The 287,768-nt window shown below is 46.7% G+C and overlaps 4 protein-coding genes, 1 non-coding gene and 1 pseudogene across 11 annotated transcripts; 2 read left to right on the top strand and 4 right to left on the bottom strand.

The window, feature by feature from the left end:
• The first annotated feature begins 37,918 nt into the window (after positions 1-37,918).
• On the top strand, positions 37,919-38,022 carry LOC125165032 (U6 spliceosomal RNA). The gene has a single exon (XR_007151939.1). It is a non-coding gene; the product is annotated as a U6 spliceosomal RNA (small nuclear RNA).
• A 9,577-nt stretch (positions 38,023-47,599) lies between these two features.
• SCARA3 (scavenger receptor class A member 3) lies at positions 47,600-109,263 on the bottom strand. 6 transcript variants are annotated; one of them, XM_047856513.1, is made up of 7 exons: positions 98,517-98,718; positions 75,341-75,503; positions 74,947-75,045; positions 73,415-73,534; positions 68,121-68,219; positions 66,094-67,137; positions 47,600-49,447 (listed from the first exon to the last, which is right to left on the bottom strand). In XM_047856513.1, exons 3-7 carry the CDS (start codon positions 74,972-74,974, stop codon positions 48,996-48,998), a joined length of 1,743 nt encoding a protein of 580 aa, XP_047712469.1. In that variant the 5' UTR covers positions 74,975-75,045; positions 75,341-75,503; positions 98,517-98,718; the 3' UTR covers positions 47,600-48,995. The 6 variants fall into 6 exon arrangements, with proteins under 6 accessions (XP_047712469.1, XP_047712465.1, XP_047712466.1 ...); XM_047856509.1 differs by lacking the exons at positions 75,341-75,503; positions 98,517-98,718 and adding an exon at positions 109,236-109,263; XM_047856510.1 differs by lacking the exon at positions 75,341-75,503.
• On the bottom strand, positions 79,635-81,703 carry LOC125164064 (40S ribosomal protein S24-like; annotated as a pseudogene).
• Positions 109,264-112,102: 2,839 nt separating the features above from the next.
• CLU (clusterin) lies at positions 112,103-128,826 on the top strand. Its single transcript, XM_047857184.1, has 9 exons — positions 112,103-112,235; positions 115,862-115,993; positions 117,309-117,457; positions 120,733-120,903; positions 122,415-122,823; positions 123,874-123,978; positions 127,183-127,412; positions 128,154-128,329; positions 128,585-128,826. The coding sequence occupies exons 2-9, from the start codon at positions 115,900-115,902 to the stop codon at positions 128,592-128,594; spliced, it is 1,344 nt and encodes a 447-aa protein (XP_047713140.1). The 5' UTR covers positions 112,103-112,235; positions 115,862-115,899; the 3' UTR covers positions 128,595-128,826.
• An 8,772-nt stretch (positions 128,827-137,598) lies between these two features.
• Positions 137,599-171,695, bottom strand: LOC125164964 (L-gulonolactone oxidase). Of its 2 annotated transcripts, none has more exons than XM_047857694.1 (11): positions 171,536-171,695; positions 168,612-168,737; positions 166,561-166,655; positions 162,176-162,266; positions 158,414-158,599; positions 147,572-147,679; positions 146,656-146,732; positions 140,716-140,865; positions 139,692-139,856; positions 139,106-139,196; positions 137,599-138,356 (listed from the first exon to the last, which is right to left on the bottom strand). In XM_047857694.1, exons 1-11 carry the CDS (start codon positions 171,572-171,574, stop codon positions 138,228-138,230), a joined length of 1,257 nt encoding a protein of 418 aa, XP_047713650.1. In that variant the 5' UTR covers positions 171,575-171,695; the 3' UTR covers positions 137,599-138,227. The 2 variants fall into 2 exon arrangements, with proteins under 2 accessions (XP_047713650.1, XP_047713651.1); XM_047857695.1 differs by having other exon boundaries at positions 139,775-139,856.
• A 9,015-nt stretch (positions 171,696-180,710) lies between these two features.
• EPHX2 (epoxide hydrolase 2) lies at positions 180,711-265,963 on the bottom strand. The gene is made up of 19 exons (XM_047856685.1): positions 265,782-265,963; positions 250,508-250,592; positions 243,782-243,938; positions 242,373-242,563; positions 240,543-240,665; positions 237,410-237,484; positions 233,071-233,166; positions 232,449-232,527; positions 229,787-229,821; positions 223,504-223,530; positions 220,985-221,070; positions 217,075-217,186; positions 193,817-193,888; positions 190,533-190,566; positions 188,545-188,647; positions 187,605-187,674; positions 183,014-183,094; positions 181,350-181,408; positions 180,711-181,176 (listed from the first exon to the last, which is right to left on the bottom strand). The coding sequence occupies exons 1-19, from the start codon at positions 265,880-265,882 to the stop codon at positions 181,098-181,100; spliced, it is 1,665 nt and encodes a 554-aa protein (XP_047712641.1). The 5' UTR covers positions 265,883-265,963; the 3' UTR covers positions 180,711-181,097.
• Positions 265,964-287,768: the final 21,805 nt, after the last annotated feature.

Below are 287,768 nucleotides of genomic sequence, written 5' to 3'. Positions count from 1 at the left end.
TTATATTAGGGGCACCCGGGTGGCTCAGTTGGTGAAGCATCTGACTTCAGCTCAGGTCATGATCTCATGGTTCGTGGGTTTGAGCCCCACATCAGGCTCTCTGCTGTCAGTGTAGAGCCTGCTTCAGATCCTCTGTCCCCCTCTCTCTGCCTCTCCCCTCCCTGCTCACGCGCTCTCTGTCTCTATCAAAAATAAACATTAAAAAATAGAATTATAAAATAAACATTGTATTAAATGATATATACTGAGAAGTCTTGTCCTTGTACCTGACTCCATCCGTTCACTCCCCTACCACCCAGTGCCCTAGCTTACCACTTTTATTAATTTTTTGTATCATTCTAGTGTTTATATCTACATCTATATCTATACCTGTATCTGTATCTACATCCACATCTCTATTTTACTTTGGAGCACTTTCAGCCTTACAGAAAAGTTGCAAGAATGCTACGAAGGACTTCACCCAGAGGCCCCATTTACGCTACACCAATTGTCCTAGTAACATTCTAGCACTGGCGTCAATGCCGTGCAAGGGTATACAAGTCACACCCAGCTGTCACGCCTCTCCAGTCTCCTTCATTCTGGAACAGGTCCTCCTTGAATTTCCGACCCTGAACATACTTTTTTTTAGGACTATAAAGCCAGCCTTTGTAGAAGATCCTGCAGTTTGGATTTGTGCAACATTTCCTTGTGATTACACCCAGATTATGCATTTGCCGGGGTGGGGGTGGGGAGCCGGACTAGCACAGAAGTGATGCTGTGTTCTTGCTGAACACTATTAGATTTCACATGTTGATTTGTTGCATTCCTGGTGGCGTTAGTTTTAATCACTTAAGATGGTGTCTGCCAGGTTTCTCCACTGGAAATTGACATATTTCCTACTTTGTACCAAAAAGATACTTGGTGTGGCGATCCTTTGAGACTATGTAATTATTCTATTTTTATTCCCCTCTCACCTACTAGTTTTAACATCCTTTGATATTTTTTTCTTTTGGTCTGATTTAATTATTGCTAGGGTGACGGTAAAGTGGTTTCTTTCTAAACTTCATCATTCTTTTGTATTTATTAGGTGGCATTTTATTATGTGGAAGAGCTTTCTCTTCTTCCCATTTATTTACTTGTTTGTTTACATATATCCATGCGGATTTCCTATTTTAAGTAGTGGATTAAAAACTATTAATATCATTATTTTGAGGCTTAAATTGTTCCCGATTTGATAAGCAGGAGCCCCTTCAAGCTAGTTTCCATGTGCTTTTACATATCCCCATCATCTTTGAGCATTTCCTTAATTCTAAAAAAAGAAAAAAAAAAAAAAAAAGAAAAATTCCAGACTCATCTTGTACTGCCATTGCCCCAGCCCTGGAATCAGCCATTTTTTCCATGAATTCCTGTTTCCTTTTAGTAGAGAGTGGTATTTAAACATCAGCCATTTAGATGTCAGAGTTCCTTTTCTACTGGGGTGCCCTGCTCTTAAGCTGTCTCAGTGGACACACACGTACCCCTTTACATGTCCATTTATCATCTATGTATATATGTTATGTATGTATGTATCTATCTATCATCTATCTACCTACCTATCATCTGTCTATCCATCTATCATCTGTTAACCCACGAATTCACACAGATACTTTCAATTTCACTCTATACTTCAGGGTTCATTCTTCCTTTCCCCCTTTTCATATTTATGCCTACTTTCTCTGTCAATGAGAAACCTGACTTCATTGTCCGCGATTCATTTGTTTATTTGTTCAATCTCATGCATGTAGCCAACCAGTGGGATTCCCCTGCCACCTGCTCTAATGCCATTTTTATGTGGCTCATCATTAATGGCCATCTTAGACAATACATACATGCCCATGTGCACACACACACACCTTTTTTTTTTTGGAAGGAGTATGGCTCATGCAATTATGGGGCTTCTCTGGCAAGTCTGCAATCTGAACACCAGTCAGGCAGGCTAGAAATCCAAGAGTTGCTGTTGTAATTTTGAGTCAGTAGGCTGGAAATTCAGGCAGAATTTCTATGCTGCAGTCTAGAGACAGAAGTCCTTCTTCTTTGGAGGACTTTAGTCTTTGCTCTTAAGGCCTTCAACTGATTAAATGAGGCCCACCTGAATTATGGAGGATAACCTACTTTACTCAAAGTCTACTGATATAAATGTTAATCAATCTAAAAACCACCTGCACACTAATATCTGGATGGGTATTTGCTCAAATAACCGAGGACCATAGCCTAATGAGGTTGATGCATAGAATTAACTACTTTGGTAGCTAATTAGTAGTCATGATCAATGTGTGCTACCTGGTATAACAAATAGTCCCTACATCTCAAAAAAGATTTATCTTTTCTCACAATGGTCTGGCATTGGTTGGCAGATCATACAGACTTTCAAGAACTTTGTTTCTTCTCATTAGTGGCTCTAACACACATTAAAGCTTTGGAAAGGTCTGTAGGTTCCTATCCATCTAGCCAGTAGGTGTAAGAAGGAAAGAATGTCAATGGTGCATGGCACAGTTTTATGCACCAGGCCTGCAAGTGACATTTAATCACTTTTGCTTATATTTTGTTGGCCAGAATTTGATCAATAACCAGTCCTATTGCAATGAAGGCTGAGAATTGTCGCTTAGGTGTGCCAGGAGAAAAGAGGAGACATTTTGGAAAACAACTAGCCGCTGTCTGCCACATATATGTGTACACGGGCCTGAATTTTGGTTTTTCACTAATACATCCTGGAGATATTTCTTATTAGTATATTTCTTTTTTTTTTAATTTTATTTTTTATTTTTTAAAATTTACATCCAAATTAGTTAGCATATAGTGCAACAATGATTTCAGGAGTAGATTCCTTAATGCCCCTTACCCATTTAGCCCATCCCCCCTCCCACAACCCCTCCAGTAACCCTCAGTTTGTTCTCCATATTTATGAGTCTCTTCTGTTTTGTCCCCCTCCCTGTTTTTATATTATTTTTGTTTCCCTTCCCTTATGTTCATCTGTTTTGTCTCTTAAAGTCCTCATATGAGTGAAGTCACATGATTTTTCTTTCTCTGACTGACTAATTTCACTTAGCATAATACCTTCCGGTTCCATCCACGTAGTTGCAAATGGCAAGATTTCATTCTTTTTGATTGCCAAGTAATACTCCATTGTGTATGTGTGTGTGTGTGTGTGTGTGTGTGTGTGTATACACATACACCACATTTTCTTTATCCATTCATCCATCGATAGACATTTGGGCTCTTTCCATACTTTGGCTATTGTCGATAGTGCTGCTATAAACATAGGGGTGCATGTGTCCCTTCGAAACAGCACACCTGTATCCTGTGGATAAATGCCTAGTAGTGCAATCGCTGGGTCGTAGGGTAGTTCTATTTTTAGTTTTTTGAGGAACCTCCATACTGTTTCCAGAGTGGCTGCACCAGCTTGCATTCCTAAGTATATTTCTTTTTAAAACACAGCATCTGCATAGTATTCCATTTTGTAGAAGTACCACAGTTGATTTAATCAGTCCCATTTAGATAGGCACATGGATTGATTCCAATATGTTGGAGTGTTAAAATGAATAACGAATAACCCTGGTTAATGTTATTTTGTACATGTACAGATAAATCCGCAGGATAAATTCTCATGAGAGAGATAACTGGTTTAAAGATGGAAGTACACTGGGGTGCCTGGGTGGCTCAGTCGGTTAAGCATCTGACTTTGGCTCAGGTCATGATCTCACAGTTTGTGAGTTTGAGCCCCACGTTGGGCTCTGTGCTGACAGCTCAGAGCCTGGAGCCTGCTTCGGATTTTGTGTCTCACTCTCTCTACCTCTCCCCTGCTCATGCTCTGTCTCTCTCTTTCTCTCAAAAATAAAATAAACACTGAAAAAATAATAAAGGTGTAGGTGCACTGTAATTTTCCCCCTTTGAGAGCATCTCTTTTATTAAGAGTGAAGTTCATCATTCTCATATAGGGCACTTGTATTTCATTTTCTGTTTCTTTGTTCACATCCTTCTTGACTTCCTGATGGATGGGACCTCTGGTACTAGGGAGATTACACTGCAAATTCTTTTCCTGGTTTTATATTTCCGTTTGGACTTTGCATCAAATATAGTTTCCATGCAGAAATTTTTATTTATATAACTGAATTTATTAATCTTTTCTTTTATGGGCTTCTAGATTTTGAGTCATCATTAGGAAGCCTTCCCACTGTGAAAGCCTGTGGAGAATGGGTCAGAGCAGGGCCAGCCTGGAGGCAGAAAAACCAGTTAGGATGTGGTTATAACTGTGAGGATGGAGGGAAGGGTATATTTGTCTCCCAACATGGTGACAAGGTGGTGTAGGCAGTGGGGCAAGAGGAGGTGAGAATAACTGAGGTCTCTGGCCAGATGGTGTTGCTAAGAATGTGATAAGGTTTCCTATTGTTTCTGAGGTTTGGGCTGATTTGGGGAGTGTGGGGTGAGGGCGAGGCCAGGGGTGAACCTAGAATGGACTTTGTTGGGAAGTTGTTTTACTTACCTTGCATTTACCTCCTTGTATCTAACTGCTATTAACTTTTGTGCCACTAAAAAGCAATTTATGTCATAAAGTAAGACAGGCTTATTGTGTTTCCAAAGGCAATATAGAGCTCCCCCAAATCAGGAAGTTAAAAGGACATTAATGGGCCAAAAAGGAAAAGTACAAATGGCGATTCAGAATATAAAAAGAGGGGTGCCTGGCTGGCTCAGTAGACCATGCAACCCTTGATCTCAGGGCCGTGAGTTCAAGCCCCACTTTGGGTGTGGAACCTACTTTAAAAAAAAACATAAAAAGATGATCAACTTTACTCTTAATAAAAGAAATGCAAATTGAACTATGCAGAGGTATTATTTCTCATCTATTCAACAGAAAAAAGCTAGAAGTTTGAACACATATTTTGATTCTGATTTACAGGGGGTAGAATTTACAAGAGGGCAGATTTTATCGTGACCCCTGAGTTAGACCTTTGGATCGCAGCATGCTTTGAATCAAGCACCCTACGAACACGGTAGACTAGGGAAAGGAAGCTTGCTTTCTTTGTCTCTTTTTTTGTGGCTTGCGTAGTTGTTTTTTGTTTAGTTTTGTTTTTTGTTTTTTGGCCACCACAGCTCTCTGCCAGCTTCATCCTTTCTTCTACCTTGCTAACTTATTTGTTTATCAATAACTATTTAGTGAGAATTCATTATGTGCCAAGCACCATTGCAGGTGTTTGAGATACTTGAGTGACTCAGACATAAAGGTTTCTGTCTGGCTTCACGGAACTTCCAGTTGATATCGATTCTTTTCTTCTCTCCCTGTATATCTCCCTCATAATTCTGTTTCCGCATCGTTTCTGCTTCCTCTGACTTTGGTTTATCATGACCCCTCCTGGCCCCATTCATTATGATTGTCTCAACATCTTGATGGACATTTGTGTTATCCCTAATGTTTTACAAATAGTGCTGCATCGAATAGCCGTGAACACGTATCTTTTCATATTTATGCTGCTTGTGTGTCTCTGGGATAGGTTCCTAGAAGTGGGTTTGTGAGTCAAGGGGCAACTCTACATGTAAGCAGACTTATGTAGAGATTTACATGGTGAGTCTATAGTGAGTAAGAAAATATTATATGGTAGTCAAGTATCAAGTACATGTTGGTAGATATTACCAAGTTCCTCTCAAAAGAAGTTATATGGTTGGGGCGCCTGGCTGGCTCAGCGGAGCATGCGACTTTTGATCTCGGGGTCATGAGTTTGAGCCTCACGTTGGGTTAGGGATTACTGTAAAAAAAATTTAAATTTAAAGCATAGGTTAGGTGGTTTTTGTGGCTTTTCAATCCTTTTCTCTGACCATCGCCTAACTTTTTGGACCTTTCTCCTCTATCCTGCATCTATCCCGAACTAGCCTCATCCAGAGTGTTCTTTCTGCCAAAATTTGTTACCACTCTCAGTTCTCTTTTCTCCCTCTAATTATTCCTAAAATACAAAGGCAAGTGAAACTAACAAGCATCACTGCATTTTGAGTTGGAGATTTAATCACACTGAGAGTAATATTTTAATTGACCTAAAAGCACAGTACTTTGGCTGTATAGTTTTAGCAGGGAATACCCTAAGGATAAAATGAACTTTAAAAGATCTTAAACTTTTTCCACCATATTATTTGCAATGGTATTGGTTTCGTTATTCTGAAATAATTAAATATGCCATAAGGTGAAGTAAATAAGTAATAATCTTGATGTTGTCAGAAACCAAGATTTTTAGCTTAAGAGAAAAAAGATGAAGATACACAATCAAGGAAATTAAGTAAGATCGTGTCCACCTCGTAAATCTGAATTGGAAATGTTATATATACTCAAGAAGTGTTTTCTCTTTATTTATCTATTTTTTTACATTTCTTAAATGTTTATTTATTTTTGAGAGAGACAGAGTGCAAGCAGGGAGGGGCAGAGAGAGAGGGAGACACAGAATCCAAAGCAGACTCCAGGCTCCGAGCTGCCTGATGTGCAGCTTGAACCCATGAAACACGAGATCATGACCTGAGCCAGTCGGCCACTTAACCGACTGAGCCACCCAGGCACCCTATTTTCTCTTTATTTAAAGAAAAAATGTAGCTATTCCTCCTCTTCCTTGTTCTCTTCTTTCTTTCACTTCTCTTCCTTTCTTATTTTAAAAATATGTTTATTTATTTTTGGGGGGGGAGGGGCACAGAGAGAGGGAGACAGAGGATCAAAGCAGGGTTTGCACTGACAACAGAGAGACCAACGTGGGGCTTGAACTCATGAACTGTGAGATCATGACCTGAGCCAAAGTCAACTTCAGAAAGTTGGCGCCCCATCCCTTCCTTTCTTTTCTTGAACAATTCATCCCTAAAGCCATAACGTGCAGCTGAGGAGTAAAATCAGTGTCTATGCTGGGGTTTCAGGACAGAGGAGCCCAGGGGGTACACAGTGTCCCTGGGGAAGGGTGGGCTGCCAGCATGGGGGGTCAGAGCCAAATGGGACAAGGAGAGTGGCTGTGAGAAGGAGCAGCCTCACACTGGGTATTGGAGTGGGGGCAGGATGAAGAGGGTGTCCACATAGTCAGTGGCAGCACCTGAAGTGGGGACCAGTGCCCCAGTAGGGTGGGCAGAGGGATCCTCATAGGACAGGAAGTGGCAGCTGCTAAGGGAGATTGTTGGGGAGTGACCCAATGGGTAAACACATTATGGATAATGGGAATAATTGTCTAAGCATTGGAAAAACGTATTACAAATACAGAAAGGAAAAAGCAGAATGGACCCTCTGGTGTTAGATTAGAATGGAACTCTATGAAAATAGAAGCAAATATAGGTGTGTGTGTGTGGGTGTGTGTGTGTGCACATGTATCTCCCCTAGCTATGTCCATTGAGAGAAGTCCTAGGAACACAGACACCCCAGAAAGCAATAAGCCCATCAGTGTCCTGATCTTGGCTTCCAAATACTATTCTACACTAAAAGAAACTGGATTCTTTGGAGAAATGGCTTATTTCACAGCTGGGATGGGCAAAAGACAAGATGAACCTAGAACATAATGGATACAAGTCAGAGAGACACAGAACTAGTCTGAAGGAGCATCTACTGGCCATATCTGGGACAATCTGAGCACCAAACTAAATAACGATTGCAATGGATTATAACCCATTTAATAAGATAGGAAAACTTGAGCCTATACGATATAAATGTGTAAATAATTAAATTGAAAATTTGACAAAGTTTTTAGAATACGTCTTTACAAATTATGTATTAATTACAAAGGGGAGGGGTGCCTGGGTGGCTCAGTCAGTTAAGCGTCTGACTCTTGATTTCCACTCCGTTCACGATCTCATGGTTGTGGGATGAAGCCCTGTGTCGGGCTTTGCACTGACAGTGTGGAGCCTGCTTGGGATTTTCTGTGTGTGTGTGTGTGTGTGTGTGTGTGTGTGTGTAAGTGTGTGTGTCTCAACACAAAACCAAAAACAAAACATTAAATTACAAAGGAGAAAAGAATCACTTTACAATGGAGAAGGCTACCAGACCTGACATTAGTCAAGTGACCAAACCAAATGTTATTTATAATTCATCAAATTGAAATCATGTGTCACCTAATAAGATGCAGTGATGTCACTTCTGTGATATTTTTGCCCTGGAAACCCAACCTGAATCTAATCATGAGGAAACATCAGACTGACACAAACTGTAGGACGTTCCACAAGGCTGCCCTATCATCTTCAGAAATGTCAAGGGCATGAGTTTCAAGGAAAGATGGAGAACTGTTCTAAAGTATTTGGGAGTTAGAGGACATTCATGCCAGAATTTATTCTCATTTGGGGAGGAGGGTGTCTTTGTACTTTACTTGCAACTTTTTCATAAGTTTGAATTTTTTTCAAAACTAAAAACGATAGCACCAAAATAGATGTATTTTCTAGCTCCATCCATTAAAGAGAATCAGAAACAGTGATCGGCCAGTAGCAGTGAGTGCCTTCTGTGCCCAGATTATGAATTCTAAATACCATTTTCCACCAAAAGGAATCAGAATTCCTTAAAGAGAATTAGAATACAGGTCTAATGTTGGAAATATACAAGATAAGCCGAGAACATTTTATCGCTCCTGAGACAGCAGGGAAACTACCAACAACTACTAAGGTTGGGTAGGAAAAATTCAGAAACAAGCTTGAAGAGGCCAAAGATGGGATTCATTTGGCCCCGAATGAGAATATAAGTGCTGGGGTGCCTGGGTGGCTCAGTCCATTAAGCATCTGACTCTTGATTTAGGCTCAGGTCATGATCTCATAGTTCATGTGATTGAGACCTGCTTCGGGCTCTGTGCTGACAGTGTGCAGCCTGCTTGGAATTCTCTCTCTCCCTCTCTCTCTGCCCCTCCCCTGCTCTCTCTCTCTCAGAAATAAATAAACTACAAAAAAAAAAAAAGAATAAGTATACTAGGTTGAACACATTAAAATTCTTAAAACCCATGAGTTTATAATAATAATAAAAACAATAAAAAAGAACTGATAGGTCATCTTTGACTGATATAGTGGGGGGACCAACTTATTCTGAACACTAGAAAACAAAACAAAAATAAAAAAGGAAGGGGAAAAAAGAATTCAATCTGCCTTTCCTGTAGGAATTTTATACCAATCCTACAGGATTGAGGAATCCTATAAGATCTCCTCAAAGTAGTCATTATTTGAGGATAAAGGCTTCTTTTTTTTTTAACATTTATTTATTTTTGAGACAGAGAGAGACAGAGCATGAACGGGGGAGGATCAGAGAGAGGGAGACACAGAATCCGAAGCAGGCTCCGGGCTCTGAGCTGTCAGCACAGAGCCCGACGTGGGGCTCGAACCCATGGACCGCGAGATCATGACCTGAGCCGAAGTCGGAGGCTTAACCGACTGAGCCACCCAGGCGCCCCTAAAGGCTTCTATCTGTAAGAATCCCAGCTTGTGAGTGAATATACAGTACTGAAATCATCAAAGCCCCTATGAGCTAGGGGACCTAGATAATGATCAGCAGTGTTCACTAAAATCACAAAAAGATCAGATGTTATACACCTCTTAATGGCACAGCATCACCTATGAAGTATTCTTTTCAAAAATCACACCTCACTTGTATATATCTCACTGTCAGTTCATAGGAAATGTCTGGGACAGAGGAATAAGTTTTAAAATTGTGACCAGGGGCGCCTGGGTGGCGCAGTCAGTTAAGCGTCCAACTTCAGCCAGGTCACGATCTCGCGGTCCGTGAGTTCGAGCCCCGAGTCGGGCTCTGGGCTGATGGCTCAGAGCCTGGAGCCTGTTTCCGATTCTGTGTCTCCCTCTCTCTCTGCCCCTCCCCCGTTCATGCTCTGTCTCTCTCTGTCCCAAAAATAAATAAAACGTTGAAAAAAAAAATTTAAAAATAAAAAATAAAAAAAAAAAAATAAAATAAAATAAAATAAAATTGTGACCAGAATAAGGGTGCCTGGGTGGCTCAGTCAGTTAAGCGTCTGACTTTGGCTCAGGCCATGATCTCGTGGTTTGTGAATTCAAGCCCTGTATTAGGCTTCTTTCTGCTGTCCGTGCAGAGCCCACTCTGGATCCTCTGTCTCCCTTTCTCTCTCTGCCCCTCCCCTGCCTCACACATGCTGTCTCTTTTTCTCTCTCAAAAATAAATAAACATTAAAAAAAATTAAGGGGCTCCCGGGTGGCTTAGTTGGTTAAGTGTCTGACTTCAGCTCAGGTCATGATCTCACAGTTGGTGGGTTCCAGCCCCGCGTGGGGCTCTGTGCTGACAGCTCAGAGCCTGGAGCCTGCTTTGGATTCTGTGTCTCCATCTCTCTGCCCCTCTCCTGCTTGCACTCTCTCTCTCTGTTTCAAAAAATAAATAAACATTAAAATTTTTTTTAAAAATTAAAGCAGCACCTGGGTGGCTCAGTTGGTTAAGTGTCTGACTCTTGGTTTCAGCTCAGGTCATGATCTCACGGTTCGTGGGTTCAAGCCTCATGTCAAGGTCTGCACTGACAGCTGTGGAGCCTGCTTGGGATCCTTTCTCCCCCTCTCTCTCTGCCCCTCCCCTCCTCGCTTTCTATCTCTCTCTCTCAAAGTAAATAAATAAACATTTTACTTATTTTTTTAAATTTTTTTAAATGTTTATTTATTTTTGAGACAGAGACAGAGCATGAATGGGGGAGGGGCAGATAGAGAGGGAGACACAGAATCAGAAGCAGGCTCCAGGCTCTGAGCCATAAGCCCAGAGCCCGACACGGGGCTTGAACTCACGGACCGTGAGATCGTGACCTGAGCTGAAGTCGGACGCTTAACTGACTGAGCCACCCAGGCGCCCCGAAATCAACATTTTATTAAAAAAATTAAAAATTTAACCAGCATAATTGAGAATAAGGGAAACTCTATAGGAAAAATGACCTGGTTTCTTCAACAAATCAAGTGCACAAGGAAAAAGAGGGAGCATAAACATATAGTTTCAAAGAGATTTAAGAAACATATCAACCAAATACTATGTGAACATTTGGGGGAAGTTTGAAACTGCCTGGTTATCTTATGACAACACAGATTTGCTTCAAAACAATCTATTTGGGGAGATTAGAAATGGAGGGGGCAGTGATACAGTTGAAAGAAGGATGGCCATGAGTTCATCTCTTTTTTTAAAAGCTGAGTGATCAGTTCATAGCAGTTCATTGCTCTCTAATTCTGTTATGCTTTAAATTCTCCATAAGAAACATTTCTAAATGTAGCTAACCCAATGTGCCTGTTGACTTCCGCCTAGGTTGTTCTGGCTCTAGTGCCTTCCTTAGCTCCAACCACTTCTGAGGGGAGCAGGAGATCCTCTGTCATGTTGTGTTAATGGTATCCCTTGGAACAGAAAACTTTCATCTTTCTCCACCCAACAAGAAGGGAACAGAAACAAGAGAAGAGGTAGATGAGGTGGGCAGTGTTGGGCCTTGGACTTAGAGCCTCCAATAGCAAACATAAAAATCGCTTGTGAGGTTCAAATATCTGAGATAATATACACAAAAGAGCCTGTATGTAGAAAATGATATGCAAACATAAAGTGAGATTATTTTTATTTTCAATTCCTTCTCCCGAAAAGAATTTTTCTTGGCCCCAAGCTTTAAGAATATAGGAAAAAATGAGTATAAGGGAATTTTAATTATTCAACCCTAAGAGACATCTCTCTTTGATTTTCTGCAACCACATAACACTGAATTTGCTAACCTGGGGATCCTGACATCTGCGCCCTGTGGTAGAGCTACCTGGGCCAGCCCATCAACCGGTTGCAGGGAGAGAGATCAGGAGGGAGGGAAGAAAGGAGGGACAGTGGGTGGGATCTTGCCCAAGTGCTGAAGTGTATGGATCAGAGTTGGCTGGAACCATGTATTAGCACTAGGTTGGCCATGCAAATGACACAGCTGGATTTTCTGGTTCTAGCCCTGGGCCAGCATCCCATGCTTCTGGGCACAGAAGGACATTTGGGGAAGCTGTCCATTTGGTAAAGGAGCTCCACCGCTCCTCTGGGTCTGGGGAATCCGAAGGTGGGCAGGTGAGTCTGAGATGAATTCCATGGGACTCAAAGCACCATTCCCCAAAACTTCCCCTTGTCTCAGCACTGAATGTCAATCACACTCTCCAAAAAGGTGCATGGTTGGAGCTTTCTGGACCTAATGGGATCCATTTAAGAGAAAACCAAGGTGGCATAGAAACCCAGATTGGTGTGTAGAGGTCATGACACTGTGGGCAAGAGGCTGGGACCTTGTTCTAATTCTGCCTCTTCGTGACCTGGTCACTTATTCTTCCTCCCTGGGTCCAAGTTACCCCAGGTCTTGAGGAGGGAAAACTTTTCTTGCAAAATCTCATCAGGTAATTCTCCTGATCACACAGCATAGAGACCATGTGCTCAACCTCATGGTCACTAAGTCTCCTTCTGCTATTCGGAGTCTGTTCCTACCTGATCCTTTGCCTTTCTCTGAACTGTCTTCATTTAATTAAATAATCAAATAGATGGGAAGTGCTCATTCAAGGGTCGGGGGAAAGGAAAACTGACATTTCCTGAGGAGATTTCTGTGCTGGGTACTTTACCAACTTCATCGCTGTGTTCTCCGACCAGAAGACAGTCATAGACTGTAAATAATACTTTCAGCAGGTTGTCTTTCTCCCCTTTTCTGACTCTGAAATGGCAATGGCTACTCTGCTGGGATTCTCCTCACACTGTCAGGAGGGGGGATGGTTGGAAATGGGAATGAGAACTCACATTTCTTTTTTGCTATTTCATTTACATTTAATCTCTTAAACACAAAAGTTGTATAAAAGAAACATCTGAGTGTGGTTTTAAAAGTCTAATGAAAAACAGTAACCATCTGTTTAACCTCTCCCTACGTTCCAAAACCTTTTCCCCACCAACCATTGCTACTTAACTCTACAATATAAAAATAATATGATTATGTTTTTTTCTTGAAACATCAGTTTTAGACATTTCTGTTATGATAGTATATGATATTGTCTCTCTTTTAATCTCTCCCACCTGTTGTCTCCCCATCCTCTCAATATAGTTAAATTACTATTTTTTATTTTATATCAGTAATCAGGGTTTACATCATTAAGATTTTGTAAATACTGTTTGTGGCAGAGTCAAGTAGCACTCTGCATCGTCTTTCCTGCATAGTTTTTTTTTTCCTGGAGTTATTAATTGCTCTTTTTTTACTTGCATAACTGTCCATACTTCTTTTTGGAAGCTTCATTATATAATCTACTGTATCCCTTACATTATCAGGTCTGTGTTTTTTCCTAGAGAATTCTCTTTCAGAGCACTCCATATTTCTCCAGTCTGGACAAGTCACTCACTAGTTCTGCTATAGAGTGTCCTCTAGGACTTTTTTTTTCGTTACACCTCTAGTTGCAACCCCATTTCCTGGAATCTATGAATTCTATCTGGGTTTACCTTTTTGTTTTGCTGGCACCTATTCTGTAGTTTCCTAGGGTAGTGTGGATGGGAACTACATTTTCTTTTTTATTTTTTCAATTTTTCTTTTTTAATGTTTATTTTTGAGAGACAGGGAGTGAGAGAGAGAGAGAGAGAGAGAGAGAGCATGGGTGAGGGGCAGAGAGAGAGGGAGACACAGAATCTGAAGCAGGCTCCAGGCTCTGAGCTGTCAGCACAGAGCCCAACACAGGGCTCAAGCTCATGAAACTCAAGATCATGGCCTGAGCTGAAGTCAGACGCTTAACCTACTGAGCCACCCTGGTGCCCTGGGGACTAAATTTTCTGAATCTTTGCATGTTTGGAAATCATTTCTCTTCTCCTCTCACACTAAGCTGATAGATTAACTGGATATAGAAAATAATTTTCTGTCATAATTTTAAGATACATTTACTCTAGAGGAGTCCAATGTAATTCTTATCCTTTGTGTGTATTTTGTTGGTATTGTTCTGTCTCTGGAAACTTTTTGAGTTCTTTGCTTTATGCTTGGTATCCTGAAATTTTAGGATCAAACATTTAGGTTTAGATCTTTTAAAATTCTTTGTTCTGGTCTCTTGGCAGGTTCTTTTAATCCAGTCATGTTCTCTTTAGTTCTGTGAATATTTCTTACATTATTTATTTGATAATTTCTTCTTTTCCACCTTCTCTTTCTTTGGACTTTCTGTTAGTCAGTTGTTGAACCTCTTGGATTAATCCCTCATTTTTCTTATCTTTTCTCTCTTATTTCTTATTTCTGTATTCTACTTTCCCAGAAATGTCCTCAATCTTGTCTTCTAACCCTTCTGTTAAAAGTCTTCTTTTATCTATTAATTTCTAAGAACTCTTTCTTGTCAAATGATTATTCCTTTATCATAGCACCTTGTTCTTGTTTTATGGCCTCTCATATCTATGAATGTATGAGATTGAGTGTTCATATTTAACAATGAGAAACTACAAGCATTGACTGTAAGCTCTGTGTTGCTTATCACTTTAGGGTGAATGGGATGAAACTTCCCCATTTCTTTAGAAGACATTACCACCACCACCACCACCCCCCCCCCCCCCCCCCCCCAGAATATTAGCATCTGGAAGTTTTTTCCTTAGGCACCATTCAGTTCCCCTAAAGAATCCTGTTTTCCTACCTGGGAAAAAGATGCCAATTAGCAGGTAGGGCAAGAGAAAGGGGCTAGAGATCTGCTGCTCCATAGTCAGACTTTCAACTAATCCTTTCCAGCCCTGAATCTCACCCTCATTATTTGGTGCCTGGATCCTTAAGTACATAACTTCTTCAGTTCTGTTTCTTCCAAGAATAAATGCTATCTCCTGCTTAAGAAATAAGTATCTGGCTGCTAGAATTCTGAAGGTAGACAAGTTTCCAACCTATGTCCTAATTTTTCTCCCATGCTTCATTCTACCCTCCTCCCTACGTGGTGCCTTCACATTCTGAGTTTTTTCAGGGGTCTATGGCATGGATTGGCTTTCTCCTTATTAATGTTATTCTCCACTAGCACATTTCTTCTTTCCAGTGCTAAAATAGTTACTACCCCTTCCATCATCAAAGCTGCCTCTTCCACAACATCCAGTCAATCTTCAAGCTCCACTGATTTTTCCTCTCAGTCACATCTCATACTTACCCATTTTCCCCTTCTCTGTGTTCACTTCACCTCTGCAGTCAGACCTCTGTTGTCTCTTGCCCGGTTCACTCCCACAGGCTTCTTCTAACAATCTCTTCACCTTCTTGTGTATTCCTCTCCTTCAGTCAGCTCTTCATCCTGTAGCCACACAAATATGATCATTTCATTTCCCTGCTGAAAGACTCTATTAAAGCATAGACTTAGGATAAAATCTAAACCCCAGCATGAATAGCCAACCTCCATTGTCCTCTTCAGCTTATCCCCTCCCTGATGTCCTTCCTACCACACACACTCCATCTCTGGCCATTCTAAACTATTTCTGTTCCTTAAGCCATGCTTTCTTTTACTGCAAAGCCTATGCGCATGTTGTTTCTTTGCTTTCCTTTTTCTTTTCAAAAACTTTTCCTGTATTGACAAACTCAGCTTAGATGCCATAACCATGGGAAAGATGTTCCTCGTCCCCAAACTACTATGTGCTCCTATATATAGCCCTAGGGCAGCACTACTTGTCCTTCCTAAGTAAGCTACAAGCTCCTTTGGAACAGGGACATAATTTGGTTACCACTGCATTCCCAATGCCTAGCACAGCACTTTGGACATAGTAGGCACTCAATAAATAGCTGTTGAACAAATAGACATGTAAGTAAATGGTTAGATTCCCATATTCATGTGAAGAAAGTGAGGTTTGGAGAGGCCAAGCAAATCATTCAAGTTCACCCAGCTAAGAGCTGCATTGAGGTCCCTCTTCCAAGGCCTGTCAGCCCCTGTTTGATGATGGGTGCTCCCTGTTTCAAGCTGCACTTGCTTTCCTAGGCCCTGGCCTCTGCCTCAGGTATGTTAACCTTGGCTACTGAGGGATTAAATTTCCAGTGTCCTCTGGAGTGGCTTTACCATCAGCATTGATTTTCAGTTGCTCCTGCCTGGGTCTGCCAACATCCTGCCATGGATTTCTGCTAGCCAAGTGCCCATAATAAAAGACACTAGCCCCAGAGGAAGGCAGATGGGGGGCCATTCCCCATTCTGTACCAGGCTCCTTGGACCTATGCTTCCTTTTCCCCTCCCTTCCTTAACCACCCTTAGCACTCATTTTCCCAGCCCTTGGCACCCACAGAAACCCAGACTATGAGGATTTTTATGGGGGAAGTGGGTGGGAAGTGTGAGAGAGGCAGCTTGTTGGTACCCTTACTAATTAGTGTCTTAATGAGCAGAGGTGTGGGTTCTATTTTGGCCCAATTCAGAGGACACTGCCCTCTGGGGAGACATTGAGGCTGGAAGTTTCAGATTATTTTGCAGCTTTTGAAGCAAACATCCACTCAGAAAACATGATGTCACCAAGGATGGTTTGATTACCCTGTGGGGTGCTGGCAGCAAAGACACCCCTCCCTCATCTCCAGCTCATGCTCCTTCGGGAGACAGACAGGAAGAGCACTCATTTCAAAACAGGAACGATGCTCCGAAGGGAGTTGGCTCGGTGTCTTCCGGCTGCAAGTATGAGTGTGTGTGTGTGTGTGTGTGTGTGTGTGTGTGTGAGAGAGAGAGAGAGAGAGAGACAGAGACAGAGAGAGAGAGAGAGAGAGATCCAGAAACAAACCCCAGAACCCAGGGGCTCTGTAAATGCTTCTGTTAACTGGTTCCCCAGCTAGTTCAGGAAGTTTCCTTCTAGTCCAGCCCAGGCCAGGGTTTTCATTATTGACCCTAAGAAAAGTGAAGGGAACACTGACTGAGGTTTCTTTTGCTGTCACTAGTGCCTTACTCTCCGAGAGGCCAGTCCGGCGCCCCAGGAAACTGGCAGGAGGACAGGCCCTCCATGCCCATGCTTTCCTCCTGCCCCCTTCCCTCCTGCCCTCCTTTTCGTTTTCCTTTGATTCCTTCCTCATTTCAGACGTTCCTCTCTCTTCTTTTTCTCTTTTCTCCTGCTTCTTCTTCTCCCCCTTTCACCTTAAGCTAATACTATCCATTAGCAGGTGCCAGCCCCTAGTTCTGCTAAACGTCTTATGTGTAGTGTGTCATTGGTGAGAATTCTTTTTTCCCCTGGAAATATCTCACACAAGCAACCCTTGCTTGTTGTAAAAAAAAAAAAAAAAAAAAAAAAGTCCAAGTGACCCAAAACAACAAGATAATTAAAGTTCACCCCGTCATCACGTTGTTGACATTTCGGTGCGTGTTCTCCCAGATTTCTCTGTGAGAATAAGAGTAGGAGGTTCTTGAGGAGTCAGGAGGCCTGGCTTTGACGCCGAAGCTCCATCCTGAGCAAATCACAAGCCCTCCCCGCTCGCCTCTGGATCTCCGTTTTTCCTCAGGCGACGCCTGGATGGCAGGAAAAGGCCTCAGCTGTGCCACCTGCTACCACACCCAGGTTGACGGACCAGATTTTTTCTCTCAAGGGAGCCCCAGCCTTGTGGCCTTTTGCCACCAGTTCGAGAATCAGACCTGGCTTCTCGGCCCAGCTACACACCCCCTCACATCCCTTTGGGCCTCACCCCTGCCTTCTCAGCTTTCACTTTTTCTGCTAACGCACTGGAAACTGCAGTGTGCTCCTGTCTTCCCTCCACCTGCACTAACAAACACAAAGTGCTACCCCAAGCACTATTACCCGCGGTTCTAAATGTCCTCTGCCAGGCGCAGGTGCTGCAAAGCAGCGTGCTAAGGGGACCCAGGCACGGCTCATTTCTGCTTTGGTGGACCCTGCTGGCAGCAGGCAGGGGAGGCTCCTCTCCTGTGCAGCTCAGGGCTGTTTCTTCCCCTGGAGCGCTGTGGCCAAGTTTCCACGGCCCTGCGTTCAGGGACCCTGGGCCAGGGCTGTGGGTGTGGGCAGCTTTCTGTTCCATGCGCGTTCTCAACAGGAAGGGCTTTCATGTGGGTGCCAGCAGGACTCCTGGGCCAGCTTCACCCTGGCAGGGCCTGAGGAGGGAGGCTGCGCGTGTGAAAGACACTCTGTTGGGGAGCTGGTTGGTGGGACGGAAAGACAAAAGGGAGAGAGGCCAGGCAGGTCAAAACTTTTGTCCAGGCCGAGGGCAGAAAGACCGGCCGACCTTGGGGAAATGAGACACTGTAGCCTTTTCCACCCACGAAGAGGCCTTGGCAGAGATGCAGGGGAGAAAAATCTGTTGGGTGGGAATGGAAAACAGTTTCTCCTCCCTGCCTCTGCCCCGGCTCATGGAGCCTAATCAGGTCAAGCATCCAGTCCACTGCCAGACACAGTGGCATTGTTTAAATCCCCAGCCTCCCCAACCCCCAGCCTCTCTCCCCACTGAGAACCGAGTTCTGGCAAAGGAGCCCCTGAGGGACAGGCCTGAGAGGACAGAGGCCCAAGGTCTGGGAGGGAGGGTCGCTCTCTCCTCCCGCCCACTGGGTATTTTTCTACCCGGGACCTGAAGAGGAAAACAAGCCTGCCCCTGGAAAACCTGAAGGCTGTTTTTGTTTATATAAAGTTACTTTCCAACCGAACTGCTCCCTGGAAGGTCAGCACTAAGACCAGGCTGCGCTGGCACTCGAGAGTGGCTTTGGGAGGCGTGGGGAGAAAGGAAATCGTTGGCCACTTGGGGTCAGATGACTTCCCCGGAGTGGGGAAATGGTAGGCCAGGAGGTGGGGAGCGGAGCTTCCTGGAGATGGGGCCCTGGAAGGTGTTCGCTCTCCATAAAACTTAAACAGGGCTTGTTTATCTGCCTTCTGGAACACCCAGTGGCATGGTAGAGAGGCCAGAGCCACGGGCACGACACAGTGAGCTTGGCATTTGGGCCTGGATCTACCACTGCCTCTGGCTTCACCTCTTTGGGCCTGTTTGCGTGAGGGCATCAAAACAGAACCTTGAGATCCCTCCCTGCGTGTATTTGCCTGGGACTCTCCCAGTTTTGGTGATGAAAATGTGGGTGGGTGGTCATGTCGGTCCCAGGCCTCAAGCAGCTTGTGATCTAGAAACAATGCGCATAATAGCATGTGATGAGTGACCTAACACAGGTAACATAAAGCCATGGGACTTAGTGATGGTAGAGACTAGCTCTTGGGAGGGGAGCTGGGAAGTTTCACCATGGCGACAGCTTCCTGAATGGGAAGGTAGGGATAGACTTCTTTTTTTTTTAGCCTACTGTATTTAGGTATAATTAATAAAGAATACAATGTACATACCTCAATGTACAGTTCAATGAATTTTGGCAAGTGCATATATCCATGTGACTATGACACCAATCAGAATATTTACTTCGCCCCCAAAACTTCCCTAGTGCTCCTTTGCAGCCAGTCCCATCCTGTCCATCCTATACCCGGTAACACTTACCTGGTTTCTGCAACTATACATTCATTTCACCCGTTCGAGAACTTCATCTAGATGAAATCATACAGTCCGTGCTCTTTAGAGTCTGACTTCCTTTGCTCAGTTTTTGAGATTCACCAGAGTTGTTGTGTCAGTGATTTGTGCCCTTTTTTACTCTGGCGTATGGATATAAGACAATTTGTTTACCCTTTTACCTATTGATGGCTATTTCAGTTGTCCCCAAGTTTTTTTGCTATGTGAATAATGCTGTCGTGACTATTACATATAAGTCTTTGCATCCCTTGGGTAAATATCTAGAAGTGGAGTTGCTGGATCATTTGTTAGGTATATGCTCAAACTTGGGGCACCTGTGTGGCTCAATTGGTTAAGTGTCCAACTCTTGATCTCAGCTCAGGTCATGATCTTGGGGTTCGTGGGCTCGATCCCTGCATAGAGCCTCAGGTTGACAGCGTGGAGCCTGCTTGGGACTCTCTCTCTCTGCCTCTCTCTCTCTCTCTCTCTCAAAATAAATAAATAAAACATTAAAAATAAAGTGTATGCTCAAACTTACAGGGGATTGCCTAACTTCTCCAAAGTGGTTGCATCAATTTTACAATCCCACCATCAGTGGATGAAGGTTCTGGTTTCTCCGCATCCTTGTCAAGATTTGGTATTGTCAATTTTTAAAATTTAAGCCATTGTAGTGCAATCTCATTGTGGTTTAACTTTCATTTCTCCGATAAGGAATGAGCACTTTTCATGCACTTACGTGTCATTCGTAGATCTTCTTTGCAAAATTTCTGTTAAAGTCCTTTCCCTATTTTTAAATTGGGCTATATGTCTTTTTAAAATTTAATTGTTAGAGTTATGTATATACCCTGACTGAAAGTCCTTTGTCTAATATATGCATTGCAAATATTTTCTCCCATTCTGTGGTTTGCCTTTTTATTTTCCTAAAGGTATATTTTGAAGAACAGAGCATTTTAATTTTGATAAAGTATAACTTACCAAGATTTTTCTTTTATGGCTTGTGACTTTTGTATACTAAGAAATCTTTGCCTATCACAAGGTCATGAAAATTATCTCTTATATATCCTTCTAGAAGTTTTATAGACTTAGTTCTTACATTTATGTCTGTGGTCATAAAAGATAAATTTTTGTTGTGTGGTATGTATGAGGTAATGTTGAGCTTAATTTTTTCAATATGGAAAAAAATCGTTTGTTGAAAAGACTTCTCTCCTTATTGAAATTCTTTAGTGTCTTAGAGGAAAATCAGTTGATGGTGTATGTATGACTCTATCTGCATTTTCTGTATGATTTAATTGATCTGTATGTTTATCTCTACACTATTATCACACTGTCTTGATTACTGTTACTTTAGAGTAACTCTTGATATCAAATATTAAAAGACCTCTAACTTAACTCCTCTTCAAAATTCTGTTGGCTTTTTCTAGGCCCTTTGCATTTTCACATATATATTTTAGTATCAGTTTGTCAATTAAAAAAAAAATCTGCTGGGATTGTATTGAGAATGCATGGGATCTGTAGATGAATATAGAGAGAATGGGCATCTTAATAATATTGAACGTTCCTATATGTGAACATGATACATATTTCCATTTGTAAAAATAGCTTAAAATTTCTCTCAGCAATGTTTTATAGTTTTCAATATAGAGATCATGCACATCTTTTGTAAAGTTTTCCCTACGTATCATGTTTTTATTACTATTGCTAGATAATTTTTTAAATTTAATTTTACAATTATTTTGCTCCTGGTATATAGAAATGCAGTGGGTTTTAGTGATTGGCCACCTATCTTGGGACATTGATAAACTCACTTATTAATAATTGTTTTCTTATAGATGCCTTAGGATTTTCTATATAAACAACCCTGCTGTCTATGAATAAGTACAGCTTTACATTTTTCTTTCCAATATTTATTTTTTTATTTCCCCTATTTCCCTGGGGAAGACCTCCAGAAAAATATTGAATAGAAGGGTAGGAGGTTAGATCCTTGCCTTATTCCTAATTTTAGAGAAAGACTATAGTCTTTCACCATCAAATATAGGATTAGCTGTAGGGTGTTTTTTATAGATGTTCTTTATCAAGTTGAAGAAATTTCTTTCTATTTATAATTTGCTGGAATTACTTTTTAAAATTGTGAAATGCTATTGGATTTTGTTAAGTTACTCTTCTACATCCATTAAAAAGATTGTATAAGTTTCCTCCTTTGTTTTGTTAATGTGGTAAATTACCTTGATCAGTTTTCAAATGTTAAAATAATCTCTCATTTCTAGGATAAACCCTATTTGGTCATGGTACATTATCTTTTTTTTTTTTTTAATCTATTGTTGCACAGGCACCTGGGTGGCACAGTCGGTTAAGCATCCGACTCTTGATCTCAGCCCAGGTCATGATCTCACAGTTCCTGGGTTCCAGCCCCGCGTCGGGCTCTGCATTGGCAAGTGCAAAGCCTGTTTGGGATTCTTTCTCTCCCTCTCTCTCCCTGCTCTTCCCCCACTCATGCTTGCACGTGTGCTCTTTCTCTCAAATAAATAAACTTAAAAAAAAGAATTTCAATAAGTTTATGTGTCTATAATTATCTTCATTGTAATGCCCCTGTCTGGTTTTGTTACCAGATTTATACTGGCTGTCTCCATCTGTTCGGGTTACTATAACAAAATACCACAGACTGGGTAGCTTATAAACAAGAGACATTTATTTCTCATAGTTCTGGAGTCTGAGAAGTCCAAGATCAAGGTGCTGGCTGAGCTGGTGTCTGGTGACAGCTCATTTCCTGGTTCATAGTCTTCTTTTTTGCTGTGTCTTCAGGTGGTAAAAGGGGTAGGGGACTTCTCTTAGGTCTTTTTTATTAAGGCACTAAATCCGGTTTATGAAGGCTATTTCCTCATGAACCAGTTACCTCCCAAAGGCTCCACCTCCTGATACCATTACCTTGGAGGTTAGGATTTCAACATAAGAATTTTGGGGGGACACAATTATTCAGTCTATAGTACTGGCCTCATGATAAATTGAGAACATTCCCCTTTTCCTCTATTTTCTGAAACAGTTTGCATATGAATGATATTATATCCTTCTGAAGAATTTTATAGAATTCATCTGTGAAATTATCAGAGACTGGTGCTCACTTAATGAGAATTTTCCTTATATTAAAAATTCAATTTCTATAACACATATAGTATTATTCAGATTTTAAATTTCTTCTTGAGTTAGTTTTTTTAAGTTGTGCTAATCAAGCAATAAGTCTAATTTGTCTCAGTAATCAAATGCATTGGCATAAAATTGTTCATAATATTCCCTTATTATTTTTTAATGTCTGTTTGATCTATGGTAATAGTCCTTTTTCATTTATGATATTGGAATTTATATGTTCTCTTTTTTGTTTTTTATTAATCTTCCTAGGTGTTTATCAGTTTTATTAATTTGTTTAAATAACCTATTTTTGGCCTTGTTAACACTCTCTATTGTTTGTACGGCTTCTGTTTCATTGATTCTTATTGTTCTATTATTCTTTTCCATCTACTTACTTTAGGTTTAATTTGCTCTTCTATATCTAGTCTCTTTTTTTATTTTTTTAATGTTTATTTTATTTTTTAATATTTATTTATTTTTGAGAGAGAGAGAAAGACAGAGACAGAGACAGAGCATGAGCATGAGCATGAGCATGAGCATGAGCAGGGGATGGCAGAGGGAGAAAGGGAGACAGAGAATCCAAAGCAGACTCCGGGTTCTGAGCTGTCAGCACAGAGCCTGACACAGGGCTCAAACCTGCAAACCACGAAATCATGACCTGAGCCAAAGTTCGACACTTACCAACTGAGCCATGCAGGCACCCCTATATCTAGTTTCTTAAAGTTGATTTTAACCGTTCTTCCTATCTAATAGAAATATTTAAGGCTATAAATTTCCCTCTAAAAACTGCTTTAGCTGTATCTTATAAATTTACATAGGTTGCATTTTTCTCTTTCATTCTAAATATTTCCTAATATCTCTTATGATAACTTTTTGATCCAGGTGTCACTTAGTAGTGTGATATTCAATTCACAATTATTTGGAGGATTTTCTAGACATCTTATTTTCATTGATTTCTAATACAATTCCCTTATAGTCAGAGATATTTTATGTAAGATTCCAATCTATTAAAATTTACTGAGACTTAACTTATGACCCAATATATGTTTTATTTTGATGGCATATATTTCCTTGAAAGGAATGTTTATTATGCTCTTATTTGGCATAGCATTCTATAATTACCAACTCCAGTTGCTTCAGATTTTCTATACAATTACTAGGAGTTTTTTGGGGTACTTATTGTTAATCACTGAGTGAGAGGTGTTAAAATACCCAACTATGACTGTGAGTTTCTTTCTTTCTTTGGTTCTGTTATTTTTGCTTCTTGAATTTTGAAGCTCTGTTATTAAGTTTATACATGTGTAACAGTGTTATGTCTTCCTGGTGAATTATCTCTTTTATCATTGTGACATATTCTTCTTTATCTCCTTTAATGTCTTGAAGTCTGTTTTACCTGGTATTAAGATAGCCCTGCCAGCTTTCTTATGCATACTGTTGGCATGGTACATCTTTTGCCATTTGTCACTTCCAATCTATCTTTGTACTTAGAGCACCTCTATGTAGAGAGTATCTAATTGGGTCTTTTTTAAAAACCTGGCCTGACAAAAAACAAACAAATGAATAAAAACAAACGAACAAAAACAAAAACAAGCAAAAAAACCCAACCTAGCTTGACAATCTCTGAATTTTAATTAGTGTTTAGTCCTTCAGCATTTAATGTAACTATTATTATGATAGAGTGCAAGTCTACTACCTTGTATTTGTTTTCCATGTGTTTATCTGTTCCTTTTGTCTTCTATTCTTCTGTTGCTGCTTTCCTGCCTTTCCATGGTTAATTAAATAATTTTTAATATTCTAGTTTACTTTTTCTATTGGCTTCTTAGCCATACATCTCACTATTATATTTTAGTGTTTGCTTAGGGTTAATAATAAGCATTTTAACTTATAAGTCTACCTACTTAGATTCAATATTATACTGCTTTTCACTTTATAACTCACATTTCCTATTTCTTACTTTGCACCTGACCCTCCCACTTCACACATCCCATTTCACTAATGTAATAACCTTACAACAGCACAATTTCATTTACACGTTTCCCCTTGTTCGAAGTACAATTGCTATATCTGCTTAAAATATTGCAGATACATACATTATAAATGTTCTACAATGTTATTATTTTTCTTAAAAAGTCAGTTATCTTTTAGCACAATTTAGAGAAGATAAAGATTCCATAAATTTTAATATTTATCCATTCATTTACCATTTCTGCTGTTCTTCATTCCTTTTTATAGATATGAGTTTCTTTCTAATATTTCTTGTTAGTATGAAAAATATACTTTATCAATTCTTCTAATGCAGATATTCAACTCTGAATTCTGTCAGCTTTAATTTTTCTGAAGATATCTTTTTTTATCCTCATTTTTGAAGGATGTACTCAATGGATATAAATTCTATGTTGACAATATTTTCTTTTAAAACCTCAAAGATTTTATTCCATTGTTTCTTGTGTCTGTTGATTCTGATTTAAAAATTAGGGTCATATCATTGACCCTCTGTATATGATGTGTGTTTTATTCTCTAGATGTTTCTAAGATTTTCTCTATATCTTTGGGTTTTAGCAGTTTGCCTAGTAGGTGTGATTTTCTTTCTATTCTCAATTTTTCTTCTGGTTCTCCAATTTCATGTATGTTGGATTATTTGCCATTATCCCCAAGTACCCCTGGGGGTTCTGTTTGTTTTTCCTGCTGTATTTTTTCCTTCAGTTTGGATAATTTCTATTGATTTATCTTCAAGTTTTTCTGACTTTTTCTTTTCTGTTGCCAATGCAATGTTAATTCCATCCAATGAATATTTTATTTCAGTTATTATAATTTTCAGTTTTAAAATTCCCATTTTTTATAGCTTTCACTTTTCTGTGGGATTTCCTGCTTTGTTATTTATTATAACTGTATTTTCATTTAATTCTTTAAATATATTTATTATCATATTAATATATTATCTTTGTCTGCTAACACTTGGGTAACCTCTGGATCAGTATTTATTGCTTTTTTTTTTCTTGACAATGGTCACATTTTTTTCTTGACAATAGTCACATTTTTTTGTTGTTTTTTGTTCTTTTGGGGGGCCATGTCTAGTAATTTTTGGATATTATGGATGACACATTTTAGAGACTATGGAATCTGTTATTCTCTTCAGTAGAGTATTGATTTATGTTCTAATAATCAGTTCAATCACTGATTGATCCCTTTGAACTTGATTTGATTTCATGTTTTTTTATGGCAAGTTTGTTATTCCCGCCTTCGAATTTTATGGGACTCAGCCTCCAAACTTTCTCTCTTGGACATTTTCCAGAGCTTGGCTTTAGTTTTTTTTTAGAATGAGCCTAAGATAAGCCTTGATCTAGAGTGTAGTTCTTACTCCTAAAGCACAACTTTTCTGATGTCTCAGACTGATGCTGAAGATGTTGGCAAATTATTAATAACATCACTCCACTCTGCTGTTATGTATCTCCAATATCTCCAGGACTTCATGATCTCATGTCTCTGTTCCGTTCTCAGCCCAGACTAGTGTCACAAGTAATCCTTTGTAGTCTTTACCTGTGTGTATACAGCCCTCACCCAAGGCTTCATGGGTAACCCAAACACAACTTTTGGGCCTTTCATATGCACATCCCTTTCTTATTCATTGCCTTGCTCTGTAGTTCTCACTGCTTCAGCTACCCCTCTTGAACTCTGCATGCTGACTCCTCAGCTCAGCAAGACTGCTATGCTTAGATTAGACTTTAACCCTCTGCCCTCTTTTACAAAATTGTCTCCAGGGTGATCATGAGTTCACCTTGTGGGTTTTCTTTCTCTTGGGGACTGGAGTCTTGCACTGCCCATTATCCACTGCCTGAAAACAGTTGTGTCATATATTTTGTCCCATGTTATGATTGTTTATGATGGGAGGGCTGGTATGGTACCAGTTACCCTGTTATATCCAGAAGTGGAAGTCATCGGTGGATTTCAGACAAGGAAGTCTCAACATCACTTCAGTCTATATCGTATGGTAAAGGGTTGAGGGAGACCACTTAGAAAACCCTTGATCGACTCTGATGAGGGTGGATTATTTTACCCAGCTCCACCATTTTCCATTCCATTTCCATTCCTTCCTATTTCTGTATGCCTTTTTTCCAGTTATAGTCCTGCCCTCTGGCGATTTGATCTTGTGGGGACCTGAGGTGACACACGGATGTACTTAACTACTTTGGCTCATCTTCCAGCAGGCAATAAATAGGCACAGATCTCTCTTTCTGTGGCTAGCTTCCATTTCTCTTTCTGTTTCCTGCTATTGTGAATGGGTGAAGTTTACAAATTAGGTCACAAATAACTTGGACTTACCAAACTACCATGGGGGTGTGCCTCTTACTGATCAAAGCTGTGTTTACTTCTCATTCCTATACATTCACTCACCTTCTTCTCAGCTTTTCATTTCTCCAACTATCTGCTCATTTCTTTCTTCTTCTAAATGTAGTTTTCCTCTGTTTGCTTTCCTGTTTTTGAAAAAATTATTGTCTCTTGGGCCATATGAATATGATCTATATATCTTTGTATAAATCAATTTATATATGTAAATCAATGTATATTACATTATTTATGTAATTATTACAATTAATTATTTAATTTTTTTTATATTTTATTTTAGAGAGCACAAGCAGGGGAGAGGGGCAGAGAGAGAGAGAGAGAGAGAGAGAGAGACAGAGAATCCCAAGCAGGCTCCACATGCAGTGTGGAGTCCAGTGTGGGGCCTAATCCAACGATCCTGGCATCACAACTTGAGCCAAAATCAAGAGTCGGATGCTCAACTGACTGAGCCACCCAGACACCCCTACAATTATTTCTATATTGTGTTATTTATAAAATTTATATTAGTTTATACATTGATTTACATATATTAATTGATTTACATATGTATGTTTGATGAGAGGTATTCCTACATATGTGAGTGAGAATTTATTTGGCATAGTTTCTATGAAATGAAGCTGGAAAACATCCAGGGGTAGAGAACTATATTCACTAAGCATTGGTTCTGAGTCAAGACACTAAAATAACCTTTTACATACAAAATTCATTTAATCTGCTCTACTACTTTGTGAAGTATGGATTCTTACACTTATTTTTTAGGAATCTTTTCACTATGCAATACTTTCTACCCAGAAAGGTGTCTGTTAATAAATTTGGTCAAAAAGCAGGCAGTTCCCTAATTCATGAAGTCGGAATGGTCCAGCATTACCTGGATGGAAATTGTCAGATATTAGGGGTCTTGTGTTATAATCTCCATCAGAAACTTGTGTGATCTGGGAGTCTTTGTGATCAGGCAGAGGAGAATGAGAAGGGTGGGGAGGAGATCAGAGATTAAAATAATTGAAAACTACAGGAAGGGAATCATAGGACTCACAAGGGAATGAGTCCAAGGTCTAGGAGGAGAAAGGATTGAGGATGAGGTCAGCGGGAAGAATAGAACCTCAGGGGACAAAAGGGCCATTCAGCCCTGAAATTTACAGGAATCCACAGGGGGTAGATTTAATGCAGCAGACAGCCTTCCCAGAAGCCACTCATATGTAGAGTGACAGGAACCAGGTGAGTGTGGCATTGAAACTTACAGGAATCCGCAGGGGGCAGGATTAATGTAGGAGACTGAGAGCCTTCCCAGAAGTCATTCACGTGTGGATTGACAGGAACCAGGTGAGTGCAATCAGGCTCCCCTCCTCTCAGCAAGGGGTGCCAACATCATTTATAATCAGGATGAATGAGTGGTCTGGTTGGAAATGTTAGCGTGCCATGAAATATTGAAATGAATCATGATGTCATGACAAGTGCAAGAAGAAAGGAAGGGGTTGAGAGTTTGAAAAAGCAAAAAAAAGTAAAGGGAAATAAGGATCTCAGATTCTGCTCCTCTGGCCAAGGGAGAGAAACTGAGCCGGGAGATTCAAATATGTGGTCCTTGGAAGGCTGCACTCTCACAGGCCTACTGATGATTTGCTGAAGTCTCCCCAGTCTGGATTAAATGTAAAAATATTCCTTGCTTTGGGAAGCTTCTTTACTTTTTTATGTTTTAAAATAAAAACAATTGCTTAACATATTCACAAAGTCCAAAAGGTGCAAAAGAATTTACAGGGAAAGGCAGATTTCCCTCCTGCCTCTGTTGCCCCCTGCCTGAGCTCCCCTTTCCAGAGGCTTATATCATCAGGCTTTTATAGATCCTTCCAAAGACATTCGCAGCATTTAAAAACAGCAATGTACATATTTGTATTTTTCACACAAATGATAGCATAATGTATATGTTCTTTTGCACTTCACTTTTTATAAATTTTACCTTTTAAAATATATTTTGGAAATTATTCTTAATCAGTTCACAGAGGACTGCCTTATTACTTTTTAACGACCACATAATTTCATGTTATAGATGTCTCACAATTTAGTCTCATAGTAATGGGAATTCAGGTTAATTTCTAGTCTCTTGCTATTCCATACTGGACGGTAAACGTCCTTGGACATACATGGAGTCAAGCTTAGCAAGGTGCTGGCAATTCCAAAGTAACTGAGAAGCTTTTGGTGAGCCTCTCAGGTTCCCTAATACTGGGAAAGGTTGTATCTCTCTGGATAAAGGGGAAGGATGTCTAGAAGTATGGGTCCTTCATGATAAATAACCTCAATCAGCTTTCTGGTCCAGTTTGGTCTTAGAGGTTCCTTGGGATCCCTTAGGAGTCCACCCAGAGTCTGTCTGGTTCACCTTGAGCAGAGCTGAGAGAGCACATCTAGGCCTGCCCTTGTCCCAATGCCCTGAGGCCCTGAGGCCCTGAGATGACTGGACAAGTTTACTCCCAAACATAGATTCTAGAGCAATTTAGTGCCTTCTCAGTGCCTGAACACTCACATCCAAACACAATAGGACTTTTGTTTCCAAGGACAGGGCCTTGGGAAGCCTGCCCGACCTACCTGAATCCCTCCTCCGTGATGTAGGACGATGACGAGATATAAATGAGACATGGCTCAGTGCGTTATCAACCTCACATTGGTCAGAACTTCCAGAACCGGTTTAGCAAATTTCTCTCTCGGGATCCTTTCATGCTGCCCAGACACACTCGTTTCAGGCACTGCTTCTGATATTCAGTTCTTTTCTGATTGACTGGTTCGGTCACTGACCGGCAGACTGGCGGGTATGTAATCACGCGGCAGGCTGGCTATTCAGTTCATGGTAGAAGGCCAATGGCAAAATGAAGGATTTTGACTAAATGAACACTTCATTAGACCGTAAAGGACAAAAAATATCTCAGGCACCATATGCACTATATGCCTTGTACCATTTGTTTCTTTTTCTTACTTTAATGAAATGTATAGGACCTCCAGTTCAACGTTGAGGACAAGTGGTGATAGCAGCAGACACCCTTGTTCTTGATCCAGAACAGAATGTATTGCATTCTCTCTCTTTTGTGCATGCACACACACACACACACACACACACACACAGGCATTTTATTAATTAATGTACTAGAAGATGGAGGGGAGGAGGTGTGGCTATATATAGGGATTATAATTGTCACCAGGCTCTGAGTCTCTGAGTCTCTGCTTTCTTATAGTGGCTTCTTAGGTAAGATCCCCTCCCGTTTTTAGGGACATGGCCACAGCCCCTCCAAGCTTTCAGTCTGCTGACCTAGCTACCCCATAAAAAGAGAAAGCACTTCTTTTCTAATATTTTCAGCAAAAACGTGGAGGCTGACATTCTTTGGCTAATTGGCCCTGCCTGGGTAACATGTCCATTCCTGCAATGAGAGTGGACAGAGCAGTGGTATTCCCACTGGTCAGACCTGAGTCATTGGTCTGTCGCTGGGGGGATGTGGGGGGGGGGGGGGTCAACTTTGAACCACATGAAGTGTTTATCCCAAGGAAAAGATGGATGGGTGTTGTTACTTGAAGAAGAGTGGGTGGGGATTCAGTAACTACAGCAGATATCTGCCATAGGTACATTGGGAGCTGGGCTTGCGGGAAGTCAGGGCTTATGTCTGCAAAGACAAGTGAAAGGGAACTCTGCGAGGAAGAAATGGTGTAAGCAAAAGCCATGGAGATGGGCTGGAGACAGTTTAACTAGCAGCCTGGTCTCCCTGGGAGGCCCCACGATGGTGAAGGAGGAGGAGGGCCTATTGCCTTCTTTGTTTTGTTTTCAAAATAATATTTGTTGTTGTGGCCACCACCACCATCATCGCTATTTGTCTTTTATGTCGTTATTACAGAGGGTTTCCATCAAAGGCCAAGAGACTAGATGATGTACCCCCATGTACCCATGTATCACTCATCACCCAATTTTATAATTGTTAATGTTTTGCCAATTTTTTTTTATCTTATCTCATGGCATACTTTAAAGCAAATCCCAGACATCGAATCATTTCAGCTCTAAATATTTCAAGGCATGTATCTTTTTTTTTTAATTTTTTTTTTAACGTTTTATTTATTTTTGAGACAGGGAGAGACAGAGCATGAACCGGGGAGGGTCAGAGAGAGAGGGAGACACAAAATCTGAAACAGGCTCCAGATTCTGAGCAGTCAGCCCCGACGTGGGGCTCGAACTCACGGACAGTGAGATCGTGACCTGAGCGGAGCTTAACCTACTGAGCCACCCAAGGGCCCCATCAAGGCATGTATCTTTAACATAGAGTTTTTTTTTTTTTTAAAGCAATCACAATACATTATTTTCTTAATGTTCATTTATTTTAGAGAGTGAGCAAGCTCGGGAGAGGCGGGGGGGGGGGGGGGGGGACAGAGGATGCTAAGTGGGCTCCTCGCCGACAGCACTGAACCTGGTGCAGGACTCAAACTCACCAACTGTGAGATCGTGACCTGAGCCAAAGGCAGATGCTTAACCAACTGAGCCACCCAGGTGCCCCAGTAATCACAATACATTATTACACTTAATAATTTCTTAATATAATAACAAATCTGTGTTCAAATTTCTGTGATTTTCTCAAAAATTCTTTATAAACTGATTTGTTTGAATTAAAATCCCAAGTCCAAACATTGCATTTGATTGATATATTTAAGCCTCTCTCTTGAATAAACTTTTACGTTATTTTTTGTTAACGTCTCTTTTGATCTATAACATCTCCACGCTACTTTTCCCATGCCATTTATTTGCTGAAAAAATGAGTCATTCTAGGTTGACGGTTCAAGATCATGAAGATGGTGTTAACATGTTTCTCTCTTTGGAGATGCTGTGGGCAAACTGGAAGATAGATCTAGAGGCTTGATTACAACTAGGGGCAATTTTCTTTTCTTTATTTTGGCAAATCTACTTAATAGGTGGTGCTGTGTACTTTCTATTACATCATGTCAGGAGGTATGTGATGTCTGGTTTTCTTAAAGGGAAGAGTTTCCATTTTTCACCTTTAGGAAGGATGTTTGCTGTGGACTTTTTTGGTAGATTCTACATTTTAGATTTAAAAGTTCCCTAGTTTGATAAGATTTCTTCTCTTATCACATAGGATGAGATAAATAAGGCATCTTATGGGGCGCCTGGGTGGCGCAGTCGGTTAAGCGTCCGACTTCAGCCAGGTCACGATCTCGCGGTCCGTGAGTTCGAGCCCCGCGTCGGGCTCTGGGCTGATGGCTCAGAGCCTGGAGCCTGTTTCCGATTCTGTGACTCCCTCTCTCTCTGCCCCTCCCCTGTTCATGCTCTGTCTCTCTCTGTCCCAAAAATAAATAAAACGTTGAAAAAAAAAATTTAAAAAAAAAAATAAGGCATCTTATGGATACCTTATTTACTAAATGATTTTTCTGCATCTATTCATCTATTTCCTTTTCTGATTTTTGTAACAAGCTTTTCTATCCTCATGGGATAAATTTGGGGAAGTCTCCCTATTTCATCTGTTCTCTGGAGGAATTTGTGTTGGATTAGAGCTGTCTTTGAATGTTTTGGTAGAATTTGCCTCTAAGTCTTTCTGCATGAGCCTGGTGTTTTCTTTGGGGGAATATTTTAAACCACTGATCCAACATCTCTAATGGTCTCAGAATATTCAGGTTTTCTACTTCTTGAGTCAGTTTTGATGACTTACATTTTCCGATGAATTTGTTCGGTCCATCAAAGCTTTCAAATGTATCGTGACTAAATGTTCATGGCAATTCCATTTAATGTTGTCTTATTTATTCTCAATGTCTTTTATTGATGCTTTCATTTTTCTTGATCAATACTGCATATAGCTTATCAATTGTATTAGTCTTTTAAAAGAACTAACTTTTGGCTTTGTCTGTCCTCTCCATTCAAAACTTTCTTTTTCTCATGTCATTAATTTTAGGCCTTTATTATTTCCTTCCTTCGACTTTATGTGTGTTCTGGTGGACTTCAGACTTTACAAGTTGGACACATAGCTTATTAACTTTAGCCTTTCTTCTTCTAATGTAAGTATTTAAGACCATTAATTTTCTCTTCAAGTACTGCCCAACTACACTCCTCAGGTTCTGAGATTTTATTATGAGACTTTTCATAATAAAGCAGCTTAAAAATACTTGCTATGTCTATTTCAATGTAAGTTTTATTTTTTCTTTTTTGACTCATGAGCTTTTGGAAGTAAATTTCTATTTCTTAAAATAATTTGAGTGCTACTTCACATTCCTTCAGTGAAACACATAGATTATGTGCATAGTGCGATGCGTTTCCCTAAATGCATACATCTGGAGAAGTCACACAGCTGTCAGGACACAGACCATTTTTCCATGAGAGCAGAAACTTGTCTTATGGTCTCTCCATCAATTCCTGCTTTTCCCCTGCACACCCTGAGGCAGCAACCACTCTGTTCTCTAGCGTCATAGGATGGCTTTGCCTCCCCCTAATTTAACATAAATGGAATCATACTGTATATGCTCTTTTGTGTGTTACTTTTCTTCAATATAGTATTTTTGACTGTTTTTTTTTTAACGTATTGCTTATACATTTTGGTTGTTGCTTTTTTTCTTCCTCTTCAACCTCTCCCCCCTCCCCTTCTTCCCCATCTTCTTTGGAGTAGTTCATATTCCATTGCACAAAAATTAACAATTTATCCATTCCTCTGTTGGTGGATATTTGGCCTATTTCCAGTTTGGGGCAATTATGATGAAAGCTGCTGTGAATGTTTTTGTACAAGTCTTTTTGTGGAATATGTTTTTGTTTCTCTTGGGTAAATACCTAGGAATGGAAGTGAAGTGTTGAGTCATAGGGTGAGTGCATATTTACCTTTATAAGAAATTGCCAAACTGGTTTTCCAAAGAGGTTCTACCATACAGTCCCAACAGGAACATTCTCACTATAGCTGGATATTTGTCTTTTCCATTTTAATTCTTCTAGTGTGTAAAATATGGTATCCTAGTTGTTTTTTAAAATCAATTTTGGGGCACCTGGGTGGCTCAGTCAGTTAAGCGGCTGACTCTTGATTTCAGCTCAGATCATGATCTCACGGTTGTGGGTTCCAGCCCCACACAGCACAGACCTTGCTTTGGATCCTCTGTCTCCCTCTTTTCTGCCCCTCTTTCCCTCCCCCCACTCTTTCAAAAATAAATGTTTTAAAAAATTAAAATCAAGTTTATTGATGTATACTTTACATGCACACATTTTAAGTGTATAATTTCTTGAGTTTTAACAAATGTACACACCTATGTAATCACCATCCCTAATCAAGATAGGGACAATTCTGTCACCTCAGAAAACTCTCATGCCCCTTTCTGGTTGATTACTCTCCACTTCTGCCCCAGTAACCACGAATCTTACATCTATCATTTTTTTATTTGTTTTGCCTGTTCTAGAATTTTATATAAATAGAATCATCACTATGTATTCTTTTTTATGGGTGGCTTCTTTCACTCAGCATAATTTTTTTTATTAAAAAAAATTTTTACACTTTTTTCATTTTTGAGAGACAGAGACAAAGCATGAGAAGGGGAGAGGCAGAGAGAGAGAGGGAGACGCAGAATCTGAAGCAGGCTCCAGTCTCTGAGCTGTTAGCACAGAACCCAAAGCGGGGCTTGAACTCACCAACCATGAGATCAGGACCTGAGCCGAAGTCAGATGCTTAACCAACTGAACCACCCAGGTGCCTCTCAGCATAATTATTTTAAGATTCACTCATATTTTTGTGTCCAATATAACATTTCCCTTTTCATTGCTGAGGGGGCATTCCATTGTATGGATTTTATACATTCTCCTGATGGTGGACATTGGGTTGTTTTTACTTTTTGGCTATTATGAATAAATTTATTTTTTGATATATGTTTTTATTTCTTTGGGATAAATTCCTAGGAGTGGAATGACTGAACCATATGATAAATGTATGTCTAACTTTTAAAAAAAAAATTTTTTTTTAACGTTTATTTATTTTTGAGACAGAGAGAGACAGAGCATGAATGGGGGAGGGTCAGAGAGAGGGAGACACAGAATCTGAAACAGGCTCCAGGCTCTAAGCTGTCAGCACAGAGCCCGACGCGGGGCTCGAACTCACAGACCATGAAATCATGACCTGAGCCGAAGTCAGTCACTTAACCGACTGAGCCACCCAGGCGCCCCTATGTCTAACTTTTTAAGAAACTACCAAACTGTTTTCCAAAGTGGTTGTATTATTTTACATTCCTGCCAGTGGTATATGAGCGTTTCATCCTCACCGCATCCTCACCAGCACTTGGTCAGTCTTTTTAATTTTAGCTATTCTAATAGGTTTGTGGTGGTATCTCATTGTGGTTTTGATTTATATCTCCCTGATCACTAATGATGTTGACCATCTTCTTGTGCACTAATAAATGTCTCTTGTGAAGTCCGTTCAAACATTTCACCCATTTATATGGGTTATTTGTCTTATTACTGAGTTGCAAGAGGTATTTATATATTCTATTTATAAATTACTTGTCAAATGTTTTCTCCCAGTGTGTAACATATCTGATCATATACTTAACTGGATCTCGTGGTGTGAAGGTTTTAATTTTTATGAAATTTATCACATGTTTCTCTTATGGTTAATGCTTTTCTTGTTTTAGCTGAGAAATCTTTGCCACCCAAAGATCATGAAGGTATTTTTCTGCGTTTATTCTAGAAGCACTATAATTTTTTTTTTTTTTTAAGTAAGTCTTTATGCCCAGCGCAGAGCCCAACACAGAGCTTGAACTCATGACCCTGAGATGAAGACCTGAGCTGAGATTGAGTCGGACACTGAAGTGACTGAGCCTCCCAGGTGCTCCTAGAAGTGCTATAATTTTAACATTTGTATTTAGGCCTTCATTTATCTTGAATTAATTTTTATGAGTAATATGAGCTAGGGGTCAAGATACACTTTTTCCTTATGATTTCCAATTGTCCTAGCACCATTTTTGAAGAATCTTTCTTTTTCTCATTGACTTCTTTTGGTTCCTTTGTAAAACAAAACAAAGCAAAACAAAACAAAACAAAACAAAAACATCAATGGGCTAATTAATGTTGAGCTAATTTCTGACTCTGTTTCTGTTACACTTGTCTGTTCATCTTTGTGACTGTACCATACTATCTTGAATACTAAATCTTCATAGTCATTACTGAAATCAGGCTATGTAAGTCCTCCAAATTGGTTCTTTTTTTTTTCAAGAATTTTTTTTCTTTTTTGCTATTCTATGTCATTTATATTGCCATATACATTTTAGTATCCGTCTTTCAATTTCTATAACAAAGACGTGCAGGAACTTTGAGATTGCATTAACTATAGATCAGTTGGGGAGAATGTCCACTATTAAGTCTTTCAATCTGTGAACGTGTATATCTCTCCATTTATTCTGGTCTTTTAAAATTTCTCTCAGCAACGTTTTGTCATTTTATACACACAGATTTCATACAAATTTTGTAAAAGTTATTCCCAATTATCTTATGTTCTTTCATGCTATTGTGATATTTTTTTAATTTCCTTTTTCTTTTTTTTTTGTAGCTAGTGTATAGACAAATGATTGATTTTTATGTATTGCTCTTGTATCCTTTGATCTTGATAAGTTGTTTTTTGGTAAAAGTAAGGTTTGCTTTTGAATAGATTCCTTAGGAATTTCTACATGTACCATTATTTTGTTCGTAGATAGAAACAATTTTACTTCTTTCCCCGTCTTTATATTTTCTTTCTTTGCCTTATTTCACTGGCTAAGATCTCCAGTACAATGTTGAATGCAAGTGGTATGTCCATACCTTTGCCTTGTTCTTGATTTTAGAGAGAAAGCATTTGGTATTTAACATTTAAATATGATGTTAATCGAAATATTTTCATAAGACAACTTTATCAAAGTTTGAAGTTTCCTTTGATTCCTAAGTCTACTGAGACTTTTAATTAGAAAACATTGAATTGTTACAATTGTTTTGCATCTGTTGAGATGACCAAATGATTTTTCTCCTTTATTCTTCTGTATAAATGATGAACCATATTAATTGATTTTCAAAGTGTTAAACTACCTAGCATTACTGTGACAAAACCTGCTTAGTCATGATGAATTATCTTTTTTATATATGACTAGATTTGATTTGCTAGTACCCTCATTCAATTTGTTAAGAATTTTTGCATTTATATTCATGAAGATCATTGGTCTATGATTTTATCTTCTTGCACTTTACTCATTCCCTCCTTACCTTTTGAAAGAGTTTGTGTAAGATTGCTATTTATTTTGTAAATGTTTAAAATAAATTTTCTTAGGAAAAGGTTTTTAATTCTGAGTTCAGTTTTTAAAATGCACTAAAGACTATGGATACTTTTCTATTATTTTTGCATTAGCTTCTGTAATTTTTGTCTTTCAAGAAATTTTTTCATTTCACCTAGGTTGTTGAATTTGGTAGTATAACTTGGTTCATAATATTACTTTATTATCCTTCACTCTGCAGGATCCATAGTGATGTCCCCTCTTTCATTCCTGATATTGTTAATTTATTTGTTCTTCCTTTGTTTTTCTTGAAAATTTAGTTAAGAGTATATCAGTTTTATTCATATTTTCAAAGAACTAACTTTTGGCTGTGTTAATTTCCTTGTCGTTTGTCTTTTTTTTAATTGATTTTGGCTTTTTTAGTTGTCTCTCTGTATCTTATTCTGTGTTAACATTTGTTTCTCTTTCTAGTTTCTCAAAGCAGAAACATAAATCAATGATTTAAAAATTGCTTTTCTTTTTTTATATAGTCATTTAAATGTTTATTTTTGAGAGAGAGAGAGCATGAGAGCACAAGGGAGGAGCAGAGAGAGGGAAACAGAGGATCTGAAGCAGGCAGATAGTAGAGAGCCCGATGCAGGGCTCAAACTCATGAACCTGTAAGATGATGGTCTCTGCCAAAGTCAGACGCTCAACTGAATGAGCCACCCAGGTGCCCCACTTATATAGTCATTTAAGCTCTATTTTATTTTTTTTTCCTAAGAACTACTTTATCTGCATCTGACAAATTTTGGTATGTTATATTTTCAATACTAGTTAAAAAAATTTTCTAATTTTCTTTGTGATGTTTTTTCTCTGACCTATATAATTAGAAGTGTGGCATTAAAGTGTTCACTTCAGCAGCACATATACTAAAATTGGAACGACACAGAGATTAGCATGGGCCCTGTGCAAGGATGGCATGCAAATTTGTGAAGCTTCCAGAAAAAGAAAAGAAAAAAGAAAAGAAAGAAAAGAAAAGAAAAGAAAAAGAAAAGAAAGAAAAGAAAAAGTGTGGCATTAGAAGCATCTCTTTCACACAGTGTATCATTAGGTCTTACATTTTTTTTTAAGTCTAGTTTGACATTCTCTGCCTTTTAATTTGAGTATTTAGTTCACTTATATATAATGTAATTATTATATAATTTTTTTAAGCCCATATCTTTCTTTTTGGGTTTTTATTTGTCCTGTTTTTTTTGTGTTCATTTACTCCTCTTTTCCATCTATTTTTAGCTCAATTAAATATTTTTAGTATTTCATTTTACCTCTTCTATTTGCTTTTCTGTTCTACCTCTTGGCTTTATTTTTTAGTGGTTGCTGTAAGAGTTACACTATACTTTCTTCCTTATCCTACCTTGAATTAATGTTTTTTTTGTTCACATATGATGTAAGAACTTTCCACTTATCTACCTCCCTTTCATTGTGCCACTGTTATCATTCATTTTCCTTTTTTGTATGTAATAACTTCACAATGCACTGTGGTGATTATCCCTTTGACAATAAATTTTCTTTTAAGGAAATCAAGAAATAAAAAGAAAAAGTATTTTATATCCTTAAACTTAACACTTATTGTTTCTTTCATTGGGTAAAAGAGTGTTGTGTGTGAAATTTAAGTTTGTAACTGGTATAATCTCCTTTCAGCCTAAAGATATTCCCTTAATATTTCTTTTTTGTGCAGGTGTACTGGTTATAAACCTGCTCAGCTTTGTTTATATGAAAATCTCTTTTATAGTCCGTGTTTGTATGCTTTTACATGCTGACATACTTTTAATATCGTATTTAAGAAACTGTTGCCTAACTCACTATTCTAAAATTTTTATATGTTGTTTTTTGATGTTTTATACTTTAGCTTTTACAATTAGGTCTATAATCCATTTTGAGTTAATTTTTGTGTATGTTAAGAGGTAAGGGCCAAGATTCATATTTTGTATATCATTATACTATTGTTCCAGTACTGCTTTTTATAAAGATTATTCTTTCTTCATTGAATTGCTTTGGCAATCTTGTTGAAAATCAACAGACAATATATAAGTGGATCTATTTCTGAACTCTCTATTCTGTCCCATTGATCTATGAGTCTATCTCTATACAAATACCACACTATCTTGATTACTATAGCTTTGTACATCTTGAAATCAGGTAGTATGTCTTTCTACTTTCTTCTATTTTTCTAATTTAAAAAAATTAATTTTTTAATGTTTATTCAATTTTTGAGAGAGAGCGAGTGAGCAGGGGAGGGACAGAGAGAGAAGACACAGAATCTGAAGCAGGCTCCAAGCTCCAAATAGTCAGCACAGAGCCTGTTGGGGTATTTGAACCCATGAACTGTGAAATCATGACCTGAGCCAAAGCCAAAGCTGGATGCTCAACTGACTGAGCCACTCAGGCACCCCTACTTTCTTCTTTTTTAAAAAAAACATAGTTTTGGCTCTGGGGTACCTGGGTGGCTCAGTTGGGTGAGCATCTGACTCTTGGTTTCAGCTCCGATCATAATCCCATGGTTTGTAGGTTTCAGCCCTGCATCCGTCTGTGTGTTGACAGTGCAGAGCCTGCTTGGGCTTCTCTCTCTCCCTCTCTGTCTGCCCCTCCCCTGCTCATGCTCTGTCTCTCGCTCTCAAAATAAATAAACATTAAAAAAATAGTTTTAAAAAAGTTTGGGCTCTTCTAGGTCCTTTGCATTTCCAAGCAAATTTTAGAGTAAGTTTATCTATTTCTTTAAAAATTCCTGATGGGATTTTTTTATTAGGATTACATTCAATCTATATATCAATATGGAGTAAACTCATATTGTAACAATATTGAGTCTTCTGATCCATGAACATTGTATTTATCTACAGTTATTTAGGTCTTCCTTAAGTTCTCACAGCAATGTGATTTTCTGTTTTCTAAATCTCAGGTCTTTGCCAAATGTTTTACTAAGTATTTCACATTTTTTATATCATTGTATTACAGTTTTTCATTCCAACTTCTAGCTGTGCCTTGCTAGTGTATAGAAATACAATTGATATTTGTTTATTGACCTTGTGTTCTCAATTTTGTTTACTCATTGCTGAGTCTTTTTTTTTTTTTTTGGCAAATCCTTAGTATTCTTTACCTAGTCAATCACTGTCCTCAAATAAAGACAGTTTTACTTCTTCCTTTTCAATCTGGCATCTTCTTTTATCTTTTACTTCCGTTATTGCATTGGATAGGATTGTCAATACATGGTTAACTCAAAGTGGTAAAAGCATACATACATCCTTGACTCTTTTCTGGTCTTAGGGGAAAGCATTAAGCCTTGTATCATTAAGAATGATGTTAACTCTAGGTTGTTTGTTTTAGGATGTTTTATAACAGATTGAGAAAGGCTCAATCTATTCCTAGTGTGTGGTGAGGTTTTTCTAATATATAAATTTTGGATTTTTTCAAATGCTTTTTCTGCATCTATAGAGAGAATCATATTATCTTATTTTCTATTAATGTGGCAAATTATCTTGATTTGGAGTGTTAAAACAACTTTGTATTTCTGAGATAAAACTCATTTTTGATATATTACCTTCATATATATTGTTGGATTCAGTTTGCTAAAATTTTGTTAAGAAATTTCACTTCTAGGGGTGCCTAGATGGCTCAGTCAGTTGAGCCTCTGACTCTTGATTTCGGCTCAGACCATGATCTCAGGGTCATGGGATTGAGCCGCCCGTTGGGCTCTATGCTAAGCATGGGAGCCTTCTTAAGATTCTTTCTCTCAAAAAAAAAAAAAAAAAAGATTCTCTCTCTCTCTCTCTTCCTCTGCCCTTCTCCCCTGCTTGTGCTCTCTCTCTCTCTCTCAAATTAAAAAAAAAAATTTTAAAGAAATTTTGCTACTATATTCTAAGGATATTGATCTGTAGTTTTCTTTTCTTATGATTTTCTTTTCCTGTAATATGTATTAGGTTTTGTTATCAAGATAATGCTGGATTCATAGAATGAGTTAGCAAGCGTTCCCTCCTCTTCTATTTTCTGAAAGAGTTTGTATAGAATTTTTCATGTTTCTATTGTTGCCTAATGTCTCCAGGCGTAATTGCATGTAGGGCGCTGTTTAGCATTAAAGATAATGAACATAAATTTATTTTCAAATCATATTCTAGGTCATTCCAAACTTTCTGGCTGACTTCATGTCAGATCTGATTGTGTGGAAAGGAAGCATGACTTAGAATAGATGAAACACAGGTAGTAGACATTTTAATACTTAATAGTTTGTGCCTCACCCCAGAGGATTTAGTTGGGTGCCCATATTAGACTTAGGGAAAAGACCATTGGGAGTTTGGTGGGCACCTGGCTTCCTTTGTAAAGTTCCCAGCTTTCACAGCAGAGATTATGCTCCTGTCTCTAACCCCTGTATTGCTCTTCCTAATCCCTAATTCTAAATATGTGCCTTGTCACATGTTTAGTGACAAGGCAACTGGGCCAGAGAAGCCCGGCAGGCCCTGAGATTGGCGCCTTGTTACAGCTGTGTCAATAGCTTGCTCTGAGTCCTTGAACAAATCTGTTTCTGAGGACCTCAGCTTTCTCAGGTGCAAAGCACAGGCCCAACTGAACCCCCAATCCTATCCTTCTGTAAGAAGCACCTCACCATAGCTGGCTTCCATACATTCTGGGTTCAAATCCGTATAACTTCTACATGGCCTTGAGTGAATTACTTTACTTTTCTCAGCCTTGTTTTCTGACCTATAAAATGAAAATACTTTCAGTTTGTGAGAATTGGATGAGATACTATACACCGATTTTATTTTATTTTATTAGTTTTTAAATGTTTTATTTATTTTTGGCGAGACAGGGCACAAGCAGGGAAGGGGCAGAGAGCCAGTGGAGGAGAGGGTCTGAAGCGGGTTCTGTGCTGACTGCAGCGGGCCTGATACAGGGCTGGAACTCACAAGCCGTGAGATTATGACCTGAGTGAAAGTTCGACGCTCAGTGGACTGAGCCACCCAGGCGCCCCGAGATACTGCACACAAATTTTAAAGAACATAGTTTGCTTTCTCTCTTACACCTGTGGTTCTCAAATTTTCTTTGCGGGGGGCGGGGGGGGGGGCGCGCGCGCACACACACACACACACACACACACACACACCAGAATTCCCTGGGGATTTCTCCCCCTCACTCCTCCCTGTGCTGCCCCCTCTGTGATTCTGAAGCGGGCAGTGGAAGCCTGCAGCCTGCATTTCTAAGGCCTCCTGGGTGGTTGTCCCTGCTAAGAGCACTGCCTTAACCTCTGTAACATCTCCCACCACATCAAACACAGAGCCTTGCACTTTGAAGTGTGCAAAAGAAAACAAAAGGACCGGGTAGGTGATGGCAAGGAAAACAAATAACCTGTGCTTCTGCAGGTCAAGCAATCCCCTGGGAGGCTGCTCAGCGTCCCTCCAGGCCCTCCCCAGCCCCAGCACAGCGCTGCTGGAAAGCACGGCGTGATCCCACCGTGTTTGTCAGCTCCCTGCTCGCGTCTCCTCTGGCTCTGTTTTGACAGGTGTGTCCAAGGCTGGCGCAGCACATGTTGCCAGCGCAGCCCGGGCCAGGGAGGAGGAGCCGGAGGAAGGCCCAGAGGCTCAGCCCAGGCTGGAGGGGCGGTGAAGTGGCCTGGGGAGGAATGGTGGGCAGGCCCAGGGTTTTTAGACATAATCCAGTCCTGTGGCCCCCAGGAAGCCCCCTTGCTGTCTCCTTAGAAGGAAGCCCGGGAGCTCCTTCAAGGCTTTGCATACCCGGCGGGGAGTAAAACACCTGATGGCAAAGGCCATGATTCTGATCCAGTGATGAGAAATCTCGCAGGCTATCACCTCTTAGTCCGGGTTCAGACTTTAACGCCTTGGCCCTGGCAAGTTCCAGGGGAGCAAGCAGGGCAGGAGGAAGAGCACTTGGTCAGAATTGCAGGATAGAGAAATCCAGCGCATTCCAGGTGACTTCCTGATGGCGTCAAGACCCGGCCACTCTCTTTGTTCCCTGGTAGAGGAACCAACGTCAGAGATGCGTGGTGTCAGCATGCAATCCCACTACAAATGGAGGGCCCAGCGGGGTAGAAGCCTGCCCCGTTGCAGTTCCATGTCCGCGAAGGAATTCTATCATGGAGCCCACCCAGTCATCCCACGTGATGCGGGTGGATCACAGAGTTTTTGCACAGAACAGTGTACCGATTCATGGTGTTTGCTGCAGGCTTTATGGTTCCAACTCCCCTCCCCACCAACACCTGTCGGCTCTCGGGCTTTCCAGAACCTTAAAAGGGTCTGGACATTCTGAAGGGTCACGTTAGTAGCGAGGGCTATTTGATGAGGTGGGAATAGAGAGCAAGACCCGTGGGTACTTTCTGGGGAATGTGCATCAGGAGCCCAATGGTCATGACCAACGGCAAAGTGGCCTGAGAAGTGGAGTTTCCAGCACAACCAGAGATGTGAGAAGTTGAGGGGACCAGGTCCCAGGTGGGTGACAAACTCCTCACCTCTCTCAGCCTTTGCTGTCTCTCTTGGAAAGTAGGCTGAACCTGGTGATTCACCAGCTCTCTCTTGGCTCTGATATAGGGAATATGGCAGTGGGAGCTGCAAGGGCTCCCGTTCCGACCACTCATCTGCAGTGGGCCGTGGTGACCGCCACTCAAGAAGGTCTGCATCTGTATAATGCACATGATAACAGCTGCTAATCGCCTGACCACCACTGCCAGGTACTGGGGACTGAGCTGTGTCTCCATGAAATCCATGTGCGGAAGCCCTAACCTTCAGTTGTATCTGGAGAAAAGGTACTAGAGGTAGCTGAGGTTAAATGAGGTCTCTTAAGGATAGGGCCCTAATCTGTTAAGACTGTGGCCTTATGAAAAAAGGAAGAGAGTGCTCTCTCTCACTCCCTCTCTCCCCTCCCCTTCTTTCCCTACCCCACACCCTGGACCAGGTGAGGACACAGCCATCTGCAAGCCAGGAAGAGCTGGCATCTTGCTCTGGGACTTCCTAGCCTCTGGAACCCTGAGAGAATTAATTTCTATTGGTTGAGCCACCCAGCCTCTGTTATGGCGGCCCGAGCTGACCAGTGCACCAAGCAATTGGCCAAGTGCACTGTTGAAAAGAAAACCCCAGGCCCAAAATGGTGGTACCTGGGCCAGGCCAGATCATCAGACCTGGGCTTAGTACCTAACCTAATTGCAATTTCAGTCTCCCCCAGAAATGTAAATCTTAACCTGTCAGTCGGGAATTTTCTGATAACAGCAATGAGGTAATCTGTGGACCTGGGCCCTCTCCATCCCCCAAAGGAAGATGAGGTAATCTGTGTAATAAAACCCTTTGCCCTTCCCACTAGGGGAAGGTGATTTTGCCTGAAATAATCCTTTATTTTCTTTTGTTTATAATTTTTCTGCCCTACCCTCCTTCCTCCAAAAACTTTCCATTTTGGGGTGCTTGGGTGGCTCAGTCGGTTAAGCATCTGACTCTTGATTTTGGCTCAGGTCACGATCTCACGGTTCATGAGACAGCCCCCCTTGGGCTCTGTGCTGACAGTGCGGAGCCTGCTTGGGATTCTCTCTCTCTCGTTCTCCCCTACTCACGCTCTGGGTCTCAAAATAAATAAATAAACATTAAAAAAAAATAAAAACAAGGGGCTCTTGGGTGGCTCAGTTGGTTGAGCGTCTGACTCTTGATTTCAGCTCAGGTCATGATCCTGGGGTCACGGGATCGAGCCCCACATCAGGCTCTGTGCTGAGCACAGAGCCTGCTTAAGACTGTCTCTCTTCTCTATCTCTCTCTCCCCCCTGCCCCTGCTCATGTTCTCTCTTTCTCTAAAATAAATAGAATGAAAAAAATAAATAAAAATTAAAAAATAAAAACAAAACAAAACTTTCCATGTCATACAACTCCTTACAGTGTCCCTCTCTTCGCTAGATGGGGTGCTGCCCGATTCAGTGAATCACTTGATAAAGCCAACTAGATCTTCAAATTTCGTCAGCTGAATTTTTTTTTTTTTTTTTTTGTAGTATCCTCTTACTTAATCCCCTCAACGACCTCAGGAGGTAGGTGCAATTGTAATCCCCATTTACAGGGACGGAAACAGAAGCATAGAGAGGGTAATTGCCCAAGGCTGTTTTAATAGAGGTACATCTAAAAACTCATTACCTATGTGACTTTGGGAAGCTAATCTCTCCAAACCTCCGCTTCCCCATCCGTAAAGGGGGAATAATAATAGTATATATGGATACAATAGCTGCATTACAAGTTGTAGCGAGGATTAGATGTGTGAATATATGTAAAGTACTGGGTCACCTGGTTGGCTCAGTCGGAGGAGTGGGTAACTCTTGATCTCAGGGTTGTGAGTTCAAGCCCCACGTTGGGTGCAGAGATTATTAATAAATAAGTAAATAAATGAACTTAAATTTTTTAAAATATATGTAGAATGCTTAGAATGGTATTCTGTTGCATAAGTCCCCCACTGGTGTCTGCTATTATTGTTGCTCTGATTCTCCTTATTCCTTTATTGCCAACCACAGATTTATGGCCAGCTTCGCTCAGAGCCAGTCTGGCTCTTCTGCCTCTAATTTGACCACAAGACTCTCTCCCTGTGTGGTCCCAGCCCACTGGATCAAGGTGGATCCTGGACGGACCCCCAGGGTTGGCAGTTCAATTGCTATCCTAGGGTTGGGAATGAGCAATCAAAGGACAGGGTCCTTGCGGGGGACAGCAGTAACCCAGTTAAGCTGAGCCTTATGCACACAGAAGATGATGGTCAGGAGAAAGGGGACAGAGGGGAGCAGAGAGGAGAGGTCAGTGGCCACCGAGAGAAGGTAAGAGACCAGTCACCCTCGGCAGTGAAGACAGAAGCCTGAGAGGCTGGCAGCCTCCCACGGGTAGCAAGCCCAAGACCCGGCTGTTCTTCAGCATCTGTAGCTCTGATTTTGCCTGCTGTGCCTATTTCATAAATACTCTCTCTCTTCCTTCCTCGGTAGGGCTTGAGAGGACTTCCCTGACCAGGGAAGGTGGAGGTATGCACCTTCGGGGGGCGGTGACAGCACAGGTGGGCTCAGGTGCGTGCCTCACCCTCGCCTGAGAATCAAGCTGAACTTCACCCTCCAAATCACACAGCCGGGAATACTGGTGGCCAACAGTCTAGGACACATGAGTTTTCTTATGTCTTTATTCTTATGTTATTGAGTCACTAGGCTTTTGTTGTTGTTGATTTATTTTGAGAGAGAGAGAGTATGTGCACGCATGAGTGGGGGAGGGGCAGAGAGAGGGAGAGAGAGAGAGAGAGAGAGAGAGAATCCCAAGCAGGCTCTGCACGGTCAGTGCAGAGCCCGACACGGGGCTCGAACTCACGGACTGTGAGATCATGATGTGAGCCGAAACCAAGAGTCAGACGCTTAAGCAACTGAGTCACCCAGGTGCCTCATCTGTGTCTAATTTATAAATTAAACGCTATCATCGGTATGTATATTTGGAAAAAAGGCAGAATACGTATGGGGTTCAGTACTATCTGTGGTTTCAGGCATCTAATGGGGGTCTTGGAACCCCTCACAGATAATGGGAGACTATTGTATAGCCTCTTGGTTTTGTTTCTGTGGAGAAACCTTACTAACACGCAACACTTCCCCCTCCCTTCCAAAAAACAAAATCAAAACAGGGCATAGGACTTGTACTGGGCTGTGTTTTACTAGCAAGTGAACATACTATGCTACCATAGACCGAATATTTGTGTCTCCCCCAAATTTATGTGTTGAAATCCTAACCTCCGCTGTGATGGAATTAGCAGGTGGGGTCTTTGGAAGGTGTTTAGGTCTTGAGGGTGGAGCCCTCATGAATGGGATTAGTGCCTTTAGAAAAGTGACCTCAGCAAGCTCCCTCTCCCCTCCTGCCATGTGAGGGCATAGTAAGCAGATGGCCATCTATGAACCAGGAAGCAGGGCCTCACCAGGCCCTAAGTCTGCTGGCACCTTGATCGTGGACTTTCAGCCTCCAGAACTGGGAGAAATGAATGCCGTTTGTAAGTCACCAGTCTGTGGTATCCGGTTAGAATAGCCAAAATGGACTAAGACATGTGCTTTCAAAGCCAGCCCCCGAGGGCAGAGCTCCCTCCTACACTCTGGCTTCCTGGAGCAGACCTGGCTGATTCACAGGGGACCCAGCTGTCCTCTGTTTCCTGTGGATCCTGGAGAGGCAGGCTTTCGGGGGCAGATCTGGCCCGATCTCTTTCTGCTTTTCTGTTTTATCTGCAGAACAGGGAGGGTGAAGGTGTCACTCAGATTGTCTAGGGCTCCGTTTAGCCTGTTGCAAGAATAATAGATCTCACCTTGTTTCTCACTGGGTTCCTGCTCTTTATGGGTGGTTCCCTCACATGCGCTTGGTCCCTGGCCCCCAGAGGACCGCTTTGAATTCCTGCCACAGCTCCGTGTCTCTAGATTGAGGGGCAGGGGGTTAGGGCCAAACTCTACAGTGAATATCTAGTGGACCCTTCGTCCACCGGTTCCCCTTCAAAGTCCAAGTGAGGCAGAGCCCCTGAAGGCATTATGTCCCTGGTTGGGCAGAAAGGACCAGAAGACACCTCCCTCCTGGAAACAGCTCTTTACTGACTCAGTAATACTATATCGCATGATATCATATATAGACAGAATTACATGGTATTGGGGGGGGGGGGGCAGGTGGGAGTGCAAACCAGTTGCACATATTACAGGAAGGGAGGTGGCATTAAGGCTTTTGGAATGAGGACAGAGGCTATTCTCTGAGTCAGGGTGGGGAGGGGACAGCTCCAGGCCAGGAGTGGTCGGGATCTGTCGAACACCAAGGTAAGGCAGCTTTACCACAAGTTTAGCCTGTGGGCGGCCTTCACCCTGCTGGGGGAGCTTCCAGGGCTCTTTTCTGCCCTTGTGCACAGGAAGTTGGAGGTGACAAGGGATGGTGTCCTCGCGAGTCTCTTGTGGATGTTTGGGCCCTTCCCTCCTCGTCCAGCCTTCCCGCCCAAGCAGAGAGGCCTAGGGCCATTCTGAGTCAGGGCAGGGTAAGGTCAGCAGGCAGCTGTGGGCAGGAGAGCCGGGGACAAGAGGGGAGAGCTGCTGTCACCAGGCTTGGCCCTCCTCCAGCCTCCACAGAGGGGCCCGTCCCAGAAATGGAGCAGGCGGGCCAGCCTCAGATGGAGCAAGGGAGGCATCTTCACTCATGCCTCTGCCTCCCTTCTTCCAGCTTCCCAGCTGCTGGGTGCCACTCTGGGAGAATGTTCCAGGCCCTAGATAGTCTCCCCATGCAGATGAAGCTCCTGCTTGGATTTCTCCCAAGATGCTCCTGAGAGAAGGAGGCAAGGATGAAGTGAGGAATTTTCTGGAGACAAGAAAAAATTGCTGAACTCATGAGAGCTCGGTGCCCAGAGCCCGAGAATGTGACTCAGGTGGAGTCCCTCCATCCTGTGTGAGGCAGGGGGCAGCTCCCGGGACGCTGCTCCCATGGTCGTGAGGAGAGCGTTCTGGTCATCAAATCCACCTTGTTCCTAGAGTTTGAACCACATCCCCTTCAAAGGTTTTCCTGGGTCTTTTCAACCGCTGGGAGCCACGGGGAACTGTTAGCTAGGCTGGTTCCGAAGAAGCTGGAGAGCCAAGTTGGTCAACAATTCAGAAATAGAGTTAAGACCTTCCTCCCAAGGTAGCCACCTCCCTGGCAGGCTCAGTCACAGGAGAGGGGGGTCTTCTCCTGCCCTCTCCTCCTGCCCAGCCAGGGACACCCAGTTGGCCCCCCTGGCCAGCAGGGAAATGTATGTGCGTGTGCGTGTGAGGGGCTGCTTTCTGTGGTACAGTCAGTACTGGGGAGCCCCGAGGTGCAGGGGCAGGCCGGGGAGAAGCCCCTTTGGGATCAAAGAACCACAACTGTCTGTAAGGGTGGCTTTCTGGGGTGGGGGCTTGCCATGCCCTGAGGCCCTTCCCGGCATTTGGTGCAGCAGTGTCTGGGCCTGGGGCCCTTAGTAGCGGCTCTGGCTTCCTGGTGGGCCTGGGGGCCCTGGGAGGCCAGGGGGCCCCTGGATCCCTGGTTCACCCTTAAGCCCCATGGGCCCCCGCTGGCCCGGTGACCCTGTCTTGCCAGCAATCCCTGGCTTTCCCTGAGGCCCTGAGGGCCCTGGAGACCCTGGGGGCCCCTCTGGCCCTGGGGGCCCCATGTCCCCTTTCGGGCCTGGCTGTCCTCTTGGGCCTCCAGTTCCAAAACTGCCCTTTGAGCCTTTGAGGCCTGGGAAACCCCGAAGGCCAACCGGTCCCCTTTCCCCCATGGGTCCTGTGTCTCCAGGCTGCCCCTGAGGACCCTGGGGTCCCGGGGGCCCCAAGCTGCCAGGGTCTCCTTTCGGTCCTCTGCTGCCACCAGGCCCTTTCGTGCCCGTGTCTCCTTTGAGTCCTCTTGGTCCGGGGGGGCCGGGGGCACCTAGGGTCAGAGAGAAGAAGGGAGAAGTCAGTCTATGATGCGCAGCTCTCACGAGGCTCTCCCACCAAGGAGACACAGCACAGGCCAAGCCACAGTGACAGCCTGAGGGTTAGCTAGACCCAAAGGCCAGGCCTGCTGCCTGCGAGCTCTGGGAGCTCGGGCCCATTATGTGACTTCCCTAAGTCGGCCGAACCACCTGTGAGGAGGGGACCCTGAGATAATGCAGGTAAGTGTCTGGCGGGAGGTCTGGGGCACCATGAGAACTCACTGTTCTGACTTCAGGACTTGCCCATCGTTCCCCACGTGCACTCAAGCTGGGAACTGGGAAAGCTGAACAGCTCTGGGAAAAGGCCAACACTGGCCAGGACTGTCTGTCCCGGTCTGGAGGCCGCCTGGCCTTCTGCTTGAGTCTTTGACTCAACCCCCTGCCCCGCCCTCATCTCAACCTCAGGCTTTTGCCCATGACCGTTCTGCATCTGGGGCCAGGGATGGAGTCAAGTGACACGGGGGAGGAAAACCAAAAAAGTGAGGCAGGAGAAACAGACCCCTTTGCAGGGTTAGTGTGTGGGCATAACAGCCCAGAGAAAGGATGGCTCCTCCAGGAGGCCCACCCTGACCACTCTGAGCTCCTGAGGCTGCCACTTGCTGAATCTTTCAATTGACGTGTGGAAAAAGAAGTCACCGTACCGTGAAAGCAAACCTTCAGTGCCTTTCTGGTAGACCCTGCTAGACTATGGAGCCTCTGGAAGAGACTGAGGGCCACAGCTCACAGCCCCTGCCCTGGGCATGGAGCCTGGCACATGGCAGTGAAAACTCAGAATATGCTTGAAAAGAATGATTCACCAAATAGCTGTGGACTCCTTGCTCCCACCTGGCTCTGGCCTAGCGCCTGGGGGAGAGGCCAAGATGAAGACATGGTCTGTCCTTAAAGAGCCCTTCTTAGTTCCCAAGCCAGGGGCAGAAGACTTTAATATGCTTCTGACTACGTAGATCTGAGAGTCACCAGCTCCCAGAGCTGTACGAACCCTCAGGGCACAGAGTGTGGCCCTCGCTCTGCCCCAAGGCATCTCTGAATTCCTGGAGGAAAGGGGACTCGTTGGCCTCATGAGGATCATGCAGCAAAGGCACAGCAGAGACCTGGCTTTTTTCAGTGGTCTCAGCAAAGGGTACTGGTACAGAATTCTCCCTGAGAATTCTGCTGCTACATCATTCTTGCAAAAGACTTCTGGCATTTTCAAGCTAGGTGAGAGCCAGTCCAATTCCTGCCTTTCACAGAGGAGGCAACTAACGCCCAGAGAGGTGAAGCAGTCCCCTCAGGGCAGAAACCAGAACCCAGGTGGGCCTCTCAGAGAGGAGGGATCCTGCAGCCTGGAGCAGGGAGCCCTGCCAATGGCCATGACCCAGGTCTGCGGTGTCCGGGCTCTGCCCCAGCTAATGAAGATGCCACTGCTGTTAATCCTGGCTGATGCTACCTGCTTACGCCCCCCCGCCCCCAGCACCTTCTCCCCACTCCCCACCCCTGTTGCTCCCTGTGGATCTGCTTCCCAGAGGGTTCTGTGGATCAGTGAATACCGTCTTCTTAAGCTCTAAACTGGGATCTAAACGGGAAACTGGAGCCCAGACAGAGTCAGCCCTACAAGGGCCAATAAAAACCTTCCAGCCGTTCCCTGCCCCCGCCTGCCCATGCCCACCTCCCCCCCCACAGGGGCATGCAGCCCTGTGTGGGCTCAGCTCACGTGGCATGCCAGCTGCACAGGCTGGGATTTCGTCATGGGGCCAGCGGGGGCGGGGGTGGGGTGACTGTCGGTGCAGCGGACCCGCCAGGGAGCAGCCAGGAGGCAGGACCTGCTCTTCGGTCTGCAGAGGCCCCTGGAGCCCCCCCAGCCGCCTCCCCCGCCACCCGCACCAGGCAGCTGGAACAACCTGGTACAGAGAGGTGCCCACCAAGGGACTGCCTCCCCCAGCCTGGCAGGACTTGCTGGGAATCGGCAGAGCCATGGTGCCGGTCTCCGCCCCAGCTCTGGCCTTGGCACCTGGGCCTGCTGAGGTTGGAAAAACAAAGCCATTCAGAGGTGGAGGGGCCCCTGGAGGATGGGTGGATGGGTGGATGGGTGGGAGTCAGGGGGCCCTGGAGCGACGTTGGGAAAATTCCTGCCCACTCTGGAGCTCAGGCCCTCATGGATAAAATTTGAGAGTTGTACTTCAGTTCCTTAAGGCCCCTGGAGCTTCCCCCCCCACCCCTCCCCCCTGCCTCTGTCCTTGCCCTCTGGCCTGCTTCTTTGGGCTCACCCGCTGCCCGCCCCAGGACACAGCTCCCCGGTTCTTCATTCTCTCCCCTTACAACCACTTCCATAGCTTCCTCTCTTGTCCCTGGGGTGAATGGGTCCACGATCCCCATTTCCAGCGTCGACCCAGGAAAAGCATGAGAAGTCTTATCCCGATGAAGTTGCCCTGCTCTGAGCAGCCCCCAGGTCCAGCGGGAGCCCCCTCACTCTCTCCCCGGGACCCCGGCCTGCCCGTGTCGTCTGCATCAGGTGCCCTCTCCGCCCTTACTCGAGGGGCAGAGCAGCTAGCTGCGAGGGTTGCCAGGGGTCTCTATGCCAGCAGTGAGGGAGAGAAAGAGGGTGAGGCCCTCTCTTCTGCCCCTTCCCACCCGCCCTCACGGCCTCCTCTTCCTGGGGAAGCTCTTGGCAGCTTCCCTGGATGGGGAAGGCCGGGGTCCACATGCCTGGGTGGAAGGTGTGTGCAGAAGCCTGGGTCACACTACGCACCTCACTGCCCCAGGAGTGCAGCCCTCAACATGCGTGGAAGGAGAACTTCAGGGAAATGGGTGACCTCACTCTCCATACCCCTCCCCATCACGGCTGGCACCACTGACCCCATCTCTGAGCACATGGAAAGGGGTCCTAGACAGTCACTTTGAGGACATCAGGTGGGGTGGCCTCGTCTGGGGCTACTGACAGGAGCCTCTGTTGCACACAAGGCATCAGGGGCCAGTGACAACCCTGCGACATCACTGCCCACTCTCTGACTTCTCTGGGACCTGCCTTCCCTCGGAGAAGGGAAGGGCAATGCGAGTGCCAGCATCTGTCTACTGAGTCTCTCCTGTGTCCTTTGTATACTGAAATTGTCCCATTTTACAGATGAGACAATGTGGTGCAGAGGGTGACATCTTACCCAAGATCATCGGCCAGTAAGGGGTAGAGACAGGACTCAAAGCCAGGCCTGAAGCTCTGAAACCCATGCTCTGTTCCCCTACCCTGCTGCCTTGGGTCCTCATTACCCTGTGGCTGGGCTCCTGGCCCTTTCCCCGCCCCCGCCCTGCCTGTCCCAGGGAGGGTCCACACAGCGTGGGGAAGGGTAACATGAAGGGCTGTCTTCCCCAGGTGAGCTGGTCCCTCCCAGCCATGAATCATGCTGTGGGACCTGGGTCTAGCTTGGGAGGAAGTCAACAGCCCTGGCTTTCGTCGTTAGCTTAGGGGCAAGGAATGTGGACAGAGGTTGACAGAGTATCTGCTCTGCGGGAAGGCGTGCCACTGACACGGCCCATTATCAGATCGGGATACCAGCAGGGCTGCAGGGCAAAGGAGGGGAGGGCTCAATCCTGCTCACTGCGGAATTCAAACGCTGTGGGGAGCGTTTAAAGCAAAGGAGGAAAGTGAGCAGTGTGGCTGAGGGGCAGGGTTGTGGGAGAGGAACGGAGCACCCTGGAGTCCCGGGGAGGCCCATAATTACTCAGGAAGCCGGGGACTATAATTAGGCCATCCTGGCCCATTAGGGTCGAGCCACAACTGACTGCATGTCTGGGACAAGTAGGTGGTCTGCACTGGGAACCCGGAGGAGGTGGAGGTGGGGGTGAGCAGAAGTACTGAGTCTGTCAGTGCCCAACACTCCCCACCCATGGGTGGGGTAGTGCGTGGGCAGGAGGGGCCTGCAGTCCATCTCCCAGTCCAAAGCAACAGGCCAGCTTATGAGGACGGAAGGAAACAGAAATGGAATGGGCGACTCTTGAAAGGCCATGGAAGGAAGGCACACTGGCCTGGGCTTTGGGGGACCCTGGTTTGAGTCCCAGGTCTGGTATTAACCAATTGGATGCCTGGGTAAGTCTCCGTCCCTCTTGGGACCTCAGGCTTCCCTCTGTTCAGTGAATATACTGGCCTAAGTCAGGGACTCTCAATACCGGCTGTTGTTACCTGAGGAACATTGAAAAAATGACAATGGACTTCCACTTCTGTGATGCACTAGATTGTAACAGATGAAACTTCCCACTGAGAATAATCCGAATCATCAGATCAAATACCAAGACATACTCCTGATGGCTTTGGAGGGAGATCAAAGGCCAAAATCACAGGGAGAAGGGAGGCTCATGGAAGTCAGCCTGGCAGTCTTTGGCACTTTCCTTCTCAAGGCATTTGTTGATGAGTGATCAGTTTGAGCAGAGAAGCTGAGAAGCCAAACGAAACGCTGCAGCCGTCAGGCTGAGAAGCTGAGTAGGGCTTTCAGTGGCTTCACTGGGGCTGGGGTGGAAGGATGCCAAGATTCAGGAGAAGAGGGGATGGTGTGTGCATTTGCACAGGGCAGAGAGACTGAGCAGAGCATTCAGCTTCGTTCATTTAGTCTTATGGTGCCGGGGAGACAAGAATTGGCGTTCAAGAAAGACAAGGTGATAGGGCCCTAGTAAACGCTCCTCCAGGACCAAGCGCTGTGAGCATGAGTGTATCAGAAATAGGCCAAACGTCACCTTTCTTGCCCACCCTCTGCTTCTAGCCTTGTTTATGCTTTCATTCTGCCTTCACTGAGCAAATGTTTCCTGAGTGCCTTCCAAGAGCAGGCACTCTGCTGGGTACTTGATGAGGGAGACAAGTAGCCCATCATCAAGAAAATTAGATTCAGAATCATCCCTTAAATTAGGGCAGCCTTTTATATTTTATAAAAATTGTTCACACCCACTGTTAACAATGATACTCACAACTACCCCATGGGATATAAGCAAGGGAGGTATTAATATTCCTATTTGTGGATGAGGAAGTTGAATTGAACGTAGCTAGTGGCCAAAAGCCTTATCCAAGGCCACTCAGCTAATAAGCAATGATGGTTTCCTGTTTTCAATTTCCAAATAATAGTCCTAGCACAGACGCTGTCTAACACAGACACAGAAATCATCCTACAGAGCAGGAAGAGAGAAATACTCTTTTTTTTTTTTAAGTTTACTTATTTATTTTGACAGAGAGAGAGAAAAAAATAGCAGGGGAGGGGCAGAGAGGGACAGGGAGAGAGAACCCCAAGCAGGCTTCGCACTGACAGCATAGAACCCGACATGGGGCTCGAACCCATGAACCGTGAGATCATGACCTGAACTGAAACCAAGAGTTGGACGCTTAACCAACTGAGCCACCCAGGTGCCCCAAAGACAGAAATATTCTATGAGAGGCACACACACTATGGAAGTACCACAGATTTTCTGTTGAGCAAGTTGAACTGGAAGAGGTCTCAGAGAACAGCTGGTCTTATCCTTTCACTTACTGATGAAGAACAAAAATAAAAAACAGAGGCTTAGAAAGATTAAGTGATTCTGCCTACAGACTCTGAGCAAATTAGAAGTCAGACTTCTTTCCCATGTAGTTTAAGAGCTCCAGCCCTTCAGTCAGCACTTGGCACCTTCCACACTGGCTGTGGTCATTGCTGTCCCACCCCGTTTATTCTAGAGAGCAGCTCAGTTCCAGCCTGGGGGAGACCTCACTGCCAGCTCCAACATGAGAGACTGTCAGCACCTGTCTATGCCTGAAAGAATGAGTAACAAGCTCCTGTAGGAAAGGATGCACATTTTGTACCTGAAATTTTCTCTCAGATGAGAAAGGTTTTACATGAGGTGCTTTAACAATCATGAGGAGTTTAAACAGAAATTCAGAGGTTGAACCAAGAGTCAGATGTAGCTGAAACAAATATCTTACCTTGCTCTCCAGCTAAGATGAGGTCCTCAGATGAGGACTCTGTCATTATTAGGACAGGAACAAATATAAATTCCCATGACTCTTGTTGGGTTATACTTAGAATGGGGTTCTTAAATGGTTCCCCTCCCAACACTTTGAGTATCATCTACCTCTTTGCAACTCTCTGCCCCACACCCTACACCTAGGCAGGACCTGAGGGGAGGTGCCTTTTTGGTATCTGAGAGCTTACGCTCTCAGTGTCTCCTCTTCTGGCTGCACCCTGGATGTGCGCACCTCAGAGCCATGACAAGGGGTCAGAATTTAAAATCATAGTGTGACCTTGAGCTCGTGCCTTAACCTTTCCCAGTCTCAGGTCACCTTCTTGTAAAATAAAGACACTGCCTTGTCTACTGCACAAAGGTTGTTGTGAGGCTGAAACAAAACGAAGTCTGTGAATGGGCTTTGTCATTGGTTCAGCTTTATATTTCATTGGTTCTTAGGCTGAACGCAACAAAACTACAGAGGATAAACTGTAAGAACTCCCTGATAATGCCTTTTCTAGAACAATGCAGCCTAGAGGATGTATCCTAGAGCTACATATTTTAGATAAAATACTGGGGGAATGTTTCAGTTACCCAAGAAACATTCAGTACTTGGCTTTGTTGCAAAAATATGACAGCAGGTCAACAAGATGTACTTCTATCCCCCCCAACACCACCAATTTAGATTGAATAAAAAATTAACCCTCGTGGCAGTAGAAATGCTCAATGATGTAAAATAAAGGCAATACAGGTTTGAGACTAAATGATTAAAGCAAAATAGAGAATCAGAGAGGTTGGCTCCAAGTCTGTGCTCTGCAGAGAGAACAGAGCTGTCTGGGATTGTGGGGCCCTCCCTCCTTCCTCCTTAGAGCTCCCCTAGATTATCAGGCCCAGATATTTGCCCCCCCCCCCCCCCACCAAATGTAAGCCATAAATTCTGGAACTGGCAGATCTCAGTGGCTAACTAATTTTATTCTCTACAGCCACGATTGGTTATATTTTCAGGTCGAACCCTCTTCCTGCAAAGACACACAATTCCTTGGGAAGGGTCCAGGGAACCTGGGTAGAGCCATCCAGATTCCTAGTATAAACAAATTCTGATTAGGAGTCTTTGGGACTATTTTCCAGGAGAAAAACTGTTGGAAAGACTGCTGTGAAAGAGTAGAATGAAAAAGTAATAGCATTTGTTAGGGATTGAATTTTGTCCCCTCAACATTCATAGACTGAAGTCCTAGCCCCTGGGGAATATGACCTTCCTTAGAGACAGGTCTTCACAGAAGTAATCAATTTTTAAAAAATTTTTTTTAACATTTATTTATTTTTGAGACAGAGAGAGAGCATGAACAGGGGAGGGTCAGAGAAAGAGGGAGACACAGAATCTGAAATAGGCTCCAGGCTCTGAGCTGTCAGCACAGAGCCCAACGCGGGGATTGAACCCACGGACCGCGAGATCATGACCTAAGCCGAAGTCAGACGCTTAACCGACTGAGCCACCCAGGCGCCCCAGAAGTAATCAATTTTAAATGCAGCCATTAGGTAACCCCTACTCCAATATGACTGGCTTCCTGAGGAAAAGGGGAAACTGAACACAGAGACAGAAATGCACAGAGAGAAGATGAAGAGATGAGGGAGAAAAGGGCCATCTATCAGCCACCGCCTGGAACAGAGCCTTCCCTCACGGCCCTCAGAAGGACCCAACCTTGCCGACACTCGAACTCAGACCTCTGGCCTCCAGAGCTGCGAGACAGTACGTTTCAGTGGTTTAAGCCACTCAGTCTTCGGTACTTTGTAACAGCAGCTGGAGCAGACTAATACAGTGCTCATTTCAGAATGAAATTATCATAAGCAGAAGCCATAAAGCATGATTTGAAGGAGTGGGCCAGGCAACCCACCTTTGGTATGGAATCTAGGGGTAGGCTGGGGATGGAGGTTCCCCACAGGGAAGAAGAGGTCAGCCCCTTGCTGGGGAAATTGATGAGGACTAGACAGGAGTGCATTGCAGAAACTACACTGGGCAGACTGCTGTCACCAAGAAGCAGCTGCTTCAGTTGCTCAGGTGCTTTTAGAGGCACAGGGTTATGTGACTTTGGAGAAGGCTGTTCAAGGCAGCTTGCAACTATGGATCTGAACTGCCTTGAATTTGAATCCTGTGTCCATTCCTTGACAGCTGTGTGAACCTGGCTAGACCTCATGTGGTATCCAGTTCTTCACTGCAGGCTTTTTGGGTTCACGGTTTCAGGGATCATGGGAATGAAAGGAGATAATGTGTATGCCATAGACTTCCCCCATGATCTTTGCATGCGTTGCCCCCTCTACCTGGAACCCTTCTGTTCATCCATGCTGACCCTGCTAGATCTAACTTATTCCTCCTTCTTTTTCAGGTGTCTCAGTTCAGATGTCACCTCTGATGGTTAATTTCATGTATCAACTTGACTGGGCCATAGGGTGTTTGGTCAGACATTATTCCGGGTATGCCTGTGAGGGTGCTTGGGGATGAGATTAATATCTGGATCAGTAGACTGAGGAAATCCCCAATGTGGGTGAGCCTCACTCAGTCAGTTGAAGGCCTTGATAGAACAAAAAGCCTATGGGGTGCCTGGGTGGCTCAGTCGGTTGAGTGTCCGACTTCAGGTCATGACCTCAAGTGTCCATGAGTTCGAGCCCCGTATCAGGCTCTGTGCTGACAGCTCAGAGCCTGGAGCCTGCTTTGGATCCTGTGTCTCCCTCTCTCTCTGCCCCCCACCCCCACCCCCGCTCACTCTCTGTCTCTGTCTCTCTCAAAAATAAATAAAAACATTAAAAAAAATTTTTTTTTAAAGCCTAAGAGGGAATCCCTCCTACCCGACTGCTTCAAGTGAGGACTTCAGCTCTTTCCTTCCTTTGGGTTTGAACTGAAACCATTGGCTCTTCCTGGGTCTTGAGCCTGCCAGCCTTCAGCCTGCAACTACACCATCAGCTCTCCTGGGTCTCAGGCTTTTGGACTCAGATTGGAATTAAACCATTGGCTCTCCCAGGGCTTTTGCTTGCTGACTCACCCTGCAGATCTTGGGCTTTGCTGGTTTCTATAATTATGTGAGCCACCTCCTTCAATCCCTTATAGTAAATCAATTTCTTTCAGAGATCCTAATGGACACAGGATATATATATATATATATCCTGCTGGTTGGTTCTGTTTCTCTGGAGAATCCTGATTAATACAGATTGTGGTACCAAGAGCAAGTATAAAGGAACAGAATTTTAAAGACGAATGTTCTAAATTGATCTGGGATTTCTGGAACTGACTCTAATTTAAGATTTAAAGATGCTAATGACTTTATTTCTAGTAGTAAAGACAGCCTAATAGTCCAAGGCATGATCTGGCAACAAAGATATGCAAAGTATTGGGGACTGATACTTTGGAACATTTTTTGTCAAAGTAACGAGTATAATGAGATTGGTTGCTCCTAATGTTACTGGACAAAGTGGGGCAATAAAAAGTTGACCTTGGGGATTCAAATTCCCAGCTCAAGTGTCACATAAATGACCTGAAAGCTTCCATGTCTGCCCTGAATGAGACTCTTATTTCCTGTGGCCATGGGGTTGAGATTGCTGCAAATCTAACTTACAATCTCATCCTGTAACTGGCTGAATTGCAATGCAGGCTGAATTCCCAGCTTCCCAGGGCATCCACTCTTAAAGTAAAGGCATTCTCTGGGAAGCAATGGTATCCTGAAAGTTGGAATGGGGATATGTGGGAAGACTTTGATGGAGCTGGGGACACTAGACCCCTAAATTCTGATAAGTCATCTTTGACAGCGGAAGCAGTTCCCCCACACCCAGTAAAAGTGGCCTCTCAACCCCTGTCTGAAGCCCTCATGGCCTGAGGAAAGGGCAGTGGCCTGCCCTGAGGCACCGCCAAGCAAGACAATGATCATTCTCCTGAGGACCCACCGCCACCACCCCCCTTTGCTTCTAGACCTATAGCTAGACTCAGTTCTCAGCAGGACCTTAAAGGTGAGGCACAAAGTGTGACCCATGAGGAGATGTGCTACACTCCAAAAGAACTACCTGAGTTTTTAAATTTATACAGATAGGAATCTGGGGGATATTTGTGGTAATGGATCCTAAAGGTGTGGAGATAATGGTAGAAGGAACAAAACATTGCATCAGGCAGAATTTATTGATAGGGGCTCACTAAGCAGGGATTCTGCATCTAATATTGCATCTTGGGGAGTGAGAAAGGCTCTAACAGTTAGTTTGGTTGGTTGGCTGAGACATGGGCCAAAAGACCCACAGTGAGTGAGTTAGAAATGCTGGATCTCATTGGTTTTAGGTAAAGAAAGGGATTCAAAGAATGAGAGAAGCTGGGACGTTGGAGTGGATTTGTCATCTGGGACCTACTCACCCACCCTGGGAAGTTCCAGAAGACGTGCCTTTCACCACGACTGTGAGAAATAAATCTGTAAGGAGAGTCTTAGAAGCCTTGAAGAGTTTTCTGATTGCTCTCTTCTGCAGGCAGACCGTACAGGGGGAACTTTTGTCACTCAACTGGGAAACCTAACCATAATGGGAGTGATTGGGTCTCGGGGTGGCAGATACCTAACGGTGGCACTCAACTAGCCAACACAAGGAGAGCATGGATACTGTAATAGCAAAGTCAACACAGTGATCAGAATAGGCTGACATGCACAGACCCGTGGTGTTAGCTAGTTGATCATGGTGTACCTAGAAGTGAAATAGATAGGAAGCCTACTAAATTCTTACTTGTTTTGTATAAGCAGAGAAGTTCCAGGTCAAGTGAATAAAAGTCTAATCCGAATCATAAAAATAGCCATGGCTCCTCAGTCAATTCTCAGACTTGAGCCAGTTTACAAATCCAGAACTACTTGAATGAAAGGGAAGCTGGGTACCCTTGAGGAAGGACCCTAGTATTTATACTGTTAATCTTCCCAGCCTTCCCCAAGGGGACCTACACCTTTTTTTTTTTTTTTTTTTTTTACCAGGATAACTGTGCACCGGGGCAGAGAAAATAATCAGCCCTTCTGGGGACTACTAGACACTGGCTCTGAACTGACACTGATTCCAAGAGACCCAAATGTCACTGTGGCCCTCCAGTCAGAGTAGGGGCTTATGGGGGTCAGGTGATCAACGGGGTTTTAGCACAGATCTGTCTCACGTGAGGCCCACTGGGTCCCTGAATTCACCCTGTGGTTGTTTCCCCAGTTCTGGAATGCATAATTGAAATAGACATCCTACCTACTAGCTGGTAGAATCCCCACATTGGTTCCCCAACCTATGAAGTAAGGGATATCATGGTGGGAAAGGCCAACCAGAAGCCACTAGAATTGCCTTTACCTAGGACAATAGTAAACCAGGGGTACCTGGGTGGCTCAGTCAGTTGAGTGTCCTACTTCTGCTCAAGTCATGATCTCATGGTTCGTGACTTCAAGTCCCGCATCAGGCTCTCTGCTGTCTGTCAGCTTGGAGCCTGCTTTGGATCCTCTGTTCCCCCCTCCTCTACCCCTCCTTTGTTCGTTCTCTCTTTCAAAATAAATCAACCAATATTTATTTTTTCCTATATATATCTATAAAGGAAAATTGTAAACCAAAAGCAATAGCACATTCCTGAAGGGACTGAAGAGATCGGTGCCCCCATCAAGAACATTAAATTTGCCCATTTGACCTGTGCAGAGGACAGGTGGATCTTGGAGAATGACAGTGCATTTTCATAAGCTTAGCCAGGTTGTGACTCCAATTGTAGCTCCTGTACCAGATGCAGTCTCATTACTTGAGAGAATCAACACATCCCAGATGCTTTTTTGTCCATACCTGTTCACGAGGCCCACCAGAAACAGTTTGCTTCCAGCTGACAGGACCAGCAATACACCTTCACGGACCTGCCTTGGGGGATCTCAACTCTCCAGCTCTCCATCATACTTTAGTTCACAGGGAACTTGACTTCCTTTCTCCCCCACCAGATATCACGCAGGTCCACTACAGTGACGATATTATACTGATTCAACCTAGCGAGCAAGTAAGTTGTAGCTCACTATTTCGAAGACATTCGTGGGTCAGAGGGTGGGGAATAAACATGACAAAAATTCAAGGGCCTTCTACCTCAATGAAATTTCTAGTGATCCAGTGATTTGGGCGTGTTGAGATATCCCTCCCAAGGATAAGCTGTTCCATTTGGCCCCCTCCTGAAATCAAAAAAGAGGCCCACCTTGTGGGCCTCTTTGGATTTTGGAGGTAACGTATACGTATTCCTCACTGGGATGTGTTGCTCCAACCCACTTATTGAGTGACCTGAAAAGCTGCTGGTTTTGAGCAGGGCGTAGAACAAGAAAAGGCTCTGCGACAGGTCCAGGCTTCCGTGCAAGCTGGGCCATATGATCCAACAGATCCAATGGTGCTTAAAGTGACAGTGGCAGATAGGGATGTTGTTTGGGGCCTTTGGAAGACCCCTATAAGTGACTTGCACTACAGACCCTTAGGATTTTGGAGCAGAGTTATACCATCCTCTGGGGATAACTACTCTCCTTTTGAGAAATAGCTCTTGGGCTTGAGTGGAGACTAGCAGAGGTCACCATGTTACCATGAGACGTGAGCTATGCCTCATGAACTGGGTACTCTCTGACCCACCAAGTTATAATGTTGGGCACACAGAGCCGTACTCCATCATCAAATGAAGTGGTGTATATGTAATTAGGCCTGAGCAGGCCCTGAAGGCACAAGTAAGTTACATGAGAAAGTGATCCAAATACCCACGGTCCCCACTCCTAGTATACCACCTTCTCTCCCCCAGCCTGCACCTATGGTATTATGGGGAGTTCTCTATGACCAGCTGATAGAGGAGGAGAAGATTCCGGCCTAGTTTACCATTGGTTCTGCACAAAACGCAGGCATCATTTGAAAGTGGGCAGCTGTAACATCACAGCCCCTCTTTGGGACATTCCTGAAGGGCAGTGGTGAATGAAAATCCTCCCAGTGGGCAGAACTTCTGGCAGTGTACCTGGCTGTCATGTTTGCTCAGAAGAGGAAATGGTCAGACATGTGATTATATACTGATTCATGGGCCATGGCCAATGGTTTGGCTGAATGGTCAGGGATTTTCCACAATTGGAAAATTGGTTACAAGAAAAGTTGGGGAAGAGGTTTGTGAATAGTCCTCTCTGAAGGAGCAAAAAATGTGAAGGCCTTTGCATCCTATGTGAATTTTCTTCAAAGGGTAAGCTCAGCAGAGGAGACTTTTAATAGACAAGTGCATAGGATGACCTATTCTGTGGATACCAGTCAGTCTTTTTTCTCCAGCCACCCCTGTCATCACCCAGTGGGCTCATGAACAAAATGGCCATGATGGTGGGGATGGGTTCTATGCATGGGGTCAGCAGCATGGACTTCCAGTCACTAAGGCCAACTTGGCTACGGCTATTGCCAAGTGCCTAATCTGCCAACAGGAGAGACCACCAACAAATCCCCAATATGGCACCACTCCCCAGGGTGGTCAGCCAGCTACCTGGTGGCAGGTTAATTACCTTGGACCACTCTCATCATGGAAGGGGCAATGTCTTCTTACTAGAATAGAAATTTACTCTAGATATGCATTTTCCGGGGCGCCTGGGTGGTGCAGTCGGTTAAGCGTCCGACTTCAGCCAGGTCACGATCTCGCGCTCTGTGAGTTCGAGCCCCGCGTCAGGCTCTGGGCTGATGGCTCAGAGCCTGGAGCCTATTTCTGATTCTGTGTCTCCCTCTCTCTCTGCCCCTCCCCCGTTCATGCTCTGTCTCTCTCTATCCCAAAAATAAATAAACGTTGAAAAAAAAATTAAAAAAAAAATAGATATGCATTTTCCTTCCCTGCATGAAATGCTTCTGCCAAAAATACCAGACAGAATGCATTATCTGCCATCATGGTATTCCATGGTATTCCAACATAGCACTGCTTCTGATCAAGGATATCACTTCACAGCAAATGAAGTGTGGCAATGGGCCCATGATCATGGAATTCACTGGTGTTACCATGGTCCCCACCATCTTGAAACAGCTGGCATGACAGAAGGGTGCAATGGCCTTTGAAGACTCAGTTACAGCTCTAGTTAGGTGGCAATACCTTGCAGGGCTGTCTATGGTCTGAATCAGTGTCCAGTATGTGGTGCTGTTTCTCCGATAGCCAGAATTCACTAGTCCTGGGATCAAGGGATGGAGATGGGAAAGACTCACTCTTTGTGACCCAGTAGCAAAATGTTTGCTTCTTATTCCCACAACCTTATGCTCTGCTGGCTTAGAGATCTTTGTTCCAAAGGAAGGAGTGTTCTTGCCAGGAGATACAACAATGATTCCATTGAACTGGAAGTTAAGACTGCTGCTTGGTCACTTTGGGCTTCTCATGCCTTTGAATTAATAGACAAAGAAGAAGTTATTGTGCTGACCACGTGACTGATCCCAACTACCAAGGAGAAACTGGACTATTACTCTACAATGGGGGTAAGGGAGAGCACGTCTGGAATTCAAAAGCTCCCTTAGGGTGTCTCTTAGTGCTACTGTTCCCTGAAATAAATGTCAGTTGAAAACTACAACAACCCAGACTAGGGAGGACTGGAATGGCCCTTCAGGAATGAAGGTCTGGATCACCCTACCAGGTAAAGAATAACAACCAGCTGAGGTGTTTGCCTGGGGCAAAGAAAATACAGATGGGTAGTGGAAGAAGGCAGTTATAAATACCAGCTATGACCATGTGACCAGTTACAAAAATAAGGACTGAACTTGTCAAGAGCATTTCCCCCTTGGTGTGTTATAAATATATAAATATATGTACAGCAAATATCTTTGCTTTCTTCCCTCTCTTATCCCCTTATCATATAACATAAAAAACAAAACACATTGATGTTAGGGGCACCTGGGTGGCTCAGTCAGTTAAGCATCCAACTCTTGGTTTTGTCTCAGGTCATGATCTCATGGTTCATGAGTTCAAGTCCCGTGTCAGGTTCCGTGCTGACAGTGCTGACAGCCTGCTTGGGATTGTCTCTCTTTCTCCCTCTCTCTCTGCCCCTTCCCTGTTTGCTCTGTCTCAAAATAAATAAACTTAAGAGAATTAAAAAAAAGCATTGATTTTATATCACGGTATTTAAATATTGTTAACTTTATATCATAGTATTTAAATTGTGGGATATCAAGGGGGAAAAATAAATATCTCTCAAGGACTTTACCTCCCCTTCTGGGGAAGGGGTTAGTATGATTTTGGTTGTACACAGCATACTCACATTTTGAGCTTTAGGCAGAATTGTAACCTTGTTATTGTCTCCATTTGGGGATTAAGTATTATTATTATTATTTTTTTAATTTAAAAAAAAATTTTTTTTTCAACTTTTTTTTTTTTTTTGGGACAGAGAGAGACAGAGCATGAACGGGGGAGGGGCAGAGAGAGAGGGAGACACAGAATCGGAAACAGGCTCCAGGCTCCGAGCCATCAGCCCAGAGCCTGACGCGGGGCTCGAACTCACGGACCGCGAGATCGTGACCTGGCTGAAGTCGGATGCTTAACCGACTGCGCCACCCAGGCGCCCCGGGGATTAAGTATTATTTAAGGAGAGGTGTATGGGCACCAGCTTGACATGTGGTCAATTTTATGTGTCAACTTGAGTGGACCACCAAATGGCCAGACATTCTAGACATGTCTACAGGGGTGTTTATAGAAAAAATTAATATTTAAATCAGTACTGAGTAAAGCAGATTGCTCTCCACAATATGGTGGGCCTCATCTAATCAGTTGAAGGCCTTAATAGAACAAAAGGCTGACCCTCCCCTAAGTAAGACCGAATTCTCCTGCCTGGTGGCCTTCAAACTGACACATCCTCTCTTCCTAGTTCTACAGCAGCTTCCAGCCTTCTGACTCAAACTGGGACATCAGCCAAACAGATTTTGGACTTGCCAGCTCCATAATTACATAAGCCAGTTTTTAAAAGAATCTCTCTCCTGTTGATTCTGTTTTTCTGGAGAACCCTGATTAATGCAGGGATGAGATGAGAGGAGAAGAGAGCATCAGAGTGATGGGCATATGAGGGGCACATGGCTGAGAACACCAGTGATGTGTGGGAAGACAGAAAACAGTTTCCAAGACGAGATCTGCCTATTTCTCTGTGTAGACCCAATCAAACAAACCCACATATGAAAATCCAGATTTGTATGACAGGCAAAGTTAGGAGCCATAACACCTTTACAAAAGAGCCTTGTAAGTATGGCAGTCCTCCCTTATCCGTGGTGGATATGTTCCTAGACTCCCTTACATCGCCTTTCTTTCCTATGTATACTTACCTATGAGAAAGTGTAATTTATAAATTAGGCATTTTGTGAATGTCATCTCTCTCTCTCTTTCTCTCAGAATATCTGTTGTATGGCATTCACCCTTCTTGTGATGATGTGAGGCGATAAAATGCCTAAGTAATGAGATGAAGTGAGATAAATGATGTAGGCATCGTGACGTAGCGTTAAGCCACTGCTGACCTTCTGAAGGCAGAAAGTGAACCCGCAGAGAAAGGGGGACCACTGTGTTTTTAAAGCTTCCAGTCGCCCTAGGCATTTGCTACAGGATTGGATTAGGCTACCAGGACTCTTGCCTGAAACCGGGTACCTCTGTGTCTGGCAAGATCACCAAGGCCCTCTGGGAGCTCCGTAGCAGGTCTGGCCCAGGTGGGGCTCTTACCTCTCAGGATGGTGACATTGCGAAGGATTTCTCCATGCCGCGTGTCCACAGCTTTCATTTCCTCCACGATCATGGAGAGGTTGCGGACGTTGAAGTCCAGCCGGGCACTGAGCAAGCTGAAGCGCTCCCGGAGCAGGTCCGTGGTGCCCAGCATGAGGGAGACGGACTTGTTCAGGTAGTAGAGCTCCTCGGCGTGGGTGTGGAAGCCCAGCGTGCAGGAGAGCCGCACGTCGTCCAGGTACTTGAGCATGCTGTGCACGTGGTTGTCGGTGGCGTTGATGTTGGTGAAGATGGTGCCGATCTCGATCTCGTGAGAAGCCATGCGTCCTTCTAGCGTCTCGAACCTCTCCACCGTGCGGTTCTGGGCATAGCGGGTGTGGTACTGCAGATCGTGCATGTTCTCCTCGTGGTCGTCCAGGAAGGACGAGATGTTATCCAGCTGTAGCTGCAAGCCCATGACCTGCAGCACCAGGTCGTGCATGCTCTCGGAATTCTGGCTGATGCGCTGTGAGGAGACCCCCAGGGTGGCCTGGATGTTCTTGACCACTTCTCCGGTCTTGGCCGATGTGGTACGCAGGCTGCCGAAGAGCCGGGTGTAGTTTTGCCAGTCAGTGACCATCTTCTGGAGGGTCAGGGTCTCCTCATCAGTCTTCCGCCGGATCCCATGGATCCACTCTGAAGTCTGCCCAACAGTGAAGTTGATCTGGTGGACAGAAGCCTTGACATCATAGCACTCCTGGGTGAGGTCCTTCAGAGAGAGGTCCAGGCCAGCTGTGGTGGCCTGCCAGCCTCTCACCTGGGTGAGAAAGAACCCCAGAGACTGGTTGACCTGGTGGATGGAGAAGGAACAATTGCCCATCTCCTGGGAGATTTGACTGCTGGTGGTGGAGAGCAGTTCATGGGTCTGAGAGGTCTGGTCCAGCTGGACCTCCTGGGCCAGAAGCATCTTCTGAATTCCTTCCAGCTCTTCCTGCAATTTTCTGATCTCTTGCTCCAGCTGCCCAGCCTCATGGCAGAAGGAACAATTGTTTGGGGCTTTCAGATCTTTAGGAGAAAGGGACAACATTTTGAGTTGCTGAAGGATCATGGGACAAAAGTGGCTTCTTTAAATATTTCGGAGCATAATGAATTGTCAAGTAGCTTCCTGTTCCCTCTTCCTATCCTAAGTCTGCTATGAAATCCTTTATGGAAAAATCTTGCCATTTCTATGAAATCTTATTTTGACCAAATGTCTTTACTATGACTTGAAATGTAGAATTTGGGACATTTTTTTTTCCAACTCACCACCAAATTCTCAAGAACATATCTTCATAACTTTTTGAAGGTTGCCAAGAACTGCCCATTTAAACTTTATATTTCTCCAAACACTTTTATATTTGTTATCTTATCAGTACATTTATGGGGAAAAGATGGTACAGGGATTATTTCTCCCATGTGTCAGATGAGAAATGAGGCACAGAGAAGATGCCTGCCAAACATCACTCAGCCTGTACTTTCTCTTTCCATCAGGGCAGACCACCTCTACCCCTTCTATTATGGCTCCTCTGTCTCTGCCTCAGAACGAGAATGTCCCTAGCTAACGCAGGAGATAGACAGCATCCTGAACTGTGCACACTTTAAGGCAGTAGTGAGGCAAGGGAAGACTTGCCAAGAGGCTTCGGAAGATCCTGAAAATAATCTCAGATACTTGAGAATAACTAGGGAATGTCTTTGGGTTCCTTCTCTGCCTCCTAATGCTTTACAAAGTCTACCTCCAAGCCTTCTCTACCTGTAGGCTCTGGCTAGATCTGTACCTCACACAGAAACCCTGGCCCCGGTCCTGGGTGAAACCCAGGGCAGCCGCCCACTCGGGATGAACCGGGAGGCAGGGAGTCATAGCTGCCCTTCCCTTGTGCCTAGAGGGTGGCTTAAGGCTTCCCTGCTCCAGGGCACCATGGTCTGGGGGGGGGGGGGGGACACTCACCCCTCCCCAATTAACCCTGGTCTTCCATCATTGTCATTAGCACATCTGGACACTGGACACTTACCCAGGCCTTGCAGATTTTCCTGCATGGACATCAGCTTCTTGTCATAGATGGCCTGGGCCAGGGAGATGTCTTCAGAAAGAGAGTCCACTTTCCTGAAAACTATATGGGAAATACAGATGAGAAACTGGGGCAGGGTCTTAGCTCAGAGAAACAGCAGTCTTTTGGTAAGAAGGTATTTTTATCAGCCTTTCTGCAACCAAAACCATTCATCCTTCTACAGGGCTTTTCAGTGGTGGTAAGGGAAGATGCTTCTTATGGCCAGAGTTCACACATTCTATATCCATCTAGATCTATATCTGTTTATACATCTCTCTTAATATATATATGTATGCATATGTGTGTGTGTGTGTATATATATATATATATATATATATATATATAGTTGCCAAATCATTTATATAGAGTATGATACAAACATTAAAAGTTTGTGTGTGTGTGTATATATATATATATATATATATATATATATATATATATCCTTGTGCCTACATATATATATGTATGTGTGTGTATGTATCTATCTCCATCCCCATCCAGATTTTACAACTAGGGCCTGACCCCCACAGGATAGAATAGGGAAAATTAAGAAAAAAATGTAAAAAGAATATAAAAATATTCTTAATCCTACCACTGAGAGATAATAGCCATCAATATCTTCATGCATCTCTTAGACTCTTACTTATCTCCATAATCATTCTATAGCTACATAGATATAGGTATACTCTTTTAGAAAACAACAGAAAAAATGGAATGTTCTGAACATCTCATCTGTTTTCTTTCATTTTGCATCACTAGTGTCATGTCATGGACATTTTCCCATTGAGGTTTAAATTGCCTTAAAATCATTACTTTTAGGGGCATCTGGGTGCTTAAGCACTGACTTCAGTTGCTTAAGTGTCTGACTTCAGCTCAGGTCATGATCTTGGGCTCTGTGAGTTCGAGTCCCACATTGGGCTCTGTGCTGACAGCTCAGAGCCTGGCGCCTGCTTCGGATTCTGTATCTCCCTCTCTCTCTGCTCCTCCCCCACTCACACTCTGTCTCTCTCACTCTCAAAAAAGAATAAATGTTTTAAAAAATATTTAAATCATTACTTTTAATGCGTGTATCATACTCGATATAAATGATTTGGCAATTATATAAAAATCTCCTGTGGTTGGGGGACACCTAAGCCACCTCCCTTTCTGAGCCTACAAATAAAACTTGATATGTAAATATGAGTAACACTTGTTCCTAGAAATAATCCTTATATTTGGTGGTTGTGCGTATATGGTTATTCTCTTAGAATGAATTGCTGGAAGTAGAATTAATGGGTCAAAGGGCATTAATATTTTTAAGTCTTTGATACATGTTGCCAAACTGACTCCTAGAAGAGGATTTATCAGCTTACACTGCATGGGGAGTCTCACCCCCTTCTCAGGGGTCAGTGCTGGCCAGTGATTACAGCACATCTGGGCAGCAGCAGGATTCCTGGCTTTCTCTAGCAAGTGTCTGGCTGGACAAGGGAGTGAGAGGAGGGCCCGGATTGGATGGAGGTAGACCATATGTTTCCCACAGAGCCTAGAAAGGTAAGTGCACAGGGATGGAACGAACTCCGCCAAGAGAGCTGGGTCATGCAACTTCTCGTCCACACTTGCCTCAGATTTGCAGGGTGACTTTGGGCAAGTCAATTAACCTTTCTGGAGCTCAACTGAATCATCTGTAAAAGGCAAGTATGAAGCTAGATGACTCTAATGTTCTTCTCAGCTCCAAAATGCCATGATTCCAACTTTTTTGGAATCTCTGGGCTTTAATATCGTATGTCTGAGAGCTGTTGAGACTTAATTAGTAACAGTGACATGTTGAGAGGTCCTAGGAACAGTTCTATGCCATTTTATTACACTAGCACTTGGAGTTTACAGTATTCGTCATTCCATTTGAGTCTCCCCCAAGTTAAAATCCCTTGTATAGATAGGGAAAGAGAGGTGCAGACTTTGATTCTTATTCTAATGCTTTATAAAGTCCCCTCCAAACCAATAGCCAAGGGCTCATTCATATAATTCACCCTGTTCATTTCTTCACAGAGAGTTTCATGATCTGTAATTACATACTGTTTTCCTTACTTTTTAGATCTTATTTTTTTCTCATCTTTTCAAAATTGAGTCTTATAATTATACTAAAAAGAGTATACATGTATAATTTTATAAATAAATAGGCATATTTTACAGGTGTGAGATTATCGGGTTTTTTCTTTTCCAATATTTAATTGTAAAATTTTTCAAAGAGTAATCAAAAGACTTGTACAATCCTACTTGCACAGTAGGCAGTAATGTATCAACTGCCTACATTCTATAATTAACATTTTACTATAGGGTGTCTGGGTGGCTCAGTCATTAAGCATGTTACTTCGGCTCAGGTCATAACCTCATGGTTCGTGAGTTTGAGTCCCACATCGGGTGAACTCAAGCCCCCTCCCTTCAGGTGAGCACGAGCCTTGCTTCAGGTAAAACATAAGCCCTGCTTCAGGTGAGCCCCACTTCTCTCTCTCTTTCTCTTGGCCCCTCATGGAACTGCCCCTTGTGGAATTCTCTCTCTCTTTCTCTTTCTCTCTCTCTCTTCTCTGCCCCTTGCTCACTTTCGCCCCCCTCTCTCAAAAAACAAAAAAACAACAAAAAAACATTTTACTATATTTACTTTATTGTATATCTGTCCATTTTATCTTTTTTTTTTAATTTTTTTTTCTTTCAACGTTTTTGTTTATTTTTGGGACAGAGAGAGACAGAGCATGAACGGGGGAGGGGCAGAGAGAGAGGGAGACACAGAATCGGAAACAGGCTCCAGGCTCCGAGCCATCAGCCCAGAGCCTGACGCGGGGCTCGAACTCACGGACCGCAAGATCGTGACCTGGCTGAAGTCGGACGCTTAACCGACTGCGCCACCCAGGCGCCCCAACCATTTTATCTTTTTATCCATTCACCTACCCATCTAATTTTTTGATGCATTTTAAATCAAATTTTTTTACTGATGGGGTGGACAGTCAAAAAAAGGTCACAGGATACTGCTCTAGACCAAGGGCTGGCAAAGTAGGATCTGCATATGTAATCTAAACCAATGTCATTCTGTTGGAACATAGCCATCCCATTCATTTTCATATTATCTCTGGCTGCTTTGGCAGAGTGGTTTTGACAAAGACCATGTGTGGCCCATAAATCCTAAAATATTTACTACCTAGCCCTTTACAGAAAGTTTGCCAAACCGTGTTCCAGGTTATAATCCCCATAATGACAAGGCCTATGTTTTATTAAGCAGTGTATGCCCAGTGCCTAATACAATTCTTGGCTTATAGTATGCATGCAACAAATACTTGATTAAATGAATAAGTGAATTTTCATTTCCCTGCGAGGAAGACGGATTTTGCTCAATCCTCCAGACTTTATCCACAGTCCTGACCATAATGCCTTGACTAGGACCATCCACATATGTACTCACAAATCTCTAGTCATTCATTTGACAAATATTATCGAGCACCTACCAGCCAGGCCAGGACGGTGCCCAGTCCACCCTGCTCTGGGGACTTTGAAGGCCCAGGCTGGAGGCAAAAGCACAAAAGGAAACCTAAAGTTCTCCCTAGAGTCCCCAGATGCACTCGTCGCCCCCAATTATTACAATCTTCTGCTCATTCATTCTGGATCTTAGGGCAAATCATTTCACCTCTCCAGGTATGTGGAACGAGGGCAGCCTCCCGTTTCGGGGCTGATTAAGATGACTCACGGATATCATGTATATGATGGTGCCTAGCAGCTAGTGGGCACCGATGACTGTCCATAGCTTCTGAAGTGTGGTCGTGCTGTCTTCTGCTCTGGACTCAGGTTTGTGGCTACCGGAGCTTTATTAATGGACCTGCGGGTACTGGGAGCTGAGGCCCTAAAAGGCCTGACCAGAAACCTCTGGAGGTTTCCTGATGTCCAGTTTGCCACCTCAGAATGGTGGCCCGCAGCTCCCCACCTCCTCTGGCCCAGGATTTTGGCTACTTTCTGAGAGGCCAAGCCCCACAAAGTGATTTAGCAGGAAAAGGTGAGGGGCTTGGAAAGTTCTTGAAATCAATGGTCCTCCAACCTGGTTGCACTCTGGAATTACCTGAGAAGCTTCTATAGTTTAGTAAGGCCTGGGTCCTACCCAGAGATTATGATTTCATTCATCTGGAGCCAGGAACCCTGCCATTAGGCATTTTAAATGCCTTTTAAGGTCCAGACAAAACTGAGAACTGCTCCCTCCGATGACGAAACATAAGGGCCTCATCCTGGTGCTCCCTTTACCTGGCACAAAGTAGGTGCTCGGCTTGTGTTAGATTCCTCAACACCTTTAGGATTCCTGCATTATGACAAGAGTGTCCATTCAAGTCATTAACATGCTGACCTTGTGCCCTCAAGCCAAGCGAGCCAGCGGCTGAATATCTTTAGCCAGGACTGGGACCAGGTGCTCCCATTTAGGGAGGCGCTCACTCTCAGGGTCACACAAGTGTGGGGGCGGCACCTGGACTGAGGCACCCCACCCTGCTCCTCACTTGTCTCACCTGCATCCCAGCCTTGTCCCCAATATCTAGGCCACAGGAACAAGCAAACCTACTGGCTGCTCTTTAGCAAACCTACTGGCTGCCCTTACTAACATCTGGATTTTTTAAAATCTGAAGCTGAGTGTAATGGGACTGCAATGAGAAGCTGTCACATCTGTTCCCCTCAGTTTACCGTAATCTATTAGCATCCAGGAGGCAGGGTTGCCCGAACTTGGCTGTGCACCATCATCTGGGTTGGCTACCATGGTCATACAAGCTGTAGTGCTCATGAGAGCCGCCAAACTCCAGGTCCCTGGGCTTCGCCTGCAGGACTCTCATTTCATAGGTTCCAGCGAGACTCAGGAATTTGCATTTTAACAAATACTGGGGGGCGATCCTGATGCAGGCAGGCATCCAACCTCACTTTGAGAAACACTCACAAAGACCATGGAAGGGGCTTAGACATTGCCAACAGAGTGATCTCAACCCTGGATGGACATTACCTGGGCTGGGGCACAGAATCGGTAGCTTTTAAAGCTCCCAGGTGATTCTCACATGGAGCTGGAACTGGGAACCGTTGAGCTGGTCCTGTCCTCTCATTTTCCCAGTAGGAAAACAGACTCCCTAGAGGGCAAGTGCCTTGCTCAAAGCCACACAGCTACGAATTGACCGGAATTCAGGGGCCAGCCTTTGGAGTCTGAATCAAGCATGAAGATCCCCAGAAAGATGCTGGACTCCTAGATGCCACTGGGAGCCTGCACTCACCCAGAGAGGCCAGCACGGCCACGGCCACCAGGAGCAGGGCCAGGAAGAGATAAAGAATCCGCACCGACGTGTGCAAAGACAGGTTCTTCTGGCAGCGGCTGCAGCGGGGCCCCGGCCGGCCTGTTGGGGAACAAAGCAGACCAGTGGCTGAGGCTGCAGGCGAAGGGACAGTTTCATGTTCCTACTCTGACCTGTCTCATCACATATCAAACCAGCCTCCAGGAAGGGAGTTGTTCTCCATTTTCATGTCTGCCTGTGTTTTCTCTAGGTGCTTGAGCTTTGAGAAATAGAAGACACCAGAGTCGGGGTCTTCCAAGAACAGCCCCATGACTGCCACCAGTGTCCCTTATGGCAACATCAGTCAGCCCATGGTGTGGGAAGACACCTCTTCCTGATGCATTGGCCTTACGATAGTACACAACACAGGGCAGTCAGCTTTGTTTCACCACTGGATGACCAACTTGTTCCAATTTGCCTCCGACTTCCCAGGCTTTAGCACTGAAAGTCTCCTGTTGTGGGAATTTCTCAGCATGGGGAAAACCAGTCACACACCCTGGGAAACCCCTCAGTCCCCAAACTTTTCGGGTAACGAGCAGTTCTCCTGGAAACGGAACGAATGGTTCCAGTCCACCAGTTGGGTCCCTGGTATGGAAGAAGAAAGAAGCCAGGTGTTCTGGCTACTTGGGCACATGGCCAACATCCAGGAGGCATGCAGTGATGTCCCCGGTTGTGACATTTCTAAGGCGGATTTGGCTTCAGCTGCATATTATGAGTACTGGGAATGTTTTAAAATTCCTGATGCCTCCTTTGCATTCCAGACCGAAAGAAATCAGAATTTCTGAAGGCTGGTCACAGGCATCCTGGCGTGGTTACAATATACAGCTGAGGTTGGGGTACCTGGGGGTCTCAGTCGGTTGGGCATCTGACTTCGGCTCAGGTCATGATCTCACTGTTGGTGGGTTTGAGCCCAGCGTCGGGCTCTGTGCTGACAGCTCAGAGCCTGGAGCCTGCTTTGGATTCTATGTCTCCTTCTCTCTCTGCCCCTCCCCTGCTCATGCTCTGTCTCTCTCTGTCTCTCAAAAATAAATAAATGTTATATATATATAAAAAAAAAATACAGCCAAGGTTGAGAACAGCTGCTCTAATCTAACCAGAACCCACCAAACTCTCCTCTAAGTAACAGTTCAGGTGGCATTGGTTTCTGACACTATCCAAATGCTAAGGTGGGTCCTGTGGGCTAAGTGGTCGAACCACTTGGGTGGCATGGGATATGGTGAAGGGGACAGTTCTGGGCCAGCTAGAGGACAGGTCCTGGGGGAGATGGCAGAGGTCCCTGACAGGTCTCAGGAGGAGCCCTAGAGACAGATGTCACTTGTGTCAGACTTTGACATCATCCATACTATATAACCCAGGCCTATGCAACTCTGCCCTTCCCCCTCCAGGAAGCAATGGGGAAAGGATTTTGAAGCCATGAGGAGAGGTAAGTCAGCAGCCTGGGGGTGGGGGCAGGGAGATCAGAGGGCAGCCCTTACCCTCTTGTGTGCATGGGAAGGTCGGCATGTCCTCGTCGTCACCAGCCAGCTCCTCTTCTGTAACATACAACGCATCTCTGTCGCCGGTGGCCGACCTCACTGTGACGGAGCCAGTGCTGTCAGACCCGGGGCTGGAACCTCGAGCCATGCCCACCCCTCTCCAGCTGCCCAGTTCGTTTACAATCCCCACACCCCATGCCCACCCCCACCCTTGAGTACAAGTCAGCCCACCTGAGCTCCAGGTGACCCGGAGGAAAGGGGAAGGGGGAGGGAGAGAAGAATCAAGTGGCTGAGGAACTGAGATGTCCCAACACCTCTGGGCAAGGAGATTTCATGATCTCCCACAAGCCAGTAAAGATCCACAGGACAGCTCTGCTGCTTCCTTGCTCTGTACCTTGCTCAAAGCCCTGGGATGGAATCAGAAGGAATAAGCGCTGGTTGCCTGACCCCTCTCAGCATCCTTCCATTCCCTGGCACATGGTAACCCAAGCAGAATTCCTCTGCTCCACCGTCAAGTGTGAATCTACAAGACTCTGCATCCAGCCCAGCTGGGGGAGCTGCAGAAAGGAGGAAGTGGGAACAAAGAGAACACAGAATGGTGGAAATGGTCACAGACATCTGCCTCACGCGCTGCCTCATCCGGGACCTGCCAGGGTGTGGAAGGGACCATGGGAGGAGCAGGTCTCCCTGGGGCCATGTGTTCCCTAAGTAAGACCTAGGTGATGGATTCCCTCAATCAGAAGATTGCTCTTGTTCCCCTAGACACCTCATACCTCCTCCTCCTTCCAGGACCTGGTCTTTTAGAAATGATGAGGAGAAAGACACCCAAAATAGGCAGAGTGAGCCAGAGTGGGTGTTTAAGGATGGAGCCACCCAGTACTTCTGTCCTGGGAAGTGTGGATGTGTGTGGTGGCGGGGGGAGGGGGGGGGGCTGGTGTACGAGCTGATCATGACGACTGAATTCCTGGGAGATATCTGTTGAGGGGATTTTTAAAAACTATGCCTCAAAATCCGGAAGCAATAAAAGAAAGAGATTAATATATTTGACCACATGACAATAAAATAACAATGCTTTGGCATGACCAAAACAAAGTCAATGACAAACTGGGAGAAAATATTCATAGCACATATTATAGACAAAGAGGCAACATATCAAGTTTCTAAAGAGTTTTAAAAATTCAGGAAGTGGAATTAATCCCGTAGTCCCAGAATACAAAATCAACGTACAGAAATCTGTTGCATTTCTACACCCTAATGATGAAGCAGCAGAAAGAGAAATTAAGGCATCAATCCCATTTGCAACTGTGCCAAAACCAATAAGATGCTCAGGAATAAACCTAACCGAAGAGGTGAAAGACCTATACTCTGAAAACTATACAACCCTGATGACAGAAATTGAGAATTACACAAAGAAATGGAAAGATATTCCATGCTCCTGGATAGGAAGAACAAATACTGTTAAAATGTCTATACTGCCCAAAGCAATCTACACATTTAAAGCAGTCCCTATCAAAATACCAACAGCATTTTTCACAGAACTGGAATTAACAATCCTAAAATGTGTACGGAGCCACAAAAGACCCTGAATAGTCAAAGCAATCTTGAAAAAGAAAAACAAAACTGGAGTATTAAAATTTCAGACTTCAATTTATACTACAAAGCTGTACAAACATGGTAATGGCACAAAAATAGACACACTGATCAATGGAACAGAAAAGAAAACCCAGAAATAAGCCCACAATTATATGGTCAATTTATTTTTGACAAAGCAGGAAAAAATATGCAATGGGAAAAAGTCTCTTCAACAAATGGCAGTGGGAAAACTGGACAGCAGCATGCAAAAGAATGACACTGGACCACTTTCTTACACCATACACAAAAATAAATTCAGAATGGAATTTAAAATGAAAATTCATTTGCAAATGACATATCTGATAGAGGGTCAAAATCAAAAATATATAAAGAATGTATAAAACTCAACACCCCCCAAATGAATAATCCAATTAAAAATGGGCAGAAGACATGGACAGACATTTCTCCAAAGAAGACATCCACTTGGCCATCAGGCACATGAAAAGATGCCCAACATCACTCATCGTCAGGGAAATGCAAATCAAAACCACAACGAGATATCACCTCACACCTGTCAGAATGGCTAAAATCAAAAACACAACACAAGTGAGGATGAGGATGTGGAGAAAAAGGAACCCCCTTGCACTGTTGGTGGAAATGTAAACTGCTGTAGCCCCTGTGGAAAACAGTATGGAGGTTCCTCAAACAGTTAAAAATAGAAGTACCCTATGATCCAGTAATTGCACACTGGGCATCTACCCCCTCAACAAAATACAAAAACACTAATTCAAAGGGATACATGCACCTGATGTTTATTGCAGCATTATTTACAATAGCCAAATTATAGAGGCAGCCAAATGTCCATCGACAGATGAATGGATAAAGACGTGGTATATACACCTAATGGAATATTATTCAGTCATAAAAAGAATGAAAATTTGCCATTTGCAATAACATGGATGGAGCTAGACAGTATAATGCTAAGTGAAATAAGTCAAAGAAAGACAAATACCATATGATTTCACTCATATGTGGAATTTAAGAAACAAAACAAATGAGCAAAGGAAAAAAAAAGAGAGAAAGACAAATCAAGAAACAGACTCTTAACTATAGAGAACAAATTGATGGTTACCAGAAGGAAGGGGGTCGAGGGATGGATGAAATAGGAAAACCCAAACCCAAAAATCCTATAGAAAAATGGACAAAATGTCTGAACAGGCAATTATGAAAAGAGATAAAAAATGTCCCCTAAGTGTTTCCAATTAAGCAATAAATAAGTCATGGGGATAAAAGGTACAGCATAGGGAATGTAGTCAATGGCATTATAATAGTTTCGTATGGTGACAGACGGTAGCTACATTTGTGGTGAGAATAGCATAATGTATAAACTTGTCAAATCACTATGCTGTACACCTGAAACTAATGTAACATTGTGTGTTAACTATAGTTCAGTTGAAAAAAAAAAAGGTCCCCTAAACAAATGAAAAGATGTTCAGCTTTATTCTAAGACAAAATGCAACTTAAAACTACAGTATGAGGGGTGCTTGGGTGGTGGCTCAGTCTGGTAAGTGTCCGGCTTCAACTCAGGTCATGATCTCACAGTTCAGGAGTTCAAGCCCCACGTTGGGTTCTGTGCTGACAGCTTGGAGCCTGGAGCCTGCTTCACATTCTCTGTCTCCTTCTCACTGCCCCTCCCGTGTTCTCTCTCTCTCTCTCTCTCTCTCTCTTTCAAAGAATAAATTAACATTAAAAAAAGTTTTTTGTTTTTGTTTTCTTTTTTTTTTCAATATATGAAGTTTATTGTCAAATTGATTTCCATACAACACCCAGTGCTCATCCCAAAAGGTGCCCTCCTCAATACCCATCACGTACCCTCCCCTCTCCCACCCTCCCTCAACGCTCAGTTTGTTCTCAGTTTTTAAGAGTCTCTTATGCTTTGGCTCTCTTCCACTCTAACCTCTTTTTTTTTTTTAAGTTTTTTTTAACTACAGTGTGAAAACGGTTCTCAACTATCAGATTGGCAAAAATGCAGAGGCTGACAATATACTGCATTGGCCAGGCTATGGGGAATTGGGGTGGAAATGCAAATGGCCCAGACCTGGTGGAGGGGAATTAAACACATACATATTTGTCCTTTGACCCCACAATCATACTTCTATAAATTTATCTATAATATACACCTCCAACAATCTGAAAACATATATGACAAGGTTATTCACTTCAGGATTATTTGTAATTGTGAAAACTGAGAACTATCTAAATATTCAAGCATGGGAGATTGGTTAATATACTATGGTTATATACACACAATGGGACCCTATGCAGCTATACAAATGAATATGGAAATCTCAATCAACTGACATGGAGTAATTTCCAGGAGATATTAAGTAAAAAAGCAAAGTGCAAATATATAGTACGCTACCTTTTTTGTAAGAAAGAAAGGAAAATAAGAAAACATGCATATATCTGCTTACTATTAAAAGAAGAAACACAGGAAGGAAAAAAACAAAAAACAAAAAGTTGTTTTCTACAAAGGATGGGGTGGGGGAAATAGGGTGAAAGGGATATAGACAGAGTGGCATTTCTCTGAGTGAAACTTTTTGTTTAGTTTTGACTTTCGAAAACATTTAATATTTTACACATTCAAAACATTAAATTTTATTGGTTAAAAAAAAACCACCTACCTAGAACCAAATGAACCTTATTTACATTTTGAATGAATACAAAGCATACTGAAGGGAAGGAAAGAACTAATCTACTAAATTAGCTAAAATTATTTAATCTAAGTAAACTAAATAAATTAGTTTTGACTATGTAATCTCTATCTGGGATGTGGTAGGATATAATTGGGGAAGTGCAAACACGTATGAAACTTATAAAGTAATTTTATTTATTATTGTAGCATGGGTAAAGCAATTCTGAAATTACTTTAGATTAATTCAAGACTGGGCAAATGAGGGGCGCCTGGGTGGCTCAGTCGGTTAAGCGTCCGACTTCGCCTCAGGTCATGAGCTCACGGTTTGTGGGTTCAAACCCCATGTCAGGCTCTGTGCTGACAGCTCAAAACCTGGAGCCTCCTTCAGATTCTGTGTGTCTCTCTCTCTGCCCCTCCCCCACGTGTGTGTGTGTGTGTGTGTGTGTGTGTGTGTGTCAAAAATAAACATTAAAAAAAAAAAAGACTGAGCAAATGAATAAATGTGTTGATGTGGTTTGGGCCCAGGATTTTTCACTATGGAAAAGGGGACACAGAAATATGGAATGGGGGGGACAAGAAAGAACCCTTGGGGATGGATTAAAATTGAGGGTATCAATATAAGCTCATAATTTCCAATATATATAGGTATGTATATGTTCATGCTTATGTGCATATATAACATATATGTATCTGTATGTGTCGGTAAGAAATATGGAATGGGGGGGACAAGAAAGAACCCTTGGGGATGGATTAAAATTGAGGGTATCAATATAAGCTCATAATTTCCAATATATATAGGTATGTATATGTTCACGCTTATGTGCATATATAACATATATGTATCTGTATGTGTCGGTATGTGTTCAGGTATAACTTTGTTGAAAGGCTCAGAAAGCAGACACTTAAATAGCAATGAACAGCCCTCGCAGCCCCAGGTCTTGGTGGCTAATACTATTTCCCACTTTAAAAAGCCAGGCAGGGGCACCCCGACTGGTTAAGCGTCTGACTCCTGATTTCAACTCAGGTCATGATCTCATGGTTCGTGGGATTGAGTCTCAAGTCTGTACTGTCAGTGCACAGCCTGCTTGGGATTCTCTCTCTCCCTCTCTCTCTCTCTGCCCCTTCCCCCACTCATACGCTGTGTCTTAGAAAAGAAGAAGAAAAAAAATCCAGGCATTCTTAGAGAAATGGCTGATTCTAGGGTTGGGGTAAAAGGTAGGTAAAGATGAATCTGGAACATCTTGTTATTTCAGAAATTAAAGGAATGCTTAAAAAAAATGATGGGGGATGTCATAAGGAAACAGAAACCATCTTGAAGATGTCTGCACTGGCCAAATCTAAAACAATTTGAGTCATAAAATAATTAAGTATAATAATGCTATTTTAAGTCATTAAAAACAGGAATTCATGAATCCATACCACTGATAGTTAGACAGATACATAGAAGGAAGGGCTCTTTCCGTTTTTTTGTAAGTTCTGTTTCTTAATTCCCTCATGAATCTGCATGAGGGAATCTGCACAATCTGCACAAACGCCACAGATAAAGTCACTGCAGAATTTTTACCCCTTCTGTTGTCCAATCTCCAGCTCACTTTTTGCCAGCATCAACACTGGCGTTTGCAGTCCCCCTGACTTTCTCTATTCTGTTCTTGTGTTCCTTTTGCTGTTTTCTTGAGGTCTTTTTCTTCTTATACAGGCCCTGTCTTGCAAGTCTATGTTTGGGCTCATTTTTCTTTGCATAATCCGAGGAATCATAAATCCTGCCAAAGCCAGTTGTCTTACCACCACCCAAACGGGTTCCCAATCCAAACACAAAGATGACAGCTGGTGTGGTCTTGTACATTTAGACTAGGTTTTCCCCTGAATTTCTGTCTTAGGTACTGTTGCCTTTCTGGGGGTGAAGAACATCAATGACCATTTGTTTCTGCTGAAGTCGCTGGTTGGTCATGAACTTCCTAGTCTGGATAGTTACTGTGTCTGTCATTCATGATGGCAGCCAAGCTTTAAGCAGCCAGGGAGGCCAGGGGAAGGGCTCTTTCTTATAGCAGCGCTGGGGTTGGGAAATCAGCAGTCTGCACTCATTACAGTAAAGACTGAATCAGGCAAGAACCATCAACGGATGCTACCTCCAGGGAAAATTTTGATGAAGAGCAGTATATACACATGGTCTTAAAGTGTCTTCTCACAGATGACTTATTTGTTATGAGGGAGGGGGGAAAGCCCACTCATTATGTATCAGGGAAATCAGGCCACACCTTGACCAGGTGATCAAAATGAACATCACCTGTGAGGGACAGATGGACACTGTGTGCCTAGAGATGTGTTAGCTGGAGCAGCACACATCATCACATATACTATTTATTGTCCAAGAACACACAACCGCAATCCAATCACGAGGAAACATGAGAAAAACACAAAGTGATGATCATCACATTAAAAAAAGGGATGTGACGGGGCGCCTGGGTGGCTCAGTCGACTTCAGTCCAGGTCATGATCTCACGGTCGGTGAGTCTGAGCCCCACGTCAGGCTCTGTGCCGACAGCTCGGAGCCTGGAGCCTGCTTCGGATTCTGTGTCTCCCTCTCTCTCTGTTCCTCCCCTGCTCGCACTCCGTCTCTCTCTCGCTCAAAAATAAATAAAGATCAAAAAAAAATTTTTTTTAAAGGATGTGGGAGAGGACTGTATTTTTCAAAAATATCAGTCATAAAAGACAATAAAGGTGAAAGAGACATGACAACTAAATGCAACCCTTAACATTAGACTGGATCCTGTGCTGGAGGGGAGAGGAAATCTACAAAGGATACTGTTGGTCCACTGGTAACACTGGAACACACACTGTACGTTACATAAAGTTTTAAAGCAATTCATGAAGTTTATGACTGTACTCGGACATATTCCTATTCTTAAGAAATCCATACGGAAGTGTTTAGAAGTAAAGGGCCATGAGGTATGTGCAAAAAAAAAAATGTGTACATATGTGTATATGCATATATGTGTGTGTGGGGGGTAATACTTCATTGAAAATCCTTGTGCATAAAGATGTTATGCACATATAGGATCTTCTCAAGATAATTTCCTAAAAGTGAATTGTCTGGATCACATTGAAAGAACATTTTAATGTTCTGGAAACAAATGAACTAACTGCCATCTAGAAAGGGCATGCAAATTGGGGCGACTGTGTGGCTCAATCACTTAAGCATCTGACTCTTGATTTCAGCTCAGGTCAAGATCTCGTGGTTTGTGGGATGGAATCCTGCTTCAGGCTCCATGCTGAGTGTGGAGACTGCTTGGAATTCTCTCTCCCTCTTTCTCTCTCTCTCTCTCTCTCTCTGCATCTGTCCCTTCCCCCACTGACACTTTCACTCTATCTAAAAAGTAAAAAAAAAAATTATTAAGAAAAATTATTGGGGAGTCTGGGTGACCCGGTTACACCTCTGACTTTAGCTCACATCATGATCTCATGGTTCATGGGTTCAAACCCTGTGTCAGGCTCTGTGCTGACAGCTCAGAGCCTGGAGCCTGCTTCGCATTCTGTGTCTCCTCCTCTCTCTGCCCATTCCCCTGCCCGCATTCTTTCTCTTTCTCAAAAATAAATAAACATTAAAAAAATTTTTTAGAGAAAAAAATTAAGAGGCTGACCATTATCAAGTGCTTACTAGCCATTCTTTCCCATGCATTGTCTATATGTAGCCTTTGCTCTTTTTTCTGTTGAGCTATGGATTTTGCGTGTGTGCGAGGCTTTCATCAGAACATTTTATCACGTGTCTTGCAGATGTTTCAATAGATTTATTTATAAATTTTTTTTAAACATCTTTATTTTTGAGAGACAGAGAGAGAGCACAAGCGGGCGAGGGGCAGAGAACAACAGGGAGACACAGAATCTGAAGCAGGCTCCAGGCTCTGGGCTATCAGCACAGAGCCAGACACGGGGCTCGAACCCACAAACCGTGAGATCATGACCTGAGCTGAAGTCGGACGCTTAACCGACTGAGCCACCCAGGTGCCCCTATTTCTAAATTGTTAAAGCTTGTGTGTGCACAGCTCCGGGGCCACCAGAGTGTCTTCCAGGGGGAGGGCACGGGGTGGGGAGGTGTGGAAGGGCATCCACATCGTACCCCCTGATTAAATGACAGAATCCTGAGGGGTCTGTATTCAAGACTCTTTCTTCCAGAGGGAATTTTCTTGACTTTTACCAGGTGCCAAGGGAACAACAACCAATCTGGGACCACTGCAGTTTGCTTTTTAAAACTGGCTTGCCCAGGGCGCCTGGGTGGCTCACTGGGTTAAGCGTCCAACTTCGGCTCAGGTCATGATCTCGTGGTTCGTGGGTTCAAGACTTGCATTGGGCTGTGTGCTGGCAGCCCAGAGCCTGGGGCCTGCTTCAGATTCTGTGTGGCCCCTCTCTCTGCTCCTGCCCCACTCACACTCTGTCTCTCTCTGTCTCTTGAAAATGAATAAACATTAGAAAAATTTTAAATGAATAAATAAGTAGACAAATAAATAAATAAAATTGGCTTGCCCAAGTGCACACTGAATATAAACTGGACCCCCAGACACTTGGGAGGGCAAGCCTATCCCTGGCACAGCCCTTTCCACCCTCTGGACTCTCTGGAGACATCCGGTTTCTTCAACAGCTCTCTGACAGGTGTATTCCACTCCACCTCCTCCCCGCTCAGCCTCTCGCTTCTCTCCTCCTCTTTTCCAAGGAGCAGACTAGCTGGGGTGAGCTTCAAAATGCCTCAGGTACGGGCATCGAGCAACCAGTAGGAAGACTGTGATCAATCAGAAAAGACTGGGGCAAAACATAAACAAAAACAAAAACCCCAAAACCAGGCAGAATGGCTGTCTCAGGGTTTCTCGGGGTGACAGAGTGTGACAGGCTTTATGGTGGGGGTCTTTGAGCCTGCTGCCCCCTCCCTGTGCCACTCACAGCCTTGTTCCTGACACCCAGCTTATGTATGTGTTGACCCATTGGTTTCAGCTCCTAATTCGAATTCTTTTTCTTGGTCTTTGTAAACTTCCTCAGTTTTCTTTCAACTTTACCTATGCATTTGGCCTGTAGTTTATCTAGGACATAAGCTTCATGTCCCAAGAATATTTTAACCTGGTAACACTAGAAGTAGAAGCTCGAAGTTTTTTGTTTCTTCCCTTTTTTAATTCGATAAAAATCTGGGTCTTGCCTTGTGTCAGTCGTCACGACAACCCCATAAACTTTACAGTCTCCAGTGTCACTTCCATGGACAAAAAGACTGAGGTTCAGAGAGGTTAAGACTGTTGCTTAATGGCCTACCGAATATGTGATGGGGCTGCGATCTGAACTCAGACGTCTTTTCGACCATGCCTACCGCCTCCTCAGAGTAATGATCAAATGAGTGGACTCAGTAGGAGAGGGACTAAGGGTGACCCCAAATTAAAGATGCCACCATCATCACCATGAATGCCTTCTCCCTGACCTCCAGGGCACAGCATATATGTCACTTCCTCAGTGGCCTTCCTTGGGCTCCCAAACTGGAAGAGCCAGTATGCTCCATGCATACTTCCGTGTGCTCTGTGTCTCCCCATTGTAGAAAGCAATATACCTTTTCTTATTTATTCAGTAGGTCTCTTCCCCAGTGTTTAAGATCTGGGGGTAATGAATATGTCTGTCTTATTCTCTGCTTTATCCAAAGACCCTGGTGCTGTATATGGCACTGAGAAATACTCAACAAACACAGTTTTAAATGAATCTAGGAATGATTTTACATTATGCTTTTCCAGTAGTAAGTAGGTCTACGCTCGCGTGTGTAACTACCTGGAAGCTTGGTCGAGAGCCCCAGGTGAGCACCCCACTCTCAACGATTCTGAGCTAAGCTGGGGGGAGGCTGGAGACCTCATATCCATTATTGCACTCGGTCCTTATGACTAGCCTGAGAGAGAAACAGGGTGAGAAGTTATTCCCCTCACTCTCCAGGTGAGGAAAGTGAGTTGGGCCCAGGGGGTTATCTCATAACACCTGGCTAAAGTCACCGAGCCAGCTAGTGGCAAAGCCTCCTGAATCCTGGTTGTTTTCCTATCCACAGCTATCTCCAGGTAGCCTCTCTGATAGAGCTAGTGTGTTCTCATGGGCGTGTGCACGAGTGTGTGTGTGTGTGTGTGCATGCGTGTGCCTTGGAGGGGAGTGGGTACAATGGCAGAAGGAGGGCTGATATGGCAGGTACCACTGATCATCTCATAAATAGCCTAGGAAATCTGGGGAGCCCGGGTGGCTCAGTTGGTTAAGCAGCCGACTTTGGCTCAGGTCACGATCTCGCGGTCCGTGAGTTCGAGCCCCATGTCGGGCTCTGTGCTGACAGCTCAGAGCCTGGAGCCTGTTTCAGATTCTGTGTCTCCCTCTCTCTGACCCTCCCCTGTTCATGCTCTGTCTCTCCCCGTCTCAAAAATAAATAAAATGTTAAAGAAAAAAAATTAAAAAAAAAAAAGAAATCAATCTTTTCAGCCCTGTGTTGTGTCTTAGGCTGTCATGCTGCCATCAATCTGCCACCAGTTTACGAGGGTAACTGTGCCCGGGGGGGTTACCACGATTACCATCCCTTTCCCATAAATTTATGCTTCAGATGAGGCAGGCTAGGATCCCTTGGTGCCCTCTATGCTCCATCTGACCAAAACCTCCCCCTAACATCTCAGCCCCAGATGATCCCAGCCAGAACCACGCTGAGGGCTGTCAGATTTACCCGGATTTACCGCCACCTCGGTCCCTAGGGGAGGTATTCCTTCCATTCGTTGGAGCAGAAATGCCTTCAAGGCCTTCCTGCCCGTTTCTCATTTCTCTCCACCCCTTGATGGTGCTTCTCTGCCCTCCCTTGTGACTAGGCCTCCTCCCTGTTCTGGCTCCAAGGCCAATTTCGTCACATCGCTGTTTATAGCCTTTGCAAGGGATCTGGGAGAACTTAAATCAAGCAAGGCTGACACTGACCTTCAGCAAACACCCCCTCAAAAAGCACACAGCTTTGTCATAACTTTGCTCTCCCACCGAGGTCCCCCAAGATTGGCAATCGTTAGCAAGTGGGAATTAATAAAGACCCCATTCCGGTACTTTGCAGCCCATGGGCAGGGAAATGACAGTTGACAGCACGAACTTGGCTCTCTGTAGATGAGGGGTTCACAAGTGCCTGGCGTTGTTCCCTCTGTTGACATCTCAGCTCCGCAGCTCACGCCCTCCCCGATCCCCAAGGGGTCTCCTCCTCTTTCTAATCCTTTGGACTTCCTGTTCACCAGCACAGAGCCGCGGGCTCGGGGGACCTCTAATTTACCTATGTCTGGAATGCTGTAGCAACTCTCCACTTTAGCCTTGTTCATTTTAATGAGACCATAATCCAAAGCATTTGGGAGGCTTTTATAAGCCAAGCCCTCTGCAAGCACAGGCTCATTATATTCACATTACACCAAGATTGTTCCGGTCAGGGGACAGAGGAAGAAACAGACTTGAAGAATGGAGGAGAGCCTGGCTTGAGGATACAGAGGCTATGATTGATCAGAGGATGATTGATTAGACAGGAGTCCGTACTCCCTCCTTGCACTGGGCCAAGAGACAGGAAGATAATTTTCCTCCTCCTCTCCATCTCCCATGCCTGCCTGTTCCTACGGCTTCTGCGGCGATCTTAACGTTGGGCACACCGGCTTTCCAATGTGTTTTCAGAGACAGGGAGTGGGAAGGAACTCAGAAGTCACAGAGCCCACCTGTCATGGTACAGAGGTGTGGAGAGGTCAAATGACCTGCCAGTTAGTTCGTGGTTCCTGAACGTCCAGGGATCTGAAGGACGATCCAAACACACACACAGAGGGCTTGCAGGGTCGCATATACCCAGCTCGGACTGGCCACAGATCTGGGATAAGTCTTTTCTATCCAGGCCCGATGTCTGTTTACATCGCCTTCAGGTCTGAAATCCTCTTTCCAGCCTCAGTCTGCACAGGGCTGAGCCCAGAGTGGGTGTTCAAAAAAATGAGTTTACCGATCCTTTGAGAAAGCCTGCATCCTTAGTTAATTCTTGACATCTGCTGTTTCATTTAAGAGCTCATTTTTATTAAAAAATAAAGACGAATGACTTCAAATATGGTTTAAATTTTGTGTATTCTTAGTTCTCCACAGCTAGGGGGTATTGGGGGGTGCTAATGCATAGAGGATGCAAAGGCTTAAAGCAGCAGAGGCTTAGCATTCACATACAGGGGCCTAATGTTTGAATTGAAAAATTCAACATGGGGGCACCCAGGTGGCTCAGTTGGTTAAGTGTCCAACTTCTGCTCACGTCACGATCTAGCGGTTTGTGAGTTCGAGCCCCCCGTCGGGCTCTGTGCTGACAGCTCAGAGCCTGAAGCCTGCTTCAGATTCTGTCTCCTTCTCTCTCTGGCCCTCCCCCGACTCACACTCTGTCTGTCTCTCTCTCTCTCTGTGTCTCCCTCAAAAACATACATTAAAAACAACTTTTTTAAGGAAAAGGAATGAACTTGGGGGGGGGTGGGGGTATAGTGGAAGGTAGGGTCTGCTTCCTCTCCCTTTCTCAGAACCAGAACAAGGGACATGGTAATCCTCTCCTAAAGCTAAAAGACCTCTTTTTGGTGGGAAGGGGGGAGTATTATTTTCCAATGGTGTCCCAATTAATTACCTTAGAATAGCACCAGCATGTTATGGCTCTCTAAAGCAAGGCCCCGGCTCTTCCCTGGGTCATACATAAGTTATCCATGAAATTGAGGACTCCTGGCATGCCGAAAACCCAGGCGGTGATGAGTGTCAAACATCATGGGTGCTAGGTGTCTGTGATGGCTGAGGAAGAGGCAATGCTGTAGGCCATGGGTGTCTGAAGGGGGGCTAAGGTTCCAGAAAGGCAGAAGTAGACTCTGTTGCCTTCTCTCCTTTTTTCCCTTCCTTTCCTCATTTTGCCGACTCTAGCATAAATTGTGACAAGAGGTGGTGGGCTTGGGAAAGGACACAGGAGAAGAGATGATAATGCCTGGACTATAAGCCTTTGGGACTAGACTATAAGCAGCAAGCTGCTCCAGTCAGCAAACCCCTACGGTTTTATGAGCCAGTTTCTGCCTCCCCTGTTCCAGAGGCCCCAAGGGATTATCGCTGTCATGAGGTGCGTATCCTGGTCCCTGTGTTGAAGAAGCCAGACACCACGAATGACCTACCGAAGGCACAGCCAGTAGAGCCAGGCTCTACTCCTCATCCAGCAACTTCTACACAAATTGCAGGCAGTAAAACAAACAACCAACCCGACAGCCTTCGAAGGCCAGGGTTGCAAGCTCGGACTCATAAAGCGGTGGCAACCACTGAAGATTTGAAAAGAGCCTCTGTTCCCCTCATACCTGAGGTCATAATGGCCAACTCAAGTGTCAGGACAGCCACAAGAGAAACTACTTTTTAAAAAAAAAAAATTTTTTTTTTAGTGTTTATTTATTTTTGAGAGAGAGAGAGAGAGACAGCGCGGGCAGAGGAGGGGCCGAGAGGGGGAGACACAGAATCCCAAGCAGGCTCCAGGCTCCAGCTGTCAGCACAGAGCCCAATGCGGGGCCCGAACCCACGAACCACGAGATCATGACCTGAGCCAAAGTCGGACACTTAACCGACTGAGTCACCCAGGCACCCCACCCCCTCTTTTTGTGCCTCTGCTCTCACAGAGCCACGTAGAAAGTGTGATTGAAGGTTCATGCCTTGGCACATTTTTGGCGGGACTGCTGACTCTGTTGGGGTTGAGCTCCGTTCACTTCTCCCTGGAGGTGGAAAATAGCCTGGACCTGTGAACCAACTGCTAACTCAACTGTGGTCGCTGACTCTGGCTTTCTTTTGGTTGACCAAAAATATGGAGTTAATTCACTCCGTAGCCTTTCCGGGACTGCAATCTTCCATCAGAGTCAGCGAGGGGGAGAGATTCGAGGAACTGAATAAAAGGTCTTTCTTTGGGAACTTCAAGGAACATATTTTGATGATTATCTTCTATGGAGTTCACAGAGTGGGTTTTCAAAAACGGCCAATTGGGTCGGTAAAAATAAAGATTTCAGAGTCTTCTCAGGAGCCAATGCTATATTTAAAGTTGCAGAATGGCTATAGTTTAGGGTTGCAGAATGCTATAATTACGGTTGCAAAACTGTTTTCATTTGAATCCTCCTGCCATTACCCCCTCCCCACAGGCTTCCTGTGTGGATACAGATATATTCCGATGGGAATCCGTCTGCCCCTCTCCGCTCTAATGAATCGATCCTTCTCTTTCAGATTCTCCAGCTCATCAACTTGTCATGATCTGCTTCCCTGTGATGATCACCTGCTCCCTGCGCCTTCATTCCTAAAATCCACATTTGGTGCTCTGGGATGGGTTTTTGCTCTCCTCCTGCCCACCTCTGTGTCAGTCCTCGGAGCCAGCCCTCAGCCTGCCTTCCACTGTGCTCCCGGGTCACCACAGAGGCTGAGGGGAGACTCACCCTTTATCCTAAGCCTTCTTTATCCCCGATGACTTTCCTCGCCTTTCTTGCCCTCTGTGTTCCCAACTGGGGGACATTATCTGGGGGGCACAATTCTGTTAGACAGGGCTTACCCACGCTGTGCAGACTTCTGGCATTCGAGCCCGCTAAATGCCAGCAGCAATCCCTGATCATTGTGATAACTCCAGATGCCCACCCCATTTCTAGAAACCCCTTCAAGGGACAGTGTGGCCTCCATGTGAGAAAAGAACCTTGCCTATTCTAGTCACTCCATGCAACAGACCCAACACTCCCCCATCACATACACACTGGTCCTCCTCTGTGTAGACAGGGACCCCTCCGCTGCCCCTGAACCCTGAAACCCCGTGCAAATGGTGGGGGAGGGGTGGGAATCACCAGTTGCTTGATCTCTGTGGTCACTTCTGGATCTTCAAACCCTTCACTCTCCCTGTGTTTCACCACTTGAGGCCCCTGCTCTCTCTCTTATGGGGCCTCTCTTCCCTTCTCTCAACTTCACGTGCAAACTAGAGAGCACGCCATCTTCTCACAGAGCTGCTGTGGAAACCCAATGAGAGGGGCGCCTGGGTGGCTCAGTCGGTTGAGCGTCCGACTTCGGCTCAGGTCACGATCTCTCGCTCGGTGAGTTCGAGCCCCGCGTCGGGCTCTGTGCTGACAGCTCAGAGCCTGGAGCCTGTTTCAGATTCTGTGTCTCCCTCTCTCTGACCCTCCCACAGTCATGCTCTGTCTCTCTCTGTCTCAAAAATAAATAAATGTTAAAAAAAAAAAGAAAAAAAACCCCAATGAGACAATAAATGACAAGTACCTGGCGAAGGGCAAATACCTGATAAATGGTAGTGGCTGTCATTTTTATTGGGACTCTTTTTCGGTCCTACTCGAATTGCTGCTGTCATTTTTCATCCTTTCCCAGTGTCCCTTATGCTCAGGGCCAATTTCCAACTTTCAAGAAATCCATTTTTCAAAATATGGCCTGTGGAACACTAATCCCAAAATATTCTTTGTGAAAAACAAAACAAAGAAAGCTCTTTGATCAAGTAAGTCTGGAAAGTGCTGCATACTCTATTACCATCGTAGAAGCTCACATTAATGTAGTGAAAATTTTGACAAGGCAGCAAAAGAAAAATAAAGCCCATTTCAACCTGCGTTTAATTTTGTTTCTCAAACTTATTTGACCATAGAACTTTTTTTTTAGTTCTTTTTTTTTTTAATTTTTTTTTCTTAACGTTTATTTATTATTGAGAGACAGAGAGAGACAGAGCATGAGCGTCTCATGTTCTGGACTGTCTCCTACCATCAACTTTAATGGAAGCAACATTTGTTGAAAGTCCATTGGTTCCCTAGACCTCCAAGCTCCCTGACCTGGAATCTATGAGTCTCTTCTCTGCCTCGGCCACAGCTCAGCTGGCGTGCCCTCTGGAACAGAAAGTTTACTGCTGTCCCATCTGCTGGACCTCAAGGACCTCTCCCACTGCTCTTCAATCTCTCCACTGCGCTAAGCCTTTTCACTCCTCACTCCACCCTGCTCTCAGTCTAGCCCCCTGGGATAAGCTTCAGCGTGCTGGGGCCGTTAGCTTTGTCTCCTGGCCCTTGTGCCCTCCACCCCCTCAGCCTGTTTCCTCTGCATTGCTCTGGGGAACCCCAGCTCGGTGGGAGCGCGTCAGAGAATGGCGTGGATTTGGCTTTCATCAAGTCCCGCTTGGATCCTCGCTCGCTGTTCCTTCTCTTCTCTGATCGCTTATTCTCCAAAGATGAACTCACTTCCTCCTTTTCTGCAAAGATCAAAAGTCTACACCTTCCCCAAACTTCCTCCACGTGTTACACCTCAAACCCAGTGGGGCTGAGGGGCCCACTCATGCTTTTGGAGTCGTGTGGCACTCTGTTTCCAAACTTCAAATGAGCATGCCTTTTGACTCAGCAACCCCGTTTCTAGGCATTTTTTCCTAAGGGGATGCTTATACAGTGGGGCAAAGATGAATGTGTGAAGATTATCATTGTATGTTGTGACAAACCCCAGGAAGAATGTAAATAACTCAAATGCCCACCAATAAGGGATCGGTTAAATAAATTATTGTAAAGTCATATATGGAATATTATGCAACCATTTTAAAAATAATGCAGACTTGGGACACCTGGGTCTCAACGTTCAGTCAGTTGACTGTCCAACTCTTAATTTTGGCTCAGGTTATGATCGCATGGTTTATGGGATTGAGCCCCGTGTTGGGCTCTGTGCTGACAGCGTGGAGCCTGCTTAGGATTCTCTGTCTCACTCTCTCTTTCTGCCCCTCCCCTGCTCTCTCTCTCTCTGAAATAAACAGTTTAAAAAAATTTTTACCCAAGGAAGATATCTAAGTTCATTGAATTTTAAAAATACATATAGAGAATAACATGGAAAGTATAATCTTATCCATATGAAAAAAATCGGTGTGCCAATATTCACACAAAGATTTCTGGAAGAATGCTCATCCAAATCTTGTCAATTATCTCTGAGGGGTAGGAGTAAGTGCTGTTTTTTCCCCTTTACTGAATTTTTCAAAATGTTTCATAATGCATATGTACTATACATAAAAAGATTAAGTGCAACAAGTCTGTGTCTGTACATGTCATTTCTCCCTTCCCTTGCATCCCCAAAAGAAAGTCTTTCTTCTTTCGAAGGCAAAGCTTACCCACTGCTACCTTCTTCCTCACCACGTGCCTGTTTCCAGAACTCCGTCTTCTCTCCCTCTCCCTTTAAATAAGCGCAGGCCAGCCCCACCTTGGAAACCCCTTCATGCCTGGCTCTGCTTCCTTTGTTCACTACTCAGTTACCTTTTTCTGGAACTTCTCTAATGCGAGGTCTCCCTGTACCTTTGCTTCAGATCTAGCCATTGCCCTCTCAGACTGTGCCGCCTGGCTTCCTCGGATCAATTAACTCTGTTGAGGAACAGTCAACATTGTTGACCATTTCCTCCTTCTTGGAACTTTCTCCTCTCAGTTTCCCTGACATTACCGGCACGGTTCTCTGCCTGTGTCTCTCTGGCTCCCTCACAGGCTCGTTTTCTCCCCCCCACCCCCTCTGCCGCCATTCTCTAAAAGCAGAGATTTTCCAACGTGGGCTAAAGTCATTAGAGCACATCTCCAGGCCGCCTCCTGACAAACCCTTCCAGGGCTTCTCCAAAATCAACAAGACACAACCGGAAGTCCTTGGCAGGGTGCTCGACGCCTCTTGGCCTTGTGGCTCCCTGAGTCGCTGACCCAGCTCTCAACCCTAGGCAAATCACTTTACCCGTCACCCCTAAACACATTTACCCAATGACGTAAAGCCCAGCTTTCCACAACGCTGTTTCCTGCCTCTCATGACTATCCCCTAAGTGACCTGACCCCAGTTTTGCCTACCCTTCCATTCCTCCTTAAAGCCTCCCCAAACTGCCCCCCAACCTGTACTGCTCTTTCTCCCCAGGATTCCTACTGAATCTACTACATAGACCATGCATTTGTCTGTTTGCTTCGTCTCCCTTCATTATCCAGTTTTCTTCTTAAGTGTGTATGTCTCGTCTCTGCCTGAGGGCAGAAGCCACCAAAGTGTGGTGCAACATCCCAATAACCAATAACCAGTAACCACAGCCAATAACCACAGCTCAGGTTCAGGTGGCTGTGAGGGATGTCATCTGAGCCTTGAAGGTGTCCGCAGGCCTCTAGAGGTGTTTACCACACAGTCAGCAATATGAATCTGGCGCCCAGAGCTGTAAACCTGGTATCCTCAGCCTGTCCTCATATGTCAAATCCACAAGGCCAGGGAAGACTGTACTAGAATGGGTGCCCCGTGAGAACCAGAGAGTCCACAGCAGATGCTATGCTAAGAGGGAGACAGGAAAAGAGCCAAAACTACCCCAAATGGCCTCCCCGGGACCTCTCTTATGGCACACTTTCAATCTCTTTTGAATGATTTGGGCACAAATCTTAAGCATCTTAGCAAAGGGTAAGCTCCTTGAGCGAAAGGGCAGTGAGTTCTTCTTTGCATTTATCTTGACCCTTAGACATAAATATACACACAAGCCCTGGCGTTTGGAGCTAGGACAGTGAATGTTAAATAGAAGCATGAGTCTTTATGGGATACCTACCTTAGATTCTGGGGATAGAGAGCACGGTGTTGCTGTTGCCTTGAAGGATTTCAGCCCCATAGGGGACCCAGACGTATCCACTAGCAAATGCAGTGGACACCTCCTAAGTGCCAGGCACCGTGAGAGAGTGAGGCAAGAAAAAGACAGACAGGATCGCCATATTCATGACACTCACATCCTAATACTACCCTGTGGGCTCTACAGTCTTATTCTGAGAGAAAAATAGACATGGATCAATAGACAGATGGAGAGAGACAAATATATGTACCCTCTATATACCATGGAATACTACACAGTCATAAAGAGGAGGAGATTGTGCCATTTGCAACCACATGGATGGACCTAGAGGGTATTATGCCAAGTGAAGTAAGTCAGACTGAGAGACAAATACCACATGATTTCGCTCATATGTGGAATCCGAAAACACAACAAATGAATAAACAGAAAGCAGAATCAGATCTATACATACAGAGGACAAACAGATGGTTGCCAGAAGGGAGGTGGGAGGGTGGGCAGAATGGGGGAAGGGGAGCAGGAGATAGAGGCTTTCGGTTATGGAATGAATGAATCAGGGGAAGAAAAGGCACCACGTAGGGCACGCAGTCAACGATACTGTAACAGTGCTGTAGGGTGACCGATGGCAGCTACACTTGTGGGGAGCACGGCATAATGTCTAAACTTGTGCAGTCAGTATGGTGCACACCTGAAACTAATGTAATGGGGTGTGTCAGCTGCACTCAAATTAAATAACTGAATCAATAAGCCCTCTCAGAAGGAAAAACAAAAGAGTAGAATGTTAGAGGGGGAAAGAACACTAAAGACGATGCGGTCTACTTGCAGACGAGGGGGGCCAGAGAGTAGCAATGACTTCACCATGGCCATGTGGTTATAAAGCTGACGGGTGACAGGGCTAGGTCTAACCTCCGGCTTCAGTGCTCACAACACACACACACACACACACACACACACACACACACACACACCTGCTAAGTTAAACATAATCCGACAGGGGCAGCATATCTATGAGTATAGTGGCACAGTCCCTCACGCCAGAACCTGCCAGTCCTAACGCCCAGCACGGCGGCCTGCCTTTCGTGGAAACGGCTAAGCTCTCCACCAAACATCTGCTGAGAAGCAGAATTCTTTTTCCTCGCAAACTGGCTTTGCGATGTGAGTCTTCAGCTATTAAAATTACCCCAGCTGGATGGCAAGGTGAGTAGCGGGGGGGTGGGGTGAGGGTTTGGAGCTGACCTCCATCATCTAAGCTCCCGGGCCCCCCCACATCAGGCCGTTTAGTGGCTCGCTGCACCTCTGCCACGTCAGCTCCTTTTCTTCTAGTCTCAGGCTCCTTTCAGCACCCAATGTCTGGGGATGGAGGTCAGGCTTTCCAAGGGGACCCAGTCTGCCCGCTCATGATCCCCTCCGCCAAGCTGTGGGAGATGGATTTTCCTGGGGTCACACTGCTATATTCTGAAGCCCTTTCTCTCCCTCTCCACCCTTTCTCCACGGAGCGTGGGCACTGGTCTCTGATTCTGTGGCGAGGGGCCATCCCTCCCACGCTTGGGAAACAGCGGGGTGTGGCTCTGCCCTGTCTGTGGCAGCTGAGGACAAGTCTCCCAGGGGCAAAGACTCACCCGTGCGGTGGGCCTGCTTTCAACCATCCCTCCACCGAGTCACTTCCGCTCCCCAAGTGGTACTTAGGGCCGGAGGTCCTGGGCTGAGCCACAGTGCATCAGAGCAGGACGGGCCTTAGGGATCACCCAGGAGGAAAACGAGGCCCAGAGACAGAAACGCTTTGACCAGAGCCTCACGTGGGGCTAGGACTCGAGCCCCTATCTTTGACTCTCAAATCACTTGAATAGCTGGGAGAGCTCCCACGACCGGACCCTCTCACCACAGGTGTGGAAACAATCCCACAGGTGTCTATTAATGGCTCAGACAGGCCAGTGGGACGCTCCAAGATGGGCCAGTCACCAAGGGCTGTGTGGCCCCCAGGTGTGAGAAGGGGCTGCACCTGGGGCCAGGTACCAGCTTGCATCAGAAGATGTGGTCGCCTGGGAGGCCCAGCCAGAGGCAGGCAGGCAGGCAGGCAAGCAGGCAGGAGGAGCCTCGGGGTGGAAACAGCCTGGCTGGCAGGAGCAGGCCCTGGCGCCTGGCCACCGGGGGCCGTACTCCTCAGCAAATGTGTTTTCTGGTTTACGTACCGTCCCCACCAACACCCCTCTCCCCCACAAAGCATAACATCACCATGTTTTGCTTTGAGGGGAGATGATGAATCTTGGCCAACAGATGTAATTCTCAGATTGGTGGGGCCTTTGGAGGAGCGTGTGAAGCCAGTTCCCCTTGGGGAAGGGCCAGTCTGGAAGGGCTGCCCTGCTTTGCTGGGCATTTTACTTTTTCCATGTGGGTGAAAAAAACCCTGGTTCTTCACACGCCACGGATCCAAAGGCCAAATATTTGCTGTCTGCCCTGCCTTTTCCATCTCAGGTAGAGGTGGCAGGTCTTCCTGGCTCCTGGGGAGAATGAGGGAAGACACTTGCGGGGCGGGGGGGGGGGGAGGGGGGGGCAGTGCGGGGTGCCCTGGGAATCAACCCTCGTCTTCCCCCGCAGCCCGGCAGCCCATGCCCCTGGGATGTTATGGGAGATCACGGAAGGTTTCCTGGAGACTGGAGGACAAATACATGAGAGCAGCCCCAAAGGCCCCAGTGAACAGGAATTTGGCCCCACGTGGTGGTGAGGCTGTTGGTTGAGAACAGGGAAGAAGAGGTGAGAGGGGCAGACTTTGGGAACCCAAGGAGGGAGCCTGTAGACTTCCGGCCGGCAGGCCACAAAGACCCCGAGACCTGCTGCCACAGTAGTCCATCCTCCTCGAAATATTCATCCACACTAGCTCATTTCCTCTTCCATTTGGAGGAGTGGAATTGCCTTGCTGAGTTTCAGAAAGGCAGGTCATGTGCTCCCGACTCCCTCCTCTCTGGGAGCCGGATGGCTCCTCCACTCCAGGGGATTCCTGCCCTGCCCTGCTGTCTCTCACTCTGTTTTCTCTTACAGTGTTTGCCGGGGATGTTGGTGGAGCCACACCACTCTGAGTATGTGTAGCATCTCACCATCGTCATGAAGGCCCAGAGCAGTATGGGCCCCAAGCCTGTGGTGAGATGTGGTCTAAGACCCTTCCAGAGGCTTCTGGGTAATGACCTGCCCTAGGCCGGCTGACCGGGGTGAGTACGTCTCCACAGAGGTGGTAGCTGAAGGCAGGAGCTTCGTGGGTGAGGCTCCTCTCTGCTGCCGTGGGAACTCTCTGGAGGTGATTATAACTTGCTTGCCTCATCCCAGACAGCCCAAGACACGGTGAGACTGTCAGCAAGCACAGATAGAGGGTCCGGAGGCCAGAGGGAAGGAAGTGACAGAGAGGCAGGGGTGCGTTGGCCAGTGCTCTGGCCTGGAAGTCAGGCCGCTGGGTTCTAGTTCCCCGGACTCGCTGTGAGTCTTAAGCAAGTTCCTTCCTCCTATCCCTAGGACCAGCAACATAATTCGTAGAGGCCGGTAAAGTGTTAGGGGCCCTTGTTTAAAAGTTACTAAGCATTTTCAAGACATTGAACCCAGAGTGAGGCCTTCTGAGCGCAGGAACCTGTGAAGATGCATAGGTCTGCACACCCATGAAGCCGCTTCTACCTGTTTGGGCCTCAGTTTCCTCAACTATACAACACGGAGGCTGCATTCAGTCAGAGAGGTTTGTCTGTGGGGCCCTTTCTCCACAGGAACCCTTAGACCCTCATATGTAAAAGACACAAACAGAGCTGATACTTCAACAACACCTGGGAGTATATTTAAAGACACATAGATGATCTCGAAGGTCTTTGTCAGCCCCAGAATTCAGTAAGTCAAAGGAGTGATGAGGTTCTCACTACCAGGAACACCGGCACCTGCCCGAGGTGCTGTGGAAGGATTATTGGAAAGCATGGGAGAGAGCATTAAAACCCCCAAAGGTTGCCTGTCCCATAAGATGATCCCAAAGTCTGCTGTGCCCTTAGCCTGAAAATGACTGTTAAGGCAAAGTGTGCTTTTTCCCGGGCCTCAAGAAAGCCAGGCCCAGGTATGAGCACCTGGGACCGAGTCTGGTTCTTGTCTCTGCAAGGAAGGGCCACTGTGGGGATAACCCAGTGCCCCCGGGGAGAGCTCAGGCCTGGACCACTGGCCTTTCCCAGATGCTTTGTCCCTGGGAGGTCAGAGGGCTGGTCAGCCAGGGTTCAGAGGCTGGGGTGGGGCAGGGCCTGGGCTGAGCGACTTGGACAAAACAGGTCTCTCCTGAGGAAGGGGTTGAAGTTCCTGGAGGACAGTACCTAGGCCTGGCACCTGGCAAGCTAGGTAGGGGGCTGCGGGAGCTCTAGGATGGGTCCCCTGGTTGGGGATTTACACCACCCAGAAGGCTGGGCTGGTGACATCTTTCTGCGCTGACCGGTTAAAGGGACCAGAAACTTCTCTGGAAGTTCAAACTGTTTTTAGGGATAGAGCGATGCGGAGTAAGAAGGTGACTGTGTGAACTCTCCCCTCCTCTAGACAATCAGGGCTGCATGCGTGCCCCATATCAGTGCCTTAGGCAGGAGGATCAGAAGGGCAGGGAGAACCCATGGCTCCCCCACCCCACCCCGAGAGTCCTCCCCTCCGCGCCCGGGCGGGGAGGGGAGCGCGGGGGGGTCCCGCCGGGGTTCGCCTCGTCCTCGCGCGCTCGGGGCTTACCTTTCATGATCCCTCCGGCAGGGGCCTCGGGAGCGCCCCGGGGCGGCGGCTCGAGCTGCCGACTGGCGCGAGCGGTGAAGCCGGCGGGTCCTCAGCCGGCACCCGCTCGCCGCCCTACGCGCCGCCCGCTCGAGCGCCGGGCTGCGGAGGCGGCGCGCCGAGGGGAGGGTCCGCGGGGTCGCAGCCGGGGGGCGCCGGGCCGCCCATCCCGCCGCCGCCGCCGCCGCCCGCGCGCTTCCCGCTGGAGGCCGGCGAGGTCTGAGGCCGGCCCGCGCCCCGCGCTCCCCGCCTCCCGCCTCCCCCCTGCTCGCTGGCGCGCGCTCCCTCCCTCGTCGTCACTCCCTGGGCCCCGGCCCAGATCCACTTCCTCGGTATTTTCAAAACTGCCGCGGCGGGCCTCTTTGTGCAGCCGCGGGGGCCCCCCGACCCCGGGCCCCGCCGGCTCCCCGGGCCCGCCCTGCGGCCGCCGCGCCCGGGGGAGGCCCCTCCCGAGCCGCCGCCCGCCCCGGGGGCCGCCTCGTGGCCGGGCTGGGGTGCGGGAGCAGGGTTCAGCCCTGGACCGCGCGGTCTCCTCGCCCGTCTAAGGGGGAGACGCACTGGGAGAAGGCAGGCTCCCCGGGTTGCTGCCCCAGCCCCTCCTGCCCCGGTTTGCCTGGGACTGTCCCCGCCTTAGCACTGAAATTCCGCCCCCCTCCCCCGCAGCCCCTCGGTCCCGGGAAGACCCCGCGAGGTTGGTCCCCAGCCCCGCCACTCTGGGCGAATGACTCAGCAGCCACTTCGTGTCTCCAAACCTCCGTGTTCTGCCGGAGGGAGCTGGGCCCCAGGCGCTCTCAAATTCTGTGATTTTGTTCGTGGAGGGGCCTCTGATATAAACAGTGACATCCATCGGAGGGGAACTGACCTCTAGCAGGGAGTTGTGACTCTCGTGCTAGGCTCCCACCTGGGATCCTCACTTGTCATTCTTCATGAATGGATCCCTACCTACCGCACACCAGGTTCCGCCCCAAACTCTGGGCGTGTGCGTAATACTTCACACCAGCCCTGGCCCCAAGAGGTTGCATCTGGTGACGAAAGCCAACAATTCGACAAGTGAGGGGGCTGAGGTGTGATGAAAGTTATAACAGGACAGTGCAGGGAGAGAGGGGACCACAGAGCGGGGGCAACCCTGCCCGGCCTTTTCCCACATCCCCACACTTCCATGCCCACCCCGGCTTGGCCCTTGGAGTAAAGTAGGTATGGCCAAAGCGCAAGAACTTTCCTCTAAGCCAGGAGCTGAGGAGGGGCCAGCCAATCAGAAAGCCAATTCACAATCCCAGCCGATCAGAAAGCCAATCAGCCATCTCTAATCTGCTCCACCTGGTCAAGGCAAGTTTCAGTTTGTAAAGCACGTTCTCTCAATGGTCTCAAGACAACCTCACCACAGCCTCCAGCGAGGGAGCCAGGTCCCATGCTGCCCATCTTACAGACGCAGAGACTGAGGTTCAGAGAGGATGTTGCCTCCCTGGCAGCAGTCACAATGTCCTCCTTGAACCTGGATTCCGAGTTTACCTCCCGTCTGCTGGCGTTGTGGCCTGTGTCGGAAGAATTGCTTGGTAAATACCAGGGAGATATTCACATCAAAGGAATCCTTACCTAGGCTACCTGTGTATTAATTTATTTAATCCTCGCAGCAGCCTTATGAGATAAGCACAATTGTTGTCCTCATTTTTTAGCGGAGGTTAACTGAGGCAAGGAGAGATTTAATAATGTGCTTCCTGTCATGTAGCTAGTAAGTGGAGATCTTGAAAGCCGAACCCAGGCAGGCTAAATCCAGTGCCTGTGTGTATAGCTTCAGTCCATCACACTGCCTCTCATAGAAGGCAATATTTATTGACGGAAATATTATTGACAGAAATATCTGTCAAATATTTATTGACAGAAAGAACAAGCAAATGACCTTTGGTTTTCTCCATGCTTTCTCAATTGGCTTGACCCAAGATGTTTGGTGACAAAAAGGGCCTATCCCTGATGTGAGGGAGTGCCCCTCCCAACCCCTGTCCCTGCCCTTTGGGATTTGGAGGATGTACATACCCTGTGGTATTGCTATGATGTGCAAATGAATCAGCAAAGAAATGAAATATGTCCGTGTCTGGTGGCAGATCGGCCCTGGGTGAGCAGAGCTGGACCGGAGCCCTGAAGAGGTTCAGAGGATGAACTCCAGTTCCAAAAGGACTCTAGGGGAGAGGGGACCTAGCTCTGTGGAGTGGCAGGAAAGAGCTGGAGATGAGTTGGCAGGCACAAGGGGTCAAAGCTCCAAAATAGTTCAGAGGGAAGGCAGAATGATGAGAATAAAGGATGATCACAGATCAAGAAGGGAGGAGACAGGGATTTCCTAAGAGATCACATTAGCCTTTGGGTGAAAGCCTTTCAGCTGCAATTTCAGGCATTTCCTACCAACAGCCAGAGGGATAGACCCAGGGTCAACTGAAACAAAATCCCCACCCAGACCAGAATGGGGGAGGGGGGTGTTATCAGGATGGGGCTTAGGCTGGGACTTCAGCACAGAGGCAGAGACAGCAAAGGTGGGGGGGGGGGGGGGTGGGATGGGATAGGGAGAAATGCTTAATACTGTTTTTAACTTGTGTGTGGGCTGCGGAGGGGGTGAGGACATTTGACTGTGGCACTTAAGCTATACTCTGCTGAAAGCCAAAGGAAGTAGCTATAGAACAGATGTCATTTAGAGGGAAAAAGAAAAAAAAAAAGAAAAAAGAAACACTAGTGACGGAACTCTCCGTGTATTAATGAAGGTACAAAGTCCCACCTCAATTTGTGAGCAGTGCTATGATTTGCTCAGAACAGAACCTCCTAGGGAGCCCCCCAGACCATCCTTTCTCTCTTCTACTTCAGGCACAAAACATCTCTTTCTCCCAAAGTTCGATTCCTCACTCTGTGCTTTTGATCCTTTCTTCTCTCAGCCTGTTCTTCCTAAGCAAGCATTAGGACCTTGCTTCCACTTTTCCTTCTCAGGATGTAGCTGTAACTCACAATGCTTGCTAAAATTGCTACTTTCATCTTAGTTGCCAAGATAATTACTCTTTCAAAACTTGCATTCTCTTCAAACTTTTGCAGACCTAACACTGTATTTGTCAGAGTTCTCCAAGGAAACAGAACCAATAAGCCGGTAGGCTGGAGACCCAGGGAAGAATTAATGTTGCAGCTCAAGTCCAAAGGCAGTCTGCTGACAGAATTCCCTCTTTCTCTGGGGAGGTCAGTCTTTTTTTGTTGTTGTTGTTGTTGTTTTGTTTTGTTTTCCTGTTAAGGTTTTCAACGGATTAGATAAAGCCCCAAAGATTTTTGTATTTTCGGCCTCTAATATCAAGTTCCTCACATCCTGCTACCCAATTGCTAAGCCAGGCCACATATTTATGTTTTTATTACCGTGGCCTCCCATTTCAAGATAGCAGCTTCTACGGTAGTCAGAGCAAGTAATGCTAGTTCTAACAACTGCAAGATTTGAATGACAGCACAGCAGTAGTTTATCTCTCATGTAGATCACAATCCATTGCAGGTCAGATGGCTCCCTTACAAATGTTGCCTCAGGGATGGGGGCTTCTTCCATGCTGTGAGGCTGCCATCTTTAATAAGTAGCCCCCAAGGGGTGCCTGGGTGGCGCAGTCGGTTAAGCGTCCGACTTCAGCCAGGTCACGATCTCGCGGTTCGTGAGTTCGAGCCCCGCGTCGGGCTCTGGGCTGATAGCCCAGAGCCTGGAGCCTGTTTCCGATTCTGTGTCTCCCTCTCTCTCTGCCCCTCCCCCGTTCATGCTCTGTCTCTCTCTGTCCCAAAAATAAATACACGTTGAAAAAAAAAATTAAAAAAAAAAAAAAGTAGCCCCCAAGGTTGATGTAGAAGGGGGAGAGAGATTGGAGGATCGTGGATTGGAGGTAATCCAGGCACATGCCTAGGAGAGGCACACAACCACTATCAGCTATATTTCATTGGCCGGAACTCAGTCACATGACCTCAAGCAAAGGCAGGGGCTGGGAAACATCCCTTAGGGGGGTTACCGTGAGGAGAGGGGGAAACACAGACGCTGGTGAGGCGTCCAGTGCACTAACAAACCCGTCTCCAACCCAGAACTTGGCGAGATTTTCGTCCTTACTCCCCCAGTAAGCTCTCTAATGCAGTGGATTGAAACTCCATGCAGGGTTGTCACTTTGTTCATGCCAGAGCTTCACCGAAATCATCGTTCATTGGAAGCCAAAGAGTAAACTACCTTTAGAAGGCAGGTATGCTCACCCAGCCTGCACAGGAGTAAAATATTTTTGAAAGGTCACGCGGGGCCAGTTCCAACAGAGCAGTGCCCCAGCCGTACAGGAAAATATAAATCCCATTTTTCTGTTGGATTCCATTTAAAATAAGAAATAGAATTTCCTGGGGTGGGCGGCGGCGGGGGGGGGGGGGGGGGGAACCCATCAACATTCTCAGTTGAAGACATTTGTCCCAAGAAGTGTTAAATTGGCCTTCTTTGGCCCATACTCTGGACTACCTGATATTTTCACAATTCTTAAGTTTCCTATCTTTTATTGCTTCCTCCCAGAAATTCACCTAAGTTTCCTCCCATGTCTGTGGATTCTTGCCTTACATTTATCAATACTAGAACTTTTGAGAATGTACATAGGGGCCAAGAGGTGCCCTGTAATACCACTCTTTACTAGCAGGTGATGCTATATTATATGAATTCTTCTGGCCTGAGAAATTCTTTTTTTTTTTTTTTTTTAACATTTATTTTTGGGACAGAGAGAAACAGAGCATGAACGGGGGAGGGGCAGAGAGAGGGAGACACAGAATCTGAAGCAGGCTCCAGGCTCTGAGCCATCAGCCCAGAGCCCGACCCGGGGCTCGAACTCACGGACCGCGAGATTGTGACCTGAGCTGAAGTCAGATGCTTAACCGACTGAGCCACCCAGGTGCCCCCTGGCCTGAGAAATTCTTAAAGGGGCTTCACATTATGATACTAATACCTTATTTTATGAACTCTGTAAGGGTGAAGTTCTGAAGAAATTAGTTTATTTTGATGTTTTTTAAAAAAGATTGTACGTTTTTTAAGTTTATTTATTTGTTTGGAGAGAGAGAGATTGAGTGCAAGTGGGGGAGAGGCAGAGAGAGGTGGGGAGAGAGAGCATCCTAAGCAGGCTGTATGCTCAGCATGGAGCCCAACACAGGGCTAGATCCCACAGACTATGAGATCATGACCTGAGCTGGTGATATACCTGGGTGGCTCAGTTGGTTAAGTGTCTGATTTCGGCTCAGGTCATGATCTCATGGTTCGTGGGTTCCAGTCCCACGTTGGGCTCTGTGCTGACAGCTCAGAGCCCGGAGCCTGCTTCAGAGTCTGTGTTTCCTTCTCTCTCTTGCTCTCTGTCTCTCTGTCTCTCTCTCTCAAAAATAAATTTTAAAAAATTATAAAAAAAAAAAGATGATGAGCTGAAATCAAGAGTCAGACGCCCAACTGACTGAGCCACCCAGTCACTGTAAAGATTTTAATTTTTTAAGTAATCTTTACACCCAACATAGGGCTTGAACTTACAACCCTGAGATCAAGAGTCATATGCTCTACCAAATGAGCCAGCCGGGCGCCCCTGAAACAGTTTAATTACAAAGATGCATCGGAGCTTGAACAAATCTTTCAAATTAACATAATAAGGTATTAGCAAAGACAAAGTACTTAGGTTTTTCATCCAAATCAATTATAAACTCAGGAAGAAAGTGGCTGACTTCATTTGGGGCTGGATATAGATGAACAAAGAAGGAGCCTTGATGCTGTGTAGGAAGGAGAAGCATCTTTTAGCCAAACCATCCACTGGATAATGGAAAGGGATCCCTGCAATAATTTGCATTGGTGCAAAGAGGACCGGAAAAGCCTGTGTATCCAGGGGGGGAAAGAATCATAAATATTAAATTTTTTTAAATGTTTATTATTTATTCTTGAGAGACAGAGCATGAGAGGGAGGAGGGGCAGACAGAGAGGGAGACACAGAATCTGAAGCAGACTCCAGGCTCTGAGCTGTCAGTGCAGGGCCCAATGCGGGGCTCGAACCCATGAACCGTGAGATCATGACCTGAGCTGAAGTCAGACACTCAACTGACTGAGCCATCCAGGCGTCCAAAGAATCATACATGTGAAAATGGAAATAATCAGAGCTGGAGGGACACAGATGCTTTTCAAGAAGGTATTTCCCAAAGGATTTGGTACATAAGAATTTCTTTATAGCAGGCCTTCAAGAGACTGAGTTTTTAATGTGCTAAGAAGGGTCCTAATGGACGTTCCTATCCACATTCTGGATGGAGGAGACCCAGGAAGCATGCTTATTTCTTTGTTTCTCATTCAAAACTGGAAGAAGAAAATTCAGAACCATCTTGACAGGTGTCTAAAAGATAACATTCAGGGGAAATAAACTGAAACCCCTACATTTAGATCCACCATCGGTTGCTCTAACAAAGGATGAATTCAGAGAAAACGATGTAGTTGATATGTGGCCGTGCATGGCTTTTGTTCATTTATTATACAAACACAGAGCCAGGAGTTGTGCTAGTGCTGGGGATATGTTCCCTAACCTTGTGGATGTTACAGTGTTGACAGGAATCACAAATAGGAGAGAAGACTACTAAAATGAACCTGGGATCTTAGACTGCACTCATTGAAAAATGGATTCAGATCATTTAACACATATTTATTTATTTTTATTAAAAAATGTTTTTAATGTTTATTATTGAGAGACAGAGCATGAGCAGGGGAGGGGCAGAGAGAGAGAGAGAGAGACGCAGAATCCCAAGCAGGCTCCAGGCTCTGAGATGTCAGCACAGAACCCGACGCGGGGCTCGAACCCACAAACCTCAAGATCATGACCTGAGCCGAAGTCAGATGCTTAACTGACTGAGCCACCCAGGCGCCCCAACACACATTTATTAAGTACCTACTGCATGCTAGGCCATGTCTTAGAGAATGGGAGCGCAAAGCTGAATGGAAACATTTGAACTCTAATCTGATACATTTCAGTATGCTATGTTTAGTCAAGATTTCTCTCACTTTCCCACTGCCATAATGACAGAAGTAGCAAAAATACCTTTGAAACTTTTCCTCTTATTAAAAAAAAAACAAAAACAAAAAAACACGATGTAGGGACCCTTGGGTGGCCCCATCGATTAAGCGTCGGACTCTTGATTTCCACTGAGGTCATGATCTTGTGGTTTGTGAGATCGAGCTCTGCGTGGGGCTCTGCACAGGCAGCATGGAGCCTGCTTGGGATTCTCTCTCTCTCCCTCTCTCTCTGCCCCTCCCCCGCTTGTGTGCTCTCTCTCAAAACAAACAAATAAATAAATACAAATTTTAAAAACAACATAAAAGTTGCGTGCCATATCACAACAAAACCATATTTGTTTTTATATAGAAGTAATGTTTTTCTGGGTTGGGGGTGGGTGTGGAGGCAGCCTGGCGTTGAGGAATGGTGGGGAATGTGCCAGAGGGCTGTTGCATTGGTACTTTTTCTACTACTTGGTATTTTCAAATTATATACCTATCTCACTTTGATAAAGGCAAAATTTATTTAGAAACAAAAATAATAGTTTAAACTACTTCTAGACATGTTATGTTTCTGCCCTGGAAGAACGAATACAAAAATGTGAATTTTTCTAAAACCAATATGTACCTTTCATGCAACTGTCATTACAATTACCACTTTTTCCCCAAACTGCACAAAATTAAAGTTCATACAGAAGACTTAACGTCCGAGAATAGCCAACAAAATTTGTAAAGGAACAGTGAGGGAGGTTATCTTTTCAATATCAATTATTGTTTTAAGACTATGTAATGAAAACAATATGGTATACATGAATAAAAAAAATAAATCAGAGGAATAAACTAGAAAGTCCTAAGATAGATCCAAATTTACTTTGGGAAAGTTCACAGATGACAAATGGCATTTTGTACACAGATGGCATTTCAACTCAGCACAAATCGGGTAGTTTACTTGATAAATCATGTTGACGTAATTGGCCGCACATCTGGAAGAAAATGAAATTAGATCCTTGCCTCACCTCCCTCCTCCACACACACACACACATACACACACACACACCACACCACAAACACACATACACAACATACATAACACACACACCATAAAGACACACACATACACACACACACACACCACATCACACACACCACAAACACCCATGTTCCATTTGGATGAAATATCTAAATACAAACATTGACACAACAGGAAACTAGAAGAAAATTAGGAGAATAACTGTCTATATTTTAGTGAGACATTCTTAAACAAGACAGGAGACCTAGAAACTGTAAAGGGAAAAACCAAATTTCACCATATAAAAAATTTTAAAGCCTCCATAATCAAAGGGAAAAGACACAAAATAACTTGGTAAAGACTTTGCAACACACACATAAAATTTATTTATTTAGAGTGCTCCTATAAATTGATAAGAAAAAGGGATCAAAGTCCAATAAAATGAGCAAACAATGTGAATAGGCAAATCACAGAAGAAGAAACTTCCTTTAAAAATGATTAGTTGAGGGGCGCCTGGCTGGCTCAGGGTTGTGGGCTGGAGCCCCACATTGGGTATAGAGATTACTTAAAAATAATATCTTTAAAAAAATGATGAGTCAGGGGCGCCTGGGTGGCTCAGTCAGTTAAGCGTCCGACTTCGGCTCAGGTCATGATCTCACAGTTTGTGAGTTCGAGGCCCGAGTAGGGCTCTGTGCTGACAGCTCAGAGCCTGGAGCCTGCTTCGGATTCTGTGTCTTCTCTCCCTGCCCCTCCCCGACTTGTGCTCTGTCTCTGTCTCTCAAAAATAAGTAAATGTAAAAAAAAAAAAAAATTCTTTTTAAATAAATAAAATAAATAAATGATGAGTTGAAAACAATAATAGATGAAGGGATTAAGGTGTAAAGATGCCATTTTCACTCACCAGACGGGTAAAAATGCAAAAGACCAGCAGCATCCAGTCTGATGATCACCTAGGAAATGTACATTCTCAGAGAGAGTGGGAGTTACCACTACCTTTTGGGAAAACCATCAGGCAATATAGATTAACATGAAGACTACAATTCTCTTTTATCCTACATGTTCCCTTTTATCCATCAATTCCACTTTGAGAATCTCCCTTATACCAGAAAAGGCACCACCATATTAGAATACATGTGAAAGGCCATTTAATGTGGCACCATTTATAGCGACAGAAAAAATGGGAATGACTGAATAAAACATGTAGCTACAGAAAAGCATGGTTTAAATCTACCTGTGTATTGACCTGGAGGGATATCCGTAATGTTTTATTATGTGGAAAAAAACAAGCAATATGTATAATATGATTTTATATACTTATTTTTAGAAAGAAAAGAAACAGGCAAAATCCCTTATTTGTTTAAATATGTAATATATGATGTATCTATATTACACTTCTAAATATACATTTATACATTCTAAATATAAATTTATGTATAAATAGACATCCATTACTTTCAAAGCATGAGATTTAAGGAAAAATGAATAAAGACAGAAAGAAAGGAAGAAAGGAAGGGAGAAAAGGAAGGAAGATTGATTACTCACTAAATATTAACTTTTTGCCCTAAATCCGAGTGAAAGTGTAGTCAGATGCTTCTGTGTCCTTGTGTACTTTCCTCACCCCACAGCCTGCCCCAGGGGACAGTGTAAACCAATTTGAGAAGCACAATGTGTTACGACATAATATAAAAGGAAGCAGAGGGTGGCTTGGGGCCACAGGGACCTCAGTATCAAATCATAAGTTGTAAGTGTCTGACTGCCCTCCTGCCTGGCCACCTGAAGCTGGGTCTTGTGTTTGCTCCTAAAGCCACACCAGAGGAACAGTGACAAAATGGAGCACCCTCAAGGCAGAAAGGAGCAGAGCGAGGTATCTGGGGACCTCACTCTATTAGAAGGGAGTGAAGGACCCGTATAAGGAAACACACCTAAGTTGAGATAGAACCACTGTTTTCCAATGTTTGAAGGGCTGTCTTGTAGAGGAAGGGGATTTTAACATATAGCACCTTAGAAATAAGATGCAGGACAGAGGGGTGCCTGGGTGGCTCAGTCGGTTAAGCGTCCGAATTCAGCTCAGGTCATGATCTCACGGTTTGTGAGTTCAAGCCCCGCGTCGGGCTCTGTGCTGATGGCTTGGAGCCTGGAGCCTGCTTTAGGTTCTGTGTCTCCTTCTCTCTCTGCCCCTCCCCTGCTCACACACACACACACTCTGTCTCTCTCTCTTTCAAAAATAAACATTAAAATAATAAATAAATAAACAAACAAACAAACAAATAGATAAATAGAATTGACCAACTCTGGAGTGAAATCTAGACGATATAGTTAGTCAATAACAAGTGTAACAGTGAAGATAGTATAAGTAATATTTGTCTACTCCTATGATAAGCAACTTGGGAAAGACTGGTTTCATACCTTTTCCCAAAAAGATATTCCCTAGATGGGAAGATAAGGAAATGCAACCGATGGAGTGAAACTTTCTGTACTTTAGGGAGACCCTGAAAAAGCACTCAGGATACTCTGCATCAGCTGTTGGCCGAGTTTACTGTATATAATTTTATTATGCATGATTTTTTTCATAGGTCTGTAATTAACTAGATATACTCATTTACTAATTCGAGCCTGGAGAGGAATTGTTAATAACAGGCCCCAGGGTACTTACCGTTCTTGTCCATTTCTCGCTTGTTCGAGTTATACTGGCGGTGGCCAAGCTGTCACTAGCTTGTGGCACTAGCTGATCAGTGTGGCAGTGATGTGGATGCATCACAAAGATATTGCAGAGCAGGGGAGAGATGATGGGGCAAAGCATACAGAGACAAATCTATAAACGTAAAGCTCTTTACTGCCTCCCCTCCCCCGATAATCCCCTGCTCCAGGAAAAAAAAAAAAAAATCAAGCTACAAACCCCAAACCGACTGCACAAGTCCAAGATGGGAGCAAAATGATTAAATAGCAGCATCTGCCAAAGAGATGATGAATTCTATTATGAATCAGCCAAGTGACTCAGCAGCTGAATGAAAGCTTATCTAGAGCGTTGGGGCAACGGGAAACATAGTCAGCCCCCACTGGTACTGGCAGGCCCACAGCTGGGCTCAGAGTGTCAAGCGAGAGGCAAGGTCCAGAAGGCCAAAGGGCTGGGGAGGAATCTGCAAACAAGGACGGGGCAGGCAGCCACAAGCCTGGAGATCACTGGGAGAAGGGACTAGCTGCCTTCAAATATCTGAAGGACTAGCAGCGGGGAGATGGACTGGGTTTTCCTACATGGTTCCAAAAGACAGCGCTGGGCTTGGTAGCCCTTGGAGGAGCCAGACTCTGACTCAACAGAAGAACCTAATGCTATCAACAGCTTTTCTAGACAACCGTTGACATACAGGTAGTGAGCTCCCAGTTATGGGGGCATTCAAACAGAGGCAGGATAATCAGTTGGGGGGAACGTTGTAGTTGGTGGTGGGAGTTAGCATTGGAGTATGGTGGAGAGCTGAACCAGCTGACCTCTACGATCTACTCAGAATATTTAAACTCCAGTAATGCACTTATGGTGCTTTCAAAATGTGCACTTTTTCCCCTTAAAAATCATCCGAGCCTTGTTTGCTTAGTAGCTGGAGTAATCAAGTAATCATTCCCAGGGGACCACAGTCCAGGCTGTGAATCGTGTTCTTTTCTTCCAAATCCTTTCTTCCTCTCCCTCCCTTGCCCTACTTCAGCTGACTAAGGCAGATCTCTTTGCCTGTCCTCCAAAGTCTGATTTTTACAAATATAATTATCACAGATTTATGCCTCCTGGGCCGGATGCTGGGGGAGCCAGAGAACAGAAAAGTTACAAGGAGTGTGCTCAAAAACAGCTCCTGTGACCTCAGTCATTGATATGCTAAGGAGGAGGCTGTTTCCATAGAAAATGTAGCTGTTACTAATGATTAGACTTTTTTTTTTTAAAGAAAAATAAAAGGAAGCCTCAGGAAAGAAATATTGTTCTACATTTTCACTGGATTTTTCTTTTTTTCTTCTCGGCTGATCTTCCCACACTTGGTATTGTCTCAGGTTAGGTTGAGTGGGACCTTAGAGATGACACATAGCAGATTCTTCATTGTCCTGTTGGGAGAAACTGAGGCCCAAAGGCCCAAGTGGTGGTCCAAGGTTACCCAGCACCTTTGGGCAGAGCTGAGACTGTAGTCAGAAATCCATGCACCCAGCTCCAGTGTCTCCACTTTTTCACAGGCCGAGAAGCTTCATCCATGCTCCCTCCTGAAAAGGGGTGGGGTCCTAGCTAGTCGTCCCTGGACCTTGGGAAAACAGGAACTGAGCCTCAAGCTGTATCTCTGAAGTTGGGAGCAGAAAACCCAGCCCCCTTCCATGTAGTTCTCCCCTAAACCCTTGCATCTCATATGGTTTTCAAAGTCAGCCACCCAAAGAAGGCTGCCTAATCCTTCTCTGCCTACCCTCCTTCCCCTGTCAGTGTGAGAACCACCTTCAGGCAGCTGGACTTTTCACCTGGTGTGCAAATGTCCTGGGGTTCCAGAGTGGGTGGCTCTGTTTCTTTCCCAAGCAGTACCTATATCTGAGGGGTGTCTGGGCTGGTGCCCTCCGTGGCAGGGGGTAGTGTGAAGGCTCCCATCTCTCTTTCACATCAAAGCCCCCTGCCAAAGGGAGTCTAGAAGTCAGCTCCTGTCAGCAGACGGAACTGAGACAGATGGAACTGAGTGAGCCCCCTTGCAAACAGGACCACACGTCATTTGCAAGGCCAGATGCAAGATGAAAATTTGGGGCCCCTTAACATCAATGAGGAATTTCAAGACTGCAGCGATGGCCACCAAACCAAGCTTGGGGCTGCTGAGTCCCACCCCATGGAGCCCACCCTGCTTGTTGGGGGCTCCAAGTCGATGGGGACAATAATTTGCTTAAGGTTCAGGGGGCCTTTTGGTTCCCCAAATGAGCGCTCTGCTCATTGCTAAAAACACATTTCTTCTTCCTCCTGGCCGGCAGGTCTGCCAAAGGACCACCGGGGTCACTGTGGTGGAGTTGGGGGGAGTTGGGTGGAGTTGGTCACTGTGGGGTTGGAGAAATCGTTTCTTTCCTCCTAGGTGCTCTTCTCTAGCACAACACCCTCCCCATCCCACCCGCATTATTTCTGATGCTTCTTCTACTTCAGTGAAACAAGAGGAATGGCTCACGTTCAATGTGAAAAGAGCCATGAGATTTTATTTTGGACTGGGAACCGCTCAGGAGCACAGTGCACCCCTGGAACCCTGTGGAGGGTTCGCCCAGCGGCCTTATGTTAACTCAAGCTCTCCCCTCCTGGGGGCACCGTCTTCCAACTCTGAGCCCCTCCCTCCGACCCCCTGGGGAGCGGTGCTCGGCGGCACGGAGCGTCCGTCTGGCCTTTCGCGGTGCAGATGCCCTGCCTCCCCTCCCCTCCACCCTACGCGCCCCCCGCCGGGTGCTGTACCGGAGCACTCCCCCACCCCCCACCTCCGCATCCCCTCTGGCGCCAGCTTCCAGAAAGCTCCCGGTGAATTCCACGGCGTTCTTTGGGCGTGAGTCATGCAGGTTTGCAGCCAGCCCCAAAGGGGGTGTATACGAGGCTGAGCGCTATAAATACGCGCGCCTCGCGGTGCTCAGCACGCGTCGCCAGGAGCAGCGCACCGTCGCCGGGCGCCGCTGACCGGTGAGATGTCCCCACCTCCTCGTCTACCCGGGGCAGAGCCCCATCGGGACCCACGGGAGGGCGGGGGTGGCACCCAGGCGAGGACAGGAAGATCGCTGGTACTCACAAGGCTGTCACAGCCGCGCTTTGGATGGAGTCGGGAAACCGGGGAAGGGAGGTGGTCCGAGCCTCATCACTAGGCCGCCGAGCCGGAGGCGGAATTGCTGGGGGTGGCGCAAGGGCCGGGACTCCGGAGCTCCGGCGCTCGCCAGCTCCAGCCACAATTGGATGGGCTAAATAGGACAGGTGTAGTGACCCTCCTGCAAAGATGGGGAGACAAAGACTTGGAGAACTAATGCCTAAAGCCGGTGGCCCAGACTAGTGAGTGGCGGAGCCGGGTGCCCGCAAAGGGCCTGCCTGCAGCATCTTCCTTGTACAGGTACTGATATCCAGTGATGATTGTCAGCTAGCCAGCTTGAGGCATCCTGTTTGCTCCCGAGAATTCTCTAGTTGTCTCCATAGTGTGTTTATGTTTTGATTTTAAGTACATGTTGCAACCACTTAAATCCCACTCTTTCTGCTTCCCAACGCACCAGGATGCATCAGAGAAAAGTCAGGCATACTCCATCAGACCTCAGACGTCTGATCCAACTGTCTCATTTTATAGATGATAATCTGAGGCCTGGAGAGGTTTAGGACCGTCTCCCAAGATAAACAGCAAGTAGGTGTCAGAATCGGGATTAGAACTGAAGCCTTGATCTTCCAGAATTTCTGGACCTAAAAAAAAAAGGAAAAAAGAAAAAAAAAAGATGCTGCTGAGGATGATGATGATGATGATTTTAAAAGAGAGAGGTTAAGAATTTAAGAATAAGTACAGATACAATGAAAGGATACTGGCAGGAGTGTTCATTATAATAACAGCGTGAAACTACATACAATTTAAATGCCCCACCGTGTGAAATAAGAGTACACCAGAAAATGGACTGTTACACAGCCACAAAAGGGTGCTTTTAAAGACTCTTTGGAGGTAGTGGGTACAAGGGATCTAATTGTATACAAATCCATAGAAAATAAAAGGAAATATACCACAGTGCTAGTATTTGCCTCTGGATGGTGTAAATTTCAGGTGTATTATTTTTTTTCTCCTTTACTTTCTACATTTGGGGAGGAGGTTCGATAGGAGCTTGGGCCTCGGGCTTTAAAAACCGTGCAGCTCACTAGCTGCGTGACCACTTTGCCCACTTTGCGTAGATGCCTGTGTCCTTCCCGTGGCTCCCTCTCCTAGGGTTAAGCCTCCTTGGGGGAAAGAGCCTGCCTGGGGGCTGTGGGGAAAAGGAGGGCCTTGGCTGGGCTTGTCCAATCAGAGCAACCGGCAGCCAGGCCCCCAGGACAGTCGCAGACAGTCTGAGGGCAAGCAGTTCCCTGTCCAGCCCCCGTTCCAGTGCCATCCTTGAACTAGTGGTGTCAATCTCACATTTGGAATCAGCATGATAATGAGACACCCCCCCCCCCCACGCCGCCGCCCAGCGCCCCCCCCCATCCCACCTCAGGCTGATTCTTAGATACTGTAAAGGAGCTGATCGTTGCATTAATAGCAAAGCCACACAAGGAGGGACCACGGGTGCCCGTTTCAGTCCCTCTGACCCTCTCCAAACATGCCACCTCCCCCCACTTCCCCGATAGATATTGCTAAAGCCCACAGTTGGTCCTGGGTCAGATTTCGACATCGTCAGAATTTACTATGATTATATAAGACCCCAGTATTTACAGAACACAGTCCCATCTCTGAGGTCCTTGTTGGGGACGTTTTACAGATGAGGACACTAAAGGCTCAGATTTAATTGACTTAGTGTCAAAGAAAGAACACTGGGCTGGAGGCTGGGAGGGCTTGGATTCTCATCCTGGGGTGGCCAGCTTGCTGCCAACCTTGGGGAGCCCCTATCTCGTCTCAGGGTCCTGCTTCCCCTCTCCCCCCCCACCCAGTTGAGATGGAGCGATGGGGCAGGAGACTGATCTTTTTCTCAGTTCAGGACTTGCTGGCCCCCCAGTGGACCCCAGGCTCCTGATGGGAGTCTCTGCACTGGCTGCTGGGTTTCTGGACTCCTCATTCAGTGCTCTTCTGGTCCAAACCTATTTTTGAGGCTCTTGTATGAATTTCTGAGAAGTATCCAGGGGCCTCTTCCCAAGAGGTGTTCTTGCTGGCTTTCTCTCTCTGGTCTAACAAAAGCTCTGTTTCTCTCTGAGGTGTTTCAGGCCTCAGTGAGCAGCTAGGGCAGAGCCCAGGAGCCCTGGGCCTTCTGGCAGGCCTGAAATAGCACCCCGACTCAGCCACCCACCCTGTCTTTGGGGAAGGCAATGACCCACTCTCTTCTCCCACGCTGCTCCTTTGCTCTGTGTGGCCAGTGGAGGAACCACAGCTTGGCTGTTTTACTAATTACTTTCTGGCAGAGGCTTCCTTTATTAATGTGCTACCAAGTGTCCATACGGGCCTGCTGAGCTGAAGGCAGTTTGTAGATGTTCACGATTTCAGGAAGGGGGCAACCCCACCTCCCTGCTCTGTTATGGGAAATGAGTGAGTTCAGATAAGCAGTGGGAGGGGGAGGCCAGAAGACGGGCTGCTGGGGAGGGGGGTTCTGTTTTAGGCAACAACTTCAGCTTCTGGGAAAGGGTCCATTGTGTAAGACTGGGCTGTCCTGGGCTCCGAGCAGTCAGCTGAATGGTGGCAGGGGCACCTTGGCAGGGCACCCTACTGTGGGCTTAAAGGGAACAGCCCTGTGAAAGAGACCTGGCAGGGCCGAGGCACATGTCCATCCAGAGGGAACTTCTCCTGGGGAGGCAGGGGGCCCACCTTTAACCCCTTGACTTTGCCTCTCCCCCCCCCCGTCTCTGAGCACAATTGCCCCACCCTCTGCTCTCCTGTATTTATACCCCAAATCTATGCTGCCTGGCTCACGTCTCATGCCAGGGATGGCAAATGGGATTTATTGTCCTTTGCTGACCCAAAGGGTTGGCTGTCACTGCCTCTGAGTCTTAAAAAGCAGTTTTAGGTGGTGTTAAGGCTCAGTGGAGAAAAAGGTGTGATTGACTGGTGATGCCTGTGGGCAGGATTAGTGGTGCACACAGCAGGGGGGCTGCTGAGCTCTGGGAGGCCATCCCCATGTTAGGGAGTTAGGGGTGGGGATGGAAAGGGCCGGTGAGTCATCCCAGAGAGGTGTTTTGAGGGTTTATTTGATATGAGCAGGTATCATCAGATAGACGTCCTTTCTGGATGCAGAAAGCAGTGTCCAGTCTTAGTCAGCAATTCAGGGGGAGGAGAAGGAGGAGGAGGAGGAGGAGGAGGGTGGGGAGGAGGGGAAGGGCTGGACCTGAGCCCAGGGCTCTGACTCCAGAGTTCTCCTTTCTTCTGCCTTAGGCTGCTTCTCCTATGGCTCCTCCGTGTACCCACCGCCTCTGCTTTCTTTTGAAGGTGTCCAGGGGCAAGACTGATCTTTTCTCCCAATTTCCCCAGGGATAAAAACACAGCATTGCCAGCTCAGGGGCTGGCTGAGGGCAGGGCTCCAGGGAAGCTGCTGTAGGCTGCAGGCTGGGCCGGAAACCAGCAGGCTGTCTAGCTGTTACCATGACAGTCTCCTGTTCTCTACAAACAGAGGCCTGTTGGGATTCCAGAATTGGAGAGCCGGGCACAATGAAGACCCTCCTACTGTTGGTGGGGCTGCTGCTGACCTGTGAGAATGGACGGGTTCTGGGAGACAAGGCGGTCTCAGACGCAGAGCTCCAGGGTAAGTGGAGCAGGGGTTCCCCTCGGCCACACTTCCTCACTGTCAGGGCCCCAAGTGGTAAAGACGGTTTTCTCCAGTGCATCAGGTCTGCTTGGCTCGGGCCGGCCTCTCCCAGAGCCTCATCTCTCCAAGCTGCCTGGCCTAGGTTCTTTGTGGTCAGGTGACTCCTAGACGTTTTTCAGGTGTATCTCAAGTGCTCAGAAAGCACTGGATGCTGCTGTATTCCTTTTGGGCTGTTCCCTCACCAGTCCGCTTGTCTTGTGCTCCCACCTTGTCCACAAAGGTCTACGAAGCCTGGATCATTTGCGCCTTGTAAGTTTCCATTTCTGAGTTTCCATGGCGCCTGCTGTATGTATCTGATACCACTCCACCTAGAAACTCAATGCTCCATATCCAGGAAGGGAGAAATGTCCTCCTTCAGAGCCCAGCCGGGGGTCCCCTCCTCTGCCAGGCCTTTCCTGAAACCTGTCCTCCCTCCTCCCCACCCGTGTCCTGCAAGCTGACTGCTTCTCTGCAGGCAGTAGTTGAAAACTCAGACTTTCAGATCGGACTTGGGTATGCGTCTGATACCTCTGTGACTCCCTAGCTGTATAACCTGGGGTAGGTATCTGACCTCACTGTGCTTCCTTTTCCTCATGTATGCAGTGGGCACGACGCCAGCACAGAGAGTATTAAATAAAAGGCGCGTGAAGTGGCCGAACTCAGTGTCTGGCCCAGGATAACCGCCAGAAAAGCCTTAGCTGTTACTCCTTCAGCTCTTCGGGACACCGTCTCATTGCCTTTGTCACGCGGTGTTGTGTCTTGATCGCAGTCTCCTCGCAGAACGGTGCCATTCGTTCATCTTTGTGTCCCCCATCACCTGGAACCGCGGAATAAAGAACTCAGACGTGCGGCTAAGCCGAATTCCAGAAACACTTGTATCCAAGATAATATTTTACCTTTTGGTGCTTAAACAGTCACACTTCCAGGATTTTTTGTTTTCCTTGAAAGTTTTCTTCTGCAGCTGGGCAGGCTGGTTCTCTAGAGCCGCAGGGGTGTCGTGGCGTGGTGCTGCTTGCTATCCCTCCTCTGGGGTGTGCCCGCTCCAGCGGGCTGTGTTCCTGAGCCACTGGTGTAGTCGCTACACCCTGGGATGGGAACCCGTGTCAGGGCAAAGCTGGGGCCCGGAGGCTGCCTGCCAGGGTGGGCACTGCCAGCCCCGGCAGCTCCTACACCCAGCTGGCCTTCCCGACCCTTCCAGCTGGTTCTAGGGTTACATGCCCCATTGCAGTCTCGTCCTCTCTCCTCCCTCTGCCTCCCTACCCTTCTCTTGCAGAAATGTCCACCGAGGGGAGTAAGTACATTAACAAGGAAATTAAAAACGCCCTCAAGGGCGTGAAACAGATAAAGACTCTGATAGAACAGACAAACGAAGAGCGCAAATCCCTGCTCAGCAACTTAGAAGAAGCCAAGAAGAAGAAAGAGGTGAGGACAGCCAGGTGACCGCACCCTCCCCCTTGGCTCGCCTCTGCTAGAGAGGAGGGGTGGCCCGGGCTCCTGTGGGGCCCTGCTGGGTTGCCAGGGTGACCCTCAGCCCTTCCAGGCCGGTGTCAGCTGATGCTGGGGCTGCAGTTAATAAATAGGGAGAGTTTCTTTGCTTTTGAAAGCTTCAAGGGGTGAGATCTTGGATCTGTTTTTTTTTTTTGTTTTTTTTTTTTTTTTTTTACCAGCCTGGCGCAGGGACTGATGATGCCAGGATTCACTTCAATAGATTTTTCTAAACCCTGACTATGCAAGCTCCAAGGTAGGCTTTGGATAAGGTCTGTCCCAGGTCAGGAGGGGGATGGGGCCCTGCCGGCAGGAAGCTTACCTAGTAGGGACAATACCTTTGGGGTTAAGGCAGGCACACAGCTGTATTGCCCCCCGGCTTTCTAGAGTTCTATTTCATGAAGAGACACCTAAGTCCAATAGTGAAAATAGCGGGTCTAGACTGTGCTTAATGACTCAACAAAACTAAAACACCACAATGCAATAAACAACTTATTTTAAAAATCAATAGTCTCCTTAAGTGTACCCTAAAAACCTACTCCCATTGCCTCCCTCCCCCTAATGAACGAAATGCTAAGACGGGGTCACCTGCTACCTTCATGACCCATAATGCATAGTAAAGCATTTACAAAAATTTTTTTTTAATGTTTATTTATTTTTGAGAGAGAGACAGAGCATGAGTGGGGGAGGAGCAGAGAGAGAGGGAGACACAGAATCCGAAGCAGGCTCCAGGCTCTGAGCTGTCAGCACAGAGCCCGACGCAGGGCTCAAACCCACGAACTGTGAGATCATGACCTGAGTTGAAATCGGACACTTAAGCGACTGAGCCACCCAGAGCCCCCATAGTAAAGCATTTTAAAGGCTCTGAGGGGTCACCTGGGTGGCACAGTCTGTTAAGCATCTGACTCGATTTTGGCTCAGGTCATGATCTCACAGTTGTGAGCCCACATCAGGCTTAAGAGTCTCTCTCTCCCTCTGCCCCTCTCCCCTGCTCATGTGCTCTCTCCCTAGAAATTTTGTTTTGAACTTTTAAAAGCTACAAAAAAAAAAGATAATAAAGGATAACTAAATACATAAAATAAAGGCTCTGAGAAGTTCTGCAGCGAAGAAGTTTGTGTAATTTCACTTAACCCTTTGTTTTCCAAATGGAATTGATCAGAGCATCCTTTTTTCTCCCCCTGATAGCTTTTAGCACAATTCCGTGGAAGCTGCTTCAGGAAATGCTGGCCTGGAGGCAGCTCTTTCTTTTGACACTTCGTGCCCTTCCTTGGCCTCAGTGGTTTTTTTCTCACCATTCAAGTAGCTCATGTAGAGGTGGCAGACAACTCTTGTTCTGGAGTTTTTGTGGTCATGATCACAGTTGGATATTCTACCATCCAGATTCTGTGATAAAAGCACATCAAGTTCAAGAAAAGACTACATTACTTATTTTTATTTTTTATTTTATTTTTTTACATTTATCTGTTTTTGAGAGACAGAGACAGAGCGTGAGCAGGGGAGGGGTAGAGAGAGAGACACGCACACACAGAATCTGAAGCAGGCTCCAGGCTCTGAGGTGTCAGCACAGAGCCCGACGAGGGGCTCAAGCCCACAAACTGTGAGATCATGACCTGAGCTGAAGTTGGACGCTCAACCGACTGAGCCACCCAGGTGCCCCAAGACTACATTGCTTCTTAGTTCTTCAGTATGTGAACGGGAAAGAGAGGAAGTGGGCAGGGCAGTTGATGGTTGTGAATTGGCTTGGTAAGAGGTATGGTGGCCTTTCCAGCAGCAGCAGGGTACCAGGGGTGCAGGGGACCTGGAACAGAGGAGGGATCTCTTGGAAGTCCGTGTCTTCCTGGTCAGCTCTTCACAGTGTAGATTTGCTTTGCAGTGTGGATGGTCTACTTCATTCTTCTTGGAAGTGTTAATACATTCATTTGTTGAGACTTTAATATAGAAAAGTGGAAGAGGAAAAGTTTTCCATAACCCTCTTACCTGAGGACTGTTAACATGTGATTCGTTTTTTACTACATTTTCCCCTTTGTATTCTTTTGACAGCCGCTATACTCAAAATCACGGTTTGTTAACATGGAAAAGTGCTTGTTACGCTATTTAAAACTTAACTACAAACACCCCTGCCAAACTACTTGTCCAGCCTCTGGGTGGACCACAATTTGCTTCACTGGCCTTCTAGTTTTAAGCATCCGGATTGATTCCAGTATTTTTTTTCTGCCATAAATGAATACTGTAACAAATATCTTCATGCATAGGGATTTTCCCTTTATGGCAGGAATTCTTTGGGATGGATTCTTATAGAATTATTGGACCAAGTGACATGGATGTACGAGAGAGTTTTGGTAGTTGTTGTGACTTTAACTTTTAATTAAGAAAAAAAATTTTAAGGCTATTTATTTACTTTGAGGAAGAGAGAGAGAGAGAGCAATCAGGGGAGGGGTAGAGAGAGAGAATCCCAGCACAGAGCCCAATACAGGGCTCGAACTCACCATCTGTGAGATCATGACCTGACCTGAAACCAAGAGTCTGATGCTTAACTGATTGAGCCACCTTAATTTTTTTCTTAATGTTTATTTATATTTGAAAGAGAAAGAGACAGCAGGGGAGGAGCAGAGACAAACAGAGATAGAATCTGAAACAGGCTTCAGGCTCTGAGCTGTCAGCACAGAGCCCAAGGCAGGGCTTTACTCACAAGCTGTGAGATCATGACCTGAGTGGAAGTCGGACGCTTAACTGACTGAGCCACCCAGACGCCCAGTGACTTTGATCAAGAAAGCTTGCTTATTCTCATTGCATGCCAGGGACTGTGGCTGCAATAGACAAATAAGATTCAGGACATCGGTGGAAGCTTTGGAAGACAACATTTAAACCCCAAAAGTGGAGAAGAGAAAGTTAGGTATAAGGGAGCGGTAAATCCTGGGGTTGAGACTAAGTGCAGCATCAGAGGAAGGGGATATCCACATGGGTTCTAGTGGCTGGACAAAACTGTAAGGAAGAGCGGGGTCTTGAAGTTGGGAAGGTATTTAGAGCTGGGTGGGGAGGGAAATCCAGGTGAGTGAGGGATATAGGAGCCAGAGGAGGAAATAAGCACGCTGTGTGGCCAGCCCTGGAAAGACCCGCCTGAGCGGTGGAGGGCCAGGCATCGCCGTGCGCCCTTGGAAAGCGTGAAGCCTGTGGTTTCCGTGTGGCTAACCTGGCCTCGTGTCCCCCTGTAGGATGCCCTAAGTGATACCAAGGACTCTGAAATGAAGCTGAAGGCGTCCCAGGGGGTGTGCAATGACACCATGATGGCCCTCTGGGAGGAGTGTAAGCCGTGCCTGAAACAGACCTGCATGAAGTTCTACGCTCGTGTCTGCAGAAGCGGCTCAGGCCTGGTTGGCCAACAGGTGAAAGGGGACGCGCCGCTGAGGACAGCTAGGCTCTGAGTGGGGGGTGCGGAGAGCTGAGTGAAATATGCTTCTACGCCCCTACACCCAGTTCCGACGCGCGGGGGGTGTTCCTCACGCCAAGCAATTCCCCCACAGCAGCCTACGATTCAGCCCCATCTGACACTGTCCACCTGGGAGGCAGCATTAGATCCCACAGGGTAAGGGCTCAGGCCCACAGGACCGTCCTCCCCACCCCGTAGCTTCAGCCGCCCATCCCAAGCCTGGCTTGTCACCTGTGCTTCTGTCCGACTGGCTACAGAGTGGAGGTTCCCACAATCCCCTCCTTGGGTTCAATTAATTTGCCAGAGCAGCTCACAGCTCAGAGACACAGTTGGCTTACTAGGTTATTGGTTTCTGATAAAAGGCTATAACTCAGAAAAAACAGAAGAGATGCATAGGGCAAGGTGTGGGGAAAGGGTGGGGAGCTAACACGCCCTCTGAGAGGGCGCCCCTCTCCAGTGTTTTCACATGTACACCGACCCAGAGGCTCCTCAAGCCCATCCTTTTGGGATTTTTATGGAATCTTCCTTCCGTGGTCATGATTGATAAAATCATTGACCATTGCAGATGGATTCAACCTCCAGACCCTCCCTGCTCCACCCCCCCCCCCCCTCCCCGACATCAGGAGGTGGGATTAAAACTTCCACCTTCTAATTGTTCTCATCCGGGTTCGCTCCTCTGGCCACCAGCCCCCATCCTTAGGTGCTTTCCAAAAGCCGCCTCATTAACATAACAAAAGACCTTTATTGCTCTCCTGGAAGGAAATTCTAAGGGCTTTAGGAACCCCACGAAGACCAAATATACATTTCTTACTATAAATCACAACATCACAGCTTCCTTTCACAAGCCCTGATGCAACTAATCAGTCCGGGCTGCGGCGGCACTGGGGCCCCCCCGGAGCGCCCATCATCAGTTGCTATGAGTGCACAAATGTGAAGTCATGGACCACACATGTGCCAGGTATTGGCCATCTGTTAGAAGGTTCTTCTCTAGAAATTATTAGCTGGGTAATGGAACAGCTTCGTGGTACAGCAGATCCTTGTGCCCGCTTAGGCAGAAGGAGTTAAGAACTTTGGCACATGAATATTGATCTCATCCTCCCCTGAGGGCCTCGCCTGGTTGGAGCTCATGAACTGAAGGCTGTCAGTTGGCCCTTGGCTGAGCAGAGGTGTGGGATCCTTCGTGGTCAAAGAAGAGACTAGTCTCAGGTGACGGGGGGTCTGTGCATCTCGTGGCCTCAGAGGCCTTCCTAAATTCTTCCCCATTGGGCAGGTAGAATGGAAGGGCATTGGCTCTCCAGTTGGGGGGCCAGGGAGCCAGTCCCAGCAGGATCTTTGGTCACGTGCTATGATTGAGGAGACCCAAGGGCAGTGAGGGGTCAGGATCAGCTCTTCTCAACACGCAGGAGGCCAGGAGGAGGCTGGGACCTTAGCAACCTTCTCCTAACTTGCCCATTTTGCCTGTTACAGCTTGAGGAGTTCCTGAACCAGAGTTCTCCCTTCTACTTCTGGATTAATGGCGACCGCATCGACTCCCTGCTGGAGAACGACCGGCAGCAGACCCACGCCCTGGACGTCATGCAGGACAGCTTCAACCGGGCATCCAGAATTATGGACGAGCTTTTCCAGGACAGATTCTTCACCCGTGAGCCCCAGGATACTTACCACTACTCACCCTTCAGCTCATTACAGAGGAGGCCTTTCTTCTTCAATCCCAAGTCCCGCTTCGCCCGGAACATAATGCCTTTCCCTGCATTCCAACCCTTGAACTTCCACGACATGTTTCAACCCTTCTTCGACATGATACACCAGGCTCAACAGGCCATGGACATCAACCTCCAGAGAATTCCCTACCACTTTCCGATGGAATTCACAGAAGGTGAAAAAATGTCTCATTCTTCCTAAGGGATGGGAACTAGCAGGTTATTGAGAAGCTCAGTAGAGTCTAAGAACATTGCTGGCGGCCTGGCGTGTGTTGTCTCTATTTCCCCCAGCAACTCCATGAATGGTATTATCCCCATTTAAGGAGGAGAAAATTATGACAGTAAAGGAGTGTGTCCAAGTATTCACAGCCGGAAAAGTATGACCTGGTCAAACTTAGCCCTGCCAGACTTGGAACCTTGTTTTTTCCAAGTTTACCATGCCCCTCCCAGCAACTGGTGGTCATGACATTGATTAGTTCATTTGAGAGAACCAGACAGCCTTTCTCTCGGGAACGCAGGTGGCTTTATGTGGATGCCATGCATATATTGGTGACCAATTATATAATGAGTCCATATTACAGTTTAGACTGTAATGTTCATGGCTATAACCTTGGGGCCTTGGTGGAGAATGAGCATGCAGTGAATATTTTTTCAGGGAATGAAGTCTAATATGGACATGAAAAGTCAATATATTTAGAACTGATTTCCTTCGTTGAACTAATAGACGTAGTTGGCCAACACCATCTCCTAAATGCTGCAGTGTGTTGGCTTGAAATGGTCTGGAAATACAGAAGGACCTTGAATTGAACAGCATCTACTGCATATCCGCAATGGGGGGGAGCCCTGTGTTATAAGGCGGCTCAAAGGAGGATCCCATTCCTGCCTTCAAGGGGCTTGCTGACTGGCTAGGGGGAGAGAAACGAGCCAGGTGAAATGCAAAGCAAAAATGGGTTCTGATGCCAAAGAGAGGCCCGTGGAGCTAACAGCAGTGTGGCGGCGGGAGGGTCTCATCCCCCAGAGACGGTGGGAGGCGAGGCCCTGGGAGCCAGCTCCTGGTCCTTCTGTGGGGAGCCCCGATCAGTCTGCAGGCAGATGACTACTTTCCAACCTGCATCTCAGGGGGGCAAATGGGAGCGTGGAAGGATCAGTGAGGTCTGGGTGGCCCATCACTATATTGCTCTGTGTGGGCCATCAGCATGACTCCCCCTTCCCTCCTGTGTCTCCAGAAGACAACCAAGACCGTATGGTGTGCAAGGAGATCCGTCACAACTCCACGGGGTGCCTGAGGATGAAGGACCAGTGTGACAAGTGCCAGGAGATCTTGTCAGTGGGTGAGTCGGGGAGCCCTGGGTCCCTGGTCCCTCACTGGGGCTCCCTTTATGGGGTCAGACACATGGGACTTGAAATTCCACTCTGCTGCCTTCTGGCTGTGGCACTGGGGACGGTCCTCGGCCCTGCTCCACCTGGGCCCCTCATCTGTAGACACGGGTTAAGATGGAGGGCTGTCCCTGAAATCGGGAGACAGCATTCTTTGATTTCCCCAGTTATCTTCTTCCCCAGGGCCCAGCCTGGTAGACCTCCTCATCTTCCCCTGCAGATGATGGAACTTTAGAGAATACGTATTCTGGTTAACAAACACTTACCGTGTGTTCTGCTGGCACCGCTATAAACACTTGGCAAACATTTACTCACTTCCTCAGAATGATCCTAAGTGAGGTACAGTTATTGTCCCTGTCTTAACAGAGGTGAAAGCTCGTAGTCACAGGATGGTTGAGTAACTTCTTAAGATTATAGGACACCCTTATGTTGGAGAGCTAGGCGTTTGGGACGTGTTTTTAACCAGTGTTTGGTGTTCTGTCCCCAGAACACATGGGTCACCGGTAGTGGTTGGTCCCGAAGCAAAGGAAATATAATTGACCTTTGAACAATGAGGGGGTAAAAGGAGGCGATAACGTAAGCTGTCTATTAACATGTAGTTCATATTCAACGTGTCTTATGTACTGTATTCTTCAAGTAAGCTAGAACAAAAGAGATCAAGAAAATCATAAAGAAGAGGGGGTGTCCGGTGGCCATGATCTCACAGTCGTAAGATCGAGCCCTGCCTCAGGCTCTGTCTGAGCGAGGAGCCCACTTCGGATTCTCTGTCTTCCTCCGTCTCTGCCCCTCCCCCACTCCCTCCTGCACTCTTGCTTTCTCTCTTACGAAAGAAAGAAAGAAAGAAGAAAGGAGGAAAGAAAGAAAGAAAGAAGAAAGGAGGAAAGAAAGAAAGAAAGAAAGAAAGAAAAGAAAGAAAATCATGAAGAAGAGAAAAACGACATCACAGTACTGCCTGGTATAGAATCCACACTGTGGACACATTTGAGGGTCAACTGTACTTCCCTTCAGCTGTTGCCCTCAGTTTTGTTAGATCTGCTCATTGACTAGTTTCTTGTTACTTTGAGTAACAGCTGTCAAAGCATCTAGAATGGTTCCTGGCACACAATAGTCTGTGCTCAGAAAGAGTTAATTGTTCCCCTTGTACATTGCAGATCAATCTTGTGGCTTTGTTCTTAATACGTTTGGGTTTGCCAGGGCAAGCCTTCAGAGTCTAGTTAAATATTCCTAGCCTCACTCCTATAATTTTAGAAGCCACTGCAAAATAAATACAAGTGCTGTGAGAGGCTGATGTATGAAGTGTAGATGAGCACTCAACCAAGCCTCCCGGGCTTTTCCCATAAAATATCGTAGTTAGAGTTGCAGAAATTACATAGTACTTTGCCACAAGAAAGTCTTGTTTAGGGCCAGAAGAAGAGACGCACAGATGCCAGGGCTCAAATTGGCACCCCTACCACTGATACTGTTTTTTTTTCAAGTTGATTTATTTATTTTGAAAGAGAGAGAGAGAGAGAGTGAGCATGAGGGTGGGGCAAGGGGCAGAGAGAATCCCAAGCAGGCTGCACGATGTCAGCGCACAGCCCGACTCAGAGCTCGAACCCACGACCGTGAAATCATATCCTGAGCCAAAATCAGGAGTTGGACGCTCAACCGTCTGAGCCACCCAGACGCCCCCCACCCAGCACTGAGGTTAATGGTCACTGGTCGCAGCTTGACTAAACTGCCTTCTCTTCTGCATTGAGAAAGAGTCACCACCTCTTACTGAAGGTGCTTGAACCAAATGAACACGCACTGCCCGAACACTCTAGACCAGGGTGTCTCAACTTTGGCACTCCTGACAATCCACACCAAATGATTTTTTGTCATGTGGCACTGTCCTGTGCCCTGTGGGCTGTAAACACCTGCTGTGGGCTGCAGCACCCCTGGCCTCTCCCCCGTGGGCACCAGTTGCCTCCCTTCCCCACCAGTCCTGACAACCAAAACTATTTTCAGACCTTGCCAAATATCCTCTGGGGGTTAGCAGAGCCCCCAGTTGAGATCCACTGCTCCAGACAGTCTGGGTTCTCAATGGCTTTCCTTATTTTTTAATTCTTCTCTGGTGAAAGAGTTAAGATTATTCATTGTATTGTCTTTTCAACCTGGCTTTTATTTCTTGCCCCACCTAACATTTTTGAAGTTGCAATACCTATGGTAATCACTTATATTAAATGCAGTGTGCAAAGATCTGTCTTCCCCAAGTCAGGGGATGCACCCTCCTTAGGAGAGTTTTGAAAAAATTAGGGAAAGAAAATCAGTAGTTTGTAAAGAGATAGTGGGTAGTTGCCCGCTCTTCTCAATCTGAAACCTGCAGTGAGTATTCAAGGACCAAGATGGGCAAGCCGGGACCCCCAGCCACCAGGCTGCTGTGCTTTGTGCCCCGAGGACCCTGGCCAGCTCTTTTGCCTCTTTTGACTGTTGGCACCGGATTTCCAGCTCTGCAGATATGCTCCAAAGACAGGCTTGGAGAATTTTCCAGAACCATAGACTCAGAGTAGGAAGGGCCTGCTCTGAGTAGCCCATGAATCATTCATTCTGTGACTTTTAGGCAATTGATTTACTTCTGCGGGCCTCAGTTTCATCGCTGGTAATACTTAAAGGCAGAATAGATGTGATTATCGGAGACAGGGGCTATCTAAAGCACTTATGTCATGTCTGGTACCGAGTAGATCCCCACAAAGGGTAGCCGTAAGTAACCCCTCCCTCGCTCCGGAAATGATCCATCCAGGGACGAGGGCAGCAAGAGCAGGTCCGGGTCTGAGCACAGAGACTGAGATCAGTGCTTCTCAAAGTGTGGTCCACACTGCTTGTCACCAGTCTTCCAAGGAGATAAGGGTCTTGCACCCAAAGGTAAATCAATGATGTCTCTAAGGACACTGTTTAGTTCAGGTGACATTGTTTTCCAGAGCAAGACTTCATCGATGAAGGAAGCTGCGTGCTGGTTTACATTCCGGGGTGAGCCCTGTTAACGTTGCAGACTGACAACACGTGGTTTGTGGCTCGGGACTTAACAGTAGCCCTGCTTTCGGTCCTGGCTCCGAGGACGGATTTCCATTCATGTTTTTATCCTTTTTTAGCTTTCCTTTTACATTTCTGCCTTTTCCCCCCCCCCCATCTCTGGGCAGACTGTTCTGCCAGCAACCCCTCTCAGGTGCTGCTGCGGCAGGAACTTAACAACTCCCTGCAGATGGCAGAGAAGTTCACCAAGCTGTACGACGAGCTGCTTCGGTCCTACCAGGAGAAGATGTTCAACACGTCCTCTCTGCTGAAGCAGCTGAATGAGCAGTTTAGCTGGGTGTCCCAGCTGGCTAATCTCACTCAGAGTGAAGACCCATTCTATCTCCAGGTCACTACGGTGAGTCATGTCCTGGCCGCGCACCGAAGCTCGGGGGCCCGGGACACGGTCCGGAGGCGATGGGAACCTTCCCTGGGAGTAAATGGGATGAAGGTATTAAAGGCAGCCCTTATGCTTTGGATCGAGCATTTGTCACATGGCAGGAAACATAAGAGCTTTTATGCACATGGTTGCACAGAAGCCTCATGACTCCGTGAGGTGTAGACTGTCGTGACCCCATTTTACGGTTGAGGAAAGTGAGAGAGACTCAACAGCGCGCCCAAGGTTTAATAACCGGTAGGTGACTCGCCTGGGCGTTTGAACTCGTGTGCTTGGCCAGAAAGCCTGTGCTCTTTCCACCAAGCTGCCTTGCTCTGTTGGATGCTTCATGAACTGGGGCCTTATTCTCTACCAGGGATAGAAAGCTTCTCTCTAGTGCTGGGAACTTTTTTTTTGTTTTTCTTTCCCCGATTCCTTTTCTGCCACTGGCCCAGCCAAAGCCACTGGCCCAAAGGAAACATGGTGGCTTAGGACCCATTTGTCTCTGTGGGGATCCCCACAGACTGGTCATTTGCAGACAATGTTTGTACGAACAGACAAGTGTCTCTGAACTCGGGCATTTCTGTTCACGGAGTTGTCCAGATGTCAAAATCAGTCAAAAGCAAAAGGGGTCCACTGTCCAGATTTCTGCCTGGCTTTTGTTGCAGAATGAGTCCATCTGGACCAGTTTTTCAGTCCTTCTCTTACCTTTCTTCCTTCTAGGTGAGCTCCCAGACTTCTGACTCCAACGTTCCCTCTGGCTTCACTAAGGTGGTTGTGAAGCTCTTTGATTCCGACCCCATCTCTGTGATGGTCCCAGAGGAAGTCTCCAGGAACAATCCTAAATTTATGGAGACTGTGGCAGAGAAGGCCCTTCAGGAATACCGTCAAAAGAACGGGTGAGTATGCAGGCCTTACCTGTCATCCTTCCGGGCCCAGCAGGTCCGCAGGAGCCAGAAACAGGGCAGCATAGCCAGCCTGGGAATGATGGCACCAGTAGCCAGAGCCCAGGGACGAAGGCAGAAAAATCAGTGGACATTTTAGTTTTCCTTTGAAGGATGTTCTTTCCTTGTTGATGAGAAGTTGAGTATTGGTTGCTGCCTGTCAGTGAATATCGAGCCCTCACCTTCCATTTTCCTTCATTTTATTTTCAGGGAGAAATGAGATGTGAACATTGCCTCTCCAAACATGGGGGCGTCTGAGTTCAGTTGCCCCCAAGATGAGCGATAGGCCCCTAGAGAGAGCCCTGCACGTCACCAAGTGACCAGGCCTTGCCCTCCTGTCCCTTCACCCAGCCTTTCCTCCCTCTGGACTCCACGCTGTAATGCCTGCGTTCGCTGATCATGGGAAGAAGTCCCACGTGCCACTAACTCAATAAAACCGCCAGTAATCAGAATGCTCTGGGATGTCCTCCTTTTATACTGTTTTTTTCTATCTCCCACATGCCTGCATTTTGATATTGAAAAAAAAAGAAGTAGAAAAGAAAAAGCAGTAGCAAAGATGGTATAAAGAATACCATATAATTGAGAATAAGTGGAGCGTGACAAAGTTAAACCGAAGGATTCTTGCTTTTAGGAGGAGAGAAATGTGTTCGAACAGCCAAGTGAAATAAATTTCTGAAAAGTGAATCTTGGCCACTCCATTATAAAACCGTTGATGTATTCTGATTCGGGGGGGGGGGGGGGTGAGATCTGAAGGAATACCTTGAAAACCAGAGTGAAGAGAGGGTACTAATAAGGCATACTGGGTATTTTAATATACAATTGCTATTTTCCTAATGGAAACTGTAGTCCGCAAAAGACAAAACGGGGTGATTTCCTTTTCACTTGGAATTCCTGTGGCACGGCCTTCACCGTGACATTGTTGGTATGCTGTCAATCCATACAACCCTTACTTACATCTGTCCCCTACACCATGATTTCTCTTCCACTTGGGTTTTTCCTGATGGCGAGATCTGACTTCTTAGTCTGCAGTCTGGCTGGGTTGCAGTACCCCATGCTACCAGCAGGTGGCCCCACCTAACTGTGGTACCTCCCTCAACGTTAAGTTACTAAGCATTTCCATTTATGAGTGTTTTGTAGCCATAGAATTCTTTTCATCAAATATACTTCGCACGAAGAAAAAAACATCTGGCCGCCTTCCAGGATTGTAGCTAAGTCTACATCATAAATTAAAAACTTAGAATATTCTTACATCACCTGTTCCTTGTCTCTCCCTTCTTTTAAGTTGTAAGGACCTCTGCCACACAAGGAACAGACTGCAAGGCTTAGGTCATCAAAGAAGCTGGTATTTTAGTATTAGCCTCAAGGAAATTCGGAGTAAAGTTAGTATGATTCACTTAATGATCTGTATTAATTAGGGTTACAAGCTCAGAAGGCATTTTGCTAAAATGGCCCTCATTGTAAATTGTACATCACATTAATGTCACATACCAGATTTCAAAATTTATTTTTTGCTTCCTATTATGTCTCTAGATGCTGGCAGCCACAGTATCTACATGTTGCTTTTTATGCAATCTACTTTATTTTTAATTATTTTTTAATGTTTATTTATTTTTGAGAGAGAGACAGAACACAAGCAGGGGAGGGGCAGAGAGAGAGGGAGACACAGAATCCAAAGCAGGCTCCAGGCTCCAGCTGTCAGCACAGAGCCTGACGTGGGGCTCGAACCCAAAAACCACAAGACCATGACCTGAGCCGAAGTCAGGTGCTCAACCAACTGAGACACCCAGGCGTCCATATGCAGTCTACTTTAAATTTCCTAGGCTAGGGGCACCTGGGTGGCTCAGTCGGTTAAGTGTCCAACTTCGGCTCAGGTCATGATCTTGTGGTTTGTGAGTTCAAGCCCCACGTCAGGCTCTGTGCTGACAGCTGGAGCCTGGAGGCTGCTTCTGATTGTTTGTCTCCCTCTCACTCTGCTCCTCTCCTGTTCACTCTCTCTCTCTCTCTCTCTCTCTTTCAAAAATAAATAAACATTAAAAAATGTTTAACTGTCCTAGGCTAGCACCTTAAAAGATAGTCTAAAGCTACTCTGAAATTTGCTGGGACCCAAACTGTCCATCCTCTTTCCCCCTTTGCACGGTGGCCTTGTTGAGGGTCCTTGGATGTCTCTCCATCCCTGACAGAAGTCCTGGTCTGAGGCCCTAGAAAAACCAAGGCAGGACATGAGATCACCAAAGTGCAGGGATGAGATGTGGGGAATTCTGGCAGGGGGACCATGGCTAATGGGCCCTGGGTTTTTGGCTTCTAGGATTATTGGAGCAAAGTGGGAACAGTGCCAGATGTTCTGAGAAGAGAGGGCTTAGTATCTGCCTGGTAAAGGTGGCACCACCAACCTGCAGTTAGGCCTTGTGTTGACACTTGATGGCCTTCTGCCAGGGAATTGTAACAAAAAGGAATCTGCTCACTGCATGGTGAAATGACACCGGAATTACGCAGTGTGCAGGTTGTGCAACTGTACCAGTAGCTGTGAGCCAGCTAAAGTGCTCTACAACTTGGGCCAATTGCTTCATGTAATTCCATTAGGTCCCACGGTTACTCTCTAGGCACATTACAAAGGCTTCCAGGAGTCGCCTTCATTAGAAAAGTGTGTGACCCAGGGGTCTGGATGAAAGAACATCTGACCTCTGTTCATTGTGCCCCACAGGGGCTATTGTAAGGGACCTCGGGTTGCCCACCCTTCTCAGTGAAGTAGCAGGGAATAGAGGAGGGGTGAAAGCCAGGAAGCTGCCCATGATGCGGAACAGAGCTCACCACTAAGTGGAGGTTGTGGGTCAATGGAAGGCCATTTGGCTCGGGCTTCACTTTCCCAAAGGGCCTCCAATTAGGCTTTTGACGTCATCTCCACTGGGGTTACCCTTTGATCACAGAGTCAGGATGACAGGATCAAAGGAAAATGCTCACCATATAACAGTACCTTTGTCCCACGGAGAGGGGGCTGGAGGCTTGGACTGCTTGGCAGGGGTCTAGGTCAGACAGAGGGACTGCTCTCTACGGGTGTCCAAGCGAAGTTCAAAGGCCGACCAAGGAAACTATCATCCTGTCTACAAGGAGAAGAGGCCATCTTGCACTAACCCTCTCGATGACCAGACCAAGCAAGACCCCGCCCCACCTCAGATAACCTCAAGACAGCTAGAGCAGGAAGAGCGGAGGATGGGAGGGGTCAAGAGCTGGACCACGCCCCTTCCTGTTCTCTCTGGGCTCTCAGAACCCAGGGCTGGGGGTGTGCGGGAGGGTAGAGTGTGCCCCTCCCCTCCTCCCCCCCTCCCCTCACAGGGGAGGAGAAGAGTCTAGGTTTGGGTATTAGACTGACATTCTAAAGTAAACAAAACGGACTGTTTTATTAACTGGGATGTTTCCAGGAAGTTAAACAGTCTGCTTGAGATGTTGTTTAGTGATGGGCACAGTCCTTAGAATGAATCAGATTATTTCATGTTTGTGCCCCCAAATGAGTTGAAACTCCACAATTAACAAATTCCAGAAGCTCTTATCCACAATGAAGCATGAGGCCCGGACAAGGAGTGTCGTGGGGAGAGGTCACTTAAGAGTCAGGTTGCAGAGATAATTGGGGCCATTTACTCACAGCCATGCAGCTGGTAAGTTGGCAGAGTTGGGATTGAACCCCGATCTGATTCTGCCTCACTGCCCTGTTCTAGCTGCTCAGGCTCCCCACGTCCATAACCTATCCAGACCCAGCATTGCCTGGTATTTTCTAGCTGTAAGAGCAACTTGGCAAACCCAGGAAATACGAAATTGTTCTAAAGGCAATGTGAAAAGGACTCAGGTCTGCAGCACTTATTAAAGGAATTAATGATTACCAAATCAATTAGTGTACTATCAGTAAATGCCAGACCGCATGGAGCAGATTTACGAGGTTAATAATGAACTCTGTTTGCCTCTGGGAGATTCTCAACCCCTCGGTCATAATCCTCCAGGTTTATGGCATCGCTCAGAGCTGTGTGGGCAACAGCAAATTTTCCACTTCCTCCTGCCCACCCCCACCGCTCTGAGGCCCATTCCCTGACGGCCAACATTTGCCTTCAACCTGTCGGGGTCGCTCCAAGGTGGGAAGAGCTCACTGGGGCTGGGGTCGGGGATGGAGAGGATGGCACCGTTACCTGCCTGCTCTCATCCTTTGCCTCCAGCACGTGGGGGAGCAAAGACGCTGACCTTGAACTAGTACCAGACATTCCCCCTTCAATCTCCTCTTGGTCTCTGTCCCTCTCTGGTGCCCAATTCAGTAACTGGTGACAGGCGGGCCACTTACCCGCCTTACCCAAAGGTAAGGCAGGCCTTACCTTCGTTAAGAGACTTTTGACCTCTTTGCATATGACGGCATGTGTATAAAATCACAGAGATGCACTGATGGCATCAAAGGAAGGTATTCATTCTCCAAATCCAATCCTGCATCCAGTCACCAGCCCACCCGCATGGAGTGCACAAGGTATTGACCTTTAAAATAATATCCTGCAGTTATCTTGAACATCGTTCTCTCCCTCCGTGTGGGTGTAAAGGCATTCATTTGTGGATGCCAACAGTGAAAAAAAAAACACACCCAAATTTTGATAATTTTCTTTTGGAAGTTTCTGGAAATGTCTAGGTGTCTCTGAAGAGCCCTGCCACGTAGGGAAGAAAACCCGGGTGAAACCAAGATAAGTCAGGCTCGGGTATGCTCAGACTGCTTTATTCTATGCTCCGTTCATCCATGGGTTCAAGGCCCCTTGGGATTAGGGTACTCATAGCTATGTTTCCAGCTTCCATTCCCCTGTTCTTGGATAGCTCCTGCCTTGGGCCTCATTTCTAACTGGAGACCTTCCTTCTAAGATCTTCCTTGTAGGGGGCCCAGGAACCTCTTCTAAATTTGAAACTTATGGTTGCATAAAGAACTCTTCCCAAGGGGGACAACCCAAAAGAGACTCATAAATATGGAGAACAAACTGAGGGTTGCTGGAGGGGTTGTGGGAGGGGGATGGGCTAAGGGGATGGGCTAAATGGGTAAGGGGCATTAAGGACTCTACCCCTGAAATCATTGCTTCACTATATACTAACTAATTTGGATGTAAATTTCAAAAATAAATAAATAAATAAATAAAGTTAAATTATAAAAAAAAACAACTCTTCCCTCTCAGCGACCCCCTCCCCTCTGCTGCCCCCCCCCCCCCCCCCCAGCGCCTCCCTCAAGGTCTGCTCCCTTCTCTGTGGCATTTCTGGCCACTTGTTAGTTTGGGACTAGCCAGCTAGGCAGTCAGGGCCTGGCTGCTTGGTTTCTGCCTGGGTACCTTAGCTGGGTCAGGACAGCTGCCACAGGGGGGCACCATGAGTCCCGTTCTGGGGCTGACAGTGGCTGCTGACCTTGAGGGAAGCCCAAAGTGGTGTTCCAGCTCCACACACCACCCCCCACCCCCCAACCCCGGGCCCCCCACGCCCGTGCCCTTCGATGCCCCCTCCCTCCAGTCAGCTCTGTCTACCCACCCCCTTATCTATCCTCTTGGCCCTGCCCATGAGGTGACCAGGTTGACTCAGTTTTGGGCTCTCCCCATGCAGAAACATTTGCAAGTGAAGTGAGCCATCATCTGTCTTGGGTCTTTAAATGTCTCACGTCTTCGCATTTGGGGAGACTTTCTGGGTGGAGATGCATCTTTCTGAGACCCTCAGAGCTCACCGGACCCCTCCCATTCTTGGCTCTGCCCTGTGGGATGGAGGGCTGGGTGGCTGCCTGAGGTGAGAAGCTGCCCACAGTTCACCTGCTCTACTTGGTGGGATATGCACCTTTTCTTCTGGCTGGTGACCTCTCACCCCAAATGTAACCTTGAGACCCCTCATGGCTCAGCAGCCCCGATGCTGCACTACAATTTAGTTTCCCATTGGCCCAGGGGAGACACTGTTCCTCATCCTTCCATCTGTCTCTTTAGATGGTGCAGGCGGTCACTGTCCAGTGTTGTAAGCACAGTCTCGGAGCACAGGTCCCAAGCTCAGCACCCATGACTTTCCAGGTCTCCTGAGATGAGAGTGTTTGCCAAGGGGGCAGAGCTGGCTCATGCTACCTGAGGCTGACACCATAAGGGGCCGCTGGGAGAGAAGAGAGGTTGGCCGGTGGGAATCTGGGATAGAAGTAAAGGAGGAATCAAGGAAGGAGAGCAAAGCGGATCAGTACACATGACTCAATGCCAAAAGGATTCTGCAATCAGAATCTTTTGGTGGGGCGGCTGAGCAGCTCGATCGGTGAAGTGTCCATCTCTCGATTTCGGCTCAGGTCACCATCTCACGGTTGGTGAGTTTGAGCCCTGCATCGGTTCTCTCTCTCCCTCTGCCCCTCCCCTGCGTGCATGTGCATGTGCATGCACACTCTCCCAAAATAAATCGATGTAAAAAAAAAAAAAAGAATTTTGGGGAAGCACGACCTTCAGGCATCAAAAGATCCCAAGTCAAAGGAAGAGTAAATTATCTTCCTCAAAGCCTGAGCCAGAAAAGACATCTGGGTTCTCTGATAATTAGAAAGTCTATTTCCAGAATATTCTTTTGCCCTAGCATTCCAGGAATTGAAGTTTTACTGAATCTCAAGGTTTCAGACATAAGCCATTGCACTGTGTGTCCCTTAATATCTGTACTTCTCCTGCTGGGGTAGATGTGAGGGGCCAGAAGACCACAGAACAAACATGGTACTCCTTCCTAGAGTGGAAATGCCATTTAAAGATTTGGAAAGTAAAATATTACTCAAAAGCTTGAAACACAATTATATAATGAAATAGAATGCAACATTCATAGATTTTAAAAATTCAAACTCTCAAAAATAAAGGGCTGCAAGACATACTTTGGTTGAAAGGCTTGAAGACGCTGCCTTTCCTAATTTGCTGTGTGGTGTTGGACACATTTCTTCACCTCTCTGAGCCTCAGTTTCCTCAACTGTAGAACATGAGAGATTGGGCTCCATGATTTCCAAAGCCTCAGGCTTTTCCCTCCTATGCTTGTCTTTTTATTAACTTTACTCATCCCTTATGTATCAGTCAGGGTCCTCTGGAGAAATAGAACCAATTCATATTTCATATTCATGCAAGAAATTGGTTCATGTGATTTTCCCAAGCCTGAAATCTGTGGGGCAGCCACACAGTCCGGAAACTCAGTCAGGAACTTTCGAGGCAGAGTTTATTATTCTTCCAGAAACCTCAGTTTGTGCTTTTAAGTCTTTCAACTGATAGCACAAGGCCCACCCACATTTTTGAGAATGATTTCCTTTACACAAAGTCATCTGATTGTAGATATAAAGCACATCTACAAAACATGTTCAGATCAATACCTAGATTAAATAACTCAGTGTTAGAGTGTACTAAGTTGACACATAAAACTAGCTGCCATACCTGTGATACACATTTCCAAGCAGGACCAGTTGGTGCTCAGAAGGACGCTAAGCTTGGGGAGCCTGGGTGGCTCAGTCGGTTAAGTGTCCAGTTTGACTCAGGTCATGATCTCACAGTTCGTGGGTTCTAGTCCTGAGCCAGGCTCTGTACTGACAGCTCAGAGTCTGGAGCCTGCTTCAGAATCTATGTTTCCCTCTCTGCTCCTCCCTTGCTCGTGCTCTGTCTCTCTCTCAAAATTGAATAAATATTTTAAAAATATTTTTTTAAAAAGGATGCTAAGTTTAATTCTCTGTTGTCAGGAGACCTGTTGAAATTTTTTAATTGTTTTGCTCTGGGACCTGTGAACTATATAATCAGTCCTGCTGAAGGGATCGTTCTGGCTCTCATAGTCATGAACTTGGTTCTGGCTGAAGTAACCTCCCTGAGGAAGTTGAGTCCAAGTGCCCTGGCTGGGTCTTCATGGCTGTGCCACTCCCCTGACACTTCTTCTTATCTCTGCTGTTGCTATTTAATGTCCTATGCATGTTAATTTTGTTTCCCTGAACTAGAATATAAATTTCTTCATTGTTTCTGGAATAAGAAATATAGCACATAAAGTTTACCGTTTTGTGTTATTGTTTTATTATTAAGTCTACAGTTCAGTGGCATTATCAAGCACATCCCCATTGTCATGCACCCAGCACCAGCATCCAGACTTTTTAATGGTCTGGAACTGAAACTCTGTCCCCATTAAATATTAACTCCCTGTTCTCTCTCCCCCAGCCCCTGGCAACCACCATTCTACTTTCTGTCTCTATGAAGTTGACTACTCTAGGTACCATCTAAGTGGAATCATACAGTGTTTCTTTTTGTGGCTGGTGTATTTCATTTAGCACGATGCCCTCAGGGTTCACCCACATAGCATAGGTCAAAGTTTCCTTCCTTTTCCAGGCTGAGCAGTATTCCATTGCACGTATGTTGCGCACTCATTCCTTCATTCATCTAGGGGCACTTGTGTTGTTTCCACCTTTAGACAATTGTGGATAATGCTGCTATGAACATGGTGTACAAATACCTCTTCAAGGCCTGACTTTCAGTCCTGGGCATATACCTGGAAGTGGAATTGCTGGATCATATGGTAATTCTATGTTTAATTTTTTGTGGACCCACCATATTGTTTTCCAGAATGGACGCACCATGTTACATTCCTACCAACAATGTGCAAGCTTCACTTTCCCCACCTCCTTGCCAACACTTGTTATTTTTTGGAGGTTTTTTTGGTTTTATTTGTTTGTTTTAACAACAGTGACCCTAATGGGTGTGGTGATATCTCATTGAGGTTTTATTTGCACTTCCTTAATGATTAGGGAATGAACTAATCATTCCTTAATGATTAGTGATGTGGAGCATCTTTTCATGTGCTTATTGGCCATCTGGATATCTTCTTTGGGGAAATGTCGACTCAAGTCTTTTGCCCATTCAAACATCTGTTGTTATTGTTGTTGTTGAGTTGTTAAGAGCTCCTCACATACCATGGATATTATCCTTTTATGAGATATGAGATTAGCATATAAGTTTCTTGAGGTCAGAAACCTGTCCTAATGTTCTCTTAATCCTCCCAAGCACTTGACACCTACTGGATGTTCCATGAACGCTCACAAAAGAATGATCACAAAGTGTGGTAGGTCAGAGGCAAGTTGAAACTAAGTTTGCAAAAGGAATGGGAAGAACATTTTCCAGGCAGGCTCAAGACCCATGAGCTCTGGAGGGAAGCCAGGAAATTAGGGAGCCTCCTGTTACCTGGAGATGAAGAGGAGGGCGCAGAGAGTGAATCAATTCTTGGTCTTTATTTAAAAGAAGGCAAGGAGAGTCCCACTCCTCAAACATCCCCTGAAGCAGCCATGCTTGAAGGTCAGGTGATGGGAGGTCAGGGGGACGGGGAGAAACTGGGAGAGGGCAGTTCCAGGGCAGGTGGGCATGCACCTGGGCATCTGAAAAACCCTCAAGGGTGACAGGAGGCAGAACACAGTACACAGGACTGCTGTGCCCAGACACACGTTAACGGGGGCCCTGGAGTCACAGGCAACTAGCCGGCAGGTGGAAGCTGTGAATGACCGAAGGCCTGCCCTCTTCAAGAAACATAACATTTCAGGGTTTCTCTATTTCCTGGGAAAGAATGTGGTGACTGTAGGTTCGGGGAAGGGGGCTGCCGCAAGGAGATGTAGAGATTTGGGTGCTCTTCCTTGCATGGGGTTGTTGCAGGGATAAAGGAAGGAAGAGAGTGGGGAGCCCTGCCTAGATCCAGGCTCACGGCTGTGGGTGGGAGCAGCTGTGGGTGCCGTGGCAGAGGGCCCGCGGAAAGAGGTCTGCTCCCCATCGGGCCAGTGGGGACATTGAACCTTCAACCTCCTGGAGGTGGACCTGAGGGATGGGATGGGGTTCGCTCAATTTATTCTGTTTCTGCTTCAGTAGAACACCTTCTCCAGATACGCATTCAGGAACATCCCAGTAGGGTCCAGCTTTTCTCGGATGGCACAGAACTTTGAAAAGGCTGGATACATTTTCTCAAAGTCCTTCCGGGTACAGTTGTGGGCCTGTGGAAGCAACCAGACACAACAGACCTTGTTTCCTAGAGCTGACATTTCAGTGGGGCTGCATGCCTGCACACGTGACCCTCCCATCCCCAGGCACACACACGCGTGAATGCGCACACATGTATCCACTTACCCGCACGTGCGTGCATGCATACAAAATGCATGTGCCCATACCTACACATGCATGTGTATGTGTGCACACATATCCTTGCACACACAAGCATGCATGCAAGTACCCACATAATGTAAAGACCCAAACAGAAGAGAGGAAGTTCTTGGAAGGTAAAGACGGAACGTGTTACAGCATTAACATTAAACTCTGGATTCCCTTTACCACCCCACAGCGTGACAGTGGAGAGGGCTCTGCCCCCAATTCTATTGCTAACTAGTAAGTCCCATCACTTCTGAAGACTCTCAGTTTCCCTATCTGTTAAAGGGGCTCACTGACTCCTGCCTTACCCTGCTCACAGAGGTTTCCATGAGAATCGAATAAAATGAGATGAGAAATTTCTCTGAAAACTCTCAGGGAGACTTCACGGAGTATAACCACTGAGCTATTGGAACATGAATGTTGGGGGAAGCTGGGCCTGGGTCAGCTTCCTTCCTGTGACTTGCTTAGCCCTTGGATCCCAACTTCTGAGCCTTGGTCAGGCAGACGAACAGGGAAGAGAGGCGCCCTCTGGTGGGCCCCAAGCTCACAGCAGCTGCCAGGCTGATGGCCCTGTGAGCCACTCCCTGGCAAATCCTACCTTGGCCCAGTGGGGCCTGCCCCCGACCTTCTTCATGATGGTCTCGTAGGCCAGCCAGTAGTCCAGCCGTGGTATGTCCTTGCCATAGGGCCTGGTGGGGAACAGAAGGAGGTAAGGCCCCTGTCCCTGCCCTTAGCCCAACGCAGGGCTCAAACTCATGAACCATGAGATCACGACCTGAGCCAAAATCAAGAGTCAGGTGCTTAACTGACTGAGCCACCCAGGGGCCCCCTTCTCTGCTTAACTTAAACCCGGCTTCAGAATCCTTCTCAACACAGAATTTCAGGCTGTCAGAACCATCAACTAGGTAGGCACATGAGACGGCATGCAATTGCCATTGCATGGCATCCATCTCACAAAGGGTGGCTATTCACATGAACATTACCTATTGATTAATATGAATTATTGTAGTACTACGGGGAGGAAGTGGGAGTTGTAGGAATGCAAGGAAGAGAGACTATTTTCTGCTGCCAGGATCAAGGAAGTCTCGCTAGAGAGGGCAGCATCTGAACTGGCCTTGAAGGAGGGTCTTTCTCAGCTGAGGGGCTGCCTCCCCCAGCCCCACCGCTCCCAGCGAGCCAGTCACCTGTACATGATGATGTTCATGTAGCAGCTGTCCCTCTGGAAGCAGGGGCTCAGCAGGATATCATCCCCCCGGGTGAAGCGCACCTCCACGGGAAAGTGGGCCACCATCTTGGGGTGGGTCTCCAGCACGGCCTTCAGTTCCAGCAGCGCCTCCTTGGTCTTCTCTCTGCACACAGCCCAGGGGGGCAGAACCCGGGCCTCGGGAAAGGGCCTCCGGGAGCCATCTCACGAGGCTCTGCATGCCTGTCCCCCCTCCCCCAGGAACGGGGGGCTCCCGGCTTCTAGGAGGCCCACGCTTAGCGGTTGCTCTCAAAGTCCTCCGCGTGGAAATGGAGCCTCTGAGTGTCTCCGCTGGAGAGCTGCCTCCTGCTCCTGGTCCTGCCCTGGGCCCCCCACCCAGTCAGGGGCTCCTCTCAGGTGTCCGGCCCCAGCTGCCCCCCACCCCTGGCCTCTTCCTTTTCTGACAGAGTAAAATCAGTCTGATTCCAACACTTGCGCGTGTTCTAATATTCCCGCTGGGAGAGTGGTGCCCTGGCCCTTGAACACTGTAACAGAGGTCTCGCCTAAGCCCTGGGCACCGCTTCCCCCCTGTTCCTGGAGAGAGACAGAGAGGGGACCATTCAGAGAGAAAGCTGGGGCTACAGACCTCACCTAGGTTCTTACCTGGGCTGCCGCCCAAGGCAGAGTCCCAGCCCCTGGCATGCTAGGTGGGCGGTGCCCCTCGAGGGACTGAATGTAGGGGACAGCTCTCCAGAGCAACAAGAAGCCGGGCAGGAAGCCCCACACTCCGCGCCCGAGCCTGCTGTGACCCACCTCCGGGCTGCTGTCCCCGTAGAGGTAGAACAGCTTGGCACAAGAGTGCCAGAAGGGGACTCAGCCTCCAGTTTGCCCCCTACTCATAATGGATAGGTAGGACCAGGAGCCTGGTTGGCAGAGTAGGCATCAGGGCTGCGTGGGGCACCCTTGAAGGGGGTCCCTTGGACACTGACCCCGCCCCCTGCAGCCCGGCCAGGCGCGACCCCTACCTGGGGATGGCCCAGTCCTGGACGTGCTGCTTGAAGCGGCACTCATAGGTGAAGATCTCGTGGCTGAGGTTGCTGCTTTCCCTCTTCCTCGTGAACAGGAGCCAGAAGAAGAAGCGATTGATCCAGCCCACGAGGCCTGGCAGGAAGGAACTGGAGGGGGCAGGGCAGAGGGATGATCAGTAATCATACAATCTAGCACTTAGTGAGTGCCGCCTGTGTGCTTACAAACCTTGTGGCGGGGCGGGGGGAGGGGAGGAGGTTCCGTCCAAACCTCTGCCACTCCTGCTTACCTGCGGCTTGGAAACCTTCCTGGGGATGCAGATAGCATTCCAAATCACCCTCCCAACACTTCCAGAAGCCACTTCTGGATCGCCCCCGTGCATGTCACTACCCTCCTCGTGAGGGCTAGCTTGTTTTCAGTGTTTGGGGTTTTTTCCTTCTTAATTGTGGTAAAAAAAATTGCCTAACATTAAATTTGCCATCTTAGCCATTTTTAAGTATGAGGTTTAGCACTAAGTGTTACGTATATTCACATTGTTGTGCAAGGAATCCCCAGAATCTCACAAAGCGAAACTCTGTCCCCAGTAAACAAGTCCCCATTCCCCTGCTTCCCCTGCCAGCCCCTGGCGACCCCGATTCTACTATCTGTCTCTATAAATGTGACTGCTCTGGGGGCCTCACGTAAGTGGAATCATACAGTATTTGCCTTTTGTGACTGGCTTATGTCACTTAGCATAATGGCCTTAAGGTTCATCCATGTTGTAGCCTGTGCCAGAATTTCCTTCCTTTTTAAGGCCAAGTAAGATGCCATTATAAGTGTAGACCTCATTTGGTTTATCCACTTCTGCACTGGACACTTGGGTTTGCCTCCACCTTTTGGCTATTAAGAATAATGCTGCTGTGAACATGGGTGTGTAAATATGTTTTAAGACCCTGCTTTTTTTATATATTCAATATAATTTATTGTCAAATTGGTTTCCATACAACACCCAGTGCTCATCCCAACAGGTGTCCTCCTCTGTGCCCAGCACCCACTTTCCCCGCCCTCCCACCCCCATCAACCCACAGTTTGTTCTCAGTTTTTAAGAGTCTCTCATGGTTTGCCTCCCTCCCTCTCCGTAACTTTTTTTCCCCCTTCCCCTCCCCCATGGTCTTCTGTTAAGTTTCTCAGGATCCACATAAGAGTGAAAACATATGGTATCTTTCTCTGCCTGACTTATTTCACTTAGCATAACACCCTCCAGTTCCATCCACGTTGCTACAAATGGCCAGATTTCATTCTTTCTCATTGCCAAGTAGTATTCCATTGTATATATAAACCATGATTTCTTTATCCGTTCATCAGTTGATGGACATTTAGGCTCTTTCCATAATTTGGCTATTGTTGAGAGTGCTGCTGTAAACATTGGGGTACAAGTGCCCCTATGCATCAGTACTCCTGTATCCCTTGGGTAAATTCCTAGCAGTGCTATTGCTGGGTCCTAGGGTAGGTCTATTTTTAATTTTGTGAGGAACCTCCACACTGTTTTCCAGAGCGACTGCATTCCAGTTTGCATTCCCACCAACAGTGCAAGAGGGCCGCCATTAAGACCCTGCTTTCATGGGGCACCTGGGTGGCTCAGCCAGGTGAGTGTCTGACTCTCGGTTTCTGCTCCAGGTCATGATCCCAGGGTCAGGGGATCGAGCCTCGTGTCAGACTCTGCACTGAGCGTGGAGCCTGCTTGGGATTCTCTTTCTCTCCCTCTACCCTTCTCTCTTGCTGTTGCTCACATTTTGTCTAAAAACAAAACAGAACAAAACAAAACAAAACAAAAACCAGAGAGAGAGAGAGAGAGACCCTGTTTTCAATTCTTTTAGAGACGCACCTGAAGAGGACATCAGCCCCGAGGCTGGTTATAGGGGCCTGTCCAGTCATCCCACTCACGAACCTAGCTCCTGCCAGCTCGGGGTCCTGGGAGCTGAACTGGCTCTAATCATGCCAGCTGTAGCGTGTGCCTCTCCTGGAGTCACTCAAGACTCCTGGTAACGAGGCTTAGTTGGACTTCTCCCTCCCGGCGGGTAGCCTCTTGTTAGAGCCACGCTCCCCAGAGGCCTGTCCCTGGTCTCATCCCGGCCGCCTCATTGTCTGTCAAAAATCCATTCCAGGTGCTCAGAGCACCTCATGGGGGTTACAGAGAACAGCAGACCCAGGCCCTTGCATCTTGCCGCTTAGTGGGGGCACCAGGAGCCTTTGTGAGAAGGGAGGGAAGTGATGTCTAGTAAACAACCCAGTTGTTGCTAGTGGCTCTACTTTATGTACTTGCAAACCACAGCTCAGAGAGGCTGAGCGATTTACCTAGAGTCACGCAGCAGGGAAGTGAAGGTATGGATCAGAGTCCAGGGCCCCTTGAGTCCAAAGTTCATGCTCTTCCCATGGCCCCAAGCTGCCGAGTTTCCGGGGACTCAGAAAGGGTACATGGGTACTTGCTTCAGGGGCGGGGTAGGAGACGGATGCCGTCTGTCTCAAGGCAGATGCTCTTTGGTGTCTCAGAGGCCAGCTGGCTGTGGTGGGGCTTCCACTGGCCCCCAGGAGTAGGGCTGTTCTAACCACAGGAGCTGAGCTTGGCCTAGGCCCTGGGTCACCCCCAGGGACCTGTTCCCAACTGAAAGCCTGCCTTTCTGTCCTGGTCAGCTATAGCCACTGTCATCACTCCCACAGTGGACCACTACTAAACTCCTCAAAGACAGGCACCAAGCTTTTAATGTGGCATTTCTTACACAAATATCTAGGGACCTGCCTCTAGGTGCCAGGCATTGCTTGGGGCACTGGGGATCAAGTGTGACAGGACACGCAGGGTTCCTGACCTTGCAGGGACACAGTGAGTCTTACTGTGAAGAAGCCGTTAAACCACCAAGGACAATCTGTTATTCGCCATTCATTCCCGCACCTCGGGCACACGGCTGAGTATACACCCCAGAGCTGCAGGGGTGAGTCTGGGTGGATACGGTTTCCAGAAGCACCTAAGCCAAAGCCCCACGGGCTGAACTCAGAGGCTGTGGAGCTCTCACAGAGCACCCACTCGGGCTGGGAAGTGGCAGCTGTGATTTAGAGCCCAATTTATTTGCGCACTCACTGGGATCGGGCTCCACAGGCACACGCACATAAAACTGCCGAGAGGCTGTGATAGAAGCTAGAGAGAAAGCCTGGTGGGGCATTTTCCACTCTCACTCCCACCCATAATCTGCTGGATCGTGGTCCCCAGGCCGGCTTCCTCCTTGTCCCTTGCCTGCCCAGATGCATTAAGTCCTGTGTTGAGTTTCTCTCTCCTAACACCTTCCAGGCAGTTAGTCACCCCAATGTGAGTCCCATCCGTGCACCTGTAGCTCCCCTACCCTGAGGAGACCCGACGCCAGGTGCCAAAGGTCTCAGCCACGTCCAGGACCGACAAGAACTCCAGCTAGTTTCCCAGGTTCTGTCATCAGTGCCACCTTTGATGGGCTCTTATGCCCTTTCAGTAGGCAAGGATTTCTTTTTTTTAAAAAAAAATTTTTTTTCAACGTTTATTTATTTTTGGGACAGAGAGAGACAGAGCATGAACGGGGGAGGGGCAGAGAGAGAGGCAGACACAGAATCGGAAACAGGCTCCAGGCTCTGAGCCATCAGCCCAGAGCCCGACGCGGGGCTCGAACTCACGGACCGCGAGATCGTGACCTGGCTGAAGTCGGACGCTTAACCGACTGCGCCACCCAGGCGCCTCGAGGATTTCTTATGAAGACACCGTCCCAAAGGTAAAACAACAAACAGCTAGATTTCACTATACTAACATTAAATACATTAAATACATTAAATACACTAAAATTTTTTTTAAAAGCCATAAAAGTGAAAGACAGAACAAACAGGGAGGTATTGCAGCCCAGAAACAGAGTGCTCAAAATATATACATAGAACCCTACAGCACAATAAGAAAAAAATACCCACCCAATTTTTAAAAAGGGCAAAATACACGAACAGGTGCTTCATAGAAGAGAAATCTAAAGGATCAATATACTAAAAAACCACACAACCTTACAAGTAAGCATGGAAATAAGAATTAAAAACCACAGTGAGATACTATTTAATACACGTCACATGAAAATGTAAAATTTCGGGGCGCCTGGGTGGCGCAGTCGGTTAAGCGTCCGACTTCAGCCAGGTCACGATCTCTCAGTCCGGGAGTTCGAGCCCCGCGTCGGGCTCTGGGCTGATGGCTCAGAGCCTGGAGCCTGTTTCCGATTCTGTGTCTCCCTCTCTCTCTGCCCCTCCCTCATTCATGCTCTGTCTCTCTCTGTCCAAAAATAAATAAACGTTGAAAAAAAGAAAAAAAAAAAAAAAGAAAATGTAAAATTTCGATCTCGACCAGCTTGTGGGGCACAGAGAATCTTACAGTGTGTGGCGAGGTCACTGGGTATAGCCACTTAGGAGAACAATTTGATCTGATAAGCCTGAAGATACTCATGCTCGATGACCCAGGAATTCCACTCATGAGTATACTCAAGACAAAAAAAAAAAAAAAAAAAAGCATCAGGAGCAGTGGTTGAGAATCCTCACAGCAATATGGTTTGTAATGGCAAAAGAAAGAAAGAATTGAAAGAAAGAAAGAAAGAAAGAAAGAAAGAAAGAAAGAAAAGAAAGGAAAAGAAAAGAAAAAAGAAAAAAAATCTTGGAAATAACCCAAATACCCATTATTAGGAATATGGATTAAAAAAAAAAAGAATATGGATAAACGCATTGTGATAAATGCATACAGTGAAAAATGACTGATCGTTATATATCACAGCTATCCATGTCAACATGGATAATTATCACTATCGAAGCTGAATTACCAAATTTCTGATTTCAAGATTCATAAAACTAAAATATAAATAAAAGCAAGGGAGTGATAAACATAAAGTTCAGGGTAGTGATTACTTCTTGGTTACCCCTTGGAGAGTGTGGTCTGGGACTTCATAAAGACCATTCCTGGGGTGCCTGGGTGGCTTAGTCGGTTGAGTGTCTGACTTTGGCTCAGGTCATGATCTCGCAGTTCGTGGGTTCGAACCCCGTGTCAGGCTCTGTGCTGCCAGCTCAGAGCCTGGAGCCTGCTTCAGATACTGTGTTTCCCTCTCTCTCTGCCCCTTCCCCGCTCATACTCTGTACTCTCTGTCTCTCAAAAATTAATAAATGTTAAAAAAATTTTAACATAAAGACCATTCCAATTGTACTCATGTTGTTTCATTTCTTAAGCTGGTGTGGTGGTAACCACATGGATGCTTATTACATTACTCTTTTTTTTTTTTTAAGAGAGAGAGAGAAAGTGAGTGGGGGAGAGGGAGAGGGAGAGAGAGAGAGAGAGAGAGAGAGAGAGAGAGAGAGAATCTTAGGCAGGCTCCACACTCAGCACAGAGCCCAACACAGGGCTCGATCCCACGACCCTGGGACCATGACCTGAGCCGAAATCAAGTCAGACACTCAGCCGACTGAGCCACCCAGGCGCCCCACGTTATTCTTTATATTTTAAATATATGTTTTCTATATTATTTTATATGTATAAAATATTTCAAAAAAATTTTATATCATGTCATTCCATGTCTTGGCAGGATATAAAGTTACCATTCAAGAACCCATGAAACCTTCCCCATCACTGAGAGTTACGTGTCTACCAGCAGACATGGAGTCTGAGCATAAGCCTAGATGTCAGGCTGGGAAGAGGGTAGAAAACAGGACATTATGAGATTTACATCACTTGGGGGCCAAAGAGTGGGACGCAGGCACTGGCATTTTATAAAAAGCTCCCCAGGTGATTTGAATGTGTAGGCAGCGTTGAAAAATCACTGCCCTAGACCCTAATTTACATGCATAAAGGCCAGGGTGTTATTCTTTTGGTGGACCGCATCCTCAACAGCATATGGCAGATGCTGGAAGAAGGTACCTTGCATTCCTACCTGATCCAGAGCAGGAACTCCAGTAAATAGAATCCAATGGCATAGTCCCAAAACCAGTTGGCTGAAGAGGAGGGGGGCTGGGGAGAAGAATCTGTAATCAGTTCAGGGCCAGAGCTCAGCTGCTTTCTGACCTATTATCATAGTGTCCCCCTACAGGAAGATGTGTCCAAGAGTGGCTGCATGTGTGTGTAGAGGGGGTGACCCACCTGCCAGGACAATCGAAAGCCTCACTTCTTGGTGACCCAGCCAATTTGCATGCCCCACCCCTTTCATTTCCTGCATATTTATGTCTTTAGGTATGTTTTTATTTTGCACAAGATGACGATGTGCATCCGTCCCTCCCCTTCTGAGCCCCGGAGGCAGGTGTCCAGCGATCATCATTTACAAACCCCATGCCAGCCTGTAACACACAGTAAGTGTCATCGCTTTTGCCTGATGTGGCCCATCAGTGTTCATCCTAGGTGATGGTTTTGTGTTTTTCTGCTGAGAAGCAGCTCATTGGCTAAGGACATGGAGGAGAGACAAAACTGTTGCTTTCCTCACCTGTCCAGGTGGGGGTGGGCAAGACAGGGGCGTTGGAGGGAAGGTGGAGGTGGTCCGAGGGATAGCCCAGCTGCCTGGTACTCTACCTTATCCTATCCTGGCCTCCCCACACCTCTGCTCCCCTCTCCCGCATCTAGGCTGTCCCCTGACCTCACTCCCGCACATCCCTACCTGTGGTCACATTAGACCCTTACTGGGCCAACTCTCCTTCCTCCTTCCACCCTGCTGCCTCGCCTGCTTCTGTCCTCATACTCAGTGATGCCCACCTCCGTTTTCCCTCTCACACCTCACTGACCACCCGGGACAAGGACAAAGGTCCGCCACCCTGGGGACTACAGGCTGTGTGTGAGGACGGAACTGATGCTGTCGCTACCTTGTTGGTGTGGTCCTGGTAGATGACGCTGACGTTCTCGCTGTGCGGGAACCAGAGGAAGCGGAAGTATTCGGATTTCTTCAGGTGGCTGTCCAGGTTGTCGAGAACCTGACCTCGGCAGAAGGCAAAGGGAAAGACGGCGTGGGTCCAGGCTGATGGCGGGAAAGTACTGGAAGTCAGGGCCCGCGGGTGCCTCAGTTTCTCCCCAGCAAGAGAAAATACTTAAAATTGTCCTAGCGTCGTCAAATGGCATGGAATGTGGCTTGTAATAGGCTGGACATCAGTGGTCCTTTTGCATGGTGACTTCCCCCAGCAGCTTAGAGGATAGAGATGGTTTCTTATTTGTCCCGGCTTGAACAATTCCTAGCGGTATGAGTTTGGGCAAGGTACCTGACACCTCTGTGCCTCAGTTTCCTCATCTGTAAAAGAGGACTAATAATAGTACCCCTGTCTGGACTGGTATGAAGATAAAATGCGCTAATACCTAGAAAGTGCTCACGATGGTGTCACGAACATGGTAGGCACCGCATAGGCGTAAGCTGTTGCTGCTGCTGCTGCTATTATTACCCTTCCATTGTCATTCACTGTCACCATCATCGTCCTTTATCTCCATACTGCCTAATACATCACAGGTCTTTAAAGAAATGAACAGGAGAGGGGCGCCTGGGTGGCTCAGTCAGTTGAGCGTCCGACTTCAGCTCAGGTCACTATCTCACAGTCCATGAGCTCGAGCTCCGCGTCGGGCCCTGTGCTGACAGCTCAGAGCCTGGAGCCTGCTTCGGATTCTGTGTCTCCCTCTGTCTCTGCCCCTCCCCTGCTCATGCTCTGTGTCTCTCTGTCTCAAAAATAAATAAAAACATTAAAAAAAAAAAAGAAATGAACAGGAGAATCTTGCTCTAATATGGCTCATTATTGCAATCCTAAAGATGAGATCACGGAGCAAATCATGTCTCCCTAAAACCTATCAAGTGGATACAGGACAATTTCTGAGCCAAAGGGTAGACAGATTTGGTATTTGATGGGAAGCTGGCAGTTGGGGAAAAGCACCACTGGTCTTGGGGTGAGTTCCAGGTTCGAGTCCTGGTCTGCAGCTTACCAAGCTGCACGACCTAGGAGGAGCCATGTACCTGAGCTTTGGTCTTCCCGTAGATAACATGTGGGCACTGGTGCAATGAAATAGATAATCTACATCAAAGCTCCCAGGACAGTGACTGCCATGTGGCATGTGCCCGAAGAACAGTTTTGGTTCTGGATTTGACCAACGCTAGCAAACACACATCTAGTGTTCCTGTCCTATCCCCCCAAAGTCCCTAGCTGTGACTTCCAGAAAGCCCTTTGAGGCCTCTGGGTAGCATCTCTCCATCTGTAGAATGAAGACAGTAATACCCTTCCTTCCTTCCTTCCTTCCTTCCTTCCTTCCTTCCAGGGCTGTTGTGAGGAGCAGGGGAAATCAGGGGTTTGAAAGCACTGTAAACTCAACATGTGAGGGAGGGAGCAGGAAAGACAGAGGAAAAACAACAATAACACAGCAGCTTACTGACCAAATGCACTATGGGGAATTGGGCACCCAGCAAAGAAAAATGGCCGGATCCAATCACGGGTCAAGACAGTGTCCAAAGAGGTTGGTACGCTCGAGGGAAAATGGCCATTTCCACCGTCTGGCCAGGAAGGAAGGTGAAGCCAACACGAAGCACTGAGATGAGCCCCTCTAGAACTTACATGCGGGGTGTCTGAGAGCAGCGGAACTTTGGAATTCTGGGTCTCTTCCACGACTGTCGGGAGGCCCCCTGACCAGCTCACCAGGGCATGGTGTAGCCGGGGATATGGAGACGGGTGGATGATTGTTGCATTCCAGTGATCTGCCTGTCATCCTCCCCCTCTCCCACTCCACCCCAATCTGTTGGTCACCCTGTTGTATTTCTGCAAATGCCTCCCCAGTCTTCTCCTGAGATCCACTGCTGCTGCTGTGAGATAGTCCACACCCTTCTTACCCGTCACCCGTACTCCTGCATTCACCTCATAATATGCCCCCTTTCTCATCTCTCCAGACAACTTCTACAGAGCATATGCAAAACACAGCTCAGAAATCCCCAGCAGCTCTCTACTGCCTAAAGAATAAAGCTCACACCACTTAGTTCAGCATCCGGGACCTCCGTCCACAAACACTGTCCGATACGACAGCCCCTGTCCACAAGTGGCCATTGAGCACCTGAAAAGTGACTTATCCGAACTGAGATGGATGTAACTTAAATGCTCCTCATAAATCCATCTCCTCCCCTTCTAAGTGGCTTCTAATTATATTGCATCCATCCCAGAATGACACTGCAGCTCTTGAAGCATCCATCTCTGAAACTGGTCAATAGTCTCTTATAGGTCAGGGACTATCTCGTCCATCTTTGGTCGCTGCCAGCACAGAGATCAGCAAAATTTTTTTGTGAAGAACCAGGCAATAAATATTTTAGACTTTTGGGGCCATATGGTCTCTGTTGCAACTATTTAACTCTGCCACGGTAGCATGAAAGCAGCCATAGACAATACATTAGCAATGAGAGTGGCTGTGTGCTAATAAAACTTTATTTACAAAAACAGGCAGTGAGCCAGAGTCTGCCTGCAGGCTCTAGTTTCCCAACCCCTTGCCTTAGAGCTGCTGGCACAATGCCTTGTACAGAGAATGCCGGAGGACACTATCATTCCTTATTTGAAGAGAAAGGCCTTTCGTGCCATGCTGGAGGCTCAGGAAAGGTTGAGGAAGAAACTCCAGAGCCCCTGTCACTATCACTTCCATCCTGACAGGGCAATGGACCCATGGTCCACAGGACTCTCCTGTGGGAAGCCTCTGGGCAGAGCTGACGTTCCCCTGGGAGAGCCAGGAATACAGCCTGGTGACTTGGCCTGGAGGGTGGGGCTGGGACACTGGAAAGGAGAAAACCCCCATCTCCTCACGTTTAGCATCCTGGGCCATCCCACTCTATTGCCCAGAATCCAGCAGCAAATGTAATAGCGCCCTTCTCAGCTCTAAGAGGTTTATGTCCAGCCTTCTTCTACCTAGAATGGAGTGATGAGAGTCACGAGAGTCACCCCATTACATTTTGTGCCTCTGTCCTGACACTGGTCATTCTTTTCCTCCCACAGTAAAGAAAGAAGGCATGTGCCCCCCCCCCCCCCCCCACACACACACAAAATTATAAGCTTCTAGAGGCATGAACTATGCACAATTGAGCTCTGGACTCTCAATTACCCCTAACTTAGCACCAGGTTGGTCGCTGGATGGTGGAACAACCTTGGGCCCCACCCCACTGTGGATTAAACTCTCTCCTTCAGCACCCACAAACCACCCTAATTGGAGGAGGACTGTTCCTAGGATCCTTGATATGACTTGTGTCTCCTGGGAGCACCATCATAGACCTTTGGGTCCCAGAGGAGTCTCTTCCTTGACACATTACTAGCATGAAGGCTTCTGGCAGGTTCTGTCCCTCCAGATTTAGTCCTTGTGGCACTGCTGAGTTGGCTCCCGGGAACTGGCTCTCAGGCTTGTGAGCAGAGGGCTTCCAGTGTGATAGCCGGGGATTACCTGGCATCAGCTGACGGCCACCCCAGACAGTGGTCGGCATCTGGAAGCTGCTGACAAAGACGGTAACACACTGGGACCAATACTGCTTCCTGGGGCACTGCAGGAGGGCTGAGGCAACAGCCAGCTGCACTCATCACATCTCATTATGGTTTGGGTGACATAAAGGGCAAAAGGTTGACAATAATTTCTAAAATCTTCATGCCTTCTAACCGGTTGTGATTCCATGCCGACCCAGCTGCAAGAGTCAGAAATGCTGAGACTTTGTCAGAAAAGCTGTGAGGGTGGCATTTTTCTAGGCACCACAAAACTGGACAAGACTTCTTTCCAGTTCTAGAAACTGGATTCAGTTCTAGAACTGGATTCCAGTTCTAGAAACACTGATTCCAACTCTCCCTGGGGTCCGGGAATGACCCCCTTCCCCTCATGCGGCTTTGAACAGCCTTCAGAAATCATGCGGCGATGTATTTAAGAGAATCAGTAATGGGAAGCACAGACTTGACAGACCACCGCACAGCACAGGTGGGAGGAGTTGGTGAAAATCCCAGAAAAAGGTGGATTTTTAATACATTGCCGATCAACCGACCTTGAGTAACCTTGTATTGAGCACTCCCATGTGTTCTGTGGATGCTGGGGAGCCGGAGGCCTCAGATAAAATCCCTGCCCTCCAGAATGCTAATCATCGAGTAGCAAAAGGGAGGGAGACCGTTTCAAGAGACGGTGGCAAATGGTCATGAGCAAAACAGAGTAACCAGCACCTGTCACCTGGAAAGTCAAGCAGTGACTCAGATTCTGGGATCTACTCACAGAGCAGGTGTCAGGAGGTAGCATTCTCTAGAAATAAAGCCAGTGAGGGTTCCTCTCACTAAGGCCATTAAGAAAGCAAGGGCAGAGGGTTCACCTGCTGTGTTGCCTTGAGTCCTGGCAACAATCCCATGGGGCCAGTCAAGCTCTTATCCTCACCACACACTCAAGGAATCCAAGCTCAGGGGAGTGAGGAGATTTGTCCAAACTCATAGAAGGCCAGTGAAGAAACCGGGCTTCAAACCTGGTGGTCTGACTTGGGAGATATGTTCCAGCTTCTACACTGCACCCCTCGTGATGGGTCCACTTGGGTTCTGTTCCCAAGTTCAGGGCTGGAAGGCCCATGATGGGGATTTCATAAACACGTTCCACACAGAAGGCAGGATATAGGAAAGGAAAGAGGAGAAAAGGAAAGGAAAGAAATGTAAGGGAAGGAAAAATGATGGCCCCGCTAGCTTTTCACACCTAACTTTATGTGCAAGAAGCAATTGGCCTCCTTCGTCCTGGCTTCCTAACTCTCACTTCTCGAATGCTCCTCGGGAGCCCGGGATCGGCCAACCTGGAGGGCGTGGCCATCAGGGAAAAGCCCATGCCCAGAGAGGACACGATGCTGGGGAGCTGTGTGCAGGCCCGATGTAGACGCAAACACTCAGGGCAGCACGGTTTGCACCCCCAGGGGAGGTGGGGCAACTTCCTATGAACCCAAATGGTAAGAAGCCAGGAGCAGGTACCCTGATGCAGGATCAGGAGGGTGCGCTGTCTTCCTAATGGTTGTCAAAATCGTCATGCCTCCTGAAGGCTACATCCAATTATTGTTCCTTTTAGAGTCCAGGAATCCTTTTAGATTAAAAGCTTAATCTAAATCCTTTTAGCTTTAGATTAGATCCCAGGCCAAGCAGGAGTGGGGAGAAGTTGATCTAATGATGAGTCTCTGATCCTTCCTCCTCCTCCATGGGCTTGTTTCCTTCGAGGGGAGCAAGGCAGCAGGCCCGTGTTGTGGATTTGCACATCCTCTTAGCTTTTCCTCCTCAGTATTCACAGCCTCTCGAAGGTGCCCTTTAAAGGCTACTTTGCGTGGAGAGAGCAAAAGCAAATGGCAGAGGAGGCCGTTTATTGCCCACACCCTTTGGAATAAATCACAGGGCTGCAAATGCCACCGACCCTCTGTCCTTGTTTATGGCCTGCAACTGTGGCCAAGGCTGTCGGCAGGGGGTGACAGAAGCTGCTGGGCCTCTCGGGGAGCCGAAAGGGAGGGATCCACAGAGCGCTTGCTGACTCACAGCTTCCTGCTCCGTGAGCCCTCTCGGGGTGAGCTGGGGTCTATGTCGGAGCAGTGGGGGTGTTCCCACAGGGCTCATGCCTCTCCTCATGGATGATGCCAGAGGTGACCCTCTGCCTCCAGAGTGTGGCGAGGAGGTGGGACAGCTTTGTGTCCAAGCTCTGCACTCACTTCCCGAATGTCAGAGCTGAAGAAGACCTCGGGGGCCACCGACTTTGACCCTACTTTTAAAAAATAAAGAAAATGGCTCCCCCTAAATGGGAGGGATTTGCTCAAGCTCACACAGGGTAGCAGCACAGCCAGCCTTGGAGGCCCTGCCTCCCTCCCTGGAGCCTTTTCATTACATCTTGTTGAGTGTTTATTGCTGTGTAATTGTGTGTGTGTGTGTGTGTGTGTGTGTGTGTGTGTCTACTTTGTCTTTTAGGGGAGGAAACTGCAATTGCTACCTTCATGTGTCATCACAGCCTTTCAAAATCAAAGAAGTTGAGGGGACGCCTAGGTGGCTCAGTTGGTTGAGCATCTGACTCTTGATTTCGGCTCAGATCATAATCTCACGGTTCATGGGATCCAGCCCTGCATCAGGTTCTGAGCTGACAGTGCAGAGTCTGCTTGGGATTCTCTCTCTCCCTCTGTCTCTGCCCCTGCTATGCTCTCTCTCTCTCTCTCTCTCCCTCACTCCCTTCCTCTCAAAATAAATAAATGAACATTAAAGAAAAAAAAGGTTGCAAGCTTTGAGAAGAATGTGGCGCATTGGCTAGAGTCACCTGGAATTTTCAAGGATGTTGCATCCAAGTTAGAAGTCTCCATGTTGAGATAAGTTGGAGGCAAAAAAAACCCTTGAGCTCTGGACAGACACAGAGGCCAGCCAGAGTGTGTGTGTGCACGCACATGCCTGTGTGAGTGTGTAGGGGGAGGATGGCCTGAGATCAGCCTCTGCTGGAACCAGGACTTGGCCATAATCAGTCTCAGTCAATCTCAGCCGGGTCAAAGGAAGAGCCGAAAGAGGACAGACCAGGTCTTAGGAGACCATCCATCCACTCAGCCACACTATCCTGGTAGGAACCTGGGGGGCAACCTTACTGGCAAAAAAGAAGCAATCTCTTTATCTCTGGGTCAAAACCTTCAGCTTAACAAGTTCTGCCCTACATGAGAGGCAGGAGAATAGATTCAACAATAAAGCACATTACAGCCCCTTTCTGCTTGAAAGTGCTCTGTCCTGTCCATCTCCCCTCCTCATTGGTGATGCTCACCTGTCCCTTAAGCTGCCTCATGCTCCACTGAACCATTCTCACCAAGGTCAGCTATAGCCTTCCGATGACCAGACGAGCCAACACTCTGATTCCCCATGGTATTGAACCTTGTTGACCGCTCCATCCTGGACACCCAGTATCCTTTGCCTCTGTAGCCCTCTCTAACCCATCCTCCTCGGTCTCCTTCTTGGCACCCTTTCCATCTTCTCCATCCACTCCCTTCTCACCCAAGCCCACTCTCTCTGGGTGACCTTGCCACCCTGTGACCAATCACTTAGGGGACTGATGACCCTCACTTTGGGCTGAATTGTACCCATTCACATTCACATACTGAAGTCCTAACCCCCGGGACCTCAGAATGTGATGACATTTGGAGACAGGGACGTTAAAGAGGTAATTAAGGTTAAATGAGGTCATTGGGTGAGCCCTGATCCAATATGACCAGTGTCCTTAGAAGAAGAGATTAAGACACAGATATGCACAGACAGGAGACACGGCAAGAAGACAGCCGTCTATAATCCAAGGCGAGAGTCCCCACAAGGAACCAACCCTGTAGACCTCTTGATCCAGTCTGTGCTATTTGTTACTGCAGCCCTAGCAAAATACAACCCCTCAATCTGTATCTCCAGCCGCCGCCTCCCGCCTGAGTGCCAAACCTGCAAAGCCAGCTGCCCTCCAACACCTCCACCTGAGGCACCTCAAACTCAAGTTCCCACCCCAAACTCGTCATCTGAGGCACACCTGCTGTGCCTCCTGGACTCTCCACCCCGGTGGTAGGGCCACCATTTCTGCCTCCTGCCTCCCACTCCACCACTCTGCGCTCAGCTGCCAAGTCCTATTGGTCCCTCATCTCAAACATCGCTTGAGGGGCACCTGGGTGGATCAGTCAGTTAAGCACCCTACTCTTGATTTTGGCCCAGGTCATGAGCTCGTGGTTGGTGGGACTGAGCCCTGCGTCGGGCTCCATGCTAACAGTGTGGAGCCTGCTTGGGATTCTCTCTCTCCCTCTTTCTCTGCCCCTCCCCCCTACTCTCTCTCTCTCTCTTTCAAAATAGATAAATAAACTTTAAATATCGCTTGAATTTGTGCCCTAAAAAAGTGGACTTGGCCCTGTATTTCAGTCCCTTGGGTACCTCTCCAGGCTACACCTACTCTACATCATTCTCTTCTGAATCTCCCTCACAGTACTGACTCTGGTCAAACATCTCTCTGCCAGGTTCCCTTTGGACTTGATGGTTGTTCTGAACTATTTCTTTAGCTCCTGGCCAGGCCATCTGTCCTGGCTAATGTCTTCAGTTTCAAGCCCTGGAGCAGGCTGCCTAGTCTGTCACTCCTGGAGCCCCAGCTCCAAGCTTCATTAGCCATGTCAGCATATATGGTTAACCTCAGAGTGGAGACCAAAATGGTCTCTCTTTGTAACCTACCCCTGCGTGCATTTCTATAATTCTCTGTCTGTTAAAAACACTTTAACTGAGGAGGCTGGAATGCTTGGTTCAGAAGCAGTAGGGATGAGGGAAGTTGGGGGCTCTGTTTTCTCTTCTCAGCCAGTCTAGGGGCAAGAGAACCTTGAGGGGTACAGAGGACAGAAGGTGGGAGCTGCCAAGGGGAGAAGAAGCAGGCTGTCTCAGAGTCTGCTGAGGAGAAGAAAGGGCTACCCGGCCTGCCCAGCTGCAGCCGGAGAATGCCTGAGCTGTATCTCCGTGGGGGTCCCTGCCACATCCTGCTGCAGACCAGGATGGAGTGGTCACCCCACTAAGAGGTACAGAAGGGAAAGGCCGAGAAGATGAGAGTGCAGTGGGTACTCAGACTGTTATTCCATGGCCTTAGGAGTTAGCCCTAGAGTCATACGGGTCTCAACTGCCGACCCCACAGCAGGCCTCAACCAACATGCCTGGCACTGACCAGAACATAGAACACTCTCAAACCCTACTTGGAGTGAACAACAGGTCTAGATCTGCCGTTTAGCACTGGTCTGGGAGAGATTGTAGCTGTTTGAGGCAGGCCAAGATGGCCCCAAAGAGCTCAGAGTCTGGGCTGGTTCCAGGCAGAGTCGTGTGGGCAGGCCAGACCCTTGTGGGGCTCCCTGGCTTAGCCATAACTTGTCCCTGCCACACAACTCCATGAAATGTCTTTGTCCAGAACTAGCCCTACTTTCTTGGGCCAAGGCTTCATGCAGTTCACTTGCCAATTTTGTCCCATTAGGCTCAGTATTGGTACTCCAGGGGTCCATGCTATACCCCCTTAGAGCCATGGAAGCACTTTCTTACCAACCAGGAGTTCTGGGGATAAATTTCCACCAAACACCATGCCTCTGAGTAGGGGGCCTTCTGGATTTAAGGCCTTTTCCTGGTCTTCATGCATTAGACATTTTGGTTCTAGAGAGCAATGTTTCCCTTTTATCATTGACTAGGTGCCGTGGGGGGAATATTTTAATACTGAACTAGACACTTTATATGTGTTATCTGATTTAATCATCAGATTCAATACTTTAAGGTAGATATTATTAACTCTCTTTTTGGATGAAGAAACCAGGGCTTAACAAGGTTACATGGCTGGCTAAGGTCGCAGCTTAGAAGTGGCAAAGCCAATGCTCAAGGCCAGGTCAATTTGATCACAAATCCCACCTTAACCATGTTGGATCAGTAGTGCCTACATCACTGACTGTTCCATCTGTACAGAGGGTCTACTCATATCAAATGATAAGGTGACCATGGAGGAACTCAAAGACCAAGGAACTCGGACCTGTAGATTTGAGTCCTTTAGTGACTACCAGGCATAGATCCTGCCCACAGGCATTTCAGGACTGCTGCATGCTATCCATTCATCCATGCATCCATCCATCCATGCATCCACCATCTATCCATCCATGCACCTGTCCATGCATCTGTCCACCCATCCATCCATGCATTCATCCATCCATGCACCTGTCAATCCATCCATCCATCCATCCATCCATCCATCCATCCATCCATGCATCCGTCCATCCATGCATCCGTCCATCCATGCATCCGTCCATCCATCCATCCATCCATCCGTCCGTCCATCTATCCATCCATACACCTGTCCATCCATCCATCTGTCCGTCCATCCATCTGTCCATCCATCCGTTCATCCATCCATCCTTCCACCCATCCATGCATCCATCCATCCATGCATCCATCCATCCATGCATCCACCATCTATCCATCCATGCACCTGTCCATGCATCCGTCCACCCATCCATCCATGCATTCATCCATCCATGCACCTGTCAATCCATTCATCCATCCATCCATCCATCCATCCATCCATCCATCTATCTATTCATACACCTGTCCATCCATCCATCCATCCGTCCGTCTGTCCGTCCATCCGTCTGTCCATCCATCCATTCATCCATCCATCCTTCCACCCATCCATGCATCCATCCATCCATGCATCCGTCCAATCCAGACATCCAGCTAGCCAACCAAGCATGCTTTTCATGCATTTATAAAACATTGCTATCAATCAGAAGCCATTCTTTCTGCCCTCCATCATCTAGATCCACATCCCCTGCATGTGACCTTAGGCACCCAGCCAGACTGAAAGTTAGCCCACCCACTTTGCTGTGAAGAAGCCATTATAAAGGGAATCCTGGGCACATTTCATGGCTCAGTGTATTTGAGAGTCAATGCCTTCCCAGGGGCAGTCAGCACCCTATCTCCTGTGGCAATTCTCTAACCTCCTTTCTCTCCCATACCTCTGTCACCCCCTTGCAGTTCCTCTGAGCTTCACGGATCTGCTCAGAAAGGGTTATGGCCACAGTATCCTTGGGCCAAGGAAGAGCTGGCAAGGTCAGCCCACTCCCCCATTCAGGGGGCCTGCAGAGCCACAGGGGGTCATCACTGGAACACGGCCCACCTGTCCGCATCCTCTATTTATTTCCTGAGGTTGAGCGGTGACAAACAAGAAAGCAGTACCTCGTCCAGGGTTGAGGGGAAGGAGATCTCCTGCAAGTGGAACTGAGGCACACACTGCAGGGTGATGGTGAGGACGACTCCCAGGCAGCCCAGGTGCACCCGCGCGGCCTGGAACACCTCCGCGTTGCTGGACTCGGAGCATTCAAGAATGGTCCCATCAGCCGTCAGCAGGGTCAGCGCCACTACCTGGCAGTGGGAGAAGAGTCACACTTCAGAATCTGGGTGGGTATTTCCTGGAGACTTCGGGTGAGGCCCTCCCTTCCCTGTTTGTCCTTGGAAGTGAGGCCAGGTATCACCTATCCCATGAAGGCTAATGCCACCTGGCCACAGGGGACTGGGGAAAGGAAGGCTAGGTCTGGGCAGCATCGGCCCTCAGCAGGGAGGGGCATCCATTCCATGAGATTCCACGGGAACTCACCACTGCCTTGCCTGTTTGCTGTGGGGATGCAGCAAGGCTCCCCTCTGTGCAGAGGACATCAAAGGTGAGACAGGGCCCCAGTGAGCCGTGAGGTGCTGGTTAACGGTGCCTCGCAGGGCACCTGGGTGCCTCAGTCGGTTAAGTGCCGGACTCTTGCTTTCAGCCCTCATTTCATGAGTTCGAGCCTCGCTTTGGGCTCTGTGATGACAGTGCGGAGCCTGCTTGGGATTCTCTGTCTTCCTCTCTCTGCCCCTCCCCTGCTCACTCTCTCTCTCTCAAAATAAACATTAAAAAGAAGAAGAAGAAGATGTTAAGAGCCATTAAAAGAAAGGTGCCTTGCAAAGGGAGGATATGTGTGCATCTGGGCTAGGGCTGTCCCTGCTGTCCCAGCACAGCCCAGGGGCCAGGGGCCCCTACAGCCTCTCTCTGCCTGTTGCTCCTCTTGGGCACCATCTCAGCCAAGCTGAGAGTTCATCCTCTCTTTCGGGGACCCACTCACCTCAGGAACTAGATTCTTGGCCACAGTCAGAAACGTCAGTTTCTGCAAAGGGTGGGATACTCAGCAAGAAACGGATGATTAACTCCAGTCTCTCACCCTTGGCCCCATTTCCAAAGGAACCCTCTTTCACTGCTGTGTAAGTACTTCTCCACACTGTGCTACCTGCTAATTTGAGTGGAAATTGCTTTCGACATGTGTGGCTCGGGGTGAGAGAACAGAGAAAGCCGAACTAATTCTAATTAGCAGAGACCGTGGCCAGAGGGGAGAAATTGGCAGAAATGGGGTGCGATGGCCATCGGTAGGCGTGAGGACGTCAGAATGATTTCTATAAAAACCAGATTTTGTCTAAGACCCAGAGCCGTAAATGACAACTGGCTAGTGAAACCCCTCAGCAGGGTCCAGCATCAAAGGCAGGCACCGCTTTACCAGCTGTGTGACCCTGGGCGTGTGATTCAACCTCTGTTTCCTTACCTGTAAAATGAGGGCAGTAACTATCTCAGAGACAGTGTGTGAAGTTTCCAGCCGAGCGTCTGGTATACAGTGGACATTAAAGATGTCACTCCCCTCCCCCGACCCCTGCCATCGGCATAATGCATAAAAGAAAACAGCAGCATTCTCCCACTGCTCTTCCTGGGGCTGGTCCTGCTCAGCTGAGCTTCCCAAGAGAAGGAGCCAGTAAATCTCACGCGCATCTTGATTTGTGGCCACTAAGAATTATTCCATACTGTGCTGACCATTTTTTAGAAACTGCCATCAGCCCTGGATAGCAGACCACGACTGTGGCCTAATCTGGGGCGGGGGGTTGGCTGTTGTGCTGCCTGTCAGGCCCTGTTACCACTGGGCTCTCCTGGGCATGGAGCCCAGCTTTCAGGGGGGAGGTCATGGCATGTCCACGGAAGGCTCCAAGCACCTGGGAATCGAGTCCCACAAAACCCAGCACGCTTTGCTGCAGCAGCCCTTACCGATGGGAAGAGAGCAGCATGATTACCAATGGGCGCTCAGTGTTTCCCCTTCCCTGGCTCACGCCCTTCCCTCCGGATGCCCCTATCCTGCCTGGGGAGTCTCTGGGGCTCTTGTGGTAGAAAGAGGGAGCAGAGAAGGAAAAAAGCAACCAGAACCAGTGCACAATGGTGATGGGAAAGCCAAGTGATGTTTTAAGGAAAAGCATGAACTACGTTTCCCTCGCGGTGTTGGAGAAAACAAACACAAAGCAAAGTGAATCTCTTAGAAATTGCTTTGGACTGTTTTCTTCTGATCTCAGAGCTGCTCCGAGACTGGAGCACAGGGGACCCAGTTCCCAGAAGTCACGTTCAGACAGTGCTTGCTGGGGTGTCTGTCTACCTCAGCACGTCGTACAGGAGAGAGCCATACACCTGGCCAGCTGACTTAAGCGATCTGTGTGGTCCAACCCCCAGCCATGCTGAAATTTCTTTTATAGCACAGAGGGTGAGCTCCAGAAAGAGCCCTGTCCTACAGGCAAAACCCACCACTGACATTTATTGAGCACTAACTGTGTACCCTCTGCTAAGCACCCCAGATGCATTGCTGTTGTGACCATCCCCATTTTCCAGGTGAGCAAACTGAGGTAGCCTGAGACAGAGACTTCACCCAGGTCACACAGACAGTAGTGGTAAACTGGGATACAAAATCCAAGCCCCAGTGTTTAGCCATAATGCTCCAGTGGCCAGAGGCCCCATGGTCCTTGGGGCGGATGAGCCCTTGCAGGTGTAAGGAAGTCCCTCTACACCTTACACTTAGGAAGTCCCTCTAAATACTGAAAGTTAAAAAAGTTTGTCCTCCAAACGGCGGCTTCTGACACAAATCACGAACTGTCCTTGGCTCGGCCATGTATTTAACTTCTGCTATCTCATACCCTCCTCCTGGGTTGAGGATTATTCTCTCCAGATTACAGATGAAAACAGGGATGTCCAGAGGAGCAAAGAGCTTGCCTCCCTGCACATACCGAGCACATACTGGAGGCAGGTTTTGAACGCAGACCTGAGTCGACAATCTGTATTCATAACCAGTTCCCCAAACCAGATTCTTGTAAAGTTTAAACACTGCTTTTCAGGGGAGACTGGGTGGTTCTGTCGGTTAAGAATCCGACTTGGGCTCAGGTCATGATCTCGCGGTCTGTGAGTTCGAGCCCCGCATCGGGCTCTGTGCTGACAGCTGAGAGGCTGGAGCCTGCTTCAGATTCTGTGACTCCTTCTCTCTCTGCCCCTCCCCTGCTCGCACTCTGTCTCTGTCTTTCTCAAAAACAAATAAAACAAATAAAACTTTTTTTTTTTTTTAACCCTGCTTTTCAGTGAAGGTCAGGTACAGATCCAGGCCCACATGTGCTGGATCCCACCCCAGGTGGCCTTGGTCCCTGTCCCGGCCCCTCCTGACTTGCTAACCTGGAAAGACCTCTTGCCCTGTCTGGCTCCTGGCTCAGACCTTTCAGGGGGGATGGAACCTCTTGCCCTGCTTGTCCTTTTCCATAGGGTGGCCAGGAGGCTCCTGAGAGGCAGGGGTGCCTCAACATGCATTGTGCCTCCTTCATCACTTGTGTCTGTGGGGGATGAATGAGATTTAGAGGAGATAATGTGGCTGGAGGGCACCTGCCAAATCTGTCAGAGGGGGAGAGCTGGGGTGGCTCTGAGGCTTACAAGGAGCAGAGCCAACACTGCCCACGAAGACCCTGATTTCCCAGGAGCTTCGGTGAAGAGGCCCCATCCCATCCCCCACCTCCCCCCCACCCCCCACCCCCTGCCCCCCCCACCCCCCACCCCCCGCCCCCGCCCCCCCCACCCCCCGCCCCCGCCCCCCGGCAGTCAATGGAGCAGAGAAGCAGGGGACTCACCAGGGTGGGTAGGATGCCATGTTTGATCCCTGTGTTGTGCGTTCCAGACCCAATGACGCCCCCTGCAGTCACGTCTGACACAGCTCCCAGGCTGGGCTCAACAGGAGGGGCAAAAGGGACACAAGGGACCAGTCAGGCTCCCCTGAGACAATTCCCACCCCCTCCACTGGGTTGCAGTTCGAGGCTCCTCAGAGCAGAAGAATAGATGCATCTCTTGCCCGGGTTCTTGCTCCGAATGTACCATGACTTAGCTTGTCTGACTTGTTGGCCTTTCTCTTCTCTGAGCCTCAGTTTTCTCATCACAGTGACCTATTAGAGAAACTGGTAGGGGCGTGGCTCACTCAGCTCTGCCTGCCTGGCTCTGGGGTTTCCGCAGCATAGAACATCCCCTTCCTCTGTCCCCATCTGCCAACAAGATCTTCACCAACCAAAGGCCCAAATGCACCTGCTAACACCTCTCTAGACCCAGACTGTCAAGGCCTGCGAAGTCCCTGAGGGAGTGAGCTGGTTCAAACAGCTCACACAGCTGTCCCAGGAAGGTGTGAGCAGCCCTGAGCTGTCAGGAAAGGAGGGGGAGGAGACTGTATCACCTCCAGGCTCAGAAACTGTCAGTGGTGGGGGGATGGGGGGGCGTCTGGGTGGCTCAGTCAGTTAAAGCCTCAGGACTCTTGATTTCAGCTCAGGTCATGAGTTCGAGCCCCACTTTGGGCTCTGTGCTGACAGTGCAGAACCTGCCTGGGATTCTGTCTCCTTCTCTCTCTGCCCCTCCCCTGCTCGCTCTCTATCTCTCTCTTTCAACAATAAATAAACATAAAAAAAGAAAGAAAGACGGGGCGCCCGGGTGGTTCAGTCGGTTGAGTGTCCGACTTCAGCTCAGGTCATGATCTCGCGGTCCGAAAGAAAGAAACAAAGAAAGAGAGAAACAAAGAACAAAGAAAGAAAGAAAAGAGTCAGGGGCTCCTCGGTGCCCCCATGATAAACCCCATCTCTCAGCCCAGACTTCTGGGCCTTGGAAGGAATAATACCAGAACTGTGCATGCACAGGAAGAACCAGGGTCCTGAAGGGGAGCAGGACTGCTCTGGAGACCTGTGCTCTGGGGGCAGGAATTAGAAAGATGTGCCCAGATCTCGGAGTGAAGGAAAAAGAGTGGCTCAGGAGTTCAAAACTCTTACTTCTTAGGAGTGTTCTCTGAGACATCCCAGCCCTAGCTTAAAGGAGAAGGCAACTGATGTTTACTGAGGGCCCCCTGGGTGCCCAGGCGATGGGTGCGTTGTATGCTGCAAGATATATCTTCACAATAGCCCAACCCCCCTCAGTTTATACTGAAGACCTGGGCTCTGCAAGGTAAAGCAATGTGCCCACCCTCTCGCAGACACAAAATGGGAGACTGAGGATTTGACACGCCCTGGCTCTCAGCACAGACCTGGGGCCCCTGAGGCAGGCTGGGCCCCGCCTCCCAAAGACGCTGGAGTACACCTGCTGTTAATGATTAGAAAGTCTAGTCTCAGACCTTCCTGTGGATGAGACCTGGGGGCTGTCCTGGCAGAACAGGAAGAGGACAAAAAACAACAACAACAACAACAAAAAAAAAACCCACAAAAAAACCCTTTCCAGCCTACCCGTACCCACCCGCCTCCACCACCTATGTGTCTAGTCTTGTCTCTTTGTCCACATTAGTTTAGTTGGGTTACTTCTGAAAATACCAGAATCTTAAAGAGGACCATAGAATCCTGCCCTAGGGACATCTTCCAACGTGTGGAAAGGCATAGCTCAAAGATGTTCATCACAGCATTAGGTAGACCAGTGAAAAACTGAGAACAATGCCCAGCAGGGGGGTGGTTAATCGAATTGCAATGTGTCTTCTCCTCCCCATGAACTTTACCGAACAAAAAAGCAGTTCGGAAACAGGCTCGTGACCCCTGTGTTAAGAGAAATAAACTGGATAAAAGTGAGGCCCTCAGGGAGAAGGGTCAAGGAAGGAAGGATTAGACTCTGACCTCTGAGGGGCTGGAGATAACAAGCCAAGGGGAAAGGTCACCTCCAGAATCTGTGGAGCCAGATGACAAAGCCAGGTGAACAAGAACTGACATTTAGTGAGCTCCTTATGTGGGGCATCTTTCACTCATCCAGTCCTCTGAGCACCCTGCTTTAAGACCCATTTTCTAGATGAGAACACTGAGGCCCAGACGGGTCAAGGAACTTGAAGCAAGATGTGCACCCAGGCCACCTGCTTCTAGAGCTGGGGTCTCCACCTTGCTGCTGTCCTGCCTCCTCTGGTTCACCACACAGTGGAACATTCCAGAGCCTTCCGGCTATGTAAGCCACTTTGCCTCAGACCCCAGTTTCTTCATCTGTAAAAGGGTTATATTCCTCATCTGTCGAGCACCCAGCGTGCAGCCTGATAATGTGGGGCTTCCCTTCACCCCCCGGCCACAGACACTCCTGAAGTTCCCACAGCACCCTTACAGCTGTCGACCTAGGCTCCCCTGAGGCACGCAGGATAGGACATCCTGACTCCTGAGTGGCAGAAGGGCCCATGCGGGCAGTACTGGAGGAGGACTGGGTCCCCAGGGAGGACAGGGACATATTATAAGCAGGGCGCAGAGATGCTTCAGAGTCCAGAAGCTAAAGCCCGTACTTGATAGACCATGTCTCTTCCTGTGGTCCTTGTCACAGATTCTGTCCCACCATCTGCTCATAGGTCCCTGCACGCCCCCCACTCTCTCCCCCTTTTGGACTTCTCTCTCTTTAAGTGCTACCTGTTTTCTTTCTTTCTTTTTTTTTTTAACTTTATTTATTTTGAGAGAGAGAGAGAGACAGAGAGAGCAGGGGAGGGGCAGAGAGAGAGGGAGAGAGAGAGAGAATTCCAAGCAGGCTCTGCATTGTCAGCGCAGAGCCCGATGTGGGCCTTGAACTCACAAACTGTGAGATCATGACCTGAGCCGAAATCAAGAGTCAGACCCTTAACCGGCTGAGCCACCCAGGGGCCCCTCCCGCTCCTGCTCACAACGTTCCCTCTGCCTGACTCCCTTCTCTCCTCTTTCTTTCTGGTTTCTTCCTGATCATCGTTTAGGACTCAGTCCAGGGGCCCCTCCTACAAGCTTGCTGATTCCCATCCCTCACAGCGTCCTCTGCCTGCCGAGCCTGAACCCAGGGCCCCCTGAGAGCCCTGAAGTGTCCCAAACACCTCTCTGACATTGCACCTATCGCCCTGCATTATGCTTAACACTTTGTGTGTCTGTGTGCCCCTCGCCAGCAGCTCCTTGCAAGTGGGATCTGGGTTTTATTCATCTTTGCCTCTTCAGGGCCTGAGCAAGACCTGCACATGCTAGACGCTCCATAAATGTTTGAGTTGCCATGATCTTTGGAGAAGCAGGAACAGGATGGTTTCCGGAGTAAAAGAGGTGTAGCGATGCCTCAGGGCCTGTGATAAGAGAGCTAAGGCAAACGGACCCCACCCCCCCCCAAGACAAACCACAGGCTTCCATGCGTGCAGTTTCCGGTTGCAAAGAAAGTGCTACCCCGATATCCAAAATACAGTCACCTTTTTCCAATGGTTGAAGTTCTACACTTAGACATTCAGTCCTTTGCCTTTGATTGCCACCTGTTTCAATGGAAAGCCCCTGATCTTAAACCTGAGCCATCGCCGACTCCTCGTCCGGACGGAGAGAAGAGTGCAGCCACAGGGAGGTGTCCCAGGAAGTCAGCATGCCCTCCTATTCCTCCACGCTTATTTTGCACATTTTTCTATCTGGGTCCATACTGTTGTTCGTTGCAAGTTTTAAGAAAAATTTAATCCAGGGGCACCTGGGTGCCTCAGTCAGTTAAGCATCGACTCTTGGTTTGGGCTCAGGTCATGATCTCATGGTTCATCAGTTCAAGTCCTACATGGAGCTCTACGCTGACAGTGTGGAGCCTGCTTAGGATTCTCTCTCTCTCCCTTCCTCACTGCCCCTTCCCCGCTCGTGCTGTCTTTCTCTCAAAATAAATAAATAAACTTAAAAAAAAAAAAAAAGCAGCTCTTTCTGCCCACACATCCTGGCCCCATGCTTTAATAAATTCACCTTTTTTGTTCTCCCCTCCCCCCCCCCCCCCCCCCGCCAAAAAAAATTTTAATCCATGGTTTTCCTGCCCCTTTACAAGACTGTTGCTTAATGCTTGGCCCATCTCTGGCTTGTTTCTTTCTATTCTCACATGAGTCCCTGAACTCACGGGCGATGAGGAGACAGATACCCCCTGGGGGAGGAACAGGGGTCCAGAGGAAGAGGATGCGCCCTGGGAAGTGTTTCTGTCTCTCCTGCCAGATCCTTGAGTGTCCGGCCAAGGCCAGGGCAAGGGGTGGTGGGCAGTGTTGGCCCCCCAGGAATGGAAGAGCCGTTCTTACTTGGACAAGGCCAAGCCATGCTTGCCCAGCTGTGGGTGCAGGTCAGACAGGAGAATGCCGGCCTCCACAGTCACCTGCTTCTTCTCTGTGTCCACCTGCAAGAGACCAGCACAGGCTGGGATGAGCCAGGCTATCGCCCAACCCTCACCCAGCAACCATATTCCCGTGAATATGAGCATGTCTGTCCCAGCCTGTGGTCAGCTCAAGCTGACCTCTTGCTGCAGGCAGCTGAAGGGGGTGTGGGCAGAGCCCTGGAGTGCTGGGGCTGTGGGAATACAGTCATCCCCCCTTATCTACAGGGGATAATGCGTTCCAAGACCCCCAGTGGATGACTGAAGCCACATCTAACACTGAACTTTACATGTACCATATTTTCCCCATATGTTTACCTATAATAAAGTTCAATTTATAAATTATGCACAGTAAGAGAGTAACAACAATAACTAAAGATAAAATAGAACAATTATGATAATATATTTAATAAAAGTTACGTGAATGTGGCTTCTGTCTCTCTTAAAGTATCTTCTTGTACTGTCCTCAGCCTTTTTTGTCTTGTAAGGATGTGAGATGATACAATGCCTACGTGATGATGAGATTAAGTGAGATAAAGGGCTTAGGAATTGTGACCGGAGATTAAGTGAGATAAAGGGCTTAGGAATTGTGACCTAGGATTAGGTGACTGTTGGCCTTCTGATAATATGTCAAAAGGCAGATCATCTGCTTTCAGAGGGTGGTTGACCTCTGAAACTGTGGAAAAAGAAACCACAGATAATGGGGGGGACTAGTGTATTCTGTGTAACCCCTTCTTCCCACAGGGGAGGAAATAAAGAGCAGGGAAAAAAAGGAGTTCACTCAAGGTCACTGCCATAACTCCACTTACTCCAAACCCCGCCCCACCTGGACCAGAAGGTAGGATTCCTGGATGGTCGTGCATAATCACCAACTAAGGAGGGACTATTCCTACAAGGGCTTGATTCTACCAGATGGAGTCCCAATTCTCCAGTTATTCTCACCGGGGAGGTCTTAGGCAAAGACTGAGGACTGGAAGGGGACAGAAGTTCCCTGCCATGCACAGGAAGGGTTCTAGAAGACCCCTGGCAGCCCAGGGAAGTGGGAGCAGACTCTGCTTTCCCAGGGAGGAGACTGAAGTTCAGGGACTTTAAGTTGCTCACCCAAGGTCACGCAAGCATCGGCGGCACTGAGAGGAGAATTTACATCTGTGGGACTCCAAATCCCAAGCTCATTCGACTAACCCTGAGCACAGAGCTGGGCAAAATCAATTGTTGGAGCCCAATCCTCACTAATTAGCAATCAGAGTTCATTACTGCCATGACTGACATCTTGACCAGAACATTTTCTATGGGGTGGAGACTGTCAGCCTGAGCAAAGAAATAAATAATAGAGAGAAACCTAGAACTTAGGCCAGCAGGGCTGGGGGGCGGCAGGGGGAGGAGGTTATTTCGCAAAAACTACAGCTCAGGGGAGCCGGCCCTGTCAGGAGAGAAGAGGAGTCCTGCTGATGTGCAGGGTACCTGTCTGGCTTCTACTTCCTGACAGGTGCCTGACAAGTGCTGGCCGAAATGCATGGACAGCATCCCACCACAGTGCTGGTGTCAGACCCCCGAGTTTGTGCCCAGCTCTGCTACTGACTGGCTGTGTAACCCTAGGCAAGTCACTTGCTCTCCCTGATCTTGTTTCCCCATGTGTAAAACTAGCTAGATGTAAATCCTTCCGATCTGGGACTGTGAGTCCACCTTTGGGGATCTGATTTGCCATTTTTGTTCTAGAGAAGCAGAGAGGAGGCACTGGCAGGAGGAAGGAGACGAACATTCTCTCTGTGGCCACAAGGAGGCGCATACAGCTGCCAAGAAGCCTGAGCAAGCCCAGGGAGGGCTCCGGGGAGGGGGTCATGGTGGGCAGGTCAGAAATTGGGGTGTCACTTTGGACTCAGGGGCAGGGAGGGGATCGGGCCTGGGGGCAGAGGCTAAGGAGTTTCCGCCCAAGGTCTGGGAGGGAGGCTGAGGCTGGGGGAAGCCGAGGGCTCTGAGTACCTGCAGAACCCGGTTCATCTTGCCCATGTGGATCATGAAGCCATCGGTGCAGGCGATGTCCGAGGGTGAGTGGCCACCTCCCACCACCTTCACCCGCTTGTTCTGCTGCCTGGCCAGGGCCAGCACCTGCCGAGGCAATGCTGGAGTCAGCCGGGGGCCAGAGACCTGGCAGGGCCTGCAGGGGGGTGGGCCGCCCAGGCTGCCAAGGCCCCTGCCTGGCTGGAGGCCGCTGTGCGGTCCAGTCCGGGAAAGAGAGCCAGGGTGAAGAGCCAGGAAGTGAGCGGCACGCAGAGCGGAGTCATGCTAAGGTGGGACTCCCATGCCCCTTCCCTGCTGCGTCTGGGAGCTCCTCGGTGGGCACACCTGATCACACCCGATCACACCCTTTGCCAGCACGAAGCCTTCTGAGGGCGCCCCAGTGCCTTCAGAGTAAGGTCCCAGCTCCTCATCTTGGCCTACACGGGCTCAGCAGCCTCCCAGGCTGGAATGAAGGCTGCTGGGGTGAAAGTGGCTTCCTTTGACTTTGTAAGTGTGTCTCTCCCGGGCCCAGCCCTCGTCTCTAGTGATCACGGAATGAATAAATTAATTAACAAATGCATGGTATCACTTACATGAATCCATTCCCTTTTACCCTCACATCCCTGCTCCAAAACCTCACATCTGCCACTCGGAACACTGGCCTTACTCACAGCGTGTACCACAAGGGGTTCCATGAGCAAGTGAGACTGGGAAGGGTTCTGTCCTCCCTAGCTCCTTTCTCCACCCACCGTGTACATGGCGTGTTTAAGACTACAGGCTCTACAGTAAAGAAATCTGTTTAACACCATCTTCTGTGAGCCCCCTTGGCCACACCGCCAATTTTTATTTTCACCTGACCCTACTAGCCCTCCGGGGAAATGTCAGCCTGCAGCGGCCTCAGCCTGTTAGGAATTCACAGTTGTGTGGGCCAGCACAGCTTAGAACGGCCTTGATTTATGGCCATATCAGCATACCTCCAACATTTCCCTCAGCTCAGAGGAAAGCCAGTTGCCTAGGCATTCAAGGTCCTCTAATCCTGCCTTCCCAGCCTTCCTCTTCTGCCCTCCGCCCACTCATCCCCTCCAGGCACTTGGGTCCCCGTCTCTGCCGCTTCTGATGGCTCCCCGGGCATGCTCCTCACTTTCTCTTGCTCGGTGCTCTTCCCCTGCATGAGAAGCTGGAGGCTTTGAATCAGACAATCCCTGTGGGACTCCTGGCTCTGATGTTTATTAATATGGGAAAAGACAAAACCTCTGGTAGCCTCAGTCTATCCATCTGTGAAATGGAGATAATAATCACCATGTCTCAGGAGAGCATGGAATTGAAGAGAGAATAGATAAGCAGCACAGCGTTCTGACTTAGGGTCACTTCACGGGGACTGTATCGTCCAGACTGCTGTTCTCTGAGTGCGCTCCCACACACACGCCCGTGCACACACTCGCACACATGCACACGCAGAGTGAACTCCTCCCTCCTCGGTACCCTACTGGCGCTGGTGGAGCGGCACCTGTATCCTCTGGAGCTAGTTGCATGCATGCTTGACTGAGGTGCAAGCCTTTAAGGGTCTCTACGGTTTGGGTCTTGTCCATTCATTCATTCATTCATTCAACAGTGATTCAAGTGCTTTCTGTGGCCAGGGACAGTGCCAGGTGCTGAGGATACAATGGGAAACAAGCCAAGCATGGTCGTACATCCTTATGAGAAGGAGAGCCAGAAGCATGAACATGTTCAAGTAGACAAAGTAATTCCAAGTTAGGAATATGCAATGAAGGAAAGAAACAAGGAGCTGAGACAGAGACCGCTGGGGATAGTGGTGAGGTGGTCTGGGAATCCACTGAGGAGCTGAAGTTTACCTTGAGCCCTCAAGGAGGAAAAGGTGTTAGTCATGTGAAAAGTGAAGGGATAGGCATTCTGGCAGTGGGAACAGCAAGTGCAAAGGCCCTGGGGTAGGAAAAAGTTCAGTTTGTCTTATGAACAAAGAATGAACCAAGGCCAGGTGATGCGTGGCCTTGGGGAGTCAAGTTAGGCTTTTACTCCACAAATAATAGAGAGCCTGTGGGGGCTCCTGGGAGGCTCAGTTGGTTAAGCATCCAGCTTCGGCTCAGATCATGAGCTCAGGGTTCATGGGTTCGAGCCCTGCTTCAGGCCCTGGACTGACAGCTCAGAGCCTGAAGTCTGCTTTGGATTCTGTGTCCCTTTCTCTCTGCCCCTCCCCCACTTGTGTTCTCCCTCTCTCTCAAAAGTAAATAAACATTAAACAGTGAGCCTGTGAAGGGATTTAAGCAGAGAGTAGCCCAGTCCAACTTACATTTTAAGAAAATTACTTTTGCTGAGGTGGAAAGTGCATTCAAAGGACATGAGAATTGAGGCAGGGAGACCGGGGCCATGGCCGCCACAGGTCATGGTGAGTGAGGAAGGGATGGCGGAGTGGGCATGGAGATTAGCAATGGTGCTGAAGAGAAGGGGATTGGTTCTGGAAGCTTCTGGGGCAAGACTTGCTGACTGCGGATAAGGGTAAAGAAAAGACAGTGACCCACTTCCTGGTTTCCCAGGCGTCCCATGCAGAGACAGGGGTAGAAGAGGGTGGAATCAACAACACAAGAGACTCAAAGCACTGGAAATGTAGTCTGGGGCACGTAAGCCTGTGATGACCTTGAGACACACAACGAGAGAAGTCACATGCGAGTCTGCGGACAGAGAAGAGATCTGAGCTGGAAATGAAATGCTGGCAGCCATTGGTGGCACGGGAAGGTGTAACGTGGAGCTGTAGCAGAGGAGTGGGGGCCAGGAGCCCGGAAATTTTCAGCTTCATGGAGCTGTCTCCTGGCCGGCAGCTCTGAGGTGGGGGTGGGATTGGGGGTGGGGGCAGGGCATCCCAGCTTCCTGTCTGGGGCAGGGACACTCACCTCTCTGACCTCCTCCACGGACGTGGGCTGGTAGTACATTTCTGGGCAACAGCCGTAGGTCCTCGCCCAGTTTTGGAACTTGACTCCTTTGTACCCATGGACCTACGACAGGAAAAGAGCTGGGTCATCACAGACATGTGGCCGCGCGCTGCCTGACGGCCGTCCCGGGCTCCCGCCAATGCAGGATGGGAGGCCGGGGCGGGGCCGGGGCGCTGAGCCAGGGGCCGGTGGGAAGATTAAACGGACGTCGGAAGCTCTGAAGCTGCGAGACTTCCTGTTTGTTCTCTCCCTTGACCCCTCATGGCCATGTGGGCAGAGCACACAGAGGACGCTGTCCATTCTTAGCAGAAACGATGGGGCTGGGGGTGGAGCCCGAAAAAGCAGGACTCAGGGCCCCTGCCCCTACCCCCACTCCGTCCCGGGCACCTCTCTGAGGGACCCAGCAGAAGGCGTACTCCGGTCCAGCAGGGACACTGGGGAAGGGGTTGCGCGAGTGGGCCTGGTGGCCCAAGAAGGACTTGGAGCTGGCCTTCAGCTCTCCTATGAAGCTTCTCCCACCAAGAAGGGCCAAGTCTGGGGGACTCCACTGCAGCCTTTCTGGCCTCTAAACCAAAGCAGGGAGCTCTGGGGGTAAGACTCCCACGTGCTGGATATGAGCTGTGTCCGGAACACTGTACAAGATCCGTACACGTGGTACCTTATTTAGACCTTACAATAATGCCACAAAATTGGTAATACTACTCCCATTTTCAGGAGCAGAAACTGAAGCCCAGAGAGGTGAGGTAACTTCCCCCAAACACACACAGCAATCAAATGAAGACACTAGAGTCCGACCCAGGCCTCCGTCTCTTCCATGCTTTCCCCAAGACCCCAGTGCCGCCCCTAGAGCCTCAAGTCCAATGCAAGAGGGTCCCCATGGCCTCCCCCAGGCCCTAGACTTGACCTAATTCTGTCCTCCCACGTCTGGCCCGTGGGCCCAGCCTGAACGCAGCCCTGCTGGGCTGACGGGCTGTGCCGTGCGATCCTACCATGGCTGCGGCGGTGGGTCGGTGGCCTTGGCAGACTGAGGCTCCCTCCGGGAACAGAGCACGGGGCAGCAGTGTGCAGAGGCGAGGTGGGGCGACGGTCCGGAGCGGAAAGCACAGCGGCCTCCGAGCACAGGGCTGACTCTGTATCTACTGCATACCGAGGGGCTTCGGGCGGCAAAGGTGGGTAAACAGTGTTGCGACAAGCTCCACCCGGACAGAGAGCCAGATAGCAGCGCAGGCCCTGCCCCCTGCCCCCTGCCCCCTGCCCCGGGGGCCCTTCTCAGGCAGTGAGGTGGAAGAGAGGAGTTTAAAAGGCAGCTGTTCTGTCCCTGGACGCTGCTTGAGCTCTGACCCCAGCTCTGGGCATTCTGGACCCAAAGGACCCTACAGCTTCCAAACGGGATCCTTAATTCCATAGGTCAGCAGAGGCTGTGACGTGGAGGGTCTGTGGGGGTCTTCATGCAGGGGCTGCCTTGGTGTCCCCTTGGAGGAGGACACACGTGGCACCCCAGGGCAGGTGCAGTCAGGATCTGTGTTAGCTCATCTGTCCGACTGGGGGGATGAATACACCGATCCCCTCATCGCTATAGAGACAGGACGGGAGGCTGGTGGCTGTAGCACCGGGTGGGGAAGGGAGACGAGGGACCCTCCGCTCAGGCACTCTTCCAGCGAGGCCTTTCCCAGGCTTTATGGGTTCCTCCTCCAGGCTCTGCCTGTTAACCTCTGGGAACCTCATTTTCCTCCCCAATAAAGTTGGGGCACTTTTGCCGAATTCTCTGCGTCGATATAAAGGTGAGAGCAGATCTATGAGGAGCATGGGACCCAACGGGAGCTTGAGATGACAGCAAGCTCTTGCATCTGCCCCGGCCATGAGCTTGCTGGTGGCAGGATTCTCCGGACACGCCAGCCTGAGCTGGTGCCTGGCACAGAGCCAGCGCCCCAAGCGCATTTGTGCAACAAACAATCCCGGCCTGTCAGATCTCTCCAAGCCAAGGGCTGGTGTCTGGTGCGAAAGCAGGGGAGGAGGAAAGGGCAGGCTGAAGGAGTGGAGCTGGGGTCAGAGATGTGCCCGAAAAGTCCTAGCAAGGGGGAGGGTCAGAGGCACATCCGTATCCCCTGGAGCAGGATTTCTGCCAAGCTACGGAGTGTGTGTGTGTGTGTGTGTGTGTGTGTGATTGTACCGCCACCCCAGATGCAAATGTACGAGTATGAGGTAGGAGTGCAGCGTGTGCTCATTACAGGGAAAGCCTGGCTCAGGAGGTGACTGTTTACGGTGACTCGGCAGCTCAGTCATGGAGAGGGGAGTCCCAGGGCCACAGAACTGATCCTTTGGGGAAGGGCTGTGTTAGAGGCCGAACTGTGTTCCTCCCAAATTCCTATGTTGAAGCGTTAGACCCCAGCACCTCAGGATGTGACTGTATTTGGAGAGAGGGCCTTTATTTATTTATTTTTTTTTTTTAATTTTTTTTTCAACGTTTATTTATTTTTGGGACAGAGAGAGACAGAGCATGAACGGGGGAGGGGCAGAGAGAGAGGGAGACACAGAATTGGAAACAGGCTCCAGGCTCTGAGCCATCAGCCCAGAGCCCTACGCGGGGCTCCAACTCACGGACTGCGAGATCGTGACCTGGCTGAAGTCGCACGCTTAACCGACTGCGCCACCCAGGCGCCCCAGAGAGAGGGCCTTTAAAGAGGTCATGAAACCAAAGTGAGGTCGTCAGGATGGGCCCTGATCTAATATGACCGGTGTCCTAATAAGAGGAGCACACAGAGGAGAGGCCATGAGAAGACTCTGGAAAAGGCAGCCATCTGCAAGCCAAGGAGAGAAGCCTCAGGAGAAGCCACCCCTCCCGACGACTGCTTGATCTCAGGCTTCCAGCCTCCAGAACTGGGAGAAAATAAATCTCCGCTGTTGAAGCCACTCAGTCCGTGGTAGTTTGTTAGGGCGGCCCGAGAAAATTAATGCCTGGTGTCTACAAGCTCCTGAGGCTGGGATCTCCACGGGGGCCTTCGCGCGAGAGAAGAGGGAGGCCTGGCTCTTGCCTCTGAGCCCGGTTCACTTGGGCTGTCCCTGATGGGAGACACAGGTCCTGTGCCCTCCAACGCTGCCGGCTCCACTGTCTGAGAGGAGGGAGCCTGGGGAGACCTCCCCATAGAGCCTCAGACTCCCTGGCTGGGAAGGGCAGGGCTTGGTGAGGGAGACAGTGGTTGGAGGCCTTGGGGCTGAGTGGTGGAGAAAGCACCTGGTTGGCCACTGTCCCAAAGCCCTGGAAGGAGGCCCATGGCAGGGAGGGGAGGCGAGCACGGAGGTTCACCCCAAATAAATAACTTGTTTCCCACTCACCCACAGTCAGACCCAAGGTCTCTCCTTTTGGAGAACGCATTCTATGCTGAGACCTCCTGGAAGCCAGGCGCTGCGGGGTGTGGGTGGACCTGGGCTGTGCCCTGGAACTGCCCGAGGGGCTCCCTTCCCTCCTCGGTTGGAAGATTTCCCAGCCTGGAATCACACACCATTTTCTCTTTGCCTCTTGCTACTGCCCTTGAATGGAACGCTTTCTCCCCTATCCCCGCCAAGCCAGTCACATCAATTTTGCCAATTGCCTTTATGGAGAAACAGAAAATGACATGAGAAAAATATAAACATCAGCAAAAAGTATCAGTTAATTTAATGTGCAATGCCACCATCCCGTGATTAAGGTGGATGGTTTATTGCTTATTCCTTCTTGCGTGAAGGACTCAGCTGGTTCAGTAATTGCTGAGTCTTAATTTTTTCTAACGTTTGTGGACAAGGGAAATTAATGCTGCTGTTTCAGTGGTCATTGAAGCTTTTTTGACCTTTTCCCCTCCCATACTTGTTAATCAGTCAGAGTGAGGTCCTTAATATACAACTTACATGTGGTAACTTAACACTTCTTTGAAATAGTGTGAATATCTGGGAGAGTGTTTAATGACTTCTCATCTGCAGATATTACTTTCTTGTGCTACTAATTCAAGTTCACTCAATACACACGGCAAAGAAGGATGACACAGTCTAAAACGCCCCCTGCTTCTCAGAGTTGAATCCAGGATAATTGATGGAGACAAAGACCAAATATCCATCTCCTCAATCTATTCAAATGGCAAAAAAGATGACAGTTTGGCGGCTTCTCTGGAATTTTCTTACTTTGAGTTACATAAGCCAAGAATTGTTTCTGTCTTTGAAATTCTGACACAAGCCAGTCAGTCACACCGACTCTCCCATGCTGATACATTCTGCCCCATTCTGGGGGGTTTGGCATGAATGTCATGGAAAACAGTGACAAGTGCCTAAGAAACACAAGGTAGGTCTTAGCCAAGTCTTTAAGCTAGGAAGTTATTTTTTAATTGATTAAAAATGAGTTTACAGGGGGCACCTGGGTGGCTTAGTTGGTTAAGCATCTGACTCCTGATCTCAGCTCAGGTCTTGATCTCAGGGTCATGGGTTAAAGCCCTGCATTGGGCTCTATGCTGGGCATGAAGCCTACTTAAAAAATAAATAAATAAATAAAAATAAAAAATAAAAAATAAAAAATAAATAAATAAATAAATACATACATAAAAAAAATAGAATGAGTTTATGACCCATGGGAGAAAATATCTGTAAATCATATATCTTACAAGGGATTAATATCCACAATGTATAAAGAAGTCATGCAACTCAACATGAAAGCAAATATTAATTAAAAATGGGAAAAGAAGGGGTGCCTGGCTGGCTTAGTTGGTTAAGCATCCGACTTTGGCTCAGGTCATGATCTTGCAGCTAGTGAGTAGTTAGAGTCCCACAGCAGGCTCTCTGCTGTCAGCACAGAGCCCGCTTCAGATCTTCTGTCCTCTCCTCTCTCTGCCCGCCCCCCCCCCCCCCGTCACACACTCTCTCAAAAATAAATAAAATTTAAAAAAAAAATGAAACCTTCTGCATCGCCGATGGGAATGCCGTTACGTGTTTGGTGCAGCCACTGTGGAAAACAGTATGGTGGAGCCTCAAAAAATTAAACACAGAAGGACCACATGATCCAGTAATTCTACCTCTGGGTATATACTCAGAAGAACAGAAAGCAGAGACTTGAAAGGGTATCTGTACACCATGTTCATGGCAGCATTTATTCACAGTAGCCAAAAAGGTAGAAGCAATCAAGTGTCAACCAACAGATGAATGGATAAACAAAATGTGGCATCTCCACAGACTGGAATATTGCTCAGCCTTAAAAAAGAAGGGATATCTGACTCACGCTACAACATACATGCGCCTTGAGGATCTTCTACTGAGTGAAATAAGCCAGTCACAAAAAGACAAATACTGTATGATTCCACTTATATGAATTAGCTAGAGTAGTCAAACTCATAGAGACCCAAAGTAATGGGTTGCCATGGGTTGGGGAGAGGGAGAAGTAGGGGTTCGTGTTTAATGGGTAGGGTCTCAGTTTGGGACAATGAAAAAGATCCGGAGGTGAGTGGAGGTGAGGGTGGCAAACAGAGTGAGTGTACTTAATGTCACCGAACTGTGTACTTGAAAGTAGTTAAAATGGCAAATTTTAATGTATATTTTACCACAGTGGAAGTGAAAAAAAAAAAGTGAGCTCACAGGAGTATAAATGTCATTGATATTCTTTCAAAAGTAGGTACCAGACTCAAAACCCTTATATGTACATACGACAAAATGTACTTAAGTAAACCAACAAAGTGATCCCACTCATACCTTATAAATACCAAAGCTGGAAGCCTCCACGGTAACTGTAAATCCTTCAGCTGTGTTATTAAAAAAAGTATTGCATTCCTATTTTACACAGCAGACACCCACTGAATGCTAACAAAGATTCATAGATGACTAGAACCGGGAGGGCTTCTCCTTCTGAATTTAGTTCTATTAGCAGATATTCCAGGAGTCTTGAAGATTCCCCTTCCTTCTTCCTCCCTCCCTGCCTTCCTGTCTCTTTTATAGGCTCCACACCCAACATGGGGCTTGAACTCATGACCCTGAGATCAACAGTCACATGCACTGAGCCAGCCAGGCACCCCCAGTCTTATTCCATCAAGTCTTGGCATGGTGATAACAGTCATGCAATTGGCCATCCATGCCACCCAGTAGGGCATCAAAATCAAGAATCTGAAATCCACTCATTTATCCATCCATTCATCTGTGCTTCCATTCTGTGATTTACTCAGCAAACATCGAATGGGCATCTACAAAATGCCAGGCATCTGCTGGGTTAGGATCAAGGATGAGCACCTAGCTAAGTAGTTGCCCGTCCTAAAGGCCTTACAGTCTCATGGGGCAGACAGTTCACAACTGGGTGCAGTAGCCAACACTTGGGAGAAACTTCTACAACTGCTAAGAAAATATTTTATCATTTGTTGCCAGATGGATTCCTTTGAATCGCGAGGCATGGTATTTCCCACCCAACTCCTGTTGCATAAACCTTTGAGGTTCTGACCTAGATATTCTAGCGATTTGTCTGTTTCGTATTTGTGCTTATGGTAATGTTGATGTGAACAACATGCAGACTGGCTTAGAGTTACTTCAAGGCCTAACACCAGGGGTTCATTGGACCCCAAGAGAGACAGAAATAGTTTTTTGTCCCATCTGTTCTAACAGACTCAGAAGACATTTCTCCTGGGAACCTTGGATACTGCTAGTTGACAGCCACTAAGGGTGAGGACAGAATTTGTGAGCCACCATAATCCCCTCCGGAGAGAGCTCCATGACCCCACTGATATGTGGGTGTAACAGAGAATATGGGGTCTGCTGTGCCTCTTTTTGAGAAGGCTAGTTCCCTTAGCAGAGGTCAATACAAATTTATTACAAATGTATTTGTTATACATTGTATAATTAAAAGAACTTGAACACACTCCCAGCAAGTTGTACTTAAACCGGCGTCTGAAAAATCTGTCTTAATGAGGTCAGTCCCCTTTGCTGCCAGAGCTACAAGCAGCTGATTGATGTGTGGGCCAAAGCTCTCCAAGGCAGCGGGGAAACACACATTTCTAGTGTTTTCGTGAATAAACTGAAGACTCTTCCAGTCTGGGTCCTTTATGACCCTCTATCTTGCATGACTGGTTATATTTTTGTTGCAAATCTATGGACCTGAGTCATTTCACCCTTATTTGAGATTGAACATACTCTGTTTTAGGAACATATCTGGCTTACATGGTCATTTCCCCAGGTCACGAATTTGCCATTTATTTTATTATTTAAAAAAAAATTTTAATATTTATTTATCCATTCTTGAGAGAGAGCACAAGCAGGGGAGGGGCAGAGAGAGAGAGGGAGACACAGATTCACAAGCGGGTTCCAGGCTCTGAGCTGTCACAGGCTCTGAGCCCAACACAGGGCTTGAATCCATGAACTGCGAGATCATGACCTGAGCCGAAGTCTGACGCTCGACTGACTGGGCCACCCTGGCGGCCCACTAATTTGCGTTTTAAATGGGCCCTTTAACTTTCAGATCCAAAAGGAAGGAGGTGGTGGTGTGGCTGGAAATTTAAAGCCCACATAGGCCTTGTCCTAGGATAAACTGGAAAGCTTACAGCTAAAACTTCCACAGCGTTTCCTCGTGCCGGGTGCTGTTCCAGGTCCCTGCACCCGTTAACTGATTTGGTACTCAGAATCACCTGAGTCTGGTACTATTCATGCACCCTTTACAGCTGAGGAAACTGAGGCACAGGAAAGCCTTTCTTGAGGTAACACATTAGAAAGTGACGTATCGGGAGTCTTGTCCAGGGAATCTGACTCCAGATTCAGAAAGGAGATTTTTGGTAGGACCTCAGCCTTTGGGACCAGAGTGAGCCTGAATCTAGGCTCTGCCTCCAACCAACCAAGTGACCTCGGGCAAGCTACCGGAACCTCAGCTTTCCCATCTGTTAAATGGGAAGAAGAGGTGATATATAGAAGGCTCTAAGGCAGGCAGACATACTTAATAATGATAGCAGCTAACGTTTCTAACCTTTCCCTTGCCTTCTACACACACAGACACACCCTTTTTTGCCAGGTTAATTTATACTCCACATAGTTCAGCTTAAAGATACCACCTCTGCCCTCAAGCCCTCCCTATAGAATGGACAGCGAGGGAGGTGCACATACACCTGTGAGCACACCGGTCTCTGGGGAAGGGAGAAAAGGCACACAGGCCACTCCGGGGACTTGCTGGAGGAGGTGTCAGGCAGGAGTCCTGCAAGCAAAAAGACCCATATACCGGGGTGCAGGGCCAAGGAGAATTGTCAGGGTGCATGCAGAGACTTGAGGGGTGGTGACTTTGGAGAGCATTTAGGAATCTGGGAGTGATCAGGGCAGGCTGGGGGTGAGGGGCCTTTATTTGGGGACAGTGGGAGGCCCTGATACGTTCAGATCAGACTCTGTGCAGGAAGACCAGTTAGGAGGCTGTGCTGCAGGGCTCTGAGCCAGAGGCTCTGGGCTTGGAGCCGGTCAGTGGGAGGGGCAGGGGGGCACAACTGGAGGGGACAGATCCAGTGAGACGCAGCTTCTGGATGTGGCTGGGGAAGGTACAGCTGGAGGGAAGTTCTGGGTCTGCTCTGAGACGCATGGCAGCTGCTGCCAGACGTGACCATTCAGGTTTATACTAATTACAATTAAAGGAGAAATTCACTTCCTCGTGCTCATTTTCCACATTCAAGGGCTCAGGCCACGTGCATGTATGTGAGCATACTGTGTCGGGCATGTGGCTGCTGCACGTGGCCGATGGCTTCTCCGTCCAACAGCACAGAACAGACCATTTCTCTCATCTCAGAAAGTTCCACTGCACAGGGGCGCCTGGGTGGCTCAGTTGGTTAAGCAGCTGACGCTTGATCTCAGCTCAGGTCACGATCTCGAGGTTCGTGAGTTTGGGCCCCGCATCGAGCTCTGCACTCACAGCGTGGAGGCTGCTTGGGATCCTCTGTCACTCTCTGCCCCTCCCTCACTTGTGCTCACGCTCTTTCTCTCAAAAATAAGTAACTGTTAAAAAAAAGTGTTTTAAATAAAAGAAAAAGAGAACGTTTCACTGGACACCGCCGCTCTAGATCACGCAGTGCCTCAGAGACTCAAGAACAGAGGGACACACACTCACTCAAAGGCGACAGACAGGACTACCACCCTTGCTCTGCCTTCCTCCCAGAACACAAACGCCAGCCTCACAGAATGTTTGAGCTTTATTAGACCAACGAGTTCCAATCTCAGCTGATGTGCTTCAAAATTAACGGATTTTGCTGCCGAACCGTGATTGGTTAGTCAAAGAGAAATCACCCCTGGCCATCTCGTTTCATCGCCTATAGAACACTGTAAGCCACTGTTAAGAGAGAAAGTAACACCTTTATACCTGGAGAATGAATCAGATGTGATTTTTCCTGTATCTAAAATTATGTCAGATTTGACTCTCTTCATTTAAAGGAAACCACTCTGCAGAGTAAACCCCCTTGGAATGATGCTGCCGGTTACAAGAGGTGCCGGAAAGACTTCCTCTGGGTTCCAAGCCCAGCAGAGGAAGGGCTTGCAGGCCTGCTGGGGGGCTGGCACACGCCATGCCCTAAAGCTTCGAGACCACTGGTGGGTCCCTGGCATCTGTCTCCAGCCACTCAATGAGGATCCGATTCAACTCGGTGGGCCTGGGAAGGAAACAGAGGGCAATTCACACTTGTCAGGACCCACTCACCGCAGGCATGTGAGAGCAGAGGTGATGAAGTGAATGGCAAGGCCAGGAAAGCCCTTATTGGAGGTAAACAGGAAGTACCGGTCTCCCCCACCCAGGGGTCTCCCCACCCCCGCCACATCTCCTTACTTCTCCATCTGTGTCCAGTGTCCGCAATCCATAATGTGTCCCCTTTTCAGGTAGGGGATCTGGAAGAAACCCACCCCCCCCCGAAAAGTAAGTGGCAGAACACAGGTGGCTCTCGTTTTAGGTTAGTGCTCCCCACAGGCCACCCTCCCCGAAAATCCTTGCATTATTTAAGAAAGGAATGGGCATTTACTGAACTCCTACTATGTGCCAGGTAGTCTACGTGCATTGCCTTCTCTAACCTTGACCGTGATCCTATGGGGTAAGATGAAGGCTCAGAGAAGCTAGGTAACCTATCCAAGGTCACACAGAGTGGCTGAGTGAAGATTCAAATTCAGGGCTGACTTGTTTGTACTCATCGAAACAAGTTGCTTCTCTTTAGAATTATCAGGACGCAGCTTGTTCACTGTCTGGAAAACGCCTGGTTGTTCGGCTCTCGCCACACAGACATGACTGAGTCCCCCTCTTTTGGACCCTGAACGCCCACAGTGGGTCACCATAGCAAGCCCCAAAGAGGGAGAGGGCGCAGCAGCACCACCCTTGACACATGCAGGCTCCCTCCCGACACGAGCCTCGAACTGTGCAACCCGATGCGGAAAATGCTGGGAGCGGAATGTGGCTTTCTTCCCAGAGGTGAGGACAGCCCCTTCCGGGCCTAAGCCTCAGCGAGGTTAGCAGTCAGTGGCCAGGGTGGGAAAGGGCCAGCCAAAGAACTGGAAATTCTACAGAAATCTTCAAGGGTTGGTGCTAGAGAAAACGAGCCCCGCTCCCCCCCCCCCCCCCACCCCATGGGCTCAGCCCCTCCATCAGCTGGGTCCAGGGCCCACCAGAAGCGTGTCCTTGGCAGCGTCCCACCCTACACACTGTCTGCTGTGCCTGATGATGCCAACGAAGCCACAGCCGAGTGCGGACGGACCGCTCCGGGCAGCTAGCTAGGCAGGATCCGATGAGCCAGCCCAGCCACCCCACCTGCAAGCCTCCCCAGTCCCTACCAACCTCCACGCTTGTGGCAGAGTGAGCTTCCAAACTGCAGGTTTGTCACCTGTCAATCCCTTTCAATGGCTCATGCCTATGGGCCTACAAAGCGCGGTCTGGCCCGGTGGGCTCAGCAGAATCTTCCAGTCTTATGGAGCTCCTACCATTCTCCCAGTAAGCCCTGCATGCTCCTTGCCTCTCACCCTGTCTTCTGTTCTCTCTGCGGGGCAAGGCTCAGTCGTTTGCCAAGGCCAGACGCAGTGGTCAGCACCTCTGTGAAGACCTCCTTCCCTATGGAGCCCTCTTCACCTCTCTCCTGCGTCTGGGATGAACTGCAGGACATCGAGCTCCCCAAGGGTGGGGTCTGCGTCTTATTCACCCTTACCTTCCCAGAATCTAGCACTGTGCTAACACAAGTGCCCAGCAAAAGCCCATGAAATGAATGAGTGAATGAACGAATGCATGAGTGAGTAAAGCACGAGTGAGTAAATGACAGGCCACATCAGTGCAGGGGAAAGAACGCATCAGTCAGGACTGCTGCTCCTATGAGGTGGCAGGGATCCTACTGATGAAGAACCAAGTGCTTTACCGGATCTCCGGCTCTGTGTCCCCAGCTGTCATCTTTTCTCCGTGAGGCCTGCGCCCTCTCCCGGGAAGCACCGATGACCCCTAGTGCAGGACTGTTGGCTTACCCAGTCCTCCATATGCTTGGACATCTCCGGAGTGAGCACGACGTCCTTCTCCGCGGTCACCATCAGAGCCGGAATCAGGATCTAGGGGAGGGTACCAGGAAGCAGAGGCAGGTAGAGAAGGGACGGAACGGTCCCTTCTTGTGCCCCCCCATAGCTGAGGCCTTCCCTCTCCCAGGACAAGGACAGGGTACTTCATTTCCCTGCTTTGTGGTTTCCCCCACGATTAACATCCCCCGGAAAGACCCCCTGTGGTGCTGCTGTGGTCCTGGCTTTGTTTCCCCAGTTTTGCACTATTACTGGGGATCTCAGATGATGGTGTGAGATGACAGAAAATACATAGGTTTTTCTCTGCCCCTGTTCCTGGCACAGGGCTCCTGAAACCCTTGTACTTTTCTAGGTGATAAGAATGATAGCAGCATCTCTTGTTCTAATATTTGGTCTTTTGATCCCATCCTTGCCTGACACAGGGTTCCTCAAACCCTTGTAAATTCCAAAGTGATAAGAGCACCAGGGGTATCTTTTGTTCTACTGCGGGGACTCTGGGTGGGCTCCTGGGTGGGGACTGGATGGGGCTGGTCACCACAAAGACGAGCCCAGCCAGCCTTGATCAGAAGCTTAGGCTTTTCAGCCCCACCCCCCATTCTCTAGAGAGGACAGAGGGGCTGGAAATGGAGTTAATAATTGATCGTGCCTACATGAGTAAGCCTCCATTAAAATCCATAAAACCCCAATAGGATAGGGTTTGGGGAGCTTCTACACTGGCAAACATCTACAGTGGGAGGGGTGATGTACCCCAACTCCGCAGGGACAGAAGCCCAAGAAGTGCTTGGGCCCCTCCCAGACCTCACTCTATGTATCTCTCCATCTGGCTGTTCATCTGAATCCTTTGTCATCTACTTTAACAAACAGGCAAACGTGTCTCCCTGAGTTGTGGGAGCCACCCTAGCAAATGAATCGAACCTGAGGAGGGAGGCACGGGAACCTCAGAAGCAGAGGTAACCACCTGGACTTGTGATTGGCATCTGAAGCGGGGCGGCAGGGGGGCGGGGGCAGTCCTGTAGGACCCAGCCCTTACCTGTGGGATCCGACGCTATCTCCAGGGAGACAGTGTCAGAACGGAATTGAATTGTGGTGATGCAGAGAATTGCTCGGTGGAGGAAAACCCTCATACATCTGGTGACCAGAAGCGTGAAGTGTTTTGTGTTAAGAGACACACAGGAGGGTAAGACTAGGTTTTTCTAAGACGAGTAGAGTCAGCAGTGTCGTGACCCACACGGGTTTTGTGTGCATGTGTGCGTAGAAGTAAGAACACTTCTACTGGCCCACTCTGTGTGTCTGGTATTTACAGAACTGTAAGAAGAAAACCATAGGCCCCACACGGTGTCACTTGGGCCAGGCCAAGTCATTAAACTGGAGCTTAATACCTAATTGCAGTTTCAGCCTCCCCCAGAAATGTCTTAGCTGGTTAGGCAGGAATTTATTGATTAGCACCAAGGAGGTAATCTGTCACACGGGTTCTCCCCTTACCCCATAGGAAGCTGAGGGAATGTGCATAAGACCCCTGCTCTTTCCCCTAAGGGAACGCGACCTTGCCTGAAAAAATGGTCTCTTTTCTTTTGCTTATACCTTTCTCGCCCCACCCCTCCTTCCGAAAAACCCTTTCACTTTGAGCACCCCTCTACTTGCTTGAAAGGATGCTGCCTAATTTCATGAGCCATTTAATAAGGCCAATTGGATCTTCAGATTTACTCAGTTGAATTTTGGTTTTTGACAGAATGGAATAGATGACACCAGAAAGGAGGAAAGATGCCTTGGATAGAGATCAATATTCCTTTTCTTTGAATTAAGTGGATGCTTTAAAAGGTCAGCCAAGAATCCAGGAAGTGAATGGGTCAGCCACAGCTGTTATCAGCCCGACATTAGTGGCAGCAGAAAGGACTTCACTTTCATCTACTGACAGATAGGACACTGTGGGGTGGAGAAAGCCTCCATTTATCCTCTTTGTTCTCCCTCCACCGTTATAATTGTCAAACAGCTTCGATTTGTCCCTGGTTAAGGGACTTTTACTAGTTTTTACCAATGTACAGAACTGCATGCTTCTCACTGCCAAATGATAAAGGACCAGCGATGTTCAAAAGTGATTTTGTTGCTACATGATGGACTTAGAGTGTATTACGCTGAGCAAAAGAAGTCAGAGAAAGACAATCCTATGATTTCACTCACTTGTGGAATTTAAGAAAACACATGAACATAGGGGAAGGGAAGCAAAAGTAAGACAAAAACAAAGATGGAGACAACCCATAAGAGAGTCTTAAACACAGAGAACTGAGGGTTGCTGCTGGGATGTTGGGTGGGGGGATGGGCTAAATGGGTGATGGGCATTCAGGAGGGCACTTGTGATGAGCACGGGGTGTTATACAGAAGTGATCAATCACTAAGTTCTACTCCTGAAACCATGATTATACTACGTGTTCACGAACTTGGATTAAATAAAATAAATAAACAAACAAACAAACAAATAAATAAATAAATAAAAGGGAATAGGTTGAATGAACACCAACAAAAAAGTGGTTTTATTGCTGAAACTAATCCTAAGGCTGCTATAAACTCCAGAATATTCCCAGTCAAAATGTAAACTGGTTGTGGGGGCATGAGAGGAGGTGGGGGAGAAGGAAGATCTGAAAGGTATCTGTAGAAGAATGGGTTTCCAACGTTAGCACCATTGGGGTTCACCTTCCCAAAGACTCTGCCATTATGCACCTGCATGTTGCAAGAGATTTTGCCTACCAACCCATGGCTTTGTCATTTTTGTCAGTCACAGGTGAGGGAGTCAAAGATAATGGGCCTTCACTGAACTACTACTATGTGCTAGGAACTATTCCTGTCATTCCCGTAAGTGGCAATGGAGAACAGAGTGGTTAAGTGCCTTACCCAAGGGCACACAGGGATTAGATCCCAGGCCAACCTGCTGCCCAGTGTGCTCTTAACTATGTTCCATGCTCTATTGCCTGACCCCATGAGGTCAGCACCTCATCTGTTTTTAGTTTTGTTTTCTTTTGATTTGAGTGAGTGAGAGAGAGAGAGAGAGAGAGAGAGAGAGAGAGAATTTTAAGCAGGCTCCACCCTCTGTGCGGAGCCCAACATGGGGCTTGATCCCAAGACCCTGGGATCATGACGTGAGCTGAAATCAAGTCAGACATTCAACTGACTAAGCCACCCAGGCACCCGATGGGCCTCATGTATTTTATCTGCCATTGTATCCCTAAGGTCCACCATAGTGCCTAGCATGTAGAGGGTGTTCACATTCCAGTGAACTGATGAGAAAACTAGGGCTACTGAGTGAGCTGAGGAATGCGAAAATGCAATTTCCCATAGGTTCTTAACTTTTTAAGTTTGTTTATTTATTTTGAGAGAGTGTGCGTGGGAAGGGCAGAGAGGGAGAGAGAGAGGGAGAGAGAAAGGAAGAGAGAGAGGGAGAGAATCCCAAGCAGGCTCCACACCATTAGTGTGAGGAGGCCGACATGGGGTTCGAACCCACGAACCTGTGAGATCATGACCTGAGCTGCAATCAAGAGTCAGATGCTTAACCGACTGAGCCACCCAGGCGCCCCGGTTTTCAATGTTTTGAATGTAAACTATGAATGCCGTTACAGGTTTCCCCGGCTATCCAAAGGTGGAGCACTCCTGTGAAAGCTCCCATAAGCCAAAGTGGTGTAAAGTGAAGAAGCAATCACCACTAATGTATAAGGAAAAGTGTTTGAATACTCCCAGACCCTCCAAATAACCTCTCAGGCATTTCTGATGGAAACATCTTGCTAACAGATACACAAAACAGACCAACATAAAGCCCAGATGCTCAGAGACACGGTTCAAGGCCATGGTGGCTTGATGCTGAGATGCTGAGGGGAGTTCCTGGGGAAGGGGCTTGGCGGGGCCGCTCTCGCTTGCACGCTGCCTCTAAAATGAGTCGGTGCAAAAGAGATGCTGGATGCTTTTTTTTCCCACAAGTGAAAATCCTCTTTGGATTTCTTTCAGTTAGCGAAAACAGCTCCGAATGGAGGTCTTTTGTAAAAGCGATCTTTCAAAAAAGTGGGGCACACCTGTATTCCCTCTGCAGACCCAGAGATTGGAAACCCACCTTCTGCTTGACTCAGGTGGACTTGGACAAAGGTGACACAGCCAGAGGCTAAAGCCTGTGTCTCTGAAAGTGCCTCAGGCTCCTTCTGTGAAATGGGGGCTCTGTGTGACCCTCCTCACCTCTGGGAGTCATCCTGGACCATCTGCCCTGACCTGGGGTGCCATCAGGAGATGTGGGCCTTCCACACGGATGCCACGGGCACCCGGACAGTGCCCTGCTCTGCCCGCATGCCACCCTCTACTATTCCAGGGAAAGCATCAGTGAAAGCCCTAGTCGAGGCACTCACTTCCCCCTTGAGTGGAGGGAGGGGAAGGGCAGAAAGGAGGACAGCAAGTCAGTCTGTCCTGCCCATCCCCCCAACTCTGACCAAAGGGCAGATTAACTGGGCCAATGAGAAGCCCAGGGGCGGGGCAGGGTGGGGTGGGGGGGCAACCACCCTGAACCAGCACTTACCTTTCGTCCCAAACCTGTGCAGCCCCACTTCCAGTTTACATCCACGTTTCGATACCAGTTTAGGGGACCCCTGGGGGTGGGGACGATCAGGGGAACAAAAACAGGAAGGCTTTTAGTAGATGACTATGGTACAGACCCCACCGGGAGCCAGCTCTGAACAGCGGGTCTTCCCAGTGGGAGCAAAGGTTTCTGCAGGGGAGGGGAGAGGATGGAGCCCAGGGGTCACGTCTGGTGGCCCAACGCACTTGCCATGTTTTAACGAGCAAGGCCTAGTGCCGGCGGCATTCAGGGCTCGGCTGAGAGGGCTGCCAGCCTCCGAAGTGGGCTTCCGGAAACATGCAGAAACTGGCCCACATTCTCGGGGGGCTGCTGGGTTAGATCACGGGGAGCTCCGTTTAGTGCTCTCACCATCCAGAAGCTGCTCCCTTGCCCCAGGGAACCTACTGAAAAGAAACTTCGGGAGGTGCCCTCCTTCCAATGGGACGTAGAGAGGTAGCTCAACGATGCCTCTCTGGACAGGTAAGGATGGCCAGGGGCTGTCCCTGAACACTCTCCCAATCCTTAATACAAATGCAAAACCCAACAACCTGAGAGGTCTATAACCCTCCCCTGAAGATGTATGCAATGTCTGTGTTTATGTAGGCTTTTGTGTTTTTCTGAAGAAAGAACCCAGAGCTGTCATCTGCTTCCTTCAGGGCTCATGATAGAAAAAAAAAAATGTTTTTAACCGTCTGTTCTGAGGGGGCCCATAAGCACAAGAGGGAGGAAACTGAGTTATCCCAAACTAGAGCAGGTGGAGTATTTTCAGGAGTGAGCCTCCCGACACTGGAGGGGTTCAAGCAGAAGCTGGCTGAGCATTCGCAGGGGGACGGCCGGCCTCACCCTGTAACCCTCTTTGCTGATCATGTCTCTTCGCTGTTTGGGGCCCCGTTCTCTTTACCTGAAACCAGACTTCTTGAACTGCTGCACATAGAACTGGATGTCCTCCTCGGTGACGATGTGGCTGAGGCCGGGCTCCTCTGGGGTTCTCACAAAGAGTCCTCCTGCAAAAAGCCACTTGTCTGCTCTCGGAGCTCTGGGCCAGGCACCTGAGTTCTAACTCCAGCGTGTTCCCAGCTGACGTTGGGCACCCAACTGCCTCTCATGTCACATCTGAACTCACAGGGAAGGTTCTCATGCTCCTTCATTCATTCTTTCTCTCCTCCTTCTCCACAGTGAGCCCATCTCCTCCCAAGCTCTAAATCCATGCCCTGTCATCTTGGAACCCAATGATATCACACACAGGCCTCCCCTTCCAGAACAAACCATGTCCCTCTCCTTCAGAAACTCACAATAACTCCAAGATGACCCTATTTCTTGTTTACCCAGGACCTACCAGCCCTTCCAGCAACCCTCTCCCCCAGACTACACCTTTTCTAAATAGTTTAACTTTAGATACCCCCACTGACTCTCAGAACTCTCGTAAATGTGTGCTGATTTTGCTCTCAGCCCAGAGGAAGATCCAGGGCAGGCAGCAGGCATTCTGTTGCCTTCTGCGTGCTCACGGTCCTTTGCACAGTGTGGAATCCTATCTTGTTTTCAGAGGTGTGCACTGTGTCCTGGCAGTCCCCGGTCCCCATGACGGTGACCTTGTGACGACCACGGGCAGCCCAGGGGCCACTGCTATTTCACAGAGGACAGTCACAAGGGCTATTAACGTTGGCACTTGAAGAGGGATGACTCACTATTTTTAGGCTCTTGAAGCCTCCAAGGGATAGGAACTGGGCGAGGCAGGCTTTTGCGAGACGTATCACAGGGGTACGCGATCAGAGTGCCTCCCCCGCCAGGCTGGCGCTTCTGGCTCGTTCAGCATCTCTGGAAGAGCCCCCACCTGCTCCCCTCACTTTACTAGTGCTATCTGCCTCCCTAAGAGACTGTGGGCTCCCTGAGAGCAGTGACCATGCTCTGTGCGTCTGGATATCTGCCCTGCCTCACATCAAGCGTGGACTCCCAATGCTTGGGGAATGAAGACATGAACAGGTGCATGAAAGAGGAAAGAGATTGAGAGAGAGAGGGAGAGAGGGAGGGAGGGTGGGAGGGGGAAGGTGTTCTTGACCAGTGAGAAGACCTTGGCCTTCAGGGTAGGAGGACTTTAAGCCCAGCCTAGCCACTCTGAACGAGTTCCTTAACTCTTCTGAGCTCCATTCTCCTCATCTGTAGAACAGTGATAACAAGGGGATTTTTAAAGGATGTCCTGAGGACCATAAATATCTAAAGGGGGCTGGGTCAGTGTTGGATGCACACAGTAGGTGCTCAAACAAGTGGCAACGATCATCGTCGTTAATGAAAATACAGGTGCATACTGGCAAGGCAAGGTTCCGTGGGAACAGGGCTGGATCTGGGAGCCGCGGGATGAGCTCCAGATGGTTCTGGGCTCTGACTCTTCACTTACATACAGCCAGGAGGGAGAACAAGGATGGTTGTCATGTGGGGGTACTGGAAATGACAGCAACACGGTACAGGGATGGAGGGAGGGCCAGTGGATTATGACAGAGGGGTTCTGGCTTGGGGGTCCAGCCTGACTCCGGCCCCAGCCCTGTGTGCACCAGGTGATCTTGCAAAGGTCAGTTCCTATCTTAGGTCTTGGTCCCTTATCAGCAGAAGGTGGGATTACCCTGATGAGCTTTAAGAGTCCTCTAAGCTCTTGCTGTTTAAGACCTTGGGCCCAAAGTCCCCTGGGGGAAAGGAACCAAGGCCCAAGGCCGTGTGGTCAACCCAGGGCTAGGGTGAGCGCTAGTCACCAGTGGGGACCCATGTTAAGCAAGTCACCGTTCAGAGCTAGTGGGTGGCTGCGTCTGCTCATAGAGGTCAGATGGACACTCGTGTCACGTTTAGCTGATTCCTGCCGTGATCCTCCCGTCCCCCTTCCCTCCTAAGAACCTCTCTTACCCATTTCGCGGACTCTGCTCACGGAGAGAAAAGCCTGTATGGAGGAGAGTTAGAAATGTCATCGTGGGGGAAGAAAGGAAATATGCTGGAATGGGTCATCTGTAAACCCGGTCACAACCAAAGACCTACAAGTGCCATCAGGTTACACAAACATACTAAACTCCCAGGAGAGCGAGACACATCCTCAGGGGTCAAAGCAGACGTGGCTAATGGCCACGGCTCTGTGCCAAGGCTGCCCCTGGGTGCCTGCAGGTCTTGGTAGTGTAAGAACTTGGGTTGACACAACCAATGGGAACAAGAGATGAGACCTGAGATCTATGACGGGCCGGAAGTTAAAAATGAGACACTCTCTGGGGCGCCTGGGTGGCTCAGTTGGTTAAGCGTCTGACTCTTGATTTCAGCTCAGGTCATGATCTCATGGTTCGTGAGATCAGGCTCCGAGTCGGGCTCTGCACTGACAGCGTGGAGCTTGCTCGGGATTCTGTCTGTCTCTCTCTCTGCCCTTTCTCCTCCCCCAAATAAATAAATAAACATTAAACAAAATTAAAAAGAGAGATACTCCCTGCCCCTCCACTATGAATCCAGTAAATCTGCAGTCTTCAGTAAAGGGGTGGACTAGAAAAAAATCCACCCATCATGCAGAGCAAACGTGAAGGGCGTTGTTCCATTTCAGTTTGGTTCTAAGAGGAAACCATGAAAAGGTCTCCGAGGAACTCATGGCTGTAGGCCTGCCTTCAGAGGTGTCTGGATTTGAGTTTGCTCTATCTGCGTGATCTGGAAACCCCCAAGACACAAAGTAAACAACAAGAAAAGTGAGCCTAGGCTGGTAATGCCACCAGGATGCCAGGCAGAAGCAGCAAATGCGAAAGCACAGGACAGTCTTTTCTCAATCCTAGCTGAAGCAGACTGGTGCAGATTCAGTGCTGCTGAAGATGAGCTCACAAAGCAAAACGGTAAAACTCTCTCTCTCGCTCACACGCCCCATTGCAAGAGACAGCAAACAAAGCAAACGGTAAAATAAGAGTCTTCAAGAATATCAAATAATAGAACTTGAAGAGAGAGAGAGAGAGAATGAAAAAGTGAGTATACTTAATGTTAAGCACTAAAGACATAAAAGAAGGAACTAGACAAGAATAGAATAAGACTGTATCATAAGAGATCAGAACGATTTGAAAAAGAACGACATACAACTTTCATACAAAAAAAACAAAACAAAAAACCCGTTCATCGACATTAAAAAGAAAACTTCAAAGATGTATTCGACTGCAGAGCAGACACCACTGAATACAAGAGGGCAGACCTCAGGCTGATTTTTCATAAGCAATGACAGAAGCTTCTACCCGGTGCTGGAAGCCAAGCTATCCCAGCCTGACGGCAGGGCCCAGGCTGTGGACGGATTGGTGACTGCAAGGCAGCCGAAAGCTTCTTGTACTCCCGCTTTTAGGTAATTTGGCTTTAAAACTACCTGGGGTATTGTCTGTTGGGGAATTGCCCTCGGCAGGCCCCCTGGGAAAAGAACCATTAGGGAAGAAAATAAGGTTCCGCAAGAAATTGTGCGGCCTTACGTTTAGCCCTTGCCATCCCCTATGGAGACTCCTCTACTTACAGGAAGGATAGCCTCATACATTTGCCAGCAAAGAGGGCCTGTATAGGACAGACATATGGATTTGAAAGCCTCACTCTGGCAACTAAGGAGTGTATCTCTGGGTACAGGTGACTTCAACCAGTAGGCCCACCTGGCCCCCCTGGAGGCATTCCAGATGATGACTGAACCTAGTCGGTTCATTGGTTCCTAAGTGCATTGTCTTTCTAAGAATGTATGAGGCATGGGTTTCTAAGGCTTTTTCAGCCCCCTTTTTGGCACCTAGGATGGAGGCAAACACATTGTTCTTCTGGCCTCATGTGGTTAGGTCATGTCCCTAACATCACTTTCGACTTGAGGTGTTGAGAAATGGAGGGCCTTTCACGAGAACAGCAAAGCAAATGCTTTGTAGATTATAGATAAATGCAGGTGCATAATGGAATAATGTAAGAAATTAACCTATAATCAAAGGGCATGTGGGAAAGTTAGGGGAAAATCACCATGTTATTTCTTAAAGGTTGTTTACACATAGGAACATTTTCAAAATTAGGTAATGTTAGAAAAACATAGAAGACGTATGCCAGAAGGAAATCACTGGCATATATAATGCCACGTTTACTACAATAAATCGGCTAGTTCAACACACTGCTGTTGTCTGTGCCCATTTTTACTTTTTGTTTTTATGTTAGTTTTTTATTTTGGTTTTAGTTTTTTACTTTAGTTTTGTTTTTCACCGACGCCGTTCTTCCTGCGGGAACCCCTGGTTACTGGAGCTGGTCTCCGGCAACCTGGAATTCTATATTTGCATGAACTATTCTACAAGACTGAAAAGCAAAACAGAAATATTCTCAGGCCAAAAAACTGTTTACTCTCAACAGACTCCTACAGAGACAACTACCAAAGAAGGTCCTTCAGGAAGGAAGAAGTTGAACTAAATGTAAAGGGGCAAGATGCCAGCAGGGACCAGCAGAGGAGCTGGCAAACGTGGGGACGTCTCACGGCACTGACTGAGGAGCCGGCAAACGTGGGGACATCTCACGGCACTGACTGAACGACAGTGGAGACAGTGACAGCAGACATGAGACAGCAGGTGGGGATTATGGAATGAAAGCATTCTGGGCCCCTTTCCAAGACAAGGGTTAGTGATGTCAAGTGATTTGGGACTTTGATAAAGAGTTGTGCATGTGAAGCCGGTAGCGGCAGGTCATGGCATAATTTCTGAACTGTTGCCATTATAGCCCTTCTTTGATCTTTAGTCTCAAAGCCGTACCTGTGTGTGACAGGGAGGACGTAACATTTCCCAGTGATGAGGGGAGCGATAGAGTGAGGACCTCGGTCACCCTGACTACACCTGGTGGAAGGCTGGGGAGCCTGGGTGGCTCAGTCTGTTAGGCACCCGACTCTTGATTTTGGCTCAGATCACGATCTCATAGTTTGTGAGTTCAAGACCCGTGTGGGGCTTTGCACTGACAGTGGGGAGCCTGCTTGGGATTTTCTCTCTGTCCCTCCCCACTTGCACTGTCTGTGTCTCTTGCAAAATGAATAAACTTAAAAAAAAAAAAAAAAAAAGGAAATAAGGCCAAGTTGCTCATTTCCAGATCCTGCCATACCCCAGAACCCCGCCCCCTCCCAGGGTTACATTCCAGAGGTCTTTGTACCTCTGCAGCTCCCAGCTCCACCCCCACCCTCACCCAACCCTCACCTCATCACTTGCTCTGAAGAAGCTTTTGAAAGTCCGGCTGAGGTTCTGTTCCAGTTCAGCCTCAGCCACTCCCTAAAACAAACAAGAAATCAAAAGGAAGGACTCTGCAGAAATCCTGAACCCAAGCCCTCCCCCATCCGAGTGACAGCCAGAAGCCCCCAGCCTCTGTCCCATCCAGCCCAAGTTTCATCAGAAGTGCATTAGTTTGGGTTTTCACATTGAAACACGTGTTTAAAACAAAACAAAACAAAAAAAAGCAAGCTTGAAATAGAATACAAGATGCTCACAGTGGTTTCCCTGGGAGGTGGGTTTATGGATGTTGCTTTCTTTTCTTTTTACGTTTTTCAAAATTCCTACAATGAGAACGTCTTACTTGTTACACGTCCTTTTATGGGAATGGGGGAGGGCTGGACAGGAGTAGGCTGGGAGTGAGAAGGGACCGGTTCCAAGGATTCCAAGAAGCCAAAAATTGTTCCATTCATGCATCTCATTTTGCTGTGGCAACTTCAGAACCAACTTCCTTGAGGTGGGCCTAAATTATTACAGACTGACTGTTATTCCATGCCCACGGACTGTCTCCCAAAGGACAGGACAGCAAGGTTGCCTTGTTAAGAGCCAGCACACATAGCCCTTGTGGTAACAAATTACCAGGTATCCCGGTTCATGGGAGTGTTGTCACACAGAATGCCTCACCTAACACGGTGCTCTGGTCGTTTCCAGGTCTCTGGCTTGTGCACAATTGGATTAGTTCTGACTTGAACTTACTTCATCAGTTCCACAGATATTGGGCCCCTTCCCCAGCAAACAGGGCTAAGAAGAGATGCTAATGTACAAAATAGAGGTCCCAAGGGCGGAGGCGAGGGTGGGGCGTAGACTGAGGTAGATGCTGGAGGCGCCAATACATGCTGGGGTCGGGGGAAGACATTCTTGCTGGAAACTCTGGGCCTGCATCCCTGTCTCCCCACCTCCCCTTCCTTCTGACCGAAATCCCCCACTCGGGGGCATGTCCAGACACTAAGACGGCGTGGCAAGGGGCTTTGAGATCCATCAGTAGATGCTGATCTGCTGGCTAGTCTCTCAGGACATGATTTTCTTAGGGCATAAAAGGAAAATTTTCATCCAGTCTTTCTTTTCCGGAAATTGAAAGCCCTTGGACCTGAAAGCTCTTATAAAGCCTGTGTCAAGAAAGATAGCTGTCCCCGAGGCAGGGATCCACCGGGGGCAACTGCTCCGAAGGAACAAAGATCCTTCCCCAACACGGTTCTGAGGAGACCATGTGGCAGGACACGGAGAAAGAGTGTGGTGGGGTGTCTCCGTCCGTTCAGGCTGCCCTAACAGAACACCATAAATCAGGGACCTTATAAACACAGACATTTATTTCTCGATGTGGAGGCTGGGAAGTCTGGGATCAAGGTGCCTGCAGATTCAGTCTTTCTGGCTCATACCCGGCCATCTTCTGGCTGTGCCCTCACATGGCGGAAAGGGCGAGGGTGCTCTCTCTGGAGAGGGGCTCATCCCATTCATGAGGGTGCCATCCTCCTGACCCAATCACCTCCCAAAGGCCCCACCTCCTAATTCCCTCCCACTGAAGATCAGGATTTCAATCTGAGAATTCGGGGTGAACACATTCCGTCTACAGCACAGTGCCAATCTACTTTTTCCTCTTCCTTCCCAACTGCTCACCTGAATGTACCCAGACACCATCTGAAATGGACTACAGAGTGTTTCTGAATGGGTGCCCTTACCCTCTCACCTCCCTGGTTTAACACACTGAAAAGTCCACCAAGAACACCTCGTTCTCTCAGTGTGGCCTCCAAAGAGCCTTCAACACCTGTACCCAAAACTGCCTCTCCCAGGAAGTCCCACCTCCTGCCATCCCAATAAAAGAACTCTATTCTTGTTGGATCCCGCAGAGCTTTAACATGCCCCCCTTGGGCCACTTTGAGGCAGGGAAGCATCCACTTGGGAGCATCTGTGACTGTTCCCAGAAAGGAGGGTGCCGTAAGCCGGGTCTCTAAAGCCTTCCAGTGACCAGCAGCCCTCTGTCCTGCACACTGTAGAGGCCCCGCTACAGAGCGCTTCATTTCTTCTGCACGGCAACCTCACGAGAGCTCCCAATTTGTGAGAAGGCAGCACACACAGAAGGAAACATTTATCATCTGCAGTACTAGGTCTGCGGTTTGAGATTTTCTGATGCCAGCAATGCCGACGTGTTCATTACAATCCCCTCACATTTGTAAGATTCGATCACGACGACGAGTCATTCGTGACCTTCTGCTCCGCTGATGAAGGCCAAGGCCAAGAATCAGCCGTGGAAGGAAGTGCATTTTAAGGGTGGCTAAAAGCCCTGCTCAGCCCCGCATGTCACACGGATCATTTTTATTTATTGGGAGCCGCCCTCATCCCAGAAAGAGCTGCCGTTCAGGAGCCCACGGTTGGGGCAGAGTCTCCACAGGCGCACAGCTCTGGACAAGGCTCTGGCCCACAAATGGCCCTTAAAAGAGCAAATGGATGCCAAATGGGTCAATACAAAATCAAAGGGATCAAAAAGGTAAATAAGTCTGTCAACCCACATGAAAGTAAATCAGATCAACAGAGAGTGAGGACAAAGGTGAGGGCCAGAAAAGGGGAGAGGACAGTAACATTTGTACTCGGGTTATGTGCCCTGCTGATACCACCTGACTCTGTGATTTATGAAAGGTGACACCGTATTTTTAAGTCCCACGGACCAATGACAAGATTCCCGCCTGCCCGCTGGTTGGGGCTCCTCCCTCTGTGCTCCTGAGCAGAGGTTAAAGGATGGACTCTGGAACCCAGCAAACAAGGCTTCACATGCCAGTCCTGATACTTAACTAACTGGGCAACTTAATCTTCCAGAGCCTCAATTTCCTTATCTACAAATTGGGAGTTTTGTAAGGATTATACAAGATCATAATGCCTGTTTTTTTACAAAGTCTGACACACAAGAGAAACGCCAGTGAATGGTAATTTTCATTATTATTAGTATCTCCATCAAAAAAATGATTGGATTGCATCAGCAATGTCTGTTTTTGAGTGCCTGGGTGGCTCAGTCGAGCAACTGATTCTTGATTTCAGCTAAGGTCATGACAGCGTGGAGCCTGCTTGGAATTCTCTCTGTCTGCCCCTTCCCGGCTCCTACTCTCTCGTCTCTCAAAATAAAACATTAAAAAAAAAAAAAAAAAAAAGAAAGAAATGTCTAGTTTTGGATCTGGTCCGCTCATGAGCCTGTGAGTTTCTTCTAGACACACAATGTATCGTCTTCATGTTTTTGGTCCCATGGCCACAACATGGTAACAGTAGGTACCCAGCAAAGGCTGGGTTGGGTGGGAAGGAGAAAAAGAAGAGCAGAGAAAGAAGAGGGGCAGGAATAGGAGAGAAAGACTTTGGTGGGAGTGTCTTCTAAATGATCGTGGCTTTTATTTTTCTGGCCTGCACTGGGAGCTCACACTCACCTAACAAGGTAAGTCAGCCCCAGCTGGAGGGAGAGCTGAACTGTAAGCTACTGAACGAAGTCAAACGACAGAATCAGATCTCTTGTGACCCAAAGCTACCTCGGGGGCAGGAGACCTGACGACCACTTGAGGTTCTAAAAGAAGCTCCTAGAACAAAGCCTTTGGAACTCCGTGAAGCCTGGAGCTCTGGCTCAGAGAACTCTGAGGCTGTTCAAGGCCGACCTCTTATGGTGTGGGTGGTGAAACCCACCTTGGAGAATGCATCAGAATTTCTTGGCCTTTCTTACTAACCACCTCCCCCTCCTCCCCTCTCTTTATTTTAAAGAAATCACAGAAAGTCACAACTATGAGGAAACTTCTAATTCCCTTCTCCCTACTTTCTGTGCCTTCATATCAGTATCCTTGGCTTTGCCCTTTCTCCTGAGATGTATTTCCAACTGTCAGATAAACACATCTGTGAGGCTATATCTTGTCATACTCTTCAATATGATCATTAAAATTAACCTGAAGAACCAATGAAGGAAATGTAATCTCTGGTGAAATATATTTTTTATTCGTACCCCAGTGTTATCGCCCCCGTCCCGCTCCCCAGCCCCCCTTAGTGGGTTGAAGAGTGGCCCCTAAGAAGGTTATGCCCAAGATCTAATGCCTTGTACCTGCGAATGTGACCTTGTTTGGCAATGGAGTCTCTGTGGATGAAACCATCAGGATCTCAGATGAATGACAGTTACAAGTCAGGGGCGCCAAGGGTTCCTGGCACCAGAAGTGAGGAGAGAGGCACGGAACAGATTCCCCCTCACAGCCTTCAGAAGAAACCAAACCCAGTAGCACCTTGATTTCGCACTTTAGCCTCCAGAACCATAAGAGCATAAATTTCTGTCGTTTCAAGCCACCAAGTTTGTGGTAATTTATAATAGTTAGCCCTGGAAAAATAATACACCCCTTCAGGAAGTCTCTTGATTTGGGGGGTGGGTGAGGAGGGAAAGGGACTAGGGCCTACGTAACCTCTGGCCTCATGGGGGCGGACGCCCCGCCCCCCGCCCCCACCCAGTGGCAGGATGACAGGTGTGCGTTGGGATCTGGCTCCTGAGATCTCTTCACCTGCCTCCACCCCCAGTTTCACTCGCTGTGAGAGGAACCCCAGAAATGGAGGTTACAATGAAGAAGATCCAATTTTAGTCTAGACTTTTCTCCCGAGTGTTGGCAGGGGAGCAATTCTCAACCACCTCGTGGGCCAGGGAGGTTCCTACAGCTGGCCACGGCAGCCATTGTCTTGAACTCAGATGTCCTCACAGAGACATCCTCCCCCTGCTTCATGACCCAGTGGGATTCCTCCTCTCTAATCTCCCCGTTTGTTCCTTCCAAGGGGTCCAACAGGTCTTCCTCGGAAGATGCACTTAATTGGGTCTATTGTTTCATTGCTGAGACAGTGGAGACAGCCACTTAAATCAAATGGCAGGCCCTCAAAGCCTGAGCTCAGGCAGCCTCTGTCCCCCCTCCAGTCAACACTAGAAGCCGCATGTTGTAGTGCCTCTGGCCTTTTGATTTCTTTTTTAATGTTTATCTACTTTTGAGAGAGAGAGAGAGAGAGAGCATGAGCAGGGGAGGGGCAGAGAGAGAGGGAGACACAGAATCCAAAGCAGGCTCCAGGCTCCAAGCTGTCAGCACAGAGCCCGACGCAGGGCTTGAACTCATGAACCGCGAGATCATGACCTGAGCTGAAGTCGGACACTTAACCAACTGAGCCACTCAGGCGCCCCTAGAAGCCGCGTCTTGGAGGGAAGAGGGGAGCCAGCATTTCTCCCATCAGGGGCTGGGGCCGGCAACTCTGCTTCACGTTCTAGTTGCACAGATTCCCCTGAAACTCTGGGGCAGGGTTTTCTCAAAGTAAGCCAGAACACACGGCCGGCTGGGGTGGTTGTCCCTGAGGTGCAAAATGCCACCCGAAACCTGGGCAAAAAGAGAAAAGGGTTACTTTTTGTGTTCAGCCAGGCACACAGGAGAAAGAGGGGGTCGGGCCCCAGAAGGTCCGTGAGAAGAGCCGAGGCAACTCTGAAGCCACTTCCCCCCCGGGTGGGCTCCTCTACTCTTTGCCGAGCCCGGAAGAGGCCATCTTATAGACGAAGACCCTCAGGTTGGAGCGGGACCTCCTGCAAAGCCAGGCCCGTCACGAATGGCCCAGCTGGGGATGAGAACTCCAGACTTCAGACCCTCAGTGTTTAGCTCCTCTTACTATAACAGAACACTACCTACCCATTTAGGAAAACGAAAATAAGGGGCACCTGGGTGGCTCAGTCGGTTAAGCAGCCGACCTCGGCTCAGGCCACGATCTCGTGGTCTGTGAGTTCGAGCCCCGCGTCAGGCTCTGTGCTGACAGCTCAGAGCCTGGAGCCTGTTTCAGATTCTGTGTCTCCCTCTCTCTGACCCTCCCCCGTTCATGCCCTGTCTCTCTCTGTCTCAAAAATAAATAAACGTTAAAAAAGAAAGAAAGAAAACGAAAATAAAATGTGAATAGTTTCTTCCATGGAAAGCACAAGTACTAAAACTACGACAGCAAAGACTTGGCGAGTAAGGCAGCACCGAGTGACACTTTCTTTTAAATGTATTGCTCAAGGGGCATCTGGGTGGCTCTGTCAGTTGAGCATCGGACTCTTGATTCCAGCTCAGGTCATGATCTCACGGTTTGTGGGTTCGAGCCCTGCACTGGGCTCCGTGCTGGCATCACAGAGCCTGCTTGGGGTTCTCTCTCCCTTTCTCTCTCTCTCTCTGTCTCTCTGTCCCCCCACCAGAATAAGTAAATAAACTTAAAAAAAAATGTATTATTCAGGGGCACCTGGGTGGCTCAGTTGGTTAAGTATCCAACTCTTGGTCTTGGCTCAGGTCATGATCTCACGGTTTGCAGGTTTGAGTCCCACGTTGGGCTCTGTACCGATAGCATGGAGCGTATTTGACATTCTCTCTCCCTCAAAAAGAATAAACAAACTTAAAAAATTTAAAAAAAAAAGTATTATTCAGCTGTGAAAAACAACCAAAATAATGTCCTTCCATGGGGGATCGGTTAAATAAATGATGGTCCACCCAGACTGTGAAGCACGAAGCAGCCATTACAACGAATGAGGTAAATCTGTATGTACCGGCAGGAAAATCTGCCCACGATCTAGTAAATGAAAAAGCAGCATGATTCCACTTATACAAAAATTACATGCGCACTCATATGCACCCATGCGTGCTCCCTCCCCGCCCCCACACTTAAAAGCATATTTAAAAAAAAAAAAGTCTGGGAAATACTCACGAAACTATTCATAGTCGCTACTTCTAGATGAGTGAAAAGGGATTTAACTCTTCATTTTACACAACACAGTACTTTTTTAAAAGTACTAAGCATAAATTATCCAAAAAAGAAATGCAGGACCAAATCACCAGCTGTCCCTGGAGCCTGGCAGCCGGGGAGGGGGGTGGTGGTTACTGTGTGTGTTCTGGGGATTAAGGGAGACTGGGGACACTGTGAGGCCGAAGAGGAATCCTTTGTGCATGTGGGGGTGCCTTTCCACCAGGCAAAGCCATCTCTTCTCCACCGCTACCTGTAATTTCCTTTCCCTACATTTTCTCTCCATTACCTAGTTTCTCAGCTGGTTACAGACTTAAAAGTGGGCCCTGGTCTTTTGCTCCAGCTTCTACAGCCTCTTAGCTTGCTATCTGGTTCCAGACACCCACACCCTCGGTGGGAAACAAAGGCAGAAGGAAATGGCCGATAAAATTAAATTTCCTTCTAACCTGCAGCCCACTGGCAAATACTTGAGGCAGGCAGAGCAAAACATTTCTCCAGGAACTCCTTACTGTCTCAAGGCTAAGGCTTTGCTAAAGGGCCAAACAACCTTAGCTTGACAATAGCTAGGCCTCCAGTATCCTGGGAGTCTTCTTTAGCATATGAAAATCTCCCTGGAAACTTCCCCTGGACTTCACCTCCCCCAACCCCGTAGAATATACCCAGTCTCTCCTCAGGGTCGGGGCAGCTCTTCCTGCCCACAGGTCCGTCCCTGTGCTTTAATAAAATCACCTTTTTGCACCAAAGATGTCTTCAAGAATTCTTTCTTGGCCATCGGCTCTGGACCCCGTGATCCCCATTATCACCACCCCCCCAAAAACCTCATCAACATCCACAGGTGCCACCACACACCCTTTTCCAAAGAAATGAAAATACATTCTACATTATACTGTTAAGGAGGAGTAAAGAGGGACCAGTGTTGGGAGGTGGAAGAGGTCATGCACTGACCATGCGCTGATTTCGGGGGCAGAGGGGCTATAAAATATTCCTAGGCTAAGAGAGGACCAGAAGAACCTTAAGGACTAAAACATGGAGCTTGTCACACTCAAATTACCCAGCCCATTCTATTTGTCTTTGCTGCCCAGAGCTGCCTCCCCCTCTTTCTAACTATACAAACACAAAGCCTATCATCTCTTTGCTGAGAAAAAAAGAAAAGCACACCTTTTAATTTTAGTCTCCACCAGACTTGACAAATTTGCAGGACTAGACAGAAAACACAATGGCTCAGGGTTCAAAGGGCCAGAGGAGCTGAATCTAAACTTGGAGTTTACCTAAGCCACACTGAGCAAGCCATTACAAGAGGTGGGAGGGATGGGCACCCTGTGGTCCACACTGTAGCCTTCCTTGGGCTGAATGCATCCAGAGTTACCTTGAGGGCTCATGGTGACTCCTCCTGGGCTGCCCAGTGGTGGGGACAGGTTTCGAAGGAGAGAGGTAGGAAGGAAGGGGTTCTGGCACCCATCCCTGAATTAAACAGGCGGTCTACACATCATGCTTTATTTACTGGCCTAAATTCAGCTTAAGTTTGAAACCTATTTGAAAACCATCCAACGAGGCACTCCTTTTTCAGAGGAGGAAACTGAGGGCCAGAGGTAGGAAGGGACTTGCCCCATTGCTGAATAGGCTTGGACACGCTGGCAGGACCCCCGGGCATGGTTTCTCCTTAAGACCCAGTGTTGTGCCTATCCAGTCCAGCCTCAGCAGCTGAATGTACCTCAAACCCACTTCCTGGGTGCCTTTCAGTTGAAAGGAACAATAAATCCAAATAACAGCTCTGCCCTAGGTTAAAGCCAAAGTTCTCTCTTCTGCTTATTATAGACCTCAGGAAAAATATATAGTTGCTGAGAGACCTGTTTTGTTTGCTGTTTGCTACGAGCATTGTAAAACCTTTCCTGAATGTAACCCGCTGTGTAATAGAATGGATTGTAAACCTACCTAAATGTAATCTGATATGTGATAAAATGAGTAATTACACATAAACTAACCGGCATTTCTCGCTTCTGTAAACCTGCTTGCTTAACACATTCCTCACCTACCCTACCCCCTTCCCCCTTTTTCCTCCCGCCACAAGTAACGGACAAAGCCTTCCCGCCAAAGGACAGACAAAGGATGCCCAATCAGAGAACAACAAATGTCCTTACTTTAAAATCAACCAATCAGGCACCTCATAATTTAAAACCTCCCCTGTGCTACTTGTCTCTGTCTATACAAGCGCTGTACCAACCCTGATCGTGGCCTCTTGCGTCACCGGCGACGAGTGCGCGGGGGACCAGGTTCAAACCTGCAATAAACGACCCTTGCTGCTTGGCTTTGACTTACGACTCTGGTGGACTTTTGTGGGAGGTTTCGGAACTTCGGGCATTACATTTGGAGGTCCCACCGAGATTTCCCCGAGCCCACCAGACTTCTGGTCAACGGGTCGTATCTGATTCCGATCGGTAAGTAAGCCGGCTCTAACGTTCTTCCTTTTCTCTCTGATCTGTGTTTCTTCTCTGGAGAACCGGTTCTGTCTGGAAGCTGGTGTGACCCTGGCGGACGCGCTATAGGGCACCCAGCCGGTGTCAGTTGGAGACGTCCACTGACTGGATCTGGGGGCCTTCTTGGCCCATCTGGGGACCTTCTTGGTCCATCTGGGGGCCTTCTTGGCCCATCTAGGGACCTTCTTGGTCCATCGGGGGACCTTCTTGGTCCATGAGGGGCCTTTTTGGCCCATCAGGATTCTTTTCTGTGGGCTGCTTACGCCCAACGCGCCTGCGAACTAAATACTTTCATTTTCTCTATGAACTTCCAGAGTGCTAAGAAATATCTCTAGGCATCTAGAAGAAAAAAAAAAAAACAAAAAAACCATCTAGGCATGCCAATTGTTACCCGTATTTTGATGTGATGTGTGTGATGTGTGTGATGTGTGTGATGTGTGTCTGTGTGTCTGTCTGTTAAAACGACTGGAATGATTGTTAGGAGTCAGGGGCTCGCGCCTGACTTCCCCTATGTGTAGTCCCATGGCATAAGCTACGGGATTCGAGTGGGCTCTAACCCGACTTCCTCGGTGATCCTCATACGGCTTAAGGCGGTCAAAATTTATTTTGATCCAAGCAGGGGGTTTATACCTGCCTGCCCATGCTAAGAGGCACCTAAGTTCCCGCGAGGGATGCGGACGGGCGAGTACGCGAGTGCTTCTATGTCAGTCTAAATGTATTGTCATCCCTGGTCCCTTGTAATCATCATTATCCTAATCACAATTTTCTCCGTGGGACTAGCCGAAACGGCACCAGAGAACTGGAACTGTTGTGAACGATTCTTGTTGGTGCTTACTTTTCTTTTCTGGGTCGGATGCTTTATTGGAATCAGATGTTTTCTCCGCTAATCTAAATTAATTATCCCATCTTTTATTTCTCCTTCCTCAGCCTCCTCCTGTTAGTCCAGCGATATCACCCTTCCCCCGCCCCACCGCACTCCCACGGGTGCCCGGTCCTCTGCGCACCCGCCCGGCTCTCCCCGGGCCAGGCCCCAGCGCCCCTCCAACTCCATCCCCGCCAGCGAGGGCGGAAGAGGAGGGGTCGTCACCGAAGGCAAAGTGCGGGCAGGGAGCGCGCCTGTACTTCCCGGGCTCAGCGGAACCCGCCCACGCGGTCAGGCACGCCCCGGCCCCAGCCCCGCGGCCTTCTCTCCAGCTGCCGCCAGCACGCCTGGCTTCCCAGGGCCGGAGGGCCGAAAGGCCAAGCGCGAAGAGAGCGAGGGGTAGAGGCGACGGGCCTCGGACGGGGAAGGGGGCGACAGCGAAGAGCGCGGGCTCCCCGGCTCTCACCACCCACAACCACACTTCACGAATTCATAACATGGGCCAAACGCAGAGCACCCCTCTCTCCCTCCTCCTCGCCAACTTCAAAGATGTAAGAGCTAGAGGACATAACTTAAGCCTAAACATTCAGAGAAAGAAGTTAATTACTTATTGCCGCTCTGAATGGCCCACCTTCGGAGTCAATTGGCCTACAGAGGGGACTTTTTGCCTCCCTATAATCCTTAAGGTAAAATCAAAAATCTTCCTCCCAGGGAAAGATGGCCACCCAGACCAAATACCCTACATCCTAGTCTGGCAAGATCTAGTAGAAAATCCACCTCCTTGGATGGCCGCTTTCATAACCGCTAGGCCATGTACCATTCTTACAGCTAAACCCGTTAATCCCCCCAAGCCACTGACTCTGACTGCCCCCTCTATCCTCCCCGACAGCCAAGACTTACTTTCCCTTGACCCTCCCCCTTACCAGGTTCCCCCTCTTATTCCACAAGCTGCCCCTCTCCCTGCCGCACCGGCAGAGCCTCCCGTAGCTCAGCCCATAGGAGGACTAGAAGATAGGGAAGCTCGACCCGCGCCTAGTGGGGGCGAAATCCAAGGGCCAGCTGGACGTACCCATAGGCGAGCCCCACATGAGTCAGGGCTCCACCTTCCTGACTCCACCATAGCTCTACCCTTACGAGAAATAGGGCCTCCCGACGATACAGGGAACCCCCGACTTCAATACTGGCCCTTCTCTACCAGTGATCTATATAACTGGAAAACCCAAAATGCCCGATTTTCCGACAATCCCAAAGACTTGATAAGTCTCTTAGACAGTGTAATGTTTACCCACCAACCCACCTGGGATGATTGTCAGCAGCTCCTCCGAATCCTGTTTACCACCGAGGAGCGAGAAAGAATTCAGGTGGAAGCAAGAAAACTGGTTCCTGGAGACGATGGCCAACCCACTGCTAACCATGATCTCATTAATGCAGCTTTTCCCTTGACCCGACCCCCACAGGATGGCTGGGACTACAACACGGCAGAAGGTAGGGGATGGCTGCGCATTTATCGCCAGACTCTAATGGCGGGTCTCCGGGCTGCTGCACGCAAGCCCACTAATTTGGCTAAGGTATATGCAGTAATGCAACGTAAGACAGAAAGCCCTGCTGCTTATTTAGAAAGATTAATGGAAACCTTCAGACAGTATACCCCCATGGACCCCGAGGCCCCCGAAAATCAGGCCGCCGTTGTAATGGCCTTTGTAAATCAGGCAGCCGCTGATATTAAAAAGAAACTTCAGAAGTTAGACAACTTAGAAGGTAAACAGATTCAGGACTTACTCCTCATTGCCCAGCGTGTCTATAATAATAGAGAGACTCCAGAGGACAGGCAACTTAAAGCCACCAAGGAAATGACCAAAGTCCTGGCCGCTGTTGTCCAAAAGCCTCCAGACAAACAAAAGCCCCTAGATAAAGACGTGTATACCGATAGCAGATATGCTTTTGCTACGGCCCACATACATGGAGCTATATACAGAGAGAGGGGACTGTTAACTGCAGAGGGGAAAACTATCAAAAACAAAGAAGAAATATTGGCTCTTTTAAAGGCACTCTGGCTGCCTAAATGACTAGCCATCATACATTGTCCAGGCCACCAAAAACCGGTCACACCGGTGGCCAGAGGAAATAATTTGGCTGACCAGGTGGCCCGAAAGGTGGCCTTACAGGTGGACTGTGCTTTAATGACCACCTTACCAGACCCCGGCTCAGCCAGTTTGCCAGAAAGCCCCACCTACACTGAAGAAGACCTAAATTGGATCCAAAGGTTGCCCATGACCCGCTATCATAATGGGTGGTGGAGAGCAGGAGACCGGAGTGTAATCCTCCCAGAGGAAATGGGGAATAAAGTTTTGACTAAAATACACCGGGCCACCCACCTGGGCACCAAGAAGATGTGAGACTTGATAAGACATGCTAAAATCACCATCAAGAACTCAGGGCCAAAGATTGAACAAATAGTTGCCAACTGTAAAGCTTGTCAACTGACAAACGTGACCAACCATGGAAAAAATCCCGGCTCCAGGACTCGCGGAACCAGTCCAGGAGCTTATTGGGAAATAGACTTCACCGAGGTAAAGCCTGGTAAATATGGATACAAATACTTGCTAGTGTTTGTAGATACTTTTTCAGGATGGACGGAAGCTTTCCCCACCAAACGAGAGACTGCACAGGTAGTGGCAAAGAAAATATTAGAAGACATCATGCCCAGGTATGGATTCCCTACCCTAATAGGATCAGATAACGGGCCAGCATTTGTTTCTAAGGTAATACAGGGAGTAGCACAGTTCATTGGGGCTGATTGGAAATTACATTGCGCATATAGACCCCAAAGTTCAGGACAAGTAGAAAAAATGAATAGAACCCTAAAAGAGACCCTGACCAAATGGACCATGGAGACTGGCGCTAACTGAGTAGTCTTACTCCCCTACGCTCTGTTCAGAGTGCGAAACTCCCCTTACACGATGGGATTGACCCCCTTTGAGATCATGTATAGAATCCCCCCACCCATAATTCCCAACCTACAGTCTAATGTGTTAACTGAGTTTGATGATCATAAACTTCTTATTTCCCTAAGAGAACTCCAGCGCGCCCATCAAGTAGTGTGGCCAAGACTGAAGGCTATCTATGAAAGCGGACCCCCTCCTGAGCCACACCACTATCGACCTGGAGACTGGGTATATGTAAAAAGGCATAAGCAGGAGACCCTCCAACCACGGTGGAAAGGACCCTATGTTGTAATCCTGACTACACGCACCGCCCTCAAGGTCGACGGGATTGCTACTTGGATCCACTACACTCACGTCCGACCTGCCAATCCCTCCACAACCCGAGACGACTTCGTGCCAGAGGCCAACGCTGCATGGACAGTCGATCCGAGTAAGACCCACACTTTAAAATTAACTCTGCGCCGGAAAAATGCATAGATTGACATTCATCGCATCTGTGCTCTCCCTCTCTAGGTTAATAAGCATAACAGCCAACCCGCATACACCTTATACCCTGACCTGGGAAATTACTAACCTAGAGGATCATGAGGTCTATAATACCACCACAAAAACGGATATTCCTCTAAACACCTGGTGGCCAGACCTGTATTTTAATTTAGAAAAAATTAGCCCACTAGAAGAAATGGAAGGGGGAAAATGGAGGAAAATTCAGAGAAGGGTATCGATGAGTAGAAACGGGTTCTATGCATGCCCTGGATTTAGAACAGGAACATTAAGAAAAACCTGTGGGGGAATTGAGTCTCTCTTCTGTAAGGCTTGGAGTTGCGTCACCACCAACGATGGAGAATGGAAATGGAAAACAAAACCCCAACTTATCGAGATGGCTTATGTTAATCCATGTACCCGCATTAGATATAATGAAAACTGCAATCTTATCCGCATAAAATTTACAGAGGAAGGAAAGAAGGATAGTCGGTGGGTCTCAGGACTCTCATGGGGACTCTACCTGCACCAACGTCCCCTCTTTGGGACACTTATCCAAATAAAATTAAAAATCTCCCCCATGTCACAAGTTGTGGGACCAAACCAGGTATTAGGATCCCCAACTAAAAAAATACATTAAACCCCTAGCCCCTCCTAGTACTCCATCTCCCCCACCGCCGCCTAATAATGCCAGAACTAGCCAAAGCTCCTGGCAAGAGATGAATCAGAAAGACCCCTTATGGGAAACGATCAATAAAACATATGAGGCGCTAAATCATACGCAGCCCGATAAAACAACAGCTTGTTGGCTATGTTATTCTGCTAAGCCCCCATTTTACGAAGCAGTAGCAATATCAGGAAATTATAGCACGGCCGATAACTCAAACACTTGTGGATGGGGGCAAAGAAAACAAGGCCTTACATTACCAGTGATATCAGGAAACAGAACGTGTATTGGGACAGTACCAACAGGGTATGACCACCTATGCAGGGATTTCAAAAATATATCCGATGCCTCACAAAACTGGATCATCCCCCCGAATAATGCATGGTGGCTTTGCTCACACGCAGGTTTAACTCCCTGCATCTACAAAAGCATGCTCAACCAGTCAGAATTCTGTGTAATGGTAGTAGTATTCCCCAAAATTATATACCACACAACTGAGTATGTAGATCAGATGTGGATGGCACCAAAGAGAGTAACCAAGAGAGAACTCATTACTGCTGGGGCTCTAACTTTAGCCACCCTGTTCGGACTCGGGGCCATCGGAACAGGGACAGGGATCTCAGCATTAACAATACAAAACAAAGGATTTAGTATACTTAGAGAAGCAATTGACAAAGACATAGAAAGAATAGAAACTGCCATTACCTCACTTGAGAAGTCCCTAACTTCCCTCTCAGAAGTAGTTTTACAAAACAGAAGGGGATTAGATATGCTGTTCCTACAGCAAGGCGGTCTCTGTGCGGCACTAGGTGAAGAGTGTTGTTTCTATGCTGACCACACAGGAGTAGTAAGAGATTCCATGGCAAAGGTCCGAGAGGGACTAGCCAAACGGAAAAAAGAAAGAGAACAAGAGGCAGGATGGTTTGAATCCTGGTTCAACACATCCCCCTGGTTAACTACCCTGCTCTCCGCCTTACTAGGGCCTCTGGCCATTCTACTTCTCGCCCTCACATTTGGCCCCTGCATCCTAAACAAAATCATTAATTTCGTCCAAGACAGGTTCAATACTATACAATTAATGGTCTTACGCACCCAGTTCCAACCGCTTGAGACACTACAAATAGAAAACTAAAGACCCAAGATTGGCTCTTTAGATATAAGAAAAAGGGGGGAATGAAAGGAACAATAAATCCAAATAACAGCTCTGCCCTAGGTTAAAGCCAAAGTTCTCTCTTCTGCTTATTATAGACCTCAGGAAAAATATATAGTTGCTGAGAGACCTGTTTTGTTTGCTGTTTGCTACGAGCATTGTAAAACCTTTCCTGAATGTAACCCGCTGTGTAATAGAATGGATTGTAAACCTACCTAAATGTAATCTGATATGTGATAAAATGAGTAATTACACATAAACTAACCGGCATTTCTCGCTTCTGTAAACCTGCTTGCTTAACACATTCCTCACCTACCCTACCCCCTTCCCCCTTTTTCCTCCCGCCACAAGTAACGGACAAAGCCTTCCCGCCAAAGGACAGACAAAGGATGCCCAATCAGAGAACAACAAATGTCCTTACTTTAAAATCAACCAATCAGGCACCTCATAATTTAAAACCTCTCCTGTGCTACTTGTCTCTGTCTATACGCGCTGTACCAACCCTGATCGTGGCCTCTTGCGTCACCGGCGACAAGTGCGCGGGGGACCAGGTTCGAACCTGCAATAAATGACCCTTGCCGCTTGGCTTTGACTTACGACTCTGGTGGACTTTTGTGGGAGGTTTCGGAACTTCGGGCATTACAAGTAGCCAGATCACTGATTTGAATATTTAACATTTCCCTACCCGAGAGGCTTTGTTCCTAAGAATAAAACCATTCTCCAAACTCTTCCTACAGATTTTTTTTTTAATGTTTATTTATTTTTGAGACAGAGAGACAGAGCATGAATGGGGGGAGGGTCAGAGAGAGAGGGAGACACAGAATCTGAAACAGGCTCCAGGCTCTGAGCTGTCAGTACAGAGCCTGATGCGGGGCTCAAACTTACAGACCGCGAGATCATGACTTGAGCCAAAGTCGGATACTTAACCAACTGAGCAACCCAGGCGCCCCTTTTCCTACAGATTTTAAACCCAGCAGCAACACCATAACAGTGGAAGTACTGATTTTTCCACAATGACTGTTAAGAACCTTTGAAACCAAAAACTTTGCCCTACAAAGTCAGTAGGCATCTTTCCCCACTGAGGTCACTTTTGTCAATCAGGCCTTGGAGCTTATCTTGGTCTGCTGCTTCCCACTCTGTTGGGATGAGCAGGGCACACACAACAAAGTCCAAGCTCCCTCCCAGGGTGGCTTAGGGGGAGGCATGTAGGCTTTGAAGTCAAAGCTAGGTCAAACCCAGTCAGGACCTGGTCTTGGACCAGTCAGTGATCCCCCAGCGCCCCTGTCTGTTCAGCTGAAAGACAGGAGAACACACAGTGCGCCTGTGAACAGAACCGCTTGGCGGGGCGCCTGGGTGGCTCAGTTGGTTGAGTGTCCGACTTCAGCTCAGGTCATGATCTCCAGGTTCGTGGGTTCGAGCCCCGCGTTGGGCTCTGCTCTGACAGCTCAGAGCCTGGAGCCTGCTTCAGATTCTGTGTCTCCCTCTCTCTCTGCCCCTCCCCCGCTTGTGCTCTCTCTGCCTCTAAAATAAACATTAAAAAAATTTTTGAAAAAAGAACCACTTGGCATATGGAGCTCAAAAAAAAAAAAAAGGAATAACTGCAACCCAAGTGTCCATGGAAGGATGAATGGTAAACAAAATGTGGTCTACACGCACAATGGAGTATTATTCATTTTTAAAAAGGATGGAAATTCTGACAAGTGCTACAACACGGAATAATCCTGAGGACGTTGGGGCACCAGGGTGGCTTACTCGGCTAAGTATCCAACTCTTGATTTTGGCTCAGGTCATGATCTCGTGGCCGTGGGATCGAGCCCCACGTTGGGCCTCATGCTGAGCATGGAGCCTGCTTGGGATTCTGTCTCTCTCAATAAATAAATAAATAAATAAATAAATAAACATTAAAAAAATAATAATCTTGAGGATGTTAAGCTAAAGTGAAATAATCCAGACACAAAAAGACAAATACTATAGGCCTCCGCTTCTATGAGGTACCCAGAGTAGTTAAATTCAGAGACAGAAAGTGGAATGCTGGTGCCAGGAGCTGGAGGGAAGAGGGAATAGGGAGGGAATCAGTGTTGCTTGGGTACAGAGTCTCGTATCTATAAGACGAAAAAGTTCTGGAAATGGACAGTGGTGATGGCTGCACAGCAAAGTGAATGTACTTAATGTCACTGATCTATACACTTGAAAAATGGTTAAGATGGTTAAGTTTTGGGTTACATGTATTGTTAAGTAGCAAAAATTCAACCAAGTATATTCTGAGATCTAATTGGCTTTATTAATCGGTTCATGAATCGGGCAGTATCCCGTCTAGCAAGCAGAGGGGAGTTTCAAAGGGCAACAGAAAAGGAAAGGTTTTTAAAGGTAGAGAAGGATGGGGTGCCTGGGTGGCTCAGTCGGTTAAGCAGCCAACTTTGGCTCAGGTCATGATCTCACGGTCCGTGAGTTCGAGCCCCACGTCGGGCTCTGTGCTGACAGCTCAGAGCCTGGAGCCTGTTTCAGATTCTGTGACTCCCTCTCTCTGACCCTCCCCCGTTCATGCTCTGTCTCTCTCTGTCTCAAAAATAAATAAACGTTAAAAATAAATAAATAAATAAATAAATAAGGTAGAGAGGGAGTGGAAAGCAAGAAATTAGTAGCAGAGAATCCATTGTTTTAGGCAAGGGGGCCCTTCTAGGGGGAACAGAGGGGACTCTCAGTGATTTCCTTGTGCTGACCAGGAAGTTCCCATGTTGACTAGTTAAAGGTTGCATTTGTGGGGGGTTGAAACTGCAGTCAGGCTGGGTATTGAGTGTTGGTTTAATGACCTGGAGACTTCACCTAAGGGATGCCATTTTGGGCTCGTGGTTTTCTTTTAAACAGTATTTTACCACAATATTAAAATTAATGAAAGGGTGCCTGGGTGGTTCAATCGTTTAAGCGTTGGACTCTTGATTTCGGCTCAGGTCATGGTGTCACGGTTCGTGAGTTCGAGCCCCATGTTGGGCTCTTGGCTGACAGCACGGAACTTGCTTGGGATTCTCTCTACCTCTCTGCTCCTTCCCCGCTCACGCTCTTTCTCAAAATAAATAAACATTAAAAAAAGAAAATACAAAACAATGCTATTTTCACTAAAGTTTCTAAAGAAAATATTATAAAAAAATAAGTGTGTTACTTACATCAACATGGGCACATTATTTTTTTAATGAAATAAATATTTTAAATATATATATATATTTTAATGTTTCTTTATTTTTGAGAGAGAAACAGACCATGAGCAGGGAAGGGGCAGAGAGAGAGGGAGACACAGAATCCAAAGCAGGCTCTAGGCTCCGAGCTGTCAGCACAGAGCCAGACGTCTGGCTCGAATCGACAAACCAGGGGATCATGATCTGAGCCGAAGTTGGACGCTTAACTGACTGAGCCACCCAGGCACCCCAGTTAAATATTTTAAAATTTCAATACCTAGTAGGGCAAATACCAATAGATGTAACCCACATTAACTAGAGCTCTTTGAGGTCCTTAATAACTTTTAAGAGTGTAAAGGGGGCCTGGGACCAGAAAGTTGGAGAATCACTGCAGTGCAGGGAGCCTATCATCGGGGAGCCAGTCAGTGCCCTCCTTGATCCACACCAGCAATCCCAGACCTGAACAGCTGCCCGGAGGTCATTCACTGAGGAGGATGGTTATGATGCCTACCATCATCTGGAAAATGGCTAGATTAGCCCCTTCCCTGGACCGGCAGCATTAGCGTCATGTAAAATGATGCTTAGAAATGAGAATCCTTTGATACCAACACAACCCACTGAATCAACACTCTGGGGGGTGTGGTCTGGCGATCTGTGTTTTTTTTTTTAATTTTTTTTTCAACGTTTATTTATTTTTTGGGGGACAGAGAGAGACAGAGCATGAACGGGGGAGGGGCAGAGAGAGAGGGAGACACAGAATCGGAAACAGGCTCCAGGCTCTGAGCCATCAGCCCAGAGCCCGACGCGGGGCTCAAACTCACGGACCGCGAGATCGTGACCTGGCTGAAGTCGGACGCTTAACCGACTGTGCCACCCAGGCGCCCCTGGCGATCTGTGTTTTAACTAGCTTTCCAGGGGATCCTGATGCAGGCTGACATTTGAGAATCGCCAGGCTAGAGAATGACAAAACAGGAGCTGTCAAAGCTGGGATAACTTCCTGGGGCACTTGATGTACATGAATCACCTGTGGGACCTTGTTAAAAAGTGGAGTCTTGGGTGCGCCTGGGTGGCTGTCAGTTAAGCAGCCGACTTCGGCTTAGGTCATGATCTTGTGGTTCGTGAATTCAAGCCCTGCGTCGGGGTCTGTGCTGACAGCTCAGAGCCTGGAGCCTGCTTCGGATTCTGTGTCTCCCTCTCTCTCTGCCCCTCCCCTGCTCATGCTCTGTCTCTCTCTGTCTCAAAGATAAATAAACATAAAAAAAAAATTTTTTTTTTTAAAGTGGAGTCTTGTTGGGTAGATGGCAGAAGGGCCTGTGAGTCTGCATTTCTAGCAAGCACTCAGGGGATGTCGATGCTGCTCCCTGAGCCTCACCTGAAACACCAAGCCCTTTGCTCCAGCAGCTCCTAGCTTGTACTCAATTCTGAAGGTTCTAATGGAAGCGAGGCAGGAACTCCTTCCCTGGGAAAGTGCATGCATACATTAAATTATGCGGGCAATTTCAAGGTGTTCCAGACCTTCTGAAACTCACCTTGAGGATTGCTGACTGCTTCATTAGGAAGGCTCTCACCTCAGGAAGTCTCTTATCTTGTATGATATTTATGGGAGATAAAGAACTTGCCTGGGTTAAGCACATTTCATATGCATCTTCAGCCATTTGTCCCCTCAGGCTGGTATGGGCCCCCCTCCCCCCTTCTCATATCCACCCACACAGATCCCCTTCATCTTCCAGGGGCCAGTTCAAATGCCCCTCCTTTGGTAAAAAGTTAACTGTTTTCTTAGGAGTTCCCAGAGTAAGCTATGCCTCCATTACAGTCCTTTATGTCTGCCTTTTAAATGTTTATTTTTGACAGAGAGAGAGAGAGAGAGAAAGAGCATGAGCAAGCACGAGTAGGGGAAGGTCAGAGAGAGGGAGACAGAGGATCCGAAGCAGGCTCTGCGCCGACAGCAGAGAGCCTGATGTGGGGCTCAAACTCTTGAAGATCATGACCTCGAGATCATGACCTGAGCCAAAGTCAGATGCTTAACCGACTGAGCCACCCAGGCACCCCTATGCCTGCCTTCTGCTTCAGTTATTTGTTCACTTGCCCGTTTAACCCTGAGGTTGTTACTTGTCTCTGTAACTGGGACCTAACAGGAGATGCAGAAGCATTTGCTACATGAAATAATGCCTGTTGATTCTTCATCAGAAACACTAGCCAAAACATTTCTGACATTTACACACGTACGTAATGTTTGGGCCCTTCCCCCCACCACGGGGCACCTCTGTTTTACAGCAGACACAAGTCTTCTCATGCATGTTGCATTCAAAAGGAGGAAGAAAAAGTTGAAAAGTTGAAAAGAGAAAGAAGCGGGTGTGAAAGCCCATGTCCTCCTCCTCCCTCGGGATCCCCCATGTGGTGCAGCCTGGCAATTGGGGCCCGAGTGTCAAGGGCCTGGTGCCCACACCAGAGGCATGGGGTCTGGGTTAGGGAAGAAGGAAGAGGGTGAGAAGGAACTAGGAAGCATGGGGTGATGGCGATGGAAGGGCCTGTGGGGTAGGGTCCTCTGGGCACACAGAAGGCCATGGGAGGGGGTTGGGCTCTTGGGGGTGGGTGCCAGGCAGAGCCAGAGATTGAGAAAGGGTCAGATAAGAGACAAAAAAAAAAAAAAAAAAAAAAAAAAAAAAAAATCCAGACACCAGCTTCCCAATTCTGGGTAGGGCCCTGTTCCCTCCCCAGTTCCCAAAGGCCATGGCAGCTGCCACCGAGGCAGCTAAAACCAACACTTTGTTTCTCTCCCCACCTCGAGACCCTTCTCCAGTGTGAGATGCACAGGGGCCAAGGAAACACCTGGGAGAGGTGGCAGGCAGTACATCACACCTGAGACCAGGACTCGGACCTCTAGTCCAGCTGGAAGAATTTTCACGGGGCCATCTATGGCAACGAAACTACGAGGATTCTCTATGACTTTCGACATCAGCTACAGGCTCTGGGCGTATTGGCCGGTGCACAAGGACACTTAAACCTCCTTCCTGTCCCACTTGCCCACGTCTCCTTCCAAACAGGGCAGTTCCCACAGTCCCCAACCTTCCCCTTCACTGTCTCCATCCTGTCCCCACCCTCCTGCTTCTCCCACCAAGGGGCACTGTTCCTGTTCCCCCTACCATCTGTCCCGGCCACACCATGTCTCCTCCTAATTCCTAGGAAATCCTAACCCCTAGTACCTCAGAAGGTAACAATATTTGGAGATGAGGTCTCTAAAAAGATTTGGAGATGAGATCTCATTAAAATGAGATCTTTGGAAGAGGCCCTCATCCACTGTGACTGGTGTCCTTATAAAAAGAGGAAATTTGAATGCAGAAACACATGTGCACAGAGGAAAGGCCATCCGAGGACACAGCAAGAAGAGGCCATCTACAAACCAAGGAGAGAGGCTTTGGAAGGAACCAACCATGTAGATACCTTGATCTTGGACTTCCAGCCTCCAGAACTGTGATATAATCAATTCTATTGTTTATGCCCCCCAGTCTATATAGTACTTTGTTATGGTGGCCGCAGCTAATACACCATCTAATCCATCCTCCAGTCAAGACTTCGTAAAACTAATTAAAGACACTTTGATTCAATTCGAGCAGAAGGGAGCTCACCACTTCCCATACTCTGGGCACAGTAGGGCCTGGCCTCAATGAAGAATGTGATACAGTGAGCATCTTTTCATGATGTTGCTGGAGGCTTCTGGTGTCTCACTGAATGTATCGGGTCGTTGCCTGACTCGAAAAGTTCCTCTTCCGAGGCAGCATCTTATCAATTAAAATCATTCTTAAGAGAAGCACTACTCGCCAAATTGAAGCCGGGATGTTTATGACCCTCGGTTGGAAATCGTACCTCCTGTGAGCAGCAGAAGGGCAAGGGCTAGGTGAGAAAAATGGGGAGACGCTCTTGGTACTCCTTATTAATTCAATCCATCCTCTCTCTTGAGAGTGTCAAGGAAATGTCCTTTATCCTCTCTGGAAGTACCCAGATGTAGCTGGACATTGGGGTCCAGAGTCCACAGTGGATGAGATGCAGGTGTCCCCCCACGTCCCCAAGAGGAGGCCAGATGATGCTGGCTCACAATGCTGCTGTCAGCAAAACCCCCTGAAAGGTGGCAGTGACACCCCATCACAGGTATCACCCAAGCTCCAGGGAACATCTCTGAAAGGCACCTTGGGCTTGCTGCACACGAGGTGATGCATAGAAACCTCCTCAAAGCACATGTGGGGCCTGGTGCAGGGATTTTAGGCTCTGGTGCTCCCTGTAATCACGAACCACACTCCTCAGCAAGTGAGGTATGAGGGCCCTGGCAAGAGTCCGGGAGCTGTCCCCAATAAGAGGAGGGCTTCAGCAGGCTCTCAGGCACAGAACTAAGAGATGGCGCCTCCAGGCCTGTGCTCAGCCCCCGACTCCACAATTTCAGAGAAATGGGAGAACCCACTGCGCCATCACCCCTACTCCCTGCCCCCCGCCACCCCAAACGCACACACACAGAAACGTGTCATCACCTGAAAAGGACCCGCTGGGCTGTGGAACCAGTTTCACCTGAGCCCAGGTATAAAACCATTTCTAACTAATGCCATGGGAAATTATCCGGCACAGAGAAAATCAAGTCAATGGGCAGATGGAGAGAGAAAGGGGAAAGAAGAACAAAAACCTTGCTGGGATCACTGCTCTCAGGAGCCCGAACTTACTGGTTCTTGGAAGTAGAGCTGGTAATCAAAAATAGGATTGGCTTTGATTTTCTCCATTGTAGGTACACTGGGATCGGCTGGTATGAAGGGAGTATTCAAACTGGCCACTGCCCTGTGGAAAGAAGATACCAAGATGTAGACGTTGTAAGAAGACAGTATATAAAAACCGGAAAGGACCTTACATATCAACACGAAAGCTCAGAGCAGGAAAGGGAGATGCATGAGATCTCATACCAGCAGTGTGGGGGAGAATGGGGTCAGCAGTCCAATTGCTTGACTCCCAGCCCGGCGGTTTTTTCCTCACTGAAGTATTTCTCACCTTCTTGCCTTAGACACAGACACACATATACACTGTGCGTGGCATGTCAACCTTGGTTAGATTATAGTTTTAAAAAATGCATTCATTTTGGGGCACCTGGGTGGCTCGACTACTTAAGCGTCTGACTTCAGCTCAGGTCATGATCTCTGTTTGTGGGTTCGAGCCCCACGTCGGGCTCTGTGCTGACAGCTCAGAGCCTGGAGCCTCCTTCGGATTCTGTGTCTCCCTCTCTCTGTGCCCCTCCCCTACTCGCACCCTCTCTCTCAAAAATAGACGAGCATTAAAAAAATTGTTTTCAAATGCATTCATTTTGCCTTCCTTCTTTTCCTCCCTTAACTCTGTGCTAATTTTATGCTGTGTACTAAGGGAGAGAAGACATAAAATCAATACTAGATGAGCTTATTATAATTTTAAAAGGCTAGACAAATATACCCATGACTATACTACAAGATGGACTGTGATATGAGCCATAAGACTAGCACAAGCACCACGGGAGTTCAAGGAGACGAAGAGTTTCTAAATCTGGGCATCACAGAAGATGTCATGCAAAAGCGAGAATTTGAACTTGGTTTTTAAGGGTCGGAGAGAGCAGGGGAGGGGAAATGATACTGTAAGGGAGACATCATGGGGTAGCATGAGCAAATTCTAGAAGCGGGCAAAGCTGGTGGCTGAGTTTGACAGGGCAAAGAATCTATGTGGCCAAAGGCAAGCGTTTAATGGGGCATCTTGTGAAATAAAGCCAGCAGGGCAACTGGGAGCTTAGACATGAGGGGCCCCGAATCTGGATTAGATGCTGCAGAAAACCAAGACAACCATGAGAGCTTCTGAGAAAAGGGGAGAGTAGACAAAAGTTGCAGTCAGGAAGTGATGGGTCAAGCAGGAATACATGACATGGATGCAGAGAGGGACACCAGAAAGCCAGGAGAGGGCCAGCACACTACACTATACACAAAGTCATCTGAGGGGAACGGGATGGCAGATGTGGGAATAAAAGAGATGGGTGGATTTGAGCGACCACAGGAAGGTAGGACTGACAAGCCGACCAGCACAGTTAGTCTGGTGAAGTGATCCTGTGCCCACTGTGATCCTAAGGAAACTCCTTCCCAAAAGAGAAGCAGAGAGGAGAGAATATGTGGGGGAGATAAAAACTAGAAGGAACAGGATAAGCAGGACAATTGAACTAATCAGGGAAAGCAGTGGTGAGGCTTTCCCAGTGCCAACAAACAGAAATACAATGTGAGCCACACGTATAATTTAGAATTTTCTATTAGCCACTTAAAACAAGTAAAAAGGAACACGTGAGATTAACTGAAAATATTTAAAATTTGAAATCTAATGCTGATTTAAATACTTAAATATTCAACCCAATATATTTAAAATATTAATCATTTCAACATGCCATCAATATAAAAATTATTAATAAGATATTTTACCTTTTCTTTTTTTGCTATCAAGTCTTTGAAATCTGGAAGGTATTTCCTACATAGAGTAATCTCAATTCGAACCAGCCACATTTCAAATGTTCAACAGCCACAAAAGACAGTGCAGGTTAGGCTACAAAATAAGTTACCCTGATGTCTAAAGGTTTCCAATGTTATCACAGTGAGCCTATTTTAAGCATAACTTAAATCACAAGTCAAGAAATTCTAGCTTTTGCTTAACATTCTGAGCTGAATAGGATTTTCTTTTCAATTGCCTTGACATACAGTTTATTCCATATATAAAAAAATTATCATCACATGAGATGTTAGCATATAAATGCTGCTGCCAACTGCATTAAGATTGGAAAAAGCTAAACCACAGCCTCCTTTTGGGAGCAGAGTCTCTAGATAATTGTCACAGAAAGGATGTAAAAAGGTATTCTTGCAAACAAGTGAAGCAACTCTTACATTAAATAGATCCCTGCAATTTATCTCAATAGAATGCCAAAACTAAGGATTTAAAGAAATATTCCACACTAAAGGTGGGTTTTCCCTTTTCATTCATTATCTGGCTAGAAATGTGAAGATCAATGCCAAAGATTTTTTAAAAAAATTTTTTTAAGTTTATTTATTTATTTGGAGAGAGAAAGAAAGAGCACGGGCAGGTGAGGGGCAGAGAGAAGGAGAGACAGAATCTCAAGCAGGCTCTACGTCATCAACACAGAGCCTGATGAGGGGCTCGAACTCATAAACTGTGAGATCATGACCTGATCTGCACCAAGATCGAGTGGGATGCTTAACCGACTGCACCACCCAGGCACCACAATGCCAACAATATTCTTAAAAGCCAGCTTTGCCCCTGGAAGGACGTCCTGGCTCCTTCCCTCTCCTCCAGGAATGCAGCAACAGGGCTGTTCTGATGAGCATAGATGGAAAAGGAGCAACTACTACCAAACTAATGACAGGATGGAAGCAGAACAATGAGAAGAGGAACAGGAATCCAGAGCATGCTTATGTATCCCAGACCTAATGTTCTTCTGGGCACAACTTTACTGGGCTCATATTAAATATTTTCAAAGTCTCACAGGAGAGAGACAGAGACTACGTTTAATAAAACAACAAGAAGGTGTTTCACTTCCTTCAAGGTAGAGATCATAAACTTGTTGCTCTAGTTCCTTTTACCCCTTTCAAGAAGCATCTAATACAGTCTACAGAGTAACTTTCTAGTGACCCAACTGCTAAGAACTGAGCTCTTATTTCAACTCTGAGTGAAAGAGAGGACAGAGAGAGAAGCTAATGAGATCAGAGGGACAAGAGTGCAAAAACTTTAAAAATATTTCAGGAAGTGTTTGATTCATGTTGGTCTTCGATATCATCCTACCATTTGAGCTGATGTTGAGCTGAACAAAGTTCTCCAGTGTTTCCATTATAAACTCAATGAAAGAAAAAGTGACTGGATTAGTTAGGGAAATACAGATAGCTAAGGATGATGTTGATTTAATACGCTAAGATCCCAAGCTGAAATAGGAGGTCACACAACACGCTTTAACTACAGTTGCCAGCACAACTGGGGGATGGCTACAAAGAACACCTGGCTCTCTGGGTTCAAAATCTGTCCTTTGAAAGCTCCTGCGAATGCTCTGATGCCATTCTAAGAATGACTGTGAACGATGTGATGGTGGTCACAAAATGCCATTCTAACCTGATACCTGCACAGCATTTTGCAGGTTATATAGTCAAAAGGAGTTACCATTACTATGCTATCATTGAGGAAACCAAGGCCTAACGGGTGAAATGATTCATCACACAGCCAGTCATGGCAAAACTGAAAGGCACGTTTCCTAACTCCTGGTCCAGGGCTGAAGTTTCTCCTGGCACTCAGCTCTATGACCCCACCACCCTTGCTGCCTCACCCACTCCCCCCAAACATCTACATTCTCCTACATTCCCAGTGGCTACCCAGGCCCTGAGTTATCTGTCCCATTACTGGTAACTGGGACAGGCCTTGCTTCCTAAGACATTAACTCATCAATGGGCACTAAGAAGTTACATGTTGCCTTCCCAGATAATCTATTTGTTCTCAAGAAGTTGACTGCAGTTCAAGACCTGAGGAAGGATTCTAACAGGAATTCAAGTCCAAACTCTGGGCCAAATTCTGCGGCCTAATTACCTCACTCTCTCCGGGTAGAAGAGAGCCATGTTCCACACCAGCATGCCTCCCCAGTCGTGGCCAATGAACACTGCTTGAGTGATCCCCTAGTGAAGGATAAAGACATGAACTGAATGTGGGCAGGTTTCTGGGATGGGATGCTGAGAGCCCAATGCCTTGTGCTCCCTGGAGGCCCAAACCCTCGTCTGGCGATCCTTTCCTTCACTTTCTAGGACCTGTCCTCCACTGACCACGCAGTAGCTCCCCCAACGTCCACCCTCTTCAGGCCTCCCTTCCCACACACCAGCCCCACAGAGCCTCTGCAGATGACTGGTCTCCTACATCTTCTTAGAACACTAAGGCCACTGGCCACAAATCCTCTCCCTCTCTACCTTCCCTCAAATCCAAGTGTGTTTCACCTCTTTCTCTACTTTTTGTCTTCAAGTTAGTATGACTTACCTCCCTGTGTTCCATGTTCACTTTTCACTGAGTGAATGTGATTCTCTCCCCATTCTTTTGGGATCTTCCCTCCCTTAACCAACCACTAAAACCTCAGAGACATCTTTAATCCCTCTCTCTCTACCTGTGTCTTCCTTTCTTCTGCTGCTGCTACAATGGATGACAACAGCTCCCTTTTATTGAGGACCTCCTAAAACAGGTGCTGTAGGTAGCATGTGCACCCATTGTCTGGAATTCTCCCAATAACCTTCGAATACACGTTTTACAAACAGGAAGACAGGCTCGCAGTTGTTAGGCCACTTGCCCAAGGCCACATGGATGGTAACTCAGACCCAATCTTCCCCAACTTAAAATCAGGCTCACCCCTCCACCCAGCCCTGCTGGCCCCAGTCAGCCACATGAGGGCCCTTCATCTTGAAAAGCAGCTCCCTGCCTCAGCTCCCTTGCCACAATTTTGTCTTGTGTCCAACTTCCCAGTGATCCACGCCAGTCACCTGCCTGGCGACCTTCCTAAGGCCCCACAACTTGGCTTCTTCCCTGCTACCCGAGTCCACTGAAACTTCCCTCTTAAAGGCTATTAATCACTGGTAACAGTTTTTTGCCCTCTCAGCTCTCACTCTTCTGACTGTTCTGCAGCATCAGACATTTCCTTTAAAATGTTCTTCCCTGGGCCTCTGTGACTCTATGCTTTCCAGGTTCTTTTCTCACTCACTGAGTCTACCCCCTCCTCTTCCTCTCTCACAGGAGTTACTTCATGGCTCAGCTCTCAGGCCTGTCCTTGGGAACCCATCTACTACTCTAATGGCCTCAGCTTCCACCTCCAGGTGGCGGGTGACCTCCTCACCAGCAATGGGCCCAGCTTCCTTCCCGCGTGTCCCAGTAATGCCTGGGCTGGGGAGGGACACCCAGCCCAGCGGCCGACAGCCACCGGGATTCTCTTCCAACAATCAGAGTAAGAGACTTTCTCAGCCGGACGGAAATCTTCTAGAGTTGGAACTGGGGTGGCCACACCAGGCCATGTCCTTTTAGATGTCCCTCCCCCTCATTCTCAAAAGGTCCAAAGCTGATTCTGCGGGACCGAGAATCTGCAGAGGGTGAGGACATGACACCTTTGCCTCGTTGCCTACAGTGGCTGGCACCATGCCTTGCTGCCCAACTGGAACCCCTGGGTCATCTTGAATTCTCCTCCTGACTCTCATATCCAACAAACAGGCACTAAATGTGCCATTTTGGGGTTCTCTCTTCGCTACCCCTCCACGGTCACTGTCCTGGCTGAGCCCTTCTCCGCCTCAGTCTAGGTCCCGCTGTCCTCATCCTGCCACTGTGACCTAATTGAGGACAGGGAAAGTGTACTACCTAACTGCAATCTCAAACTTACACAAGTAAAAAGCAGAAGCATAGTCTCAGATCACCACCATTGATCTGCTTTGTGTTTGACATTCCACATGATGTTAAATGAAGGAATTTGACTTCAGGTCTTTCCAAAGGGATAGATATACGGTTTTAAAAGTTGTGAAATATCAGCCTATAGGATATTTCCCAAACATCTTGACACAAAGCTCTTGACCCTGGCTCAAGGCCAAAAGAAGTATCCTGGAAAATGCTTTTCATGAAACAAAAAAAACCAAAACAAGCTTGGCTCTACACTGTTCTCCACAATGCCATCTCTGTGTCTATACTTCCTCCTGAGCACCTACCCTGCCTCCCACTGTCCCCAAAGTGTCATTCCTGCCCTTGCCACTCTCCTTGAGGGTTCTAACAGCTGACACCTTTGACAGTTCCATCTTTGGGGCGCCCAGGTGGCTCAGCCGGTTCAACGTCTGACTCTTGATTTCGGTTCAGGTAATGATCTCCCTGTTGTGGGATCAAGCCCCGCATCAGGCTCTGTGCTGGGTGTAGAGCCTACTTGAGAATCTCTCTCTCTCTCTCTCTCTCTCTCTCTCTTTCTGTCTCTGCCCCCCCACTTTCCCTCTGCCCCTTCCTCACTCTCTCTCTCTCAAAACACAAACAAAACAAAGGTACATCTTTAATTGCCCACACAAACAGAATTCTCCAGAAATCAGTTTAAAATAATGACTTACCAACTTATCCAGGAAGGTTACCATCTCCTAAGAAAGAAAGGACAAAAAATCAGAAATTGTATACACCCACCTCAGCTGCTTCCCCTGTATCTGCCTTTTTATGGGCTATATTGTGTCTTCCCCAAATTCACATGTTGAAGCCCTAACATCACCCCTACCCCAGGACCTTGGAATGTGACTGTATTTGGAGACAGGGGCATTAAAGAGGAAGTTAAAATGAGGTCATCAGAGTAAGCCATGATCCAAGTTGGCCAGTGTCTTTATAAGAACAAAAGGTCTCGGGGCGCCTGGGTGGCTCAGTTGGTTAATCATCCAGCTTCAGCTCAGGTCATGATCTCACAGTCCGTGAGTTTGAGCCCTGCGTCAGGCTCTGTGCTAACAGCTCAGAGCCTGGAGCCTGCTTCAGATTCTGTGTCTCCCTCTCTCTTTGCCCCTCCCCTGCCCATGCTCTTGTCTCTGTCTCAAAAATAAATAAAAACATTAAAAAAAAAAAAAAAAAAAGAACAAAAGGTCTCGACACAGACACGCACAGAGGAAAGCCCAAGTGAAGACACAGGGAGAAATGGCCACCAATAAGCTTCAGATGAAACCCTGCCGACACCTTGATCTCGAGCTGGATGGGCTCCAGCCTCCAGAATGGTGAGAGAATAAATTTCTGTTGTTTAAGCCTCCCAGTCTGTGGTACTTGGTTATGGCAGCCTGAGCACACGAATACAACGTTCAGTCATTTCCCTCGCTTGTGAGTTCTCTCCCTTCCCCTTCCAGCATCCTCTCAGTAACCAGGCTGACCTCAGATAAGCACAGTGAATTATTCAGTGTATGTTGGTGCACATCCCTAACTGGGCAACATCCATCGTAAGACAGAAATCATGCCTTCTTCCCGGGAGAAAGAAAGGGGAAGAAAACTGCTGTGCGGAGGGCTGGCTGCTTGCCTTGCCCCAGGACAATGAGCTCCTGCCCCTTGTCCCGCAGCACACATGGGGGCTCCTGGCCACAGCCGCCAGCAAGCTCGGGGTCTGGAAAAGGGGTCTGAGATGTGTGGAGGTGCTGGAGATGAGGGTCATCCAGAATCAGGACTTGGGGATGCCATATTGGGCCAGGTACAAAATGAGTAAGCAGGGGAATCCTGCTGGGGATGGAGGGAGGGTAGGACAGAGCAGAGGTGTAGACAGAATGAATCAGAGACCTGACGTGCCATTCAGCCCCTGCAGAAAGCCATACCACCTTCCGGCTTCCCCACCTCACTCCTCCTATATGGTCCCATCTAACTTGTCAACGCTACCCCCTGTTTACCTGAGCCTGTGCTCTGCTTGCTATAATTAAAGAGTCTATGGAGCTCTATCTCTGGAGCCCTAGCTTGGCCACTCAATTCACGTCCTTTCCCCTCACGCATCTGTATGCCCACTCTACAGATGAGGTAGCTGAGGCTCACAGCGGCCAAATGGTCAAATGCAGCCAAGGCCAACACGGCTAGTCAGGCAGAACTGGGACTGATTCCAAGTCTATCTGATTTCAAAAATTTAACATCAAGGGGCGCCTGGGTGGCTCAGTCAGTTAAGTGTCTGACTCTTGATTTTAGCTCAGATCCTGATCTCACAGGTCATGGGTTTGAGCCCTGTGTCAGGCTCTGCTCTGACAGCACAGAGCCTGCTTGCAATTCTCTCCCTCCCTCCTTCTCTCTCTCTCTCTCCCTCTCCTGCTTGTGCTTCCACTCTCACTCTCTCTCTCTCTCTCAAAGTAAATAAACATAAAAAAAAATTCAACATCAAAGCCTTCAAAGCTATCCTGGTTTGCCCTGTGGACCAACAGCGTTATTTTAAATATTTTCCAGTCCCTTGATTCCTCCCCCGTACCAATTGAGAAGTCCCTAATTTGTTTTTGATTCCCTAGATCACTGCCCTCACTGGAGGCTGCGGAGATTTGCACCATAAAAGTTTGAAGACTTAGAAAATAAATGTGATTGTATTTCCCTCACCTCCTGTTTTAGGCGCTTCCAAAATGAAAGGCGAGCTTTTTTTCCTTCTCTGGGCAAGGCCTATCTTTTGTTCTTCTACACTAAGCAAGGAGATGGAAACTTCAGGATAGAAGGATAGCATGATAGAAGACAAAGGGCTTCCCACAGAGCCCTAAGAGCATTAAAAAGTGTTCAGTTATTCTCCACTGTGGCCTCAGTTCCGATGGGGACATCCACCAAATGGGAACATCCTTTTTGGCGGGGTTGGGGGACACACACAGAGTTCTGCCTACAGCCAGTGACAGTAACATTCTTCAAAGAGAAAGAATGTTAAAGGTTTTCTGGCTCCTTTTGCTACCCCAGCTCCCAAGCCTGCCCAGAAATCTGGGGGTCACAGTGACAACCTCACTAGGTAGGGAGCAGCAGGCAAACCCCTCACTGCTCCCCTGAAGAACGTTGGAAAGCAAGTGCAGATGACAGGTTCCATTGGTTAAAATGTGCACAATTTGTTGTTGTTTTCTTTTAATGTAGATACTCAGTATTGATATAATTAGGTCATTAGTTTAATGGTTTTTATTTTCATCTTTCCCCCCAAAGACAGGGGAACGATTATTGGAAGGCACCATACTATGTTGTCAGAAAGTTTCGTTATGGACTGAATGTTTGTGTCCCTCAAAATCCACATGTTAAAGCCCTAATCCCCAGTGTGATTATATTTGAAGATAGTGTCTTTACAGAAGTAATTAAGGTTCAGTGAGGTCACGAGGGTAGGGTCCTGATCAGATAGGATCAGTGTTCTTATAAGAGACACCAGAGAGCTTCTTCTTACTTTGCAATTAACCACAGAGAGACTGAAGATTAGTTCAGTGTTATTTCCACATCCTACTCTTAAAAAGAAAATCAGACCTAAAATGGGATCACTTAGGTAAAGGCCCCAAGTCAGAAAACCAACACTCAATACACAGTCTGACTGCAGTTTCAACCTCCTATAAATGTAACCTTCTTTTTAAAAAAATTTTTTTTAATGTGTATTTTTGAGAGACAGAGAGAGCATGCGAGTGGTGAAGAACCCGAGAGAGAGGGAGACACAGAATCCAGAGCAGGCTCCAGGCTCCGAGCCATCAGCACAGAGCCCCACACGGGGCTCAAACCCAGGGACCACAAGATCATGACCTGAGCCGAAGTCGGTGCTTAACAGACTAAGCTGCCCAGGCACCCCTAAATGTAACCTACAACCAATCAACATGGGAATTTCCTGGTCAGTACCCTTTCCGTTCCCCTTAGAAGGGCCACCTTGCCTAAAACAATGGATTCTCTGCTAATAATTTCCTTCTTTCCACTCCCTCTCTACCTTTAACAATCTTTTCTGTAGCCCTTTGGAGTGAGTTCCCCTCTACTTGCTAGATGGAATGCTGTCTGATTTATGAATCGATTCATAAAACCAAATAGATCTTTATAATTTACTTGGTTGAATTTTTGCTATTTTAACACCACAAAACTAAGAATCACACTCAGATCAGGAGGGGTCTTGAGAACATGAAGTACATCCCTCTGACTGCATCTTATACTTGATAGCATGACCTGGAAAGGTTAAATGACTTACTCAAGGTCAAACACAATGAAAGGGGCAACTGGGTGTGGATAAGCCTCTCAATGTTATTGCTATGTTGCATTCCAACACCCCTAATTTGGAATCCTAAGACTACAGACACACAGAGAATACGTTCATGGTTCCCTAAAGGTACTTATTCGAAAAAAATTTTTTAATGTTTATTTATTTTTTGAGAGAGAGAGAGGGAGGGAGGGAAGGAAGGGGGGAGGGAAGGAGAGGGGTAGGGTAGAGAGAGAGGGAGACACAGAACCTGAGCAGTCTCCAGGCTCTGAGCTGTCTGCACAGAGTCTGATGCAGGGCTCAAACCCATGAACCATGAGATCATGACCTGAGCCGAAGTCAGACACTTAACAGACTGAGCCACCCAGGCGCCCCCTAAAGATACTTATTCTAAAACAAATAGCAGTTGTATGATGAACTGGCACATACATTTAAAGATTTGTGGTTAAGGAAAAAAAAAAGTTTTCAATATATTGGGGGGGGTGTAGTTGAGAGAAGGATTTTTGTGGGCACTTGAAGATAAGCAGTATATGGCTCTTTATTCAGTTTCTTATATTTAAAGTTTATGCAGGTAATTTTTTTTTAAATTTTTTTTTTTCAACGTTTATTTATTTTTGGGAGAGAGACAGAGCATGAATGGGGGAGGGGCAGAGAGAGAGGGAGACACAGAATCGGAAACAGGCTCCAGGCTCTGAGCCATCAGCCCAGAGCCTGACGCGGGGCTCAAACTCACGGACCGCGAGATCGTGACCTGGCTGAAGTCGGACGCTCAACCGACTGCGCCACCCAGGCACCCCATGCAGGTAATTTTTTAAAAAAGATTACATAGAGGGTTTTAAAAAAAATTTTACATTATAAATATTGTGCTGATAATTTTTCAAATGACAGCTTTATTGAACTATGACTCATATACCATAAAATTCACCTGTTTAAAATAAACAATTCAACGGAGCTTAGTGTAGTTACAGAGTTGTGAGATCACCACTGCGATCTAGTTACAGAACATTTCATCATGCCAAAAAGAAACCTTGTACCCGTAAACAGCTCCCCATTTCCTCTAGCCCTTGGCAACCATTAATTTCATTTCTGACCTCTTCTGGAAATTTCTCCCAAATGGAATTATACAATACGTGGCCATTTGTGACTGGCTTATCTTAGCATAATGTTTTTAAGGGTCATTCATGTTGAAGCATGCATCATGATCTCATGCCTGTTTATGGCTGAATACTATTCCATTGTATGAATATGTCCCATATTTTTTATCCATTCATCAGTTATTGAACATTGGGGTCGTTTCCACTTTTTGGCTTTTGTGAATAATGCTGCTTGCTGTGAACATTCACGTCCAGGTTTTTGGTGGACATATTTTTTAAAATTCTTTTGTGTGAATACCTAGTAGTGGACATACGAATGACTTTTAAAGGGTGGAGTTGGAGGACAGGAGCCTCACATTTTATCTTGTTTGTTTTAGTAAAAGAATTGCCTTCTTCTGGAAGGCAATTATGTCAAACGACCCGATGTATCTGTCTTAAGAACCAATTTTGACACAAAGAAGTAGGGGTCCAGTTAGGGGACATCAGGGGGATGGGGAGAACCCACCCCCCTCCCCACCGGGTCGCTGTGGAGATCTTGGCAGGATTTCGGGGGAGATATGAGCAAGATCAGAAGTGGCAGAGTGAAAGAGGTAAAGACTCAGAAACTGAGGAAGGAAGGACAACCCCAACTGGAAAGTAAGGTTTTATCAATGCTCCTCTTCTAAGGCACCAAAGCCTATGTGTGGGCCTGGTTTGGAAGAGATCCAAACAGAGCTATGACTCCTAGATGGAGTCTTCTTGTAATTTTAGCATCATCATCAGCATCGCCAGCTTTCCGGCCAACCAAGAGGCTATTTCTTCCCCTTGGCTCCCCCAGCTAAGGCTCCCCGCCTTGCTTTTCCCAAGGGCTCATGGAGCCTTGGGACACAGTCTCCTCACCTCAGCTTTGGCTTCCTCTTGCAAGCCCTGAAATGAGGGTCCCCTCCCTGATGGTGCTTACGCTTCACCTAGAATAGGAGCGCCATTACAGCTACCAATCCACACGCTAACTCCCTAGGTCTGGCCAACACATCTTTACCAAAATAATTTTTAAAATCTTCAGGATGGAGGGTGCCTGGGTGGCTCAGTCGGTTAAGCATCCAACTTTGGCTTAGGTCATGATCTCGCGGTTCGTGAGTTTCAGCCCAACGTCGGGCTCTGTGCTGACAGCTCAGAGCCTGGAGCCTGCTTGGGATTCTGTGTGTGTGTCTTTCTCTGACCCTCCCCCACTGGTGCTCTGTCTCTCTCTCTCACAAATAAACATTAAAAAACATTTTCTTTTAAATAAAAAAAAATAAAAATAAAAAATAAAATCCTCAGGATGGCAAGGTGAGTTGGGGAGTGGCTACGAGGAAGGCCGTGGGAGCTGTGGCAGAGGTCAGACCTGGCTCTACTAGCTGTTGACCTCAGGCAATTACTTCACCTCCTGGTGACTCAGTTTCTTCTTCCATCAAATGTTGGAAGATATACAGTAAATGTCGGCTATCATTTTGAAATACCATCTGAACTGTCCGTAAGATTGTATCCCCAAATGCTGTAAAACGCTTTCCTAGGGTTTAATGAATACCCATACTTCTATCTGGTATCAGCGAAAACACCAGGACAGAAACGATGTTACAAATGTTACCCAAAGATCTTCCTTACCTTGCATAACACTTCCAAGGAATATTCTTCTATTTCTGCCATTAAAAATAAAGACAATTAATTAACATACTTGAAAATTACCAACAAACTAAGAGGGCCCCTTTGCCAAAAAAATATACCTTATTAAATCTTTAGATTGCTGTAGTCTACTTATTTTTGGTTTTTTTTCCTGTGCTTTTGGGGTCACGTCCATGAAATCACTGTCAAGGTCAATGGCACAAAGCTTTTCATTTATGCTTTCCTCTAAGAGTTTTAGTTTCAGGTCTTACATTTAAGTCTTTAATCCATTTTGAGTTGACTTTTGTGTAGGGTGTGAGGTAAGGGTCCAATTTCATTCTCTTGCATGTGGATATCCAATTTTCCCAGCATCACTGGTTGAAGAGACTGCTCTCTCCCCTAGGGTATGTTCTAGACACCCTAGTCAAAGATCAGCTGACAGTTCAGGCGTGGATTTATTTCTGGGCTCTCTACTCAGTTCCATTGGCCATATGTCCTTCTTTATACCAATACCACCTTGTTTTGATTACTGTAGCTCTGTAATATATTTCGAAACCAGGAAGTATGAGTCCTTCAGCTTCGTTCTTTCTAAAGACTGATTTGACTATTAGGGTTTTTTTGGTGGATCATATGAATTGTAGAATTGTTTTTTCTATTTCTGTAAAAAATGCCATTGGAATTTTAAATAAGGATTCCACTGAATCTATAGATCACTTTGGGTAGTACGAACATTTTAATAATAATAGCAATTCCAGAAAGCAAAAAAGAAAAAGAAAGAAAGAAGAGAAAACAGAAGAAAAAAACTATTGAATAAATAATTCAAGAAACCTTCCAAGAACTAAAAGATATATGTACCCAGAAAAGTCGATGAAAAGAGACCCAGATCATGGTATATAACATCATAAAATTTTAGAACACAGCAAGATAAATAAAAAGATCCTAAAGGTATCAAGGGTGACGAAAAAGAAAACGGTCACATAGAAAGCCTCACAGATCAGAATGGCATGGGACTTTTCACTAGCAACAAGGGAAGAGAGAAAATAGCAGGATAACGGAGTCAGGGTTTTAAAGGAAAATAATGTGTTATTTAAAATCTATTGCCAAATGATATGAAGTTAACATACAAATGATCTGCAATGTATTTGTATGCATTCCAGATCATCATGCTTGGCTTTAGAATTCACGTTGTGTATAATCTTTAGCAACGGTTAACGTGTAAATTATTATTTTCTTAAAAAAAGTTATAATTAGGGTATGTATAAGTCCCAATTCATCCAGAACAGTTCAGTTTGTGTTTCTTTTAATAGTGTTCTAGCCTGAATGATAAGTTAATTACTAAGTTACGCCTAGGGGATTCAGGGAAGATCATAATAGAGATGAATAAAAATAAATATCTTAATAATTAATTTGGGGGGGGGGAAACCCTTAAATGTCTTTCCTGGGTGTTTGGACTAGAAGCTTTCTTTTTGTCAAAAGTGCCTCTGCACCACTCAAGAGGCAGTGAGTAGCCGCTAAGTCGATACCATGACAATCAGGGAACAATCATGGAGGCACTCGACTGGTGGTCACCTGAGGGCCAGTTCATGTCAGCTGGCTTCAAACTCGACACAATAGGCTTGATGTGAACACGGGGGAGGCAGCTCAGGGAAGGGGTGGTGAGCAGCTTGTTTGGTTCACTGAGCTGCCATGGCTAACAGCACAGCTGGCACCGGGAGGGACAGGGATTCTGCCACAGGCCTGGCTGTAACACGTTCCTGTCCCCACCTGGGGAGCTTAACAGTTTGGGGCTGAGAACCCCTCTGAAACTGATAAAGCAGTAGACTCCCTCACCCCAGGCAAGTGCTCATAAATCCACACATAGACTTGGGTTCATAGGCCCCTGATGCCCATCCTTAGATAGGCTCCATCTGGGATCCGGAGACCCTGGGTTAAGAATCTGGCCTACCAATTACTGTATGATCCAGCAGTTCCACTTCTGGGTATACACCCCAAAAAACTGAAAGGAGGAACTCAAGCAGATACTGCATACCCATATTTGTAGCAGCATTATTCAACATTAGCCAGAAGGTGGAGGCAACACAAATGTCCATTGATGAATAGATGGATAAACAAAATGTGATCTATAGTTACAATGAAGTATTATTCAGCCTCCAAAAGGAAGGAAATTGTGATATATGCCACAATGTGGATGAATCTTGAAGACATCATGCTAAGTGATATCAGCCAGTCACAAAAGGATAAATATTGTATGATCTACTTAGAGATGACTGGAGTAGTCAAATTCATAGATAGAGAGAAAGGTAGTTGCCAGGGGCTAGGGAAAGGGGAATGGGGAATTAGTGCTTAACGAGTACAGAGTTCTGCAAGATGGAAAAAGTTCTATAGCTGGATGGTACATCCTATGCCCTATATCCTCCCAGACCAGTGGGAGACTTCCTCAGGGCATAGGCCATTGGGTTTCTTGTGTTCTTTCAGGTAATGCAGAGCAGGGATATCTGAGCCCAAAGTGCACAGACACAGATCACTGAAGGAGAGAGGAAGGGCAAAGTCAGACCCCCTTGAAGGGCTGCTTGCTCCAACGTGGGCCCAGGGAAAGTCAGTGCAGTTGGAGAGCTCTGGCAGAAGGCATAACCAACACAGGACAGCTGTGAGACAGCTAACCTACCAGGAGGAGCAGACGACTCTCCATAGCCTTTCATATCCAGAGCTAGCACCCGGAAACCCGCCTGAGCCAGAGCAGGGATCTAGAAAACAAACAGTTCAGGTACACTCAAGTGCGGCCTCATCAGTCTTTTGCCGACACTCCTTCTTTCTTCCTTCTGTCCCCGTTCTTGTAAATGGCTCAACTCAAAGCGCCATGTGGCACTATCTGGAATCACCACCATGAGGCTGGAACAAGCCCACCTGGATAGGGTGGCCATGCACAGTGGTAGGGCTCGTATACTGCATCTAATGCTACACCTAAGCATTTTTCTTAGCATAGCACAGATCTTGCAGATTTCTATATTCATTACAAAGGCTTCCCAGCAGGTGGCATAAAGTGTCCGGAAGAATCTGCCTTTTTCTAATCTGCAAAAGTGGCATATGGGGCTAGCACAGCTCTGAGATCTGGCCCCAACTCTGGCCCCAACACTTCTGAGGTATCACATGGTCACACGTTCAAGGCGATGCTCCACTGTTAAGTTTTCAGCTTCTTAAGGGCATTCTACTCTAGGCCATACCACCTAGGCTTTCCCCTCCCTTCCCTTCCCCCTGGCTGGGGCGTACCTTCCCCCAGTTTCCTTTACCTGGTACCTCCAAGAGAACCAGCTCTCCGGAAATCCATGGCACAGGCACACGGCAGGACCGGAGCCCAGCTCCACAAAATGCATACGCACCCCAGGCTGTAGAAAAGAGAGGTGAGCGGGTAGTGACCACAGCACCAGGCTGGGCAGAACCAGGTATGCCTTCTGCAGGCTGCCCCAGGTCGTCTCAGTGTATTGCCAGACCTCACATGGCCCAGTTTGCTCAGCTCAAGACCCCAGTGCTAGAAGATGTTCAAGAAGACAACTGGCCAAAGTGCATTAAAAACAGGCAGCTTTCCTAGGCACATAGGAAGCCTGAAAAGAAGGTTATAATGTTGGAAAGAAGAACAAAACAACTCGGCCTTCCTCCCTGAAAGGCCCTCATACTGTCAGAGTTTCTGGTACTGTTTGACAGGTCTTCTGTATTTTAAACTGGGCTGATTTTGTGCACAGTGTAATATTCATGTTAACATACAGAATACCAGGATTGCTTTGTTAAAAATTGTTTATCTTTTTTTTTTAAATTTATTCATTTTGCAGGGAGGGGAAGAGAGAAGGAGATAGAGAATCCCAAGCAGGCTCGCGCTGTCACTGCAGAGCCTGACACGGGGCTTGAACCCATAAACCATGAGATCATGACCTGAGCCCAAACCAAGAGTTGGGCATTTGGGGCACCTGGGTGTCTCAGTTGGTTAAGCGTCCAACTTTGGCTTAGGTCATAACCTCACGGTTCGTGGGTTCATGCCCTGTGTCTGGTTTTGTGCTGATAGCTCAGAACCTGGAGCCTGCTTCGGATGCAGTGTCTCCAGCTCTCTGCCCCTCCCCTGCTCATGCTCTGTCCTTCTCTCTGTCTCTCTCAAAAATGAAAAAGTGTTAAAAAAAAAAAAAGACTTGGACATTTAACCAACAGAGCCACCTAGATGCCCCTAAAAATTATTTATCTCTTGGATATAAAGTCTTCTTCAAGCTTTGCTAACTTCTTGTCCTTTCTGGGCTCTGTGTGTCAGAGGCTGCTAGAGCTCTGTATCTGTGTTCTCTTCTCCCTGGCACCTGACAGCATCTTCCAGACCTCCCCCACTTCCTCGCAATGGATGTGGCCATGTGGCTGAGTTCTGGCCAAAGGTATATGAGTAAGAGAAGTATGTGCTACATCCTGGGCCCGTATAACCCTCCCACACTTGGTCCTCCTCCTTTTCCTATCTGCTCCTGGATAGTTAGGGCCTCAAGAAAGTGAGAGCCAGCAGAAAGAAGGAGCCTGGCTGCTTGAACAACTGCATGGAGAACACCCACTCCTACCCCACACTGGACTGCTCTGCAAGCAAGAAAACAAACTTGGTGTTGGGCCACTGAAACCTTGGGATTGTTTGTTTTAGTACTGAACCTACTTCAATCATTATCGTGTGGTCTAAGCACACGAACTAAAGCAATATGGAGTCAAAGTGCTCTATTTTCCCCCAAAGTATGTGTCTCCAACTTTCTAATGGAAAGAAATGAGAAAAATAAGCTTTGCATCTAGAAATTCACTTGGAGCAATTCTATTTAGCTGCATCTCCGATTACTCCAAACTCCATGTTCCAAACCGGAAGTTTCACTCATGATTCCCAAGGAGTTATTTTGCTCGAGAAAGCATTTGGCTGGCATTTCACATACTCCTTCATGGTCTACAGTCTTATCAGAATATGTTCCATAGTGTTCCGGTTGGTACTTGGCAAAGGGAAGGATTTAACTTGAAATTCTATACTCCTTATATTGAAAAATGTTCTAGTACTAATGTCCAGTGAAATGATCTTTTTTTAATATTATTTATATTTTATTTTTCCTCCCTTTATTTTTCCTCCCTTCCCCTCCCGCCATGGTCTTCTGTTAAGTTTCTCAAGATCTACATATGAGTGAAAACATGGGGTATCTTTCTCTGACTGACTTATTTCTCCAGTAAAATGATTTTTTTTAAACATTTATTTATTTTTGAGACAGAGAGAGACAGAGCATGAACAGGGGAGGGTCAGAGAGAGAGGGAGACACAGAATCTGAAACAGGCTCCAGGCTCTGAGCTGTCAGCACAGAGCCCAACGCGGGGCTTGAACTCACAGACCGCGAGATCATGACCTGAGCTGAAGTTGGCCGCTTAACCAACTGAGCCACCCAGGTGCCCCTAAAATGATCTTAATCTGCCTCTGTTGTAAGTGAAGCCTAACTCAAAGGCCCCCTCTCGCTGCTTCGTATTTGACTGAGTAGCCCAGCAAACGCACGTACTTTCCCATCCTTTATGTGATATGTTAAAATTACCAGAAAGCCAGAAAATGAGAAAGATCGAACCCAGGCTGGACTGCACCAGCATTCAGGGAAGATACAAGGAATAGCTCTGCCCCAGAAGTGGCTGCCCCAGGCCTTTAATTTGGAGCGAAGACAGAGGGGGTTATAAAGCAGCTCTGATCACACTCCTTCAAGGTCAAATGAGAAATGTATCAAAAGGGACTGGACCTTCAAGCCTCAGAGGAGAAGAACAACCCTGTCCTTGGCGTTGAAGCCACAAGGATACAGCCCAGACCCCAGGCCCCAGGGAAAGAGTCCCTAGCTCCTCAATACCGGAGATGAGGTGTGAGGGGACCTCATGAAACGTTCACCCCTTCAGGAGCCCCCAAGGTTACAGGAGGGGCAGCGCTGACGCTGACCAGTAGCTTCAGCCCTTTCTTTCTATCTGGCTTCCATTTATCCTTCCGTGCCTACCTCACCATGGCTGCTAAGCATTCACCACAGCAGCCTCCGCCCTCACAGGGCCCATCCCAAGTGCTCCAGGCACCACTATTATACAAGGACCTGTGAATGTTTATCTCAGTAGACTGGAAGATTCCTGAGGTCACAGAAGACCCTCCATTCATCTCGGTATTTCTCTCCGTGCCTGGCAAACAAATACCCAGTAAATATTGGAGGGGCTGTCCTCCAGGGCAGCATGGGGTACTACGCCCCGTGGTCTGCATGCGGTATTTTAATTACCGTTGACCCTTGAACAAGGTGGGAACAAGGGGTACTGACCCCCACCCAGAGTCGAACATCTGCATGTAACTTTTGACTCCCCCAAAACTGAACTATTACTAGCTTGCTGCTGACCGGAAGCCTTACCGATAATAGTTGATTAACACGTATTTTGTGTTATCATATGCTGGAATCTTACAATAAAGTGAGCTAGAGGAAAGAAAACGTATCTGAGAAAATCATAAGGGAGAGAAAATGCATCTAGAGCACTGTACTTACAAAATCCTCATATGAGTGGACCCATGCTATTCAAACCCGTGTTGTTCAAGGGTCAACTGTAATCCACACAAGAACGCTGAAGGCAGGTATTAGTATCACCTCATTATAAAGCTGCGTACACTGAGATTCAGAGTGATAAAGAAATGTACCTGGGGGCACCTAGGTGATTCAGTCGGCTAAGCATCTGACTCTTATTTAAGCTCAGGTCATGATCTCGCGGTTTCGTGAGTTTGAGCCCCATGTCAGGCTCTGTGCTGATTCTACAGAGCCTGCTTGGGATTCTTTCTCTCTCTCTCTCTCTCTCTCTGCCCCTCCCCAGCTTGTACTCTCTCTCTCTCAAAATAAATAAATAAACTTAAAAAGAATTATTAAAAAAAAGAAAAAAAGAAATGTACCTAAACTTGCAAACTTGGTGCCCATGCCAGGATTCAAACTGGTTCTGCCTGTCTCCAAAGCAACTGTCCCATCTTGTTTAGCATACAAGCTGACCTGCAGCTTTGGGTCCCTTTTCATTTAAATGGGACCAATGACAAATTAAGAGAGATCCCAAAGTGAACCCACTAAATGGGGTTAGGACATTCTAACACCCTGCTCTGTATCCTGGCTGGGTCAGGAGTCGAGGCCCCTCTGCACATGGCCTTGGCTTTGCCATAGCCCTGACCGCCGGATGTTTTAATGACCACTTCTGTCCTTTGTCCTCACTCTGGGTTCCTTGAGAACGAGTCTGTCTTGTTCTCATACCTGGCCCTTGCCGACACCAAGGCAGTGGGTGATGAATATGTGTTGGAATAGAAACAAGTTCTCCCCAGAACACAGGCCAGACACACATGCCCTTTAGCACTTCCGGGCCACTCAGGGCCCCATATAACCTGTTGTTCCAAAGGAGTCTGACTACATCTGTCACACTGCTTTGCATATCCTAAGGCGTGGTGCCTTCTGACTTCTGTGGACTGATACTCGTGGGAAGTACTATTTCCCTACAAGCAGCGGATGTTCGGCTACCCTCAGCATTTAACAAATGTCTCTGCAGGTCCGTGTAGGTGACCTATTTAGGGAGGGCATGGCGGCCTGGGAGAGAGCGCTCACATACCTTTATTGGCACATAGCCGTGGCTCACATCCCTCGGATTGCATGCGATTGGCAGAGCGGTGGCAACTTGGAGAAGCTGAACGGAAAAGAGGTACAGTAAGAGAGGTAGCAGCCTCCTTCTGTGAGAAGTTCTGAGAGAGCTTCCAGAACTCCAGAGTGCTGGCCTGTGCCGTGGCCTCCTGAGTCCTCCGGGGATTTCCCAGCCCATGTCCCTCTCCTGCAGGCACACAGCTACATTTCTCTTCTCCCCTCTCTCTCAGGTCAGAGTAGCCCATGACTGAGTCCTCTGACAGAAGGCTTTGGCCTGTCAGCCTGACCCATTAAAATCCCCCTCAATTCTCTAAATTCTCTACCCCGCCTCTCCCAGCTGAGAGCCTGGTGTGACCTGGGAAACCACCGACGGAAGACGGTGGGTCCTCCGTCAACCCGGATCTTTGAACGGCTGCATGAAGCAAAGCCCCTGGCTGCCACCAACTGAACTTCACATAAGGAAAAAAAAAAACAACAAAAACCAACTGCTCTAAAACACTGAGATTTTGTACTTCAATTAATAGAATTCTCTGTGGCAGTTCCTCAAGTGGTCACCCAGGCACCTCTTGGACAGCATTAGGAATGCAAAGTTCACCGTCCCATCACTGGATGGCTCTGCTGAAGGGATTCTCTCTCAAGCTGGCCAAAATCAAACCCTCTCGGCCTCTGTATTCATCTGCTTGAGCTGCCATAACAATGTGCCACAGACAAGGAGACGGAAACAACAGACAGTTATGTCTCTCAGTTCTGGAAGCTGGGTTGGTTCTTCCTGAGGCCTCCCTCTTTGGCTTGCGATGGCCGCCTTCACCCTGGGTCCTCACATGGTCTTCCCTCTGTGTGTGTGTGTGTCCTAACTGCCTCTTCTCATAAGGACACAGTCATACTGGTTTAAAGCCTACCCCAATGACCTCATTTTACCTTAATCATCTCTTTAAAAGCCCTATCTCCAAATATAGTCACTTCTGAGGTCCTGGGGCTTTCACATGAATGAATTTGAGGTGGAAGGGGGCAGAGTTCAGCCTGCAGTCCCCAGGTCTGTCCTCTGGAGTCCCAGAAGGTCAGATAACCCATCTTTGTATGACATCTGGGTAAAGAAGAAAATTCCTGAACAAAGGGTGCAAAAGGGGCTCCTTTGACTCATTTGTGTCAGGTATCTGGAGACAAATGATAAAGGACAGGATGATGAGCACACCTAAGTGAATTTATTCATGACAAGTGACATATTAGTGACTTCTACTGCTAGATCTCTCATCTTTAGTCCCAAAGCTGTAACTGAGGAAGAAGTGGCTCCCATCAGCTATCCAGTTCTCTGACCTCTAAAGCGCAGGAAGTAAACTATGAAATCTACCTCCCTTTTAAACATGGAAGAGTCTGCTTGGGCATCCTCCGAGGGTGGGAAACAGAAGGCAAGCCCCCAACCTCTGTGGCATCTGGAGGGGATTCAGGGTGTGGTGGGAGGGATGGCAGCTTGGTGGCCTCTGATGACAATGAGCCTTGTCGGGCCTGAGGAAGCCAAGACACTGACCATAGGCCAGTGTGCCTTGGGACCCTTCTTCTAAGGTATCCCTGGCTTCCTAGGTCACACCCTAGCAGAAGTCCCACTGCTTCCAGGGCTGAGGGGGTGGGGGTTTCCTGTTCTTATAGTTCTCCCGCCGTTTATACAATTTACAAAGCCTGTTCAGAACTGAGTCCCATAGCCTTCCTGAGAGATAAGGGGTAAGTCTCCTCCACTTAAAAAGGTGTAATTTTCATTTTCATTTCATTTTTCCTTTTATCTTGCCCATACTCTAGGGAAGGAGACAGGTGAGGCACAGTTTACTTTTCTGATTTTACAGGACAGGTGTCTGTGGCTCATATATGACCAGGGGATACTAGTAAGTGGGGCAAGCAGGTGGCTGCTGGGATTCCACGTTTTCTTCTCTACTGCACAAGACCTCCAGGCTTGTGAAAGGATAAATCAAGTCTGAGCAAGACGCTTTGAGGTTGTGAAGTCATTAGATACACATTTTGTATTTATTTGTTAAAGATGACAAATCAATTGTCCCTGTCATGGGGGCTAAATTTGTGTCCCCTCCAAATTCATCTGTTGACATCTTAATCCCCAGAGCCTCAGAATGGGACTATGTTTGGAGGTAAGGTCTTTAAAGAGGTGACTTACGTTAAACGAGGTCACTGTGGAGTGAGCCTACTAGAGTTGAACTATAATCTGGCTGGTGCCCTTGTAAGAGGAGCGCGTTTGGACACACACACAGGGCAAGACCATGTGAAGACAGAGAGAATGTGGCCATCCATCTACAAGCCAAGGAGAGAGGCCTCAGAAGAAACCGTCCCACCAACACCTTAATCTTGGACTTCTGGCCTCCTAGCCAGACTGCCTTGGCCACCCACTCTGTGTACTTTATGGCACCTTGGGAAACGAGTGCAGTTCCCTTTGAGAAAATGGTTGGGATGGCTGTGACGTCCAGCTGGCTTAGCCAGGCGTATGTCCCTCCCTCCTCTCGCATTATGCTGACACAAGCAAAGCAATGCATTCCTGCAAAAGGCTTGTATTAACTGCTCCGCCTGGGCTCGGCGGGCTCAGCCATATCAGGTAGACTTCTCTAACAACAAAAGGTTCCTCAGCTCTGGCACAGAAGGCTAACCCCTAGGCCGCCATTGGACATCATTAAGGGCATCCCATCTTCCTCTGGGAGGGATGGTTAACTAAACCACTCTGCCTGAGTGCCAGCAGTATGACCAGGCAGACCAGGTGAGGACTGTGCCCCGCACCCCCATGGGGTCAGGCCTGGCAGCTAAATTCTCAATATTTACTCTAAAAAGTCAAGGCTGGTGGGTTTGAAAGCCTCAATCTTGTCTTGGGTCTTGGTTCTTCTGACTCTGACTAGTATGGATTCTCGTTCTCAGAGCAGTTTCTCTGTTCATGACTGCAGAGAAAGAAATACAAAGCTCTTCAAGGACATCATGCTGATTGCACAATAGGTACTGGCCTCTCACCCGGGAGGTTCAAGAACTCCCAGAACCGGTTCTCCCCTCCCTTGCTGTTTCTTGCACACCTAAGCACCGGTGACTGGCCAAAACCCAACCTGGCGCAGCCGTAAAGTTACCTGCACCCCAGTTACTTTCTCCAGTTCCCTCAGGGCTGTGTCTGTGTCACGGACGAGAATGGTGACCATCCCCAAGTCACGAGCTGGCTCCAGATTAGCCCCGATGTCATCCAAGAATACAACCTATATCCAAATAGCACAGATACTAGAATCACCACCGGCCAAAGCAAAACTCACGCGTGAGGGACAACACCGGAAAGAAACACATTAAAATGCAAACACTGGTTATTTTATGACAAGATGAAGAATTACTTTTTCTCCATATAATTATTTACTCTTAAAGTTAAAAATACTTAGGGGTGCCTGGGTGGCTCAGTCGGTTAAGTGTCCGACTTTGGCTCAGGTCATGATCTCCCAGTCCATGAGTTTGAGCCCCGCATCGGGCTCTGTGCTAATAGCTCAGAGCCTGGAGCCTGCTTCGGATTCTGAAGCTTCCTCTCTCTCTGCCCCTCTCCCACTTGCACTCTATCTCAAAAACAAAAAAACATTTTTTAAAAAAAGTTAAAAACATTTAATTACATGAGCATACACATAAACACACAGATAGATACACTTATTCCCATATGTACTTATGGGTTTCAGCCTGAATTCTGAAACTGTAAGAAAATTAAGGAAGGATATAAACTTATCAGGGTGACATCAAAATAAATTAATCTAGGAAATCAACATGTATGAACAGATGAACAGACAAAAAAAGTGTGGAAAAGAACTGTAATAAGGGCAGATACTAAAACAAATTATCAAGCCACAGAAGGTAAAAAAAAAAAAAAAAGGGGGGTGGTGGTGAGGGGGTGTTAGAAGATAGACATGTTAGTGAAATGGAAGAGAGCTGAGGAATAAACCCAAATATAAACAATTCGTGTTGTCTGCCTGATGAGGAAAAACAGTATTTGAAAGATTATATAATTATTTTAACTGTTTTGGGGGAAAAATGGATGCTTCCTTCACACCTCATCCCAAAATAAATTCTGAATGGAGCAAAGATTTACATTTTAAAGTTAAAAGAAAATCCTTAAAGTTGTAGAAGAAAGCGTAAGCGCATTCATCATCTTGGATTACGGCAGGTCTAGAATTCTAAGCAGCTCACACGACCCAAAAGTCAGAAATGAGAAGACGTTTATTTATATGCACACTAAAATTCAGAGCACTGTTACAAGGCTTAATCCAGGGACTAAGGAGAGCAAGAGCAAAGTTTGAGAGGAGAGAGGAAGACTTCTGGGATTGAGCCTGATAAGGATTCCCCATAACAGAGTTCAGGGTTTCATCTGATGAGCTCGTGGACAAGGTGGGGCCAATGAGAAAGAGTCAGAAACATCAGTGAAAGGAATTTAATCTTGTTCTGCTTGCCTTTTTTGAAAATTAGAGGTGGAGAATACAAGGAAAACAGAGTTTTAGAAATAGATAATTAGAGACAATATAAAGACAGAATTTTAGGGGTGCCTAAACAGACAGCTGTAATATTGGAGCCCACTTCTGCTCACCCTTTGGTGGGGTGACTCTTACCAGCCTTGTGGTCTTGGGAAAGTCTCCCAGGGTCTATGTTCCTTTATAGGTAAACTGAGGCAGCTGGTCAGCAGTTTTGACAATACCTGTTTTGACCAATAAAAGCCACAGAGTGGGGCCAGATCCCCACATCTTGTAGACTGTTCTAGACTGAAGGGATGGGTAAAGTCCTTTATAAGTCCTGGCCTGGGAGAACAGGACCCTGCCACTGGACCTAGAGGTCCTACCAGGCTCCAGATGTCCCCCACCTGCTCACTCCTCCACAGTTTTTCTTAATTGCAGTATCTCTAGAACATTCTTTTTCACTAAAAGGAAGTGTCTACATACCTCATTGGGGCTGGCGTTCAAGGTGTCCAGTACAAACTTGTAGATCCGAGGATCAGGCTTGGCCATTCTGATCCTGCATGACTCTATCAGGAAGTCAAAGTGTGGCCTCAGCTGACACACCAGCTGGGCCAGGATGCCCCTCTGAGCACTGTCATCCAGCCAGTTGTTGGTGAGGAGGCAGGTTGTATATCCTGAGAGAGAAGACACCAGTGACTGGACCAGATACAGGACTTTGCTCTGAGAAGCTCAGGGTACCCCACGGAGAAGGGGCCAAGCAGGGTTCTGTTTATTTACATCAACCTCTTGATGCCCAGTGTCTAAACTGACAGGTTGGAAAAGAAGCATCTTCACCCATTAGCACCTCCTGACACAGAGACCTGAGAGTGAGTTAACTGTGTACACTAAGGGCTTCCAGAAGCTTGGATAGAAACACTACATCCCTCAATTCCTTGCAACTGTAGAGCAAGAGGTTGTGACCTTCATCAGCTCATATGATCCTCACCACCTTTGGGGTAGGCCGGACAGATCTTACCATCCACTTTTATAGCAAACAGAAGCTCAGAAAAATTATGAGCTGCCCTGAGCCACACAGTGAAGGCAGAACCCAGCCGGCTCAGAACTGTGCCTTTGGACTGCCCTGCCAGTGCTTCTTCCAGTCTATAGTACTTAAGACTCAGCTCGACTATAGTTCGAAACACCTGCCTTAACTGTCAGAGACTGTATTCCCATTTCAAAACTAGAGGAATGTAAACAGAGACAGCATTATCCCCTGGAAGGGCAAGAACCAGGAGCTTCTGGGAACAAGATACTGATGAGTCAGTGATGAGACCCTGTGCATGTAACATGAGTGAGAGATACGGACATGGGATGGCTTAGCCGCGACCAGATAAGTCTACTGATGAGCGGGTAGAATGATTTCGAATATGCCTGTGACCAAGAGCTGGATTCTGACACTGAATAAATGTCTATCAGATAAACATGACCTCACATCTTAGACCATTTGACACCATCTGAATTCGTGTCAGCTAGCTCATAGCTCAGCCCCTTTGACATCCAAAGGTCAAGACAATCCCAGTTGCTTAAAAGGCCTTGATTTTCAATCACTGTGGCAAGAAGTTGGGTCATTCTGGTCATTACTAGTGTCACTAGAGGGAGAGAATTTTGCTCACAAGGCAGTCTCTGGCACAAATTGCTTTATTAAATAAAATTCTTACATTTTCCCAGATATTCTGATGGTGTTATTTTTTGCCATTTGCTAAAACTTACTTTGGGGCTATGTTTTAAGAATGGCTTTCCATCGAGGTCCAGAAGACTTGTGATCTCAGAGCACATCTAGATGTCTTCTGACCTAACCTTTCCAAGGGTTCTGGTGTGGATGGTTCCGAGAACGGCCAGTATTGGATCCTTACCCTGCTTTCTGAGAGCAAGAGCCGCCTGAAGCATGGGGTGGTTGATCTTTGTTGCAGCCGCCTTGCCGAAGATTTGACTTACAGAGAAATTCTCAGGGAGGCGGATTCCAGAGTCCTGAGAACACTTCCTGCAGTTTTCTTCCATGAGTGGTACCCACTGTAAAAATGAATTCATAAGGGACTATCAATTCGTACAACCCTTTGTACAACCCCTTGCTGTGATCCAGCAATTCCACTCCTAGACACACACCCAACGGGAATGTCACCATTCCCAAAAGACATGTTCACCAAAAGACATGTACACACATGCACTATTCTAGGGCACTGTAGCAGCACTGTTCCTAAGAGTCCCACACTGCAAACTACACAAATGCCCCTGTGATGGGCTGAATGGTGTTTCCCCCAAATTTATGTTGAAATCTTAACCCCTCATACTTCAGGATGTGACTACTCTTGGAGGTAGGGTCTTTAAAGAGGTGATTAAGATAAAATGAGGTCAGGAGTGGGCCCTAATCTAATCTGACTGGTATCCTGGTAAGAACAGGAGATTAGGACACACACACACACACACACACACACACACACACACACAGGAAGGACTGAAGACACAGGAAGATGGCCACTACAAGTCAAGAAGAGAGACCTCAGAAAAAACCAACCCTGTCACACCTTGATCTTGGGCTTCAAGGCTCCAGAGCTTTGAGAAAATAAATTTCTATTGTTTAAAACACTAAGTCTGTGATATTTTGTTACAGTGGGCCTAGATAACTAATATACTTATTAAGAGCAAAATGGATTATGATACATTTACGGACTATGATAGCAGCCCTATTTGTAATAGCTCACATTGAAAACTACCTAAATACCCAATAGCAGAATGATAGGCCATAAATGAACCCATGCATACGTGGTCAAATAATTTACAACAAAAGAGCCGAGAATATACAATGGGAAAAGGACAATCTCTTCAATAAATGGTGTTGGGAAAATTGGGCAGCAACATGCAAAACAATGAAATTTGACCCCATCCTACATCATACACAAAAATTAACTCAAAATGGATAAAAGACTGAAACCATAAAACCCCTAGAAGAAAACATAGGTGGTAAATTCCTTGACATAGGTTTTGGTGATGATTTTAGGAATCTGACAACAAAAGTAAAAGCAACAAAAGCAAAAATAAACAAGTGGGACTGCTTCAAACTAAAAAGCTTCTACACAGCAAAGGAAGACATCAACAAAATGACAAAATGAAAAGGGAAACCTATGGAATGGAAAAAACATATCAGATATCACATATCTGATAAGGAGCTAATATCCAAAATACATAAAGAACTCACACAACCCAACAGCAAAAAAAAGCAAACACTCTGATTAAAAAACATATGGAAGATCTGAAAAGACATTTTTCCAAAGAAGACATACAGATGGCCAAGAGACACATGAAAAGATGCTCAACATGACCAACCATCAGGGATATGCAAATCAAAACCACAGTGAGATATCACCTCTCACCTATCAGAATGGCTTTTACCAAAAAGACAAGAAATAACAAATGTTTGTGAGGATGTAGAGAAAAGGGAACCCCTCCGCGCTGTTGGTGGAATGTAAATTGGTACGGTCACTGTGGAAAACGACATGGAGGTTCTCCAAAAAATTAAAAATACAACTACCATATGACCCAACATTCTACTTCTGGGTATTTATCCAAAGAAAACAAAAACACTAACTCAAAAAGATATCTGTACCCTCATGTTCACTGCAGCATTATTTATAATAGCCAAGGTATGAAAACGAACCAGGTGCCCATCAATGGATGAATGAATGGATAAAGAAAATGTGATATAGGGGCGCCTGGGTGGCGCAGTCGGTTAAACGTCCGACTTCAGCCAGGTCACGATCTCGCGGTCTGTGAGTTCGAGCCCCGCGTCGGGCTCTGGGCTGATGGCTCAGAGCCTGGAGCCTGTTTCCGATTCTGTGTCTCCCTCTCTCTCTGCCCCTCGCCCGTTCATGCTCTGTATCTCTCTGTCCCAAAAATAAATAAACGTTGAAAAAAAAAATTAAAAAAAAAAAAGAAAATGTGATATATAAATACAATTGAATGTTATTCAGCTATAAAGAAGAACAAAAAATTTGCCATTTGTGACAATATGAAGATCGAGGGCATTATGATAAGTGAAATAAGCATACAGAGAAAGAAAAATACCATATGATTTCTCTTACATGTGGAAACTAAATTAAAAACTGAAACCAAAACAAAACACCAAAAAAAGCCAAACTCATAGATACAGAGAATATGGCTGCTAGAGGCAGGTGGGGGTAGGAGTGGGAGCAATGAATGGGGGGCGGGTCAAATGATAAAAAATAAGGGGGTTGCTCCTGGGTGACACAGTCTGTTGAACGTCTGACTCTTGATTTCGGCTCAGGTCATGATCTCACAGTTCATGAGACTGAGCCCCATGTCGGGGTCTGCACTAACAGCTCACAGCTTGCTTGGGATTCTGTCTCTCCGTCTCTTTTCCCCTCCCCTGCTCATGCACACTCTCTCAAAATATTATTTCTCTCAAAATAAATAAATAAACTTAAAAAAAAGACACAAATGCCAAAATGGATGCAAGATAAAATATAAAATGCAAATAGACCAAAGCCATTAAGGGAATTAAAAAAATAATGGAAGAATTCACCTTTCCATAAAAATAATAAAACTCTTCCAGGCTTAGACTATTATACAAGTAAAAAAATATATATAGTTAAGTGGGAGAGTTACGTAAGTAGATTTGCATTTTAGGGAGGTCATCCTGGAAACAGTGAAGAGGGTTGGAGGAAGGGAGAATAATTAGAATTTTCACAAGTTCCCACCATCACAAATATCCACCTACTGGCATCTGTGGCCAAGAACTCCATCTTCCCTTCCGTTGCCATAGATAATGGTCTATTGCTCTTATCAAGTTCAACCCCTCCATCCAGATTCCATTCCTTTGGGCTTCAAGAACATGGCTCCATCGGGTCTCCCTTCCTTATTCCTCTATCAGCAACCTTCCTTGCTAGTGGATCATTGTCATCAGCATACAAGCATGTTGTTTTCATAAAGGAAACCTCTTTCCCCTCCCACTACTGTCCCATTTTTCTGCCCCACTTTGCCTGAAAACTTCACGTAGTTTTCCTGAACATGCTCTGATCAGGCTTTCACCTCCACATTCCAGAGGCTCCTCTAGGCAATGTTACCAATGACCTCCATGTTGTGTTGCTGTATCTAATGGGCACTCGCCAGGCTTCTACCTGACCTAGCAGTTGCATTGATACAGATGACCACTCTCTTCATCTGAAACTTGATAACTTCTTGGCTTTCAGGTCTCCTCACTCTCCTGATTTTTCTCTTATTGATGAAGATTCATTCTCCATCCCTCATTGCTGGGTCTTCCACATCAACCTGACCTTTAACATCAGAGTACCTGGGGGTCTGGATGCTCCATTTATACTTCCTTCCTCCACAATCATACTGAGTCCAATGGCATTAAAAGTGCCATCTACATGCTGTGTGTGTGTGTGTATTCATATTCAGCTTGGACATCTTTATTCAACTCTGGGTTTGCATATCCAGCTGCCTATTCTACATTCCATTTGGAGATCATTAAGCATTTCAAATTAAAATATCCCAAACTGGGCACCTGATTTCCCAGCCCCACAGTGATGAACAGCAACTGATACTTCTGGTTTGTTCTGGCCAGAAACCTTTTATCCTTCATTCCTCTCTCATATTCACACCCGATCCATCAGGAAAACCTGTTGAATCTACGGGCAAACTATTCCAGACTTGGACCACTTTTTACCGCTTCCACCAACATTCCTTTAGTCCAAGCTACCACCATCTCTCACCGAGTCAGGTTTTAAAAGTATCATTCAGGAGGTGGATCTGAGGTTTGTCCTCCCATCTTCTCATTTGGCTGCCTCTCGAATAAACCTTTTCCTTGCTGTAAATACATATACATACTGTCACTTCACCATTCAAAATCTCCCAGTGCCTTTCCATCTCGGTGAAAAAAAAAAGCAGAATGGATAAACAGATTGGAGTATATTCACACAATGGGATATCATGCGGCAATGAGAATAAAACTATAACTGCGCACAATAACATCTATGATTCTCCAAATATAAGGTGGAGGAAAAGATACTACATACAAGAGTTCAGCTGCGTAGTGGTTCCATTTACATAAAGTACAAACAGTGATCTCTAAGGTTAGAAGTCCGGAAGCGTAGTTACTCTTGAAGAGGGGCGTGTCTAGAAAGGGCATAAGTGGGGTATCTACAGTGTCGATCATGTTTTATTTCTGGATAAATAAAACGTGCTGTCAGTGAAAATTCATTCAGCTGTACACTTGGTGTACTTTTCTGTGTTGCACACACAAATGATTAATTAAAAGATGACATTCCTTCCCATGATATGACCTTTTTAAAAGACAAATTGAACCTAAGTAGCATTGATCCTTGAACAATGTGGGATTGGAGGCACTGACCCCCCGTGCGGTCGAAAATCCACATATAACTTTTGACTCCCCAAAAGCTTAAGTACTAATAACCTACTGTTGACCAGAAGACTTACTGATAACAGTTGATTACCACATACATGTTATATGTATTATATACTGTATTCACACGATGAAGTAGGCTAGAGAAAAGAACACATTATTAAGAAAATCCTAAGGAAGAGAAAATGCATTTACAGCACTGTATGTGTATTTATTGAAAAAAATCCGCGTAGGGGTGGGCCCATGCTGTTCAAACACACGTTGTTCAAGGGCCAACTGCTATTTCGTTTTTCAGGCCTGCTACACACAGACTAAAGAAGTCTGAATGGGTGCAGGCTTTTTACGGCAATAAGATACTCACTCTAGTATGTTCACTGAAAACATGTTGCACTTCCCTCTTTCCTTATCTTTCAACAATATTACTGCAGATTTTTTATTGACTTAGAATTTATTCTCAACAGTATCATTACTTTTCACTCCCCAGTGGCCACAGTGTGTGTGTGTGTGTGTGTGTGTGTGTGTGTGTGTGTGTGAGAGATGTGCCTTCACAGAATAGGTATGCTTTTGCTTTCTACTACAGTGCGCCCTAAGTTCTCTGACAGACTAATAGGTAGCTGTAATCTGTAAAAAGTTTTTTTTTAATTAATTTTTTTTTAACATTTATTCATTTTTGAGAGTGAGAGACAGAGCATGAGCGGGGGAGGGGCAGAGAGAGAGGGAGGCTCCAGGCTCCGAGCTGTCAGCCCAGAGCCCGACGCGGGGCTCAAACACACAGACTGTGAGATCATGACCTAAGCCGAAGTCGGACGCTCAACTGACTGAGCCACCCAGGCACCCCTAAAAAGTTTTAAAATATAGACTGTGTTCTCTGTGTGCTTATGAAATAGATTCTCAATAGCCTTTCTTCTTCCAGACACAAACAGAATTCAAGTGGTTTCAAATCCTGATTATTTTGTTAAAAAACAATTGGGGGGTGGCGCCTGAGTGGCTCAGTCGGTTATGATCTTGCAGTCCATGAGTTCGAGCCCTGCATAGGGCTCTCTGCTGACAGCTCCTCCCCCACTCACACTCTGTCTCTCGAAAGTGAATAAACATTAAAAAAAATAATAAAAATTAAAAAAAAAAAAGATTGTAGTAACAATAATAACTACTATTTATTGAGCACCTACTATGTGCCAGGCACTGTGCTAGACACTTTCCAAGCTTCCTAATAGCCTATGAAATAGAGAGTATACCACTCTCATTTTGACTGAGACTTTGACAGGTTAAGCAACTTGTTGGGGTCACAAAGTCTGTAAGTGGGAGCTGTGATTCAAATCCTGCGCTGATCTAGCAATCCCTTCTAAGGTATATATACCCAGAAGAATTGAAAGCAAGATGTCAAACAGATAATAATACACCCATGTTCACAGCACTATTATTCACAATAACCAAAAGGTGGAAACAACCCAATGTCCGTCGACAGGTGAATGGATAAACAAAATGTGGTCTACCCACACAATGGAAAACGAACCGTCCTTAAAAAGGAAAGAAATCCTTTCACATGCCACAGCACGGATGCACTTTGAAGATACCATGCTAAGGGAAACAAGCCAGTCACAAAAGGACAAATACGGCATGATTCCACTTAGATGATATAGCGAGAGCAGCTACATACATAGAGACAGAAAGTTCAGCAATGGTTGCTGGTGGCTGAGGAAAAAGAAGGATGGGGAGTTCTTGTTTAAGGAGTATAGAATCTTACTTTTGCAAGATGAAGAGTTCTGGAGATGCATGGTGGTGATGTATTCACAATATGAATATACTTTACAAAATTATATGCTTAAAGCGATCAAGATGGTAACTTTTCTATTATGTGTATTTTGCCACAATTTAAGGTAAAAACAAAACAAAACAAAACAAAAGCTACTCTGGCTGTTGTAATTCACTGGCATAGATCTTCAAAGGGTTGGAAATTTTCCAGTCATGGGGTGCCTCCTGCTGGCTGGCCGAAAGAGACAATACACCAGTCTTAAATATCTCTTTGTGTGTCTCTGGGCCTCCATACCAGTCTCAGGAGGTAAGTACTAGAAGGGGTAAATGGGTAAAGCAAATGTGAGTTTGCCCTCAGGGAGCTTCTAGTCAGTGCAGGAGAATGGGTGTGTGGGCACAGAATGCCTTCTCAGGGAAGTGGGGAGCGGTCTATGAAGTTTCCCCTTACCTGGGAATATGTGATCTCTCCCCTCATGAGGCGGGCACTGGGACCATCTGGGCCTCCTTTCTGGAAAGCTTCAATCAGAAAGCCTCTGGAAGACGCAAAGGAACAACATCACGAATGTTCTGATGACTTCATCACAGCACCACGTAGGGGACGGACACTATTCATATCCACAAACTGCTGTTAGAAAGGCATTCTGCCATGAAGGGGGAAATGCAAAGTTCAAGTTGGAATCTTAGTCTGAAAGTGCAATCCAACTGTGACATGAGACCATAAACTAAATGATGTATACGCCCACAGGTGAAGGAGCTCATGGGCGACCACGTAGCAGAGACTTTTCAACTGGTCTTACTTAAGGGACAAAATCAGACCAGATATGCAGTCATTCCTGTTTTCAGCTCATTTGCACATGGCATCGCTCCCAATGACTGCTTTATTAGTACATATTCTTCAAAGGGAATGAAATATTTTTTCTGGTTTTGTTTCTGAACATAGAGTTTCTTCTTTCTTTCTTTCTTTCTTTCTTTCTTTCTTTCTTTCTTTCTTTCTTTCTAAATAGACTCCACTCCCAATGTAGGGCTTGAACTCACAACCCTGAGACCAAGAGTCACACACTCTACTGACTGAGCCAGCCAGATGCCCCCAACCATACAGTTCCTATTTCATTTTAACCTTATTTAAGTTTTAAAAGGTTTTCTCATGTCATGAGCTAAATTGTGCCCTCCCCCAATTCATATGTTGGAAGTCCTAATCTCTGGTACTTCAGAATGTGACTGTATTTGGAGACAGGCCTTTAAAAAGGGGATTAAGTTAAAATGAGGTCATTAAGGTGGGCCCTACGCCAATAACTAACTGGTGTCCCGAGGAGCAATCCGGGCACAGACATGGACAGAGAGAAGACCATGTGAAGACACAGGGAGAAGACATCCATCTACAAGCCAAGGAGAGAGGCCTCGGGAGCAACCAGCCCTACCACCACCTTGATCTCGGACTTCTAGTCTCTGGGACTGTTGTGGAAGCCACCCGGTCTGCGGTACCTAATAATGGCAGCCCTAGTTATCTAACACACCTCAGTTCACATTCATCCCTTATACACAGACCCAAGGAGTAGTAGACACAGAGGGAGAGAGGTCAGCTAATTACCTTTTCACTTCCCTATACTACAAAATATAAGTTTCCATTCCGATTTCCTGATAATTTCCCGCCCCCAGTGGTGGATGAGCTACCCTCACAGGGCTGGCTGGGCGACATCAGACAGATGAAGGATGGGACATACGTGGCAGTGGCACGTACACACATCTCTGCTCCCCCGTCCCCCTGGCTGATGTGGATAGTCTATCACCACATCCTACTCCATTGAGTCCAAATACCAATGTGCAATCCTTCTTAATACAGTGCCCCAGGCAAAATATTTACAACGGACTGGAATTGGCAAGCCAGTTAAAATTATTTGCCATGCGCAAGACGACAAACATCTCGAATCTGGGAGTTTCATTTCTGATAATAGTCAACCTACCTTTTATGCAACTAACCCTCTTGCAGGTAACAAGGATCAACTTTGCACAAAATATACATAGATATATTTCTAGTACTTGCAGCCTTGTTCAACTTTCCAGTAATAACAATGGTGTTGCCACACCTTTGCTGTCAGTTGTCTTTTTGTAATTTATTTTTCTTTTTTTTAAGATTGTGTTTTTAAGTAATCTCCACACCCAACGTGAGGCCCCAACTTACAACCCTGAGATCAAGAGTGGCCTGCTGTACTGACTGAGCCAGCCAGGCACCACCTACCCCAGTTGTCTTTTTTTTTTTTTTAACTGTTATTAAATGGCAATTACAATACCATCAAATTCACATTTTAAGTGTATGATTCAATGATTTGTAGTAAATTTACAAAGTTGTGCAAACATCAGCACATTCCAGTTTTAGAACATTTCCATCACCCCAAAAGAGCCCTCTAGTTTGTTTTAAGTTTATTTATTTTGAGTTGGGGGGGAGAGAGAGATCCCAAGCAGGCTCCACAGTCAGCACAAAGCCTGATGCGGGGCTCAAACCCACAAACCACGAGATCATGACCTGAACAGAAACCAAGAGTTCAACCAAGAGTTTGTTTAAGCAACTGAGCCATCCAGGCACCCCTGCCTTCCAGTTTTAAGAATCAAGAGACAATTCAACTCAACAACCTTTTATTGAGCACCTAAGGTGTGTAAGACATCGTGCCAGGTGCTGTGATATAAAAATGGAAAAACAGGATTGTATTCTTAAGGAGCTTATGGGGGAACAAAGGAGGCAACCTATAGACAAATAACTAACACGCTGGATGAGTAGGATGGAAAGCAAAGGGAAAATTACCTTTGTGCCTGGAGAATGTGGGCTGATAAAAGAAAAGGAGCTGAGGGAAGAATATAATTGTAGACGAAGGAGGTACCAATGTATCTAAAACCACATCAGGCAATAATAATAATAATAATAATAATAATAATAGCAATCTGAGATAAGAACATTGTTGAATTTGGAACCACGATTTCCAAATTCTAAGGGTGGCTAATAAGAGCCATGAATGGTGAAATGGCCATTACAGAAAATGAAATTAGTGAATCAAAAGGCACGATACATTTTTCAAGGACAAATAGTAAAATGATGAATTAAAGTTAATGAGCAAAAAGATGAGACCTGAGAGGCCAAATGCCTTCCATAAACAAACAAGAATTCTAGAAGGATAGGGACACCTGGGTGGCTCAGTCAGTTGAGTGTCAGACTTCAGCTCAGTCATGATGATCTCAGGGTCTGTGGGTTCGAGCCCCACGTGGGGCTCTGTGCTGACAGCTCAGAGCCTGGAGCCTGTTTTGGATTTTGTGTCTCCCTCTCTCTCTGCCCCTCCCCTGCCCGCACTCTGTCTCTCTGTCTCTATCTCTGTCTCAAAAATAAACATTAAAAAAATTTCTTTTTTTAATTTAAAAGAATTCCAGAACGATAGATCTGAGAAGCAATACAGCAATAACAGGAGAGCATTTCTCAGTACTGAAGAAAGATTTGAGTCCTCAGGTCAAAAGTATACCAATTACCAAGGCAAAATTAATGAAAAATAAAAACACAAAAAGACCCCACAACAGGCATATGTTGGAGAACTATGTCAATTCCTAGGATAAAAAAAGGGTAACAACCTTTTTACAGAAAAACAGATTTACACAAAAGAAAAACAATTCAAGCTAACATTAGTTGTCTATCTGCAACTTTAAGTGTCAGAAGATTGTGGAGGAACCACTCACTAGACATTGAGATAAAAAGAAATAGCCCAAAAATTCTAGCCCAGACAACTTTTTTTTTTTTAAGTTTATTTACTTTGAGAGAGAGAGAGACAGAGAAAGAGAGAGAGAATCCTAAGCAGGCTCTACACTGTCAGCGCAGAGCCCAACACAGGGCTCAATCTCACAACCGTGAGATCAGGACCCAAATCAAGAGTCTGGACACTTATCTGACTGAGCTACCTAGGTGCTTCTAGCTCCAGACAATTTATTATACATTTTTGAAGGCAACAGAAAATCTCAGCCATGTAAAAGTAATGTTTACCATCACATGCCTTGCCAGGAAAAAAAAAAAAAAAGAAAGAAAAAATTCAAGAAAGATTTCCAGTCAACTTAACATAGATCAAAGTAAAAAGTTGAGAACAGGACAAATGCAGTTTATAAGAAATTGGAAATTTAAGTTTTTAAAAATATCATTTGTCATAGCATTAGAAGAAAACAACTAAATCTAATGAAAGAAGTTTGAGACCTCTACACTGAAAACTACAAAACTAAGAGAAATTAAAGACCTCAACAGATGGAGAGATCTGCATCAAGTTCATGAATCAGGACACTTAATATGGTTCAGGGAAGATTCTCACCAAACTGATATAAAGATTCAATTCACTCCAATCAAAATGCCAGCAGATTTTGTGTATAAGTGTGAAAATTGACACACTCATTATAAAATTTATCTGGAAACACAAAGGACACAGAACAACCAAATAAATCTTCAAGAATAAATACGAAGGATTTATATTATAAGATTTTAAGATTTGTTATAAAGCTATAATAATTATGATAATGTGGTATTATTGCAAACATAGACAAATTATCAAATATCAAATTAATATAACAGGGAGGCTAGAAATAGGCCTCCACATATATGGTCATTTGATTTTTCAACAAAGACACCACTAACATTTAATGTAGGAAAGATTTTTTTCATTAAATGGCATTACAGCAACTGAATATCCATGAGTGGGGGGCGGGGGGGGGGGCTTCACACCATTTACAAAATTTGTTTTGAAGTGGAACATAGACCTAAATGTGAAAGTTAAAACAATCCAGCTTCTAGAAGAAAAAGCAATATGGGCCATCTGGGTGGCTCAGTCAGTTAAGTGTCTGACTCTTGATTTCAGCTCAGGTTATGGCCTCAGGGTTCATGAGTTCCAGCCCCACAACAGGTTCACGTTCTCTCTATGCCTCCCCCACGCATGCACACTCTCTCTCAAAATAAATAAGTAAACTTAAAAATAAGAAGAAAGAGCAACATCTTCATGACCTTTAAGTAAGCAAAAATTTCTTAAAAGGACACAAGAAGCACTAACATAAAACAAAACAATGATAAATTAGATGTCATTAAAATCAAGACTTTCTGTTCATCAAAGACATCATTGAGAAAGTGATGAGTAAACCATACACATGGAGATGTTTGCAATATATACATATGACAAAGGACTTCTATCAAGAATATAAAAAGAATCCTAAATCTTTTCTCAATAAGTGAAAGATGACCCTATTGAAAAATGGGCAAACAACTTAAACAAGAATTTCGCTCAAGAGAATTACCAAACGGCCAATAAGCATATAAAAAGAAGCTCAACATCATTATTCATCAGGGAAATACAAATTAAAACCACAATGAAGGGTGTCTGGGTGGCTCAGTCAGCTGAGCTTCCGACTTTGGCTCAGGTCATGATCTCTCGGCCCTTGAGTTGGAGCCCCGCATTGGGCTCTGTGCTGACAGCTCAGAGCCTGGAGCCTGTTTCAGATTCTGTGTCTCCCTCTCTCTGACCCTCCCCCATTCATGCTTTCTCTCTCTCTCTGTCTCAAAAATAATTAAACATTAAAAAAAAATTTTTTTTAAACCACAATGAGATGACACTATATACCCACCAGAACCACTAAATTTAAACACCCTGACAATGTCAAGGACTAATGACCTTGTGGAGAAAGTGAAACTCTCTTCCACTGTTGGTAGGAGTATAATTTGATAGCAGTTTAGAAAATAGCAGTTACTGGGGCGCCTGGGTGGCTCAGTTGCTTAAGCATCCGATTTTGGCTCAGGTCATGATCTCGCAGCCCGTGAGTTCAAGCCCCGCATCGGGCTTTGTGCTGACACCTCAGAGCCTGGAGCCTGCTTTGGATTCTCTGTCTTCCTCTCTCTCTGCTCCTCCCCTGCTCATTCTCTCTCTCTCTCTCTCTCTCGAAAATAAATAAACACTAAAAAAAAGAAAGAAAGAAAATGGCAGTTCCTACTAAGCACTTTGATATCAACACAGGTCACATACCTCTATGCAATAAAGTTATAAGGCACACACACCTTTATGCAATGATTAAGATGGCATTGAAAAATGCAAAACTAAGAGAGTGGGGATGGTATCAGGACAGCACACTGAGCATGTATCTATTTCTCTTTCTGCCTAAAATCCCACTAAGAGCATACAAAAGATACCCTTAAGAGATTTAAAAAGAAAAACAACTTCCATGGTTAAGAAAAACAAGAAAACGTAAATTATTGGACTAAAAAGTATGAGAAAATCTGGAAGACAGATGTAGCTTGGAACATATGGACTAAAAAAAGGGAGAAAGGAGGAAAACAAGAGCCCAAACATGTGAAAAGAAGTCTACTGTTGTTCTTTCCCCATGAAGTCCCAGGGCAGGTTCAAAGTCACTGTCAATAAACTCCATGAGTAGAAAGTGGACTCGGGGACTTCTGACAGCTGAGCTGGTGCCTCCCCTCCCTGCTACCATTTCATTTATTCACTAACAAACACTCACTGAGCACCTTCTATGTGCCAGGCACTGTTAGAGGCAACATGGAAGAAGGAGTGAACAAAAATCTCTCTTCAGGAGCTCACATTCTAGTGGGGGGAGAAAGAGAATAAACTGGTAAATTACACAAAGTGTTAGTGATACTGAGAAAAATTAAGTTGTAAAGGAGGCAGACAGTGTTCTAGCCATTACTGCTACCTAAAACATCAGCCCCAAACCTGTAGCTTAAAACAATCAGTCGTTTTATTATCTCTCAAGGTTTCTTCGGGTCAGGAATTAGGGAAGGGCTCAGCTGGGAGGTTCTGGCTGGGGATCTCTCCTGTGTCCGCAGACAGCTAGAACTGGATGGGGGAAGGGAAGGGCTGAAGCAGCTGGGGGCTGACCAGGTATGTCTCTTTTCAAGCAGTCTCAGGGCCTCTCCGAGCGGTCTCCCCAAGTCAGTTGGTGTTAAAAAGAAAACCACAGGCTCCAAACACAGTTATTTTCCTTAAGGCCCCACATCAGTAAGACTTCCTTCTTACCTAAATGGAGTTCCAGTCTCCACCCCAAAAATGGAGTTTTGGCCTCCACCCCAATCACTCCGTTGGCCTTCCTAGTGACCAGTCCCAACCATGAAGATTTGTAAGCTCCCCCCATGAGTCACCTCATTGCCTAGCAATGGCACTCCTCTCCCTCAGGAAATTCGAAGGGCTTTAGAAGCTCCGTGCTAGGAACCCAGGACAAACACCAGACAAATTCTTCATTATACAAAAAATAAAGACACCAATAAACATGCATGCTGATAGAAAAGGTTCTATTAATGGAATAAATTACTATATATGCACATTAAAAAATCATAGGTAGGGGCGCCTGGGTGGCTCAGTCAGTTAAGCATCCAACTGACACTCAGGTCATGATCTCATAATTCATGAGTTCAAGTCCCACATTGGGCTCTGTGCTGACAACATGGAGCCTGCTTGGGATTCCCTCTCTCTCTCTCTCTCTCTCTCTCTCTCTCTCTGCTCCTCCCCACCTCATGCTTTCTCTCTCTCTCAAATAAACTTAAAGAATAAATAAAAATAAAATAATTACAGCTTACCTTAAAGAGATAAGAAACAAAATGTACCCATAAGAAGACTAGAAATAAAATGTTCCTCCCCCGTTAAACTGGAGAAAAAGAAAACTTGGTCAACACAACTACAGACAGGAAAAAGAGGAATAAAGGAAGAAATAGCAGAAGCGGTGGTTAAGTAGAAAACACAAAACATCATGGTAGGAATCAAAGTGACAAACAATCCAGGACAAAAATGGGAAAACAGCGTAACAGGTAAATACCAAAGGAAGAGCTACAAATGGCCAATTAAAATGAATAGTGAAGAGGAAAATGAAAACTTGCACAGTAGGGTGCTATTTTTCACCCATCTGCATGGCAAAAATTTAAAAGGGTCATCCCCGCTACGGGGAGGCTCTGGGGCTGGGTTTCTGATATGCTGTCAGGAAAGGTACAGTGTTTTTACAGAAGGCTTTGGCAGAATCCATCAATAACTTACATGTAAATGCACTTTCACCTGATGTTTCCACTTTTAGCAAACTACCCTAGGGAGCTATTGCAGGGACACTGTTTGCAACATTGATGATTAAGAAATAACAAAATGTCCATCAAGAGGGAAAATGCTTAAATGAACGATGGCACTTCCACGTTGTGGAATACTATGGAGTGGTTAAAAAAAGTAAAAGTAGATATATATAAATAGACACAGGAAGATGTCCAATTGTTAAATGAAGTAATTGAAACTAAGCAAATTAAGTAAAAAAAAAAAAAAATTAAGGCCTAGAACAGTACGTGTGCCACAATCCTATTGGTTTTTTTTTTAATCTTAGCTTTCTACCAATCTACCAAACTCCACACCCGAAAAACAAATAATCCAGTGAAGAAATGGGCAGAAAACATGAATAGACACTTCTCCAAAGAAGACATCCAGATGGCCAACAGGCACATGAAAAGATGCTCAACGTCGCTCCTCATCAGGGAAATACAAATCAAAACCACACTCAGATACCACCTCAGGCCAATCAGAGTGGCCAAAATGAACAAATCAGGAGACTACAGATGCTAACGAGGATGTGGAGAAACGGGAACCCTCTTGCACTGTTGGTGGGAATGCAAACGGTGCAGCCGCTCTGGAAAACAGTGTGGAGGTTCCTCAAAAAATTAAAAATAGACCTACCCTAGGACCCAGCAGTAGCACTGCTAGGAATTTACCCAAGGGATACAGGAGTGCTGATGCCTAGGGGCACTTGTACCCCAATGTTTATAGCAGCACTCTCAACAATAGCCAAATTATGGAAAGAGCCTAAATGTCCATCAACTGACGAATGGACAAAAAATATGCGGTTTATATACACAATGGAATACTACTTGGCAATGAGAAAGAATGAAGTATGGCCTTTTGTAGCAAGTTGGACGGAACTGGAGAGTGTTATGGTAAGTGAAATAAGTCATACAGGGATACAGATAACCATATGTTTTCACTCCTATGTGGATCCTGAGAAACTTAATGGAAGACCATAGGGGAGGGGAAGGACAAAAAAAAAGGTTAGAGAGGGAGGGAGCCAAACCATACGAGACTCTTATTTTTTTTTTAATTTTTTTTTCAACGTTTATTTATTTTTGGGACAGAGAGAGACAGAGCATGAACGGGGGAGGGGCAGAGAGAGAGGGAGACACAGAATCAGAAACAGGCTCCAGGCTCTGAGCCATCAGCCCAGAGCCTGACGCGGGGCTCGAACTCATGGACCGCGAGATCGTGACCTGGCTGAAGTCGGACGCTTAACCGACTGCGCCACCCAGGCGCCCCAACGAGACTCTTATTAATGGGGGGTGGGAGGGAAGAGAAGGTGGGTGATGAGCACTGAGGAGGGCACCTGTTGGGATGAGCACTGGGTGTTGTATGGAAACCAATTTGATGATAAATTTCATATTAATAAAAAAAAAAATAAACCTAGCTATCTACCAAACTACCTACGTACCAAACCGTGCATCGATGTGCCTGCAAATTCAGATAAGCAAGTGACAGACAGACAAGGCCTTATCTGAAACCTCAGAACCAGAGGAGTTTCAAAAGTCAGAACTGTTCAGATTGTAACGGTAAAGAACTGGGGGATATACCATGGTAAGTAACCCCTCTAGGAGGGTCTGGGGCAGCCCTCTTAATCAAAACCATTAGTATTTCTGTGGTGAAATGTGTGACTACTCACAGCAATGGGATAAAAATGAAAAACAGCCCCATACTTGTTCAGTTCAGATTTACTACCAAAACGAGGTCAGATTTTGTGGTCAAATGAAGTCAGGCCCAGGTTTTGCTATAAAGAATTATGGGGGTGGGGGGGTGGCGCCTGGGTGCTCAGTCAGTTAAGTGTCCAACTTCAGCTCAGGTAATGTTCTCATGGTTGGTGGGTTTGAGTCCCGCGTCAGGCTCTCTGCTGTCAGCACAGCACAGTCTGTTTTGGATCCTGCGTCTCCCCCTCTCTCTGTTCCTCCCCCGCTTGTACTTTCTCTCAAAAATAAACACACACAAAAAAAAGAATTACGGGGGGGGACCCTCTAAAAACCCCCTTGGTTTTGGATTAAATGAACTAGGTATCAACCACGATTACAGGGATGGGGAGAGGAAGAGGAAGAGGGACCTGCATTCCTTTTTTTTTTTTTAAGTTTATTTATTTTGAGAGAGAGAAAGAGAAAGCGAGCGAGCAAGAGCAGGGAGGGGCAGAAGGAGAGGGAGAGAGAGAGAATCCTGAGTAGGCTCCACACGGCCAGAGCAGAGCCCGATGCAGGGCTCGAACCCACAAACCATGAGATCATGACTCAAGCCAAAAATCCAGAGTCAAAGCATAAGAGACTGTTAAAAACCGAGAACTGAGGGTTGATGGAGGGTGGGAGGGAGGGGAGGGTGGGAGGGAGGGGAGGGTGGGTGATGGGTACTGAGGAGGGCACCTTTTGGGATGAGCACTGGGTGTTGTATGGAAACCAAGTTGTCAATAAATTTCATAAAAAAAAATAAAAAAAATAAAAAAAAAAAATCCAGAGTCAGACATTTAACCGACTGAGCCATCCAGGCACCCCAGGACTTGCATTACTTTTCTGTGCTATTCTGTTAGTTTGAAAATTTTCATAACAAGGATGCATCTGTGTATTAGTTGTGAAGTTAAAACCTATGTGTAAAAGAAAATAAAGAGAAAGATGCTTCAGAGATAATTCAAAATCCCAGAGGTAGTAAGTAACAGGCATAAACCACTACAAATCTGGGAGCTGCCCCCGGAGCTCCTGGAGGCATTCAACAAATACTTCCTGATATAGCACGCAGGATACAGATAAGAAGACGTGATTCTCAAATACCCTTTCTGTATTTGCTGACCCCTTGTTTCTCTTGCTAAAAAAACATTTACTGAGCACTGTATACAACAAGCACCTCGGGTTCTAGCATATACATTTTTCTTTTTTGTTTGTTTATTTTTATTTATTTATCTAGAGGGGGTGGGGGGAGCACAAGCAGGGGAGGGGCAGAGAGCGAGGGAGAGAGAATCCCAAGCAGGCTCCGTTCAGCTAGCACAGAGCCCGATGTGGGGCTCGAACTCATGAACTGTGAGATCATGACCTCAGTGGAAGTGAAGAGCCGGATACAACCAACTGAGCTGCCCAGCGCCCCCTTGAACATACAGTTTTGAAAGGACCTGATACTCTCCCCATCCCTGGTGTTCAGGCCAAGTACACTGGGCGGATCTTCCATAACAAAGCTGTGTGCGAAGGTATTACGTGAAACACGACTGTCTACAAGCGGATCCGGATCTCAGGGCACCATCCTGGCTCCTCTAGATCATGTCAGCCTCAGCTGTCAAGGTGACCCCCATCTCCAGCACCCCGACCCTCACAGGACACTGGTCCGAAGGGGTCACCGCCAAGAGTGGAGTCTCCTCGTCCCTCCTCCTGCTGTGCGATGCCACCGATGCCCACTGGAAGAAGCTGCACCCTCCTGTTCCAGGCCAGGTATTCAGGCGTCTCCACTGCTGGAGTTCAGGATGGCCGCCCAGGCCCCCATCACCTTGTCCTCTGGCAGGGATGTATGGATGTCCAGGACCCTCCCGCCCTCTCCCCCTCACGGCTTCGGCACAAGGCTCTCGGACCTCCTTGGATCCCCACTGGGCCCTTCAGCACAGCTTCCTCACCTTCCATGCCTGTGACCTCACTCACAGAAGGACTCGCTCACTTCGGCTCCAACCCCTGCCGGGCTTCACCGTCACCCGGCCTGCTCTACCAGCAAGCGCCCGAACTCCCGGGTCTCAAGCGAGCATCAGCCTCTTTCCTCTGACCGGTGTACCTGACCCATCACCCCAACAACCGGCTACCTTGCATTCGAGCACCTGTGATTTTACCTCCCCTCCACCCCAGCTCAAAACCCCTGAGACAGTCACCGGCTATCAAAGTAGGTACACACTCAGCCTGACTTTCCTGTCACACTACAGCACAGGAACAAGCAACTCCCCTACTTGTCTCCCACGACGTCCCTCATCTCTGGCCACACTCAATCTTCTAGTGCACATTCCATGCTTTCCACCCCCCATCCCCCAAGCCTTTGTTCGTGCTGCTCCCTTCATCTGGAAGGTTCTCCCTTCACATCTCTCCCCATCAACCTCTTACCAGTCTTCTCAGGCGCTGCCTCCACTAAGGCTTTCCTGGTTCTCCAGCTTAGGCCTAACCCGTCCCTCTTTTGAACCACCCAAAAACTCTGTCCCTCTGATGGCACTGCCTTCATCTTGAGCTCTGGCCATCTGTGGATGCCTGAGTTTGCATACCGGATGCCAAGCACGTTGAAAAATGTACAGTGTAAGGCAGGCTCTTCAGGTTCACCTTTTTTTTTTTTTTCTTTCCATGTTTATTTAAGAACAAAAGAGAGTGAGAGAGCCCAAGGGAGTGGCAGAGAGAAAGAATCCCAAGTAGTCTCCGGGCTGTCGGTGCAGAGCCCGACATGGAGCTTGAACTCACGAACTGCATGCAAGATCATGACCTGAGCCAAACGCAAGAGTCGGATGCTTAACCAATCGAGCCACCCAGGTGCCCCAGGCTTACCTGATGAATGAATACCTTCACGGTTAGTTCCCAGACTCCAAAGGCTAAGAAGGTCAAGATTATGGACTCTGACCTCCTGGCACCGGCTAGCTTTGCTATCACCTGTTTTATGACTGCTGGGAATGATCTTTAACCATGGTCACAGAGGGAGTGCAAGTCTTTGCAACTATAAACAGAATATGCCTAATGGAGCACTTTACACATGCACAAGACTTTTATAAAGAAATGTGTCACACAATACAGCCATCCAGCCACTTTACATGTTACCTAATTTAACCCTCACAAAAATTTCTAGAAGGCATTTTCTTATTTTAACATGAAGACTAGGGTTATAGAGGAGTTGACTAAGACTAAAACAGATTAAACAAGGTTACCCAGCAGTACGTGTTAGAACTGAGATTTTTAATCTGGGCCTGACTCAGAGATGAGTGCTGTCTTCAATACCCCACATTTGTAAACTTGTATACTTGTATCCTCACAAGTCATGTTCACCCCCACATTGATGAGATCACAGGCACAAATATAGCTCACAGCTTACTCTCTTTTCAGGTCTTTTAAAAATAAAATCAAATTTATGAGTCAAAAGGAAGCAAAACAACACTATGGTTAAAAGGGTTTCTAAACTCACTAGGGAACCTGGGTGGCTCATTTGGTTAAGTGTCCAACTTGGGTTCAGGCGATGATCTCGTCGTTTGTGGGCTTGAGTCCCACGTCAGGCTCTGTGCTGACAGCTCAGAGCCTGGAGCCTATTTCAGATTCTGTGTCTCCCTCTCTCTGCCCCGCCCCCCCACTCACGCTCTCCCTCAAAAATAAATGAATATTTTAAAAAAATAATAAAAAAATAAAAATAAAAAATAAAACTCACTAATCCTCCCTCAGCTTCTCGCTCCTGTAAATGATCTGAATTGGACAAGCCTGGATCAAAGGTGGCTTTCCATTTTCAATCCTTCTCTCAAATCCTAATGACCTGGGATGTGATTATTCTGATTGTGGACTCTGTAGGCACAGAGTTTATTGTGTTGTTTGTGTTTACTGACAACAAATAATTACTGACACACTTATTATTGATGTGACATATTGATATCAATTTATTGTTGACATACTTATCAGTGTACTTACTCACCGCCTACAGACTGGTATCTTTCCCTGTACAATAGCCAAGGGAGTGGGAAGTCATGATGAACCAGAGAGGAAAGAATCCTAAACAGGGAGGCAGAAAAACTGGTTCCATGGCTGCCTGTGTCTAATTACTACAGAGATCAAGTGAATCCTCTGCTAAGCTTCAGTTTCCATACTATAGGAGTAAGGGCTGCTCTAGATTCTGAGACCCCTTTTGGCTTGGCAGGCTTGCACTAACCAGTCTTTTATCATTGATACAACAGGACAGAAAGTCCTGCTGGTCTTTAGTATCACAAGAATTCTAGAATGGGGCATGTTTTGTATTGGTTTGATATGATTTCAAATCCACAACAAAGACCCCCCCCCCCCCCCAAAAAAAAATGAAGTTGTTAGATGTGAAGCTGTTTTGAAAGGAGGGAAGCTGTAACAGAAAGTCAGTAACTGGTCTTCTGGTCCTATGCCCTTGATAAGCACTCAGTAGCTCAACTGCTGACGGCCTCACTGGATGTCAATCAGTAAAAAAAACTGAAGAAGCCATTCGGAGAGTCTGTGAGGACTCTCCAGAGTATTTGGTCAGTGCTGAGGGGCTCTGCTCCTCTAAATAGCTCTCCCAAGCCCTTGGGGCAATTAGCTTTTGCCCTGATGAAGGCAACTCTTTCAGGAATAGCCGCCAGCTGGGGAAGAAAGTCCTCCTGCCCACCAATGCTGGTGCCATCGTTCCCTAGCAACATGCTCTGGCAACAGGGGACTCTGACTTTTGCACCAGCAAGCTGGAGGGCAGCTCTCAATTGGCTACACCATCTCCCACAAGTGCAAAATCAAACAACTAAATTTGGACCTCATTTGGATCCAGTTCAGATCTCCTTAACTGGAACAAGAATGGGATTAATCAATCATTGTTTGCAAGTATGTTGTTTATTGGTTTATGAAGGGACATTATCCTGCATGCTATTGGCTTGTGAAATACCCACAGCGAACCAGTGTTAAATAAACTGCAGACAAAAACAAACTCAATCTCTGAGCATTAATTTGCCACGAAACAAAACAGGGCACAATTCTCAAAGCTTCCACCCTCTACTTATTCTTGCCACTAGTTCAGAATTTCGTTTTTGTAGGTGTTGCCAGAGTGATCTCTCTTTCTTCCTTTCTTTCTTAATGTTTTAAACAAACAGGCTTTCCTTCCTTCTCACTATAGGAGAAACACATGTTCATAAGCAGATATTTGCACTTAGAAAATGCAAAAAGTAGAAAAATGAAGGAAATAATTCATAATCTCACCTGGGATTAACAATCCCAAAGATATTCTGGAATATTTCTTCCAGACGTTTTTCGGCATATAGCTCTTCTTCCCCCGTAACTGAAACCATGTTGTATTAATTGTTTTACATTCTGGTGGGTGGTTTTTGTTTGTTCGTTTGTTTTTTCCCAATTATCACAACAGGTCTTTCTTTTCTGGTGTTATTGAAATCTCATTCTGAACATTTCTCTTCAGAGGTGACGCTTCCTAGTCCATCATTTCCCAGCGATTCGGCTTTGGGGCTGTTTCTCTAGTTTGCTCTTCTAGTACGTGAACGGCAACGCACAGAACTTTTTTCTCTTGCAAACTTCAGCGCTTCTTTTAAGACCTATTCCATTACACAGACTTAGGGGACAGCAGATGGCGCGGCGAGCAGTTCCCCTCCCTTTGGGAAAAGCCGTCAATACACAGGGCAATTGTGGAGTCTTTAGAGAGATTTAATTACTCTCTATTTAATTACTATTTAATTACTCTCTATTCAGGAAGACAATGGGTCTACTGACATGCTCCGGTATTTTCGGGCCGGGTAATTGTTTTAACCTTTAGCAGGGCTCTCGCCCTAAGCAATGTGAAAGCACGGCCTGAGGTCCCCAGAGGCAGCTTTTCGGCGGGGTCCCGCCCCCTGCCGCGCCGCCTCCCCCTCTCCCCCTACCCTTCGCCCGTAGCCCTTTTCTGGCCCGGCGCCGGCTCCCTTACCTGGGCAGCGCCAACTCCTCCTCCGCGCGGCCGAAGGCCCCGGCCAGCGAGGGCAGCGCCAGGACCCCGTACAGGTCGAACAGGGCCGCGCGCAGCGCCATGGCGGCCTGCGCCTTCACCTTCGGCCCCGCACAAAGCGCCCGGGATGCGCGGAGGTCTGGGGTGGTATTGGAGCGGCAGGCGGCCGGGACCCCACCCACTTGTGGAGCGCGGCCCCGCCCCTGCCCCGCCCCCTCCCCGCCCCCTGTCCTGGTCCGGCCGGGGTCGCGTCCCAGGCGCAAAGCGGACCTGTGTCCGAGGCCTGTCGGGGCTGAGCGCTTCACGCCAATTTGCCAGACTTTCACCGGACCGAGCAGGCCTGAGACAGGGGACGTCTGAGAAAGAGCCAGGGGCCACAGACTTTCAAGTGCGCGCGTGTGTTGCCAAAAGCTGCGTTCAATATTTGGATCCTTTGATGTGCGTTTCCCTTGGCCTAGCCACTAAACTAATAGTTTTGTTGCCCTCCTTTCGGTGCGTATATTTACAGACCCCTCACTATCCTGAGCACGCTCCCCTAGTCGCACACTTATCTGTCAGAGCAAAATGTGTTTCCAGAATAAAATATGCTCCGGGTATGGTATGCCAACTCAGAATACATCCATTCCAATCTCTTGTGGAACGAGGCTTACTTATTACTGCTTTGTACATGCTACTTGTACTAATGCTCCTAAAAGTATTCCCGGCTTTGTTTTATTTAAAAAAAAATTTTTTAAACATTTATTTACTTCTGAGACAGGAAGAGACAGAGCATGAACGGGGGAGGGTCAGAGAGAGAGGGAGACACAGAATTTGAAGCAGGCTCCAGGCTCTGAGCTGTCAGCACAGAGCCCGACCCGGGGCTCGAACTCACGGACCGCGAGATCATGCCCTGAGCTGAAGTTGGACGTTTAACCGACTGAGCCACCCAGGCGCCCCTCCCGGCTTTGTTTTAAATCACAGACGCCACACTCCTGGTTGGCTCCTTTGTTTCTGGACTTTGCTTAGGAGTGTCTGAGCTGTCCTCGCTGAAGAGGGGTCCTTGGACCCCTCCTGCGTCTGTAGTGTAGCTCTGTGAATTAAAACATGCTTTTGGCCTATGGGGCCCCTGAGTGCCTCAGTCAGTTAAGCATCTGACTCTTTTTTTTTCTTTTCTTTTTTTTTTTTTTTTAGTTTCAGAGTTTAGTTTATTCATTTTTTTATTATGAAATTTATTGTCAGACTCGTTTCCATACAACACCCAGTGCTCATCCCAACAGGTGCCCTCCTCAATGCCCATACCCACCCTCTCCTCCCTCCCACCCCCCATCAACCCTCAGTTTATTCTCAGTTTTTAAGAGTCTCTTATGCTTTGACTCCCTCCCTCTCTTAACTTTTTTTTCCCCTTCCCCTCCCCCATGGGTTTCTGTTAAGTTTCTCAGGATCCACATAAGAGTGAAAACATATGGCATGTGTCTTTCTCTGTATGACTTATTTCACTTAGCATAACACTTTCCAGTTCCATCCACGTTGCTACAAAGGGCCATATTTCATTTTTTCTTGTTGCCAAGTAGTATTCCATTGTATATATAAGCCACAACTTCTTTATCCATTCATCAGTTGATGGACATTTAGGCTCTTTCCATAATTTGGCTATTGTTGAAAGTGCTGCTATAAACATTGGGGTACAAGTTTCTGAAAGCATCTGACTCTTGATTTAGGTTCAGGTCCTGAGAGATTCTCTCCTTCTCTCTCTGCCCCTCCCTCCCTCCCTCTCTCTTAATAAATAAATAGACATTTAAGAAAACAAAAACAGGGGTGTCTGGATGGCTCAGTCGGTTAAGCCTCCAACTTCAGCTCAGGTCATGATCTTGTGGTTTGTGAGTTGAAACCCACATCGGGCTCTGTGCTGACAGCTCAGAGCCTGGAGCCTGCTTCCGATCCTGTGTCTCCTTCTTTCTCTGCCCCTCCCCTGTTCACGCTCTGTCTCTTAATAATAAATAAATGTTAAAAAAAAAATTGTTTTTTTAAAAACACAAAAACAAAAACCATGCTTTTGGCCTAGTTGTTCCAACTTGCCTACAGCTCGCCTCAAGACACGGACACTAGAGACCTCCCTGTTGAATGTGCCATTTGTGAATTTATCCAAGATATTCTCCCTCATTTGGCTAGAACAATGTTGTGAAAGATCATCAGACTCCTTACTGAAATCAAGAGGTATTGACCGATACCATACTTTGCATCTACAAATCATCAATCTGGTGAAGAAGAACAACAAATTTGTTTTGTGTGTTTTGTTCTGGTGAACTATGACCATGCTTACTTCTCTTGTCTTACAACCTCTTCCAGGATCTGCTGTAATGCCCCCGATTTAGAATCCGAGAGACCACCAAGGAGCTGATACCGATGCAAACGCACGAGGGTTTATTTGCAAGCTCGAGCTTGGGCCCAAGTATACCTGACACAGCGGAGCAGGGACTTGGACCCCTAGGTTAAAAGGCATAGCAGTTTTATAGGGGCCAGTGGCCAATGAGATTGTAACACACACAGAAAGTTGCATAGTCATGTTACTCCACATGCAGGTGGCCAATTGAATTACAATTTACCCTATAGTAACTGTTTGAACTAGCCTATCACTCTGGTCAGAATTGGCACGCAAGTTTGGCAGGCAAAAGGCGGGATTTACAATCTTTGGCGGTTAGGGGTTCTGCATTCCTATTTGAGCCGGTTTCCAGTAAGGGTGTGCTCAGCGGCTTGACTAGGGTGGGGGAGTGTCATGTGGGGGTTATACATGAGATGGTGGGTGTAGCACAAAATGGAGTCAGTCTTGCTCTGCTTGTCCAGGGGTAGGGGATTTTTGTTAAATTCCTTGGATCCCACACTGCCTGAGACTGATAGTAGTGCTTTCTTCCTTTTTTTTTTAAAGTTTTATTTATTTATTTATTTTGAGAGAGAAAGAGAGAGACAGAGAGAGAGAGAGAGCAGGGGGCGGGGCAGAGAGAGAAGAGAAGGGGACAGAGGATTCTAAGCAGGCTCTGTGATGACAGGCAGGGGCTCAAACTCAGCCTTGAGATAGTGACCTGAGCCAAAGTTGGATGTTCAACCGTTCAACCGACTGAGCCATCCAGGCGCCCCAACAATATGAACCCACTTAAATTAAATCTCCAACTTAGACTTTACTTTGGTCTCTAAACTCACACATCCAACCTCTTACTGAACATCTCCCCTTGAATATCCAACAGGTATCTTGAATTTATCATGACCAAAACAGAACTCTTGGTACCTTCTTACCTCTTAAGCCTGTTAATCCCAATACATTCTCAGTCTACTAAATGGCACCCCCATTCACTCAGTCACTCAGCCCAAAGAACTCGGAGCTGCTTCTGGATTTCTGGCTCCCCACTAAGCTGTGTATTCTTGAACTCAGTCCCAGTGGTGTCCAGTTGAGTAGGGCAGAGGTAATAGCTTCTGGTTCGGTGGTGTTTTTTGGGAGTCTTTCTTAAAGGCTCACCCTGGAGCTCACTTCCCCACTGCTTGCAAAGATTTTGTAGGTTCCTAGTAGCCTGAATTACATCTCTTTCTATTTAAATTAACTAGAGTAGTTTCTGCCATCTGGTGCAGTACCATTTAGGAATACATATACATATATGTTTGTAAATGTAGCAAAGCAAAGAGGAAGGACACCCTGACAGAACTGGATTTTGTAAATCCTCCTTCTGAGAAGGAAAGTAAGAAACACAGAATCTGAGACTTCCTTTTAAGATGGGAATAATTGCTTGTTAATAGGAAATTATGAAGCTATCACGGGCACCCTTGTTTATTCAGGGCCAGTAAAGTAGTAAATTGACGTGGTATGGAATATTCTATAATACCTTGTGAGTTACAGAACGCCCTGGCTGAATTGCTTAGGCAAGGTGTAGAGGTCTCAATGGCATTTTACTGTGCTCTGCTCTTTCTCTTGGGTAATACTTCCCCCATGTTTTCTGCTACCCACGGTGTAGGAAGGGAAGAGCTCACTCAGCTGGGCTATGGAAATCTTTACTGAAATGTAAATCCTACCCCTTATGTCTGTTCATTTTAATATTTATAAGGGGCGTCTGGGTAGCTCAGTCAGTTAAGTGTCCCACTTCTACTTCGGCTCAGGCCATGATCTTGTGGTCTGTGAGTTCGAGCTCTGCATTGGGCTCTGTGCTGACTGCTCAGAGCCTGGAGCCTGCTTGGGATTCTGTGTCTCCCTCTCTCTCTCTCTGCCCCTCCCCCTCTCGTGCTCTGCCTCTCTTGCTCTCAAAAATAAATAAAGCATAAAACCATGAGATCATGACCTGAGCCGAAACCCAGAGTCAGACACTTAACCAACTGAGCCACCCAGGCACCACAAGTTCTCTAAACCCACATTCCACCTGAAGCTTTGTCTTTCTTTAGTGCAGCAAATGAATTTCTTTAATTCATCAACAAATAATATATTAAGCACTTTCTGGCACTTGGGTTTCATTGGTAAATAAAACAGACAAAAATAGGGACTAAGAAGCTTCTATTGTAGTGGGATGATGAATTCAAGGAATTTCCAGTTGCTTCTGGGGCCATGAATGAGGACATTAGAAATATTTATGGTGGCTACTTGTCATTTTTCTTAGTTATTATTATTATTTTTTTTACTTCCCAATATCTATAACCTCTTCCTACTTTTGAAGAATTCTACCCTGCAGTGGACATCTGTCATTTAGAGATGCACAGTGTCCTTTGAACATCATCTCTCTACTGTGATAGCTCTCGCGTTTTGAGTTCTTCCTTCTCAAGATAGACTCCACGACACCCTGTTTCCTAGGCTCCCGTAATGCTGTTCATGTGACATGGGCTCTGCCCTTCAACCTTCTTGCCTGTGATTTGGGTATGAGAACAAGAAACTTGAAGCAACAGATATGTGAGCTGGAACTTTCTTCCAGCAATAGCAGTGGCAGAAGCATCTAGTGTTTCTGGGGTGGATAGTATGGAACTTCCCCAATCTAATCCTATATATTTGGTGTGGACGAAGAGACACAAGGGTGGCTTCCTAAAAATTGTACCATGGTGTGGTTTGCTGTCACTACATTGTTCTTAGTTGTGCGGTTGCCTAGCCTGCTTCTCTTTTCCTCCCTCAGATTCTGTGAGCACGCCTTGAACTAGGGTGAAGGTCTGTGAGTCAGGTTCAGCAGATTAGATGCACCCAGCCCAGGCTTTATAGCAGGAGGGAAGAGGGACAGAGGGGAGGGCTTTGGTTGGCAATTTTGGGGCAGCAACAATATCCAAGGTCCTCAGCCGACAGGGACGATGCAGGCCATGTGACCCTCAGCATTCAGCAACAGAAGCAGCACTGTGTTTCCAAGTCTGGTCTGGGGTGATTTTGATGGTTGGCCTTCTCTGCTACTAGTTTTCCAGGTTTGGTTCTCTAAGCTTCCAAAGGGCCTCACCAATAGCCTGTCATTAAATATATTCTCTGCCTAGATCAGCCAGTGTAGGCACCTCTTACTCCTCACCAATTCTCAAAACCCTTCTACTGTGCCTTCTGGAACCTTCTGGAACTCACCATGCCCTCTGGAACTTCAGGGTCATCATCAGCAAGATTCATTCCTTCCCCTAATCTTTCTTCTATTGTCTTGCTCTTCTTGCTCTCAAGATGTGCAAGTCTCAAATGTGGCTCTCCTCTGAGGCACCTGCTTCCACTGTTCTCCTCCCTCCCCTTGTGTCACTGGGAAGGGGGAGGGGGAGACGACCTTTCAGTCCTCATCGCTGCACCCTGATCCCCTCTGAAGACCCACAATATTAATCTCAACTCAGCTGACTGTTCTACACTACACCCAACTACTCCACTACTCTTCCCTTGCCTGGTCTCTCATGTGATCTCCCGGGAGACTGAGTGACACATTCCTTTCTCCCCTCAGTCTCCAATGCTTTCCCCCATCCTCGCTCTCAGCCAGTGTCTTTGCTTCCCACTGCACTGAGAAAATTGTAGCAATCAGAAAACTTCCACAGACTTCCACCTGTCTGTTGACTCACCCTGGACCTGTGGCTGCTTCAACTCCATCTCCTCTCCAGCCACACTGACCAGCTGCCTCTGCTCCTGGCTAAGGCTGACTCTTCCTGTGAGACACTGAATTTGGTACTCTTGTAGGCACAAGGACAACTCCTCACCCCATCACCAGTTATCTCCTCTCCTGGATCATCCCTTTCACAAGCTGACCGTTATGGACGGAATGAATGTATGTGTCCCCTCCCCCCCAATCTGTATGTTGAAGCCCCAGTGTGATGGTATTTGGAGGCAGGGCCTTTGGGAGGAAATTAGGGTTAGTTGAGGTCATGTGGGTAGGTCCCATGATGGGATTAGCATCCTTATTTATTTTATTTTTAATATTTTAAATGTTTTATTTATTTTTGAGAGAGAGAGAGAAAGACAGAGTACAAGTGGGGGAGGGGCAGAGAGAGAGAGGGAGACAGAATCCACAAAACAGGCTCCAGGCTCTGAGCTGTCAGTACAGAGCCTGATGTGGGGCTCGAACACGTGAACCGCGAGATCATGACCTGAGCCGAAGTCAGATGCTTAACCGACTGAGCCACCCAGGTGCCCCTAGTGTCCTTCTTTAAAAAGGCACCAGAGGGGCACCTGGGTGGCTCAGTTGGTTAAGCGTCCAACTTCGGCTCAGGTCACGATCTCACGGCTTGTGAGTTTGAGCCCCACGTCGGGCTCTGTGCTGACAGCTCAGAGCCTGGAGCCTGTTTCAGATTCTGTGTCTCCCTCTCTCTCTGACCCTCCCCCGTTCATGCTCTGACTCTCTCTGTCTCAAAAATAAATAAACGTTAAAAAAAATTTAAAAATAAAAAATAAAAAGGCACCAGAGAGCTTGCTCTCTTGCTCTGTATGGACACAAAGGAGAGGTCATGTGAGCACAAAGTGAGATGGTGGCTGCCTACATGCCAAGAGACCTCAGAATGAAACCCTCCCTGCCGGCACCTTGACCTTGGACTTCCAGCCTGCAGAACTGAGAGCAGGAAATTTCTGTACCTTAAATCACCCAATCTGTGGTGTTTTGTTATGGCATCTCAAGCAGACTAAGACACCAATAGTCTATAACTTCATTTATTAAATAAATGAATAGGGGCACCTGGGTGACTTAGTTGGTTAAGTGTTCAACTCTTGGTTTCAGCTCGGGTCATGATCTCAGGGTGGTGAGTTGAAGCCTCACATTGGGCTCTGCGCTGACAGCATGGAGCCTGCTTGGCATTCTCTCTCTCTGTCTCTCTCTCTCTGTCTCTGTCTCTCTCTCTCTCTCTCTCTCTCTCTCTCTCTCCTTTCTCTGCCCTCCCCCCTCCCCCACTCACATGTGTGTGCTCTTGGTCTCCCTCAAAATAAATAAATAAACCTTAAAAAAATGAATAAGTCTATGGAGAGCCCACATTTCTCTCCCACTACTATTCATTTTCTTCTTTTATAGCAAAAGTCTGTAAGAGTTGTTGAGGCTTATCAACTCTACACCTACTTGGCCCATTCTCCTTTGAACTCATCTGATTCATGCTTTTGTCTTTATCCTCTTGGTGAAAATCCTCTTCCCAACGTCACAGAAAACCTCTGTGTTGCTAAATCCATAGATCATTCTACACCCTCACCATGCCCGACTTAGCAGCAACTGGCCCGGTGGCCCTTCCTGATGACACTCTCTGTCCTCGGCCTCTCGTACCCTCTCTTGCCTGGATGGTCTCACCTGCTATGCATATGGCTCCTGCTTGGTTTCTTCTGCAGGCTCCTCCTCATTTTCCTCATCTCTAAAGTCAGTCCCTAGGCCTCTGCTATTCTTCATGTAAAACCACTCTCTTGCTTATCTCAACTGGTCTTCTCTTCCCTAAATTATTTCTCCTGCAATCTTCCTCACGCGTGACCCTCTGGCCACAGTCAGCCATATACAGCCCTTAGAGGGGCTCACCGAGGGAATCTGGGCAGGTGGCTGTGTGCAGGCTACCTGGGGCTCTGATTTCCATGTCGACGGAATGGTTACAGAGAGGCAATTGCCAGGCTGAGGCTGAAAGGTACCCCCACCTGTGCTAGAAATTACAGGAAACCTCTCTCTCATCCTCCTGCAATGTCCCTCCAGGGCTCTTCACTGAGACAGCTTAGTATTGGGTATACTTTAAAGAAGAAATCCTCAAAGAAACATAAATTGAAAGTACATTCAGAGATGACAGGCAATAAATGGATAAGTGACCAGATGGTGAAATTCCAAACTCAAATTCTGAGCCTGTGATGTGCTTAATTATTGCATCAGTTCAACTCACAGCACTAATGGGGAAGAAGTAAGACTCTAAGAACTGGGAATAATCCCAAGATAGGAACGCTTCCTTGTCAGGGAAAGACGTTTCTCTTCCTGTAAGCTGATGAACTTGTTCTTACCTTAGCGGAAAGCCCCACAAGAACCTCACCTGAAAGATTTATCATGAGCCAGGTAAGCCAACTTCCTTCATGCCCCATCCTAAGTCCCCTCACTGCCTCTGGACTTGAACAAGGGCTAGGTCCCCACCGTGCCCCAGCAGACAGGTTCCAGGGACAAACCTGGGAGGAGACACAAACACACACCAAACCTGCAAGATTCTGCTCGTTGATGTCCACAATCTGGTGATCATGCATAGAAATGGATTATCAGGGTACTAGACCAAGGACAGAAAGTTAAAATAAGATTTGGTGGACTGATAGGGGGATACTTCCTAGAGATTTTGGTTTAGTCTGCAAATTTGAATAGCTGGGGTGTGTATGAGTCAGGGTTCTCCCAAGAAACAGAAAAAATACTACACACACACACACACACATATATATATATATATATACATATATATATGTTATTCGTATATATATATATATATATATACATAAAATGAGACTTATTATAGGTATTGGTTCATATGGTTATGGAGGCTGAGAAGTCCCAGTCTGCTGTCTACAAGCTGGAAAACCAGAAAGCAGGTGGTGTTACACACTGACAGTCTGGAGTCCAAAGGTCTGAGAATGAGAGGTAGGAACCAATGGTTTAAGTCCTGGTCTGAGTCTGAAGGCTGAAGAATCAGGTGTACTGGTGACCAAAAGCAGGAGAAAATAGAGGTCATAGCTCAAGCAGAGAAACTGAATCATGCTTCCATCACCTTTTTGTTCTACCCAGGCCCTCTACAGATTAGATGGTGCCCACCTGCATTGGGGAGAGTGATCCTCTTGCCTTTGTCTACTGATTTAAATGCATATCTCCTCCAGAGACATCGTACAGACACACTCAGAAAGAATGTTTTAGCAGCTATCTGGGCCTCCCTTAGCCCAGTCGTGTTGACACATAAGATTAACCATCACAGGTATTCACAGTTTGTTCAATGGTAGTCCATGCAAAGTTACTGTGAGATATCACAAATTAGTATAGTGGAAGGAAAGACTTGGAAAAATAGAAATGTCGGAATGGATTTTTTTATGCACAACCTTCCACCTTCTTCCTCGTATGAGAAAGCTCATGAGACACTCCCTTCTCCAAGGCCTTGAGAAATAGATTGGTGTGAGAGGGCTACCATCTTGATTACAGGAGCTGTGGGAAGTGGTTTGCAGCTTGGGTGCTGAAGACTTGAGTTAAGGGAACTTCTCAGTATGTGACACATCATCATCAGTCTTGACAGGAGGAACCAAGGAGAAGCCTCTATAACAAAGTAATAAATAAAATCTATAGCATGTTTCGGTGTGGTGGGGGGAAGTCATGGCATTAGAACCACCATCAAAGGCCAGAATGATGCAGGGAAGATAATTTTGATGACCACCAAACTCTAAGATGGATGGGTCTTGCAGAGTGTCAATGCATCGTTGTAAACTTAATTAGGTGATTCTAATTACAGATGTTATTCCTGATGGGATCCCTACTGCTGTCATTGCCAAATGCCCAGCTCTCCAGCAGCAATGACAAACCCTGAGCTCTAGATAGGGTGCCCAAGCCCAGAGGCTCAAATCATTCACCTGGTGGCAAGCTGATTACATTGAACTCCTTCCATAATGGAAGGGGTAGCAATTTGTCTTTCATGGAATAGATGCTTCTTCTGGAGGATGGGTGAAGGGGAAAGCTATAAATACCAGCTCTAACCTAACAATCTTTTATAGCAATAAGGAATGTACCAGCCTATATTTTCTTCCTTACTTGGTTAATTTATTTTGTTTTCTGCGAACCCCATTACTTTATATGCAGTGTGCTTTTGATGAACTTTATGATTTACTCCATGGGAAACAGAATTTCAAGATGACGTTGTGTCAGGATAAGAGCAAGGATAGGCATTGCCCAGAGAGGCTAGATATGGAGCTGGACAGAGTAACTGATGACTCCTAGGGATACGGGAGTAGAATGAGCACTTTTATTTCTGTGTGGAATGACTGCCTCACATTAGTGTTTGAAATGTGTTTTCTTAGATTCTCTGTTTGTCCACTTGGCCACCATTACTCACAGGGCCTAACTAATGGGCAAAGTTGTTCACATCATCTTTGTGATCCAGTTTTCATGGAAGTACAAAAATCATATTACAAACCCTCCAGTCAGTCCCGAGTCGACATCCCCAGCCACTTTCCTTTTTCTCTCGCATACAAAGCCAACACTCCCCCTGCACAAAGCACCCCACAACCGGGTACCAGACAACTAGAGGCTGTCCCTATGCCCACAGCCTGCCCAAATTACTCAGACTATCCGATCCTAAGCTGCTTATCCTGGCCTGCCTTGTCTCTTCTGCAGAAATTCCGGTAAATACCCTGAGCCCTGCTTTCCCCTTTGCCTTTTCTGTCCCCTGGCTGGCACTGGTGCTTCCCTATGTGGCCCCGCATGGCAACTGTGGTTTTTATTTCTAGGGATCTGTGGGTATAAACTTCTTCCTTCACGACAATCATCCTCATGTCTGCATGTCTTGTCATACCCAATTAAAACACATTCTGGGTACAACTTTTAGAACAGTTAGATGTAAGCATTTTTTTTTCCAAAGTGTAATTATGGAAAGCTGGGTGTGCATCGATGTTAGGAGCCAGAAAGCTAGATTTTGGGGAGCTTCCCAGCATTTAAACTCCTTTCAAATATTTTGGGAATGTTCCCACCTTGAAGGTGGTGGAGCCCACTTTCCACAAGGAGCCCGAAATGCCAGATTCCTGCGTCCTCAACCTTCCTTGCCCCTAGTTCATGGGCACATGCTTAGTCACATGCATCTGTGCTGACCTTTGTGCTGGGAGCCAGTGCCACAAAGGAGCAGGGATAGAGGAGAACTAATTCCGGCAGCAACAGGAGTGCCTGGCTTCCAGGGACAGCAGCGACAGCGGTACCAGTGACAGACGTTGGAAGGTTTTGCATCCGGTTCTACAGCAGCAGGCCCACCATGCAGGTAATGGCTTGTGATTCGGGCTCTGGTCTGGCTGATGTCTCCCTTGTTCTCACCTGTGCCCTAAGCGGGTTCTCCGGCTTCCCAAGTGCTTCTGTGAACTCCCCATTGTCCTTTAGTAAAACCGTTTTCTGCTTAAATCATTCATAGGTTTTTACTGCTTGTCACCAAGAACCCTAGTTGGTATAAGCTATGATTACACACACACACACACCTCAGTACGAAAGTACGTATGGCGAAATATTAAGATTGGTCAATTATAGATAGTGAGAATAATGAGTTTAATGAATTTATGAACTTGTATTTTGATAATGAATTATCAAAAATGAATTAATGACTTTGTATTTTATGCCTTAATTTTCCTCAAAAGATAACACTAGCAATCATATGCATAGGTGTAAACATATATATTTGTATACATACATATCACATATATATCATATATTATTTCACAACTCTAAGCCCTTTATTTCTACTAACTCGTTTACTCCTCACAATAGGCCTATGAGGTAGGTACCAGTATTCACATCCTTGTTTTACATACAAAGAAACTGAGGCACAGAAAGCTCTAGAGACCTATCTAAAACTACACAGCTTTTTTAAAAGTGTAGTTGACATAGAATATTATATTTGACTCTGGGTTTACAGCGTAATGATTTGACAATCACATATATTACAAAATCCTCACCACAACAGGTGTAATTACCATCTGTCACCGTACAAAGTTGTTATGAAATTATTGACTATATGGCCCTGTGCTGTACTTTTCATCCCTCTGACTTACTTATTTTGTGACTAGAAGTTTGTACCTCTTAATCCCCCTCATCTATTTTGCCTATCTCCCACCCTCACCCCTCTGTCAACCACCAATTTGTTCTCTGTATGTATGAGTCTGTTTCTCTTTGTTTTCTGTTTGTTTGTTCATCTGTCTTGTGTTTTAGATTCCACATATAAGTGAAATCATACGGTGCCTGGATTTCTCTGTCTGGCTTGTTTCACTTAGCATAATACCCTCTAGGTCTATCCTTGTTGTCACAGATGGCAAGATTTCATTCTTCTTTATGGCTGCATGATATTCCATTGTATGTGTATATCACATCTTCTTTATCCATTTATCCATTGATGGACACTTGGGTTATTTCCATAATTTGGTTATTGTAAATAATGCTCCTATAAACTTAAGAGTGCATGTATCTTCTTAAATTATGTTTTTATTTTCTTCCAGTAAATACAAAGAAGTAGAATTGCTGGGTTGTCAGGTATTTCTAGGTTTAATTTTTTGAGGAAACTCTATATTGTTTCCCACAGTGGCTGCACCAATTTACATTTCAACCAACAGCGCAAGAGAGTTCCTTTTTTTTCACATTCTCATCAACACTTGCTATTTCTTATCTTTTTTATTTTGGCCACACTGACTGATAATCTCATTGTTGTTTTGATTTGTGTTTCCCTGATGGTTAGTGATGCTGAGCATCTTTTCGTGTGTCTATTAGCCATCTGTAGGTCTTCTTTGAAAATGTTTCTATTCAGTTCCTCTGCATGTTTTTTTTTAATGTTTATTTATTTTTGAGACAGAGAGAGACAGATCATGAACGGGGGAGGGTCAGAGAGAGAGGGAGACAGAATCTGAAGTAGGCTCCAGGCTCTGAGCTGTCAGCACAGAGCCTGATGCGGGGCTCGAACTCATGGACCATGAGATCATGACCTGAGCCAAAGTCAGATGCTCAACCGACTGAGCCACCCAGGTGTCCTGCATGTTTTTTAATCAGGTTTTTTGTTGTTGTTGTTTATTTATTTTTTGAGAGAGAGAGAGAGAGTGAGGGCAGGGGAGGGGCAGAGAGAGAGGGAGAGAGAAAATCCCAAGCAGGCTCCACACTGTCAGCACAGAGCCCAGTGTGGGGCTCAATCTCATGAACCGTGAGATCATGACCTGAGCCAAAGTCAAGAGTCGGACGCTTAACTGACTGAGCCATCCAGGTGCCCCAGGTTTTTTATTTTATTTTATTTTGCCATTAAGTTGGTCCATTAAGTTGGTAACTCATGTTCCATGTATATCTTGGATCCTCTTATCAGATATATCATTTGCAAATATCTTCCTCATTCAGCAGGTTGCCTTTTCATTTTGTTGATGGTTTCCTTCACCGTTCAAAAAAACCACACAGCTTTTAGAGAGCAAAGCCAGAAATCAAACCCTGGCGGTCGTGCTCGGGGGCCCTTTGCTTTCAACAAAATAAAGGACACAAGGTAACAAGCAGCTTGAGGGGGAGGCAGACCTCCAAGAGTGATGTTGGGGTCCAGGATGAGCTTACTTATGGGCTGAGGGGAAGGATCAGGCCAGAGGAGAGGTGAAAGTATGAGGAAGACTGGGGGTATTTAATAGACGAGGATCCTATCAAGACCACCGTGCAGGGAGGAGGGACAACACTCATGGTGAGAGAAGGAGGCAAGGGGTCTACAGTTTGGAGGATGACCTTGCTTCTCTGGGAAACTGAAGGCAAGGTCACCAGCAAGGAGGCTGAGGAGGTGACAGACAAGCTGCAGCCAGACCAGGTGGCAGCATGGGTGACCTGTGGTCCTGCAGACAGCTGCCTGAGGGGAGAGGGGTTTTCCTCCAGGGGAGAAGGGGAAGGAGAGACCCATAGGCCGGCTGACTGAGGGCTCTGTCTTCAGTCCTATTCTACTTGAAATTCTACGGATCTCTTGACACACAGACCCAGGACCCTGGAGATTCCCCACCTGTGGGTGACATCAGGGGGTCCAGGCGGTGATCCCGGTGCACGGGGTCCTTCGGAAAGAAAGAAGCATCTTCATAACTGGACAGAGGGAAAGCAAATCTGTTGTCTGTCCCCACTGGACACAGACTGAATAGTCACAGGCTCCTCCTCCCCTCGAGAGAGGGTGTGTGTGTGTGAGAGACAGAGAGAGAGAGAGAGAGAGGAGAATGAGAGCACGAGTCTGTTTGCTTGCCAAGCCAGCCGTCCCTCCTGTGGACTGGCTTGGCTTTTACCTGCAGAAGCCCTTGTGCCGGGCTCTCCGTGTCGCCCTCTCCTATAGCACCTGCGAAGCCTCTCGGGCTGCCTGAGCTGGGAGCCCCAGGCAATGACCTGCCTGCAGAACTTGTCCAGCCCTCCCTAGAAAGCCCCCTTGACTCTCAGAATCAGGTCGTCCTCCGCCAAGGGATGTCCAGCCCCAGCATCTGTTTGCCCACGAGATGAAACCACCCAGCTCTGCTCTGCGCCCGCCTTTCTGTTTTGGGGGGACTTTTGACCAGGACGATTTCCAAGCCAGGCTGGTTCTGCGTTCTTTCAAAGGACTTTCTTCCTCTGTGGCCACGGGTAAGGAGGGTGCCCCCCAAAGCACCTCTGGGGGTGGTGGGTGTGGGGACATTGTCGGGGTGGGGTCGAGGGGATTCTAGCAGATTCACTGCTTCTGGGTACTTTAGGAGGAGAGTATGTCTGACCACTAGAAGCCGCCTGCCCCTAGAAAAACGTTGGTCTTCTGGCTGTCTCTGCTAGAGCTGCTCAGAGCCCAGTGATGGTCAACCCCTTCCTCGGAGGGTAGCTGAGTCTCGGGAGTTAGTGGCTGTACTATATAATATCTGCTTCTGTGTCTTGATGACTACTGCTCCTTCGTTTGTCACTTATTTATTCGTGAAGTAAATATTCTATATCTTTTAGTGAAGGCTAATAGACATCGATGGTATTCACTGACTTAGAAGGTAGCAAGTTCTTCATTGCTGAGGTTTTACGGAGGCTGGAATTTGTGAGAGAAGCTTCCCACATCAGCTGATGTGCTAATCCAGATGACCTTTAAGATTCCACCTGACCTTGAGATGCGAAGCTTCTGTGGTTGATCAATTTATTGAGCAGAGCAGATATACAAGCTAGAAATATGCTCTCTCTCCCCTAAGTGCTTGGAATGAAATTACTTGGAAGAAGAAACAGTATCATTTCCTCTAAGCGAGGGGCTTTCTTTGGGGGTAGTGACAGTTGGGAGAGAGCTGGGATTCTTGTGGTGGGGGAGGTGAGGGGATGCTGGATGGCAGAGAGGGGCTGTCGGGATCTAAGCAGGCTTTCTGGAGAAGGTGATACTTGTGAAAAGAATAGAATACGGCCTGGTGGGTGGGAAGCTGAAAATCAGCTGCAGTAGGAAGATGGACAAAGAGGCGAGCCCAAATCACCTTGACTTCATGGGACCAGGACTCAGGAGGTGGGCATGGGCATAGGGGGTGGTCTGGACACCCTCATGTGTCAGCAACAGTAGTGCGGATGTTGGTGTCTGAGCCCTTTCCATACACAATGTCTTTTGTGTAGATTTCCCTGTGCACCTCTTACCCAGACCCACCTTATAAACAGGGACATCACCCCACAGCCACCCCCTCCTTCCTCAAACCTGCCAATCCAGCCAGTTAAAGGATCAAAGAATCCAGGGCTCTTTCTCTTTTAATATCTTTCTTAGGTGGAAGGTAACTCTAATTACTGTCAATTACCTGGGATAATTTCCCCTTTGGTTTCCAGTGACAAATTAATGAGATTATTTTTGTGGGCCAATTACAAAGGACGCAAATGTGAGGCATCTTGTAGGAATATATCCTCTAGAATCGATTGACTTCTATTTGCACATCTTCCATAGGGTCCAGCACATCTCTGGTTGGTTCCCTATATGATGCAATTTCAGCATGCCTGGATTTCCATTTCTTTTTCTCCTATTGTCAGAAAAATCTTTTATTTAGTGCACTGGATTGAAAGGTGAAACGGGTCATAGCTTTGGGATTTTTGGCCATGATATGGGTTGGAAGGGGGAATGAGTGAGTCTGCATATAGAGGAAACTCCTAGAACCCTGGATCCAGGTGAACCAGAATTTGAGGTGGGACATCTTTCCTTCTCACCACCCATCTGCCACTGACCTTTACCACATTATGGTTTAGAAGTTGGAGACTTGAGGGGCTCCGGGGTGGCTCACTGGGTTAAACGCCTGACTCTTCATCTTGGCTCAGGTCATTATCTTACAGAGGAACCATGAGAGTTCATTAGAGATTTGAGCCCCATGTTGGGCTCCATGCTGATGGTGTGGAGCCTGCTTGGGACTCTCTCTCTTTCTCACCCTCTCTCTGCCCCTCCCTTGCTCACTCTCTCTCTCTTTCAAAATAAATAAATAAATAAACTTAAAAAAAAAAATAGAAGCTGAAGACCCGAGTTTGAGTCCCGACTATATTGATTTTGAACTATACATCCTTGAGAAAATCTTTTCTGAATATCAATATTCTTTTAGTTCCATAAAAAAAGATAATAAAATCTCTTCCCCTTACCCTCCGAGGCCCAAATGAAGGAAAAGTGTGAAAGTGCCTCGTAAACCTTAAAACTACACAAGTTTTGTAGATTGTTCTTAGAAAGATCTAGGCATTAACATCAAAGGGGACCCTGACATCCTCTTTCCCTGTTGCCTTTCCCTTTTGCCCTGCCCTGTTTTCTCATAGCTAACTGAAAACAAAGCAGTGAATCTTCATGGCTATGTCCTGGTGGAGAAAAACAATTTAATTTTATAGCTCCTCTGCATTTTAAAACAAGCAAATAAAACTTCTAGATGGTGGAGATGGTGTCAGGTAATAATTTGTCGCTGACATTCCAGGTCCATTAGGGAGGCACGGGATACGTAAGAATATGAAGACATCCGGGGTGGAAGAGGAAAGAGAGAAAAGGAACCAGAAAAGGAGTGCTGTGATTGTCAGGTTTTGAATGAGCGTAGATAGACCGAAAAACTCACCTGTTCTGCAGTTCCCCCGGATGTTCATGACATCTGTCTTAGTTGGGCAATGCCAGGCTCTCTAAAATCAACTCAAGTCAACTCAAGCATCTCTAGTCTCTCAGATGCTTACTTGACATCAGACTCAGGGAAGAACTTCCCAGTGTGAGGAGTTGTAAAAAGCTCAGAAGGAACACTCTGGGGACTTGGGACCTCTCTGCATGGCTTTGAAGCCAATGGGACTAAATGAACAAAGTCATGCCTCACAGCAGGGGCGGATGAGCAGAGGAGAGTCTACAACTTTTCTTCCATCCTTTCTTCTCTAATATGTCCTCCTCAGGGCTATACGTTCTCAATTCTTTGCCCCTACTGCCTGGCACACTGTTGGCCCCATAATGGAAGAGAAAGTGGAAAGGTGAATGGGTAAAGAAAAGACTAAAGTATCAGATTATGGGAACAAGTGACCTATGTCATCTTGCTTCCTAAACTAAACCTGGGTCTCCCTCACAGATTCTTCCCGAGCTCTCTTCCACTCCTGGGCACTATTCATGGTGACCCTATCTATATATCTGGAACCCACAGGCAAACCCCTGTTACAAGGGCTGTGCTTGGGGCTCAGATAACAGGCAAATAAGACACAGTCCCCATCCACAAGGAGCTCACGGTAGTGACTTCTGCTTCTATCCCAAAGCCCTTGACAACTTTTTTTTTTTTAATGTTTATTTTATTTTTGAGAGAGAGAGAGAGAGAGAGAATGAGCGGGGCAGGGTCAGGGAGAGAAGGAAACACAGAATGTGAAGCCTGCTTCTGAGCTGTCAGCACAGAGCCCGATGTGGGGCTCCAACTCACAAACCGTGAGATCATGACATGAGCCGAAGTCAGACGATTAACCGACTGAGCCACCCAGGCGCCCTGCCACTGTCTACTTTTGTCTCAAATTTGGAGCCCATGCGAGCAGTTCAGTGCTATGATTTATTTCCTGTTCTCTCTTTTATCTCAGCCCTAAGGTGATTCCCATGAACACGGCTGATTTTGGGGGGATGAATTTTGAGTATTTATTACCAGTTTTTTCCCAAGTATTTCTTTTTTAATTGTTGCAAAATATACATAATTTACTGTTTTAACCATTTTTAAGTGTATAGATCAGTGGCACCAAGTACATTCACAGTGCTGTGCAGCCATCACCACGGTCCATCTCCAGAACTTTGCGTCTTCCCCAACTGAAAGTCTGTCCCCATTAAACACTAACTCTCCCCTCCCCCCTCTTCCCAGCCCCTGGTGGCAGTCCCCATTCTGACTCTATGAATTTGATTACCCTAGGTAGTCAGATTATTGCATCATACAATATTTGTCCTAAGGCTGTTTGGCTTATGTCACTTAGCACACTGTCTTCAGGGTTCTTCTCTGTCCATAGACATGTCAGATTTTTTTTTCCTTTTTAAGGTTAAGTAATATGGCACTGTATGTGCACACCACACTTGTTTATCTATTTGTCCACATTCGGATTGCTTCCAGCTTTTTTCACAGTTGACTTTGACAACTTGCACTCCGTTCAGATGGAAGAATGGAGTCTTTATTTATTTATTTTTTAATGTTTTTATTTATTTTTGAGACAGAAAGAGACAGAGCATGAGCAGGGAAGGGGCAGAGAGAGAGGGAGACACAGAATTGGAAGCAGGCTCCAGGCTATGAGCCATCAGCACAGAGCCCGATGAGGGGTTTGAACTCACAGACTGTGAGATCATGACCTGAGCTGAAGTCGGACGCTCAACCGACTGAGCCACCCAGGCGCCCCAAGAATGGAATCTTTAATCGACACCTACTTGGGGGATGAGAGCAGCTCCCCCCACACCCGGCCACGAGTTGTGGGGGAGGGCATGTAAAACACCCAGCAGATGTCACTACCCAATTAAAAATACTTTATAATATTTAGTAGCTAATACATCCTTATGGTAGGAAATTTGGAAAATATAGCAACGTGTCAAAAAGAAGTAAAAACTGCCCTCTAATTTCTGCACCCAGAGATAACACAGATGATGTGTATGTACAGAGAAAAAAAAAGACTAGAAAAGAGCAATTCGGTTGTCTGAGTCCCCTGCAGCTTCTATAACAAAAATCCCACAGACTGGGTGGCATAAATAAACAAGGGACATTTATCTCTCGGAGTTCTGGAGGCTGGAAAGTCCAAGATCAAGGTGCTGGCAGATTTGGTGGCTGATAGGAGCCTGCTTCCTGGTTCAGAGATGATGCCTTCTCACTGAGTCCTCTCATGGCCAAGGGGAGAGGGAGCACTCTGCGATCTCTTTGCTAAGAACACAGTTTCTATTCATGAGGGCTCCACCCTCGTGACCTAATCACCTCTCAAAGATCCCCCCCCCCCCACCTCCTAAAACCATCACCCTGGGGGTCAGGGCTTCAAGCTATGAATATAGTGGGGGAAGGGGACACAAACATTCAGTCTACAGTATTGGTAACAATAACTTTCTCCGGAAATTAATTAACTGTGCTTTCTTCTGACTGGGTCTGCTGTAGGGAAGCCTCCAGGAGGCTGGCCTCTGTACCTGCAAGGGCCTGAGCCCCCAGACCCAGCCGCTGCAGTTCATCTGTGCCTCAGGAGCTATATATAGACCCACAGGCTGGGGCAGGCATCACGCAAACATTATGCATGATGTGTAGCGAGATGTTAGTTCATGTATATATAAAGCTGCGCTCCCATTACAGAACTCCTAATAATTAGGCTCCAGAAATTGCGGTTTGGACAGAAGCTGCTCCAGAAGGAGTCTGTGTTGGGGGAGGTATCTACGGAAGAAGCTTCCCATTTTCCCATTGACAGGATCCCTTGCTTCACCCCACTTGGATCGTGGAGCCCCCCACCCCTCCCCCTGTCCCACCAGGAGAGCTGTGCGCTGTTCTCTTGATACTCATTAGATGTTTTAGAGAAGCCACCTTCTGGGGGCTTCCAGCCTTTTCCACCTGCCCTCTGGGGTTTTTGAGCGGGGGGGGGGGGCAGGAAGGATCTAAGAACTGAGTGGGGTAGGACTGCTAAGTGAGGAAACCTGGGGCAAGGGTGAGTTGCAGTGTGTGGCATGAGGGTAAGGGTGGCTGGTGGTCAGGGGCCATATTCTCCTGAGGGAACAGGAGATAAATGTAATTGTCAATTTCTAATAAGTCTTTGAATTGAAACCCAAGAAAATCAATACAGGAGCACCTTCTCTGCCCAAACACATTCTGGAAAAGCAGATTATAATACATATATTTCAGAACTGCCAGCACAGTGAAATTCACATGAAACCCCTCCCACATGCTCTCTCCCTCCAAGCTGACACAAGCCATCAACGCGGGAGGCTGTGGGCTCTTCGTGTCCCCATGACCCCATGCCTCCACTTCTCCTACCCAGCCCCCTGCACTTCGCAGGCGCTGTGGTGGTCATGATCCCTCGTGCTCCCTCCCTGCACCCGTCCTGAGGGGTAGGCAGGCAGAGACTGTTCTATCCTTGCACCAGAAAATCCCAGAGGGCTTGAGTGCCCTGCCCAAGCCCTGAGTCAGGAGTGTGGTGGCCAGGATTCAGAGCCACATTCGCGAACTCCAGGAGGGCAGGCAGGGTGGGGGGACGGGCTTGAGGAGAGGTGGGACATCAATGATGGAATCGCTGCTCCAAGAGTAGGGGCAGAGTCGCCTGGCAGATGAGAATGGAACACACAGGAGAGGATGGACCCGGGGACTGCATTTTAAAATCCCTTTCACTCATGTTCTTTTTTCTTTTTAAATTGCAGTAAAATATACATGACATAAAATTTACCATCAGTGCCATTCAAAATGTTGTGTAGACATCACCGGTATCGAGTTCTAGAACATTCTCATCATCCCAAAGGGAAACCCCATGCCCGTTACCTGCACTGTGTCCCAAGGACACAGCTGGTGCCGGACAGGGTTGGCATTTGACACGTACAGATTGTGGCTGAACAGTAGACATCCTTATTTTGCCAATAAGAAGTGTGGTTAGAAGAAGAAGAAGAAGGAGAAGAAGAAGAAGAAGAAGAAGAGGAAAATGCTAATTTGAATATGTAAACTTTTTAGGGTAATATTGAATTTTTCCAGTAATGTTTTAAATCACATACTATATACATTAACACATTAACTTAAAAATACAGCTTTTCCCCAACTCCCTCTGTTGTGAAATATTTAACACTTCACTCACATCTTTGACATCAGGTCCTTCTTACCACTGGAATCATTTTTTTAACATTTATTTATTTATTTTGAGAGAGAGGCAGAGAGAGAGAGAGAGAGAGGGAATTCCAAACAGGCTCCACACTGTCAGCTCAGAGACTGACTCAGGGCTCGATCTCACAAACCTTGAGATCATGACCTGAGCCGAAAGCACGAGTCAGACGCTTAACCAACTGAGCCACTCAGGTGCCCCTGAACCATGCTGTGAATCAGAGATCCACATTCTAGCCTATATTATTGTCCCTACAGTCTAAAGAGACTTGGCTATTTTTTATTAATACAGAAAATGTTTATTTCTTTAATAACAGCTTTTTGAGATATAATTAACATATCATAAAATTCATCCTTTTAAAATGTACAGTTTGGGGGTGCCTGGGTGGCTCAGTGGGTTAAGCATCCCATCTTGATATTGGCTCAGGTCATAATGTCACCATTGGCTCAGGTCATGATCTCACGGTTGGTAAATTGAGCCCCATGTCGGACTCTGGGCTGACAGCCCGGAGCCTGCTTGGGATTCTCTCTCTACTGTCTTTCTGCCCCTCCCCTGCTCACACGTGCACGCTTGCACACGTGCTCTCTCAAAAATAAATAAATATTTAAAATATGCATTTTGGTGAATTGTAGTA

The sequence above is a fragment of the Prionailurus viverrinus genome, chromosome B1 (genome assembly GCF_022837055.1).
Source record: "Prionailurus viverrinus isolate Anna chromosome B1, UM_Priviv_1.0, whole genome shotgun sequence".
Classification (NCBI taxonomy): Eukaryota; Metazoa; Chordata; class Mammalia; order Carnivora; family Felidae; genus Prionailurus; species Prionailurus viverrinus.
The sequence above is the reverse complement of the archived record's forward strand: the minus strand, read 5'-3'. Positions and strand labels throughout refer to the sequence as shown.

Excerpts from the sequence above, each read along its gene's own strand:
- SCARA3 (XM_047856509.1), bottom strand. Across the intron at positions 68,220-73,414 it reads GGCCGTGCTGGCCTCTCTGG|TTTTCAGGAAAGTGGACTCT; the intron begins GTGAGTGCAGGC and ends TTTCCCATATAG. Across the intron at positions 67,138-68,120 it reads GGAAAATCTGCAAGGCCTGG|ATCTGAAAGCCCCAAACAAT; the intron begins GTAAGTGTCCAG and ends TTTCTCCTAAAG.
- CLU (XM_047857184.1), top strand. The coding sequence starts at position 115,900 with ATGAAGACCCTCCTACTGTTGGTGGGGCTGCTGCTGACCTGTGAGAAT. Across the intron at positions 117,458-120,732 it reads AAGCCAAGAAGAAGAAAGAG|GATGCCCTAAGTGATACCAA; the intron begins GTGAGGACAGCC and ends GTCCCCCTGTAG. Across the intron at positions 123,979-127,182 it reads CCAGGAGATCTTGTCAGTGG|ACTGTTCTGCCAGCAACCCC; the intron begins GTGAGTCGGGGA and ends ATCTCTGGGCAG.
- LOC125164964 (XM_047857694.1), bottom strand. The coding sequence starts at position 171,574 with ATGTACTACCAGCCCACGTCCGTGGAGGAGGTCAGAGAG. Across the intron at positions 146,733-147,571 it reads ACCAGGACCACACCAACAAG|CCCCCCTCCTCTTCAGCCAA; the intron begins GTAGCGACAGCA and ends TCTTCTCCCCAG. Across the intron at positions 139,197-139,691 it reads ATGAACATCATCATGTACAG|GCCCTATGGCAAGGACATAC; the intron begins GTGACTGGCTCG and ends GTTCCCCACCAG.
- EPHX2 (XM_047856685.1), bottom strand. The coding sequence starts at position 265,882 with ATGGCGCTGCGCGCGGCCCTGTTCGACCTGTACGGGGTCCTGGCGCTG. Across the intron at positions 250,593-265,781 it reads GAGGAGTTGGCGCTGCCCAG|AGGCTTTCTGATTGAAGCTT; the intron begins GTAAGGGAGCCG and ends TGCGTCTTCCAG. Across the intron at positions 233,167-237,409 it reads ACGGCTATGTGCCAATAAAG|CCTGGGGTGCGTATGCATTT; the intron begins GTATGTGAGCGC and ends TCTTTTCTACAG.